Source organism: Carettochelys insculpta, chromosome 1 (genome assembly GCF_033958435.1).
Source record: "Carettochelys insculpta isolate YL-2023 chromosome 1, ASM3395843v1, whole genome shotgun sequence".
Taxonomy (NCBI): domain Eukaryota; kingdom Metazoa; phylum Chordata; order Testudines; family Carettochelyidae; genus Carettochelys; species Carettochelys insculpta.
The window spans coordinates 289,829,884-290,118,241 of NC_134137.1; the positions used below are offsets into that span (position 1 = coordinate 289,829,884).

General features: G+C 44.7%; 4 protein-coding genes and 4 non-coding genes across 17 annotated transcripts; 2 read left to right on the forward strand and 6 right to left on the reverse strand.

Moving 5' to 3' along the window:
- Positions 1 to 2,205: 2,205 nt before the first annotated feature.
- Positions 2,206 to 112,261, reverse strand: APAF1 (apoptotic peptidase activating factor 1). Of its 4 annotated transcripts, XM_075011402.1 has the most exons (27): positions 112,138 to 112,261; positions 104,386 to 104,564; positions 103,849 to 104,038; positions 101,308 to 101,505; positions 100,130 to 100,313; positions 92,761 to 92,873; positions 86,282 to 86,413; positions 85,178 to 85,416; positions 82,609 to 82,776; positions 78,339 to 78,470; positions 74,013 to 74,126; positions 72,969 to 73,153; positions 65,417 to 65,543; positions 61,038 to 61,163; positions 47,042 to 47,173; positions 43,765 to 43,890; positions 40,270 to 40,431; positions 33,689 to 33,817; positions 32,000 to 32,125; positions 30,651 to 30,770; positions 23,690 to 23,815; positions 19,827 to 19,952; positions 11,057 to 11,176; positions 10,238 to 10,363; positions 6,173 to 6,298; positions 4,727 to 4,873; positions 2,206 to 3,125 (listed from the first exon to the last, which is right to left on the reverse strand). In XM_075011402.1, the coding sequence occupies exons 2-27, from the start codon at positions 104,521 to 104,523 to the stop codon at positions 2,979 to 2,981; spliced, it is 3,759 nt and encodes a 1,252-aa protein (XP_074867503.1). In that variant the 5' UTR covers positions 104,524 to 104,564; positions 112,138 to 112,261; the 3' UTR covers positions 2,206 to 2,978. The 4 variants fall into 4 exon arrangements, 3 of the variants coding, with proteins under 3 accessions (XP_074867503.1, XP_074867512.1, XP_074867520.1); XM_075011411.1 differs by lacking the exons at positions 2,206 to 3,125; positions 4,727 to 4,873; positions 6,173 to 6,298; ... (2 more) ...; positions 19,827 to 19,952; positions 23,690 to 23,815 and having other exon boundaries at positions 30,734 to 30,799; XR_012647842.1 differs by lacking the exons at positions 2,206 to 3,125; positions 4,727 to 4,873; positions 6,173 to 6,298; ... (7 more) ...; positions 40,270 to 40,431; positions 43,765 to 43,890 and adding an exon at positions 48,704 to 48,917 and having other exon boundaries at positions 47,103 to 47,173.
- Positions 112,262 to 112,363: 102 nt separating this feature from the next.
- Positions 112,364 to 128,783, forward strand: IKBIP (IKBKB interacting protein). 2 transcript variants are annotated; one of them, XM_075011444.1, is made up of 5 exons: positions 112,364 to 112,500; positions 112,849 to 112,893; positions 114,930 to 115,156; positions 118,591 to 118,708; positions 127,484 to 128,783. In XM_075011444.1, the coding sequence occupies exons 3-5, from the start codon at positions 114,969 to 114,971 to the stop codon at positions 128,237 to 128,239; spliced, it is 1,062 nt and encodes a 353-aa protein (XP_074867545.1). In that variant the 5' UTR covers positions 112,364 to 112,500; positions 112,849 to 112,893; positions 114,930 to 114,968; the 3' UTR covers positions 128,240 to 128,783. The 2 variants fall into 2 exon arrangements, with proteins under 2 accessions (XP_074867545.1, XP_074867536.1); XM_075011435.1 differs by lacking the exon at positions 127,484 to 128,783 and adding an exon at positions 122,009 to 127,473.
- A 3,509-nt stretch (positions 128,784 to 132,292) lies between these two features.
- On the reverse strand, positions 132,293 to 145,297 carry SLC25A3 (solute carrier family 25 member 3). 2 transcript variants are annotated; one of them, XM_075011459.1, is made up of 8 exons: positions 145,171 to 145,297; positions 144,887 to 145,040; positions 139,864 to 139,988; positions 137,581 to 137,760; positions 137,250 to 137,431; positions 136,310 to 136,482; positions 135,493 to 135,603; positions 132,293 to 135,417 (listed from the first exon to the last, which is right to left on the reverse strand). In XM_075011459.1, exons 2-8 carry the CDS (start codon positions 145,032 to 145,034, stop codon positions 135,257 to 135,259), a joined length of 1,080 nt encoding a protein of 359 aa, XP_074867560.1. In that variant the 5' UTR covers positions 145,035 to 145,040; positions 145,171 to 145,297; the 3' UTR covers positions 132,293 to 135,256. The 2 variants fall into 2 exon arrangements, with proteins under 2 accessions (XP_074867560.1, XP_074867571.1); XM_075011470.1 differs by lacking the exon at positions 139,864 to 139,988 and adding an exon at positions 140,149 to 140,273.
- On the reverse strand, positions 136,780 to 137,021 carry LOC142007731 (small nucleolar RNA SNORA53). Its single transcript, XR_012644007.1, has one exon. It is a non-coding gene; the product is annotated as a small nucleolar RNA SNORA53 (small nucleolar RNA).
- A 6,988-nt stretch (positions 145,298 to 152,285) lies between the features above and the next one.
- Positions 152,286 to 207,429, reverse strand: TMPO (thymopoietin). Of its 5 annotated transcripts, none has more exons than XM_075011493.1 (9): positions 207,084 to 207,429; positions 191,414 to 191,540; positions 185,809 to 185,967; positions 184,055 to 184,155; positions 171,144 to 171,263; positions 170,936 to 171,031; positions 170,263 to 170,373; positions 169,006 to 169,100; positions 152,286 to 154,386 (listed from the first exon to the last, which is right to left on the reverse strand). In XM_075011493.1, exons 1-9 carry the CDS (start codon positions 207,318 to 207,320, stop codon positions 154,119 to 154,121), a joined length of 1,314 nt encoding a protein of 437 aa, XP_074867594.1. In that variant the 5' UTR covers positions 207,321 to 207,429; the 3' UTR covers positions 152,286 to 154,118. The 5 variants fall into 5 exon arrangements, with proteins under 5 accessions (XP_074867594.1, XP_074867584.1, XP_074867602.1 ...); XM_075011483.1 differs by having other exon boundaries at positions 170,263 to 170,376; XM_075011501.1 differs by lacking the exon at positions 170,936 to 171,031.
- A 13,082-nt stretch (positions 207,430 to 220,511) lies between these two features.
- On the reverse strand, positions 220,512 to 220,583 carry TRNAW-CCA (transfer RNA tryptophan (anticodon CCA)). Its single transcript has one exon. It is a non-coding gene; the product is annotated as a tRNA-Trp (tRNA).
- A 567-nt stretch (positions 220,584 to 221,150) lies between these two features.
- On the forward strand, positions 221,151 to 221,222 carry TRNAD-GUC (transfer RNA aspartic acid (anticodon GUC)). Its single transcript has one exon. It is a non-coding gene; the product is annotated as a tRNA-Asp (tRNA).
- A 170-nt stretch (positions 221,223 to 221,392) lies between these two features.
- TRNAD-GUC (transfer RNA aspartic acid (anticodon GUC)) lies at positions 221,393 to 221,464 on the reverse strand. The gene has a single exon. It is a non-coding gene; the product is annotated as a tRNA-Asp (tRNA).
- Positions 221,465 to 288,358: the final 66,894 nt, after the last annotated feature.

Sequence of the window (288,358 nt, forward strand, 5' to 3'; positions counted from 1 at the left end):
GACCCCTGCCTGCCTTCAGATGGGTAAATGTTCCACACTGCTCCTCTGCAACTGCCCCACAGTTAGGCCCACTGACATGCTAGGGCCAGGAAACACAGCCTTATTCCCCGCCCCCTCAAAGTTCATACCTGGGCTGGGAAAAGTGGCCAACCCAGTCCCTCCTGAGGCTCTCAACAGTGCTAGACACAGTGGCCCTGCCTCCTTCACCACCCCCATACTGCTCTGACCTCCCACCCCTCTGCTGTGGGAAAGAGCTGCAGCCATGACCGCACGCACTGCCTCCCCTGCCACGATGCCCAAGGCCAAGGGAAAGAGTTTTGGCCCCAGCCTCCTCCCCACTGCTCTGGCTGGGGCCAGGCACAATACCACTCTAGAGGTGGGGACAAGGTCTGCTTCAGCCCACAACCAGCCCCTGCTCCCAGCCCAGCTCTGGCCCCCACAGCCCTACTGACCTCCCTGGAGCTAGGGCTGGCCCTAGCATCGTGGCCTGGCCGCAGTGGTTCACCCCAGGGGCCAGACCCAGTGCTGTCCAGCTTTCAAGGAGCTCGCACTGGGGCCAGGGAAAACAGTTCAGCTCCTCCTCTCCCCGGGACAGTTGGGGGTGCTGGACGCTGTGGCCCAAACCAACCCCACCATCTGAGGACAGGTGGAGGGTGGCGTGCATGCTAAGAGCTGCAGTCCAAAGCAGTCCCCTAACCCAGAGACCGATGGGGCGGGGGGGGGGGGGGCGGACCCATGGCCCAAACTGGGGCCTCCATCTGGAGACCGGTGAGGGGGCCTGGGAGTCAAATCCCAAACCAGTGCCGGCCCCCACTTCCCCAGACAGGCAGAAGGGCTGGGAGCCACACCACAAACTGCCCCACCCTCTCCAAGGACATGCATGGAGGACCAGGATCCACATCCTGACCCTCCCTCCCCATCCTCACCCCAGGGACAGGCGAGGTGGGCCCAGGAGCAAAAAACAAACAAACAAAACCCCACACCTTTCATTAAAGACACAAGTCAAGTCAGGCATACCAGCTAGTAAGGTATAAACTGAAGAGCACCAAAATTTATTCCCAAATGAGGCTGCAAGATCCTGAATTGTTTTTTTAACACTTTACAAATACATGTTCAAAATAGAACCCCCCGCCCCAACATTCTTATCTCTTTACTTGTCTAACTGCATCACTTCATTGTTACCCGTATTCAATATTGCTCTAATACAGTCTTGATGCAGAAGACTGTAGCTGAAGAAATGAAAGTTGGTCTGTCATAGAAAAAATATTGATATTTTAAAATGCAGTCTGAAATACAGCATGACAAATTACTGAAATTGGGAACTGATACATACACTTTAACAAGTTAAACACCCAAATACTTAAGTGAAAAAGGGTTCTCATACAAATTGCAAGATAACTTTCTCAGGCAGTAATAAATGATTTCTATAATAAGAGTCTGAATCAACCTACTAAGAACAAGGCTTACTTTAATTAAACAATATCCTATTTCTAATCAAATGTAGTCACAAAAACCTAAGATAAGAAAAGAGGCAGGTAGCGTACAAAATCTCAGACACAGTTAATCTTTTACTGGATCAAGAAATGTGTTAAAAAATCACATATTTTGGGATTAAAAAAAAAGATTCCTCTAGAGAGGATTTCCTGTAAACAAAGTTGACAAGGATAGCACAGAATATTATCTTCATGGCACAAACTGGAGTGAACACTGAACTTCAATAGAAGGAAAATTCTATATTTTAGCCACACTGCTGTCACAAGTATGTTTGAACAAGAGCAATTTGACTCATTTCTATTCCCAGTTTAGCTGACTATGACACACAATGGCTACGTCTACACGTGCCCCAAACTTCGGAATGGCCATGCAAATGGCCATTTTGAAGTTTACTAATGAAGCACTGAAATGCATATTCAGCGCTTCATTAGCATGCGGGCGGCCGCGGCGCTTCGAAATTGATGCGCCTCGCCGCCGCGTGTCTCGTCCCGATGGGGCTCCTTTTCGAAAGGACCCCGCCTACTTCAAAGTCCCCTTATTCCCATGAGCTCATGGGAATAAGGGGACTTCGAAGTAGGCGGGGTCCTTTCGAAAAGGAGCCCCGTCTCGATGAGACGCGTGGCGGCAAGCTGCGTCAATTTCGAAGCGCCGCGGCCGCCCGCATGCTAATGAAGTGCTGAATATGCATTTCAGCGCTTCATTAGTAAACTTCGAAATGGCCATTTGCGTGGCCATTTCGAAGTTTGGGGCACGTGTAGACACGGCCAATCTCTTCCAATGCAATTACTAACACCCTTTAGGCACAATCTCAAAGAGCTGCAGCCATTATCCTTTTCCTATATAAGGCAACTCCCTATCCTTTTATACTGCACCCCATCTCCATCTGTCTGAAAAGCATGATGGTTCTACACAGTGGTATGAAGCAGTGCTGGTGTACCAATGGGAGAACTACTTGAGCCTTTGGGAAAATACAAATATTTTAGCAAACTAGTATAAAGTTTGTACTAAGAAATGAAATTCTAACAAATTCATTAATTCTTTCTATTCTAGACTCATTAAAACAATGTCACTCATGCATAGTAACATATCAATTTTTGGTGTTTACCATCTGATATTCCAGGCCTGAAAACATTGCCACTAAACTTTTACAGAGTATGATTTCCATTTATAATACTCCTAATTATGTCTTCTGCTAATCAGCTCACCCTTTCTGAATAAAGCATTATATTTACCAACAGTGTAACAAGGTGCATACTTAGTATGCAAATCAAAATTTAAGAACAATAATGCTGATCAAAACCAATATTATGTAAATTTTTGCAAATGAGCAAACATTTGAATATTACACAAACATTTAATGAATCCAAGGCTGAAAAACACTTCACAGTTTAATGAATGTCAAACAGAGTTAGTGGAATTTTGTTTCCAACTCAAAACTCTATATATCAGTTGCAAGAGTTTTATCATCTGTGGTGCTCAATGATTTATCCCATCATCTGTAGCACATAAAGAATACCAAGGTTATCAATAGTCACAAACACTTTGAAATTAGGGGACACGTATAGTGACTTGAGGTTTGTTCCATTTGTGTAGAATGTTTGTAAGGATTCTCCGGTAGTTACATTCCACCACTATAAAAAGACAAAACATTTTAAATTAGCAGGAATAGAATCAGAATGAAATAACTTATAAAAATGGGTTTAATATGGTGAGCCTAGATGCCAGTCCAATTTTCTTCCTTTAGTCTGCATTTAGGAAAGAATCAATAATATTAAACAAAACAATAGCTTTAAAGAGGGTCAGAACTGTTACAGGCCTGAGACACTTTCAGGTGAGAAGATAATTGAAGAGACAGAGGCTAATTAGTTTAGAGGAGATACTGTATATGAGTAAACAGATTTCTTCCATTTATTATTTTATATATGCCTTCCAGTATGTTAAAGGCCATTATAGAGAGGGTGGTAATCAGGTGTTGTCCATGTCCATACAAGGCAGGGCAAAGTAGTAATGGCAAAAGGGCAGATTTTAGATTAGAAATTAGGAAAAACTTTAACTATAAGCGCATTTAAGTTTTGGAGTAAGTCCCCCCATCATGGGAAGCTTTTTAAAACAAACTGGACATTAGTTCACTTGCCCCTGACACAGGGGGCTGAACTTGACTTTTCAAGGTGACTTCTAGCCCTATGGTTCTATGGTAACCTGTAATTTTCTACACTTTGGAACTCATATTAAAGTTTTTGGAAGTAATGTGTAAAAACAAGATAGTTGGACATGACTCAGTGACTCTAACCATGATAGGCGCTATAAATCTCTAATAGACTAAACAAATGTAGCCACTAGAAGTTTCTCCAATGACAAATACCAAAATTCCTGCTATAACGTACATCTTTTGAGAGATTTTTACAGTACTCTTCTAAAGTACAGTGCCATATTATTAGTATTTGTATTACAATACCCTACAGGAGACCTAGTTATTGACGAGGACCACATACTATTACCAAATCTGTTTAAATGTTTACATATTTATGAAGGAAAAGTGGAAAACCCCATATAAAGTTCAGATCTTACAAACGAAGGGCCCACCCCTGCAAGGTACAGTGAACAAAATTCTTTCTGACGTTTATGTTTCAGAGGTACTGACCACCCAAGATTGAGGAGATTTGAGTGTGTCTGCTAATAACTATCCCCTTCTAACAAATGTTCTTAGAATGAAGGCAATTTTGCTAATACCCTCTGTTTCTACTTTTAATGGTAGCTCTTGTAATTTGAAGATTTGTCACGTCTTCTAGGGTTATTTTTATTTGCTTTTTCGCTAAAAAAGAAACTATTGATTAGTCTATTAAATAGTTCTGTTACTAAGACATTTTGCCATGATAGGTACATCAGAGAAATTTAGAAAAGCTCAAGAATGCACTTATAACATAACTGAACAATCAATTATAATATTCTGCCACTGCAAATATAGTTGTTTATAGATGTTGACTGGTCCAAAAATTAAGATATATAGGAAAGCGCCTCACTAATGCTATACTCAACTCAAACGAAATAATTGATTTTACAGAAACCAAGCATTAAAAATGCGAACCCCAAAACAAATCTGAGATTGTGAGAAAGGGGGACTGCGGAAGGGAAGGAAACAGTTTTAAAACTAGAAGAGCGAATATGATCAGGAAATGCAGAGGGTCACCTTCCAATCCTGTACTTTAATTAAACATTATGCCGTGGGCCTTACCTTGAGATATCCTCCACATGACACAAGCATATTACTTTCAGGAGAAAAGCAAAGGTCTGTTACCCAGCCACCATGTGTTGATTCTCCTCCATCTACAGTAACAGGTGAGTAGATATGAAGTACTTCACCTCTTGAAACATCCCAAATCTAAGGAGGGTTTAATATATACAACCAATTAATGGCACTAAATAAAAACAAGTGTTGCTGCAAGGATGACAGGATTTAGAGAAATCTAACCTTTACTTCAAACATCATAATTGGATGCAAAGTGAAGGATTCAGAAAATAACTCTTAAACCTTCCATACACAACAAAGGTGCAAGATTAAATGCACAATTGACTCATGGGAGGCTAATTAGTAAAGAATCCCAGCCATCTATACAGCAACATTACTTACATCACCACAAAAAACCCACAAAGCCAACAGGACAAATATATTTTCTGTCTTCCAGGGAGTGAGGAATGGGCATATAAAAATCTTACGTTACAGTTTTTATGTGGCTGTGGCTACACCAGCCCTGCCTTTCAGAGGGGGCATGGTAGTGAGTCACTTTGGCAGATGCTAATGAGGCACGACCATGAATATGCAGTGCCTCATTAGCATAACGGAAGCTGTGCGCTTTTCGAAAGTGCCACCTTTGAAACGCACGCCACTCGTATAGACAGGGTCTTTTGAAAGGACCCCCTGGACTTCGAAAGCCCCTTCTTCCCAAAACGAAATAGGAAGAAGGGGATTTTGAAATTAGGGGGTCCTTTCGAAAGGCCCATCTACGTGGGTGGTGTGCATTTTAAAAGCAGTGCTTTGGAAACACACAAGGCCATCATTATGTTAATGAGACACTGCATATTCATAGTAGTGCCTTATTAGCTTCTGCCTAAGTGGCTCATTAGCATGTCCTTTCAAAAAGGATGGGGCTAGTGTAGCCATGGCCTGTTTGTGTGTGTGCATGTGTGTAGGACATAAAGAAACGTACCAGAAACCCCTCTAAAGGGGCTCCTTTCCCATCAGTTCATAAGTATACATGTAAGCCATGAGTCCTCAAAATGGGCAATCCACAGTCTGACCGCACAAGGAACATCAATGAAGGAAAAAAAAAAGAGCAACAATAGGTAGTCAAGCTTTGATGTACACATGAACATCTATGATGAAAGTTCTTTTCTTGTATCTAAAGATTACCCTCTATTGCTTCTAAAGTTTACAAAAAATATATTTCTGAAACAATTCCATAGCCTGTAGTTTCTAGATGACTTTCAGCTCAACTGTACCCTACAAAAAATGTAGCCACCTTGATGGTAAAGAATTTACTGTTTATATTCTGCCTATCTAATTTCCCTATGTTGTTAAGGGACATTGCAGGGCAGGAATAATTATCCAAATTCATATCTGGCAAGTACACTAGACTAAGCACCCTGAGAGTAGTTTTGACTCCAGTGTTCCCATATATACCCTTATTTCTCCATTGTCATCTCCAGTGGCCAAGAAGTTGTTATCGAATGAGAAAGTACAGCACCGCACGCAGCCTTTGTGACCAATAAGCTCATGAAGAACAGATGAACTTTCAAAGCTCCATATCTAAAGATTAAATGTTTAAGAAAAAAGTAAAGATAAGTGGTACTGCATGGAAAATTTATACCATTTTATATTTCATTTAATCAAAACATGTTAACATAGGGTTTAAAAATTTTCAAAAGTACGCTAATCTCAGATCAATTTTTTTCACACTTTCTCAAATAATACCCAGCAAATATGTGCCACTCACATTCAATTAAACATTTTAAGCTCCTGCACTGTTAGATGGTGTTATTCAGGAAGAAGGAATTCATACAAATATCTTTGTATTGATTCATAAGATCAAAAAATTCACTCCAGAGTGTGCTTCTGGTATAATACAATGGAACACATAGAAGCAGACAGCTGACAAAAAGTAATCTCAAAGGTGAAGGTCTTCTAAGAAAGATGTTTAAGTTTTCTTTGCAACTTGAAGGAATCTTAAATGATATTTTGAGATTTTTGTACAGTATTAGAACTTATTTGACAAATAAATACCATTTCTTTAAAGATTTAATGTGGCTTTGTTTTAAACAGGAACAAAACCAGAACATTTTGAAAAGTAATGGTTTTGAGTCATTAGACAATATATTATATACAAACTAAATGTTAATGTTTAAAAATTCTACCAAAAAGCCATTTTAATATATAAAAAAACAAAACAAAACATTATGACATGTTGGAACTTGCTTTTCTGTATTATTTTTTCCCCCAAAAACAAAATTAGGGCAAAACAGAACTGATTTCCCAAAGGAACTGAATATTCTGATGAAACACAATTTTTGTAAAAGTACTTGAATCACAAATACCAGACAAAACAGTTTAATGGCTAAAACACATACTTGTACACAATAAGCATCTGAATGTTTTTATGAGCTGGACATACATAGGGCAAAATAAAAAATGAACAGATTCATAAATCTATTTTGAGGAACATAACGTTCATTGATATCGAATCATGTGCTGAGTGCACAGCAGTTTAGAAAGAGTGAGAGATACCTAAATATTTAGTTACATTTTTTAAATTTTGTCTTGTAAAACATTTGTACAGTAGGGTTTCCAGATTCGCAAACAGTTCTGAAGAAATGGGTCTGTCCCACAAAAGCTCATCACCAAATAAATCATTTTGTTAGTCTTTAAAGTGCTACATTTCTGCTGCTTTGTTTTGTTAATGTTTGCAAATTCAATTATTTGCGAGCAGCCCAGTGGCCGCTTTCCCCGGGGCCCTGGGCCAGAGCACTGGCAGCTGTCGCTTCCCCAGGGCACCGGGCAGGAGCACCGGCAGCTGTTGCTTCCCCGGGGTACCGGGCAGGAGCACCGGCAGCTGTTGCTTCCCCAGGGCACCGGGCAGCGACTGCCAGCAGCCGCCACTTCCCAAGGCCTCTGTCCAGGCTGCCGTATTCACGAAATTCAACATTTGCACGGGTTCTCAACACAGAAAGCATTCATACCAAAGCACTGAACAGTTTTGTTACACAAAAACATCAAGCAAGGGCTAAGTACCTTAAGGAGACTCAGGTTATGTCTACACTTAGCCCTTGCCTTTCGAAAGGGAGATACTAATGAGACACTTTGGCAGATGCTAATGAATCTGTGTCCATGAGTATGCAGCGCCTCATTAGCATAATGCTGGCCGGAGCGATTCAGAATGGTTTCTGCAGAGGGAAGTCGTGTCTAACTAATCTATTAGAATTCTTTGAAGGGGTTAATAAACATGCGGACAAGGGGCACCCAGTGGACATAATATACCTAGATTTCCAGAAAGCCTTTGACACGGTCCCACACCAAAGGCTTTTATGTAAATTAGGTGGTCATGGGATAGGAGGAAAGGTCCTTTCATGGATTGGGAATTGGTTAAAAGACAGAAAACAAAGGGTGGGAATAAATGGTAAATTTTCACAATGGAGGAGGGTAACTAGTGGTGTTCCCCAGGGGTCAGTCCTGGGACCGATCCTGTTCAACTTGTTCATCAATGATCTAGAAAATGAGGTAAGCAGTGAGGTGGCAAAGTTTGCAGATGACACCAAGTTGTTCAGGACAGTCAAAAGCAAAAGGGATTGTGAAGAACTACAAAAAGATCTCAGCAAACTGAGTGATTGGGCAGCAAAATGGCAAATGAAATTTAATGTGGGTAAGTGTAAGGTAATGCATGTTGGAAAAAATAACCCAAATTACACGTACTACATGATGGGGTCAAATTTAGCTACGACAGATCAGGAAAGGGATCTTGGAGTTATAGTGGATAGTTCTCTGAAGACATCCACGCAGTGTGCAGCGGCAGTTAGTAAGGCAAATAGGATGTTAGGAATTATTAAAAAAGGGATCGATAATAAGACAAAAGATATCATACTTCCCCTATATAAAACTATGGTACGCCCACATCTCGAGTACTGCGTGCAGATGTGGTCTCCTCACCTCAAAAAAGATATATTGGCATTAGAAAAGGTTCAGAAAAGGGCGACTAAGATGATTAGGGGCTTGGAACGGGTCCCATATGGGGAGAGGCTAGAGAGACTGGGACTTTTCAGTTTGGAAAAAAGGCGATTGAGGGGCGATATGATAGAGGTATATAAAATCATGAATGGTGTGGAGAAAGTGAATATAGAAAAATTATTTACCTTTTCCCATAATACAAGAACTAGGGGACACCAAATGAAATTGATGGGTAGTAGGTTCAAAACTAATAAAAGGAAATTTTTCTTCACACAGCGCACAGTCAACCTGTGGAACTCCTTGCCCGAGGAGGCTGTGAAGGCCAGGACTCTATTAGGGTTTAAAAAAGAGCTTGATAAATTTTTGCAGGTTAGGTCCATAAATGGCTATTAGCCAGGGATAAAGTATGGTGCCCCTAGCCTTCAGAACAAGGGCAGGAGATGGATGGCAGGAGATAAATCACTTGATCATTGTCTTCTGTTCTCCTTCTCTGGGGCACCTGGCATTGGCCACCGTCGGCAGATGGGATGCTGGGCTCGATGGACCTTTGGTCTGACCCAGTATGGCCATTCTTATGTTCTTATGTTCTCTAGCTGTCTCCAAGATAAATAGAGGGAGGTCTTCCTATGTGCTGTTAGGAATAAGGGGATTTCTAAGTTGCTGGGGTCCTTTCGAAAAGGAGCCCTGGCTGGATGAGCTGTGCGGCAGCGAGCCGCATCAATTTTGAAGTGCCGTGGCTGCCAGCATGCTAATGAGGCGCTGAATATGTATTTCAGCGCTTCATTAGTAAACTTCGAAATGGCCATTTGCATGGCCATTTTGAAGTTTTGGGCTAGTGTAGACACAGCCTCTATGCCACTTTTTTTTTTTTTTTTAAATAAACTTCTACCATATTTTCACATTCAGTGTCTCTTTCCTAAGATGAACAGTCCCAGTATATTTAATTTCGCCTCACATGGAAGCTGATACCCTGATCAATTCTGTTGCCATTTTGTGCACCTTTTCACATTCTAATTCCAAGTTTGAGAAGAGGGTGACTTGAACGGTACACAGTATTCAAAGTACAAGCATACAGAGATTTACATAGGGGCATTATGCTTTCTTTTTTATCTAACTGCCACTGCAAACTGAACAGATGTTTTCAGGGAACTAGCCATGATTGAATGGTGACAGCTAATTAGGCCTTTTTTTTGTGTGTAAAATATTTGGCATTATTCTTCCTGAGTTAGTTCTGTCCTCTTCTCAAGGCACTTTACCAGTGACTTTGCTGCCCTTTGATTCCCACACCCGTAAACTCTCAGCCTAGTCAGATGCTTCTCTCAGCACACAGATCCCAAAACAGACCACACTATAATCTTGTAAGCGAGCACACAGACTAACAGATGATCACGTGATACCTCTAACTATTTCAACATATCCTATTTTTGTATTAAGAATGGTTATCGGCTACCTAAGGAAATTAGTTTTTAGCACAAGTTCCAGGGTATACTCACTGCCTTGTGCAGATTTGTCAGGATTATGTTTACTAACCTTGGCAGTTTTGTCAGCAGAGGTTGATGAAAATTTGGTGGCATCATGTGAAACAGCACATGAAAGAACAGCATCTTCATGGCAAACTAAATCTTGTTCTATTTTTCCAGTACAGATATTCCACACCTATAAAATATTAAAATTTAATTTATACTATCAACTTCTGCTGCTTTCAATCATAATTCAATGTCCATAAAACAGTTTTAATACAAAAATATATACGAAGTTAAGTACATTAAGAATATCCAAATGTAATATGTTTGTGACTCTACAGATATGCTAAATAGGAAGGGCATAATAAGAAATAGTAAGATAAATGATCAGAAATAAATGAAAATGCAAATTTGAGCTTTTATAAGTTTTGAAACTTACACTTTTAGTGATAAATTACACAGGTTAATTCTATATTACATTAATCGCAGAAAAAGTAAAACTTTATAAATCAAAATACTGAAGTATTTTATTGCCATATTTTCCTACCGGACTGACTGACACCTTTGCATTTCTTGAATAGGGCAGCTGTTTCTACTTATGCCTCATTTATATTGGAATTTTTAGCATCCAATATAGCGACTCTGGTGTGAAAAAAATTTACTTTAAATGGATGCACCACATCTACAAAAGGGGCTTGCAACTGGTGCACACCACTATATTTATTGTGTAGTTCCCAATAGTCGGTTAAAAATCTCAGCAAAAATAAGGCCTTAATTTAATCCTTTACAAATTAAATATACAATTTTATAGGTTACTTGAATGTATTTTGCTACAAACTGAAAACACAACACACCTTTTACAATTAGTCAATACGAAGACATTTACCTTAACTGTTCCATCAAATGACCATGAAAGAAGTCTTGAATTTTCCAAAAGCCTAAAATTCTTCACTGCTTCCTTGTGACCTTTTAAAAATATACATTCTTCTGACTGCCAATTCCATACCTGTTTATCAACACAGAATTTGCAAGCTTTTCAAAAAACAAACAATGCGTTCTTTCTCCACTTTACAAATATATTTTAATGATTAACTTTTATCAGCAGAAAAAGAGAAGTTACTCACCTGTAGTAACGATGGTTCTTCGAGATGTGTCCCCGTGGGTGCTCCACAATAGGTGTCGGGCTCGCCCGGCGCCGCAGATCGGAAATCTTCCAGCAGTTTCTCCTGGATCGCGCATGCGCCGGTGAGCGCCGCTCCCCTGCACGCCCCCGGCCACATGCGCGATCCTGTCCCCGCCAGTTCCTTGACCAACCGCCTCAAATGCTCCTGAAAAACACTAGACAGAGATCCGAAGCTGGGAGGATGGGTGGGTAGTGGAACACCCACGGGGACACATCTCGAAGAACCATCATTACTACAGGTGAGTAACTTCTCTTTCTTCTTTGAGTGGTCCCCGTGGGTGCTCCACAATAGGTGACTACCCAGCAGTAACCCAAGTAAGGAGGTGGGTAATCGGTTTATGTGCAGCTTGCCCCCGAGAGGACTACTGTCGACAGACGGGTATCCTCTTCGAATACCCGATGCAGGGCATAATGCTTGCCGAAGGTGTCGTAGGATGACCAGGTCACCGCTCTACAGATGTCTTTTAACGCGATGCCCTTGAAGAAGGCTGTTGACGCCGCCACCACCCTCGTGGAGTGAGCCCTGGGCGGGGCCAGCAAAGGAGTCTTTTGAAGCTTATAGCACATTTTTATACAGGACACAATGTGCTTTGAGATTCTCTGTGAAGAGAGACCTCCTCCTTTTGACCTGGGAGTGAGAGAGACTAGAAGCCTGTCCGTTTTCCAGAAGGACTTAGTTCTGTCTATGTAGAAGGCCAATGCCCTCCTCACGTCCAGGAGATGTAGGCGTGCCTCCTTGCTGGAGCTGTGAGGCTTCGGGTAAAACGAGGGTAAAACTATTGGTTCGTTAAGATGGAACTCCAAAGAAACTTTTGGAACAAAGGCTGGGTGCAGCCTTAAGGTTACTGCCTCCTTTGAGAATACTGTGCTGGGTGGTGTTGCCATCACTGCTGCGAGCTCACTCACCCTGCGGGCTGACGTAATTGCAAGGAGGAAGATTGTTTTTATCGTAAGGAGACGTAGGGGAACTGTGGCTAATGGTTCAAAAGGTGGACCCGCTAGTGTGCTGAGCACCAAGTCCAAATTCCACAATGGTGGAAGCAGTTGCTGAGGGGGGTACAGGTTTACCAGCCCCTTCAAGAACCTGGTAACGATAGGATGGGCGAATACCATGGGCCCCTCCTCTGTATGCTGAAAGGCTGATATAGCGGCGAGGTGGACCTTTAGCGAGGATAGAGAAAGCCCACCTCTGTTGAGGTCCAGTAAGTATTCTAGTATTACAGGTATAGGAACGTCAAGGGGAGCTAACTGCTTGGCGGAACACCAGGCTGTGAATCGAGTCCCTTTTTGCTTGTAAGTCCTCCTGGTGGAGGTCCTTTGGCTACACTCCAGGACTTGTATTCCCGCCGTACACGTGCTCTCTAAGGAGCTGAGCCATGGATTAACCATGCCTGTAGGCACAGACCCTGAGGGTGCGGGTGCACTATGGACCCCTGAGCCTGCGTGAGTAAGTCCGGCGCCACCGGTAGAGGGAGCGGTGGGCGGTCCAACATGCGCAGAAGCAAGGGAAACCATTGCTGCCGATCCCAAGTTGGGACTATGAGTATCATGAGAGCTCTTTCCCTTCTGGCTTTCTGCAAGACCTTGTGGATAAGTGCTGTGGGGGGAAACACGTAAAGTAGGGGGCCCCTCCATGAAATCATGAATGCGTCCCCCAGGGACCCCTGCCCCACTCCTGCCCTGGAGCAGTACTGGGGACACTTCTTGTTGTACTGGGTGGCGAACAGATTGATCTGGGGAAACCCCCATGTATGAAAAATGCGCCATATAAGATCGGAGCGGATCTGCCATTCGTGCGTGAGTGCAAAGCGCCTGCTCAGCTGATCTGCTTTCACGTTGTGAGCGCCTGGCAAGTATGAGGCTTTCAACATTATGTTGTTGGCGATGCACCAGTTCCACAATCCGACTGCTTCCGCACATAGGGGACGGGATCGTGCTCCTCCTTGTTGATTGATGTAAAACATAGTGGAGGTATTGTCGGTATTGATCCCGACTACTTTGCCATGAAGGTAATCTCGAAAATGTTTGCAGGCATTGAACACTGCCCTGAGCTCCAGTATGTTTATGTGCAGTGTCTGTTCCGCAGGTGACCATAGCCCTTGCGTCACGTTGTCGCCGATGTACGCTCCCCATCCTATGTGGGAGGCATCGGCAGTAAGAAAAATAGAAATTTGTGGTTGGTGAAAGGGCACCCCCACTAGCAGATTCTTGGGGTTTTCCCACCACGCCAGGGATCTGCGCACCTCTGTCGTGGGCGACACCACCCTGTGGATAGTGTGGGATGCCGGTTTGTAAACGCTCGCTAGCCAATGCTGCAGGCTTCGCATGTGTAACCTGGCATTCTGTACCACAAACGTCGCTGCCGCCATGTGACCCAGCAGCTGTAAGCACGTTAAGACGGCACCGTGGGGCTGTATGTGATGACTTGCACCAGTGGACTGATGGCGCAGAAGCGGGCGTCAGGTAGGTACACCCTGGCTGTGATAGAGTTTATGCGTGCCCCTATGAACTCTATATCTTGTGTGGGTTCAGTCTTTGACTTTGTGAGGTTGATAACTAGGCCCAGCGAAGAAAACGTGTCTGCTGTGACGCATATCATGCGTAAGACCTCTGCCTTCGAGGCCCCTTTCAGCAGGCAGTTGTCCAGATATGGGAAAATAAACACCCCCTGTCTGTGCAGGTAGGCTGACACCACTGCCAGGGTTTTGGTAAAGACTCTGGGGGCCAAGGAGAGGCCAAACGGAAGAACCCTGTGCTGGAAGTGCTCCTTGCCGACCGTAAAGTGGAGGAAGTGTCTGTGTGCCGGGTGGATTGTTATATGAAAGTAAGCATCTTGTAAGTCGAGGGCTGCAAACCAGTCTCCATCGTCCAGTGCCGTGAGTATAGAGGCAACTGTGATCATCTGAAAATGTTGCTTGCGCAAGTAACGGTTGAGGCCCCGAAGATCCAAGATGGGCCTCCAACCTCCTGTTTTCTTCTCTGTTAGGAAGTAGCATGAATAAAAACCTTTCCCCTGGAATTCTTCCAGCACTCTTTCCACCGCCCCTATGAACATAAGGTGATCCACCTCCTGCTTGAGCCTCGCCTCGTGGGCAGCATCCCGGAGGTGAGGCCTGGGGGGAGGCTTCGTTGGTGGGAGCGACTGGAACGGGATTGCGTAACCCATGGCTATGATCTCCAGCACCCATTTGTCTGTGGTGATCTTCTGCCATTGGGAGTGGAACAGTCTGAGGCGATGATGGAACATGAGATGAGAGTGGCATTGAGCGATGGTATTGATCGTGCGGCCCCCGACATACCCGTCAAACTCGTTGCCTTTGGGCCTGTCCTGAGGGCGTACAGCTTTGTTGAGAACGTCGCCTGGGAGTTCTGTACTGTTGCTGCTGTTGATGGCGCCCTTGGTCGTAGCCCCGTTGATATTGAGCACGCTGTGGTTGGTAAGCGTAGCGTCTTTGCTGAGGATAAAATTTTTTCTTCCTGTATGGGGGAGTATAAATGCCCAAGGTTCTACGTGTAGCTCTCGAGTCCTTACTGGAGTGGAGGACCGAGTCGGTTGAGTCTGCAAACAGCTTTTGTGTATCAAAGGGAAGGTCCACGATCTTCGCCTGTAGGTCCCTAGGGATACCAGACATCTGGAGCCAGGATTCTCTACGCATGATCACTGCTGTAGCCATTGAACGTACCGCCGTATCCGCCATGTCCAGGGCAATCTGGACTCCCGCCCGCGATGCTGCATAGCCCTCTTGAACAATTGCCTTTAACACCAGCTTTTTGTCTTCCGGAAGTGAATCCATGAGGGGAGTAAGCCTGGAGTAATTATCAAAATTATGGTTTGCTAGGTGTGCCCCATAATTTGCCACTCTCAATAGCAGGGTAAAAGAGGAATATACCTTCCTGCCAAACAGCTCTACTTTCTTAGCATCTTTGTCCGATCCCCCCGATTTGTACTGAGAAGCCTTTGACCTCTGCTGGGACGATCTGACCACCAAAGAATTGGGTTGTGGGTGACTGAAGAGGAACTCCATGCCCTTTGCTGGGACGAAGTACTTCTTATCTGCTCTCTTGTTCGTAGGCGGAATAGAGGCCGGAGTCTGCCATAGGGTAGTGGCTGACTCCATAATGGCTTCATCCAGCGGAACAGCAATTTTGGACGATGCCCGGGTTCTCAAATTTTTCAGGAGTTTGTGATGTTTCTCCTGCACCTCTGCCATTTGAATGTCTTGCGTGAAAGCTACCCTTTTAAATAGCTCCTGAAATTGTTTAAGGTCAACCGGCGGGGAGACATCCCCGGGGGCCATAGCCTCATCTGTGGAGGATGAGGAGGAACCACTGGGGTAAACCTCCCTCGGACCCTTGGGCTCCTGCAGTCGATGATACACTTGCTCCCTGGAGGATTGTGAAGGAAAGTCTCGGGCTTCTAAAACTAACTCCCCTTGAGACAACTGTGTTTCCGTCCCCGATTGAGAGCGTCCACGGGGCTATTGAGCGGCTAGGGGGGGACCTGCCCCTGGGTGCAGACCTGCAGTGCCTGTGTCCAGCATGATAAGGACGACCATAGCAGCATGGGCAAGGGTCCGTGGATGGAGACCTAGACCACTCATGGGGTGTGTACCCCCGATGTCTGGGAGAGTGAGACCTCTGTGACGTCACAGACAGAGGTGATACTGGCTTGTGACAGTACTCCAGGGAATCCGCTCCCAGAAATGGTGAAGGTGGCCCAAGCCATGGTGACATTGGTTGGAGGAACGGAGAAGGAGGTTCTGGATAGACCGGTGGAGACACAGGACTTCGGTGCGGCGTGTGTATCACAAGGGGAGGGCTTGGTGCTAACAGAAGCACAGCCCTGTCTGGAGATGGGCTGCGGTGCTGGGTTTTTGATTTTGCCTTGCCCCTCCCTTGCGGGGCCGGCACCGCCCTCTCCCGTGCCGGGGATCTCGGCCCTGCTGTCGGCCCCGCTCTCGGCACAATCAGCTGCGGTGCCGCGTGGGTAGCTTCCTCCGGCACCTGCAGGCTCCGTGCCTGCTGCCCCTGCAACGTTGGTGCTGTGGGGGCCGGTGCCGCCTGCGGCGGTGCTGCCGAGTCCGGCGCTTGCCTCGCTCATGCTCTGGGCGCCACGCATGCCAGCTGTTGTGTAACCGGAGGCTCAGCCTCTGCCACGTGCACTGCCGCGCTGCCACTTATCTGAGTATGCGGCTGGGGGCTGTGTGCGCCGCTTGTCCTGCTCGCTGAACCCGCCGGCAAGGATCGAGCCAGGGAGAGTTTCCTCCGTTTCTGCAGTGAGGGGGTCAGAGAAGCTGCCTTCCTTTTATGCAACCCAGAGGGCCCTTCTGGGTGAGGCTTCTCCGGCAAGTCCGGCTGGAGAGCCTTATCGAATAAGAGCATTTTAAGCCTCATCTCTCTGTCTTTCCTGGCCCTGGCTGTGAGCTTAGCACAGTGAGAACACTTCTGGGTAACGTGTGATTCCCCCAGGCAGCAGATGCATTTGCCATGCCCATCGGAGGCCAGCATAGTTTTGCGGCATGACTCTCACTTTTTAAAACCTGAAGAGGCCATCGCAGTGAGTCCTTTACTGTTAATAGGGTAGTTAGCACTTAATCCGTGCCTTTTCACCCCAAATAGCGATCACCAGCCTGCGGGGCAGCAGGCGGCCTAAATGGCCTTCACCTCCGCTCTTCTCTTCTCCGCTCCTCTTTTCCTTTTTTTTTGGCTGATATTCTTTGTCTTTGCTTTCTCTCTCTCTTTTTTTTTTTTAAACCGAAAAAACCAAGAAATTACACGTAGAAAACTACTATCTAATCTGACTCTGGCCTTAGCCTGAGGGGATTCCGTCTGCAGCCGATGGCGGCTGAGAAGGAACTGGCGGGGACCGGATCGCACACGTGGCCGGGGGCACGCAGGGGAGCAGCGCGCACCGGCGCATGCGCGATCCAGGAGAAACTGCTGGAAGATTTCTGATCTGCAGCGCTGGGCGAGCCCGACACCTATTGTGGAGCACCCACTGGGACCACTCGAAGAAGAACTTCTATTGTCTTCCAGGCCATAGAAGTTGTTGAAGGTACCTAGCTCTCTTGCAACACACTGCCTACGTCTACACTAGCCAAAAACTTCGTAATGGCCATGCAAATGGCCATTTCGAAGTTTACTAATGAAGCGCTGAAATACATATTCAGCACTTCATTAGCATGCGGGCAGCCGCGGCACTTCGAAATTGACGCAGCTCGCCGCCGCATGGTTCGTCCAGACGGGGCTCCTTTTCGAAAGGACCCCGGCTACTTTGAAGTCCCCTTATTCCCATCTGCTCATAGGAATAAGGGGACTTCGAAGTAGCTGGGGTCCTTTCGAAAAGGAGCCCCGTCTGGACGAACCATGCGGCGGCGAGCTGCGTCAATTTCGAAGTGCCGTGGCTGCCTGCATGCTAATGAGGAGCTGAATATGTATTTCAGTACTTCATTAGTAAACTTTGAAATGGCCATTTGCACGGCAATTTCTAAGTTTTTGGCTAGTGTAGACACAGCCACCTTGTGTAAGCACTCATGTGAGCCAGTCACAAAAGCACATCATAATGGACAGCTGATAAAATTAACTCTTCAGAAAATTCTGAAAAAGCCTTCCCAATAAAATCTGTATAATGTGATTTTCAGTAACTAGCCGCTGTGAATAAGTTTGAAAACTTCCCCTGAAAATTCAGATTTGGAGCTTACAAATTTGATTATGTCAACCGATAACTTTTCACGATTTAACTCAGCATTATTTTACAGTTAAAGAGTTGGAATTTGAGTAACAATGTAATTTTGTTTAGCAGTTTGTTTAATGCACAAACTGATTAAATTAAATTGAAAAACTATACATTTCAAAAAATATTTCACTTACAGAAATTAAAATAAATTAAAACAAATCTTCTTGAGCCATTTAATACCTATGAACTTGACCTGTGAAGTAAGGCTGAAAGAACTGGGCTTGTTTAGTTTGGAAAAGAGAAGATTGAGGGGGGACATGATTGCAATTTTCAAGTATCTAAAAGGGTGTCACAAGGAGAAGGGAGAAAACTTGTTCTTCTTGGCCTCTGAGGACAGAACAAGAGGCAATGGACTTAAACTCTGCAGCAAGGGAGGTTTAGGTTGCACATTAGGAAAAAGTTCCTAACTGTAAGGATGGTCAAACAGTGGAATAAATTTGCCAAGGGAGGTTGTGGAATCTCCATCACTGGAGATATTTAAGAACAGGTTAGATAGATGTCTGTCAGGGATGGTTTAGACAGTAGTTGGTCCTGCCATGAGGGCAGGGGCTGGACTCGATGGCCTCTCGAGGTCCCTTACAGTCCTAGTAGTATTCTATGAAGAAACTTTCCGCACTAAAGAAAAAAAGGTTAGCCAATAGCCAAGGAAAATATGTGGTTAAAAATCCAGGGCTAACTTAGCCACTATAGGGAATCTAAGATCAAAAAACAACTTATCAGACCGGTTAAATAGAGGAATTAATAAAAATGCTCTTTGCTCAATAACGCTTACCACCACAGGTGTGTGCAAAACCATAAATGCAGCTCAGTCCTAGCGTGCAAGTGTGCATCTTCACAGATGTAAGTTAGCTACCATATCGGCAGAATCGAGGGCCTGACCATGAGCTTTAAGAAGTCAAGGTGTCTTTTTACTGGCTCCAATGTATTTTGGATCATGTCCCAAAATTCTTAAATTACTAAATGGCTGAACTGTCCTATTTCAAAAACTCTTCTTTTTTTGCAACTATGACCCTACTCAGATAAATTGTACCAAAAAGGTGTAATTCACCATTATGTGAATACAACCTAGAAAAGTTCTAAATGGCTATCCCCAGTACCTTAAGACCAAATTTCTTGTAAAATCTAGTCTATCAAGGAAGCGCTCCTTTATTCTGACTTGGTTCTTATTGTTTCTGTTCAATAGGTAAGCATGCATAATTACATAAAAGAAGCAATCTGCTGCCCTCATCTACTACAGTTCTTTAAAAATGAAACACTCACTGGTTGTGCACTATGTCAAGTCAGAACCTTCTTTATTGCATTCAGAACTGAATCTTTGATATCAATGGATATCTAGAGAGCAGAGATTTATTTGCAAAAGAAAAACACACTTCTGGTGGTTAACAATTTGACTTTATAAATCTGAACTATTGATCTTGTTTACACCCTAATTCATAAATCAGGCAAATCCTTTATGCTTCTATGGAAACAAATGTATAGAGTTTGCAAATTATACCAGTGGAAAGACGCAAGTTTCAATGGCGGGGATAGGAGAGGTAAATGAAAGACCTGACCTTGCTAAAAAGACTTCTCCTTGCCAATCCACATTGCTCTATTGTGATGGTAATCCATCCAAACGGACCATGAGACTAAAAATGGTCAATAGGGAAAATGGATGGAGTTTGTGGGAGTCTGCATTATCTGCACTGTAACCCTATTTTTTTAGCTTTGAATGCTCCCAATGTACATTTTCCACACCTGTATAGTTGAATCATCAGAGCTTGAAATAAGGCTGTGTCCATTAGATGTAAACTGGCAACGTTGTACAGATTTCTCATGTCCATTCCTGAATCTGAAAACTTTCCTATTTGACAATTTCAGTACCTTCATAATGAAAATCAGAGAGATCATTTAATAAATACATTGTCATTAATACAATAAACTAAGAGAAACACATGAACACAAAATATCTGAAGTTAAAATAATGGAATACTCTACAGTATTATATAAAATTTAAATCTATATAAATCTAAATCTAAACCAGCAGGTGAGAAAAAAAATCCATACATTAGCTTGATCTTTGGGAAGAGTGACTATAGCCGTGTCTACACGTGCACGCTACTTCGAAGTAGCGCCACTAACTTCGAAATAGCGCCCGTCACGGCTACACGCGTTGGGCGCTATTTCGAAGTTAACTTCGACGTTAGGCGGCGAGACGTCGAAGTCGCTAACCCCACGAGGGGATAGGAATAGCACCCTACTTCGACGTTGAACGTCGAAGTAGGGACCGTGTAGTCGTTGCGCGTCCCGCAATTTCGAAATAGTGGGGTCTGCCATGGCGGCCATCAGCTGAGGGGTTGAGAGACGCTCTCTCTCCAGCCCCTGCAGGGCTCTATGGTCACCGTGGGCAGCAGCCCTTAGCCCAGGGCTTCTGGCTGCTGCTGCGGCAGCTGGGGATCCATGCTGCAGGCACAGGGTCTGCAACCAGTTGTCGGCTCTGTGGATCTTGTGTTGTTTAGTGCAACTGTGTCTGGGAGGGGCCCTTTAAGGGAGCGGCTTGCTGTTGAGTCCGCCCTGTGACCCTGTCTGCAGCTGTGCCTGGCACCCTTATTTCGATGTGTGCTACTCTGGCGTGTAGACGTTCCCTCGCAGCGCCTATTTCGATGTGGTGCTGCACAACGTCGAAGTTGAACATCGACGTTGCGAGCCCTGGAGGACGTGTAGACGTTACTCATTGAAATAAGCTATTTCGATGTAGGCTTCACGTGTAGACGTAGCCCAAATGTGCTTTTTTTGTGCTTAAGTGGTCCACGCCAGTGGGTGGCAAAACAAAATACCAAGAAGAGCCGTTTTCTCCAATTTGGTAAAAAACTCAATAATTCAAGGGCTGCAATGAATGTGAATAGGAGAGGGTCCTGAATAAATAACATCTAACCACATATTTTGTAACCCACACACAGAACAGTACACACACACTGATTTGTAACGTGATACATATTTACTGCAAGACATTCACACCCTTTTACGTAGTCTGTTTTCTCACACTTTACGTGTGTGTTAGACCCACTATCTTTCTGACTTTCACTCTTGACCCATCTCTTTCTCTATGGAGGACACTAGGGGAAGTTATCCAAAGTTTTGAGATCACATATTTTCTATTTAGATATGAGTTGTCTGTTTTGGGGTTTTTAGACATTCACAGTTTATTGAAAATAATCAGGAGGGGTTTTTATATATATTTTTTAAAATTTTTTAAATTTGCAATTTTAGCATTGGAAGCCACAAAGAAGTCTTTAAAGAGCTGCATGCTCTGGAGCCGCAGGTTGCAGACCCCTGCTCTACGCCTTTCACAGCTTATATAACCTTGCTCACTCATAAGTATTTCATATCCCTTTCATTCACTCACATTAGTTTTGGCTTAAGCACTCATTTGTCCTGGTCTTGACAGCTTCCCTATTTGCTTAATTCTGGCAGCATGAAGGAAGCTACTTTGCAGACCAATATTGAAATGTCCCAAAGGAAAAGGATAAAACACATGATTGGTCTACTCTAGTAGAGACCTAGACATTCCACTGGTACCTGGAAGGCAGGTATTCATAACCAGGAGAGAAGGAGTACACTATAGTACCAGAAAAGCAGGGTAGAAATCTAATTGGTTAAATGACATACACAGTACCTTGCACATATAAATATGCTGGATATAAAAAGATTGCTTTAGGGGGTGTAATTTAGGAAGCACGTTTTCTGGCTGAGGTTACTGTACTGCTACACAAATTGGCTTCCTGGAGATGTAGAGAACCTTTTTCTATGCTATATTATTATTGGCTTATATCAATAAACCTAACTCACACTGGTCTCTTTGGCCATGTCTACACAACCCTTCAGCACAGTGCTGCTGCCAGCAGTGCTATGCTAATGACAGTTCTAGAAATTGGAAATGGAGGTCCATTAGCATAGCCGCACGAGATTTTGCTGTCGGCAGAGGGGGGTGCCGGTAGTAAACAAGCCATGTGGACGTGCCTCTGCTGGCTAACCCCCACTCTGTTGCCAGCCCCTTATTCCCAAAAAAAATTCAGGGACATGTGCAGACCTGACCTTTATGAAATATGTTGGGGCCCAAGTACAGTAAACCCTCGATTTTATGGACCTCAATTTAGCGGACTTCAGGAACAACAGATGTCCACCAGCCTCCTTGCTGTTCCTGAAGTCTGCTGGGGTTCATAAAATACTAAATCTCCTCCCACCCCCAAAATTATGTTTAGGGGCTTGCCGCTGCTGTGGCTTGGAGGGGTTGCCCCTCTTCTGCCAGAGCAGCTACACGCTCTTCCCACTTGGGTGGAGTGTGTATGTGGGCAGACAGCAGCGCCAGCTGCACGTGTCAGGATCCCTCAAGCTGTGGGTCTGGCAGCTCCAGCTGTGCTGCAGGGTCCCAGCTGTGAGGCAGGCTCAGTGGCTCCTCCAGCAGCAGGGGTTCCAGCTCCAGTGGTGGTGGCTGTGGTGAGTCACCAGCCTTCTTGTTGTTGTTGTTGGGGGGTGGGGGTGGCTGGGGATGGGGAAGCTTGGCAGGCCGGGGGGGGGGACGGGCCGGGACAGTAAACCGTCGTATTTAACAGACGTTCAGGAATAAATGACACCCCTCCTGACCTATTAGTCCATTAAACTGCGGTTTACTCTAACCTAAATGTCAAACTATTGACTATACAATTTCGCAACACCTCATGGATGTCATGTTTTATTTTAACATCACTGCAACAAAGCAAGCAGGCCTCTAAAGCTGTTAATGGCAGAGGAGAACAAATTAACACGTAAGTGTAGGTTTTCAAAATTTTTAAGTACTTGTTTCTGTACTCACAGATGTGAAATGAGTCAAGTGACCAACAAATATAAAACACTTACTCTTTTTATGTAAGCAGACAAAAGTTTGGAGATATATGGCAAGACAGTTCCAACATTTACAAACTGGATAATACACGTGTTAGTCCCAAAAGTGAATATCAGTAAGGGAACACATTATTCTCCCTTTTCATAGTACCTCCAGTCATATCAGGAATCTACCCAGGACAAGAGGATCTATTAAATTCCAAGCAGTATCCTTGCTGAACTGTGGTCTCCATATTCTGGAAACCACTGTAGCTGTTGTGAGAGGGAGCAGAGAACAGATAATGGTGACCATGTAGGCTGCACAGAGACACAGGTTGTCAAGTAGAGCCCTATATCCACGCAGATACTGGAGGTCTGTGATCTTGCTTCTTTTGCTAGAAGGGCAGAAAACCCCAATGACACAATTCTGAGGAAACTCCTTGCAGATTACCTCTCAGTTCTCCTTCCCTAAAGAGGATCTCACAGTTAACCCCCATGACAGGGAGAGACATAGGTTGATATATTCATTGTTGGGTAGAGAGTGGTAGATTTTCCATAAAACAGCATTAAAATACCATTTCTTTTAACTTTTAAGGATCTAACATACTGTGTCTTCAAAAAGCAAGACCTCAATGACTTATCCTCTCTCTTTTTTAAAAATTATAGAAACATACCTTTTTATTAAAGGAAGCTAACGGTCAAAAATAATTAGGAACACTAGGGGAGTTAGTCAGTTCTGCCCCAAAATCAGGGTACAGTACCTTTACTGTGCCATTCTCCTCTCCAAATGCTGCATATTGAAGATCTTCACTGAGGCAACAGCAGCAAATAAGAGATTCCTGGGCTTCAGTCAGATACTCAGTATGGCCTGTATTTCCATTAATTAGCTGCAACCAAAAATGTGGATTATTAAGCTACAGCTACTCCGTACAGAAATTTTACTTAAACATGTGACAAACCTACAGATCTTTTGTGAGACCCAATATCTGATCACCACTGACGTTTGTGTACCTACTTGAAAATATCATAAAGTACATTCAAATGTCCACTTGTTCTTTAGACAAAACAAATTTAAGCTACTTTTACAGGTCCAGCAGAACAGTTTTCAAGTCTTACACACTTGTTAACGGTCTGATTCAAAACAGATTAATATGTACATCTACTACAGCAGGCATTAACTACATGTACTTCTGTTCATATCAGTTCAACTATTATTATTGGTTAATTCTACAGAAAGATTTTTGGAATGCAATGATTTACAAATAAGTAAAAATATCTCCTTTAAACTGTTTCTAAATGGGAAAAAAAGCTTTGGTTACTTAAGCTTACAAACAAAATGTAAGTTACTTTTACACATGAAAGGGAGACTAGTGTGTGCACAAAGGCAGAATAACTTAATCTGTGTCTTTTAACAGCTGTACTGATTTTGACATGGGCTCAGACTGAAATCTGTCACTGAGGAAGCTATTCTAAAGATGGTCACAGGCCAAAACTAGCAGGATTTATGTACCTTCCTACTTTGGTCCCTTCCTAAATCCACAGCCAGGTTTCTGATTCTCATTGGTTAACTTCCCTTAGACAACACATGAGCAAGTTACTTACTGTTTATAGAAATGTTAGAAAGGCTTAAAAGGTAAAGACAAAGTGGAAAATTTTCCTTTGTGTCCAAATGAGCACTTAAATCCATCATAATCCTTGAATTGTTAACACCAGAACTAAACACATTTTTCCAGCCACTGTCAAACTAGTGTCAACTGCATGGGTAATATAACTTCTACCTCCTTACCTATTTGAAAACCCCTAAGGACTACATTAGCCTCGCTGGCAACAGCATTACACTAGGATCTCATTTATAGTTGATATCCACCACAATGTCCAATTTTTAATGGTTTGTGCATTTCTCTTCTTTAGGCAGGGCAACACAAATTGGAGCTCTACCTCCATCCAGATCAGTGGAGACCCAACCCTACAAGTAATTAAAATTCTACATCTAGGTGAACTGGGTGACTACAAGACTTGCTCGCTATCAATCTTCTAAGAGTTCTTCCATAATTACACAGAAAATTGTTATATTTCACAAATTTATCTCCTAACTGTATATAAGTGGACCATGTGTGTGATACCTTAGAAAAGAGTCCTGTTCTGCTATTGCATATGAATTGCTTGAACAAATAATCTCAGGAAAAAACACATTATTTTCAACTGATTAGATTTACTACTTCCCCTTCTTAAAAAAATAAGTGTGGACAGATCAGTAAACCCTTCTCAAAGAGACTAAATCGATTCAGTAAGACAAAAATTGTCCCTCTCCCCCCTGAGCAGGGCATAACAACTCTACTTGTGGGAAATAGACAGTAACAGAAAGGTCAAAATAAGAGAGTATGCATGTGAAATACAGAGTTTAGAAGCACAGACAACTATGCTAGACAGTTTCAATTGTCTTGAATCCCATCTACCAAAGGCAGCATGAGCTTAATATTTCATAAAAGAATGTAAGATTGAGCAAGATATCTTTGCATTTCTCACTTGCCCGCCTTTTTTCCACCCAGGAAGATATGGCTGCTTTGGACAAATACCCTCAAATCAGTTCAGCTGAAATGCCTCACTGATACAGTTACAGGTTCTTGTAGTAAAGGTATTGTCAGGAGTGCATTTTGGTTCCTGCATCTCAAGTTCCAGAGGAAAAAGAGTTCTGGTATTTTTAGGTCTGTGCATGAAAAATCTTGAGAGACTTTCTGATGTCTAATTCATCATAACTACCCCCTAATTAGAAAGAAAAGAATATATGAAACAAAATGTCTCTTTACAGGTGAAAACTTCTAGATTTCTCAGAAACACTTTCTGTAATTAAAATTACAAGTTTGACTAGACAAAATCCCTTGTTCTCTATCTCTTCAGCTGTAATGGTCTCTAGGATGTGCCCCTAAGTAACAGGAAACAGTCATTGAGTTCAAGATTTTGCATTGGTGACAGGCTATTGAATCTTGTATAATTCATACCACAATCATCCTTTTGGTGCACCATTTTACAAACTCATTTCAGCAAGATAAGCACATTCTGAATGCGATTCTTCCCAAGTAAGGAGAGCAGTAACAACCCAGCTGAAATTACTTCTTTTCCCAACTGACTCTGCTTAATAAGGCAAGCCTTGGGTTTTTTAGAAATAACTGCATCACTGGGACATAGCTAATAAGATTATTTTGTAATGGAAGGCAAAGGAATGGATATACAGCATGGCGAGTGATCTCAAGAGCACTACAGGCTTCCTGGTAAACATAGTGCCAGAAGCTCAACTCTGGGCTTCTTCTCTGCAATCTTCCATATCACTCTGGTGATTGATGCAACGGGGGAATTGTATAGCAAGCTTGCCCAGTCTTTGGACCAGAAATCAACAGCTGCAACCGATAGTCCATTTTCCTTAATTAGTACCTCATCTTTTATTGTAAGCAGTATTATCAGTCAGCAGATTGCTGTAATATAAACATAGTGATAAATGGTTTATCAACTTCAAGTGAATTGACTGAAGCAAGCATCATTCTTCTGGGTATATGTTTCTCATCAGGTGGTGTTATGTTAAAATTCACTTAAGAGACACCATCCTGAACGATCACTAAAACCACTAATGAAACATTAGCATTGCTTCCCTATGACCTTCAATGCAGATGTCAGATTATTTGTTTGGAGAGGTGACCCCAGAAAAGGATCCCAATGAGAGTTTTATGGCAATCGAAATCTTGGACAAGAATATCATCCAGAAATGGATACAGGTGTTTTCCGTGATGAACGTCTGGGCACTATTACATGGATAAAAAGGGACACCTTGTATTCATAGGATGAAAGAGAGTTTCCCTTCACAATCTCTTAGATCTGGTGCATTTGCTCAGGTCCTTAGACCTGACAGGTCTGATTCCTTGAAACTTCTTAAGAATGGAAGTGAAAATGATTCTTTCCGATTCTTTCGAAGCCCAAATTGCAAATTCTTTTTAATTCTTTCAAGGCTTCATTTGTTTGTAGGTGATCTTTTCTACATTGGAAGAAGCAGGAAAGATGCCTTCATCAAATGAGGGAGCTTCAGTTCTGGGAGTTGGTAACACTGTGTAATTCTGCATCTTCCTTCAGTTCAGTCATGATTCTTTTCCATTGGTTCTACAGTACCAGTAAATATATAGAAAGCACCTGCTCCTAATGACTCAATAAGAATGTGAGTATTTCTTTATAGAAGACTACAATGCCACTTTATCAAGAAAAAAACTGGTAAAAGCAGATTGCACCAGCTACTACTTCTGCCTGTCTGCCTTTCAAGTGAAGTACTATAGGATCTCTTTCACTAATCTGGTGGGTAGGAAGCAAAATGGAGAACTGGAAGGTGCCCACAGTGGCAGGAGCCACAATGAGAGTGGTGACAAAACCAGCATTCAGTAGAGTTTGTGCACACTGTCTTCCATAACAACTTTTGTTTTACTTCAGTGTGCTGTGAGAGGGGTGTCCTAGAGCAGGGATGAGCCAACTTTACACATCAGGCCCCACTTTTTGGCCCTGCAATTAGCTGGGGACCTCCAACCTGTGAGAGGACCACAGGAAGGGATGCAGTGGGGGGTGGCTCAGAAAGGGGATGTTCCAGAAGGGGATGCTGGGGGGCTCCAGGGGGTGCCCTGAATGGGGAGGGATGCTTGCAGGGAGAGGACCCAAGGAAGGTATGTGGGGGACTTGAGGTTCCCTGAAAGGGAAGTGGTGCTTGGGCGGGGGGTATCTCAAAGGGAGGAGCTCAGCTCCATCACCCCCTCCACCTCATTGGCATCGCTCTTGCTGCACTGCTGGCCACAGAATTTGGTGTTGCTGTAGAGCAGGAAGGTGCTGACCTGGGGCTGTGTCATGTTGACACGCAGCGGTGGCACCTAGCTAAAGGCAGCCTTGCACCCCCACAGGCAGCACTCACTCCACACCAGCATCTCAGGGGACTCCTGGGGCCAGCCTGACACAGGCTGTAAGGATCAATGCAGCCACTTTACCAAGCCAGGAACTTGCCAGCTTGGCCCTGCCACTTGACTCAGAGCCTCCCACAAAACTAGATTGGTGTAAGGGAATGTCAAAGTGGGGCACTTATTTCGAAGCTGCAGGTCTGTCCCACGAAAGCTCATCACAGAATAAATCATTTTGTTAGGTCTTTAAAGTGCTACATTTCTGCTGCTCCCCATTTTCACTGTCATTCTGCAATTCGAAGCCTGCACTTCGAAATTTACGCGGCTGCCATTATGCTAGTGAGGTACTGAATATGGACATTAGCGCCTCATTAGCCTACTTCAAATTGCCTCATTGCCATGCCTTGTTCAACAGGAGGTGGCATGTGTAGAAGCAGCCTCAGACAGAAGAACTTAATCTGGTATTCTGTTTTAGTGTTTATTTAAAGAGTCCACTGGACTATTGTAACATGACAGGTCGTGTGTTTCTGCATTTTATGTGCTATGCCACTTTTTTTTGGAGAACAAACATTATTAAGTACGGAAGAGTTTTATCAAATCTCTCAATTACTTCACAATTTAAAGACTGATGGAATGGGTCTGAAGGCAACATTTTGCCCTTAAAAAAGTAAAACTTGAAACAAGTCAGTGGATATGTCACATACAAATGTTTTTGACTCCCTGATCATGAAACACAGAAGTCTGATTTCCATGTGAAATGTTAAAGTTAAAAAAAAAAGTAAAAATACCAAAATGTTACAAAGCCAGAAAGAACATACGTGTACATGAACAACAACACTCCAACAATTACACTTGAAAATAAATGCTTTATGAAGACTAATCATATGTAAACAACTTCAAATTGACGAAAGATACTGTTTCTTTATCATTTCATTCAGTGCTCTCAGATAAGAACATGAACATTAGACTGTTGTCATTCACCATCAGAAAATATTTAGAATTTAGCAGTGTGAACTACTATATGAGAACTGCAGATACCTTGCTGGTGTCACATGATATGGACATTCAGTTTTCACAGCTATAAAAGTTAGTGCCTTTGCTTTAAAATCCATCACTTCTGCAGTTCCCACAAAAGTTTCTCCTGAAAGACCAGTGAAAAAAAGCAGCTCCCCCAGATCATTCCTGATGCTTTAAAATGTTCCATTTGCTTTGGGTGGAAAAGGCATTTACAGGCTGAAAAAAATACGTTCAGCTACAAGGAGTATCTCATTCTCTCTTTCATTGCGTACAAACACTGATGCTCTGCCTTTACTAATGTTGCTATTCTTGGGATACAAATGTATCCCAAAATAGCAACTCCATGGATATTTTGAGCATGGTATTCCATTTCTGCTACCCGTCATCTTGAGAGGGGTAGCGGAAATCTCAAAATGGCCATTTATTTTGAACTTCAGTGCCATTTGGAAGGCACCAAGTTTGAAATAAGTTAACTCAAAATAATTTACACAGTTTACATTGTGCAAACTGCATAAATTATTTCAAGTTAGAACTGCAGCATAGCCATACCCTGAGTGTATCCCCAAGAAGCATGATTTTTAGATCACTCACATTAGGGTCCACTTCCTTAATATCTCTGTATTCAGAACTTCAACAGAAGTCACAAGTTGCACATGAATGTACAGAATGTGGTCCGTAATGGGCATTATCCTAAGATGCTGTTAGTCTCCAGCAGAGCAAGAAAGAATTCAGAAAGGCTCAGTGTCAGACTGTTCCACTCTACTTATTTTCTCCACTGTACTGGGGCCTTGTATACGTATACATTTTACAATTATTTCTTGCCCCTAAATAAATTGTCAAAAAGAAAAGTTTAAATTATTTAGTTCTGCACACCCTACTATTTATGCTCTTCTTTCAATTCACCTCTGTTTTAGGACTTTTTTTTATACTTTAGGATTTTATAGCTCAAGGATTAGAAACATGTCTAAATATGCCAAAACTATGAGAAAATCTAGACCTGCACTTCAGACATTCACACATAAGGATAATTATTAATGGTCTTTTTTGTGACAACTTAGTATATTTAAGTAATTGTCTGATTTGCCTCCTAGAAAAAGACAATTTAAATTGCAACGTATGTGAAAAAATTGACATTTAGTATGGAAAGCACTGACAAATTTTGAACATACAGTATTGTATAATAAAAATGAATATAAGCATGTTTCCTTGCAATTTATTATAATTAGGTGTGTCAGTGTTATAAGTTAGCTACACTAATCACCTGATGCATCACTTCTACATGATGCCACGTCACCTAACTAATTTAGCTTGGCATAGAAATAATTTTTAATTAGCATATATCCTTCAATAATATTATTACAAAAGTGAAGGCAACTGTATGTGCGTATTTAAAGTATTTGGTATGCTGAGTTTCACCAGACTATCACACAAAAATATTGTACCCAATAGTAATAAAACATAAGGCTTACATGTAGAAAGAACAGTTATTTTATAACACAAAGGGTCCTCTACCCTTCTCAAGGAAGTCAGCTTCAATTTGCATATCTTCCCTTTCAACACACTGTAACAGGTCTTGCTCACTGAAACAGCCATAGCTCCTTTGTCTGGAACTAACACACAGTAATTCAGTCCTTTTATTGAGTAAATTACAAAACATTAGCCATATACATACTGGATCCAAATGCTTAAAAATCAAAAACAAAAATAACAATTCTTAATGTGCTCACGGAGACCCTCAGGCATATTGTCAAGTTACGTACTGAAGTCCATAAAGAAAAACACTTACCTGCAAATGCTTCTGATTGAGAATTGCTAAAACCATGACTTCATCGGCTTGGAACACGACATCTAGTTCACGTTTTAACACAACGGCGGAGGACTTGCACACTTTACTGGATTCCCAAATCTGTTAAAGAGAATGATGTCTCAAAGGTTCTATAAAGAACAGGTTATAAAACTTTCAGTCAATAAATAAGGGTATGTAAACAAAGTTAAAAACTCCTAAATGGAATCATTTAAAATCTTTGAGAATAACTGTTTGATACTTTTTATAATTTTCACTGAGTAGATTTTTAGAAAGAGATGTACAGTCCAATTAGATAAAGTGCACCATTGATATTTTTCCCATATTGACTCTCCTATGTTTTACACAGAGAGTTGCATGCACAAAATTTACCAGTTCGAAACCTGAAGTCAAAGAAAACTACTTTAAAAATGAAAGTGATAGTGATTGCATTGTATCGGAAAGGTAGTTATGTTAGTCTATATCTGCAAAACCAACGAGGAATCCTCTGGCACCTTATAGACTAACAGATATTTTGGGGCACAAGCTTTCAAGGGCAAAGACCCGCTTCGTCAGATGTATTTTATATTTCATTTGCATAAGTAAGTTTCAAAGTATGAATACTGTTATCCACGTTGAGAAAGAAACAAGAAAAAAATTTCACATCTGCTAATGTATCATAGAGGTAGCCATGTTAGTCTGCATCTTTCAGAACAACAAGAAGTCCTGTGGCACTTTACAGACTAACAGATGTTTTGGAACATAAGCTTTCGTGGGCAAAGACCTGCTTCATCAGATGCATTTTATATTTCATCTGACGAAGCGGGTCTTTGCCCATGAAAGCTTATGCTCCAAAATATCTGTTGGTCTATAAGGTGCCACAGGACTTCTTGTTGTTCACATATGTTAATGGTAGCACTGCAATTTATGACAGGAATTTACGGATCAAAAATACAGTACAGCTATTATACACATGTATGCATCCTAAGCAAGTAACAACTTGTAAATATACCCAAAGAACTACAGTATAGACATGGCTCATTATAAACACAATGTGCCAAGACTTTTAAAATCTTTTAATTTCAACAAGGTATAGCGAATATTTCAATTTCTCTATTTCCCTATATTCCATATATGTTATAATTAACAACAGTAATAGCCAGCTCTTACACAGTGCTTCTCATCAGAAGATCTGAGGAACAAAGTGTAGGTTTTTAGGTATTTAAATCTGGGCAATCTTGAATACCTAAAATCTTCCTGTCCCAAGATGGACCTGGTTGCCACCTAGCCATTTTCAAAAGAATAAGATACGTGCAGCACACTTTTCTTTTAAAAGTCAGAAGTTTTCTTACCCTTACTGTTTGGTCATCTGATGATGTCAGAAATAAAGAACCATCAGGGGAAAAGGTCACACAGTGAACCCAACTCATATGTCCTCTGCAATCAGCTACTTTTGCAAAGGGTTCTGTACTCCATAACTACAACAAAAATATAACAAAGTGAGAGTCCAACTATATCATCACCACTACATTCCAAATATGAAACACAAAGCATGTACAATACCACCTAAGAACATAGTCTGTAGCTTTGAGAACAACAAGAAGTCTTGTGGCACCTAATAGAAATTGCCTTTGTAAGCTGCGAGCCACTCCCAGTCTCTGTTTAATCCATGGTTAATGGAGTCAAATTTGCAAATAAATTGCAGCTCAGAGACTTCTCTCTCCATTTGATTTTTTGAAATTTTTTTGTTTTAGGACTGTCACCCTTAAATCTGCCACTGAGTGTCCAGGGAGATTGAAGTGTTCCCCCCGTAAATTACCGTTCCTGATGTCTGATTTATGTCCATTTATTCTTTTATGGAGAGACTGTCCAGTTTGGCCAATGTAAATTACCATAGCCTGTGGGGGAACACTTCAATCTCCCAGGATGCTCAGTGGCAGATTTAAGGGTGACAGTCCTGAAACAAAAAAATTTCAAAAAAATCAAATGGAGAGAGAAATCTCTGAGCTGCAATTTATTTGCAAATTTGACTCCATTAACCATGGATTAAACAGAGACTGGGAGTGGCTTGCAGTTTACAAAGGCAGTTTCTCTGCTCTGGGTGCTCATGTCTCCCCATTAGACTCTGACAAAGGCTCACATCCTCCTGTCTGATCTGACTTGTTTTTTCCTCTTTTGATAAGTACTGTTGATACTGGGCCATTTCCACCTTGCTGAATAGACCTTGTCAGCTCTGGCCCTCCCTCTTACCGGGATCCCATTCTTTAAATACCCCTCTGAAACCACCCCCCCACTCATGCATCTGATGATGCGGACCTTCGCCCACGAAAGCTTATGCTCCAAAATACTTGTTAGTCTATAAGGTGCCACAAGACTTCTTGTTGTTACCTAAGAACATACTGCTTTTTTCTACTAATCTTTGTTTTCAATCCTCATTCTGAATATAGTGACCATAACACAGAGTTGTTCTCTGCTGTCACTCTATGGACATTTATTCTTTAAAAGATCAACTTTTTCATCTTATACAATTAAATCAATTTAAAATATGCCATGCTTAAAAATATAGACAAACATATCTGTTTTAGAAAATACAACACTCATATGTTTTGGGACTAGATTGAACAAATTTAGTATTCTATTCACTAAGCAGTGTTTTTCTCTTGGGCAAATCATCAAAAGCCCTGTAATATACCAGTATACTGTTATCTCTCGGAAACTGAATTGCTTTAATTTTTCTTTTAACATGAAAAATTTACTTTATAGTATAGTCTGCAGCTTATGTGAAAATGTCCAGAATAAAAAATATGTATACTTCAAAAACAGTGTTTTACCATTCAGAATTATACCACTAACAAAATGGATAAAAATAAATTAATAAATTTCATTTTTCTTTCTTGGCACTTAAAGAATCTCTTATGTAACTTAAGTTCATTATGCACATATATGCACATGTGCAATTACTGAAAAGTTCTAGTGCTCCAAAACACATACCATATCCCAGGAGTGCTACTTACAGCATGTTAACCAGGATAGTCACTTACCTCAACAGAATAATGTGATAAAGCAACTGCTACCAACTTATTGCCAGGACAAAAATCACAGTACTGGATTGTACTGTGGTGACTTATAAGGACTTCTGCTAACAAGTCACTGGTTATAACATCAAGAAGCTGTGAACATACATAATTCTAGTAAGTATATTGTATTAACATCATGACTACTACTTTGCTGTTAATTACTTGCCAGCAGTAAAGTGCATATAAATCTTACACAGCTTTTAATTACGTATGATCATTAGTAATAGTTTAACGCACTAAACAACATACATTCACTATTTAGGTAGAATGTGTTTCCTCACATTAACAGACCCACTCCACTTCGAGAAATCTTTAATATAGAACAAATACATGCATGATAAAGTGTGTGTTTATATGTTTTAAATAATCGCTCCTTCAGGAATTCCAAACCAAAATATTACAATTTTCTGCATGCTCTTTAAAAATTTTGCACATTTGTTAATTATAATAAATACGGAGACTCCAGCCTGGCAGGGGAGAGCACAGCGCACTGACTGCACAGAGATGGAAAATCATCCTGCAGGTCCTCCCCCTCCCTATACAGCCTCTGTGAGGCTGCATCTGACCTTGACACAGAAAAGGATTAGGCCTACCCCAGAAACAAACTGGGGCACTGGTTATCCAAGCAGGCCCAGCTGGGGTAGCTCCTGCCTGCAACAGGTGGTTAAGCAGAACCAGTAAGCATGACCCACTAAGTGCAATACTTACCAGCTAACCTTTCACATCCCTACTGAGAGCATCCTTTGTGGGGCAGTCTAGGTGCAGGCAGCTCAGCAGAGGGTGGTGGTGTCTAGGTTGGGGGGGCATGGATGATGGGCTGATTTTGCAGTTGCTGTGTAGGGTCAATTAATGGGATTCTGTAGTGGGTGATCCAGGTGATGTTGATTGGGCCTCTATGGGAAGATGGGCCTTGGTATGGGGTCTAAGCATGGGGAGAAGCTCAACTATGGGGTCTGGGAGATGAGGGCTTGGTGAAGTGGGGATGTGGATGCAGCTGGTTTGGATTCAGCAGGTTGGGGGTTTAGTTGCAGAGTGGGGCTCAGGAGAGGATTTAGGGAAGTTGTGGGCAACCTGTGACCTGCAGGCTGCAGTTGGTCTAATGTGGCCCACAAGACATTTTGTCTACTGTTGCCCACACGCAGGATTGCATGTAGTCATCTTCCTAACATCACTAAAGCGACAGGCATGTGAAGTAAGGTGCATCATGATTGCACACAGCATTAACTGAGAGCTGTGTGCTCCCTGTACATCCAATCAAAACTCTGCTACAGTTCAGTTGGCAGACACCACAAATTCTCAGTATGCAAGCACAGTCAGCAAAAGTATCCTATTCCAGGAGACCATCATGGTTATGAAAATCTTGCTGCCCATTGAAATGTAGGAGAGCCACTCAGATGGCCCACACACTAGCCTATGCTGCCCATCACTAATTTAAGGGGTCGGATGGGGAAATACCTGACTGCACAGGGGATCCAAGTGCAGGAGGTAAGGCTCAGCAGTAGTGTTCCTGTAAGCTGTTTGCTTGTGGGCTGCTTAGGAGTAAGTCAGATGCCACACAGCTGATTAGCAGAGCACGCACAGCTAGATTTTCTATTTCTACTGGTGATCTACATTCACACATTCCACAGTGTACATAAAACACGTATTCTGCATATAAATAGAAAAAAATTCTCAGTGGTGTAGTGGTGAGTGGGCTTATGTATTCCCATAAACCCAACAGCAATGCCATAGGGCCTCTTGCACTCTCAGCAGGGTCACCTGTAGTGGCAAGGCCAAGGGAAAGGGTCCAGACAAAGAACAATCCTAAAAGCCCTCAACAGCACAACAGGCGGAGGATAGCAAAGATAATGCTACAATGGCTGTGAAAGCGGATGAAGGCTGTAGTGGACAGGAGACTCCCAGCAGTCGTGGCTCCCATGTCATTGGACCTGAGCCTCTGTCCACCAAGAACCGTTGGTGGTTCCAGTGCAACAGTCCCCACCATGTTAAAAGGTGTTCTCCTCTGTGTACTACTCTCCTAAACTTAAGCCCTGTGGCGACTGGTGATGGGAGCAGGCCTGTGAAATCTGGAAGCTTTTAGTCATGGACTAGCAAGTAGGCACTGGATGTATGTATCAGTCATTCTGTTTCAAGGACTGAGGTGGAGAACGGTCCAGATACAGCATCCATGATTGAGCAACTGTATTTAGGATCTGTTCTGCTCACGCCACATGGGGAGAGGGCTAGAAAAGATGCCCTAAACATACTTCACTTCATCCCCACAGTTGGTTACCTGAATCCAGTGGGTTCACCTCTATGCAATTGAAATCGAACGGTAAACTTTGGGGGAAAACATTACACGTGTGAAACCTGGACAACAGAGAGGCACTTGAACAATAACATCAACGTTGCCTGAGGAGAATCTTAAATATCTTGTAGGAGGATAAGCACATGAATACTAGTGTCCTGGAAGAGGTGAACATGACCAGTATTGAAGCCATTATCTTTCATCAACAACTTTATTAGATGGGTCACTTGGTTCGGATGTCTGATCAGCGCCTCACAAAACAAATTTCTGTTTTCCGAGTTGGAGGAAGAACAGACAATTGGTGGACAGCAGAACTCATACAAGGACATGCTGAAGGCATACATGAAAAAGTGCAACATCTGTGTTGACACTTGGAAGATCCTTGCCCGAAATTGTCCCCAGTAGAGAACAGTAATCTGCGAGGGGGTGGTGCAATTTGAGAGGTCCTGCCACTGTGCAAACAAGGAGAGGTGGAGACAAAGAGAATTTCAAAAAATGCCCCTGCACCTCTCCAACAGCTACCAACACCTGCTCCTCCTGTGTTAAAATCTGAGGCTCCAGAATCAGGCTGATTAACCATCAACGGACTCACAACAAGAGGGTGACACAAAGATGTCCTACCCATTACTGAGTGACCGCCAAAAGAAGAAAGAAAAATGTGTACATGGATGAAAAAGATGAGAAAGAATATTGCTTAAAGAGCGGTGATTTGGACATGGGAAGCTCTGTGGGGAGGTTTAGTTGCATAGGAGCCTGGGGGGGGTCATCCAGATGCAGAGGGGTTAGATGGACAGGGGAGTAGCTCCCTCCACAGTGACACCTCCCACCACAACAGAGGAACAATGGATTAGGAAGCAGAGAGTGGAGACCTCCTTCATTGTAACAGGGAATGGAGAGGCTGTGGAACTTCCTGCAGTTGAGGGAAGCAGGTATGCTTTAGTCCCAGCTGTTCCTTGCAGGGGAAGAGCGGGTCCTGTCTTCCCCCAAGTCCCTAGCAGAGATGCAGAGCAGAAACCACCAGATTGGGTATCCCTATGCCTTGCTGTGATTTACCTCTCCACCAACTACCCAGGACTGCTCTGACAGCTTTCATTTGCTTCTCAATTAGAAATTAATTTTTGTGCTCAGGATCAAATAAAATTAAAAAAAAACTATGGGGGGGGGGCACGAATTCTGCACATGCATATGTAACCACACAACTACTGGGTATGGTGCACTGTCCCATATAGTGGCACTTAGACCAACCACACAGAGAAAGAATGACTCTCCTTTAGAGCCTTAGCTGAGAGGCAAGTACCTCTTATCTCAAATGGTAGAGACTCATACACCAAACTTCAGAGGCCCCAAGTTCAGTTCCACTTGTCAGCATTACCGACAGGATTTCCCCAGTTTAGTATTTTTTAAAAATAGCGTACCTTTGACCACAAAACCGTACTACATTGGCCCCTCATCACCAGCCAAAATCAAGAGCCTGCACCCCTAGCCAGTGTGTAGAACACAGAAAATGTTTCATTTACATAATTAAGTAATTGTATGATGCAGCCAACACTTAAAAGGAAACAACTTTGCATTCGTACTGGCTCTATCACATATGGTCAACATGCTGTAAAATTAACTTTTCCTTAGCCCTTTCATTTTTTCTCATTATTACATACATTTTATTAAATAACATTAAAGCCATTTTAATTGTACAACTAATCCTGAAAACAGCATATTTCTGCACCCCAGAACTCAAAGGCTCAATGCTTTATCAAAACTCTTAATAAACAAAAGGTTAATCCTTTGCCAATTTTTAATTCTGAGCTACTTTAACAACCCAATTGTAAGAGCCTGAAAAAACTGAGTCAATAATACCAATCATCATATAATGGCAGAATTAGACTTTGAATCATCTCATGACTAAACCCACAATGATTTGATGTCATTTCTAGTTTCCCCCAATTGCCTTTAAGCAGCTATCCTAATTAAGTTCACAAACACAACTATGCCTTTCCCTTAAGGGAACACATTTACATTGCTACCCATCTCTCTCTATGCCCACTTGCCAGAGGGTGTCAAACCTACAGCCTCTGCTGGCAACTTTCACCCATCTGCAACTCCCTCTCTGCATAAAGGAGACCTGGTTTTCAGATGCTACACAGATTATTCAAAAGGGCAAAGAAGGAGAAGCAAGCTTGTGGGTCAGGCCTTTCCTCTTCCTCTGTCACCACTAAGACTCAAAACTAGTTTTACAGCCCCAACCAGTTATCTTGTCCCTCTCCACTGCAGCTATCAGAGAAGGGCAGTTTTTCAAAAGCCCAGGGAGGCTCCTGTAACTCAGGCCTCCAGGGCTCTCTAAGCTATGCTGGTGTCTCTCTACAGTCCCCACAGCTCAAATAGAAGATACTCGTCCGAAATTCCTTGCTTCAGTCCCTACAAATGACCTAAGCAAGGACGTTGTTACATTTGGCTATACTGTCTGTAACTCTAAAACACATACTGCTTCCAGAACCAGGGATCTCACTAAGCTGCACAGCTGCCTAACCCCACGTAGAGACTTAAGGCTGCCACAGCCAGGAGAGAGGAGTGGTCCTCTGGCCCCAGCAGGGAGCTGCAGCAAAGATGCACTCCTTTGGCCTCAGTAGGGACCTATGATAAAGTCCCTGCAGTCATTATTGGCATAATTTTATACCACAAAATATTGCATTCAGAATTTGGATTCTTAGTGCTGTAGTTTTAGTGTTGTATTTTGGTAATGGAAGCTGTCCAATACGGATGTTGATTAATTGGAGAGAGCTCAGAGAACAGCCACAAGAATGATTAAAAACCACGCTTCAGAGTGATCAAACTCTTTGAGCTTAACAAAGAGAAGGGTAAAGGATGATTTGATTTTAATATGTAAGTATCTGTGCAGAAAACAAGTGCCCAATAATGGGCTCTTTAATCTAACAGGGAAAGATATAACATGATCCAATGGCCGAAAGCTGAAGCAAGACAAATTCTGACTAGGAATAAGGTATGCATTTGTAATAGCTAGAGTAATTAACCATTAGAACAATCTGCCATAGGGCATGGGAAATTAACCTACCACTGATTGGATGTTTGTCTAAAAATACATGTTCTGAGAATTATTTTGGAGAAGTTCTGTGGTCTGTTATTCAGGTCAGACTAGATCAGGGGAGGGCAAAACAGTCCATGAGCTGAATCCAGCCTGCCAAATCGCCAGATGTGGCCTGTGGCCCAGCGGGACTTTCAGAAAGCCTCTTTGACTTGCCCCCCGCGCCATCCAGAGCAATCAGCTCTGAGGGCCAAGAGTTTCTTGGAGCACCACGTGAACGGAGGGAGAGAGGGAAGTTTCAGGTGCTGCCCCCACCCCCAACACAATCTCACAACTCCTTTTGGCTGGAAGCTGGCCAATGGAAGCTGCCCCTTTGCAGGGCAGGCAGAGTGAGACGTACACCTCCCCCATCCCCAAGCACTTGCAGCACTCAGAGAAGAACATGGCCCTCTCAGCTAGCTGCTTTGAGCAGCAGGCAGAGGTGGGTACAGGGCAGGCAGGAAACCTGCCTGAGGGACCTGCTGGGCTGCTTTCCAAGAGCCACCCAGGTAAGTGCTTCCTAACCAGGGCCTGCCTCTGGAACCCCAGCTCCTTCCTCCCTCTACCTACCCCCCCAAAACCCTCTACATCACTGCTCCTACATTCATACCTCTTCCCAGACCTTGCACCCCACCTCCCCCAGGTCACAGCCCCCTCCTTCTCCCTGCATCCCTCCTCCAGATCAGTCCTCTCCTGCACCCATACCCATTCCTGGACCCCTGCACCCCTCCTGATCCCAATGTCCTGCCTCAGGTCACAACCCTCTTCTTCACCCAAACTCCCTTCCAGACCCCTTAGGAAAATCCACAGACTCTTACCATATGTTATTATGTATACATTATATATCATCTGCACTGTCTGCTCCTAGCTAGGTTTCTGTACCCCATACCTCAGAATGCGAAGATGATGCTGGTCATAGCTGCTTGTACCTCTCTTTCTTCCACGTCTAAACTTATGCATCTTGGCCACCAGCACAATTGTACTATAAGAACGTGCATAATTTAAACATTTTTTCTTATACTATAAAGTGTTCCCGCTATCCTCCACTAACAACTTGTATCCAAAACCACACATGCACACTTGACAAAGTACTCTTTTTTTTTTTTTAAATAAATTGACCAAGGTAAAACTAAACTGAGACCACCAGAAGAAATAAGAGTTTGAATATTATGAAGTACTTACTAAAAGCCGGTTTTTGGCTGCCACTATTATTGTAGCACAATTTTCTGACCAGGAGCAACACTTCACTAACACTTCCACATCATCTTGGTGTTCATCTGCACTTCTGAAGAATTCTTTTATATCAATAGTTTTCAGTTCATTTGCTGAACACACATCCCAAAACTTCAAAAGAACAAATATATTAATATCAATCTTAAAAACCAATTAGTGAGGTTGATAGAAATTAGCATTAACTGATTACTGTAATGATTTGGTTATTAAAAAGCACATACAATATTTTTAGTTTAATTTTCAAGATCAACTTGAACATTCCTGTATACAAAGAGGACAGAGCGAAAAGAAGATAGGTTCCCTATACTGCTGTGTTGAAATGGTATTTCTGGCACTTCTGTACCAGAAAGGTACTGAAAATTTGGGGGAAATTTAGAAAAGAGCAACGAAATTGCTGAAGGTCTGAAAAGCTGACTTTTAATTTAAGAGTAAAAGATCTTGTATGCCCTACCTCATGTCCATTTCCCCACCTTCCCACCATACTACTCCATGGAAGAGGGAAACAAAGCAATACAGTTTAACTTTTGTTGCTTATAAAATGCATTTAGATATTTTAGATGTTTAGATAATAAATACTAAAATTACACAAAGCAGTTTCCCTAAAAGATACAATCAGCATATTTCACAGAAAAACAAACACTTCTAGATGTAATATGCAAGACTATTTTATAATCCCTAACAAACAGAATATTTTCTTTGATGGAGTATGTTTATTGTAGTTTCTTATGAGTACACTACAAAGTAAAAACAGCACAACTTACATTCTGGTAGGGATGATGTTTAATATATGCGCTATTATGTAGAAGACCATTTTGCATTAAATTAAAATATTTTGAAGAAATATCCAGTTTGGAAATGCAGAACTTTGTGCTGAAGGTCTATTTAAATTTATTTTACACATTCTACAGGGACTTAGTTGCAATTTCTCCATCAAAAGTTCCATATTAACCGTGTGCATCTGTTGGCACATTTTATAATTTTTTTCATAATTATCTACACAATCCCTTCAGTGGGAAGCATGGAAGTAATAGTAAAATTATAGGCCAGCTACTACTAATTTTTAGAGACCAAGAAAATACAGTATGCCTTTGGTAACCCTCTTTACCTTATTCTAACTTTCTACAAACTGGATGTACCATCGACCTCCCTGCTTTATCTAACATTTTCCAACTTTTGTTAAATTGGTGACTAGCAGGAACTATTAGTGAATGATAATTTATTAATGTAACAGCCAAATTTCATATGCAACTTTATAGTTTTACAAAAGTTAGTTACCAGATTTCCCTGTATGGCTTAATGAGAACATTTATCATCAATAATAATCCCCAAAAAAGAAGTATAGCATATACAGTTCCACACATAATTAAGTGATAACATAACAGTAGTCACTTAAGTCCTGAGATGGAAGTGAAATTTTTGTTTACAAGCACTCAGATTAGCTTTCCTATAGAATAATGCAGATAATCAAGATAATCTTCCACCCCAGAATAATTACTCACACAGACTGGACTTTCCCTAGACTGTACTGAAGTAGAGCACTAGCTGAAAGAACTCCCTACTTTTGAGAATCTAAATGCACAAATATCAGACATTATGGCACAGTATTAACTAACAGAGGCAGATTGGACTGCTTATTCTGGCACAGTAAAAGATGTGACTTTCACATAGTCTGTTCTCAGGAAGTGAAATCACAGGCTGAATAGAATTTGAACTTCTCTCACCAGAAAGATGATGAGAGATGAAAGTAAACAAACTGTTCTCCAGTACTTAAGTAGTAAAAGAAGAGAATATATTGGCTCGAAACTAGAATTCATGTAAATACATACTAAGTGCTTCATTATATATGCAAGAATTCAAAAATGCAAGCTGAAATTTCATAGAACGAATATTTGTCCACGTAAAAAATTTAACACATGACATAAACGGAGACCTAACAAAACTAGGCATATTTTTTAAATTATTCTGAAGTATGACCATGATTAAATTACTCTCAAGATGGACAACATGACACTTAAATAAGCCCTGTCTGCTGGTAAGTTTAACCTTATGTTGTAAAAGAAGCTCAGGGGGCCTGCTGTACTGCAATAAGATACAAAAAAAAAATTGTGTATGTAAACTTGCACTAAGTGAGTTGATGTTCGAAGAGTTTGGTGGCTCTCACTCTGAGTATTTTGCTTTAAATATCCTGCTTCCTTACAGCATGGTACAGAGTTAACAATGCCCACCTGGCTGGCTTCTTTGAATGTTTTCTCAGACCAGCTGCTATCCAAAGTGATTGTTCTTTCTTTCCACAGAAGCATACAAATAGCACAGAAGCATCAAGGGATCCCGCCCAATCACAGCAGCAAAAGATGGACAAAAGAGAAATGCTAAATCTCTCGAATGGCACAGTGGTGGAATAAAAAAGGAAAAAAGGTATGGGAGAAAGACAAGAAATAGTGACAATTCTTCCCTAACAGCTGGGAGAAAAGGGCAAGAAGCGAGCAGGCAAGCAAAGTTTTCAATTCTTTATGGCTGCCTAGGTTTGGGAAGAGCTCCAAGTAACCACAAGCCAAAGGGTGACATAAAAGATGGGGACTGTTTTTATGGTAGGACTACTTCCAACCGGAGAATTGTGTGTTTCTGGACAGGATATTGTACTTGGACCAGCTAGGAGGGATACAGACAGACAATCAGCCCCTAGCCAGTACTTAAACCAAACTGGCTAAAAAGGGTTCTGGTAAATATTTCAAATTCAAGCTCCAGATCTCATTGAGGCATTCACCAAAACCAAACTACACTACTTATTGTACTAGGAGTTATAATAGTATTAGCAGCTCTTTAACATTCTTGATTTAGTTTCTCTTACGGTAAGAACAGTGATTCTAAAATCGGACAAGTTTTATGTTGTAACTGGCAACTAGAAGCCTCCTTTTTTTAAAAGAAAACACCGTATTGCGGAACAGTTACCTTAAAACAATTTCTGCTCCAGCTGGTTGGTGTAAAATTACATTAAATTCAAGCTTACAGTAACTATTAGTCATTCCTATCATACTATATTTTATAGTAGATATATTATATTGAAGATATATTTTAACATGTCAGATCTCTTTTTCATTCAAGCTAAATCATGAAATTTTAAAATGGATCCTGAAAAAAAAAATCACCGTCAATTAGAAAAGTTATACTGCAGAACAGATGGTGAAGATAAAGGACTAGAAATGAGACATCTAGGTTTCATTTCCATCTATGACAAATTATTTTCTGATCTTGAGTAAGTTATTTAACCTCTGAGTCTTGATTTCTCATCTTTAAAATAGAAATGCGACTCCACTGCCACATAGTGAAAATACTAGGCTCACCACTTGTAAAAAACTTTGAGATTCTTGAATACATGACAGTATTAAAATGCAAAGTATGTTATATTTCCATTTTAAAAACTAGACTGGGTTTTACAAAGCATACCTTTAATGTTCCATCTGCTGAGCAACTAGCCACACATTTGTCATCTGGTGAAAATCTGCAGTGGCTGACAGAATTCATGTGACCAAACATTGTATTTCGACAACGCTTTTTGTTCAAATCCAAAAGCTGCACAAAAAGTAAACAATACAATTGCTGTTAAAACAAAAATCAAACACTCTACAAATAAAATATCAAAACAAGCTTTCTTACCAAAAACAGGGATTCATATTCAAAAATGGAAGAAAAGCTTAAATTCAGATTTTTCTGCACATTCACAGGAACATAGGGAAGCCAATGGCAACACTCATTTATTAAGTTAGTGGAACTTTTAGGATGAGATTTTAATTTCAAACATCTTACCTTTACCTACTAACTCATGTGAAAACTAAAAATTTTACACCTTCATAAGGTTTTCTCTCAAGATTTTAGTACACTTTAGTTAACTAAGCCAAACTAAGAACACATCTTTCCATGTTATTGCTGAAGATAAAGCCCTTAGGGGAACAGAGAAGGGTATGGAATGCTTGCCTTGATCATAATGCTTCTCAAACTACCTCCCTTCTTATATTATTTTCCTCTTGTCTTCCAATCATAAACTCTCTTTGGATTCCCTCAAATAGTCTTACATCCTATTAAGGTACACCCTAGAATCCACCCTTACACGAAGGTCACTAATGACCTACTAACTATATTTTTGATAGCTGCTTTCTGAGCATTTTAATTACTCTCTCATTTCTCTGAATCTATGGCTTCTCTCAATTCTCATCCTAACTGGTCTTTCAGGTTTAGCTTTAGTGGCTCTTCTTATTTCTTTGTCCTTTGCATTAGCACTACCTAGGCTTCTGTCCTCTGTCTTCTCTAGTCCATCAGACAAAGCTAAATTTTAAGAGTAGCTGATTTTGGATGCCTCACTTGAGAGACCTGAAAGGGAACTGAATTTTGAATGAGAGGACAAGTGTTGAACACTTTCTGAAAAAACAGGTCCTGTTAAGATGTCTCACAAATTGAGGCATACAACATCACTAGTCAAATGAAAATCTTGGCCCCTGCCCTAACATGTTATCCTGGGGTCTGCAACCTGAGGCTCCAGAGCATGTAGCTCTTTAAGGACTTCTTTGTGGCTCCCAATGCTATAATTGCAAAGTTAAAAAAACCTCCTGATTATTTTTGATATTTCAGTGAACATCTAAAAGCCCAAACACTGAAGAACTCATATCTGAGAAGCAAACAATATGTGATCTCAAAATATTGGATAACTCTCCCTGTAATATGTGCAGTGCATTGTGGAATATGCGTGTGCAGTTCTTAAAATAAGGCTTACAAAAAGTATGGTTTGACTGTGTTTATTAAGGACCGTCTTATATTCACATGCATTGCAGCTCTTAAATTACTGATTATTTTTTACCAAATTGGAAAAAAAGGGCTCTTCTTGCTCTTTTGGTTGCTGACCCCTGCCTTATCCATTCTCATGGTTTTTTCTTTTATATATAGAGAAACATTTAACTCTATCATGTCAGCCCGTCCCAACTGACCCCACTTCATATCTCAAGAGTACTCTCAGATACTGTATCTAGGATGCCCCAGTGCAGTCTTAAGCTCAGTCTCTCCAAAACTGAATATCTTCTAAACTATGTCATCCGCCTCTCATCACTATCAACAACTACAGTTTACTATCAGCTCTATTTTCTGTAAACCAGGTGTCATCTGATTCATCGTTTCCAGTTTTCTAAACAGCAGAAATGTAGCACTTTAAAGACTAACAAAATGATTTATTCGGTCATGACCTTTTGTGAGACAGACCCACTTCACTGATCTGATGAAGTGGGTCTGTCCCACGAAAGCTCATGACTGAATAAATCATTTTGTTAGTCTTTAAAGTGCTATGTTTCTGCTGTTTTGTTTTGTTGGAATACAAATTAACATGGTTATCTCACTGTTATTGTCCAGTTTAAGTCATTTAGCTCCTCTTTTAATTATAATCTAACCCAATCTGGACCAGGCCAATTGCTAAAAGAAATTTCTATGCTAGTAGTCTCAAACTTTCTTTTCCACCCCTCCAAGACCACTTGAAAATTGCTGAGGGTCTCAGCAGACCACTTAATGGTCTTTTCAAATGTTGTTTGTACCATTATCTGACTATTGTAAAGCACTTTGCATAAAAGTACTATTAAAAAAAAGCCTTAATAATAATTAATTTTTCTAATAATAGAAAACTACAATTCATTTTGATATCAGTAGGGGTTTCCTCTACCAGAGCCACCACAAAGCTGAGGCTGGGAAAGAGGACCAGCTCTGCTCCAGCAGCTGCAGTTGGAGAAAGTCTCCACTTTCACTGACTGCTGAAGCCCTGCACATCCCAAATTCCTTACAAGCTCTCCCCTCACCCAAATGCCCCCACCACTATCACCTATTTTCCCCATCAAACTCCACTGCCCCCTACCTACCACCTACTTCCCCCTCTCCCTCCCCAAGGCTACTACCTTAACTTACCTGTGCATCTTCTCCAGGGTCCAAACACTTAATTAGTGGAGCCAGACCTGGGAGCCAATCATTAGGTGGGCAGCCCTTCATTTTTTTTTTGGGTGTGCAGCCACGAGGCATGCACCTTGGAGGGAATTATCTGCAGACAGTTTGAATGGAGCTTGCAGACCATCAAGTGGTCTATGTACCAAAGTTTGAAAACCTCTGTTCTATGCACTGCTCATTTTTGCCTTTATTACAGTTGTCCTTTCTGATTTCTCCCATTCACTTATTCCACCCGCTGTTCCCAATCATTCCAAAATGCAGTTGCTAAAAAAAAATCCACTTCCCTTGCCACATCAATATAATCCTTTTCCCTTGAATCTCTTCACTAGCTTTCTGTACCCTCTGACATCTAAGCAAGGACCAGGATCTTGAATTAGAAGATCATACATAACCTTCACTTCTCCAAACTTTCTGCTCTTATCACTACTTCATTCCCAATCTTTCCCCAAGCTCTCATCTTCTTACCTTTTCGCATACTGTCCCAGCTTCCTTGTTCTCTTGAGCTAAATCTCACTCCACTTTCATGGCAGCCCCTATAAAAACTGGCTTATAGGAATTCTAACAACCTTCTGATGAATTACCACTTTATTTTCTCTCATCTGCATTGTTGTCATGTGTCTTGCCTGATAACTTAGAGTCAGCTTTTTGAGTTGAGAACTTATATGATGGTACTTATAAAGTGCGCGTACACTTGAAATAGTTCATTTTATTAGTATGCAGCATAAAAGTAATCTCACAATTTTCCACTTACTTTGATGTAAGTATCATTTGAGCAGGTGGCTAAGAGAAGTTCATCATGTGTGTTGTTGAACTGGCAGCAGTTGACCTGTTCTGTGTGTTCTTCGTATACCTGTACAAGTTGACCTGTCCTTGAATTCCAGATCTAATTGAGTTAAACAACCAAAAAAAAAAAGTTGGTTTTTTTTTAAATATATTCTATACACTTATTAAAAACAAAGTGTGTTTTTACTGGATTTTTTTACAGCTATGCTGGAATATTTATTATAAATTAAATACATTTTTCTTGTAAGTTTGTAATTATTTTACAGTATTTCTCCACGTAATATTTGAAAGATGGGAAAAATGCGAAATGACTATATTTTTAATATGAAAAATACAATAAACCCTTGATTTAATGGCCCTCTATATAACAGTTTGGAAGTAGCAAATGCTGTCTGCATGTGGCACAGCTGAGGGCTCTGTCAGGCTGAGGAGTAGGGACGTCAGCAGCAAGTCTGGCACGTATGTCTTACACCCCTTCTCACCCACCCATCCTGGCACATTAGCTCTGAGCATCAAGACCTCGCCCCTGTGCCGGCAGCCCTCTTGGCACCCTGGCGTAAGTGTGCCATGTGACACTTGGGCTGGCACTGGAGGCACTGGCATTGCTAGTGCGTGAATGGCAGTGATGGCAGCAAGCCCCATGGCATGAGGTGCTCTTCTTCCCTTCACCCTAAGTAGCATGTTCAGGAGAGCTAGCGGAGGTGCCCAGAGGGCTTCAGCAGGGTCAGGTCCGGCACCCCCGCCACCTCTTGCCTGGACTGCAGCAGCAGCGTGGCTCACCCCCTCCCTGGTGAGCAAATCGTTGCAGCTCACTGCAGAGATGAGGCACCTGCCACCCGCGGCCCTGCTTGGCAGTGCACCCCTGCAGGGCAGCCATTACGCATACCCAGGCCCCAGGGAGGCACGTGGAGGGGGAGATGCAACAAGTGCAAGAGTTCTCTTCCCCCAACCCCAGGGGCATGGAGTGTGTCGGCACTGAGCTGTCGCTGCCTGCAGTGATGTTGAGCAGCAGCTGTGGCTTAGGAGGCTGCTGCCTGCTAGCAGGCTGGGGGTGGCAGCCACTCTCTGCCTTTGTTCAGGTGTCTCTGGGGCTGGAGTAGCTGTGGTGCTGAACGTGCCAAGAGCCACAGCAGGTGGAAAGAGCCAGGCTGGCGTGAAGCTCCTCTCCCGGTTATTGGGAGAGGGAGATGGAGTGTAAGGAAAAGAATGGGGCAGGAGGGGGGAAGGAAAGAGGAGGGCAGAGGACAGGAGCGAGTGATGGGCTGGGAAGGTCAGTGCATTGTCACACAGTATAACCATTCGGACTGAACAGACTTTCAGCATTAATGAACAGCCTTTCCCCCCAGTAGTTAAATCAAGGGTTTACTGTACTGTTACTCCCAAGTAATAATAATTTGTGCCTAGAAGGAAAATAGAGACTGCTTTTAAAAGTGACAGAGGACAGACAATAAGCTTTTACTAAACATGTGATCACAACAAGATGCCTGGAACTATCTTTTCACATCAATTCACTCTTGCCAAAATACAGTCTCAGGATATTACTAAAATGGATAGACCTGCACCTTGAGGAAACATCTGAAAAACAGAGGCGATGTTACAAAAATATTCTTGAATGAAAGAAAATGGTTACTTGCGTTCTCATAACTGTTGCTCTCCAAGGTGTGCTGTTCGTGTCCATTATAATCAGGGGTATGCCCATGCATGTACATGGTAGTTGCAAGATTCTTCCCATGGCAGCTTCCACTGGGTTAGCCCGGGCACCCGCTCAAGTTGCGCTTCCATGGTGCTCAAAATAGATCTCTGCTGACCCATCACTTCCTCTCAGTTCTTTCTTGCCAGTCACTCTGACAGAGACATAGGAAGGTGGTTACTGGAATGGACATGAACACCACAACTCAAAGAGCTATTAGAAGAAGGTGAGTAACCATTTCTTCTTCTTTTAATGCTTGTTTATGGCAATTCCGATCACATGACTGAAGTTTACATTCAGGAATTGGGGTCAGAGTTGCACTCTGAGTGGATCACTGCTCTTCTAAAGGCCATATTATCTCTGAACTATTGGCTGATTGCACAGTGAGTAATGCAAGCTTGTATGGAGGATCATGTTGTTGCGCTGCAGATTTCCTGGATGGGAACTTGTGCCAAGAACACTCTTGAAGACACTTGAGCTCTGGTTGAGTGTGCAGTAATCAACAGAGCAGGTACTCTTGCTAAGCTGCAGCACTCATGAATGCAGGACATGATCCATGTTGAAATCCACTGGGAAGAGACAGGAAGACTTTTCATTGTGTCTGCCATTGTGACAAACTACTGGACAGACTTGCAAAATAGCTTCCTTCTCTTGTTGTAGAAGGCTATGACTCTGTGAACATCTAATGAATGAAGCCTTTGCTCCCTGCTGCTCAGGAGAGAATACAGAGAGGATGACTGACTGATTTTAAACTTGGACACAACCTTTCGGAGAGAAGCTGGATGAGGCTTGAAGTGAACCTTGTCCTTAAGGAACCAAGTTTAAGGGGACTCTGATGTTAGGGCTTACAGGTATTGCCTGTCAAGACTTCTGAAGAGCCAGATGACCAACAGATTAGCAAAGATCAAGTGTCCTTCTGCTCCTGGATAGATGGTAGAGATGACAGCCAAGTAAATCATCACTGATGACACAGACAGCCCTTGCTTCTTGAGATGCAGAAGATAGTCCATTATAAGTTGCACTGAGGCACACATCAGGGACAAACGGTGGTGCACCAATCAAGATTAAAAAAAATCTCTTCCTCTTGGCAAGATAGATAGCTCTCACAGAGGGCTTCCTGCTGCCAAAGAGTACTTATCCGACTTGATCAGAGCAAGAGAGCTCCACTGGGTTCAGCCACAATGCTTCCATGCTGAGAGACACAGTGACTCAAGAGCTGAATGTTGGAGGTAGCTGTGATCCTGAGTTAGTAAGTCTGTAAAGAGTGATAAGATGACTGAAGCTTCCACAGACATTTCCAGGAGTGATATATACCAGTCGTAGCAGGGCCAAAATGGAGCTACCAATTTCACTGAAACCTCTTCATTCTGTGTCTTGCACAGCGGAAACATGTACAGGAGATGGCCTGTCCATGGGAACAGGACCATGGCCACGATGGATCTCTGACTGGGATTCAGGAAGAAGAAAAACTGCTCACAATTCCTATTGTATCATGTGGTGAACAGGTCCACCTGGGAAAAGCCCCACTGATGGAAGACTCAGTTTGTGATGTTTGGGTGTAGGGACCACTCATGGCTGCAGAAGGACCTGCTGAGATGGTCCATCAACTTGTTCCACACTCCAGGGAGCTACAATGCTTGCAGTTGTATCAAGTGCTCTACAACCAAGTCCCACAGCACGATGGCTTCCCTGCACAAAGCAAAGAAGTGTTCACCTCCCTGTTTACTGATATAAAACATTGCTGTGGTATTGTCCATCATGACTGACACACATCTTTCTGACAGTTCAGCCTAGAAAGTCTGGAATGCCAGGGATATCATACTCTGCTCTCTGACATTGATGTGGAGTGAGTTCTGCTTGAGACCAGAAACAGAGAAGTTACTCACCTGTAGAAACGATGGTTCTTCGAGATGTGTCCCCGTGGGTGCTCCACAATAGGTGTCGGGCTCGCCCAGCACCGCAGATCGGAATTCTTCTAGCAGTTTCTATTGGATCGTGCATGTGCCGAAGCGCGCCGCTCCCTTGCGCGCCCCCGGCCATGTGCGCGATCCGGTCCCCGCCAGTTCCTTGACCAACAGCCTCGGATGCTCCTGAAAAACACCAGACAGAGATTCCGAAGTGGGGAGGATGGGCGGGTGGTGGAGCACCCACGGGGACACATCTCGAAGAACCATCATTACTACAGGTGAGTAACTTCTCTTTCTTCTTCGAGTGGTCCCTGTGGGTGCTCCACAATAGGTGACTACCCAGCAGTAACCCAAGTAAGGAGGTGGGTAATCGATTCATGTGCAGCTTGCCCCCGAGAGGACTGCTGTCAACAGACGGGTATCCTCCTCGAATACCCAATGTAGGGCATAATGCTTGGCGAAGGTGTCGCAGGATGACCAGGTCATCGCTCTACAGATGTCTTTTAACGCGATGCCCTTGAAGAAGGCTGTTGACGCCGCCATCGCCCTGGTGGAGTGAGCCCTAGGCGGGGCCAACAAAGGAGTCTTTCGAAGCTCGTAGCACATTTTTATACAGGACACAATATGCTTTGAAATTCTCTGTGAAGAGAGACCTTCCCCTTTTGACCTGGCAGTGAGAGACACTAGAAGCCTGTCCATTTTCCGGAAGGACTTAATTCTGTCTACGAAGAAGGCCAACGCCCTTCTCATGTCTAGGAGATGTAGGCGCGCCTCGGTGCTGGAGCTGTGAGGCTTCGGGTAAAACGAGGGTAAAACTATTGGTTTGTTAAGATGGAACTCCAAAGAAACTTTTGGAACAAAGGCTGGGTGTAACCGTAGGGCTACCGCCTCCTTTGAGAATACTGTGCAGGGCGGCGTTGCCATCACGGCTGCGAGCTTGCTCACCCTGCGGGCTGACGTAATCGCAAGGAGGAAGGTTGTTTTCATCGTAAGGAGTCGGAGGGGTACCGTGGCTAATGGTTCAAAGGGTGGTCGCGATAACGTGCTGAGCACCAAGTCCAAACTCCACGACGGCGGAAGCGGTTTTCGAGGGGGGTAAAGGTTTACCAGCCCCTTCAAGAACCTTGTGACGATAGGGTGGGTGAATACAGTGGGCCCTTCCTCTGTATGCCGAAAAGCTGATATAGCAGCGAGGTGGACCTTTAGCAAGGATAGAGAAAGCCCGTCTCGTTTGAGGTCCAATAGGTATTCTAGTATTACGGTTATAAGAACGTCAAGGGGAGCTAACTGCTTGGCGGAACACCAAGCTGTAAATCGAGTCCATTTCTGTTGATAAGTCCTCCTGGTGGAGGTCCTTCGGCTACACCCCAGGACTTGTTGTACTCCCTCCGTACACGTGCTCTCTAAGGCGCTGAGCCATGGATTAACCATGCTTGTAGGTGCAGACCCTGAGGGTGCGGGTGCACTATGGACCCCTGAGCATGTGTGAGTAAGTCCGGCGCGACCAGTAGGGGAAGTGGTGGACGACCCAACATGCGCAGAAGCAAGGGAAACCATTGTTGCCGGTCCCAAGTCGGGACTATGAGTATCATGCGAGCTCTCTCCCTTCTGGCTTTCTGCAGAACCTTGTGGATAAGTGTTGTGGGGGGGAAACGCGTAGAGTAGAGGGCCCTTCCATGAAATCATGAATGCGTCCCCCAGGGATCCCCACCCTATTCCTGCTCTGGAGCAGTACTGGGGGCACTTCTTGTTGTACTGGGTGGCAAACAAATCGACTTGGGGAAACCCCCATGTACGAAATATGCGCCGTAGCAGGTCGGAGTGGATCTGCCATTCGTGCGTGAGTGCGAAGCGCCTGCTCAGCTGATCTGCCTTCACGTTGTGAGCGCCCGGCAAGTACAAGGCTTTCAACGTTATATTGTTGGTGATGCACCAGTTCCACAATCGGACTGCTTCCACACATAACACACGGGATCGTGCCCCTCCTCGTCGATTGATGTAGAACATAGTGGAGGTATTGTCGGTATTGATTCCGACTACTTTGCCATGCAGGTAATCTCGAAAATGTTTGCACACGTTGAACACTGCTCTGAGCTCCAGTATGTTTATGTGCAGTGTCTGTTCCGCAGGGGACCATAGCCCTTGCGTCACCTTGCTGCCAATGTGCGCTCCCCATCCTATGTGGGAGGCGTCAGTAGTAAGAAAGATACAAATTTGTGGTTGGTGAAAAGGCACCCCCACTAGCAGATTCTTGGGATTTTCCCACCACGCTAGGGATCTGCGCACCTCTGTCATGGGTGACACTACCTTGTGGACAGTGTGGGATGCCGGTTTGTAAACACTCGCCAGCCAATGCTGCAGGCTTCACATGTGTAACCTGGCATTCTGTACCACAAACGTCGCTGCCGCCATGTGCCCCAACAGCTGCAGGCACATTAGGACCGGCACCGTGGGGCTGTATATCATGACTTGCACCAGTGAGCCGATGGTGTGGAAGCGGGCGTCGGGCAGGTATACTCTTGCTGTGATAGAGTTTATGCGTGCCCCTATGAACTCTATATCTTGTGTGGGTTCGGTCTTTGACTTTGCGAGGTTGATAACTAGGCCCAGCAAAGTAAACGTGTCTGCAGTGACGCGTATCATGCGTAAGACCTCTGCCTTTGAGGCCCCATTCAGCAGACAGTCGTCCAGATATGGAAAAATAAACACCCCCTGTCTGTGCAGGTAAGCTGATACCACTGCCAGGGTTTTGTAAAGACTCTGGGGGCCGAGGAGAGGCCGAACGGAAGAACCCTGTACTGGAAATGTTCCCTGCTGACCGTGAAGCAGAGGAAGCGTCTGTGTGCTGGGTGGACTGTTATATGAAAGTAAGCATCTTGTAAGTCGACAGCTGCAAACCAGTCTGCATTGTCCAGTGCCGTAAGTATGGAGGCAACTGTGATCATCCGAAATCGTTGCTTGCGCAAGTAATGGTTGAGGCCCCGTAGATCCAAGATTGGCCTCCAGCCTCCTGTTTTCTGCTCTGTTAGGAAGTAGCGTGAATAAAAACCTTTCCCCTGGAATTCTTCCAGCACTCTTTCCACTGCCCCTATGAACATAAGGTGATCCACCTCCTGCTTGAGCCTCGCCTCGTGGGCAGAGTCCCTGAGATGAGGCCTGTCGGGAGGCTTCGTCGGTGGAAGTGACTGGAAAGGGATCGTGTAAACCATGGCTATAATCTCTAGCACCCATTTGTCTGTGGTGATCTTTTGCCATTGGGAGTGGAATGGTTTGAGTCGATGATGGAACATGAGATGAGAGTGGCATTGAGCGATGGTGTTGACAGTGCAGCCCCCGACATACCCGTCAAACTTGTTGTCTCTGGGCCTGCGCCGAGGGTGTACGGCTTTGTTGAGAACGTTGCCTGGAAGTCCTGTACTGCTGCTGCTGCTGATGGCGCCCTTGGTCGTAGCCTCGCTGATATTGAGCACGCTGTGGTTGGTAAGCGTAGCGTCTTTGCTGAGGATAAAATTTCTTCTTGTATGGGGGAGTATAAATACCCAAGGTTCTAAGTGTGGCCCTCAAGTCTTTGCTGGAGTGGAGGACCGAGTCGGTTGAGTCCGCAAACAGCTTTTGTTTATCAAAGGGAAGATCCACGATCTTCACCTGCAGGTCCCTGGGGATACCAGATGTCTGGAGCCAGGATTCCGTATGCATTACCACTGCTGCAGCTGTTGAATGTGCCGCTGTGTCCGCCACGTCCAGGGCAATCTGGACTCCCGTCCGCGACGCTGCATAGCCCTCTTGAACAATCGCCTTTAACACCGGCTTCTTGTCTTCCGGGAGTGAATCCATGAGGGGAGTAAGTCTGGAGTAATTGTCAAAGTTGTGGTTTGATAGATGTGACGCATAATTTGCCATTCTCAATAATAGGGTAGAGGAGGAATATACCTTCCTGCCAAACAGCTCTAGTTTCTTAGCACCTTTATCCGACCCCCCCCCCGTCCCCGATTTGTACTGAGACGCCTTCGACCTCTGCTGGGACGATTCGACCACCAAAGAATTGGGTTGTGGGTGACTAAAGAGGAACTCCATGCCCTTTGCTGGGACGAAGTACTTCTTATCTGCTCTCTTGTTCGTAGGCGGAATAGAGGCTGGGGTCTGCCATATGTTAGTGGCTGACTCCATAATGGCTTCGTCCAGCAGGATAGCGATTTTAGATGAAGCCGGGGGTCTCAAATTTTTCAGGAGTTTATGATGCTTCTCCTGCACCTCTGCTATTTGAATATCCTGCGTGAAAGCTACTCTTTTGAACAGCTCCTGGAATTGTTTAAGGTTATCCGGGGGGGGGAGACATCCCCGGGGGCCGTGGCCTCATCTGGGGAGGATGAGGAGGAACCACTGGGGTAAAACTCCCTCAAATCCTCTGGCTCCCGAGGTCGATGATATACTTGCACCCTGGAGGATTGTGAAGGAAAGTCTCGGGATTCTGGACCTAACTGCCCCTGAGACAACTGTGTTCCCATTCCAGAGTGAGAGTGTACACGGGGGTATTGATGAGAAGCAGGGGAGGACCTGTCCCTGGATCTGGACCTGCGGTGTCTGTGTTCAGCATGATGAGGACAACCATAGCAGCATGGGCAAGGGCCCGGTGATGGAGACCTGGACCACGATCGGGGAGTGTACCCATGATGTCTGGGAGAGTGAGACCTCCGTGACGACATAGATAGTGGTGAAGCTGGTTTGTGATAGTGCTCAAGGGGATCCATGCCCAGAAATGGTGAAGGTGGCCCAAGCCACGGTGAAATTGGTTGGAGGAACGGAGAGGGAGGTCCTAGATAAGCCGCTGGAGTTACAGCCCGTCGGTGCGGCGTGCGTAACTCGGGGCGGGGGGGGGGCCTAGGTGATAAGGGCAGTACAGCCCTGCCTGGAGATGGACTGAGGTGCCGAGTTTTTGCTTTTGCCTTGCCCCTCCCCTGCAGGGTGGGCGCCGCCCCTTCCTGTGCCGGGGATCTTGGCCCCGTTGTTGGCGCCACGCTCGGCACAGTCAGCTGCGGTGCCGCGCGGGTCGCTTCCTCCGGCACTGGTAGGCTCTGTGCCGGGTGCCCCTGCGCCGTCGGCGCCACGGGGGCCGGTGCCACCTGCGTCGGCACCGCCAATTCCGGCAGTTGCCTCGCTGGCGCTCACGGTGCCTTGCGTGCCGTCTGTTGTGTAATCGGAGGCTCAGCCTCTGCCACGTGTGCTGCTGCGCTGCCGCTTTCATGAGCTCGCGGCTGGGGGCTCTGCATTCCGCTCATCCTGCCCGCTGGGCCCGCCGGCAAGGATCAAGCCGGGGAGAGTTTCCTCCTCTTCTGCACCGAGAGGGTCAAGGAAGCTGCCTTCCTTTTATGCAACGCAGAGGGCCCTGCTGCGTGAGGCTCCTCTGGCGGTTCCGGCTGGAGAGCCTTATCAAACAAGATCATTTTGAGCCTCATCCCTCTGTCTTTCCTGGCCCTGGCTGTAAGCTTAGCGCAGTGGGAACGCTTCTGGGTAACGTGTGACTCTCCCAGGCAGCGAATGCATTAACTATGCCCATCGGAGGCCGGCATAGCTTCGCGGCATGACTCACACTTCTTAAACCCCGAGGAGGCCATCACGGTGAGTCTTTAGTGTTAACAGGGTACTTAGCCACTAATCAGTGCTTTCTAACCCAAAATAACAATCACTGGCCTGCGGGGCAGCGGACAGCTTAACTAGCCTTCTTGTCCGCCCCTCTCTCCTTCGTTCCTCTTCTTTCTGCTAGCTAATATTCTTTCTTTCTCTTTTTTTTTTTTTTTTGATAGTGACAAAACAAACAAACTACACATAAAAACAACTATCTTATCTGTCTTTGGCTTCAGCCTGAGCAGATTCCGTCTGCAGCCGATGGCGGTTGAGAAGGAACTGGCGGGGACCGGATCACGCACATGGCCGGGGGCGCGCAAGGGAGTGGCGCGCATTGGCGCATGCACGATCCAATAGAAACTGCTAGAAGAATTCCAATCTGCGGCGCCAGGAGAGCCCGACTCCTATTGTGGAGCACCCACGGGGACCACTCAAAGAAGAACTTGTGTTCTGAGATCTCCCAAATGTGCTCCTCAGCCCAAATCTGAGGTATCCATCCCCTGTGAGAGGAATGACTGAGGGCTTGTTGAGAGGGACACTCCCCTGCACACAATACCTAAGAGTTGAACTACCACAGGAGTGAGGTGAGTACCAGGTGAGACAGGAGATTACAACCCTATCCAAACTGTTCCAGGTTGGCTATATACTGATGCCAGCCATGACTGAAGAGGTCAAAATCTGAGTCTGGCACGCTGCCCTACGTGGTACAAACAGCCATTTATCTTATTAACTTCATGCAGTTCTGCGCAGGGGCAGTGGGGAACTGTCTGAGACCTTTAATTTCACTACCAAGGGCTCAAAATCTTGCTTTGCAAAGGACTGCCATGTCCTGTGTCACATCCAGTATTATCCCAACAAACTCTATCCTCTGAACTGGGGACAGCATTGATTTCCCCTCATTCAGCAACAGGACCAGCTCAGCAAAAGACACTCTTATTAAGGCAACTTGGATCTCTACATGAGTCTGGGATCAACCTATAAGCAGCCAGTTGTCAAGGTAGGAGAAAACCTATATCTATTGCCTGCACAGGAACACAGGCAATACCGCCATGCATCTGCTGAATATTTAAGGTGCCAACAGATCAAACAGGAGGACTGAACTGGTAGTGGGTTCTGTTCACCAAAAACCTAACAGAGGATGGAGTTATTCATATGGGAAAGTATATGTCCTTCAAGTTGAGGATGGCATACCAGTCTCCTGGGCACAACAAAAGGATACTGGAAGCCAAAGAGTCCATGCAGAACTTGAGCTTTCTTATGCGCCTATTCAGTTCTTGCAGGTCTAGGAAGGGCCTAAGCCCTCCTTTGGCTTTTAGTATTAAAAATACTGGGAACATAAGCCCTTGCCCATCTGCTCCTGAAGAACTTCTGCTACCGCCCGTAATGCTCAGGAGTGAGTGTACATCCTATATAAGGAGCTGCTCATGAGAAGGGTCCCTTAAAAATGATGGGGAAGGAGGGTGGAAGGGCACAAATAGGAGTATCCCCTCTCTCTGGTGAGGAGTACCCAGCAGTCCAAAGTGATACAGGATCATACGTGGCAGAAAAGGGATATGTGGGATGAAAAAATAAGGTGAGATGGAGAGGTTTTTTTGGTGTCTTTTATCAGTCTTCTCAGAGAACAGAGTCACATCCTCAAATGGGGGTCTTGAATGGTCTGATGGACCTCATATGGGAGACCAAAGACCTGGAGCCAGGATCCCCTTCTCACGGCCACAACTGTAGGCATGGTTCTTATGTTGATATCAGCATTGTCCAACACAACCTGGAGAGAAGCTTGTGAGATTAGTTTGGCATTTTCAACCAAGGCCAAAAACTCAGCATGGAAGTCTCAGGGAAGCTTCTCAAAGTTTTGCCATTGCCACACAGGTGTTATCTAAGTTCTGGCTAACAGCAGCTTGCTGGTTTGAAATTCATAGCTGTAATCCACCTGAAAAATAGAACTTTCTTCCAAAAATGTTTTCAGGAAGTTCGCCAATGAATTGTAGTTCCCTAAAGAAGTCGGTGGTATCTTGAACATAACTGGGAGTGCCGGTGGTACAGGGTCTGAAAATAGAGTCCACATATCTGGACAATCCTGTAGTGAGAGTGCCAATGCCTGAGATGATGGGGCATCTGGGATATCCAGGTTTATGGATAGTAGATAGAATAAACCTGGCTGGAGTTCTAGGGGTGTGTCTGTGTAGATTTGTTCCTGTGTTTTTGTAGGGAGGGTCTTGAGCAGATAGTGTTGCTTCTTTGTGTACTCCTCAGTGGGATCATAGGACAATGGCTTGTTGAATGTGGTACTGAAGAGTTGCCTGCCAGCTTCCTTTTGGTACTCTGTCCTATTCATGACGACAATAGCACCTCCTTTGTCAGCCTCTTGCATCATAATATTGCAGTTGTTTCTGAGGCCCCTGATGGTGTTGCATTCTTCACGTCTGAGGTTATGGGGTCAGCGATGCCGCTCTTCCACAATTTCTGCTTGTGCATGTCAGCGGAAGCACACTACCTATAGGTCCAGTGAGTCATTTCGACCATTAAGGGGATTCCATGTAGAATTCTTTTTATTGTACTGTAGGTGGGAGGGTATCTGTGGGTCAGCGTGCTGTTTAGTGTTATGTTAGAAGTATTCCTTGAATCAGAGATGGCAAAAGTAGGCTTCCAGATTCGCGCAGAACTGCATCAAGTTTGTGGGGATGGTGGGGCAAAAAGAGAGTCCCCGAGATAGGGAAGACTCTTCTGCCAGGTTGAGTGTGTAAATTGGAGAGATTGACAACATTGCTGGGTGAGTTAAGGGTACTGCTATTGTGTCCCCATGTGGCAAGTAGGAGTTTAGATAGTCTACAGTCCTTTGTCCTCGTAGAGAAGAGAAGTGTGTGTTGTAAATCTCCTGTTTGTTTCAGTAAAGTCCAGCCATGTGGAGGTTTGTGTGGATGGTTGTCTTTTTTATGAGGGTCTCCAGATCTGAGAACTCTTTTTTGATGTCTTCCCGTTTTCTGTACAGGATGCTGATCAGGTGATTCCTCAGTTTCTTAGAGAGTGTAGGGCACAATCTCTCACCATAATCTCTGTAGTATGTTGATTTCAGTGCGTTTTTCACCTTCAGTCCTTTTGGTATGATGTCCATCCGTTTGCATTTGGAGAGGAAGGTGATGTCTGTCCTCGCCTATCAACAGCTTGCCAACCTGAAACAAATTCATACCGTCAACTATAGACCAGACCTCATTAACTGAACCAAGAACCGATCTCTAACAAACCTCGTTGACAACTCTGCTCACATATCTACACCAGCAACACCATCACAGGAACTAATCACATGAATCACACCATCAGGATCTCATTCACCTGTACATTTACTAATGTAATATATGCTATCATGTGCCAGCAATGCCCCTCTGCCATATACATGGGCCAAACTGAATAGTCTCTGCATAACAGAATAAATAGACACAAGTCAGACACCAGGAATGGTAACATACCAAAACGTGTAAGAGAATACTTCAAATCTCCCTGGACCCTCAATAAAGGATTTAAAAGTAGCCATCCTGCAGCAGAAAACTTCAAAAACAGACTCCAAAGAGAAACTGTGCAGCTACAATTCATTTGCATATTTGACACCCTCAACCAAGGATTGAACAAAGACTGGGAGTGGCTGGCCAATTACAAAAGAAGTTTCTCCTTTGTTGATGTTCACACCTCCAAGTTAGCTACAATAAGGGGCCACATACTCTGTCACTGACTTGACCCTATCACCTCTGGCTCTCTTCTTGACTGGGACTCCCTCCTTTTCATGAGCCTATAAATTAGATGCTCCTCTGGAACCCCCACTCATGCATCTGACAAAGGGGGTCTTTGCCCACGAACGCTTATGCTCCAAAATATCTGTTAAGTCCATACGGTGCCACCACACTTCTTGTTGTTTTTGAAGATACAGACTAACTTGGATACCCCTCTGATACTTATCATGCAAATCTCAAAGCTCTGATACCTAGTGAACAATGGCACACCACAGTTTCAGGAATTCAGAAGGGGAAGAACTTCCACCAACTCTAACTACACACTATAATAATTAACCAAAGACAACCTATACACGACAGACAAAAATAGACATACTTGCTGGAGGCAAGAGCTATGAGATGTTCCAGCTAACTGTCAATGGGGATAAGAAAGAACTGACAGTGTGGCAGGTTGGCAGGGTTCTGTACTGAATGTTATGGGGACTCAACTCCAAAGGGCAACCACGCTGAACCGATACATTTTTCTCACAGCAGCATTTTTCAGCTACCGTGCATGCAACTGACATGAACAAGCACCCAAAGAAATTTGGGTTTCATTTATGATCCTGCTACATTACAGAAGAGATATACAGAAGTAGCCTAAAAATAACCAAACAAGCAAGATAAACAGAAGCAAGTGAAACAATACTAGCAACAAGCATGAAGAAAGCTATTATGGTACTTATGTCACTCATGTTGTAATGATTCTGTTCAAGGGAAGATATTATTATATTTTAGCTAGCCTGCAGAATCATCTTATAATCAAATACGAGAGCCAATTATGCTTTACACAAGACACATCTAAAAGACATGCGTTTATTTTAGAACTATTTTGAAACTGAAAAACAGTAACTACAATGCTTATTTTCCACAAAATATATGTATACAAAAGACCTGAAAATTGACTCAGTTTAAATTGGTTCAAGTTTAGAACAGAATTACTTGTTCCACCGTGAGGATAAGCGCTCTCCACCACTACTTTACCTTCACTTTTTTATCCACTGAACATGTTGCTATAAATCTGTCATCTGCAGAGAAAGCGCAACAAAGTACTTCATCATCATGAGCCTTTATTTCCAGAAGCTTCTCTCCACTTTTTGCTTTAAACACCTATATGGGCAGAGCATAACAAACAATGAAATCTTGTATCTATGGTACTCTGAGCTAATTTCAAAATACACTGTGTGCAGCATAAAGCTGCTGTGTTTTCAATTTTCTTATCTCTAATATTCCTCACAATCTTAAAAAGAAAACTGCCAAGTAGCTCAAGCTAGTTTTTCTAACTTACAAATGGTTATCGTCGCATTGAACGCATGCCCAGAATTTTAAATACCTATTTTTTACAAAGTTGCAAACTCAGATCAGAGCCTGAAAGAACAATAAGAATGTTCCCGAATGACTGAAAGTGAAACCTGGGGGAGAGAGATAATCATTCTTAAAAATATTGTCAGAGATTACAATTTAGGCTTGAAATGAAAAACTTAAAACAGTGATGGATAGATTATATGTGTTGTGATGACAAATAAGAAAAACATGAAAATAAATTTGTTTTTGGATACAACTGTGCTTTTATTCTTCACTATTGTACAAAATTCTGAATGTATAAAAGGACACAATCACTTGGTTGTCAAACAACAGTACTCATATTTTAATTTTAAATTTAAAAGTCAAAATACTGCATACATTAATATATTTTTTATCATCCATGTGGATAATGATTTCCTGGAGTCTACGTTAAAAAGAGGAATTCTAGCTCTAACACATCACAAAAATCAGATTACTTGGATATATTAAGGACTTTTTTCTAACAAATAATGATTTTGAGGAAGAAAGGAAGACACTCAAATGCTCATTAAGGAAGACCTTAAAACAAAACCTCTCTTTTCTGACTTCCTCTGATTTAGAATGGGAAGAAATAAGGGAAAAAGAGTTCAAATCACCTTGTCAAAAATTCTCATATTTACTTTTAAGATAATGCCAGAGCCTTGCTTAAGCTATACTAAACTTCCCTACTCAGTGATGCTGAGTCTCAACACAAAATTGTGGAGTCTTGAGATGCCAACTAAATCATGGCAATGGTAATTTAAATTTGTTTTATCTCATGTTTTCCCTTTCTTGTTGAGTTGAAAAAATGTAAGAATGATAATAAAACATTTAAAAAATAATCTAATCATAAATATATTTAAGGTGCAAGAAAATCTAAATTTGAAATAAATTCTGAAAAAAACTGGATTCCCCAAATATAACGACCACCATATTTTGGTTTCAGACTGGTTGTGATGAGAGGTGGGGGGAGAGAGTTGTACCAGAAGAGTGGTGTATTTCCAATTTAAAAAAAAATCAGTAACGTTATTTAACAAGGAAAAGAATAATTATCTGCAAAATTTAGGCAAATTTCCTTTCAGAGGCTATTTTCCCACAACTACACTGTGGGACAAGGAGGAGAAACAAGCAAAAGGTGCTGAACGATGAATGAGATAGCCATGGACTGGAACCAAAGCAAAAATGCAGAAGAGGCATGGAGAACTGCAAACGAACATAAACCAGATTCACAGCAACACCAAAAACAGTCAGGTCCTATGTGATGGGTGACTCTGTACACAAAAGAAACTACAGGCCTGTGATGAAACCAGATCCAGAAAAGAGGACTAATGATTCAAGATGTGAATGTCAGGCTGAAGAAGATCCTGATGTGAGTGGGACAAAAATTCACAGATTCATCCTGACGTGTACACAATGACATTACGCACTGGAATGGATTAGTGAAGACTACATGTGGCAGGGTATGGCAATTAAAGAAGCAAAAACCAGGTGATTTTAAACAGAATAATTCCAGTTCATAAAGAAGGAAAGCAAAGGTGTAAAAGGATGATAAAGGTCAAGAGATGGGTCAAGGATTGGGGCTAGGAAGAAGTTTATGGGATAATCCAACAATTAAAAGGCATTTATAGGAAGACTGCTCTTCTTAACTGATGGACTCCACTTGAGTACATGAAATATTAATCTTCTGGGATCAAGGCTGGCAGGACTAACAAGAAGGGCTTAAGTGCTGAGGCAAAATTTTGAGGAGTAAAGGGACTTCGAAGTACCAGCGGGTGAGCCACGGCTAGACGCGAGCCAGTACTTCGAAATTTAAAACTTTGAAGTTGCTGCAGGGGCGGAATTTGCTTAATGAAGTGCTGTGTATGCAGCGCAACACTTCATTAGTAAACTCCCAACACCCTGACTGCCATTCTTCCTTTGAAGGAGGGTGGTAGTGTAGACAAGCCCCTTTTGTAGCAAACAGATTAGTCTCTTATGTGTCTCATTTCCATTGTTAGGTTTAGTGTGAGAGTCCTCTGAACTCTAGTGGTCCCTTCTGTTTTGAACTCTGTGGCAGACCTTTTTAAGAGAAATGTGTTCTCTTTCATTAATAAAGCCATTAACTACAGAAGCACAGCATAATGGCATCAGCAAACAGTACATTTTCTGAACTGGAAATCATCACCATTTTGTAGTAGCTGCCAGCAAATGAAAATAGCAATATATATTAAATATCTATGTGAACACTTTATAACCAGAAACGACAAAGAAAAAAAAACCCACAAGCAGTGGGAACAGTTTACATGTGTATATATAGTTTTACAACTTCCATGGGCATAACCGATACTAACCACTAAAGGGTTCCTTTAGCACTGGCAAACTGATTTTCAGTTTTTAGGAATTATTAGGTGAGTGGCAGTACTATCTGTTGTACATTAATAGGCTAAATTTTTTTGTGTGATGTGAACTTAGGTTTGGTCAACACTTAAAAATTAGATCACCGTAAGTATTTGAAGAGTGAATACAAAATTAAAGAATTAGAGTTAGCTTAAGTTCAGTTAAGAAAATGTGTGTTGTAAAGAAAGGCTTTGAAAACAATGAGTTATAAGGCCAAAATGAATTAAGTAGAAAGGATGTCCTATTGCAATAATTAAAGAGACAAGGGAGTTTCTATAAAAAGGCCTCTGACCAACACAGGTAGCTAAAGATGGTTTTAAGCAGGACAAAGACAATGTGCCTTGAAATGACCCAGGATGGACATTCTCATGCCACATACCAGTATTATCGTAAAAGTAAAGCCTATCTGAACCCAGGTACAACACAAAAAAAAAAACAAAACAAAACAAAAAAAAAAAAACAACCACCTTGGTTGGCAGGAAGGAGGGGAAGACAAAAGGAGGAAGAAAGATTGTAAATCTTATCTGGATTAAAATTGAAAATTAGGATAAACTGTTTAAATTAGTTGTTAGCTAAAGCAGTAACTAGTTAAGACATCATTTGTTGAAGGGAATAAAAAAGTTATTAATTTGAGGGTTCTCTATCAGATCGTTCCTGACCATACTGGAGCACATCAGGTTGCGAGGGTTTTCCATAAGTCTGGCCTATTTGTCAGCACATTGACCACTTGCGTATGGATACTTCGTTACTGTGTTCTATACATGATGGCTTATTTTTAGGCTAGTCACAGAGAGGCAGCCATGTAGGTCTGTATCTTCACAAAACAAAACAGCCGTCATGTAGAACTTTAAAGACTAAAAATTCCCAGAAGTGGGTCTGTCCCATGAAAGCTCATCACCCAATAAATTAGTTTGTTAGTCTTTAAAGTGCTACATGACTGCTTTTTTGTTTTATTTTTAGGTTATTAGTCATGTTTAGAGCAAGTGGATAAAATATCACTTGGCCTTTGGACTTAAAAGAGTATATGGTTACATTAGTGTCTGGTGGTCTGATGTTAATATTAATAAATTGCTAATATTAATAATTCCACCATTATGTCATCCAGCGATATGAAAAAATTCATACCCTGGGCACCAAAGTTAGCTGAACGTAACCCTCTGTGTAGTCCCAGCTAGGCTGATGAAACAATTCTTCCATCAGCTTAGCCACGGCCTCTCAAGAGAGGCAGATTATCTATGTCAATGGAAAAACCCTGTCCTTTGATTGTGGCATCTCCACGACAGAGACACAGCTGCATCACCTTAGCTGTGAAGCTACAGACATCATATTGTAGACATGCTTTAGGTGACATAATCCAGTGGCGTTTTTCTTTAAATATAATCTAGCATAGACATCTCTTTATTACACTGGCCATAGCTGCAGTTAGGACGTATAAACACTTGAATCATACTATCCTTTATCCTGAATATAAATTTGAGTCAACATAAATTACACGGTTAAAATAATGTAGGCACTCCAGTCTATATGCTTTTGAATTACTGTCACTCTGAAGTACTCTTGTTTCCTACTTCTCTGTATAGTAAAACTAAAATAGAAGAACCAAAGAGCTATTTTGTCTGGATTATTTTATATATTTTAGTTTTGCTTAAATGTATGTATTTTACCTGTAAGGTTTTATCCGCACCACAAGAAACTATTCTCTGTCCATCTTTGGAAAAGCAAGCATGGTAAACTGCATCCGTATGGGGACATACGACCAAACGGGAGAGGTTCTTCATGGATTTTTTATTTCTAAGACACAGAAATAATAGTCAATGATTTGAGAAAAATACAAATATGTGATTTCTTTCAATCTAATCCACACAAAAAATATCCATACATATGTTTCGTAAACTACTTTATCATCTTGCATTTTTGTCTTTCAGATTTCAAGGCGTACGAGTAACACACTTTACATCTTTCCACCTATAAGGGCTTAAGTATGTCCTCAGATCCTTATATATTCTGACCATCCAAAAATGGGATAATGTTTGTATGAAGGGTTAACAAATCACCTGCATGCAAAGGTGCACTTTCCTTGCAAAAGCAAATTTAGAACAGGTATACAATCACAGAAGTGTAGAACTAGAATGGATCTCAATAGGTCATCTAGTCCAGTCCCCTGCACAAGCTAAACCATTCCTGACAAGTTTGTCTAACATAGTCTTAAAAACCTCTAGTGACTGATATTCCATAACTTTCCTTAGTAATATGTTCCACTGCTTAACCATCCTGACAGTTAAGAAGCTTTTTTAATGTTTAGCCTCCTTTACTGCAATTTAAACCCATCCTTCTTGCCCTATCCTCAAAAGGTTAAGAATAATAATTTCTCTCTCTCCTCCTTGAAATTATTTTTACCATAGAACAGATTGTTATCATGGCCCTTCTGCTCCCCCTCTGCTCCCCAGTGAGTCTGCTAAACTAAACAAATCCTATGTTTGCAATGTTTCCTCACTGGTCATATTTTCTAGACCTTTACTCATTTGTGCTGCTCTTCCCTAGATTTTCTCCAATTTGACCACATCTTTCCTGAAATATGGCATTCAGAACTCTAAAAAGTATTTCAGTTGAGGCCTAATCAGTGCAGAGTGGAAGAATTACTTCTGATATCTTACAACACTGCTGCTAATTCATGCCAGAATTATGTTTGCTTTTTTACGCAACAGTATTACACTGTTGACTCTCATTTAGCTTGGAATCCAGTATAACCATCAGATCCCTTTCCACAGTACTCCTTTTTAGGCAGTCATTTCCCAGCTGAGTGTTCTTTCCTAAGTGGAGTACTTTGCATGAGTCCTGAATGAATTGTAACCTGTTTATTTAGGTAGAGAAGTCAAAAAATTAACTACCCTAATTGAATTGTCCTGCCATATTATCTTTTTGGCCTTTTTGAAATAGGTTTTAGATTTATAATGCCTCCAATAGATGCATTTCTTTTCCTCTTAAAATCATAATGCTCTTTAAAAGTATTTGTGAATTAACTGTACATAGAAAATAGTTTTCAAAAAGAAAGGTTACTCACCGTAGTAACGGTGGTTCTTCGAGATGTGTCCCCGTGGGTGCTCCACATTAGGTGTCAGGCTTGCCCGGCGCCGCAGATCGGATCTTCCAAGCAGTTTCTGCCGGACCGCGCATGCACCGGTGCGCGCCGCTCCCTTGCGCGCTCCTAGCCATGTGTGCAATCCGGTCCCCGCCAGTTCCTTGACCAACCGCCTCGGATGCTCCTGCAAAACACTAAACAGAGATCCGAAGCGGGGAGGATGGGCGGGTAGTGGAGCACCCACGGGGACACATCTCGAAGAACCACCGTTACTACGGTGAGTAACCTTTCTTTCTTCTTCGAGTGTCCCCGTGGGTGCTCCACATTAGGTGACTACCCAGCAGTAACCCAAGATAGGAGGTGGGTAATCGGATTATGTGCAGCTTGTCCCCAAGAGGACCGCTGTCGAGAGACGGGTATCCTCTTGGAATACCCTGTGAAGGGCATAATGTTTGGCAAAGGTGTCATAGGATGACCAGGTCGCCGCTCTGCAAGTGTCTTTTAGCGCAACGCCCTTGAAAAAGGCTGTTGAAGCCGCCACCGCCCTAGTGGAATAAGCCCTGGGCGTGGCGAGAAAAGGAGTCTTTTTGAGTTCGTAGCACATTTTTATGCAGGATACGATGTGCTTCGAGATTCTCTGCGAAGAGAGACCTTCTCCTTTCGATTTGGGAGCGATAGAGACTAGGAGTCTATCCGTTTTCCGGAAGGACTTGGTCCTGTCTATATAGAAGGCTAGCACCCTCCTCACGTCCAGGAGGTGTAGGCGCGCCTCTTTGTTAGACTTATGAGGCTTTGGATAAAACGAGGGTAAAACGATAGGTTCGTTAATATGAACTCAGAAGAAACTTTAGGAACAAAGGCTGGACACAGCCGTATGGTTACCGCCTCCTTGGAAAAACAGTGCAGGGTGGCGTTGCCATAACTGCCGCAAGCTTGCTCACCCTGCGAGCTGACGTGATTGCGAGAAGAAAGGTCATCTTTATCGTAAGGAAGCGGAGGGAAACCGTGGCCAAAGGCTCGAACGGTGGTCCCGTTATCGCATTAAGCACCAGGTCCAAGTTCCACGAAGGTGGAAGCGGTGTCCGAGGTGGGTATAGGTTTACCAACCCTTTGAGGAACCTGGTAACCATGGGATGGGCGAACACCGTGTGCCCTTCCTCTTCGTGTCTGAACGCCGAAAAGGAGGCAAGGTGGATCTTTAACGAGGATAGCGAGAGTCCTCCTCTCTTGAGGTCCAGTAAATACTCTAATATCACAGGCATAGGCACCGAAACGGGGGCTAGCTGTTTGGTAGAACACCATGCTGTGAAGCGAGTCCATTTCTGCTTGTAGGTCTTCCTGGTGGAAGTCCTCCTGCTACTTTCTAGGACTTGCTGCACTTCCTCCGTACATGTGCTCTCTAGGGAGCTGAGCCGTGGATTAACCACGCTTGTAGTCGCAGGCCTTGGGGGTGCGGATGCACTATGGACCCCTGGGCTTGCGTACGCAGATCCGGCGCCACCAGAAGGGGCATCGGTGGCCGGTCCGACATGCGCAGGAGTAGGGGGAACCATTGCTGTCGATCCCATGTTGGGACTACTAGGATCATTCGGGCTCCTTCCCTCCTGGCTTTCTTCAAGACTTTGTGGATGAGCACTGTGGGAGGGAAAGCGTAAAGCAGGGGGCCCCTCCAGGAGATCGTGAATGCATCCCCCAGGGACCCCCGTCCCAGTCCTGCCCTGGAGCAGAATCGTGGGCACTTCTTGTTGTGTTGAGTAGCAAACAGGTCTATCTGGGGAAAACCCCATGCGTAAAAATTGGTCGTAGCAGATCGGGACGGATCTGCCACTCGTGTGTGAGTGCAAAACGCCTGCTCAGCTGGTCTGCCTTCACATTGTGAGCGCCTGGTAAGTACGAGGCTTTCAAGGTTATATTGTTGGCGATGCACCAGTTCCACAACCGGACTGCTTCCGCACATAAGGCACGGGACCGAGCTCCTCCTTGCCGATTTATACAAAACATGGTGGAGGTATTGTCTGTACTGATCCCGACTACTTTGCCTTGTATATGGTCTCTAAAGTGTCTGCAGGCGTTGAACACTGCTCTGAGCTCCAGTATATTTATGTGCAGTGATCGCTCCATGGAGGACCACAGCCCTTGCGTCACCTCTTTGCCCATGTGTGCTCCCCACCCTATGAGGGAGGCATCTGTAGTAAGAAAAACTGATATTTGTGGTTGGTGGAAGGGTACCCCTGTTAGCAGGTTCTTGGGGGTTTATCCACCATTGCAGAGATTTGCGCACCTCTGTTGTGGGCGACACCACCCTGTGAACGGTGTGTGCTGCCGGTTTGTATACGCTCGCCAGCCAGTGCTGCATGCTGCGCATGTGTAACCTGGCGTTCTGTACTACGAACGTCGCTGCTGCCATGTGGCCCAGCAGCTGTAAGCACGTCAGAACCGGCACCGTAGGGCTGAAGGTGATGACTTGCACGAGGGAGCCGATGGCCCGAAAACGAGTATCTGGTAGATACACTCTCGCTGTAATAGAATTTATGCGTGCCCCTATGAACTCTATGTCCTGTGTGGGGTCTATCTTTGATTCTGCCAGATTGATAACCAGGCCGAGCAAAGAGAACGTGCCTGCTGTGACGCGTATCATGCGTAGTACCTCCTCCTTCGAGGCCCCTTTGAGTAGGCAGTTGTCCAGATACTGGAATATAAATACCCCGTCTGTGCACGTAGGCTGACACCACTGCCAAGGTCTTGGTGAAGACTCTGGGGGCCGAGGAGAGGCCAAACGGTAGGACCTTGTATTGAAAATGTTCTTTGCCTACCATGAACCGGAGGAATCATCGGTGAGCCGGATGGATAGTTATGTGAAAATACGCGTCTTGTAAGTCGAGGGCTGCGAACCAATCTCCATCGTCTAGTGCCGTAAGGATGGAGGCATTTGTGATCATCCGAAAGCGTTGCTTGCGCAGGTACCGGTTGAGGCCTTGAAGATCTAAGATGGGCCTCCAGCCTCCTGTCTTTTTCTCCGTGAGGAAGTACCTCGAGAAGGACCCTCTCCTTTGCAGTTGCTCCGGCACTCTTTCCACTGCCCCTATGAGCATGAGATGGTCTACCTCCTGCTTGAGCCTCGCTACGTGGGGGGCCTCCTGTAGGTGGGACCTGGGTGGAGGTCGTGGCGGTGGGAGCGACTGGAAGGGGATGGCATACCCCGTGGCTATGATCTCCAACACCCATTTGTCTGTGGTGATCCTTTGCCACTGGTCATAGAATGGTCAGAGGCGATGGTGGAATAACCTCTTCGGATGACCTTGTGCGATGGTAGTGATGGCGCAGCCCTGCATCTGTGTGTCAAACTTGTGGCCTTTGGCCCTGCCCCGAAGACGCACGGCTCTGTTGGGAACATCGCCTGGGAGTTCTGTACTGCTGGTGCTGTTGATGTCGCCCTTGCTCGTAACCCCTGTGGTATTGGGGACGCTGTTGCTGGTACTGGTACCGTCTTTGTTGAGGGCAGTACTTTTTCTTTCTGCATGGAGGGGTGTAAATCCCCAGGGTCCTAAGTGTGGCTCTTGAATCTTTACTGGAATGAAGGACCGAGTCAGTTGATTCAGCAAACAGCTTCTGCGAGTCGAAGGGAAGATCGACTATCTTTGCCTGCAGATCCCTCGGTATACCTTAAGTCTGGAGCCAGGACTCCCTTCGCATCACCACTGCCGTAGCTGTGGAGCATGCTGCTGTGTCCGCAACATCCAGGGCGATCTGAACTCCCGTCCTCGAGGCCGCGTAGCCTTCTTGCACGATGGCCTTGAGCACCGGTTTCTTGCCCTCTGGAAGCGAGTCCATGAGGGAGGTTAACCTAGTGTAGTTGTTGAAATTATGGTTCGCTAGATGCGCTGCATAATTTGCCATTCGCAACAGTAGAGTGGAGGAGGAGTAGACCTTTCTGTCGAACAGCTCTAGCTTCTTGGCATATTTGTCTGTTCCCCCTGTCTTGAATTGAGATGTCTTTGATCTTTGTTGCGACGACTCCACCACCAAGGAATTTGGTTGTGGGTGGCTGAACAGGAACTCCATGCCCTTCGCCGGCACGAAGTATTTTTTTTTTTATCCGCTCTCTTGTGGACAGGCGGAATAGTCACAGGGGTCTGCCATATCTTAGTGGTGGACTCCAAGATTGCGTTATCAAGCGGTATTGCTATTTTGGAGGAGGCCGGAGGTCTCAGATTTTTGAGGAGCTTATGGTGTTTCTCTTGCACCTTTGCTGTCTGGATGCCTTGCGTGAAGGCCACCCTTTTAAACAGCTCTTGGAACTGTTTGAGATCGTCCGGAGGATGGACGTCCCCCGGGGCCGTAGCCTCGTCTGGGGAGGAGAGCGAGGAACCACGAGGGTAAGCCTCTCTGGACCCTTCTGGTTCCTGTTGGTGATGGTACATCCGCTCTCTGGAAGCTTGCAAGGGAAAAATCTCGGGGTTCCATAGCCAGTTCCCCCTGAGATACTTGAGTCTCTGTCCCCATTCGCGATTGCCCTCGGGGATACGGGACCGTCTGTGGGGATCTTTCCCTGGTAGATTGCCGGTGGTGTCTATGCCCCGCATGATAGGGGTGACCATGGCAGCATGGGCACCGCTCTTGGGAAGGTGACCTAGACCACTCCCTTGGTGCGTACCCCCTGCGTCCGGGGGAGCGAGATCGTCGAGAGACCTGGGACACTGGAGAGAGCGATTTGTGAAAGTACTCCAGCGGCTCAAACCCCAGGAAGGGTGAAGGTGGTCCCAGCCAGGGCGAGGCTGGTTGTAAAAATGGAGACGGGGGCTCCGGGTAGGCTAGGGGGGACCCCTGCCTCCTAGTTGGAGTCTGCAGCATGAGCAGAGGGCTGAGAGAAAGCACTCTGCAGCCCTGTCTGGAGAGGGGCTGTGGTGCCTTGTTTTGTGTGCAGCCCTCCCCCTCCCTTGAGGGGGTAGCTCCGCCCCCTGACGTGTAGGGGATCTCGGCCCCATCCGCGCCGTGCTCGGCACGCTTATGAGTGGTGCCGCACGGGCGGTGTCCTCCGGTGCCTGCAGGCTGCGTGCCTGCGCGCTCTGCACCTCCGGTTCCCCGGGGTCAGTGCCGCTGCTTGCGGTGTCACCGGTACCGGCGCTTGTTTAGCCGCCGCCCTGCCTGCGGTGCGGGGCAGCTGTTTGATTATCGGAGGCTGAGCTGCCTCCATGTGGCTCTCTGTGCCGCCGCCGATCAGCTGTTGCTGCGGCTGGGGGCTGCACGCTCCTCCCGTCCCGCTTGCTGTTGCTGCCGGCAGGGATCGGGCTGGGGAGACTTTCCTCCATTTTTGCGCTGGTGGGGTGAGGGAGGTAGCATTCCTTTTATGGGCCCCGGAGGGTCCCTCCTGCTGCGGCCGCTCCAGCACGTCTGGCTGGAGGGCCTTGTCGAAGAGCAGCATTTTAAGCCGCATCTCCCTGTCCTTCCTTGCTCTGGCTGTTAATTCTGCACAGAAGGAGCATTTCTGCATGACATGGGACTCCCCCAGGCACCTTATGCAGTGACTGTGCCCATCAGACGCTGGCATTGCCTCTCGGCAAGACTCACATTCCTTGAATCCTGAATAGGACATTGTTGGTGAGTCTTTCAGTTGTTAATGGGGTACTTAGCACCTTCTCTGTGCTGTTTTCCCCCTCTCCGATAGCCTGCTGCGGCAGGAGGGATAATGGCCCTAGGCTCCTGGCCTCCGGTGCTCCGCTTGTTACTAGGACTGGACTGAATGCCGTCCCACTTGTTGTTTCTTTTTTTTTTTTTGAAAATAACAACTAGCTAACTTAACAGTAGCCTAAGAACTTGAAAACTTTAAAGAAAAAACAGTTAAAACCATTGAATACGCTAACTTGGCCATAGCCTAGTCAGATTCCATCTGCAGCCGACGGCGGTTAAGAGGAAATGGCGGGGACCGGATCGCGCACGTGGCCAGGAGCGCGCAAGGGAGCGGCATGCACCGGCGCTTGCGCGGTCCGGCAGAAACTGCTTGGAAGATCCGATCTGCGGCGCCGGGCGAGCCCGACACCTAATGTGGAGCACCCACGGGGACACTCGAAGAAGAACAGTTATTTAGTTTCCCCTCTATGCAAGAATCCAGTGTATGAAGACAGTTTGCAACTACTTACACCCATTCCAAATAAAATGCTCCTTTAGTAAGTTCTTGCTGAGCTTGAAGTTTGGCTTGTTGATACACTTCTGAAGTCTCTGGCTGACACAGCCCTAACTGGATAATGTTAGGAAATGGCTTCCTTCCAAGAAGATGTCCGTTTAGAGAGAGAAATTCCTGAAAGTTTTCACGTATTATGCTATCCTGTGAACAAAACATGTATGTTTGATAATATAGGTAGAATTGGACATAATCATTTGTCAAATGTATATTATTCATATTTTTGCATCTTGTCTAATAGTTCAAATATTATTTTAGAAGGGACGCTGACTCTTTTTCCTGGAGCAAACAGATTTAATTGGATGGAATATCTGAATGTAACCTATGTATTACACTGGTTTCCCAAAATAATGGGCCAAATACTATTACTTTTATTCAAACTGAGAAATCTCTTAATCCAAAAGCTGCTCTTTGAAAGTCAACTAGTTATTTCACAGAGTAAGGGCGACAGAATCTGTCCTAATAGGATGTGGAGATTGCAGGAACCCTACCACAATGTTATTTATTAGTTAACTTAAAAATATTGAATAATTCTATAACTCTATATGAAGTGATTCATTTCCAATCTTCTCATCAAAAATATACTCTATTTTTAGTTAATATATAACTTTTATTACAACAAGAAGTCTTGTGGCACCTTATAGACTAACAGATATTTTGGAGCATAAGCTTTTGTGGGCAAAGATCTGCTTCATCAGATGCATGAAGTGGGTCTTTGCCCACGAAAGCTTATGCTCCAAAATATCTGTTAGTCTATAAGGTGCCACAAGACTTGTTGTTCTCGAAGCTACAGACGAACACAGCTCCCTCTGATAACTTTTATTGTAATTACTCATCTATATATTACCATACAAGAATTACTTTTTCTTCTGCTGTACTGTGGAGCTGCCTTACAATTCACCGTTCTTTCCTTTGGCCATTAAGTATTTTTAAAAACCTGAAATCAAACAGGAAGACAAAATCTGGTTGAAGACTACTGGTCATTTATCTTAAAGTAACATACCTTCTGATCCAATACAGGGCTATATTCTACATATTCATGAATCAAATGGGCAGGCCCTACCAACTCTGTTTTTGCTTTTATCCAATCTAGAGAAAACATGAGAGAACAAAGTTCCTGTAAGAAATAAAATAAGATTAACAAAAATACATTAGGAAAAAAAGCATATGCATACAATAAAACATAAATGAATACAATAAAACATCAACATCCCTCCGGAGCTTCAAAGCTTACAGTTCGACAGCTGACAAAATCAAAGAAAAAAATCATCATATTTAAAGAAGCCATTAAATCTAAAATGTATTTTTGGCAACGTTTAAGCAGGCCTTGTTAATTACGAACACCTAAAGAGAGAGTCAGAAGCAACTGAAGCAAGCTCCTGAAAGAGGGATCATCAGCCAGAGCCTGAAGTATGACATATGGAAAGAGGAAAGATAAACTTCACAAATATTAGTTTTTTACTAAAAATTGTCAAAAACAAGAATACAAACTAACAGAATGGCCCACAAGGATTGACAGAGAAGTCTTTCTAAAGCTTTCATAGTTCTGAAAAAAAAATCAAGTGTAACTACTATGCATAAAGCTGCCACAGCCAAACTTTAAAGCAGTTTCAGGGTAAAATGACCCGAATGAATGGAATAAATTCTGTCTAGCACAAGGATAAAGCTGTTTCTAACATCATCTCTACAGTGTATTATCCTGATTACCTAAGAGCACCATGCTACATAAGACTAATTAGCTCTGTTTTAGTAGAGAAAAAGTTGAACCATTTTTCAAGTGATAGACAGATTTTATTGTCCCACTTACAATAGAAAGTGTTACAGCCAACTCCAAGCCGCGAAATGATTAAAAAAGAGTGAGGGAGGAGGAGAAGAGGAAGGGAAATAGCTCATAAATTAGATAAAATGTGTCCTTGTCAACGAGTAACAGATCTTCCATATGTTAAAGAAATGTTCCATTACTGCCATACATTACAAAAATAAAAATGAAATGTTATATTTTATATAAATTGTGTATGTCTGATTAGCAGTTACTTTTTTCGGATTTATTTTCTTAGTTATCTTTTACCAAGTGTCCCCAATTTGCCCTAACAGATTATTTTTCTTTCCTTCTCATAGCATCAGTCTGCTAACTGCTGTGTGAATGAAAGACAATCCAAGCCCGTGCTTAAAGTTTACAATTAAAAAAAAAAAGGTACCATTTTTCTTTTTTACTTTAGCACATATGAATTTTCAAGAGGATATAACATGAATAGTAACTGCAAAAATAATCTTTTACATCTAAAATAAAAATAATTAGAAATAACGCAAAACCTGATAGAAACATTTCTAATTTTGAAAAATGACAAAAGTTCAAAATGCAAACAAAAATGGGAGCTGCTGAGTTAATTTTCATAAAACTTCCTCTCCCATTTTATATCCAATTGTAGAGCTATTTGAAATTTTTCACTTCTTAAAAAAATACAAATAGGAAGAAAACAAAATTAAATGACTAAGTTTTGCTTTTTTAACCAGTGTTCACAGAATACAAAACTGTTTAAAAAAATCCAGAGTGACTCATATAGAGCCTATTAACAAACTCTGATGAGAATAAAAATTATATCTGATGAGAGTTAATCTGTTTTCTCTCCCTCACAACTTCCCAACTACCCAAACCAAACTACCAGTAATCACAGCATCAGAGAATGCTAGGACTGGAAGGGACCGTGAGAGGTCATCAAATCCAGCCCCCTGCCCTCATGGCAGGACCAAATACTGTCTAGACCATCCCTAACAGACATTTATCTAACCTGTTCTTAAATATCTCCGGAGATGGAGATTCCACAACCTCCCTAGGCAATTTATTCCAGCATTTGACCACCCTGACAGCATCTTTTTCCTAATGTCCAGCCTAAACCTCCCTTGCCGCAGTTTAAGCCCATTGCTTCTTGTTCTATCCTCAGAGGCCAAGAAGAACAAGTTTTCTCCCTCCTCCTTATGACACCCTTTTAGATACCTGAAAACTGCTGTAACGTCCCCCCTTAATCTTCTTTTTTGCAAACTAAACAAGCCCAATTCTTTCAGCCTTTCTTCACAGGTCACGTTCTCTAGACCTTTGATCATTTTTGTTGCTCTTTTCTGGACCTTTTCCAATTTCTCCACATTTTTCTTGAAATGCAGAGTCCAAAGTGGACACAATACTCCAACTGAGGCCTAACCAGTGCAGAGCAGAGCGGAAGAACGAATTTTCACGTCTTGTTCACAACACACCTGTTAATGCATCCCAGACTCATGGTTGCTTTTTTTGCAACAGCATCACACTGTTGACTCATATTTAACCTGTTGTCCACTACAACCCCTAGATCCCTTTCTGCCATACTCCTTCCTAGACAGTCGCTTCCCATTCTGTATGTGTGAAACTGATTGTTCTTTCCTAAGTGGAGCATTTCGCATTTGTCCTTATTAAACTTCATCCTGTTTACTTCAGACCATTTCTCCAATTTGTCCAGATCATTTTGAATTTTGACCCTATTCTCCAAAGCAGTTGCAACCCCTCCTAGCTTGGTATCATCTGCAAACTTAATAAGTGTACTTTCGATGACAATATCTAAATCATTGATGAAGATATTGAACAGAACCGGTCCCAATACAGACCCCTGCAGAACCCCACTTGTTATACCTTTCCAGCAGATTGAAAACCATTAATAACTACTCTCTGAGTACGGTTATCCAGCCAGTTTTGCACCCACCTTATAGTAGCCCCATCTAATTTGTATTTGCCTAGTTTATTGATAAAAATATCATGCAAGACCGTACCAGATGCCTTACTAAAGTGTAGGTATAACACATCCACCACTTCTCCTTTATCCACAAGGCTCATTATCCTACCAAAGAAAGCTATCAGATTGGTTTGACCTGATTTGTTCTTTGCAAATCCATGCTGGCTGTTACCTACCAGCTTACCACCTTCCAAGTGTTTGCAGATGATTTCCTTAATTACTTGTTCCATTATCTTTCCAGGCACAGAAGTTAAACTGACTAGTCTCTAGTTTCCTGCATTGTTCTTATTCCCCTTTTTATAGATGGGCACTATATTTGCCTTTTTCTAGTCTTCTGGAATCTTTCCAGTCTCCCATGATTTTCCAAAGATGATAGCTAATGGCTCAGATACCTCCTCCATCAGCTCCTTGAGTATTCTAGGATGCATTTCACCAGGCCCTGGTGACTTGCAAACATCTAACTTTCCTAAGTGATTTTTAACTTGTTCTTTTTTTATTTTATCTTCTAAACCTACCCCTTTCCCACTAGCATTCACTGTCAGGCATTCCTTGTTCAGACTTCTCAGTGAAGACCAAAACAAAGTCGTCATTGAGCATCTCTGCCATTTCCAAGTTTCCTGTTACTGTTTCTCCCTCCTCACTGACCAATGAGCCTACCCTATCCTTGGTCTTCCTCTTGCTTTTAATATATTTATAAAAAAGTCATCTTGTTTCCCTTTATGCCCGTAGCTAATTTAAACTTATTTTATGCCTTTGCCTTTCTAATCTTGCCCCTGTAACGTAGGAAGGAAACAGTATGGCAAATCCAAAGTATTTAAAAATCATTAGATAGATGTCCCAGTTCAAGACAAATGACCTAGGCTTCACCTCAGGTGATCCAGAAGAGCATACATGCTCTGGTTTCCAGCTCCCTAATCACAGCTTCTCTTGGCTGGAGACCTGAGTCCTACATTCTCACCCAAGGTATTTCCAGGCTGCAGAGTTCTCTTCCTGCATTAAGTTATTCTCAGAAAGCCGTGATTGCCAAGAGTTAAGTTACCATATAGCTCTTTTTATTTATTCTTATTTTCTATTTATGTGAAACTACACATATGCTTAAAAACCTACAAAGAGGCATTAAAACCTACAAAGAGTTGTCTTCTGTGGTCATAAGTTCATAAATTCAGCCAGTAGGCAAAGTCCTTCCAATATTTATTAATAATTAGGACTTGCTGGTGGACCAGAGGTCCTGTCTGTTTGCTGGAGCATGAAGGTGGCCCCGAGTCTGTTTGAAACTAGATTCTTTCATCCAAAAATACTTTATCTGTGGCTCCCTGGAGAATCCAGTCTGAACTAGTACACACAAACCAACGGGGGAAGACGGCTTCAAAATGAGTATAAGCAAAGAGTTACATTAGCATTCCCCATTCTTCCATAGAAATTGCATACAATCTTGTAACAACAAAAATACCTGCCTTTTAGTGCGCTGTTTGCAACAACTGAAGAAGAGACTTTTGTAGGAAAGTTATGTAGGGAGAGAAAAAGTGAGATTGTGAGAAAAGGAAAGAGAAAGTATGTGAGTCTGAACTTACATTCTGCATGTTGGCACTAGCCATGTGGTATGCTAGAAAGTTACACCAGTACATACAATCCTCTTGAGCTGGAGTGGGTATACCTAGTTTATAATGTTTCATATACTGATTTACTATCTTTTTATGCAGCTCCTGAAATAAAGAACAAGTTTTCAATTAGTACTATATGAAACCTTGGGCTAAAATATTTTCTAGTTTTAAAAATATTTGATTGCAAATAACTCAAATTTTAAATTCTCTCTATAAAGTGTGCAGTAAGTGAAATAAACTATTAAGTTCACCTATATGCACAATCCGAGAGGTTATTTTTTTCCCCCCCAATATCTTTCGGGTTGTCAAATGTCTCAGTCAGCACCATATTTTTCAATAAAGGAAATCCCAAAGTTCTGGGAAGAGCACATTGTATTTGTTGAACACCTAAGTGTATAAAGCACTTTTCAAAATAAGATCATTCTAGGACCTTAGGAGCTCCCATACAGTATACACAAAGTAGTCATGTTTGTGTAATACCTATGCAATCTATTTGCTTTTGCAGTGCAGTACGTGACTATTCTTAACCTTTGGCTTTTTGCATAGCATTCAGGGGGAAGAAGCGTTTGAGTTTTGGAAGATCTTTTTTTTTGCTTGCTTTTGAAAAGATCACATTTAGCTACGCGTATCCTCCGAGTTCCTGGAAAGTTTCAGGTGGGAATTTCAAGAGAACCATGGCACTTATACATTGAAGTCACCTAGGCATTTTTTTTTTCCCTGAAAATCCTACCTTAAATTCTATGCCTTCCAAGCACTAGGCTCACTCACTGTTCAGTAATGAAACAACTGTATCCCTAGATAAGAGATGATTTTTGGTGGGACAAGAGAGATCATTTCACCTATGTCATGCCCTGGGACTACATGCAATCAAACTTTAAAAAAAAGGCAGGACAATAAAAGGATTTCATAATCTGTACCTGTTAAAATTCAGTTTATAATTAATTTCAAGCCTCAGAGGATTCATTATTAAATAGCTACAGCTCAAATTCTTCCAGAAGCTAGTTGTCTCCTCTGTGACAGTGCTGAGAAAAAGTAGCTGGGGTTAGATTAACTCTTGTGGGGCCTGGAGCTATTAGATGTTTGTGAGGACACCTAGACACAGGGGAGGGGCCAAAATGGGGGATCACCACGTAAAGAACCATGGGTGTGGAGGTGGAAGGGGGTAAAGGCTCTGACTAGGGATGTGGGCTTTGGGGCAGAGCAGGGGATGACAACACAGGGGGCTCCAAGCTGGGGCCAAGGGGGCTGGAGTGCAGGAGCAGGCTTAAGTACGGATGAGCATACAGGGTCTGGGGCTCTGGTTACAGTTTCAAGGTCTGGGATGGAGTTAGGACTTCCGAATGGGGTTCAGTTCCAGGGTGCAGGGTCTGAGAAGGAGTTAGGGTGCAATTTCCAGTAAATGGGAACTGTGAGGGAGGACCCTCCAGGTGAGGGTGGACAGTGCCTGGACAGCGCTTCCCAGTGCTTGCAATGACACACTTCCAGAGAGGGAAGGAATGGCAATCACCAAGCTGCCTCCCCCTCTTCCCAAGGAAGGTCCAGCCACGAACACAAGAAACTTAGGGGTGCAGCCCAGGACCCATGGCCCCCATAGCCCAAGGCCCTGGGCTGCTTGCCCTAATTCTCCTTTCTTAATGTGGCCCTGGCAGTTGCTATACCAGTGCTCTCATCATTGGATTACCAATTAAATCACCTCAGAAGGTATTAAGGAGGTGGGAAAGGACACTAACTAAATTGCAAAAGGTGTTTCAGAGAAATAAGATTCCTCAGCAGTTTGAGGCTAGAAAAAAGACAGGAGCAGGATGATGCCTTGTTATACCCTTTCCCATTGTTAGTGGGCAGATTATAGGGGTTTATATAACTAAAATTATTAATAATTCAGTCCTTGCCTGACCTACTTTTACTTTATATTCTAAGTCATCAATTAAACTTTGAATGTGCTGACTATGTGGTATGTCCATGATATGAATTTGGAAACATGCTCCAATTATGGAACTAAAACTTTAAGGCTAGGTCTACACTACAGAGATCTTTCAAAAAGAAGCCCTTCCAGAAGATCTCTTCCCAAATAATTTTATTTGAAACAGTGTGCGCACGTACAAAAAGCAGATCAAAAGAGTGATCTGCCCTTTTGAAAGACAGCATCCACATTGTCCCTGCTGTCTTTCAAAAAAAATGGGCCAGAGATAAAAAAAAAAAAAAATCAGTCCCCATGAGGACTGCACTTTAAGGAAAAAATGTGGCCTGCAGAGTGTTTACATGTGTTTTGTTTTGAAAGAAGCTTTCAAAAGGAGGTGCTCTTCCTGAAATGGGAAAGGAAGAGTGATTTTGAAAGGAGCGCCACATTCTTTTGAATTATTTTCAAAAGAACGCCTTGTGAGCAGACGCTCCACTAGATCTTTTGAAAGAACTCGCTTCTTTTGAAAAATCTTTCAAAAGAACTTGCTAGTGTAGACGAAGCTGAAGTGAAATCTCGGAAACTTCTTTAAAGATCTAAATTAAAAAGGTTTTATGCTTGTAGTCAGCCTTGAATTGTATAGCCTTTTGTAACTTGCATAAATGACTCATGCTGTTTATCTTATTCTTTGACTTTCTTTCCTCTCTGTTACTTCTGCTAAACCAGCGTGTATGGGGTGGTGAAGGGGAGAGGAACTGAGAAATACTCCACCATTTGCAATCACTTCCTCACTCCCTGTGTTTCATTCAAGAGACCACCAATATGCACACACGTTTCTATACTCCGTGTTTAAATCAGACCAGAAAGGAAATGGGAATTTCAATTCTAATGTCATCTTGACATTTCATTATATCATGTAGTAATGTGGATATTGATTAATCTTCTACAAGCAAGAGATTACAGCCAGAGAAACAGAGAAAAGAGAAGAAATGCATTTGAAAGAATCTCATCAACCCAAACATGCCCACTCTCAGCCAAGCTCAAGATTTTCAAATTTTTCAGCAGCAAAATAGTTTAAAATGATGACTTAAAAAAAAAAACAAATTAGCGTAACAAAAAGTCTTGTGGCATCTTATAGACTAACATATTTTGGAGCATAAACTTTTGTGGGCAAAGACCTGCTTCATCAGATGCATGAGTGGGGGGGTGGTTTCAGAGGGGCATTTAAAGAGTGGAGTCCTAGTAAGAGGGAGGGACAGAGCTGACAAGGTCTATTCAGCAGGATAGAAATGGCCCAGTATCAACAGTACTTATCAAAAAAAGAAAAAACAAGTCAGATCAGACAGGGGGATGTGAGCCTTTGTCAGAGTTTAATGGGGTGCTATTAGCACCCAAAGCAGAGAAACTGCCTTTGTAAGCGGTGAGCCACTGGAGGCCACTGCCAGTCTCTGTTTAATCGATGGTTAAGGGAGTCAAATTTGTCTGATCTGACTTGTTTTTTCCTCTTTTGATAAGTACTGTTGATACTGGGCCATTTCCACCTTGCTGAATAGACCTTGTCAGCTCTGGCCCTCCCTCTTACTGGGACCCCACTCTTTAAATGCCCCTCTGAAACCACCCCCCAACTCATGCATCTGATGAAGCGGGTCTTTGCCCACAAAAGCTTACGTTCCAAAATATCTGTTAGTCTTGTGGCACCTTATAGACTTTTTATTGTTCTCAAAGCTACAGACTAACACGGCTACCTCTCTGATACTTGAATTAACATACTTATAATTACATTGAAGATCTAGCTTTACAAACATGGTTAGTTAACATTCTGTAACACAAAAATTATTTTAGGCCATGGCTATTTTCTGTTACAGAAGTGTATATAATACCCTAGGCCAGTGGTGGGCAACCTGAGGTTCACAGGTCGAATGTAGCCTACTGGGGTTCTATGTGTAGCCTACAACACTTTTTTTTTCCTTTTTAAACTATAGTCCACAGGTTGCCAGATTCCGCTGGCTTCCATAAAGTATTTTTCCCTACCAGTATTACTAAAGTGACATGCTCATGAAGGGAGGTGCATGTTGACTACACACAACATTGACTGCGAGAGCCATGTGTTTCCTCTTTTTCCAATCAAACCACTGCTATTGTTCAGTCAGGATTCCCCACAAATTCTAGGTATGCAAACGCTGTTAGGAAAAATACCCAGTAAATCATATTGGTTATGAAAGTCTTGCAGCCCATTGAGATAAAGGAGGCATGTAGCCCACTCACTAGTCTAGTTTACTGATCACTGCACTAGGCTGACCAACGTTAAAGAGTTAGTAAAAACTAGAATTGTGGTTACTGCACCTGAAGCTGATTGCGATTTTTCTCCGTGAGGAAGTCAAGTTGAAGATCATGTAAGTAATAATGGAACGATTTCCCATTACGATCACAAAATAAGAGAGATTTATTAACAAATTCTTGCAGTATATCTTCGACTTCTTCAGTCTCCATATCCCAAAGAATACAAAGCACCTAAAAGCCATACAACATAAAAGCATAGGACTAAGAAACCAAGGACTATTATCCCAAAATTACTTAATTTATTTGATAACAAGAATACAGTAATTCACATAGTTTCTTATACAACAGACAGAATAATGAGGTCACCAAGTTAACCTAGTTTGGCAAGGAAGAGTTAACAGATCAATTTAGGTTACACAAAAATGAATTTTAGGAATCTTCTTAGTACTAAATATTACCAAGAAGAGCCTCAAATTCTTGATGAGGGATTTCAATGACCAAAGCAAAAACATGTGTAGACTTTTCCTTAAAATGACTAGAGGGAAGAGAAGGAAAGTCTGATATACAAAATATTTAGACTACCATTGGACCAGGTGGCAGGAAGTCAGTGTATTTAAAACACGGAGGGAAAAAGTGAAAACCATAATAAGGACAAACTCTAGAGATGAGTCTTTGGAAAAAGTAACAACAGGTTTTCATTTTTGGGCAAGGAGAGCAAAGTCACATTAGTTTACTTAATTTGTTGGCTGGAAAAAGGGTAGCATTAAGATAAATCCAGTATTACAGGTAACTTTTTTTCATTACTTATGTCTTGCAAATATTAGGATGAACAAACTGAAAAGTTAACCTTTGTTTCTAAAGTTAAGAAATACTTTTTTTAAGGTACATTCAAAACATGTCACACCCAAATCCTGCCTCTCTTGCTTCTTTCATGATGCACACCTATAAAGCCACACATCTGTAAAAGTGCTCCATCTGGAAACATGCTGCAAGAACCAACATTCATAGTCTAGTCCTTTCTGATACCATCTGGTTCTGTCTTATCTCTTACCAGTAAGTATCCTGAAGATTTTAAAAGGGGCTGGAAGCAATGCAGATTAACAAAAATTAAGAAAAAAAATCTTTTTAATTTAAATCAGATTTTAACTCATTGATAAAATAGTACATTTCTCATTTTAAAAAACAACAATTACAAATTAAATCTCGTCACAAACATGCTAGATATCCACTTACAGTCTCATAAAAATGAATAAATGGCTCCAATCTGTCCAGCCTAACTATTTGCTCTTGCTTCTTGAAAAGTTCTGTACTTTAAATTTCTGTGTTTCAAACTAAAAAGTCACATGCACAAAGAAAGATATAAGCTAGATAGGACTGTTCTTGTTCTTTGCTTAAGTGATAGTAGTGGTGGTAGTGGACCTTGACAAAGCGTGGCAGAGGAGTTAAGACACTGATTTTCATAAAGAGAGAGAGAGAGAGACAGACAGACAGACAGACACAACATGTAGGAGAAGACAGAGGCAACATAAAAAGGAACAGTGAGGGGACCAGAAAGAAAAAGGGAACACATTATTCAGCACTCACACACAACTTCCTAAACTCCCCCACAGTTTTACCACAGAAAAAATGTCATGTCATCTGGGCATAAGACACACCCTATTGGGAATATTTTAAAGACATTCTTCCCTTGGGTAAACAATGAAAATGTGTCAAGTGTAAGCAGTGCAAGAAGATGATGCAGAGCCTAGTTGCAAGAATGAAATATAAAGAAAACTGCTAATTGGGAGAAAATGATGTGGATAAAGCTGTTTGTTGATTTAGATGGCATCAGAAAAAAGTTTAGCTTAGCTAATCTTTACAGTTTGTTTACTTAGTTAACAAGGTTCAGAATCTATCATCCAAGTATACAATATAGAAGGCTACAATAAGAGAAATCTAGAGTTGCCAATTACCAGTCATTGCCTTATTTTACATTGCAGAATATATGCTGCTGCCACTGATACCACCCCCAACCCTGCATCTGAGAAAATGGCAGCACAGTGAAGCACTTGTCTAGAGGCTTTTTCCCCCACTGCTCCCATTGGCTCTGAATTCCGGCCAATGGGAGTGGCGGGATGGGGAGGAGTAGCCACCTGTGCTCCTGGGAGCGGGGTGCCACATACACAAGCCTACCCCATGCCACTTCCCATGCCCTCCTTCCCAGACCCTGTGCCTCCACCCCTAACAACAGTTTGAATCAAGTGCATTAAGGATTTATCTTATGACATGTTATACATGTACAGTACTCTGTAACAGTTTGTACATACAAAAGTTTTATTAATAGACTTTGCTTACCCTTCATTATGGCAAACACCCATCATCTGGAAAATTCCGTAGGTCAGTATAGCCTAGTTCCCAAGAATAACATACTAAAGGAGTTCAAGTATATATCGACAGCTCTTCAGTTACAACTTCTTTTGTTAAATATCAAACTAAGATGCTTTTATAAAATGATGGATCTGGTCCACTGCAGCATTACCTCTTAAATCACAGAGGTGATAAATTATTTTAATTAAGTCGTACACATTGACAAAAAGACATTTTGAAGTTGTATCTCACTAATAACTATAAAGCTTTTCAGTTTTGTTATTACCTTAGTTGGCACCTTAACGTCCTTTTGAATGACAGAAAGATCTTTATAATAGTCTTGAAATTTTTCATTTAACATCTCAACACTCATGGACATGGCTTCATCAAGTGCTTCATAATCATAAGATGACGATTTCCTTATTCTTTTAAATTGCTTATTCTGTAACTGTCTGAGATAATATTCCCAACGATTAGGGAAATCTCGTAAGAGTGCACCTATCAATGACACTACAAGAGGGGAACCTAAAAACATGAAGGAAAAAACAGTTAAAATCTTCAGAGAAGATAAACTATTAGATCCTATTACTTAACAGTGTAATACAGATATTGATGAGGATATCAGGTCAGGTTCTTGTTTCCTCACCAAATGTCTTGGGATACTGGGAGGTCAAGCAAACAGTATGCTGTTTATGTAACTTTTTGGAGCTCATCTGAGTACTCCTCCTGTATGCACTCTAAACAGACTGAGAAGGGATACAGAAAAAGCTGTACAGTAATCCCTCGATTTACACAGAGGTTGCATCTTGGGCAACCTCTGTGTAAATTGAATTGTGTGTAAATTGGCAAATGCGGGGGGTTTGGGAGATCCCCAGAATTCCCATGAGTGGGGGAGTGGGAGGCTGGAGGAAGTCGGGGTGGGCGGGGGGCAGGCAGCCACGCAGTCCCCGGCTTTTCCCAGCTGGGAGGCACACAGCTGCTTGTGCCGTGGTTCCTCCCAGCTTGGAGAAACTGCGCTGCAAATAGCTGCCTACTTGCTGGGGAGCCCAATGCACAAACAGAGGCTTGCAGCACGGGTTCTCCCAGCTGGGAGAAACCCCGCCAGAAGCAGCTGTGTACCCGCCAGGCTCTCCCAGCTGCGGGAGCCAGGGGACTGGAAGCAGTTGTGATTTGCACTTAACTCATGCTTCTCGAGGGTTTACCGTATAGTCAAAAGCCAAGATAACTACCCATTTTTCTTGCAAGCAGAGGTCCAGCAGTAACTTGTGCTGTTCATTTAAAATACTGATGTAGTACAGAATTAATACTCTCTACTTTATAGTATTATAAAGTAGAAACTAAAAACTACAAACATTTCTAATTATAAAATAAAAACTAACAAACTACATACCTTTGCATTCCCTTACAATACTATCGGCTTCTTCTGGCAAATCTGTTACTTTCATATTAACAAACAGAGATAACATTTCTAGTCCTTTGTCATGTGCTAATCCACTCTCCACAGGAACTTCATATTTCTTGCCTGGAGATTTAATAAATCAAGTACAATAAATCATGGTCAGAAGCACCTGAATTACTTAGATTAACTTGTATTCAAGAAGAGAAAGGACATCGGAAACAAAACTAATCAAGATACATGCTTGGAGACTTGGCTCTTCCTTCTCTATGTTTACATTAAAGTATTTTCATACCAAGAGCTGTGGGAAAAGGAATAGAAATTGCACTTATTAAAACTAAACTGGTATTTAACAAGTACTCAAAACAAAGTTGTTGCAGTGATAAATTATTAGGCCACAATTTAGTATTTAGGCCATCTTTTTCCTCACCCCATAAAATATTTAAAATGCACGAAGAAAACATAGGCTGTGTCTATACTAGGAAATACAGTCGATTTTATACCATTGACTTTGTAAAGTCTAGTGGTTAGTGCTCACACGTTTAGGATGTTGACACAGTGTGCCCCCATTACCTTTGCTAAGTTCAACTGTGTCAGCAGTGCATTGTGGGTATCTATCCCACAGGTCCTGCACCCGTATTACTGCTGAAAGGGAAATCTCAACAGAACCTCTGTCGACAGACTGCATCTACACACATACCCTGCTCTGTCGACAGAAAGCTGCCAGCCTGCACTGCCCTCTGATGCCAGAAAGAGTAATGGCAGCTCTGAAAAGAGGGCTGCCTGGCAGACAAACTCTCTGTTGACAGACGTGTCCACAGTAGTCTGTACTGCACTCTGTCGACAAATAGTTATGCCTCAAAATATTTGGGCTATGTCTACACTAGAAGCATCTGTCGACCAAATTTCCTGTTGACAGAAGGCCCCTTCTGTTGACAAAACTCTCTAGTGTACACATAGCTGTCAAGTGGAAGTAGAGCCGGAGATGATACAGGAAGGAAAACTGCTTGTTGGGAGAAAATAATGTGGATGAAGATGTGAATACGTCTAAAGAGCCATTAGTTTTCAAGATTCTCTTTTAGTGCAAGTATGATTTAACAAGTAAAGTCCCAAGCTGACAGCTTTGTCGGTAGAAAAAAAGTTTAGTTCACCTAATTCTTATTGCTTGTTTAATTAGTTAAGCAGGTTTAGAATCTATCACCCAAGGGTATGGTACAAAAAGCTGCAGTAAGAGAAATCTAGAGTTGCCAGTTGACACAGTGTCATTTTCATGTTCCATATTACATACTACATGCTCCTCATATTGAAACATCACGTCCACAGACCATAAGGATAATGCCATAAAAGTCTATTCCCTATTTTATTTTACTTCAGTATAAATCAGCTTTCCCAAAAGAACCCCATCCTGCCTTTGTTTCCTCAAAAAACACGAAGTGCCACTGAGTTCAGTGGGTCTGACTTCAAAACTGAGCGCACTCTATGCTGATTTCAGGGCCAGAGAGAAACCATACGATCCATACATGTTTACTGATGATATTTTCAACAAAGTCACTATCCTGAATTGGTGGGAATCATAAGTCAGGCACGTTGAAACAGAGTTCTTTCAGTTGCTAATCCAGCTTTTTATAGCAATAGCTTCCTCTGCAGGCACAAAGAATATTTTCATCATTTGGTATTATTCACACAAAATGTAAGAAATTGATTGGGAGTTGAAAAAACAGAAAAACTCATATTTCTATTTCAGACTATCAATCAAAATGACAGTGGGAATGGGGAAAATGAGAGCTAGTTGTAGACGTTTTAAGGACATGATGCATTTAGGCCATGCCTACAGTAGCCCAAAACTTCAAAATGGCCACGCAAATGGCCATTTCGAAGTTTACTAATGAAACGCTGAAATACATATTCAGCGCCTTGTTAGCATGCTGGCAGCTGCGGCACTTCGCAATTGCCACGGCTCACTGCCGCACGGCTCATCCAGACAGGGCTCCTTTTTGAAAGGACCCCAGTAACTTCGAAATCCCCTTATTCCTAGCTGCTGTTAGGAATAAGGAGATTTTGAAGTTGCCGGGGTCCTTTAGAAAAGCAGCCCTGTCTGGAAGAGCCGCGCAGCAGTGAGCCGTGGCAATTTCAAAGTGCCGCAGCTGCCGGCATGGTAATGAGGAGCTGAATATGTATTTCAGCGCTTCATTAGTAAATTTCATAAAATGCAATGACCATTTCGAAGTTTTGGGCCAGCGTAAATGTAGCTTTAGTGTTCTTAGTACTCCTCTTAAAGAGTTAATAAAATTTGAAAATTTAAAAAAGAAAAAGAGAGTAAGAACAGCCATCAGCTGGCAACTCAGGAAACTGCTGCAACTGCAAATGTGAAACATCTACATAACATTTAAGATTTCATTTAATAAAATGTAAACACTATTGTGTTTGTGTGCGTAATCTAATTCTTACAATTCCTAACATACTGCTGCTGCAGCTGAAGCATAACATAGGGAATGAGTATTATGTGCTATTTCCTGAATTAACAAAAATCAAATTATCTAAGAATATTACAAAAAGTATACTCTTAAATGTTATAAACTGCTGTGTAAAATTAACATGTTTTAGTGATCAGATGTGCACTATTGTTTAAGAAATAGTTGAAGCAGTGTCAGTGGGGAAACTCTGTTTAAATCAATGATTTTTTTCTTGGTGGTGTTAAATCAATCCACCCTGCTCTATTTGCAGCTAGATTCTCACATGAAGGGAAGGGTCACTAAAAAAAAAAAAATGCACCACCAGTTTGGTCTTCTCAGTGCCAACCTACCACACCACTGTCAAAGACAAAAGATTCCAAGGCAAAAGTAATCTGGAATTGCCTATTCAGCCCATGAAGAAGGCAGAAGAAAGTGGTTTATAAACTCTCCCCATTCCTTTTTCCAGTAACCTGCTGTAAGTTGGCCAAAAGAACAGTATGTGTGTCCTTCAGTTGGGACTTATGCTTTCAACTCGATGAACAGTATGAAAAACATAAGGGTCTTTAAAGGCAGGAAATAACTTTGATCATGGGATTCTGTTTCGTGAACAGGGATTGCTGAGAAGAGATGGGATCCACCTCACTAAAAGAGGAAAGAGCATCTTTGCAGGCAGGCTTGCAAACCTAGTGAGGAGGGCTTTAAACTAGGTTTGTCGGGGGAAGGTGACACAAGCCTGGAGGTAAGTGGGGAAGGAGGAGAAAACAATCAAGTGGGTTTCCTGGGTGAAGAGGAGAAAGTGGGCCAATCGGCCCCTTCTCTAAGGTGCTTGTATGCTAATGCCAGAAGCCTGGGGAACAAACAGGAAGAATTAGAGGCCCTGGCACAGTCACACAAGTATGAGGTGGTTGGAATAACGGAGACTTGGTGGGACGATTCACATAACTGGAGCATGGTTATGGAAGGTTATAAATTGTTTGGGAAGGACAGACAGCGGAGAAAAGGAGGAGGAGTTGCGCTCTGTGTGAGGGAGCAGTATGATTGGTCAGAGCTCCAGTATGAGGAAGGAGAAAATCCAGGTGAGTGTCTTTGGGTTAAGCTTAGAGGTGGAAGTAACAGAGGTGATGTTGTAGTTGGTGTCTGTTATAGGCCGCCAGATCAGGGAGAGGAGATAGATGAGGCTTTCTTCAGGCAGCTTAGTGGAGCTTCCAAATCACAGGCCCTGGTTCTCATGGGAGACTTTAATCATCCAAACATTTGTTGGGAGACTAATACATCAGCACACAGACAATCCAGGAAGTTTTTGGAGACCATTGGGGATAACTTCTTGGTACAAGTGCTGAAGGAACCGACCAGGGGCCGTGAGCAACTTGACCTGTTGCTCACAAACAGGGAAGAACTAGTAAAAGAAATAGAAGTGGGAGGGAACCTGGGCTGCAGCGACCATGAGATTGTAGATTTCAGGATCTGGACGAAAGGAAGAAGGGTGAGCAGTAACATACAGACCCTTTATTTCAGAAGAGCAGACTTTGACTCCCTAAGAGACCGGATGAGCAGGATCCCTTGGGAAATGAAGATGAAGGGGAAGAGAGCTGAAGAGAACTGGCAGTATTTTAAAGAAGTCTTACTGAAGGCACAGGAACAAACAATCCCGCTGCGTAGTAAGAAATGCAAACATGGTAGGCAACCAGCTTGGCTTAAAAGGGAAATCCTTAGTCAGCTTAAATTCAAAAAGGATGCATACAAGAAATGGAAACGAGGACAGTTGACTAAGGAGGAGTATAAACATATGGCTGGAGAATGCCGGGCAGTAATCAGGAAAGCGAAAGCACAACTGGAACTGCAGCTGGCAAGGGATGTGAAGAGTAACAAGAAGGGTTTCTACAGGCATGTTAACAATCAGTGGGTTATCAGAGAAGGTGTGGGGCCATTACTGGATGAGGGAGGTAACCTAGTGACAGATGATGCAGGAAAAGCTGAAGTACTCAATGCTTTTTTTGCCTCAGTCTTCACGGACAAAGTCAACTTCCCAATGACGGTCCTAGATTACGCAGTATGGGAAGGTGGAGGGCAGCCATCTTTGGGGAAGGAACAAGTTCTGAGCTATCTAGAAAAACTAAATGTGCACAAGTCCATGGGTCTGGATTTAATGCACCCCAGGGTACTGAGGGAATTGGCAGAGGTCATTGCTGAACCTTTGGCCATTATCCTTGAAGACTCTTGGAGATCAGGGGAGATACCTGATGACTGGAAGAAGGCAAACGTAGTGCCCATCTTTAAAAAAGGAAAGAAGGACAATCCAGGGAACTATAGACCCGTCAGGCTTACCTCAATCCCTGGGAAAATAATGGAGGGAATCCTCAAGGAATCCATTTTGAAGCACTTGGAAGAGGGGAAAGTGATCAAAAGTAGTCAACATGGATTCACCAGGGGCAAGTCCTGCCTCACCAATCTGATCATCTTCTATGATGAGGTAACAAGCTCTGTGGACACGAGGAAGTCAGTGGATGTGATATACCTTGACTTCAGCAAGGCTTTTGATACGGTCTCCCACAACATTCTTGTCCATAAGTTAAGGAAATATGGATTGGATCCTTGGACTATAAGATGGATAGAAAGCTGGCTTGATGGTTGGGCCCAACGGGTAGTGGTCAATGGCTCAATATCTGGATGGCGGTCTGTTTCAAGCAGAGTGCCGCAAGGCTCGGTTCTGGGGCCAGTGTTATTCAACATCTTTATTAATGACCTGGAAGAGGGACTGGGTTGCACCCTCAGCAAATTTGCAGATGACACAAAACTAGGGGGAGAGGTAGATATGTTGGAGGGTAGAGAGAGAATCTAGAGGGACCTGGATAAATTGGAGGACTGGGCCAAAAGAAACCTGATGCGGTTCAATAAGGAGAAGTGTAGAGTCCTGCACCTGGGGAGGAAGAATCCCAAACATTGTTACAGGCTGGGGACCGACTGGCTCAGCAGCAGTATGATGGAAAGGGACCTAGGGGTTATGGTGGATGAAAGGCTGGATATGAGTAAACAGTGTGCCCTTGTAGCCAAGAAAGCTAACGGCATACTGGGGTGCATTAGGAGGAGCATTTCGAGCAGATCTAGGGAAGTAGTTACTCCTCTTTATTCGGCAATGGTGAGGCCACATCTGGAATATTGTGTCCAGTTTTGGGCCCCCAGTATAAAAAGGATGTGGATTTGCTAGAGGAGGTTCAGCAAAGGGCAACAAAAATGATTAAGGGTCTGGAGCACAAGACCTATGAGGATAGGCTGAGGGATTTGGGCTTGTTTAGTTTACAGAAGAGAAGACTTAGAGGTGATTTAATAGCAGCCTTCAATTTACTGAAGGGGAGCTCTAAAGAGGAGGGTGAGAAACTGTTCTCAGTGGTGTCAGATGGCAGAACAAGGAGTAATGGTCAGAAGTTGAAGAGGGAAAGGTGTAGGTTAGATATTAGGAAAAACTGCTTCACCAGGCAGGTGGTGAAGCATTGGAATGCGTTGCCTAGAGAGGTGGTGGATTCTCCATCCCTTGAGGTTTTTAAGTCCCGCCTGGACAAGGTCCTGGCTGGGATGACTTAGTAGGGGTTGATCCTGCTTGAAGCAGGGGGCTGGACTAGATGACCTCCTGAGGTCCCTTCCAGCCCTATGATTCTGTGATAACAAGGATAGGATTTTAAAAGGCTTTTTTTAATCTGCACACAAGATGACAATCTACTTTACAGGCTGTTTTATGTTTTCATGGTCTTCATTAACAATACACAGAATTGTCTGTGCAAAAACTTCTGGAACTGGAACATGGCAGACAGTAACTCTGAGTTTTGTGTACCTTAGATCCCTTATTACATCAGACACCTGCACGTGAGAGAGGTAGAGCTTAATTGAGGAATTGTTTCATAACTGAAACAAAGGAGAAGAAAGCAGTGCCCTTTCAAAGGAACACAAAAACATTTAAATCACAGTTCATTATTTTTAAAAACATACATACATAAAACCTAGGAAAAAGGAATAAACAATTCTTACCAGTCACTGAGTCTGTCACACTCCTATCCCTACTGGTAACAAGAACTTGACACTGATTATCAAAAGCTTTTAATACCCAGGAATCCCAAATGTCATCCAGAACTAGGAGACACCTAAAACCAGGAAAAAAAAAGGGGGGCGGGGAAATGGGTCAACTAATTATTTTTCAAATAAGTACGCTGGAAAATTATTTCATTACTTAAAAGACATTAAATATTGCAATTCAGGGATGACTGGAATGTTTTTTAAGCCAAATATCTCAGAAGATAATTATTGTAAAATGTGTTGTCACTCACAGCTTTGTCAAGAGGGAAAGCATACATCTTTGCTTGTAATTTATGGCTGCATGTCTTTGTCATGGCCAAATTATTAGGCAAGGATTTTGATTTTTTTTAGAATATCTGACAGAATAGATACATAAATATACCTTTTTGGCAAACTTATGAGTCTTACACTCTCCTCAATCAGCAATATTTCTCTATTTGTACCTGTATGTTTGTGAAGCGTAACTTCTGAAAACCACATCCAATCAATTCCCAAATTTCAGAGAACGTATTAAGCATCAATTGCCACCACCCTATTCATTCTGGAGAAAATGAGAACAATGACATGGACACCAGGGGCCTTTCTGAGGCCCATTTGATCTGATTAGCACAACTACAAATTCAAGCACCTCTGCAATTTTCCACAGATCAAATCAAACAACAAATAACCAAGTGGTAGATGACACCCATTAGCTCATCCAATTATAACACTACTCCAGCCTGTAGACAGCTAATTGCTGTCAGAGCAGGCAGCCACTTAACTGCTATGCAGTAGTGCTCACACAGCAAGGAAGGAAAAGAAGCTTCACTTCCTTCCTTCCTCCTGATATCCAGCATCCATAAAGTGGGCTCTCTGGCAAGGGAAGAGAATTTATCAGCCAGTACCTGTCCATCACTATCTACATAGAAGAAAGGGACGCTGCGGAGGGGGAGGAAAAGAGCAAAGAGAAACAACCTGTGGCATGGCAGGAAAGAAAAAGACCCCTTAATGTGGCAAGGAGAACGTGGACTCTGCGATAAGGGACACACAATACTCTTGTGGGGCAACTGAGTGATTCTAATATAGGGGTAAGAAGCACACAGAACTCCAACCAGGAGAGAGACTGGGGAACCCCATGGATGAGAGGGTGGCACATAGGGAGCTTATGGGGTAGAATGGAGGAATGTAAGAAGCCCCTGATTAATGCAATAAAGTCGGCATCCAGAAATTACAAAGTCTGTGTCCTCCTAGTCCAAGAGCAGGCATAACGTGACCTACGTACTGCATCTGGCCCACCAAACCTACAGATCCAACCCATCACAATATTCTGGGATATCAATGTCCCATGGCCCAATGGTACCCTGAGGCAGGCTCCCTACATGCTGCCCAAAACATCCAACTACTGGGGCCATGTGTATCTCTGCACCATGCACCCTATGGCGGGTGGGGGGGGGGTAGGCCCCCTACACCCAGCACAATCTTTGCAGTTCCCATTTGCTGGAAAGAGGCCAATGGGAGCTGCCTGGGCTGTGCTTGCAGCACATGCAGTACACAAAGCCTCCCCCTCCCCAGAAAAGGGAATGCAGTACAGAGATACACATGTGACATCTGGGGGTGCAGCAGGCAAGGAGTGTGCCCAAAGGCTCCGCTGGGCCGCTGACCAGGAGTCACCTATTCCATTAAACAATTCATGGACAGAGTCTGCACCTACCACCTCATTCCCACCCTCCACTAGATCACAACCCCAAAACCTCTGCACCCCACCCCTGGTCACAACTCCCTCCCAGACTCTGCACCGCTTCCTCTGCCCGTCCCTGAGGACAGAATCCCATTCTGCACCCATACCCCCTCCCAGATTCTGCACCCCCTCCTGCAACCCAATCCCCTAGGTCACAGCCCCATCCTTCACCCAAACCCCTCCTAGACCACACACTCTCTCCTGTACTGCAAGCCCCTACCCTGAGCTCCCTCTGCACCCAACCTCCATTCCAGGCCCTGTACTTTCACCATTAATATCATAGAAAAGTATAGTTCTTGACCACTTACCACATTCTTAGAGTGAACCCCCAAATCAAAAACTACTGCTCACCCCTGTGCTTCTTGGTATAAAAACACAACAAAACAAAATACTACCATTTGTAAGAGATATAAAGTTGCACAGAATGGCCTTCTGAATTTTGCCTCCCATTGGACAAGTACAAACTTTTATTTCTCCTTAAAAAAAAAAAGTGTAAAGATATTTTAAAGAAAAATACAACAAGCCATCTTGAAAAAGAGTTACCTAGAAATAATCCTGTCAAGATGTTGTTAGGATGCCACCACTCTTTGTTTGAATTAACAACACTGTCCATCATCTATGCATTAAAATATATCTGCAGAAGAGTTATGTAATCCAAACAGCTATCTCAGACCAATGAACAACAGCCTTGTCCACACCTTGCATTGGTGTAGAAAGGGAACCTTATTTGTCAAAGATGATTGCCAAAAAACATGTCCCCCTTTCCTTAAAGTTCACTGCCTCATAGCAAAAACAGTCCTGAGCAGATATACCAGGATGAAAGGAAACCTGTTATTTGCAGTATGAGCACTGTAGGATAAATCAAAGCTATTCAGCTGAGTTGCACTACACTGTTTAATTTTGTGGCTTATTCTTTGGGTGCGGGGAATGCTCAGAAAGCACTCAGAATTGGGCCCATCTGTTCCCGCTGAAATCAAATGGAATTTCACAGTTTTCCTCAACTAAGGCAGAGTTAAGACAATAGCAAGCACTTATGAAACAGGAATGTAATAAAGTATCTGGTTACATAACTAACTGATGAAAATATGCTTATCAGTTAATACTACCAGTTACTCATAGCTTCCCCCATCCCCCCAAGTAAATAGGGAGTGGATGGCTCAGCCGCTATCCCTGCTTGTGTGGGGATCAGGAAGTTTCCCTCACTGCATTTGTATGTATATGGTGGGTTTCATAATAGGGATGTTAGAGACCAATTAATCTGGTAAACACGTAACTGCCAAAATTTCTGTCAGTTACTCAGTTAACCACCCCTCCACCCTGCTGCTCTGCATTTAAAAGGATTGGATTCTGTCCCTTCCATGGGGATCAGGCTCTTCCACAATTGGCATTGAGAACACATAACTGGTGGTGCATTCCACAGCTGGATGTGAAATTTGCATTCAGACACAATAAAGCTATTTCGAAATAGAACCCTTGGACGCACTATAGCTTATTTTGAATTAGCCCTATTCCCTTTCTATTTCAAAATACTTATTTTGAAATTGGTGCTATTACTTGTACAATGAGGTCTGCCAAATTCAAAATAAGACATCTGCTATTTTGAACTTATTTTGAAATAGCAGTTGCATTGCGTAGATGCTCGCAAAATTATTTTGGAATAGCAGACATTATTCTGAAATAAAACTTTGCTGTGTAGACAACTCCCTAATGTGCCAGCAGCAGCAGCATCTGGAGCCTCCGGAGTTCTCCACAGTATGGTTCAGGTAGCACTGAGGGCTAGGTGGAGGAGAGGTTAACACTCCCCAACACCACCACTTTCACCTGAGGTTCCTCCTGTTCTGGGACCTTGGAGTAGGGTGCCTCCTCTCCTACCTTATCCAGGGCCCAGCAAAGTCTACTTCCCTGAAGTGTTGTGAACAATCATGAACACAGTGGTGTTTGGAGTTAAACATTTTGTCATAGTCTGTGTGCATAGGTACTTCATGCTGTACACAATGTTTACTGGGAAGTGTACTGTTCTGCATTAAGTCCAGGCACAGTTACATGTTTAACATGATTTTATTAGCAGACTGTTCATATACAGGACAAATCTACACTTAAACATTGGCAAAAATTCTCACTTTATGGCAATGAATAAATCTACAATGGACATACTACTAAATAGAATCATAGAAGAGTAGGACTGGAAGGGACCTTGAGAGGCCATCGAGTCCAGCCCCCTGCCCTCATGGCAGGACCAAGCACTTTCTAGACCATCCCTGAAAGCCATCTATCTAACCTCTTCTTAAATATCTCCAGTGATGGAGATTCTACCACCTCCCTTGGCAATTTGTTCCAGTGTTTGACCACCCTGAAAGTTAGGAACTTTTTCCTCATGTCCAACCTGAACCTCCCCTGCTGCAATTTAAATCCATTGCCTCTTGTTCTATCCTCAGAGGCAAGGAAGAACAAGTTCCCTCCCTCTGCCTTATGACACCCTTTTAGATACCTGAAAACTGCTATCAGGTCCCCCCTCAATCTTCTCTTTTCCAAACTAAACAAGCCCAGTTCTCTCAGCCTTTCTTCATAGGTCATGTTCTCTAGACCTTTGATCATTCTCGTTGCTCTCCTCTGGACCCTCTCCAATTTCTCCACATCCTTCCTCAACTGCGGTGCCCAGAACTGCACACAATACTCCAGCTGAGGCCTAACTAGTGCAGAGTAGAGTGGGACAATGACTTCTCGTGTTTTGTTCACAACACACCTGTTAATGCATCCTAGAATCATGTTTGCTTTTTTTGCAACAGCATCACACTGTTGACTCATATTTAGCTTGTGGTCCACTATAACCCCTCGATCCCTTTCTGCTGTACTCATTCCTAGGCAGTCCTTTCCCATTCTGTATGTGTGACACTGATTGTTCCTTCCTAAGTGGAGCACTTTGCATTTGTCCGTATTAAACTTCATCCAGTTTACCCTCAGCCCATTTCTCCAGTTTATCCAGATCCTTTTGAATTATGACCCTATCCTCCAAAGAAGTTGCAACCCCTCCCAGCTTGGTATCATCTGCAAACTTAATAAGTGTACTTTCTATGTCAATATCTAAATCGTTAATGAAGATATTGAACAGAACCGGTCCTAAAACAGACCCCCGCGGAACCCCACTAGTTATACTTTTCCAGCAGGATTGAAAACCATTAATAACTACTCTCTGGGTACGGTTATCCAGCCAGTTGTTCACTCACCTTATAGTAGCCCCATCTAAGTTGTATTTGCGTAGTTTATTGATAAGTATATTATGTGAGACCGTGTCAAATGCTTTACTGAAGTCTAGGCATAGCACATCCACAGCTTCTCCCTTATCCACAAGGCTTGTTATTCTATCAAAGAAAGCTATTAGATTGGTTTGACATGATCTGTTTTTAACAAAACCATGCTGGCTGTTCCCTATCACCTTACCACCTTCTAAATGCTTGCAGATGATTTCTTTAATTACCTGCTCCATTATTTTCCCTGGCACAGAAGTTAAGCTGACTGGCCTGTAGTTTCCCAGGTTATTCTTGTTCCCCTTTTTATAAATGGGTACTATATTTGCCCTTTTCCTGTCTTCTGGAATCTCTCCCGTCTCCCATGATTTTCCAAAAATGATTGCTAAAGGCTCAGATACCTCTTCTATCAGCTCCTTGAGGATTCTCGGATGCATTTCATCAGGCCCTGGTGATTTGCAGACATCTAATTTTTCTAAGTAATTTTAATTTGTTCTTTTCTTATTTCAACTTCTAAACCTACCCCTTTTTCACTAGCATTCTCTATGTCAGGCATTCCTTCAGATGTCTCAGTGAAGACTGAAACAAAGAAATCATTAAACATCTCTGCCATTTCCAAATTTCCTGTTACTGTTTCTTCCTCCTCACTGACCAATGGCCCTACCCTCTCCTTGGTCTTCCTCTTGTTACCAATGTATTTGTAAAAAGCCTTCTTGTTTCCCTTTATGCCTGTAGCTAGTTTGAGCTCATTTTGTGCCTTAGCCTTTCTAATCTTGCTCCTGCATGCTCGTGTTGTGTGCCTATATTCGTCCTTTGTAATTTGTCCTAGTTTCCATTTCTTATACGATTCCTTTTTTATTTTGAGATCATGCAAGATCTCCTGGTTAAGCCAAGGCAGTCTTTTGCCATGTTTTCTATCTTTCCTACGCAGCAGGATAGCTTGCTTTTGGGCCCTTAATAATGTCCCTTTGACATAAATAGAGTACATTATAAATCTTTTTACAGTAAAATTCCTCTAATGCAGCCTCTGATTGTCTTGAAATCCTGATGCTCCAGCATCCCCCAAGATACGCGTACCTTGACACTTGTGTAAGTCAGAGGGCTCGGGGCTGTGGGAGGTGGGTAGGGGGTTAAGTCTGGGGTAGATTAGGGCTGCAGGAGGGCCAGGGGGAAGAGTGGGGGTTGGAGCCAGAGAGTGCAGGGCTGGTGAAGCTGGAGACGTGCAGGCGTGGTGAAGAAGCTGCAGGAGCATGGGGGTGAAGAGCCTGAGAAGAGCAGGGGTGGTGAAGCTGGAGACGTGTGGGGCGCAGAAGCTGCAGGAGCATGGGGCTGGTAAAGAAACTGAGAAGTACAGGGTGGTGAAGCAGCTGCAGGAGTACAGGGTAGATAAACTGGGGACACGCAGGAGTGGTAAGACGCAACAGGAGGGTTTGAACTAAGGCATGGGGTCATGGTGACGTCCCACAGGCCAGAAAACTTGGTAATCCAGCACCTGTCCGGTCTGGGACATGCCAGATTAAAGGAATTTTACTGTACATTTTTGTGTGTAATTTCAGTTTTTGCACTCCAGCGCGCACGCGCACGCACGCACGCACACGCGCACACACACACACAGAATCTGGGAAATCCTCATTTGTGCCTTTTGTTTGAGAACCATAATGACTATATCTCCATTACAGCAAATTTTTGACAATAGGTACTGTTAGAAAATATCTTCTGACAAAACTTCTGTTGACAGATCACAGACACACATTAAAGCAGACTGCTCTGTGGAGCTGCCCTGTCAACAGAGAGCAGCCGGACTTCCCAGCCTCTCTCTTGACAGAACGCCCAACCGGAAGCACAGCCCATGGGGCTGCCCAGTGACCCAGAAGCCCTGTCTGTTGACAGAGATACCCCACCTCCCCAAGCATCCACACGGCTTTTTTGTCAACAGATTATGTCAAGAAAGGCATTCTGCTTCCTGGGGGAGAGGCAGAAGTCTGTTGACAAAAGCGCTGAGTTCTTTTGACATACTATTGATAAAATGCAATTTTAGTGTGGATGCTCCTTGAGTTTTGTCAACCCAGGTTTTTTCGACAAAATCCCTAGTGTAAATGTACCTAATGTGTTTAAGACTAACCTAACTTCTGGAAAATTGTTTCATTTCTTCCTTAAGTAATACTTCCTCATAATCTATAGCATTACACCCAAGGATATTCAAAGGTTAGTTTGGAAAAAATTCAGAGGGTAACCACAGCATAACCTAATCCTACAAATCTTAAAAGTTCTGAAGCCAACTCACAAAAAAGTTAAGCAACTTGACCAACATTTTTTTTTTACCATATTAGTCCTCAGACATCTTTTATTTACTTAATAGTACCTGGGGTATTTGCGCAGTATCAGCAGACGAAGGCGATCTTTAGCTTCTTCAATATTAAGTGGTGGCCTTTGAGAAAGAGAGAAGTCCTGATCTAGTCTACTACAAAGATTCTGGAGTTTCATTAGGAGCCCTGACTTGTCTTGTTTTCCAACAGAAATCCAATGCACTCCTCCTGGAAAGCAATCTAGCACAAAGATAAAGCGGATTAAAATTAATATTTTTAGTTGAGAAATTTGCTATGAGTGACAAATAAAAGCAAAATTATGTCAAGAAAACACTTTATAAAGCTAAGATGGAAATACATTTTAGGCTCAGGAGAAGCTATAAAACTATATAATCATATTTTGAAATGTGAATAAAATACTTCCATAATTCTAAATCCAAATACATTTGCAAAGTACCCAATAAGAGTGAACTGCTTATGTCCTTATTCAGAATACCATCAAGGATGGAAAGCAACTTTGAGGACATTTTTCCATGAATTTACAGTTACATCTAATGATCTTAAAGTATCAGATGATTATCAAAGTTACAAACACTGGATGACTATGTCTACACTAGCCCAAAACTTCGAAATGGCCATTTCAAAGTTTACTAACAAAGCGCTGAAATACATATTCAGCACCTCATTAGAATGCTGGCAGCCGCAGCACTTCAAAATTGATGCGGCTCGCCGCTGTGTGGCTTATCCAGGCAGGGTTCCTTTTCTAAAGGACCCCAGCAACTTTCAAATCCCCTTATTCCTAACAGCAGATAGAAATAATGGGATTTCAAAGTTGCCGGGGTCCTTTCAAGAAGGAGTCCTGTCCAGACGAGCCGCGTCAATTTCAAAGTGCCACGGCTGCTGGCATTCTAATGAGGCACTGAATATGTATTTCAGAGCTTCATTAGTAAACTTCAAAATAGCCATTTTCGTGGCCATTTTGAAGTTTTGGGCTAGCGTAGACACAGCCGATGAGATTCTTTAGAAATGCACAAGGTTATTTAGAAGCCTGAATCCCATTTATCTATTAATGATAAATCCCATTGCAATTTATGAAAATTTGGTATGTGCATAAAGAATGGACACATACAGTAGGGTCTCAATGTTGAATTTCGTGAATATGGCAGCCCCTGAATTTGGTTTGCAAATATTGAGACTCTACTGTATAATATTTCTGTAACTATGCTAAAAGTACCTTCCAAAAGCTGATGATCCCGTAGTGCTTCTGCTGTTAAAACAGACTTCCCACAACCTGCCATTCCATAAACAGTAACCCAGCCGGGATTATTTCTTAAATTATACAGTTTCTGTTGAATCGCTTTTACCAGTTTTGGACGAGTAACAAATACAACTGGTCTTTGTGGTACTCCACCTTCACAGAGGACTGTCCTCACTGAAATTTTTGGAAACAAACAAATAAAGAACACATACACAGAAACAGAAATCTTTTCTATGTAATTTTCCCTGCTCTTAAAAACAAAATCCACTATAGCCGTGTCTACACGTGCACGCTACTTCAAAGTAGCGGCACTAACTTCGAAATAGCGCCCGTCACGGCTACGCGTGTCGGGTGCTATTTCGAAGTTAACATCAACGTTAGGCGGCGAGACGTCGAAGCCGCTAACCCCATGAGGGGATGGGAATAGCGCCCTACTTCGACGTTCAACGTCGAAGTAGGGACCGTGTAGTCATTGCATGTCCCGCAACATTGAAATTGCGGGGTCCGCCATGGCGGCCATCAGCTGAGGGGTTGAGAGACGCTCTCTCTCCGGCCCCTGTGGGGCTCTATGGTCATCGTGTGCAGCAGCCCTTAGCCCAGGGCTTCTGGCTGCTGCTGCTGCAGCTGGGGATCCATGCTGTATGCACAGGGTCTGCAACCAGTTGTCGGCTCTGTGGATCTTGTGTTGTTTAGTGCAACTGTGTCTGGGAGGGGCCCTTTAAGGGAGCGGCTTGCTGTTGAGTCCGCCCTGTGACCCTGTCTGCAGCTGTGCCTGGCACCCTTATTTCGATGTGTGCTACTTTGGCGTGTAGATGTTCCCTCGCTGTGCCTATTTCGATGTGGTGCTGTGCAATGTCGAAGTTGAACATCGACGTCGCCAGCCCTGGAGGACGTGTAGACATTATTCATCGAAATAAGCTACTTTGAAGTAGGCATCACGTGTAGACGTAGCCTATAACAACTACTGGATCATAAGTTGCTGAAATCTACTGCTTGTTCCCAAAACAGGCAGAAAGGTTACGTAACAGGCATTGGCTTCTTCTCTGACACTGCCCTGCCAATGATTACATTTCTGCTGTGAACCAGAGCAGTGGCTCCCAACCTTTGCACTAGTACGGACCCCCAATCACCCCCAAACCATTCATGGATTCCAATCAAAGCTCATTCTAGCTACTATTTACACTTCATTAAATGAAAAAGGAAATTACTACAGAGGTTTTGGACAGCAAACAACAACATTGGAAGATATTCAATTTAAAAGTGATTGATTATAACTTTGCAGTTTATTTTAAAAAAAAAAAAAACTTATTTTCTGTTATTTTTATTTATATTTTTAATCGACCCCTGCAATACCACCACAGACCCCTTACGGTCTGGGGACTTCAGGTTGGGAACGACTGAACTAGAAGACTAGTGACTTATGAGTCAAAGAATAACTCACCCTCCATGACACACATTTAGACTTTGACAATCAATAACTGTGTGGTAAGGTTGATGACAAATTTGACCAAATGCTACGTGAATACTTGTAACACTAAGAACTGCTCAGAAACAACTACCCCATTTCACATCAGTCACAAAAAACAAGTACTGCACACAAGATATGTATACCAGTTTAGGAAAGCATTTAGGACCACTCGAAATCTCTAATTTAAAAAAAAACACTTACAGTAGACGAGAAATGTGAATAAATTATTAACCAATTTGAACCATTTCTTTTATGTATCCAATATTAAATTAACACAAAAGAAAGTTTTGTGAGTGGGAAATAAAAGTTTCCAAGAAGATTTCACTTCACTTCCATACTCAGATTTTCACTTCACTTCCATACTCAGATTCAGTTTCTTTGAATTATGCTTACAAGAAAGGTCTTCCTCCTGATGGCCACTTCACAGTCAAGTGTTTGGAATTAAATGGAAATGCAGGACTTGTAAGCCTTTATTTAAATAACCAACAGAACATTTATTTAAAAGAAAGTTACTGGACATGAAACTACCCCAATTTCAGACAAGACCACCCCCTATGTCAGAAGAAATATGGAAACATTGGCTAGTCAGTGCCACACCATATCAAACTGTTTCAAGATGCAGTACCTGAAGCTATATACAGTAAACTGTTTCATATCCAGCAGCCCTGGGACTGAGAGGTTCTTGGATATTCAAATACCCTGGATAATAGACAGGTAGACCTAATAATGTGTAACACTAAAGAAAAAACAAGATTAAATATTATGAAACAAACACAAATGTATGCAGAGTACTGTATATAACAACAGTAGTATTGTACACTATAAATGTTTACTGCATATGTTGCATTTATTGTATTTACTTTCCCTATAGTGTACTTATGGAAAATGTAAGTTAAAATTTACTTATGGTTAAAAATGCCAGTTATTTGAGAGTTCCAGATGATAGAATGCCGGATATGAAAGAGTTTACTGTACTTCGTCATTTTTTAGGAACGAAACTGCAGTTTAAATCCATCTTCAAGAACAGAGAATCCAAGAGTTATACTGACCATGTGACGTAACTCCATCCATGGACTTATTTCCATTATAAGAGGGGATAATAGGGATTCCATCCTGAAGAAGAGCAGCAAGATCTTTGTAACCTTCATGAAGCAATGCATTATAGAAGGATATGTATGAATAATTATCTTTTGTGAGAATAATTTTTATTAGCATAGCAGCTCGCTCCCTCTGAGTAGTCTAATAGAAGCAAAAAAAAAAAAAAAGTTATATACAACCTCAAAGATAGAGAGACCTATTACATCATCTAGTTCCAACTACTTGCTAATTAAGGAGTATGCTTCCTATTGCCAGAAACAGTTTTTGTTAATACAGGATCAGATAATGTACCCGCGTTAAGACTTGAATTAAGCAAGGTATTCAAACACACTCAACTTTAAGCATGTAAGTAGTCCCACATTAAGTTAAACATAGGTTTAAGTATCTTGCTGAATCAGGGCCTAAGACTCCAGAAAAATATTCAAACAAGTATTTTAAAACATGTCGATAAGTCTGAGAACAAGGAAGTGTTAAGATATACTTTTTACCTGTGCTTTTACTTTCTCTTCCTCCTGTAACGTTAGTACTTGATCAGCAATCATATGATCCATAATGTAAGAGGTCTTGATGTCTCTTTCCAATGCTTCATGATTTAAAAGCAAATGATTTCGAGATTTCACATCCATTTTTCTTCAATGTAGGAAAAAAAGTTGCACAGGAACATGAGCTAATCAAGAGATTAAGAAACTAATCAATTTCAGAATACACTTCTTTTTATAGAATGTCACTTAAAAGAGAAGTGGCAACAACATTCCCAACATTAAGTCCAGTTAAAATATAGTTGATCTTCAGTTAGGTTTATGAATTACTTCTCACTAGAAAGTGCACAAGCAACCAACAGTTCAGCCTGCTACTGGTGTTTCTTGAGAACACAATATAAATATTTTGCTATTACCTCCTCTCCAAAATGCTCAGACGCTTATGTCCAGATGGGCTGATGAACATGAAACATTAAGAAAACAGAGGGAAATTCCCTATAATCACCTTCTTTAGCAGTGGTCCTCAACCAGGAATACACATACCTAGGGCATACACAGAAATATTCTAGAGCGTACATCAACTTATCCAGCTGTTCGGGAGGCTACATAAAAAGCACTAATGAAGTCAGTACAAACTATAATTGGATCCAATTATTTATTTTTTCCATGTCACACACTGAAATGTAAGTACAATATTTATATACCAATTATTTATGTTATAATTATAATGGTAAAAAGGAGAAAGCCAGCCATATTTTAAAGAATTAGTGTGCTGTGACACTTTTGTACTTTTATGTCTGAGTTTATAAGCAAAAGTTTCTAAGTTAACTGCAACTTGGGGATATGCAAGGCAAATAGACTCCTGAACGGCGTACACTAAACTGGAAAGATTGAAAACCATGGTTCTATAGTATAACATACTGAAGTAGCTTTTTTTGGTAAATGAAAGTCATGTCTACACTAGCACGTTCTTTCGAAAGTAGATCAAAAAAAAACCTTCCAAAATAACACTCTCTGTATGTAGACGCTCCACAGGATCTTTCAAAACCTTTCAAAGATTTTTCAAAAGAGAAGGGCTCTTTTGAAAGATCCTGTGGGGTGTCTACACACAAAAAGTATTTTTTCGAAAGTAAATCAAAAAGAACATAGCATTCTGGAGCATCAAGATTTCAAGACCATCAAAAGCGCTCTTCCACTCCTGTTTCAGGAAGAGCACCTTTTTATCGGAAGCTTCTTTTGAAAGAAAACGTGTGTAGGCACTCCACGGGCCTTTTTTTTTTTTTTTTTTTTTTTTTGGAAAGAGCAGTAGTCAGGGCACCTGGTTTTTTGATCCCTGCCCTGTTCTTTTGAAGGAGCAGGGGCTGTGTGGACACTCTCTTTCAAAAGAGCAGATCATTCTTTTGATCTGCTTTTTTGAGGCTGTTGCCACACTACAGCCCTCTTCTTTCAGAAGGGGCATGGTAATTAGTGATTTTGACAGAGCTAATGAGGTGCTACCATGAATATGCAGCACTTCATTAGCATAATGGCAGCTGTGCATGCTTCATAAGTGCTACTTTAGAAATGCATGCCACCTGTATAGCTGGGGGTCTTTCAAAAGGACCCCGCTGATTTGGAAAACCACTACTTCCCAAGACAAATGGGAAGAAGGGACTTTCGAAATCAGCAGGTCCTTTCAAAAGACCCCCGGCTACATGGGTGGTGTGCATTTTGAAAGCAGTACTTTCGAAACATGTGTGGCTGTCATTACGCTAATGAGGTGCTGCGTATTCATAGCAGTGCCTCATTAACATCTGCCAAAATCCCTCAGTACCATCCTTCTTCCAAAAGGAGAAGACTAGTGTGGCCACAGCATGTGTAGATGCACTCCTTTGAAAGAAGCTCTTTCAGAAGAGAACTTCCGGAAGGACTTCTTTGGAAAGATCTCTGCAGTGTAGATGTATCCTTTGTGTTTGAATTTGAGAAGTTCACAGGTACAATAAATGTGGACCTGATAGCTTTCGATAGGATAACAAAAATCTGATTTTAAGTGATTTTTATCCACCCTGTGTATAACCACCAGACAGCTGCACAGGTCTTCAGAATGGCTGGGCTCTTCAGGGATACAGCATACTCTCAAGCTCAAGAAAGCAAAGATAGCAGCTGAAATCTCTTATCTTCCTCAGGGTTCTGCCACTAGAGGGTGATGCAGATACTGCTTTGTGGTCCGTCAGAAACTATAAAACATACTGACAAAGTGTGTTTACTGTCAGAAATCGTGAGGGCTTTTTTTGCCCCAGAGACTGTGGTTTAGTGATCACATACCTTTGCATCTTTGTCCCTTCAATCTGCCCCTATCACCTTGTGGTCCTATTCCCACCCACCCCACCCCCCTATATAATTTCTACCCCTCCCCCACACCCTATACCCTATTTCCTCATAAAACTTATCATCTCCTACTATCGTGGAATCACAGAACGGGAAGGAACCTCAAGAGGTTATCAAGTCCAGTCTTTGTCACACATGGCAGGACCAAGCACCATTTAGACCAGCAGTTCCCAACCTTTTTGAGACGGGCACCCATTTTGACAATTCAGGAAGATTTGTGACTCAAAGCAATTCAAAATCCAGGGCATGGAGGGGAGGTTCTCCCCTAGGAAAAACACAACACCCCCCCCTGCAGCTTAAACCCCTCTCAGTCTCCTGCCCCCTGACCCCGGCAGCTTAAACCCCTCTCAGTTAGGGTTGCGAGATTTTTGGATGTTATGGGATCCCCCGTCAGGGCTGCCTGTCCCGCATAAGATTTCAAATAACTGGGGACCCTGGCAGCCCTGCAGCTGGGAGTTAGCTGGGGTGTGGAGCCTTGGCCAGTAATGCCAGCTGTGGGATCCCCAGCCAATGGGGTTGGGGTGACCCCACAGCCCCACATCAGGGAGCCAGCTAGAGCACCGAGTCCTGGCCAGTTCTCGGCCCTTCATCCCTCCCATCCCCGGGCTTAAACCCCTCTCGGCTTCTCTCTGCTCCCATCACCAGACTTAAACTCCCCTCTGCCCCCCAACCACCTCACACAAGTTCCGCACACTGATGCTGCTGCCCCCTGCTGCTTCTTCGCTGGGCCGCCACCCCTGCCTCCTCTGTGTGGTTTGCCCCCTCAACCCTCCTATTTCCTTCACCCACCTGCCAGCCATTAAATCAATTAAATTGAGTTTCATTTCAGTGCGACAAGGCAGGGTAGAGACTGGGAGCTGGAGGAGTGAACGGCAGCAGAGCCACAAATGTCTCCTTTAAGAGCTACATACAGCTCAGAGCCATGCAGCCGAAGACCCTTATCAAATCTAATTGCAATCCATACTTGGGTCCTGACCCATAAATTGGCAATCCTGATCTAGAGTCTCCCTAGTGGTGTCTGTCTAACCTGATCTTAATCTCCAATAAGAGATTCCACAAGATCCCTAGGCAATTTATTCTAGTGCTTAAACCACTCCAACAGGAAGTTTTTCCTCATGTCCAAACTAAACCTCCCGTGGTGCAATTTATGCCCATTGCTTCTTGTCCTATCAGCAGAGGTAAGGAGAATAATTGTTCTCCCACCTCCTTGTAACAACCTCTAAGTACTTGAAAGCTGTTACCATGTCTCCTCTCAAACTTTTCTTTTCCAGACTAAACAAACCCAGTTCCTTTCCTTCTTCTCTCACTGGTCAGGCTTTCATTTTTATTGCTTTTCTCCAGACTTTTTCCAATTTGTCCACATCTTTCCTAAAATGTGGTATCCAACAGTGGACACAATATTCAAGCTGAGGCCTAATCAGCACGGATTAGAGAGCAGAAGAATTACTTTTTGAGTCTTTGTTACTATCCTCCCCATTCTCTTCTAGTTCCTGATTCCTACACCTTCCCTGCTCCTATCTCCCACAATCTGCAGACTCCTATCCAAACCTTCTGACTCCTGTTCCTACTTTTGCACCCTAAGTCAGGCTGCTTCCAGTCTCTCACACCATGCAAGCTATGTACCAGTAATAAAGACATCTTCGCTCCCATGCTCTCAGCCTCCCTGTTCTTATTTCTAGTGCTTGGCACCACAGCAGCAAAAGGAGAAATGTCTAACAAAGTCTTGATAAACTCTTGCAAACCCAATACAGAGCATGCTCAATAGGTGCTCACTGGGCAAGGCTGTTCCTACGAATATGCCAAATTTACAATACCCCTCAGCTGCTCCTCCCACTCGCTTGGCCCCCTCCCACAGGGCAAAGTCTGCCTCACCTCCACTTTTATGGAGGCTGACTTCCCCATGCTACAACACTGTGTCCCTGACCTTCCATAATAGTCTACCTTATGCTCCCCCACTCCTACTGGGTACCCTACCGCCCTAAATGGCCAAGACTCTCCCTGTACTCCTGGCCAAGACTCCCTATGATTTCTCCATCGTGGCTTCTTTTAGCATCCATGTGGCTGCGTCTACACCAGCGAGATCTTTTGAAAGATTTTTCGAAAGAAGGGGGCTCTTGCAAAAGACCCCATGGAGCATCTACACACACACAGTGTGGTGCTCTTTTCAAAAAGCGCTCTTCCACTCCTGTTTCAGGAAGAACGCCTGCTTTCGAAAGCTTCTTCTGAAAGAAAACACGTGTAGATGTTCCCCGTCAAAAGAGCAGTCCTCATGGCACCTGTTTTGTTGATCCCTGGCCCATTCTTTCAAAAGAGCAGGGACTGTGTGGACACTCTCTTTCAAAAGAACAGATCACACTTTTGATCTGGTTTTTTGTGTGTGGACGCCCTCTTATGAAAAAAGTTCTTTCAGAAGAGATCTTCTGGAAGGGCTTCTCTTGAAGATCTCTGTAGTGCAGACATAGCCTGTGACAGGCACAATGATGGGGACAAGGGGTGTGCACAAAGGCTGCCTCCCAGTAGGTAGCATAAGCTGGAAGTTGAGATCACCCTAAAACCTCCCTTCCCCTCAGGGCATAGACTCACTGGTGAAGCTACACCCAACCCTGTCAGAGAGCAAGGGCCGGGCCTGCCCCAGAAATGCCCTGGGGCCCTACTCCTCTTCACTGCACCAGATACACTGTGATGGCAAATGAAAGGACAGTCTTGAAAATTTGCCTAGCCCAGCCCAACCCAGCCCTGCCTTACTCCCCCACTCCACGGCAGTAAGTTATATCTCTCCTGGCTGCTTCCAACATCCCCTCTTGTGACAGCTGCTGGGGAAGGACATGCAACCTCTTTTGTGGCTTCCCTTTGCTTCCCAGACAGAATCTATTATTCTTCAGATAAGCAAAAATTTGCAGAAAAAATGAATTCTGCACATACATAGTGGCACAGAATTCGCCCAGGAGTAGCTCCTTGCACTTTCCCCCTGCACTAACAAAACATACCACCGTTTGGTTTTAATACAAAAGAGTTCTTAATAAATAATGATTTTTGGGCCTAAACTGCTTATTTTAAACAGTGACATAAAACAGTAAGGCTGTTTCTCACTAGAGAATTTTGTCAACAGAAAGCCCCTTCTGTTGACATAACGAAGGGAGCGCCTACACACATAAAGCAGTCCATCGACAGCCTCGACAAAACTCTACTTTTGCCTCAACAGAGTTACCCGTCAAAAATTTGAAGAATAATATTCTGTCAACAGAAAGGTAGCCATGTTAGTCTGTACTCCAAAAAAACAAAGCAGGGGAAATGTAGCACTTTAAAGATTAACAAAATAATTTATTCAGTGATGAGCTTTTGTGGGGCAAACCCACTTCATCAGATCAATCTCATTTCCAACACAGACTGACATTTATAAGTACAGAGGACCAAAAAAAAGTAAAAACTGACAAATCAAATAGGATAGAAGGAAGTGGGTAAGAGGTTGGGGAACGTTAATTGTCCTGTCCGAGATAATTACAAGCTTCAAAGGAAAGGAAGCAATCATTGTAATGCATGAGGTAATTGATATCTCCGTTCACACCACGTGTTAACGTGTGGAGGTATAAGTTGTCCCCAAATTGGAAATAATTGTGAGCAAGAACAAAGTTACATAGGTCAGCCACCAGATTTGCTATGGTAACATCAGGGATGGTATTCCTGATAGTTTGTAGTCCATCTTCATGTGAAATATTGGTGTAGAGAGCCTCTACATCCATGGTAGCATGGATGGAATTGTCAGAAAGGTTTCCAAAGTTTGTAATTTCCTCAGGAAGTCAATGGTATCTCAGAGACAGCTAGGAGTGCTGATGGCATAGGGTACAAGGTATAAGGAGGGAGTCTACCTGGCTGGACAGTCTGGTAGTAAGGGTGCCAATATCTGAAATGATAGGGCATCCTGGGTTTCCAGGTTTGCGGATTTTAGGCAGTAAATAGAATAATCCAGGTTGGAGCTCAGATGGTGCATCTGAGTGCGTTTGGCCTCAAGTATTTTTACTCCAATTTTTTTTTCCTAGGTCATCTGTATTTATAAATGTCAGTCTGTACTGGAAATAAAATTGATCTGATGAAGTGGGCCTGTCCCACGCAAGCTCACCACTGAATAAATCATTTTGTTAGTCTTTGAAGTGTTACATTTCTGCTGTTTTTTTCCCCATCAACAGAAGTGCAGCATAGACGGTTCTCTCGACAAAGAGGGCTTCCAGTTGCCAGGCAGCCCTGTTTGCAGAGTTGCCATTCTGCTTTCTGTCACCAGAAGGCAGTGCAGGCTGGCAGTTCTCTGTCAACAGAAAGTTGTGTGCAGCAGCAACCTGTCAACAGAGGTTCTGACGAGATTTCTGTTGGTAACTTCTGTCAACAGATGTTTCTAGTGTAGACGTAGCTTCCATGTTCCAAGTCTACCCAAACAGACACACCTCCTTTCAAATACTTAGCTCTCCCTATTACGTCATCCTTTAAGTAAGGAACCAGGCATGAACAAAACAGCACATACAACACTCCAATAAAGACCAAACAGTTTTTATTTATTCTCTTGTATCATACAAATGAATAGTGACAGAGAGAGAGTCCTGGCAGTCTGCATTCTATCAAAACCCAAAAGCAGCCGAGTAGCAATTTAAAGACTAACAAAGTAATTTATTAGGTGATGAGCTTTCCTGGCAGACCCACTTCTTCAGAACATACAACTGAAGTAAGCCAAGAACCCCACAAGGCCGTTCTTGCAAGGGGCTACCACCACAGGGGTGAATTACATACCCTAGGAAGTAGAGCCTCAACTAAAATAAAACGGGGACTGAAAAAAAAAAACCCAAACCCTATCCCAGCAAGAAAGAGCGTCTCCCAGATACAAAGAGAATTAAACGCACTCCGGCCTGGCACTAACGGGTCCTCTCACACACGAGGAGCAGCAGCAACGTAATCGCCACGTGGAAAACCAACCCGTCTGCTTGAGGACTGCCGCACCCCCAGCCCCAAGGCGAGCTGCCAGGCGGAGCTCGGCGCCCCAGGCCTGGGGCACGTGCCAGTCCGACCCTCCCTCAGTAACCCCCAGCGGCGTTCGCGCGGCCGGGGCTCGGGCCAGGCAGAGGATTCTGCGCCCCCTGCAGGCGAGTCGCGGGAATCAGCTGCGAAAAGTAACACGCCGGACCAGTGCCCGGGCTCCCAGGCGCGGCGGGTGTCGCGCGGGGTCCCTCAGCGCCGGGCTGAGCCGCCAACGGGAAAGCGGAGCTCGGCGGCTTCGTACCCCCCGCAGCCAGGGCGGCAGCCAGTGCGGGGCGGACGGGGGTGGGGGGCGTAGCCCCGCCCAGGAGCAGAACCCGCCACGCCCCCGTGGGGTCCCCGCGCCCCTCTCCGGCCGCTGGGGCGCGCGCTTACCTTGGCCGGGGCAGACGCTGCTCGGGGCGCGCTCTCGCGGAGGCCGCAGGCAGCTCGAGGCAGCAGGGGGTCGGGGCCGGGGCCAGGCGTGGCTCTGCCACCAACGGCCACTTCCTCCTTCCGCGGGGCTGGGCGGCGACTGCTGGCGGGGCAGACGCCTCCCGGCGGGGCTCGCACCGCCCCCCAGCGCCTGCACCTCGGAACAAAGCAACGGACTCCGCCCCCCCGCGGCGCTGGGCTCTAGTTGTCTCCGCCCACTCGGTGGCGGAGCGCGAGCGACGGGCATGCGCCTGACGTGGCGCGCGCGAGACGGCGGGGGAGAAGTTTGAAGCGCACAGACCTGCGCCCCGACGCGTGGGACAGGTAGCGGGGATCGGGGCTGGCGGCAGCGGCGCGGGTGGTGGTGCTAGAGAGGGGCAAGGGAGGGGCTGCCGGTGGGAGACCACAGGAACTGCCGGGCGGGTGTTGGCCTAGCGGTGTCTGTTAGTTACGGGGCACTAGGCAGAAGACGCAGCTCGGGCCCGTGAATTCCTTTGTGTGGCCGGGCGGGGTGTGTCCTCCTCCTCCTGCTGCTGCTGCGAGGCTGTTGCGGCTTGTTCGCAGTGTAAAGACAATCGGGTCTGACATGTTGATGCTGAGCAATGGGGAGGGGTTTTTTCGCGCTTCGCTCACTTCTTGGCCCGTGTGTAATTACACACGTGTATTTTTCAGCGTCGTATTTCGGATGGGCTCAGTCCGTACGGAGTAGCGAGCAAAGTAAGTACGTGTTTATGTAGCGGTAGCTTTGTTATAGGTACTGTTTATAGATAGTGCCTGAGAGCCCAGTCCTGAGACGAAAGCTGTGCCGAAACCCGTTGGAATTCATTTATGGCCCCTTCGGGGTACAGTGCTCGATTCCGGTGCGCCCCTCTTTCAGAAGGATGGAAGCTGCAGACACTCTCATTAGCTAATACATGCACTTGTGAGCCTTTAAGGTGCTACAGGACTGTTTGCTTAGTTACACTTGGAAAGGATATTCATGTAATAAATTGCAGCACTAGATAATAAATGTATTTATCATACATCTTTGTCCAGTTCTCCTACTAAACCTTTTCCCTGGGCTTTGTTGTTATACTCCAAACAACAGCTTCAAACCATTTTTTCTTTTAACTTGCCAAAATTTGTTCTTCCTTCCCCCAGACATGAAATTTTCCCCTGAAAAATAAGCCCAAATCAAACTGTGATGTATGAGTCATGCACTCAGCTTTTTCTGGATTTAAAAATTGTGACTCTTTTAATGTATCTTGGTTCTGAAACTCTGGAAACATGAGTTTTATGGTATTGGAAAGTAACAGAGACACACCTATGTTAGTCTGTATTCTATCAAAACAAAAAAAAGCTGTCATGTCTTTAAAGTGCTGCATGACTGCTTTTTTGTTTTGATAATATTGGAAAGTGGAAATTGTCAATTTTCTGCCTGATCCCAGCGCAGCTTACCTTTAGCACCCTCACAGAGATCTTAGATGCTGGATTTTTAAAAGGTGACTTAGTTCTAAAACAACTTTCAAAAGCATCACGCAATAGGAAATGAAGAATTAAACTCTCATCTGCTAGAAGCTATTACACAAATGATAATCTTTTATTGGGAAGAAAAGAAACATAGTCCAGTTCTAAGGAACTAATTCAAAAATACATGACTTCTTATGGAGACATTAATGCACAAGTTACATGGCCAGCAAAATGGAGAATATATATTTGATTACCATTTAGTCAATACTCAAAATACATCCATCTGCAGAAAAAAAGTGCCAACTGTCCAGTATTTTAACTATTAACATTTGTGAGCTATACCCGGTCTGTTAAATGTGTAATCATAGATTTCACTCAGTTTAATAAAATAATTAGAAACAAGTCATAGATGTAATGATACTCATTTTGTAATATGGTAAAGGATCACACTCTGTTAAACGGAGAGACAATTATATTACTGTGTAGTGTCTCTTGAAACAAAAGTTCTCCATTATAAATTAGTGTTTTGTTTCTTGCATATAGGGTGCAAGGATTTATAAAGCTGCTAAAACTCCCTGCATGAAGAGTGGTTTTAAAAAAAACAGAAAAAATTGCTGTTTTACGTAATTTTATAGATTTGTATTTGAAGGTTGAAAACAGATTAACTAATAAAGCTGACTTTATGGATGGACATATTTAAAAAGTTATAATAGAAATATTACTACATTAGGAAAAACACACACATCCCCCAGTGATTGACAATCACTTTTTTCAGTCCCAAATGCTTTTTCTCCTCTCCTGCTGCATGAAAGACTCAGAAAACAGTAAAGCAAGAGATGAGTTGTCCAAACATGAAAAATAGTAAAACTGACTAAGTAAAGTGGTATCTTAAAATGAAAACAAAAAAAAAAACCCACATTTTTCTTCTAATCTCTTTTACTTATAGTAATACTCACAACATATTGGAAACTCTAGTTGCCTGTGCATCCTGAGGAGCTGAAAGTTTTCCTAGACAATTGCCATCAACTTGTGTAGAAGCTAAGCATTCATTTTTTCACCCCTTTTTTAAAAATCAAGTCTGTAGGCTTAGTGCTATGTAGAATTAGACCATTTCTGCTATTTTGAAAGGGGATAGCTGTGTAATGAAAAACTGAACAGTTATTCAGTTACATTAATAATTTGCAAGAATTTGTCATAAGTATCAAGAAGTTAATTTTTAGTGCAGTTGCATAACTGGATTTTTGGTATGTCTCCTTTAAGTTGGAAAGGACTAAACATAATTCATTTTGCTGTTTTCTGCCTAGATCTCTGCTTGTTTTCTGTTTCCTAAAGGCATTCTTAAAATGTCTGATATGAAGCAAAGAAAGAAACCTGTTTCTTCACCAAAGCACAATGAAGAGCCACAAAAGCAGAGCAATTATGGAATCCTCTCCAGTCCCAGAAATGGCAGCAATTGTCAGAGTTCCTTTTGGATAGACTTACGGACAGCATTACACCTACTCTCCCTTGTTGCTTGTCTGCTGCTGACCTGGTAAGTGATCCTCTGGTGGCATTGCTTGCCTACACGTCCCCATCTGAAATCTCATTGTATTAAAACTGTAAAATATTTACAAAATTTAACATACCCAGGGTAAAATTCGATTAAAGAGTAGATGTGTTACTCCTGCCCTCTAACCTAGGGTTCCCTTCCCACTGCTTTGCTGCGGGAGTCTCCAGAGTGGACTGCTCACAAACAGCCTTTAGCATGTCAGTCACTATCAGCTATGCCTGTGTGTGAGCTGCAGACAGCCTGCTATGCTTTGGCTGCCTCTACACTACAAGATACGTTCTAATTTCAGGGCTTATCAGCCTGTCTTTAGGGCCTAACCAATTCTTCGTGCACTTTGGTCAATTTCTTGGCCAGGGGATGTTAAGGTTGCTCTTGTTTCATGATTTCAGACTTTTACATCAAAATGTATGGTGCTGTAATTGGGCTCCTGATCCAAAAGGGGATCTCAGAGCTATTGTAAAGGCGTTGCAGGATTGTTATGGGGTCATAGAATAGTAGAACTGGAAGGGTCCTTGAGCAGTTGAGTCCAGTTCCCTGAACTCACAGTAGGACCAAGCACCATCTAGATCAGGAGTGGGCAAATACTGGACTGTGGGCCAGATCCAGTTCTCCCCAGGGTTAGCTCCTGTCAGGCTGCTTCCCCAGGTACAGGCAGTTTATTCTAGTGTTTAATCACCCTAACAGGAACGTTTTCCTGATGTCCAACCTAAACCTTTCCTGCTGCAATTTAAGCTAATTGTTCTTTGTCCTATTGTCGGAGATTAAAGAGAATATTTATTCTCCCTTGTAACACCCTCTTAGGTATTTTTAGGGCATACTCATTTCTGAGCTGCCTACAGAGCCCAGTTCTGAAAGCAGCAGCTTTGGAGTTTATCTGCAGAGGTGGAAGTATGTGCAATCTCCCCAGTGGTGCTGGAAGGTCTCCAAATGGTCTACTAACTGCTAGTCAGACTCAGGCTGAGTGACGAATTAATGCATGGGACCAGGGGCCCTGGACAACTTCAAAAAAAAAAAAAAAGTGTGCCTCAGCCTGGTTATGAGGTGTGGGGTGAAGCCTCAAGTCCCACCAGGTGATGTGTAGGCTTTAGCCCTTGGATGCCCTAAATCCCAGAAGGAGTCATGGAGACTGAAACCTCAAGCTGGGCATCTCAAGACCCAGCTAGAGCCACGGCGGAGGAGAGGGAAGGGGATGGAAGCCTGGAGCTCTGTGGGGAATGGCTGGCAGCCCCACTAAGCTCAGACAGGAGCCACGTGGGGTAGAATCCCTGAGTCTCATCTGGAGTCTGGGGAGCCCCCCAGCCCAATAGGAGCTGCTGGGAGGGGACAGCCACCTGGAGCCTGGTCAAGAACTTCAGAAAGGGAAGAGGATGAAAATGTCAGCAGCAATTCCAGAACCCAGGTATTCTGAGCTTGAGCAGGAGCCCCAAAGGGGGAGGGTACAAAAGCCCTGAAGCTCAAGTGCCTGTGCCTGGAGCCCCAGCAGGAGCTGTGGGAGGAGGAGGGAGGGATTGGGCAGGGCAGCAGTCCCAGAGCTAGAGTCCAGAGCCCAGGCAGGAGAGGGAAGGGGAGCGCAGAAGCTACAGGGGCTAGATTTGTGGAGGTAGGCTGCCCTGAGACCTGGCTGGAGCTGCAAGATGGGGCGGGTGTTACCCTCACCAGTGCAGTAGCCTGAAGCCCAGCTCTGGGGTTGTTGTAGCACAGATGTTTGCAGTCTATGGAGGTGGGTCCGATCTCCTTCCACTAACAGCCCGGCAGGTGAAGAAGCCCTGACCCTCTCTAGCCGATCTGAGTTTTGGGAGATCAGAATTCATGGGCAGGGTTAATATCACAGTCTGTGACACATTCTTCTTAAGTGTACTACAGGGTAACCCCAATTCACTCCCACTCTTAGATTTCCTCCCAGAAGTATATTTCCTGTATTTCCAGTCCTCTTCTAAACAATACAGGTATATTGTCTGTTATGTCTTTAAGATAAAAATATAAGATTAGAGACAAGTTAAAATTAAAAATCCAAGTAATGAAGCATCAAAGTTAGAAATGGTTACAAGGAAACTAAAATGCAACTAATGCCTAACTTTACAAACTAGGATAAATTCAAAGTTTTCCTTACCACATGCCTTTGGCAGTCTTACCGACCAAACTTCTCAGGCCAGGACCCCTTCTTCTGTTTAATAGCTACTTCCTTTGTCCTTTCTTGTGCTGTAAACGGCTAAAGAGAGAGTGGGGGCGGGGGTCTGTTGAGGCACTTATTTCTCCTTTTTATAGTGTCAGCCCCATTCTTGAAGAACATTTCAGCTGAAATTTAGGAGGCAGAGGCTTGGTCTACACTACAGACTTATGTTGATATAACAACATCACTAAGAAGGTGGAAAATCCACACTCTTGAGTGACGGAATTTTACCAATGTAACCCACAGTGTAGACATATGTCCCATTGTGGCCATCAGAGGTCCCTTCTTAAGCCCTATCCCAGCTGTCCTAACTTCTTTTGGCAAAAGAAAGCATTTTTCTCATTCTGGTGTGGCAGGATGTGCAGGAAGCAAGCAGAGATGCCAGCTGCCTGCTGAGGGGAGGCTGGGCTGGATAGGAGGAAGGGAGTAAGTGTTCCAGTGCATGGGGCAGGGAGAGTTCCAGAAAATGAAGAGCAGCCTCAAGTAGGGGGCCAGCAGGATTGTGTGATAAGCAACAGCTGTGAGTAGGGAGTTAGGCCAGGGTCAAGTGACCAGCCCCTCTTTTTCCCTTTCAGAATTATGGCCACCCTGACATGTAAGGATATTCTCTGCTGGTTTTCTCATCTGTTTGAATTCTCTTTGTATTCCTTCCACCTTGATGGCTCTGTTTACTGAGCACACATTCTTTTGTTTGAGGCAGACCTTTTTGTCAGCTTCTGCTGTGTTTTGGAATGTGTCAGAAACATACAGGGTAATAGTAATCTACTAAAAGGCTAATTTTAATCTTTTGTTTTAAGTGGTGATTGAGAGAGGTGGTGGACTTATCACAGGGAGAATAAAATCTAGTTTTCCACAGAACGGGTACATCACAGTAGCAATAAAAGCATTTCCACAGTGCAACAGCAGTAGCTAAAATTAAGACAAAAGTGGAACAAGTTTGGCTCTACATTAGGTCTGTGACAGCTAACTGAGTAGAATATACACAAACATGTTTGTGCATTCTTGCTCACTCACTTTAAATGCTTTTTTTTTTTTTTTGGTCCATGTCCGTTTTTCCCCTTATGTTGGTTGTCTACAGCGCCAATATGAGGGAAGGCTAAACTCATTAAAGTCCTGCTCTTTTCTAATGTTCTGATCATGCAAGGAGCTGTGCGAATGTCAATGACTACACTCATAAGGCTCCTTGTAGAATCAAGGTCTAAAATATTTAGTGCATGTCAATTCACTCTTTTTTCATGATTTGCAGGTTCCTGTTTCAGCAGTCAGTCCAACTTTCTCACATGGAAAAAGAGTTTCATTTATTACAGCTGGAAGCTGGAAAATATCAGAATATGGAAGATAAAGTTAACTTAATTTCTGAAAAGGTAATAATTGGAATTTTACTTAAAGAACATATATTGGGCTAAAATATATTAGTTGATATTGATTTAATCAAAGGTTAAGAAATGTGTTTGAGATTATTGGATAACCAGAATTACAATTTTATATCTTTGAAATATTACTGCTTAAAATGTATATTTAGTCCTCTAAATAGCAGTTAATGAGACATTTGGCCATCAAATCTGTCTTTTATTCTGTTATAAACTCTTCGGGTTACTTGCTGTATGACCTTGAGCAAGTAATTTAATCTTTCAGTCTTAGTTTTCTATGACTATAAAATAGAGATAAATATATTTAGAAGTTTTGCAAAGTTGTTTTTCTGGATGAATGGTTTGAAATCTTAAATTTACAGTGGAATCATTACTAATAGAAACCCCTATTATTAATGTGTTGTTTACTATCACATATGTAAGCAATAGCAGGCAGACAGATGCATGTTTACGTCGAGGTATCGGTATTACTAAGGAAGCTTGGCCTCATTGAAGTTAACTGCACAACTCCTATCAACTTCACTAAGACCATTTTTTCTTCCTGTGGGAAATAGCTGAGTTTACTTTACTTATATTTTTGTTTGTCATTGTTGATCTCTTCAGGACCTTTAATACCATTTTGATTTGTAATTTCATAGCAACGAAGTGTTTTGATACATTATTTTTATAATATGTATAACATTGCTTACCCGCTGACTATACTCTTAAAAATGTCAAATATGGGACCAAAATGCGTCCATCCATTAATCATGCATATTACATAACTGTATCTTAATGTTTTCTTTCCCAGAAACCTAATCATCCCTGAAATTCATATGGCTCTGTTTAGAAGTTTAGCTCTTAATATAGGTCAGTTGCCTATTGTTTTAAAGAAATTTGGCAGAAATTGTTGTGTGGTAAATTGGTCTTCAGTCTGTGTCTTCTATGTTACTAATCTTAAAACAGCTGAAATGCAGCAATGTGTTTTTTCCTTTCTATCGTTGTGTTTGTTAGCTGTAGGAAAAGTTAGTTTTATTCCAAAATCATTACCTGTATTGGCATAAACACAGCTACTGCCTGTTGTGCCATATTAACAATGACCTTACAAAGTTGTTACTCACGGAGCATTTAATTTGAATCTCTGTACACTTCAGTCCAGACAACTGATTGCAAACTTGGAATTCACTTTTGTGTACAGATTGGATAAAACACATTGGCTGGGTCTACACTTGCCCTCAACTTCAAAGGGGGCCTGTTAATCAGGGCGACGGGAGATTACTAATGAAGTGCTATGGTGAATACACAGCACTTCCTTATGTTAATTGTCCCCTGCAGCAACTTTGGAGCGTCAAAAGGGCCAGCATGCGTGTAGCTGTGGGCATTTCAAAGTGCTTGCGCTACTTCAAAGTGCCTTTAATCCTCAAAATTTTGGTGCTTCGAAGTTGCCGTGGGGAGAATTAGCCTAATAAAGTGATGTGTATTCACTGCAGCACTTCATTATTAATCTCCCATTGCCCTGATTAACATGCCCCCTTCGAAGCTGGGGGCAAGTGTAGACCCAGCCATTGATTTTTGGAAATGGGGTTTTTATTTAAATCTGATTTTTTAGTTTAAATTATAGTAAGTTTGTCTTTTAAAATGTTTACAATTATATCTGAATTTAATATTAAATATGTTAAGAACTAACCTTATAATATTTTAGGACATTGAAATAAAAATACACTAAATCCATTAGCCTCTATCAAAAATGTTGCATTAAAAATTGCTTTTTATATGAGAGTTAGGGGAAGAAACATGGAATGTTTGAGGTCAAGATTTATAAATATGGCACAATAGTTAATATACGATATTAAGAGTATATTTTTGTAATAAATTTTACATGCTGTGTGTTCAGTTAAATTCCAGTTAACATCCTAATGCAGCTTGACATAAACCATGAGTAAAAATTTGATTATCTATGTAAAGAACCAACATTTACCATTTCCAACATACTACAAAATTTACAATTAATAAGAAACATAATTCGTTAAATATATACACACACTCTTATAGTATATCCCTCATGGTAGCAAAAATGCACCAAATTTAGTGTAAAAGCTCAATTTAATTGCAAATAAATGTATTAATAATTATATCAACCAATGGTAATGCACTTTTCCTTAGAAAGGAAAGGAAGTATGCATAGAAAAGTTGATTAGACTCAGTTATTTAAATCAAGGTTTCCACTTCGCAATTTAAATCAGTCCACTCAGCTTATGCAGAATTTGAGCAGTAAAATATTTTTACAAAAGAAAATCTCATTGACGAAATTAAAACAAAAGATTGGCTATCTAAGGCAAATTGCATGTATTGAGCAGAAAAAACATGAATAAATTTCCTCCTTTCCTGAAAATCTGTTGTAAATATTATTTCATTTGTTTCTAAATGTAATATTTTTATGCTCTGCCTAGAGTGTCATTTGTGCTCCTCAATTAATCAAAGTGTCACAAAAAGTTTTCCTGTGCTCCCTGACAGAAACTGTGGAGCCCCTAGAAGTTAGGGGCCTAGTGGTTAGGGTCTTCTTCCTGAATTTAGTATAGTGTTTTCATAGTGCTCTCATCTCCCTCTAGCTCATAGTGAAGAGCTACTTCTGATTCCCTGTATGGTACTGCACGGTGGTGGCACTTGTCTGTAACTCTTTACCACTTGGTTGTTTGGTAATACTCTTAATTGTATGATTTATCAAGACCCTTGGATTCAGCATAATGGATGTTTCGAATAGGAGAGGCAGACTGCACAGGGAATGGATAGATGATATAGTAGATTGGTGTGGGGCTGGTCTACAGAAACTAAGCCACTCCGCACTGGACAGGGAAAGATGGAAAGAAATAGTGAGAGAGGTACTGGACTCCTGCGGGCGCTGAGCCCATGGTTATTGATGATGAATGATATTTGATTTGTATTTTGAAGGTATTTGTTCTAAGTTTGTGGTTCAATAGTTTTATGGCAGTTTATTCTTTATAAACAGAAACTGAGGTCAAGATGAGTTGACTATAGTAACTCTGGTGCTAAATAAAAAATTGACTAGAGTTACTAATTCCTAAGCAATATGTGAAAACTGCTACAAGTATTTTTTTGTCATGTCGCATGCCACAACCAATTGGAATAATAATATTTAAACTAAATAATAAGATTGGAAACGTGCATCAAGTCAGGTGAAGTTTCTCCAAGAGGCTGAGCCTTATGCATACATTATGTTCCAAGTTATGTAAATATAAGTGCTCTTCCAGTCTAATATTAAGTAGACATGGACATTCTTTTGTGTTACAAATACAGCTTGAGTCTTCCGAAAGTATCCTGCAGGAAGCTACCTCATCCATCTCTATGGTGACCCAGTTTGAGCAGGAAATGTCCACTCTCCGTAACATCATACAGGACATTGAGAACAGTGAGCAGACATTCTCTGAAAAGATGCAAAGCATTAATGAGACATTCCGAAATATAATGGACTCCTGGAAGAGAAGCCTGGATGAAATGAATGCAAACACTAGTAGTTTAAAATCTGAAGCAAAGTTCATACATACTGAAGTTATGGCCCAAATCAATACTGCTGATCAAAATATGAAGTCTCTTTCAGACAGGTTAAAAGATTTGGAAGACAGTACAATAAGAAATATTAAAACATTAAAAAGGCAGGAAGAGGATGAGCTTTCTAGAGTTGAACAGCAGTTGGAGTTGGATACAAAGACAGTTGAAAAATTAGAAGAAGAACAGAATACTTTGCTAGCCAGAGACTTAGATTTGAGTCAGAAGCTTACAGACTATGAACCAAAAATTGAAGAATGCAAGACCCATTTGCCAACAGTTCAAAATGCCATTCAGTCCATTCTCAGAATATCAAGTGAGTTGATTGATACAGAGAAAAAGATGGAAGACTTGACATTACACATGTATACTCTGGAAGATGAAATGCTGAAAACAGTGTCAAACATAATGGAAATACAAAAGGTTCTTGAAAGCATGCAGTATGACAACAGCATTTTAAAACTGCAAAATGAAATAATTGTTTTAAAACAAAAAGTATATGACATAACAGTAGCTTCAAACACAAGAGAAGTGCCCTTAGAATACAGTCTAGAAAATGAACAGAGGGAGGGTGATGATCAGTGAATTCAGACTCAATTTATGCATATTACTTGACCAGTGTGGACATTATTTATATATCAGTTACGTTAATGTGTTTATAAACAAACGATAATCAAAAATATTAGTCAAAAAAAACTTTAAAATAGGAGTCTTATTGATTTTTATTGGCATTGGATCAGAGCTAATGTGCCAAAAGTTTACCAGAGAGAAAAAAAGAAAACTTAATGGGGGGAGCAACAGACAATATTTTTTCATGTTTTATAAAGATTATCTTGAATGTCCATGACATTCTTTTTATTAAAATTAATTTTGAAACAAAGTGTTCACATGAAAGAACATTTGGATGTTAAATCAGAATTTGAAAGACAGTATTCTATATTTATATTCATCTTTTCTACTTACAGGTTTTTGTAATATTATATTTCATATTTATGTATTAGTTGTACTATAAGATATGAAAAATTAAATTCTTGTTTATGAGAAGGTTATATGAATTGTAGTCTGATTCTAACATATATTGCTTATCACATTCAACAGTTTCCTACATTTGGTTCCATTAAATAAAAAAATAAGATCACAACTGCACTGCTTTTGTAGGAACAAAATTCTGTTCTTGGATAATGTAATGGAGTTATTCCAGATTTATACTGGCGTAATTAAGAACAGTGAATTTGACCAAGAGTCTATCTCATACTCTTCCCTTCAGATGATTCTAGAAGCATACACACGTGCCACCATAAGTGATGTACTATTACTTATTGGAATAATCCAAAAGTATTCTTCTGAAATCCATTTAAATTCAAAAAGTGCTGTCCTTATAAAGACTCTTAGATTTTTGGGTCTGCACCGAACTAAATGATGGTTTTCTATACAGCTAGTAATTATAATATTTATGACTCAGTGGAAGTGTGCTTGTGAGAGAGATTAGAAACATATATATTTCCATTGAAACATAGATATTATAATTATTTGCAATAAATAATAGTTAGATGCTGCTGACCCCAACTGAGCGTGCTTGCAAGGACAGCAGTTTGTGTTTAAACTGATTGCACAAGAAGAGAACTTCTGGATTACTGGTAATAAATTATGTATGTTTGACACAATTTTCTTATTCTGGGCCAGATTCCCCTCTGAAATACATAAATACAAACCCCTTAAATGCTTAGGATTTCCTAGTACAAATGGGAGAAGAACACTGTCTTTTGTCACGGTAGGTGATCTTGGAAAATGCCAGATTGCAATGCAGAATACCATGCCACTTTTGCTAAGTTATCCCCTCTTCTCCATTGAAATATTGTATTTGTTGATGAATTATACAACTGTTGGTCTTTAAATTTCTCTCTCCTTCATGTCCTTGGCCACATGCAAATGGCCTTCACACTTATGTTGACATGCTTTATAAAATTTTGACAAATTGTAGTACTCCTGCTTACACAGAATACCACCATTCTGTATGAACAGATTCATGGAAGTTTGTGAGTGCGTGTGGGTATTTGTGGACTTAAGATATTTCCCAAACCAAGTGCAGCATTATTGTCAGTAACCTTCCATCATTTCTGTTTGCATGAGTTTGCTAGTATCACTTCCATCTCAGGTTTAACGTATCCTCCCTGAAAGTCTCAGAACTCCCTATTTTTCCTTTTTTCTTCCCAACATTCTGAAACACTTTTCCTGCCCTGGATTACTTAAATTTATTGAATAATGGGTATCCAAGTTTTCATTAAAACAAAAAGGTAATTCCAAGACATATGTATTTCCTTAATTAATTTAAAATAAATTCGTTTACTCCCAGCTCTTCATTCCTTTTTATGTCAGTAGTGTCAGGTTTGAGTCCTTATGTAAGGCAATTAAATGTGCTAACCACACCTGGGATCTAAATTCCATTTAAAAAAGCCATCATTCTTTTAAATGACACACTGGTACGCCTAAAAGAAGTGACTTCCAGTATAAACTGTGTTGTTCCAAAATCAAAACACAGATAATATACAAACTCAGATGCCAGGAGGTGTTTAAGAAGGTAAGACTGTTCAAACTTTGCCCAATCAAAACCTGCATGAGGAGCTTATTGGTGCCAGAGAACTGTCTTAATTTACATTGTAGACACCATTATTTTCAGTGCAGAAATGTAAGCTTCACAAACCTGCTTAGATCCAAACTGGAGCACTACACATGAGGTCTAATACTGTGCAAAGGTATCTCTTCTATATTGAAGTAGGGTGCAGCTATAGACTGAATTTTAAAAGTAAAAAGCATGTTTACATTCATTTAAACACTGCAGCTGGCCAGTGTCAGCTGACTTGGTCACAATGTTCAGGCTAAGGGAACATTTAATTGCAGTACAGATATTTGGCCTTGGGCTGGAGCCCAAGCATTAAGATCCCACTATGAGGTCGGGTCCTAGATTTAAAGCACAAGCCTCAGACCCAATTGCAATTAAACACTGCCTTTGCCTGAGTCCTGTAAGTGTTTCATCTGGTAGGGGCCTACTGCTGGTTTTTAATGGCAGAATAGACACTGAAAGTCACAACCTGGGTTTACAAACCACATTTTGGCAACTACTGACTTAAGACTTGGAATATCCAAAATAAGTGACCTTGTGAGCTGCATATGCCCATAAAAATTTTCATATTAATTATGCATGAAACTGTTTTCTCAGTTTTTGCATTTATTTTACGTAAGTCTATTAAGAGATTATTTTTGAGAGAGTTAATGCTGCACATATATACATATATTAAACTAATTTGTGACCTTAATAGAAAAAATAGATACTGTACCTTGATGGCCTTTTTTATCTATTTCTAATAAAGGTGTGTTCTCAATGATTTCTCTGCCTCTAGTGGCGCAAAGTATACTTGGCCATCTAGATTGCTTTTCACTTCTTTTACATTTTATGGAAACAAGTGTTTAATAGTGGAAATTTCAATACTTCTCATGAGTTTGTTTTCCTCAACTTGGATTTTTCTTTCATATAATTACTTTTGTACAACAACAGCACAGACTCAGATCCCACTTTCAGCATCTTTAGACTGTAGATTTGTATCTACCCAAATTCAACTGCAGGTTAGAATACACAGTGGAACAGGAAAGAAAAAAGAAAAGTGGGCATTGTATGTTAGCGTTCTTATTTTAGTAAGCCAATAGATTTGTTTGAAAAGCTTAAGTTTGGGAATCTCATGCTTTATCAAATGATCTTATGTTAAGAGGGGAGGGCCAGGGTTCTTATTTAGAGATGAAATTTGCCTGAACTGAATCAGTAGGGCTATGTCTACACTATAGCGATCCTTCGACAGGAGTTCTTCCAGAAGATCTCTTTTGAAAAAACTTCTTTTGAAAGAGTGCGTCCACACACAAAAAGGCAGATTGAAAGATTGGGTCACTCTCTCGACAGAGTGTGTCCACACAGCCCCCGCTCTTTTGAAAGAACAGGCCAGGGATCGGAAAATCCAGCACCATGAGGACTCCTCTTTCAGAAAAAAAGGCCTGAAGAGCCTCTACGCATACTTTTTTCTCAAAAGAAGCATTCGAAAGAAGGTGCTTTTCCTGAACCAGGAGCGGAGGAAGACTGCCATCAGAAGAGCTGCATTCTTTTAATTTCAGATTGAAAGAGCGCATTTTGTGTGTAGACGATCCACATGTTATTTAAAAAATGGCCTGATCTTCTGAAAGAAAGAACTTGCTAGTGTAGATGCAGGCTAGGAGTTTTGCCATTGACTTCAGTGAGGCCAGGATTTCACACACGCCTTTTCAATCTAAGTATGGATTTGTGAAAATGAGGTGGTAATTACAGGCAGATAAACTAGACTTTTGTCCCAAAGGAAAGTGTACATGAAATAATGTGGATGAAGTGGAGTAATACTGATATGGGTTCAGAAGAAGTGGGTCATTCCATGAAAGCTTACCACATCATAAATTATTTTGTTAGTGTTTAAAGTGCTGCTCAGCTCCTTTTTTGTTTTCATAGTATATAGACTAACACGGCTATCTCTCTGTTACTATTCAACATGGGTTCACTAAGAATGTCTTATAAAACTGATCAATTTAATAGAAAGAACAAAGACTAGTTCTTGTACATTTCAGCTTAGAGTTTTATCACACAAGCAGCTGTTGAACAAGCAACTAAATGTGATGCAGTTAAAAATGGTGCTAAAAAGTGAGCCTGGATCAAAAAATGGCTGGCAGACAGCAGCAATCAGCCTTATACACAGGGATTAAATCAAATTTGTTAGGTAATGACCTTTTGTGGTAAGACCCACTTCTTCAGCTGTAAGACTCTCTGAAAGGTATGTGGTTCAAACATAAGTTATGGTCTTAACAGGGAAATTACTAGGTGAGGGTCTGTGACCTGTGCTATGCAGGTAAGCAGAGTAGAAAATCATACTGGTCCCTTACAGTCTTAAATTAATATTAATCTATGTTTTAACAGTAGAAGGAGAACTGTAGTAACACATATGAGCGTGTTGCCTATACAGGTGGAAAAACTGAGTTAATGAATGGACGCCTGGAACTCAGGCATTGTAGCAGAACTATTGTTCTTTAAAGACTGCAGTCTAGTGATCCAGAACAGAAAGATGTTTCAAGAAAACTTAATTGCAGTTTTGACATAAATTTATTAATTAAAATCTCATGCTTATTTTGTGAAATGCTTTGGTTTGTATCTCCCTCTAGTGTGACAAGACTCAAGACCTAATGGAACAATTGGAAGCTCTTCACGTAATTTCTCATGTTAAACATCTGCAAGAAGATCTCTATAGCATGAAAACATGGTCTAAGAGCGTAATCAAAAAAAAAGAAGACCTGCAGGAGACCTTAACAATTCTTTTTCACGCAGTTGCAAAAGTTGAGCAGAGTACAGCTTCTGTAGCAAAAGATGTGTCTCTAAAGATTGCAACAGTAAAAACTGACATAAGACGCATTTCAGGTCTAGTGTCAGATGTGACATCACTGACAGAGTCCCTGCAAGCACTTGAAAACAAAGTAGATAAAGCTGAAAAGAAGACCGTACAAAATATAGGTGATCTACTAACAAGTAGCATAGACCGTACTGCAAAGCTACAAAGTTTTGCCTCAGATAACTCAAAAAGAATTGAGCAGATTAAAATCATATTGTCTGACTTGAGAGGGGATTTCAGCAAACATTCAGATAGGCTTTTAAATCTGGAAAGCAACAGAGCAAAAGTTCTGAAGACAGTTACGTTTGCAAATGATTTAAAACCCAAGGTATACAACTTAAAGAAGGATTTTGCCCATTTGGAGCCAATGATAAATGAGCTAACATTAAGAATAGGAAGGTTGGCTGATGATATCTTACAAAGAGAGAAAGAAATTGTTTTCTTGAATGAAAAACTGTCCAATTTAACTACAGTTCAGACTCAGATCAAGGATATGAAAGATGAAGTAACCAAGATTTCAGATATGAATTAGCTTTCTGAAACTACAGGCTGCTTAAAACACCATAGCATTTGAACAGCGATAAAAGTGATAGCCTAATCAGGCATGGTACTAAGACACTGAAATGGAGGTATAATTTAAGGGCCTCTTTTCAAAGCATACTGTAACAAAAATGAAGGTCAGTCTGCCTCCTTTTGAAGACTGATGAAACTCCAGTCAGGTTAAAGGAAACATCAGAAAAAATGCTTTTTTCATGGTTTAGTTTGTGTAACTAAAATAAATTATTTTTACATAGTTTAAAAATGTAAACGATTTGCCCTTTTTTCTTCATATACAAGTTTGCTTTCTTAGATCAGGCAGGTCTACAAATTGGCAAGTGGGTCTTCAGCCTTCTCTATAGGGGTAAAATTGTGGATTCCAGATGCAAGTTTAATTACACGTTCACTAAACTGCAGCTCTATTTGATGTTCTCTCAAATAAATACTGGCCCCAAGATTTCCCAAAGTGTCTGAGGTTTCATTTTTATTTTAAATCTATCAGGGCTTGTCTACGCTAGCTCCCTACTTCGAAGGGCGCATGGTAAGTAGGTTGTTGGGAGTTTATTAATGAAGTGCTGCAGTTCATATGCAGCACTTCATTAAGCAAATTCCTCCCATGGCAGCTCCAAAGCATTAAACTTCGAAGTGCTGGCTTGCATCTAGCTGTGGCTAACCCACTGGTACTTCAAAGTACCCTGGGTACTTCCAAGTCCCTTTACTCCTCAAAATTTTGCCCAGGCATTTTGAAATACCAGTGGGTTCGCCATGGGTAGATGCAAGCCAGCACTTCGAAGTTTAACACTTTGGAGTTGCTGCAGGGGGAATTTGCTTAATGAAGTGCTGCATATACACTGCAGCACTTCATTAATAAACTCCCAACACCCTACTTACCATGCTCCCTTCCAAATAGGGACCTAGTGTAGACACAACCGCAGTGTATCATGACTAGAGAAGAGAGAAATAGCTAGAAATAAATTAGTGTTCTCTCTGAAAGGGAAGTCTGTCAAAAGTTTCCCATGTTAACTGCAAAGCATTACTATTACCAAATCAAATGGAATGCTTTATTCAGGTCTGTCATCACAATAGAGTGGAGCAAAGCAGAACTCTGTGGGGAAAATGTCATGAAAGAGGTGCTACCCCCTAGAAGAGAGTTCTCATTCCAATGTCTTGGGGTCCTCTCCTGAGGTGCCTCTGCTCTTCATTTGTCCCCTGCATGCATTGTCATGATCTGTAAAGTGATAAACTGAAGAGGTAAGTTAGCACAGAAGAAGCAGTCTAGGCCCAAAAACATCAGAAGAGACCCCATCAGGGTACTCAGTAGAAGTGATCTTTAACAAAAGATTGATTAAAATATTAGAATCCATGATAATTTTGTCAAGTGCTTACTCAAAGGATTGCCTCTTTGACTCTGCCTTATATGCATGTTTTGCTATAATGGTTTTCAAACTGTGGATCATGACCCGGTAGGGTAATGTGGGCTTACCACAGCTGGCATTAGACTCCCTGGCTACAGCTACACTAGCAAGTTTTGCCAACAAAGCTGGTGGAGCATCCACACACAAAGGCTGCTTCTACACATGCCCTTTATTCCAGAAGGGACATGGTAATGACCAGCCTGGAAGATGCTAGTGAGATGGCAGATATAAATTTCCCATCCCTCATTAGCATATGGCCACGTGATTTGGAGTCTGGAAGCTCTTATACTTTCAATCCACAATGGGCAAATATCAGAATAATCAGATAAGCACCTCAGTGGATGGCTGATTGATGGATATTCTTTCAATGGGGCTCAACTGAATTTCCAATTTTTCATATAATTTATACTTACATTCATTATATGGTATGGGATCATGTAAATAAATTTGGTCTAGAGAGTATTTATCAGTTTGAATAGTTTCTCAACACTGCTGCTAGAGCACATGGGGCATTGGAAAGTGTTCTTGAAGTCCTTGAGAAGCCATCCACCTGCACCAGTTTATTCATGAGGCCTTTAGGAGAGTCCCCAGTGTATAAATTTTGCACCCCAAACATAGGTTGTAAGGTCTTTGGGGTATAAGCTGCCTTTTGGAGGCATGTACGGTGCTTTGCACATTAGAAGTGCTACTAGAATACAAATGATGAAATTAATCTGAGGAAGAGATCATGACCTTTGGAATATTTCCTAGTAGTTGGGGCTGCCATGAAACTATAGAAATGACAAAGCCTGATAAAATGCAAAACTTCATTGCACTGTGCCCCCTTCTGAAAGCTAATGTTACCATCTGACATCAAGATGGGGAACTGAAGCCTGAGCCCCAAAGCCCTAGATGTGTATGGGGAAGAGGAGAGGCTAAAGCCTGAGCCCCACCACCGGTGCTGGTGGGGAAAACCAAGGGCTTCAGGAATGGGACTTGTAACATAAGCTCTACTAACCAGGGCTGAAGTTCTCAGGTTTTATCTTGACCCATGTGTGACAAAACATGGCCACAGGGGCTACGGTTACAACAACCATCTGTCAACAGAAATCTGTCTGAAGAGACTTCCCAACAGAACTGTTGTTGACAGACTGAGGCTACAACAGGAAAACCAATCAGAAGAGCACTTTGTCAGAATGGCTGGACTGCTCAGCCCCTCAAGAAAACAGGCACCTGGAAGCACAGCAGACAGGGCTGCCCAGTGTTCTGGATGCTCTGTCAAGCCCCCCCAGAGCATTTACACAGCTTTTTTGTTGACAGAACCTGTTAACAAAAGGCATTCTTCCACCAAAAATCTGCCTCTCCCAGATGAGGAAGTGCCGACTTCCTTACCTGATAGATCCTGAGAGGGGCAAGAAGAACAAGTACTCTTCAGGGGAACAACAGTAGGAATATTGTGAGTTGAGTCAGGTATAATAATGAAATGGTGAATACTAGTCTCTTGGGAGTAGTGTGGCTCTGGCTGCTTTAGGGGAAGACTTTGAAGAGGCTATGCTAATGGCCAAACTGGAGAATACTAATGAGGCCCTGAAATTAATATCCAGTGCCTCATGTGAAGTGCTGCGGCTGGCAGCATGCTAAAGTGCCACATTTTACTCGTGTGCAGCTTGTCCACAGAGGGGTCCTTTCCAGGAGGACCCTGCAAACCTCAAAAACCCCTTATTCCTATCAGCTGGAAATTTTGACATTTGCAGGGTCCTTTCAAAAAGGACCCCCGTGTCGATGAGCCGCACACAAGTGAAACACAGCACTTTCAAAGTGCTATGGGCAGCAGCATGCTAATGAGACACTAAATATTAATTTCAGCACCTTATTAGTATTCTGATTTGGCCATTAGCAGCTGCGTCTACACGTGCACGCTACTTCGAAGTAGCGGCACCAACTTCGACGTTAGGCAGCGAGACGTCGAAGTCGCTAACCTCATGAGGAGATAGGAATAGCGCCCTACTTCGACGTTCAACGTCGAAGTAGGGACCGTGTAGACGATCCGCGTCCCGCAACGTCGAAATTGCTGGGTCCTCCATGGCGGCCATCAGCTGGGGGGTTGAGAGATGCTCTCTCTCCAGCCCCTGCGGGGCTCTATGGTCACCGTGGGCAGCAGCCCTTAGCCCAGGGCTTCTGGCTGCTTCTGCGGCAGCTGGGGATCTATGCTGCAGGCACAGGGTCTGCAACCAGTTGTCAGCTCTGTGGATCTTGTGTTGTTTAGTGCAACTGTGTCTGGGAGGGGCCCTTTAAGGGAGCGGCTTGCTGTGGAGTCCGCCCTTTGACCCTGTCTGCAGCTGTGCCTGGCATCCCTATTTCAATGTGTGCTACTTTGACGTGTAGACGTTCCCTCGCTGCGCCTATTTCGATGTTGGGCTGAGCAACGTCGAAGTTGAACATCGACGTTGTTGGCCCTGGAGGACGTGTAGACGTTATTCATCGAAATAGACTATTTCGATGTTGGCTGCACGTGTAGACGTAGCCAGCATGGCCATTTTGAAATTTTGGCCAAGCGTAGACACAGTATGCATGTAATGGTTAATGTGCCTGCTGAAGAATGGTGGTTTTCAATTATTTAATGCTGTTTTAATGACTCCAGCATTCAATTGGGCTACAGCTAAGCACTTTTTATTCCCATCATACAAACCCATGACATGGCAGAACTACAAAACAAATGTACTTCCATCCTTTAAAGCTCAAGAGAATGATAAAACAACAAAAATAAAGGTTACTGAAGCAACACAATTTCAAGCCCAAAATGACATGACTTGTGTAGCACAGGCCCCCAAATCCTATCCCCCATACTAACCCTAGCAAGTTTAGTGCAGAGGGGTTATTCCATTCATTCTAATAAAAGAACTCATTCGACATAATATCTATGAAGAGATAAGGGCTCAGTATTGTTAGTAGAAAGCCCTGTGTAACTTACATCCCAATTGTGTTACAGATTTGGTGCCTGGGGTACATAGCTGCACAAAATAAATTTGCATATGTGATTTGCCAGGGTAACATTTGATTGGTTTTGCATGTAAAGCACTAAGGCTGTATCTACACGAGCACATTTGTTGGCTAGCAGTGAACTACCACCTCTCCTACCACATTTCAATGACAAAAGCCACTTGCCGAGACAGCACTGGCACGAGCTGTTCTCCTACCATGTTGACAGAAACCTCACTTGTCAGCATAGAGCAGCTACACAGGAGATGTTAAAGCATTACAACTGCACTGCTATACTGTTTGCACAGCAAACAGACCAAACTTATCTTTTGATGCTACTTCATTCACATTTCTAATCCTAAACTGCACTCTGGCATGGAATTATTTTGGAATGTAACTTGAAACCCAAAGAGTGATATACAACATACCTAATAGGGGCTGTCTCTACACTAGCCCCAAACGGCCATTTTGATGTTTACTAATGAAGTGCTGAAATGCATATTCAGTGCTTCATTAGCATGCAGGCAGCTGCAGCACTTCGAAATTGACGCACCTCATCCCTACAGGGCTCTTTTTCAAAAGGACCCCTGCCTACTTCGAAGTCTTATTCCCATCAGCTCATGGGAATAAGGCTACCTGGAAGTAGACGGGGTCCTTTAGAAAAGGAGCCCCGTCGGGCCGAGCCACGAGCTGCATTAATTTCAAAGTACCGCGGGTGCCTGCATGCTAATGAAGCACTGAATATGCATTTCAGCACTTCATTAGTAAACATCAAAATGGCCATTTGCGGGGCCATTTCAAAGTTTGGGGCTAGTGTAGACATAGCCATGCAGTTACTGCAAACTGGATTTAAGGAGAGTTTGGGTAGCCCTACCAGAAGGAAACTGAACCTAAACTAAAAATTCAGGTGTCCAGAAAGTTTCTTCTTGCCTGCACACTGAAGAGATAGCAAGGTAGAAGTCTTACATGCCTTCCTCAGAATGTTACAGTATAGGATGACAGTAGATGAGTGTGTGTGTAATTTCCATTAAGTCAGATTACTGCAGTGTAACTGATACTGGACATCCTACTATAGAAGGTGGCATGCCTTATGCTGCACGCTTTTTAAAGAAAATGTGATTTACAGTTTATTTAACATTGTGTTTCTAGCCCACCATCCACAGCTTTTTATAATATTTGCCAACATTTTTATTGACTTCAGTGATGACTTCCTGCATGCTACTACAGGGAAACAAAAAAGCTTTAACGCTATCCTCTTCAGATGGCAAGGTCAGCTGGACCAAGGGTCTTTCAGTTTTCCACCCACCGTTAAGCTTCCACAATTTCTGCAGAAAAGTTATCACACAAAATTAAATTCGAGAGGCACCCAGTCATTCACTACAAAAATCAAGCTGGATGTTTATTCAATTTTATCACTGTGCACCACATCTCTCCCTTCCGTATATAGGGGGTTGGGGTGAAAATGAATTACAACTATCCATGCTACCTGTACCCAGACATTCTTAAACAGTACTCACTTCCAAATAAGTACTAGCAAGTTATTTAAGCAAACCCCTAGCAATTTCAATACTGAGCTAGCAGAAAGCAAGGTGTATTGACAGGTACAGCACCATCCTTGATTTATATAAGGTCAAAGCCATTTTCTGTACTTCTAAACCAGTATATGCACAAGCAAGTATAGTTGCCATTCCCTTTTGCTACCAGAGCAAGAGTTGAACTCCTCTAGGCAACTTAAAAATTTGAAGGGGAGAACCCTGCCACCCCACATGGGTCCTCCCCTACACTACAATTTGTGATTAGAGTTGTAGTGCTATGGCAGAAGGTGCTAATAGGCATGGCTAATACTGGTGTGACAGTAAAGGAACACACTAGACTGTGACTCTGATCCTCTTCACATCCCCACTGTGCACCTGGTGGGTTGCAAGAGATGAAATGTTTCTTAATCAAGGTGGTAACCATACATTATAGGACATCATACAGTACACCAAAAGCTTTATATTGTCTCAATTACCAGACTGTTTTGTGACTTAGTGTAAGAGGACCTAGTAGGCAGGTGGCTGATGCTGCCTCTTCTTTACTTGAGGGTGTCCCTATGATGCAGCTCCCTGGCTGCCATTTCATAGTCAAGACTACTAGCTGCTTGAACTATGATAACTTCCTTCAGATGGCTATAAATTAGGGGACAGTCTCCTGCCATCAAGCAGCAGCACCCCCAGATTACTAGAAGGCAAAATTCCAGTTTGTCACATTTGCATCCCTATAACTGAATTTGTTTGCCTGATATAGCCAAGGATACAGTGCTTACCCCCCTCTCGCAATAGTCTTAGACATTTATGATAGGGTACTAAGTTTTGAAGCTCATGAACTGCAAAAACTAGGAAAAAGATTCATGGTACAGTATTTGCTTTTGCAAAAAAAAAAAAAAAAAACACAAAAAACCACCTTTAAATTTACATCATACCAAAATGACACACCAATAACTCTAGCTCATTTATTTAAACATGACAAGTTTTTGAATCCTCATAATTGTATTAGATGCAGTATTTTAGTCTTCTACATGGTCAAATTTATATAAAAGTTTAATGAGCAAAGCTTCTCATTAATGCTGGGTCAACCAGGAAGATCAGTCCATGATTTGTCTATTCAGCTAAACCAAGCTTCTTCTTTAGGGATTCTGGCATTTCAGGTGGAGGTGGACGAGGAAGTCTGAAATAAACCTTGACAGAATCGTAGATGAACCACTGTAGTGCAGTCAGCGTACCAATCATAATAATACGAGCAAACAGACCCTTCCATACCCCTGTAGGTTAAAGAAGAAGTGTTAGCAACTGGAAGTAGTTATTCTGAGACTCCCATCTATGTTGGTAGTTCTTACCTCTGAATCCAAGCCTCACTAAAACCTGTGAAGCAGAACTGCCCTTTTCCTTGTTTAGTACAGACACCACAGAGTCAGCAGGATGAGAAACAATGGCACAGAAGACACCAGCTGAAAGAAATTTATCCAAACATTTAGTGTTTACAAAGTACAAAGGGACTTCCATTAGTACACAACTGTTAAGAGTCAGCAGTGAAGAAGCAGAGACTTCTCTGCAATATAGTAGCTATGCTGCAAGGAAAAATATGACTGCTATAGTTCTTAAAGCCTCTGAATGCAAAACCTGCTTTTTCACCTCTTAGGAACACTGGACTGTAATCATATACAAACAGCACCTTGTGTGAAAACCTCTACCCCATATCAACAGGTCTCTACCCAGCTATTCTCCAAATGGAGCAGTCTTGTGCAGTCACTCTGCACTTGGAAAGCTTCTATGTTAGACAGATATGGAGTTTCATTCTAACAAATTTAGAAGGGGTTAATTATGTATCACTTTCCTGAAAGCCTTCCTTTCCCTGCTAAACTAGTGATTTTGCCAACACTTGCACCTCTTCCACCTAAGGAACTCCTAAATTGCTCTTAACATAAAGAGTAATGTTCAATTGCCCTTCGTAATTCAGTTAAGAGATTCAAACAAGGCATGCCATTTAACTGCTCGTCATAAATTTTTGAAAGTTCTTGGAATAGTTTACTGTCTAACCTCATTAAGAGGTATTTCCAGTTAGTTTCTGAAATTACTGTAGCAAAACCCATGACAATTCTGGAAGAATCTTATGTCCTAAAGCATGAGCAATGAGCATTCAAAGTTCTTTCTTACCAATGTAGCCTGCTATAAATGTGACAACCAGTTGTTCTGGCTTCGAACATTCACTCCGTGGCTTCGGAACCACATACTTGTAAAGAGCCTCAACAGTACGCTCAAAGCAGGCAAATTTCATCATTGTGTATGGAATCTGTCTCATCCATAAAGGAACAACACCTTTGTAGAACCTTCAAATTGGAAGAGTAAGAATTGTTGCACTCTTCAGAATACAACAACAAATGCTAGCTTACTTAAAAGAACAACACAGAAGCAGTTCCAATTTACTTTATCAGCAGCATTTACGCATTCCCTAATTTTACAACTAGGAAAACAATCTAGCTTCTAGGTCTGCACAGTAAGCTGTGTTGCTAGCTTGTGCCATCTATTAGACCAATTTAAGTAACTGTATAACTTCTCAAAACAGGAAAGTTAAGGGGATATCCTTTTGTAGTCACTTCCCTGTTGTAACACAAGTTAATGAAACTCATGTCCGCATACCAGCCAAGTCCTGATAGTAAGAAAATGACATGTAGAACTAGTCATTGATATCAGAACATAAAAGGCTAATGTGCAGGTATGTTACTCTCACATGCCAATGACTCAAGCATCTCTGATTGTACAACAAGAAGTTGCTGAATATCAGTTGACTGGAACTGCCAGAAACTAATGTCAACAAGCAGAACTCAGCACAAGAGATATCCACAAAGATGGATCTAAGGAGCATGTGGACTACCTTAGCAGCTTGTGTTATAGTAATGCAGTTAACATCTGGGGTTTATCTTAGATATACAGAATCTTCAGAGTAGTGAAGGGTACTTATGTACAACATGACCACATTGGAGAAGGGAAAGATTTTAGTCAATGCTATAGCCACTATTAAGGGTAAACAGAATAATTTTCCTTCACTAAAAAGGGGTCAGAACTTTCATGCAGAGAGAACATGGAACAGACTTACGCCCATACACCTTCTTCTGCAAACATTTTTGGAGCAGCTTGTCTCAAAGTGTTAGCATATCCAGGCTGAGTCTGAATGCGAACCTTAATAGCTTCCATTGGAGCTAGAGCAATATCAGCAAAAAACTCTGCGCTGGCAGAGGCAGCCAAGTATAGTGATGTACGCCACAAATATGCATTCTCCTGAAATGCAAATGGAACCAAAGATTTTACAACTTAAGCATCTTTTTTAAATTTAATATTTCCAATGTACAGTAAAATGAATTAGCTACACAAACATGCAATATACAAACTGCATTTAAAAAAATCCAGTAGGTAACTTGAAAACTTACCTCTCCTAGAAGGTTGCCATATAGGACTTTGAACACTTCATAGAAACCAAATTTGCAAAGCCCCTGCATAGAGTATCCAAAAAAGGTTGGAGCCCATCCCTTAGCCAGACCACGAAAGCCATCTTCTTTAACTGTAACTGAGAATCCATTGAAGATGCTTTTGTATTTTTGTGGGTCCACCTAAACAAATTGGAAAATTAGCTTTACATGATTTAGCTGGTAGCTTCCCCTCACACACCTCCATCAGGACAGTTTTCTACCTCTTCTGTTATGGAGCTATAGGATTTTTTCCACTGAATTATTTTTACTCAACTTGTCTCAATTACTAGGCAAGTTGTCAGCTGTCTTAGGTCAATATCTGAAGTTTTTTTTGTTTTTTTTTTTTTTACTGGTCATTCCCCATTTAACAAATATAATCTCAAGAGGCGGCCCTTGGAAGTGAGGTCAAAGTGTAGACACATTTATCCTAGCATAACTGTGCCACTCTAGTTCCCCAAACTAGAATAAGCAGCTACATCAGTGTAACTGTCTATACTTAAGGTTTTGCCACAATAATAGTGTAATTCTGGATGTGCTTTTATTGGATATGGCTATGCCGGTAAACGGTAACTAAACTGGGCTCTGAAGCTCAGTAATCATATGGTATTTTCCATTTTATGTTTCTGAACGTATTATACAAATCTTAGTTTCAGCTCAAGATTTAAAAACCTGCAGTGTTGGCCATCTACAGACTTAAGGGTCTCAACTTCCCTCTGTCTGATTTCGTGTTCTTACTTCTGTATTCCAAGAATAGCAATAAGCCTTTCAGCAAAAACAAGGAGTCCTAAGGCACCTTGAAGACTAAAATTTGAGCTTAAGCTTTCAGGGGCTGGAACACACTTTTGTCAGATGCAACTGATGCCCGTTCAGCAGAGGCTGCTTCAGAAGTGCTCAGTAACCTGTACACTTTAGAAGTTAATATTCCTCTAATTAGAGAGCAATTGACTTAAGTCTTAATAAAAACCATATTTTTAAAACATGAATTAAAACAGTCCGGTAGCACTTTAAAGACTAACAAAATAATTGTTAATTTTGTCAGTCTTTAAAGTGCTACTGGACTGCTTTTTTGTTTTGACAATATCTAGACTAGCACAGCTATCTGTTACTATAAAACATGAATATTTACCTGGCTCCAGTGGTTTCAGCTAAACTATGTACAAGGGCTTACAATGTCTTCACCTGAAGCATAAGGCATTTGACTAAATGCTAGTTATATTCACTATCTTTCATTAGGGATCACACCTTCCAGCCTTAAAGGAGGATTAGAGATTTCTGAATGACATGCAATGCTAAGTGAAATAATATCAAGGCTGTTTCTTTAAGTAAGAAAGAAAGGTTGAATTGGCACAAAGTTCACTTCCATCACTCCCAGTCTCTGAACTTTTACCACCACAGATGTCTGTCAACTCTAGAAATACTACTGCCAGTGCAACATGAAAGCCAGTGAACTGCTAGCAGTTTAGAGCTGTGCTTTTACCTCCTCACTCTTGAAGCATGAGCTTTTGACCATACAGCTGCTTAGTTGAGCTATTTGTTATATTTCTGTGGCAATAATGTACAGATTCAAATGAAATGGGCACTCAGTCTCTTCAAGCCTGATTAAGGCTATTTTCTAATTTGACTGCTAGCCTGTTAACACTTTCCTGTAGTCATTGATAGGTAATCATGCAATACTGATTTAATCTGGCAAATCAAATAAAGTTATACTAAAATTTAGAATTAAACACAAGCATTAGAAAATGCATAAGTGTTGAAAGCCATTTGTTCATAAAAATGCTCAAGTTAAAAACAATCCAAAATCCATGCACGGAAATCTATTAGTTTTTATTTAACTCAGATATGCACATCAAATGTATTCAGATAAGTTACCTTCAGTGTATATCCACCCTACCTCCAGAATGCCAACAAACAGGTATATTATTACGTGTCACACACAAGTGTTTCCCTTTTTCTTAAGTCACAAATACTTAAGGCAACTGGTGGCAAACTTATGAATTTTGCTTTTGAATAGCTCGTAGCAAAAGCTGTTATTCATCTGCATCACATGAATGACAAATTCTGTTCATTATCCATCGGTTATATGCTTTATCCAACAAGAGCATTTCTTATTTCTGCTTTCTAGTCAGCAGTAGTGATAAGATATTCACCATACCCATTGCAAAACTTGTGATATACAGCCTCTGGACTTATTATGAAAAAAGATTACAAATCAAAGAAGTTTTGGAGTTTCATTCAGATACAAACCTGGATACGACATTTCACTAAATCCAGAGGTACGACTGCAGTGTGTGTCAGACCACAACTTAGGACCCCACCAAAGCCACAGAGAGCATAAAACTTGAGCGAGCCATATTCACAACTGTATTCTTCTGCAGCAAAAACAAAGACACCATGCTTTTACTTCAACTCCATGCACTACTGGAGAACATCTTGCTTGATGAATAACTTATTTCTCCAGCTTCTGTTAGACATTTATCACACTTCATAGCCATGCTTTAAGTTTTACCATATGCCGCATGCAAAACAAACCTGTATTCTGCATTTAACAAGGTCTAAGGGAACCAACGCTGTATGTGTTGTGCCACAGCTAATAATCCCACCAAAGCCACAAAGGAGAAAGAATCTGCCTGAACCATACGCACAGCTATATTCCTCTGTTTAATCAGAAAGAAGAAAATAAGTTTGTACACTTAACTGTGTAAGCCTATGAATAAGACAATTCATGTTTAAAATCTATTTCTAATAAACCTCAAACATATTAGATTGGAAATGACTGCCTTAATGATTCAAATCTCCCTGTGATATATTAGTTGGCTAAGAGGTTGCTCAAATGCTATGCCACTGGTTCATTCCTTCACCCCCATATTTTCAAACCAAGGGCAGCTGCCAACTTGAAAATGAGAATGTAAAATGGACAAATAAAGTTAAGGGAGCTTGCCCTTTTAATGAACTATTGAACTAACTATTTAAATTTGTGATTTAGTAGAGCACTTCAGTCTTTAGTCAGTTTTATTTAGGTTCCGGTATAAACGTAAAAAATAGAAGAAAGGCATTTGAAGTACAGAGAGTTAGGGCTCTGGCCTGGTCCAGGTTGTTGGACCAGTTAATTCAATCAGTGTAGCTCTGGAAAGGATGCTTTCATAAGCATGATTTAGAAACAAATGTAAAGAGAACCCATACAGGAGATTGCACTGGTTTAACACCATAGCCCTAGTTAAACCAGTAGAAGTTCTATGTGTAGACAAATCCTTAGTTTCATTAACTGTGCCTGTCCCTGATATTTTCTTCAAGCTGATTGTCTAGCCTGTTGGACTTTGGACATGACAGCACCAATTCATACAACAGGTAGACTTCATGAACAAGTATACCTACAGTTTTTTAGGCTTCAAATGGTACAATAAAATTGCAGGGCTTAAGATGCCAATGCCAGTGGAATTTGTTAGCACAGAATTTAAACTCTCATCGTCAAGGCTAGACACCTGCTTTTCAAGGAACTTTAGATGAGGAGTTTGCAAAATGTGAACTATCATGCCATCCTCAATCTGCAAGCTGTTCAATGATCCTTTTTAAAGATTCCATCAGTTTAAACCCCAGTCTGGACACTCAAGCTTAAACTGACCAAGGTTACAATGATTTAAGTTTGCAAAATAATCAAGCTAAACTGATTTAGGAATATTTACACACTGTTTTTACCAGTTTAAACTGATGTAATAATTTACCAAACGTGTTAAAAGTTGTGTTTTAACTGGCCTCAATACAGTCACATTCTTCTTCCAGTTTCTCAGCTGCAATTAAGAATCCAGAAAGTAGCAGTGAAAGAAACCTTCTACTCTGCTGCTTCGGACTATAAACAAAAGCAAGGTCTCACTGGAAGTCTTAATAAAGCAAAGTAGCTCCTTGCAATAACAGCCGTTTTTCCAATGTGTGTACATTAACCCAGTTTCCATCCAAATGCAGATTAGGACAAATAAGAAATCTAGTAAAGAAATGCATCACTTACCATTTTCAAATATAATAAAGATCTCATGTAGTTTGTAACCAGCATTTGCTTCTAGCTATCAAGTTTAATATAAAGGTTTCATTTAAAAAATGTGTTTTAATACTTCAACCAACCAATAAAAGTTAACCTCAGGAAAAAAAAACTGTCGAATTCAAAAACCAAGATATTTAATTCCGTATTGCCTGTCTTGCTAAATTATTAAAACTGGCAATTTAAATCTCAGTTTATTTCTCAAGCGTGCTAATTTGTAACATGTAACTACATTTAAAAAAAAAAATCAAACTATTTCAAAGTTAGTTTTGTTCTCCTTTTTAAAAAGAAACCTCATTTTATCTAATGTTCTTCCCTTTTCAAATCAGAAAGGGGAAAGGATGATGTCCAGATTTATCATTGGAGGATTCCCATTACTCCAAAGAAATATTCAAAGTAGCCTTACATTCAAAGTTACACTTTCAGAACCTTACTTAGGATATTTCCTTCATATGAAGCCGAATTAGTTCAACTCCATTGTGTACATTTGACTTTGTTAATCAGCACAGACAGGAAGAGTGGGATATTTCTTCATTTTAATCTAAAGTCAAGACACATGAACAACAAAGTGGCTTCCAGACACAAGGATGATTTCTGTTTAAAGTTATTTGCTTTATTCTGCTTCGGTTGAGTAAGGGACAACTTTCCAGAAAGAATGCACTGTGGCCAGTATCACCTCTGCAAGAACAGGTACATACAGGTTGAACTACTCTAGTCCTGCACCCTCAGGACCTGACAAGCGCAAAATGAGAGATCTGCTGGATCTCAGGAAGTCATTATTGTCTAGCAGCATTACCCACACTTACAATGCTTACTAGGTTCTTAGAAAACATTTGTATGTAAATTACAGCTAAATAAATAGCAAAGAACACACAGAGCTAAGACTGGTGGTTGAGAAGAAACTTTAGCACAGGAAACTTGGCCACACCCAGCTAACTAAAATCACGCTGTACCACATACGTCAGCAGACAAGAGCATGTGCCAGATTAGAGAGGTTCAACCTGTGCAATATTTAAGACCCAGAGTCATGGTAAGAATAAAGTCAAAACTACAATAGTTCTCAGGAATCAAACAAAACTTCTGCATTCAGAACAGAACTGATAAGCCAACAAACAGGTTTACTAATATACAGCATATTCTACAAAAGTTATGTAACTCACCCTTAATAGTCTTGACATAAAGGATGGTCTTATTGTAGGTGCCCTTTGCTAGCCTCAAGAGTAATATAGTCTGTTCCCAATGTCTCACTGCATGCAACCTTGGGAAAGCCACTGTTATTTGAACAGCTCAATCACATTTCTATTAGATATTTTAAACCTTCTGGAAAAGTATGTTAAGTGCTCAATTCTTCATCATTAAAAGGAAAAAATCCCAATATGGCATCCTTATTCTTTTTGCACACCGTTTATATCTGTGCAACCTAGAAAGGAGTAAAAGTTAGTTAGGAAGGGGCTCTCAACTAGAGGTCCAGGGACCCCTGCAGGGCCACAAGCAGGTTTTAAGGGGGCTGCCAAGTAGAACCAGTATTAGACTCACTGAGATCCGGTGCAAAAAGCATGCACCTGAAGCAAAGCCTGAGAATCATAGCTTTAGTGACCCCGGCAGTTTGACACACTGGGCCTCTGCCCTGCTTGCTGCGAAACTGTGACCCTGGCTTTTATAGGGACAAAAAATCCTCCGGAGACAGGTGGGCTGTGGAATGTTCACAGCACATCAAGGAAGCCTCAGAGAAAAAGGTTGAGAACCCTGAAGTACAAGTAGTACATGTCTTAGCTGCATGTTTATTATATACAGTAAACTCTTTCATATCCCACTTTATTATCCAGAACTCTCCAATAACTGCCATTTTAACCATACGTAAATTTTAGTTATGTTTTCCCTAAGTACACTATAGGGAAAGTAAATACAAACACACACAGTAAATACAGTATGTTTACAGTGTAAAATACTAGAGTTGGTAAATAAATATTCTACATACATTTTGTTTCTTAGTATCCAGTCTTGTTTTTCTTTAGTGTTATTCAAATATTCTGGATAAGAGAGGTATACTTAGCAATGCATATCTGGCAACCTCCAGGTCCTGGCGAATATGAAAGAGTTTACTGGAAGCCCAGAGTTGGGACAATGTGACCAAGAGGCTAGAGCAGCTGACCAGGTATCAGGAGACCTCAGTGCAATTTCCAGCTCAGCTACTGGGTTGCTGGGTGTTCTTGAGCATATCACCTCACCTTTCTGACTGTTTCCTTATCTGTAAAATGGAGATGTGATAAAACTTCCTCCATCCTCTTTACAAATGTCTACTTAAGAAAAAGTGCTCGTATTATTAACCAGAAAGTTTCCTTGACGTAAGCACCGTTGATATTTTTAATTACTATGGTTATACACAAAAGACCTGTCGTGACAAGAGAAAAATATTCTTCATTTGCCAAACTGCTGAGTTTGACTGCACTTTATGTACAGAAAGATGCCTTTACATGGATTTCTTAGGTGAAAAAGTCATTTTACCAAAGCACAACTAAGAGTCTGAATATCTGGCTAAGATATTCAGAAAGATGGCAGATACTTTGATTAATATGTCTAGATTTCCAGTTTGCAGTCCATTAATTTTAAGAACAGAAGCTGTAAGTCCTTCAGTAAAAACTTGAAGTCATTTAGGATTTTCCCTACATGCCCGCTTTATTTCTTCTATTGGTTCCGACAGCAAGTTGTTCCTCTGCCCTTTAAAAGTCCTGGTGCGGGCCATGCGGGATTTGCTCTCTAGCGATAAGGTAACCTTGCTTTCATTTAACATGCCCTTGCTGGGAGAATGAGCGAGAGGCAGTTTTGTGGCGGCTGCCAGCACCGCCGTGGGAGGCTACGAACCAGCCTGAGGCCTGGCCACATCAAGGTTACCGTGGCAGAGCAGGGCCCAGAGACGCAGACGAGCACCTCTTCTCAAGGTTTAAGGGAGAACATCAGCAGAGCAGGGCGATCGGGCTCTGGTGGCGCCAAGGACCCGACGCAAACCGGGAAGGAACCGGCTAAGACGACACGTGTCTACCCCACCCCGTACCCTTCCTTGCCCTCTAAACAGCACCAGAGAAGCGCGCTCAAGGCGGCTCCTCCCCAGCAGAGCCACTAGGCGAGGCCGGGCCGGGCCAAGCCCCTTCACCAAACGCCGGCGGCCAGAATCCGTCCTACCCCCAGCAGTGAGGGAGGCGGAGCGGCCTCCCCGCCAGGCCCAGCGGCGCCATTTACCTTCAGTGACAGCAGCAGCCGCCAGACTCCTCTTGGTGCTGGGCGGCTCAGCGGCGTCCGGGCGCTTCCTCACGCCGTCCTGGAGCAGCTGCAGATGGGGCGCGTGGAAGGGATTGAGGCGGGCGAGCGGCGCGACGGAGGAGAACATGGCGGCCTAGGGAGAGAGGGGGAGACGAGCGGGGGTTGCCAGAGGCTGCGCGCTCCCCCTCACAGGCTGCGGCCCCGCCGCCAACAGGACCCGACGGCTCAGGACAGCGCGCACCGCCCGCCCCACTGACACTCACCCTCTAAAATGGCGGCGGCGGCAGCGCCCGTTCCGCTACTTTCCTGACAGCTCCGCTCGGAGAGGCCGACTAGCGACCCCGCTCAATGACTTTGTCCTTCTCCCGCGGAGAGGGCGGGGCAACCGGCCTACGAGCTGAGGCGTGATTGGCGGAGAGCTCCGCGGAAAGGCGTCAGCGCGCTGACGTTCCGGAAAAGCCACCCCGGGGCTTCTCTCACGCATGCGCATTCCCTTATCCTTTCTCTCCCTCGCGGAAGCGCCCGAAGTAGGGTGTGTCACCGGTTTTCCCTTGGCCCAGTGCCGAGGACTGGCCCGAGCAGCCTGGCCGGGCGAGCGGAGTGGGCCGGCTCCGGGGGGCTGCTGGCCTCAGTGGCAGCGGAAGGTGGAGGCACAGAGCGGCAGCCGGCTTAGTCTGTAGCATCACAAATAACAAGCCGCTCTGAGGGGCTCAGCCAGTGAATCTGTTAGTCTGTAAGGTGCTGCAGGAGGACTTGTGATGGCCCGTGTCCTATGCCGTCCGGGCAGCGTTACATCCTTCCCGCTAGCCCGGCCTGCAGCGAGCACTCACGGCCCGCAAACGGTGACAGTGGCGTCCGTGTGCTCGGGCCAGATTTAAACCTTGGCAGAAAATGCCCATTCAGGTCCAACCGTCCCACTCCGCCTTTCCCCGCATCTTTCTTAGGTGGATGGGAAACGCTGGTGCCAAGTAGGGTCAGTAAAGTCAACTCCTGTGTCTGCTGCAAATGCCCCTGCCTGGGCATCCCAGTTCGTCACCTCTTCGCAGTGTCTCTTCCTCGCAAGCATGAAGCATGGTAGGTATCCCAAAGCCCGGCCCTATCCTGGCTCGTGGCACCCGAGTCCTTCAGGATCTGAAAAATTACAATTTCCCTCACTCGCTTACGTGTTGGAAACTATACTGAGGAGGGAAGTTCTCTTAGGGAGTGAGAAGTCACCAAACAAAATAACGGGAACAAGTTGCTTTAAGCACATATGTATACTCACTTTGCTCTAGGGTACAGATACTGACCTCTGTTAATTGCATTCAGAGGTGAAAGTGAGTGGATGTGCCCTAGTGTGCACCTCCAGCAAGAGCTGGCTGAATTGTGGCAAAATCCAGAAGGTTGCTATTTAAAGAGCTGGCTGGGATCCAGATTGCAGTAAGATAGTCAGTACCTGTAAGAAATTTTAAATTACTTTCACCCCTTATTGCTTTCCTGTCCTGTAACCGACTCCAGGGGAAATAGCACCTTTGTATATGAAAGCAGATTTTCTTTTTATATTGGTTAAGTTAAATTTCACTGCAAAATTTTTCCAAAGGATATAGCTGAGTTGCTACATTTTACATCAGTGTACGGGGTGGCACTTAAAAAAGCAGATTTTTAATCTAAATGGACTAGAACGTCTGCACCTTTTCATAAATATGATCCTGTGTAAATAAGTTTATTACCATAACATTCCTTTGTTCCACCAGGTCAGTGCACATTTTTTCAAAGATATTTCTAAGTGTTATCTAGGCAATTAACATTATGTAAAAAGCATAAATACCAAAAGGCGTACTTTCTATCACCTCATTGTTCCAGGGAATTTGTAACATGAGAATGGCCATACTGTGTCAGATGGGTGATCTGTCTAGCCCAGAAGCCTCTCTCTCAAAAAAAGTAAGAATCATATTTTTAGAGGGAAGTTCAAGAAACTTTGAGGTAAGTATTATGGAATAAGATGCCCATAAGGATTTTTTTTTCCAAACCTCCCATCAGCCAGAGATTGACTTATGCCCTGATGCAAGATTTTATCCCTTCCAAACTCTCCTCCTGCCAACTGTATTTTCTCATTATCCACATGCATTTCTTCTCCAGAGCTAGGAGAGTCAGTCATTGTTCACCATTTGGCTTATTCCTGTGCAGCCATGAAGGCTTGATGGCCTGAAAGTCCAACATCAGAACGGATGTTATGAACCCATGTAATAGTGGATCTGTCTCTTGACCACCTCCAACCTTTGGTTAATTAAAATTTATCCTGGATGTTACAAGCCACCTGAGAAACAGCATTCACTGGAACATACTGTCATCCTTGCAACATGTCTGAAAACTAAGATGCCACCTGCAGACAATTTCTCTTGTAATCTATAACCCAAACATTCATAAAGATCTGCACTGTAAACAGGAAACTGTAAGCATTGTAGGTGTACAATGTCAGATTGTCCTCCTGATCTTCCCGCACCATTTAATCTCTATCTAGTAAGCCACACTTACGTTGGAATAAGAGTGTTCACATGAGAAGTTATACCAGTATAACTATCTCTCTTTTAACAAGTAACATTTCCCCATGCATATATGGCCTTATGCCAATGTCCAGAACATATCCCAAGGAAAAGAAAGAATTGTTAAATATTAGAGGCCAACTGAGGCTATTAAGAAAAGGTCACACAAAAATGGTTTTGTATCACAAGGAGGCACTTGAGCTAACATTCCAGATTGCCTCTGGAACAGCTCGTGGGCTTTAAATGAGCTTTAAATCTATTTCCAGACTTGTATAGGCCAAATATATATAACCTGAAACCTGTAATAAAAGATATGAAAGCATAAGGAAAAATGGATGGGAGAGAGCTGGAAATATTGACAAGTAAAAACTGGAAAAAAAAATCATAGTTAAAGCTATCATAGAACACCAGCCTTGCAACAAAATGTTCTATTAACAGAAGGTCCTTCGGAGGCTGTTACATAAACTAGGGAAAATATTCAACTGCTATGGACTAAGTATACTGCATGTTACTCAATGAGAATTTTCTCCCATGTTTATTGATTTTTGCCTTTGCTGATAAATCTGTTTGAGGTTTATATTCTGTATGAGTAGCATCTAGCCAAGTTGCAGACTTCCTCATGTTAAATATATATTACAAACAAAAAGGAAATACTATACTTTAATTGATATAGGTATTGTCCTATTCAGCCTCAGCTAACCCTCAATTTTAAATGGGTGCACAATAGCAAATACTGTAAGTACAGAGCAGGAGTTCAAGTACAGTTATGTTTATTGTTGCTTATTTTGCTAGGGGAATGCTCCAGGTAGAGCAGAAGTAACAGGAAAGGAAAAAAGGTTACCAAATAAAAAATGTTTGACACTGATTTTCTGATCCTGCCCCACTGAAATCAAGAGGAGATATAAGCAGTGATTTCCATGCTTGCCAAATAAAGCCCTAAGAGGGAGTGAAAAGTAACAGGTGGAGAAATGCATAAGAAAAAATGGGCAGAACAGTGTGAAACAAAAATAAGTGGAAACAGATGAGAGACTGTGAAGAGAGACCGACAAAGAGCAACTGATAATAGTAACTACTTATATTGATTTACTTTAACACGCTCACAATTTGTGCTATTCACAAAACAGCAGGCCTTTTGCGATCCGAGTATATCAGCCTGACATCAATGTGTGGTGACACCCCGCTTGCTGTCTGTCAGATACAAAGCTATGCACGTAGTCAGGTAAATCAATTTTAAGCCCTTTTTCTGCATTACAGAGTTTGTTGTTTGGTGAGCACATTATGACAATTTAGTTTTGCCTATACAAGACCAAACATTTTGTAATCTATGAAACTGTGTAACAACCCTGTAAAGATGTGGGAAATATCGTGGATCTGCTACATCATTTTAACAGTCCTTCCTAACAGGTCTGTTGAACTCAACCCACCCCTAGTACAAGCTCTATGATAAACACAGTGGCCAGAAATAACAACATACAGATAGTTCCCGACTTATGAACGGGTTACGTTCCAAACAGCTGGTCATACCTCGATTACAAAATTGGTCATAAGTCAGAAACACCTTTATGCTGTAATCCCTCGAGGTATGCGAGGGCTACATTCCATGCAACCATTGCGTATCTTGGATTTTATGTAAGTTGGGGAGGGCTTGAGTTGGGGCTCTGACAGCAGATGTGGGGGTTAAGCCTGGGGTAGGTTAGGGCAGTGGGGGTGCTGGGAGAATGAAGTTGAGCTGGGGCTTGCATGGGATTGGACCTGGGCAGCAGGGGATTGTGGTGCGGGTTGAGCCTGGCCAGGGGTTGGAGCCAGGGCTGCGGGGGTGGTAGGTAGGGGAGCTGGAGTCCTGTGCACCAGGAGTTGGGAGCTCCGGGTGCAGGTTGAAGCCAGAGCCCTGTGTGCTGGGAGTGTGAGCTAGGGCTGTGGGGATTGGGGAGAGTTGAACAGGGTGAAGTGGGGTGGCAGGGATTAGCTGGGGGGGGTAAAGCCTCATGTGCCTGCAGTGGCTGACAGCTGGAGCCCCACCGCATGCTGGGGGGATAAACTGGGGACAGTAGGGGTTGAGCCAGGCACAGCGGGGATTGAATAAGGGTGAATTGGGGCAGGTGTGGGTTGAGCAGGAAGGGGCAATAAAGCCCTGTGCACAGTGGCAGCAGCTGACAGGGCATAAACTGGGGCCACAGGAGGGAGGGATTGAGCCGGGTGAGGGGTTGAATGATGACTGCACTTGGGCAGGGTGGTTGAGTGGAGGGGGGCTGGAGCCTTGCTGGGAGCTGGAGTCCCGGGCACGGGTTGATGTTGTAGCCCCACAAGCAGCCTACCAATCAAAGCATCTCCTCTGCTGAGTGCTATTGTGACCTCTGGCCACAAAAAAGGGACTTTTATGTGGGGATGAGAGACTGCATTTTCCAATGGGATAAAAACAAAGGATTGAAAACAAGGAACTGTTCTCAATTCTAACATGAATCCCCACTCTAGCCTCACATAGGTCTAACTTCTCAAGTAAGGAGGCCTGAAGTTAGGAACCTGAATTCAGAAGTGCTGAGTACCAACTTTTCTTATAAGTAGGTGTGATCAACAATGCTCTAATTTTTTTATCCATGTGCAGCATAAATTTTGTGTGTACACCAAGGCATGTGTGGCTATGCACCACTCGCAGAAAAAAATGCTACCAGCTACGTGTCCTCTGTTAATCAGCTGGCAGCATTTGAATCTCTCCTGGGTGTCCACCAACATGCATAACTTACAGAGAACACTGGTGATCAGGCTGGTCAAAGTTCTTCTACAATTAGGGAAAGGTGACAAATTTGCTAAATCCATACCCCTGCCCAGGGCTTAGTTATGATGCTAAGAAGCTGTTATCAGCTTCACACTTGTACATCTCAGAGGCTGTCTTGACCCATAGCATTCAGAGGGATGGGTGGGATATGGTTGGTGGAAAGTCTAGCCCTTCCTTGGCATGGAGGGGCTCACAAATCAGCCTTGCAAGATGCTGTCTATCTGCAGCAAGATTCCCTTTCAAGTCACTGGCTCTCCTGGAACTTCCCAGTGTGTGGCCTCTTTACTTAAGAAGTGCCTCTGGACTTGGCATGTAGCAATTTAATGCACACATTTTACTTGGGCAAATTCAGACTGCATTGCTTGAGCAAGATGACATGTAGTTGAACAGACAGAAAACATAGCAATGTCAAGCCTATCTTGTGTGAACCACATTGGGCAGGCCCTACAGTGTGTTCCAAGTAAGGCAAGGTCAGCTGCAATACAGCTGCATTCTGGGCATAGGTCAATTTGGGGTAAGGGAAGAGTGTGACCTACAATTCAGATTGGGAGGTTTGAAGTACAGCAGGTTGATTTGTTTCTTAGGATGTAGGGTGTGTGGGGGGGAGACAACTTTGAAATGAACTCTTCTGGTCTGTAATGAATTTTTGTATTCACCTGTATGCAAAGAACACTAGGAACCTATTTTAATCCAACAGCAAAATGCTGATGTGCTTATAAGACATTGGAATGGTTTAGTAACTGTTAAGTGTTAATCAGTATTAGGGCTGTGGAATGGAACTCCTGCAAGGACCATCCTGGGAGAGGCAAATATCAAGTGGGATAACAGCAACCTTTTCTACGTCATCTCTGGGACTAAGATAGACAATTGCTAGCCGCTGTTATGAGGGCCCCATTCAGAGCCTGGCACAGCAGACAACACACATACATGCAGTCACATGGTCCTGCAGACACAGACACACACTGGCCTAAGTTATGGGAAATGCAGTGAGGCCTGTGATGGTCTACAAGGGGTTGGAATCTCTCATCAGGCAGAAGCATGATCACTGATATACCCGTGGTAGACAATTTGGTTGCTTTTGCAAGGCCGCATGGGAGGAGCTAAGGGATAATTTAGAGCAGAGGTAGAAGACGCACCTTCTAGCCATCATGCTAAACCTGGCTGTAAGTTTAAGGTGGCACCACTCTCAGTTCTGCTGGTTTCCCGTTAATAAAAATAATGTTGGTTTACCTTATAAATACTGGGTGGTAGTGGTGGCCTATAATGTACAGGCCAGATCTGATGCCTTCGGGTCCCTGCTGGCCTTAACCATATGCCTAAGGCATTCCAAAATGCAGTTAAGTGCCTATCTTACTCAATGATGGGGTCCAAGCCAGTTCCTGCTGGCTACATTAGGTAATTTTTTAGCTTTTGTGAATCACCTTCATAGGTGTGTCTCTCTCTCTCCCTGCACTGGTGGAGGAATCTAGGCACCCCATTCAGATTTGTGCATTGCACAGGGCCTCAAAGCTCCTGCAACTCTCAACACTGCAGTACTTTAGTCCCCTCACGGGTCTAGGCCTTAGTATGTTACCAAATGCTGGAGAGATGAGATGCAGTTGATCAGTAGAGGTATTAGGTCTTTGACAGATGACCTTTACTGGGCTTATGGCATTTGGCAAAAATGGATTCCAAGCTCAGAGAAGACTATTCCCAAATAAATTTGTTAGTCTTTAGAAGTGCCACAGGTCTCCCTCTTTTTATTGGCACATTTTTCAATAAAAGTATTGAGTAATTTCCACTGCAATCATTTGAAAGTGCATATGTTCAGCACCTTTAGAAAAGTTGCTAGTATAACTGAATTTTAACAAGTTAGTTTAGAGACCAGTCAATTCACAGGATAGTTTAATACATCTATACCAATCCATAGTTGGTTTTCTATGTCACAGCAAGAAGTGGAACAAAAGGTTTAAGTAAAAACAAAAATAGAGCAAAGCCCATCTTGGTAAAGTAGAGAAAAGATAGGCTCAGTTAACAACTTCTGTAAACAAGACATTTCCCTCCCCCCCGGCCCCCAACATAAAAAGGCAACTGGGCTCTGCTATTGGATTACACAAATTTTATTTTGGGAATATTTGTTTTACTTCAGTTTCAGAGGGCTTTCAAATTTGTTATATACTTCTACATGTTTAGATTATCTGAAGGGCTTTGCTTTTGCTTCTAGAATATGTTCCATCAATGACAAGACAGCATATTAAAAGTAACATTTGTTCAGTTCTCATGAAAATAAGCACTAACGTACACATTACATGATCTTTATTTTTCTACAATTTGACTCCAAACACTCATGTTTTCCATTAGTCTTCTAGGAGGATGAACACAAGTTTACTATTTGGATGATTAAGAACAGATTAAAAAGGATTAAATCAACTACTATAGACAAACTGTTTGCTGGCAAAGTAATAAGCTGCCTCTAATACATAAAGTTTCCGTAATAGCAACTATGAACTAAATATTGCATCATATCTAATTACAGTAAAAAAAAGGTACTCTAAGTTAATTTATATCCTAAGCTTTTTAAAAGAGAAAAGTACCACTTTTATAAAGATTACAATTGTAATTTTGTATAGATATGCAGTATGAGACAAACTTAAGTGCACCAATTTTATACATTCACTTTACAGTCCATTTGTATTTCAGACTTCACTGGTTGTGGAAAAAAATAAATTGCCTATAACTACGTTATGGAGTTTAGAATGTTTAGACATATTTCCACTGATAAAATACTCAACTGCATCCACAAGGAGTAATTTGAACCTAAATTAAAAAGTCAAACCATAATAATGCCCTCTTCACATCATAAGCATGACACTTCACGATATAGGGAGCATCCAAGATGAACTGAGAAATAATGCATTTTTACATGAATACCTGCAGGGAGTATTACCCTAAGTTGCACGGAAAAGACTTTCTACAAAATTATATTTGAACATAGCTCTGCAGTGATTTTATCTGCAGTCTGAATCATGCTGGTGAAAAGATTTAAGATGTAGCATAATGCTTTAGAATTTGAGTGCGTCAAAAAAAAAAAAAAAAAACAAAAAAAAAAACCCTGAATCACAGTATTTTGGTAGCAAATTGTATTGGATGCAAATTTTATTTCCACACATTTTACTAATAAATAAGTTCCTCTATAAAGACAGATCTGTTGCCAGTTAGATCTGTTACATCCCTACAAAACACTATTAAACACTAAAATAAAGGGCTACGATTAAAAAAAAAAAGTTATGCTTAAATGGAATTGCTAATGTTGCTAACATCTTACAGAAATGTATACAACAGGTTTACAGTTACATTTACTAAAAAGTTACAGTATTACAGAAGAGATTATTGCCATACTTTCCCTACAAACTACAATATCAAATTGAACTGAACAGTTACAGTAAAATGCATCCCAAAATGCACTTCCCTTTGTCACTGCAATATTATCTCCTGCCCACCTCACGCCCCTTGTGTAGTAGAGGAAAAAAGTACAACCTCTTTTCTGTACATAGTCAATGCATTTAAACAGTTTCACATTTTACTACATTTTTGCCTTTTCATCCTCCAAGTTTGCAAAAACAAATATACAATTTCTCAAAAATGAATTTAAAGATGTCCACATTAAAAAAATAACTACAAAAAGTCCCAGAGATCTAAAAAATGTTACTTGTATGGCACAAAGTGATCTCCTACAGTCCAGAAAAAGTTACTGAAGTCCATAAACTGTCTTTATTTTTGCTTCATTATTCAATTTGTCAAGTTGCACACATTTGTAAGCAGTCCTTGCGATGACAGTAGGGCAGAAGAGTTTTTTTTTTTTTTTTTCTTACAATTAAAAAAAAGGGAGACCAAGTTGGGTGTGCCATACAGACAATTATCAACCGGGGTACATACCTCATTTTAGATATTCAGAGAATGGATTTCCTTGGTTGGTTTCCATAGATTGATAAACCACAAACAAGAAGACTGACACAACAACAAATAGCAGAATCTTTATCCACATGGGAATGGAGCGTTTTTTTGTTGTTGGTTTCTCTGGCTTGACATTTGCTGGCGGAACATATTTTGGAACATACTTTGATGAGAAGCTTTCCTCCATTCTGAAATCACTGAGCTCTACAGGTCGGCCAGCTGCGCCTTTAATTGGTCTGCGGCAGCTAGCACTGTTAATTAGAAAAAAAAATTAGTCATCTGTTTAAGTGAGCAAGCTAAAGTATACAAAAGTTTTAGTTTAAACAGATGAAGGCCCTACTAAGGATCAGAATGCACATCAGATAATGTTGAAACCAATATGGATAAGTATTCAGAAACAGTTCTTATTTTAAATACCTCCCCCTCCTTATCACTGGTCTTTCAACTCTATATGAAGAAAGTCAGATTTATGTATCCTGTCTATCTGTATCAAGTAGAGCTGTCAAACTATTAAAATTGTGAATAACTGCAGTTTTAGTTATGGAGGTTAAAACCCCGAAGTCAAGCACTCCCTCATCCAGCATCATTGGACCACAAATCTTCCAGGACCAGAGAGAGTCCCAGGGCTAGGAGGAGGAGGAGGGGCCCACAGCAGGAGCCCAGGGCCAGGCAACCACTGCTGGTCTGACAGCAAGTTGGGGGTCCACTAGCATCCTGGGAGTAGTAGGGAGCTGTGGCTGGGGCTGCCTGGTTCATTGAAGCCATAGCTAGGGCTGGGTAGAAAGCTGCAGCTGGGGAGGGGTGATTAGGGCCAGGAACCAGCAGCTGGGCAAGGCAGAAATCTGCAGGAGACAGTGGGGAGGGGAGCCCAAGAGCAGGGCCGGAGGCCAGTAGTGGGGGCAGAACTGGCCTCCCTGGTCCTGTACTGCTGAGGGTGCCATACCAGGGAGGTTGAACCTGTACTGCTAAACAGAATGCAATTAGAAAAATCTTGGAATTTGTTTTCTACATTTAAGTACACTGATACCAATTACCAGAATATAAAGTCAGCACTGTACATCCTACATCACATAATAGTATTTCAGTTTACGTCATGCAAGTACTGTAGTGCAATCTGGCATGAAAGTGCAACTTACAAATATCACTGAACTCAAAAATAAAACAATGTAAAACTTAAGAGCCTACAAATCCACTAAGTTTGTTTTTACAGGAGCTAATGCTACTCTCATTTAAAATATCATCTTAAAGTGAGAACACTGCTGTTTGTGTGGCACTGTTGTAGCAGGTGTTGCAAGCTATTGCACATGGAAGTCTTAAGTTTTATGCCTCACTGTTCCTCAGGGTAATACATTTCATGCCAATTCAAAATGAATAAAGCTTGAGAAATGCATGAGGTATAATATATTTTCACTCAGGATGTTATAGAGCGAAGATAATAATGTGTTTTCTGAATTACGTCTGCTTGTTACTTTGTGTTTCACCTTCCCACCACCCAAAGACCATTTTACTTGTCCAGCTGACCATGGTAAACTGGATAAGGCACCACCACTGGCAAAATGATTTTAGTGATTAGTATTCTCTCCGCTTACGGAGCAGAGACTTTGGTAGAGATCTTAGGTTTCACTATCGTTCTCCCTTAGAGACGGAAGAGTAAATTGGTGCAATCAGTCAAACTAGGAGTGCCAAGATAAGAACATCTGCTTAGGGGAAGGACTGCTCTTCTTACCCTGCAATGGTACATAGCAAACAAACCCATACTAATAAAGAAAGTCTGATTTTACAAATATGGGGGCACACACACTCAGATATAGTTTGCTATTAGAATGTATATGCTTCTGAGGCATGCAGTGTTTAAAAATAAGTGCCCTGTAAAGCCAAGTTATCTGTTATATTCACTCAATTTCAATGAGCTACAACCACGTACTAAGGTAGGGGTGGGCATGATAAAGCCCAGGTGGCGGATCCGGCCCACCCATCCTTTTAATCCAGTCTGCAGCTGGCCCCACCACTATAGGGCGAGAGCTTCTGATGCTGCCTCCACCCCCAGCAAAAGGGAGCTGACAGATTCTGCTGGGAGCAGTGGCTGTGCAGCACAGTTTCTCGACTCCCCATTGGCTGGTTTCCGTTAACAGGGAGCTGAGAGATTATGATGAGTGAGAGCAGCATGGGAAATCTCCTCTGCCAGTGCAGAAAGCCACATGGAACAGTCAATGAGCTGGAGCTGCTGGCAGACAGAGAACACTGCCTTAAGAGTTCTGCTGGCCAAGAGCTGCTCAGTTAAGTGCCTGCCTCCGGTACCAGATCCCAGCTCCGTCCAAGACCTCTACCCCCCCACCCCCACCCCACAGCCTGCCCCCACCCCACAGCCTGCCCTGCACACATATACCCTCTCCTAGGTCTGCATCCCAATACCTGCCCAAAGTCACCCACACACATACCCCCTCAGACCAACCCGACCCCCTCTCTTGCACACCAATCCCTTACTTCAGGCTCCCTCCTGCACCTGGCCTACATCCAGACCCCACAGCCCTTCCATAGGAAGGCATGGCCCTTGACCACTTACCAAAATCTTGGAGTGGACCCCCTTCAACAAAAATTATTTCCCTCCCTTACTTTAAGGAAAGAGCCCTTTACTCTGATCTCATCTTATACTCCTAGTATGTGCTGCTACCAATGTCATCTATTTACAAAGCTCCTGGGCACAGACCACCTGTAATGTGTTTGCAGGACTACCACAACAGGAGAGGATAAGAACTATCAAAGAACAAAACAAAACAAAAGGTGTCTGGATGCAGAAGAATGAGTTCACTAGCACAAATTTCAGATTTCACATGCGAGTCAGGAAGCACACAAAGCCTTTGATATGCTGAACCTTGAAAGATTGGGCTACTTAGTATGGACGATGAGAGGAATATGATAGAAAAATGCAAAACAATGAATGGTATGGAAAAAATTCAGATGTTTCTTTACCTTCCTATATTATACAAGAAAAGAAGACTTAATGAAATTCAAATGCTCTCAAGATATTATGGCCAAAAGCTAAAGATTTAGAGTTGGATTTAGAACTGGAAGTTCCACACAGATAAGAAAAAAGATGCATGAATTGTGTTCGTGTCCATTCCATAGTAGGTGCGTGCGCTTGCCACATGGACCAATGCCAAGTTTTTCCCTCAGCAGTATCCAGCTCTGACTCCATTGGAGTGGCATTCACATGGCACGGTCTAAGGGGCTCCACCAGATTCCACCCCACCACCCCCCGCCCGCCCGCCAATCCTTTTTGCTGGAAGCCTCTGACAGCGAGGAAGGAGGGCAGGTCACAGAATGGACATAAGCAAAGCATCTCAAAAGAATGACAGTTATGGAATATGGGTAGGCCCATGAGCCTAGAAAGAACAAAGTAAAGATCCCACTGTGGAACAAGGGCCCAGCAGGAAAAAAGTCTCGAGGCCTTGCAAAAAATGTGACCACAATGCCACAAGAAAGCACTGTCCGACCTCCAATCAGTGGGTGAAAAGGTAGAGATGGCCATGATACACTCTGATGGAAGAGTGGGTCAGACCCTACGAACAAGGTGATGATCCAGAGAGGGCGGGGAGTTTGTGTGTTCCAACGAACCCAGGAGCAATGCTGTAAGGAATCTCATACTCCAGCAGTGTCATCCATGGTGGCCAGGTCCAGAAAGAGGATCAAGACAAAGAATGGTCTGAAAGTCCAACAGCAGAACAGGAGGAGGAGAGCCAAGGTAAAGCTAAAACATGGTTGCAAAGGCAGAAGAAGGCTGCAGCAGACAAAAAGACACCCAGTCACCTTGGATCCCAGGCCATTTGGACCTTAGCCTTCTATCTGTCAAGAACTGTGTGGTGGCTGCAATGCAACAGTGCCCCTCACTCCCATGCTAAAAGAAGTCACGCACAGGCATTTCTCTCTCTGCATACTCCTCTTCTAAACTTAAGCCCTATGACCACTGGTGACAGGAGCAGGATTGTTAAATCTGGAAGCTTTTAGTCATGGACCAGCACATAGGTGGAGGATACATGTATTTGTCATTCCATTTCGAGGACTGAGGTGGTAGAAAAGTCCAGCTGCTGCATCCATGATTGAGCAGCCCTATTTAAGATCTGCTCTGCTCAGCTGACATGGGGAGGGGGCTAGAAAAGGTGCCCTGAACATAGTCCCACCTCAACCCTGACTAGGTAACTGTCGGGGCGGGGGGGTTCACCTCTATGCAGTCAAAATCTAAACAAACTTTGGAACATGGAATATTTGAACTCTGATGGACAACCCAGACAGTGAGCAACCCAAAAGATGCACAACAATTACTGTATGTGAGCAGTGACAATTCAACATTAATATAGGTGCCCTGTCAGAAACATGTGGTCCAGAAGGACAGCTAAGAGTAGACATTTTTCTGGAAAGGAACCCTAAATGAAGAAAAATAAATTCATGGAGTAGGATTTGCCATCAAAAACAAGCTGACAGAAAATCCTATCTGAAATCCCTGTTGACATCAATGAACATCTCACAACTCTGCTTGAAACTTGCCAAAAGCCAACACACAAGCACTGACAATTATACACCAAATCTAAATGCTAAAAGGGGACATGAAAGAAGTTTACTCACTTTGTGCAGTAATGATGGTTCTTAGAGATGTGTTCCCCGCCCCCTCATGGGTGCTCCATGGTAGGTGTTGGACTCACCCAGCATCACAGCATGGAGACTTGTTTTTAAAAGCAGCACTAAGTATTGCTGCGCATGTGCAATCCCAGTACACGCTGTTTGTGCCAGTAGGGATTGTGTGCACAGCCTGCTCTCTCCTCTGTTACTTCACTGACGCCCTAGCTACATATACTGCACCGAATGGAGCGGAGGAGGGCAGGACATGGAGCACCCACAGAGACACACATCTCACAGGATCACTGTTACTGCATGAAGTGAATATTCTTTTTTGTGTGACATCCCTGTGGGTGCTCCAGGGTAGGTGACTGAAGAGCAGTACCCCTAACTGGATGGTGGATGTTGATTCCGTGCATCTAGTATAGACAGTACTGTTTAGCCTACTGCCAAGTCTTTGTCTACATGAGACTGTATTGTGTAGTGGGTCAAGGTGTGGTCAGAGTACCACATAGCTGCAAAACATATGCCCTGTAATGATGATCCCTTTAGGAAGGCTTAACGTTACTACTGATCTCAGAACACTGCTCTCAAAAATGCTGTCGATGGTTTATTTCGAAAAGAATAGCACCGCGTTATACATGCGGATATAAGTCTCTATATGTGTTTGGGATAACAGGGGCTATCCCTATGACCTTTCTGCGTTTGTGATTTTCTGAAGTGCGTCCCGTCTATGTAGAAGGATATCACCCTTCTCATACCCAATGGCTACGTCTACACGTGAAGCCAACATCGAAATAGGCGCTGCGAGGGAACGTCTACACGCCAAAGTAGCACACATCGAAATAAGGGTGCCAGGCACAGCTGCAGACAGGGTCACAGGGCAGACTCAACAGCAAGCCACTCCCTTAAAGGGCCCCTTCCAGACAGTTGCACTAAACACCACAAGATACACAGAGCTGACAACTGGTTGCAGACCCTGTGCCTGCAGCATGGATCCCCAGCTGCCGCAGCAGCAGCCAGAAGCCCTGGGCTAAGGGCTGCTGCCCACGGTGACCATAGAGCCCCGCAGGGGCTGGAGAGAGAGCATCTCTCAACCCCTCAGCTGATGGCCGCCATGGCGGACCCCGCTATTTCAAAGTTGTGGGACGCGCAACGACTACACGGTCCCTACTTCGACGTTGAATGTCGAAGTAGGGCGCTATTCCTATCCCCTCATGGGGTTAGCGACTTCGACGTCTCGCCGCCTAACGTCGAAGTTAACTTCGAAATAGCGCCCGGCGTGTGTAGCCGTGACGGGTGCTATTTCGAAGTTAGTGCCGCTACTTCGAAGTAGCGTGCACGTGTAGACACGGCTAATGTGTGCAGTTTGACCTCTGTATGGGACGCATGAGGCTTAGGGAAAAAGGTAGGAAGGATTATAGGTTCAATGATGCGGAACAGAGCATGCCTTTCGGTAGAGAGAGGAGGGAAGGGAGGGTTTGTAATACTACTTTGTGTTTGTGGGAGATTGCATATGGTGAAGAATCAGTCAAAGCAGCTGCTATCTCGCTCATGCTTCGAACTGATGTTACAGCCACTAAAAGCAGGGGTTTTCATTGTTAAACACAGCTAGAGAAAGTGTGGCCGTTAACTTGAATGGCGTCCTTCATACCTTGATGGGGCCAAGTCCCAAGCTGGAGATACAGGTTTATGAGGAGGCGTGTTTTGTAAGCTTTTGCTAAACCTCTTTACAATTGGATGAGTGAACACAAATAAGCCTTCTACAGGTGGATGGAAGGCTGTAATTCCGAAAAAGGTGACTTTTGAGTAAATACAGTGATAGGCGAGTATCCTTTAGCTAAAAGAATATAGTCAAGTATCAGAGACGTAGCCGTGTTAGTCAGTATCTTCCAAAACAAGAAGTCTTGGGGCACCTTATAGACTAGCAGATATTTTGGAGCATAAGCTTTCATAGGCAACCCCTGCCGCCACGCCCCCACCCCATGCATCTGACAAAGCGGGTCTTTGTCCACGAAAGGTTATGCTCCAAAACATTTGTTTTGCATTCTGTTTCTCATCTGCTTTGTGACAACAGATCTCGCATTTGTTGGAAGTAGTGGTGTGCACACAGTAACCAGGCCATCAGATGAGGGTACGCAGTCTGGGGTGAAGCGTGGAACCTTTGTTCTGAGGGAGCAAGTCTGGATGGCTGAGAAGTAGGTAAGGAGGATGAGGGAAAAAAAAAAACAAAACACAGATCTGTCTGGCTCACGTTGGAGCAATGAGGATAATTCATGCTCCATCTGGATTTTCCTGAGGACTCTGGCAATCAGAGGAATGGGCGGAAAGGCATAAAAGGAGGAGTATTTTCCAGGAGAGGAGAAAGGCATCCCTCAGACATTTGTGGCCCTTGCCTGCTCTCTAATAATACTGGCTGCATTTGGGGTTTTCTGGTGTTGAGAAGAGAAGAGGAGATCTATGAGTGGGTGGCCCCACATCTGAAAGAGGTGTTGGATCACTTCATGACGGAGCTCCCATTTGTAGTCCAAAAGAGAAATGGCGACTTAGAGTCTGCAAGTGAGTTGCTCATGCCTGGCAGGTATGATGCTGTGAGCACGACATTGTGCCCAATAGACCAGTTCCATAGTTTTATGGCCTCTGCACAAAGCAATTGTGACTGGCCCCTCACTGACAAATCGATATAAAACATCATTGTGGTATTATCTTGTTTTGAGCATGCAGCAGAACATGCTTGCAAGCACTGAAAAAGCCACACATAGCTTGAGGTTGATGTGCAGTCTGTGTCCTTGGTCCAATCGACCATGGACGTGATACTGCTGGCACTGCACTCCCCAGCCAAGTGTCTATCATAAGTTGAGTTAGTTGGGCCAGGCCTCTACTAGACTGTTATGTTCTTGGGTCCACCTTTCAAGGCACTGACACCAGTCACGTCTGAAGGCAATGAAAAATGTAGCCAAGCATTGGGGATAACATTAAGTAGGGGCCACCATGTGGCAGAGGAGACAAAACGCATGTAAGAATGGGAGTCACAGAGCTGACGGCAAGTTGTGATACAAGGCACTGTGTGGGGAGATAAGTTCAAGTGCTTGTGGAGTCGAGTCACGCTACTACGAAGTCGATGCCAGCGGTAGGCTCCATTTGGCGATGGAGATGAGGGACCCAAGAGACTGTCGGAGCTGTCTCGTGAATTGTACCATGGCTCTTGTAATGTCTTGTGATGGACAATGAAGGAGGCAGTCAGATATGGGGAATAGGCTGATGCCTTCCCATTCAAGGTGCGCCGCTACTGGTGCGATGGATTTTGGCAGATACTCTGGGGGCAGCTGAAAGTCCAAAGAGAAGTACTCCATATTGACAATGTTGTGCTTTGCCTTTGGAGTACAAAAGGCATCTGTGAGCAGGGTGAATGGTGACGTGGAAATAAAATGGGTTGAGGGTTGCAAACCAGTCCCCCTCCTCCAGTGCAGAGATTATAGAGGACAGTGTGGTCATTTTGAAGCACTGTGTGAGATTAGATTTGTTCAGCTGCCAGAGATCTAGGATGGGTCTCCAGCCCCCTCTTTTCTTTTAGAAAGTAGTTTGAATAAAATCCTTTCCCTTGATGTTGTTTAGGAACTTCTTCTATGGCTGTAATTTGTAGAAGGTGCAGTACTTCAAGATGCAGTAAGTTCTCGTGGGAAGGGTCCCTGAAGAGGGTGAATAAGGCAAGGGGAAAATGTTGGAGGGACGGAGAATAGAGAGATAGTACATCCCTGTCTGTGGTTACTAGCATCCACCAATAGTAAAAGGGAAGTAAGCAGTGGTGGAATAGTTGACAGTTGTGCACTGGAGAACACAGGAGGTTTGACAAGCCCTCAACCAGAACTTCAAGCCTGCTGTTTTGAGGCTGGTGGAAGTGCTGGGCAGTTATTTGGGAGCTTGTGCCTCTGATTTCATCGTCTACTAGTATGGCATTGATACTATTTATAGGATTGTCTTGTGAATGATTGATCCTTGTATCTGTGATATGGGGGGTACCTCCTTTTATGGGAATGTAAACTCCTCCATTTCAAAAGTGGTTTGTGTCTCCTTGCTCGAATGTAAGACGTCTGCTTTTGTTGCAAAGAGCTTGAGTTTTTCCAATGGTAAGTCTTCCACCTCAACTTGTAGTTTTCGGAACACCTACTGCCATTAGGATCTTCTCATAGCAGTGTCTGTGGCTATGGCTGTGGTATCAGCAGAGTCTAATGCCATCTGCAATGCTGTTTTTGCTACAGTGTGGCCTTCCTGAACTATAGATTTCAGGGTAGGTCTCTTGTCTTCAGGGAGAGGAGACTAACTGAGATGGTTTAGCATAACTGTCAAAATCATGATTTGTTAAAAGTGCTAAATAATTAGCTATGCATAGCTGAATCATAGAAGACTAATAGATCCTTTTACCAAATTGCTCTAGGCATTTATGCTCCTCATCAGCAGGGGTATTTCTATATATTGATGATTTTGCTCAGTGGTTTGCAGCATCTACTACTAGAGAATTTGGTTGTGGGTTTAAAAATAAAATCCATGCCCTTTGACAGGACAAAATATTTTCTCTCAGCTCCTTCATTGGTGGGTGTAGCTGTAGCAGGGTTTCATCTGACTTCATCTGCTGCCTCCAGTATAGCCTGATCAAGTAGTAGGGCTACTCTGGCTGTTGTAGGTGGTTAAGTTTTTTAGATGATTGTGTTGTCTTGTATTTCTGTTAGAGGAGTCTCCTGGCTGACCACCCTTTTAAACAGATCTTGGAATAGTCTCAGGTCACCAGGAGAAGAATGGTGAATGGCTGAGAGTGCTTCTCTGTGACACATCAGATTCAACGGTTGGCGAGTCAGGAGGAAGGTGTGACTTTAGATCACCCACAACGTGGGTATCATACTTTTCTCTTTCTCCCAGTGGGTGAGGAGACACTGGCACAACGGAGGGAACCCTTTAGTGATGCCTAATGGGAATGCTGTAACAACAAAGCACTCAATGTGACTGAGGTCTAGAGTAAAAAGGCTCATGCAGATAGTGATGATCTCAGTAATAATGCAATGAATGAGTTGCACTCAGGAATGAGCGTTGTGACAAAAATGCAGTTCTACAGTCATAATATCTATTATCCCTAAAAGAGTGTGGTGATGTGAGTGGTTAGTCAATTTCCAGAAGCACTATGGGTGAGCAATCTCTGTATGCTGCACTGTAAGGGGAGTGAGGTGATTGATAATACCTCAATGCCTTGTAATAAGGATGACAGCCACATGCACTCTCTCTGTAGTGGTACAGTGGACTGGGGGATGTTTCATGGTGGGGCCCCCCCCCCACATGGTAATCTAGTTAAAGGTAGGCAGGCTATGGTTCTGAAGGAAATCTGTTAGGTTTTGCCTGACTTTCCAGGCTGTCACTGGTGAGACCTGGTGTTGCACCAGGGTTCAATGTTGCTCCTCCAGTGCTGGGAGAGAGCACGCAGCATCACATGCTCCTTCAGCACTGGCAACAGCAGCCACTGCTTGTCTGTTGGTACCAGCAATGGTTGCTTAGCCTCTTCTGGCATTGCTGGTGCCACAGGGGGTTGAAGCTGCTTTCGCCAAGGTGCAGCTTTTAAGTTTAGAGCCAGTTCATCTCCCTTGCTTATAATGGGTAGGGAGTAAAGTGGGAGAAGACTTACTGTTTGCCTTAGTCCCCAGTGAGGAGATAGCATCCCTGACAGAAGGAAGGTCTGGCAGCAGCTCAAGAGCTTTATCAAAAAAGGGAGCACTTTCAGCTGCAGCTCCCTGTCCTTTCTAGTTCTCATAGTTCAGCTTGCAGTGAGTATTTGAGAACTGTGAGCCTCTCTGAGGCAACGAATACATTCTGAGTGCCAGTCTATGGCAGGCATAGGATCCCGGCACGTAGAGAATGTTTAAAGCTCAGTGTTACTGACTTGTTTCTTATGGTCTTCTATTTTTGGGGGGCGGGGGTGGGTGGGTGGAGGGGTTAAGGGGAGGGGCTAGTAACCAGTCACTTCAGCAAATTACGTATGATAAACATTGAAACTGACAAGAAAGAAGCTCCTCCTATTTTTGTATGCAACAAACCACTACCTTATAAAACAAACAAAGAACAAGCACTTATAGAAATAAGAAAGTGGTAAGTAGACACTATATATTCTCTATCTACAGGTCTGAGAAGAGAGCTGAACTCAGTCTGCAACGGAGGGCGTTTATGAAGGATCTGAGGAGAGAGCAGAGTTGTGCGCACAATCCCTAGTGATGTGAATGGCATGCTCTGGGATCACATGTGCAGCTCCACAGAGTGCTGCTAAGAAAAAAAAGAAAGTTTCCTTGCCGTGGGGCTGGGTGAGCCCAACGCATACTGTGGAACCACCACAGGGACTGCACTCAAAGTAGGAGAAGTTCTACACCCAACTAGGCATAGTTCTGAAAGACATCCCCAAAGACAAGGTTAGTCTCTGTGGATTTCCAATGCCAGGACTGGAAGAGACATGGACCTCTGGCAGCCTACCATTGGGAAAGGAGTTGGCAACAGCAACTCCAGTGGAGTGGTCCTCCTTATAAATGTGAAGCACATGGAGCTTACCACTACAAACGCCCTCTTCCACCAGAAAAACAAATTTAAGACCTCAAGGCAACATCCTCAAAGCCCTGGCACTTCATAGAGGGTCATCATCCATGCTTGGGATTGGCGCTGAGGTCCTTCTCATATGTGCAATGACTAGTGCTGATGACTGCTGGACACCACCTTATTTGATCCACAATGGCAATTAGGACGGTCACTGAACACAGAAGTCAGAGGATACACACCTGAAAAAAGGATCAATGTACAAGGCTTGAAGGACCCCATCAGATGAAGTGACTTTCAGATAGTGCTTCAAAGGAAGCTGCTGACAGCACCCCCTGAAAATATGGAGGAACACTGGTGTCTATTGAAAAATGCCATCATTTAAGCTTGTGGAGAAACCATTGGCTACCAGTCCAGGAAGCATCACGACTAGTTTGATGAGAATGATGTGGAAATTGTACACCAGATATAGGCAAAAAGGAAAGCCCTGAGGGACTGGCAAACTGACATTAACTGCACAACAGAGAAGCACAGGATAAGGCCAAGGCAAAAGTCCAATGTAAAACAAGCACTCTGAAAAAACACGGTCATGGACTGGAAAGCACAAGAACTCCAGCATCTCACAGATATCAACCATAAGAGGGTTCCTTCAATGCTACCAGAGCTGTTTATGGACTGAGAAACCATGGAATCAGTCTCCTGAGATCCAAGGATGGCACCCTACTCTTGAAGGACAACGAAGCCATTGCTCTTGCTGGACGGAGCACTATAATGAGTTCTTGAACCACCCCTCCACCATGGTCCTAGAATCCCTTTATCAAATTCCTCTACAGCTGTCGAGGGAAGATCTTGCAACACTTCCTACCCTGAGTGAAGTCCAAGCTGCCATCAAAGTGATGAAGTGCAACAAGGCAATCAGACTAGATGAAATCCCCACTGAAGTCTTCAAAGAAGGTGGACCAGAGCTCCACAAACAACTCCACCTCCTAAGATCTGGGATAGGGAACAGATGCTGCAAGATTTCAGAGATACACTGATCATCAGTCTCTTCGAGAAGGGCGACAAGTCAGACTGTGGAAACTATTGTGGCCTTCACCTCATGAGAATCCTAAATATATCTTGGGAGGACAAGCGCACAAACACTACTGTTCTAGAAGAGTCAAACATGACCAGCATAGAAGCCATTATCATCCATCAACAACTTCATTGGCCTGGTCACATGGCTTGGATGTCCATTAGCACCTCCCAGAACAGATTCTTGTGTCCTTCCTTCAGGTGTGAAAACAGAATGTTGGGGGCCCAGCAAAAATGATAAGGAGATGCCAAAAGCACGTAAGAAAAAAGTGCAACATCAGCATCAACACTTGGGAGACCGTTGCCCAAGGCCATCCCTAATGGAGAATGGTAATCTGCGAGGAGGTGACAATTGAGAAGTCCTGCCACAGTGCAGTGAGGAGGGGGAGAACAAAAAAGAGCATCAAAACACTGCACCCACACCCCTCCAAACCTGCTCCTTCTGCATTAGGATCTGCAGCTCCAGAGTCAGGCTTATTAGCCACTGATGGACTCACAAAATAGGAGGGCGACATGAAGACATCCTACTTCTTATTAAGTGACTGCCAAGAGTGTTAGACCCTGGTTCTGAGATTCAGTGATTAGTCGAAGATGGACTGCACAGAACACCAAGGAGATGCCACACACAGATGTCCACCAAGAAAATTTTGATCATGTGACCAACTAAGTTGGTCTGGTTGAGGGCTTCCTATTTCCTAATAGGTCCTGTTGGACCTCCTCCAAGCAGGTTTGCTCCTCAGGTTTTAGATACAAAACATCCCTGATGAGTTGGAGGAGCAAGGTTGGGATGTAGGAGCAGTGATACTGTGTCAGTAGGTCTAGCTGGTTAGGGCCCAGGGAGGGGCCACTGACAGGTTCATCCTATTTAGAAACCTGGGAAGTGGGCACATGTAAGCCCATCCAGCCTAGTGGGAGGGACTACTGGACCCACGGACCAAATGATTCTGTGGGACAACTAATGGAAAAAGAAGGGTTAGGAGTGCAGGTCACTGGTTCAAAATGAGGAAGCCAGAGGGGGACACCAAGCAGAGAACCCTCAGACAGTACCCATTACTCTTTGAAGCTGTTTAGAGAGTAACTGTGGATGCCACCCAGAGGAATTCTCCTTGGCATGTGAGATGAGTGAGAGAGGAGTGGAAAAACAGGCACCACAGTCACAGAACACCCTATTGTCCAGCATCCTCCTCCTGGCATTATTGATAGCAACTTTGGTCAGGGCCAGGAGAAAGCTGATAAGGAGACCCTGCAACTCTGTGGGGCCACAGATTGGGTGCACGTAAATGCAAAGGCTGGGGGTGGAGGGGGGAAAGAGAGGAAATGCAGCCAGAATCTCAGGAGGTTCTAGAATAGCAGCTGCAAACCTGTCGCATGCAAGGTAGCTGCCAGTTTAATGAGCATATCAAATGAGTGCTGGTGGGTGTATGCCAAGATAAGTGGGTGCACGAGCAGGTTGGAAAGGCAGGGTGAACACCCCCGTCCCCCCCAGCCCTCAGCAAAGGGTTCCATGGATACCATGATGCCAGCCATGGGACTGGCTTTGGTGTCAGTTATGTAAACTGCATCACAATCAGGAAACTCTGCTCTGTACCAGAGCTTCTGTTATCTGGTGACCAGGATCTGGTGACACAGCAGCTCCTGTTTGAATTGTGCTAGTCGCTGTACATGTAAATATATATACTGCTCCGAATGGGATGCAAGTCTTGACTTGGACTGCCTGCGAGTCCAGATCGCAATGTATGGGATGGGTTAAATTGCTTGACTTGAGCTGGGTCCCAACTCCCCAAAGGGAAAGTTGAGCTGCCTGGCCTGGGTCACCCCCAGCCCTTTCCTTCCTCTTAGAAGGAGTACAAAGCCGTTCTCTTACATTCTTTTTGGCTTCTTAAAGCTATGAAAGACTACCGAGTTCAGCAGGACACTGCGCCCAGATGTCAGTGCTAGGATACCAAGTTGGACCTTTGTTCTAATGCCAGAGTAAGCACCAACTCCATCAAAACTTTATTACCCTGATCTTGAAGGACTTGCAGATATACTTGTTACATAGGTACTTGGACACAGGGCATGGAAGACAGCTACTGGGAGGATTGTTCATAGGCACAGGGCATTTGCATCTATCACGAGGCTTGACACCTGGTGAGTGGGGCATATCACATTCTCCCAGCTGAGTCCCAGTCAGGACTAACAAAAGCTCTAAATAACCATAAACAGCTAACTTACAAGCTCTACAAGTTTGTAAGAATGGAAATGAAACAACGCTAGCTGAAGCTGAAGCTGTTTTGTAACTGGCAACAAGACAGAACTGAAGGTGTATGTGGGGGTGGGATTTGGCAGTGCACTTTATACTGTGCCATGCAGAAGTGACTACAGAGGGCACCAGAGCTGGTTCTCTACAGATTCTTCCAGCACTGGGGCATGTGGTGAGCACATACACATAAAATGGAAGAGACATTAAAAGCTCTGGAATAACAGTGAGTTGTATTTGATAGGAAGTCTAGACCACCTAGCTCTATGGCATGCCACAGAACACAGATTAACTCTTAGAGATTGCCTAGCAATACAACCTAATTAAATCCAGAAGGGGGAAAAAAAAAGCCACTAAGAAAAGCCACAGGATACTGCAATCATACCTTATTCCTGTAGGTGTTGATACTTCATATGGGAACATTTCCTTAAGAATGTCTCTTTCTACTCTTCTTTCTTCTGCAACAGCTTTTTCCACCATCTAGGGGAACAAACAATTATAAGCCTTATCAAAAATCAAGAGAAGGAGAGGGAAAAAGTTATAGAACAGATATTTAGGAGTGACCATAACCCTAAGTGATATGGAGGGAGAACTTGGTTCACCCAGTGAATATTAAGAAATCTTTCCTGGTTTTTTTACATCGCTGGTTTAAACTTTGTTACTGGCAGTTGTCTACTCATGTTTGGTGTCCAGAGGCATTCAGCACTGTCCTCAGTTTCCTTCAATATGAAGAATACTTTGTGGTTACTTATGCAGTACTTCTACACCAAACAAAGCATATGTTCAAAAAGCATTAGTTGTCACCTCTATCATGGCTGTATTGAGCAGATCGCTATACTGGTGACACTGGTCATGCACAATCCATTTATGGGGACAACTTGTATCCTCTTGGTGTAGTAAGTGAAAGTGCTGCAATATAGCAAAACACTAACTAAAAAGGCTCACTGGGTTTTAGACAGTAAAACACTAATAAATGTAATAGGTATCACTTCAGTGCCCAGTCAGATCTGTTACCAACATGGTGTCAGATTCTGTGTATGCAAATGAGGTAGCCCATTTCACATAATACATGAAAATGGACACAACTGAAAGATCGACTAGTTTTTAAATTAAAATATTTAACTTTAAGAATGAGTTATTCAAAAATGAACAACAGAAATCAGTTGAATTTATTGTTTAACAAGCTGTCAGAGGCAGACACATTTTACCTATTAAAAGAAGAGGCAGATCTACTCCATTAATGTTACTTAGGAGGCTTATTTTAAACCAAAAGCCTTCAATTTGATATAAGTTCAGCAGACCTAGATCAACTTTTCAAAATTCAAGAGCCACATAACCCAAATCAACTAAATTGACAGGTATATTTTAAAAAAGCAGAAACATGCTACACTGAAAACAGAAGTAGCACAAAAACTGCAAACATGAATACAGAAATGCAGATGGTCTTAAAGCTAAGCAGGTGTTTTACTGGTAAACCTTCTGAACCCTAAAATCACCAGTCAAGTCATGGGGTACAATGCTAGTTTGATCTGAATATCAAGGTGATGCTTCTAAGAGAACTACACCCTCTTTTCCACTGTGGGAGAGAATAAAGGATTCTGCCCAGAAAGAATGATAGCAATCCAAATTTTAATTCATTTACTTCAGATGTCATCAATGGTTTCTTTGGTGTTCTTCTGGGTAAGTTTGAGAGTTCACTGATTGACACTGTAGGAGATGCATGCTTGAAATTTCCAGGAACCCTATTGACAACCTGCTGAGATTCAAAAATTGTTCAGACTCAATTAGCCAAAATACAATTGGGGTGGGGGGAGAGACAATCTTTGTTAAACATTTGGGTATTAAAAGTCATCACTCAGGGGAAAAAAAAAAGGATTTAAGTAGAGTTACTTTGCAATGAACATTCTAAATACTTTGGAAATATAGTTTCAGTAATTTTTGCTTAAGCTGTTTAGTGACATAAGGTCACAAAAACACTTCAGATAACTCATTGCACATGTTAACTAAACTAATCCCTCCATGAAAGCCGTAGTGCTGAAGTTCTCCAGCCTTCCATTTTTGAAATGGGAACAATCATACTAGCTAAGACAAGGCCTGCAACAAGGAGACTTCAAGGCACAGCACAAGAACAGAAGCTCATATAAGATTGATAAAAAAGGAGAAAGCAGCATATCTGACAGAAGTATAAATAGATTAGGTATTGGGGGCTAACAAGTAAATTTAGATTTGCTTAAACTGTAAACACTTTCTAGTGTAAATTAAACGATATATGTTACAGAAGGATACTGCTTGTATAATTTATTAGATATATTTACTAGGGTCTTGTTGCTTGAAGCCACTATAGTTTCAGCTATGGGAGTACCCTCTGACATTACTGCATCATCTACAGGCAACTGTGCTGTAGTTTCCACCTGTTTGTTTAAAAAAACAAAAAAAAACAGTGAGTGTAAAAAATAGTCTAGGGCCCTGACAATCTCAGCAGAAAGTAAAAGGAGTCTAAATTGCAAAAAAGCCTCTCATCACCCTTTTCCTTGGTGTTCTTCTTGATACTCTTGTAGACTCCCTAGAAACTGCCTGAAGAGGTCCACTTTTTGAAGATCCACTTGTCCAGATAGTCTCAGTAACTCCATCTTGAGAATAATTCTATTCAAGCATCAAACACATTAACACATAAAAAGCCACGTCCCAACACTGAAGTTTCCATAACTAAATAGCATGTATATTCCAGATATATGTCTGCAACACACTTGATACCCAACATTAAAAGCCAATATTCTAAAAGCCAAGATGTTTGGAAAGCAGGTGATTGTAATCTACCCTTAAAATGATCCCTATTCATATCGAATTGGGCAATGCATTATGACGGGGTGGCCAACAGAATGTCTTCATCTGGCCCATGGAGCTGGCAGCAGTGCCATTTTGAAAGCTGCCTAGGAAGCTCCAAGCCACATGAGACTCTAAAGAACCATTTACAGCTCCGGACACTGCTGCTGTTCACTCCTCCTCCAGCTCCCTGCCCTGTGGCACTGAAAGAGTAGAACTCTATATAATTGGTTTAACAACCAGCAGGAGGGATCTGGCCATTAAATCAATTAAATTGAGTCCCATCATCAGCATGGCAGGGCCAAGAGCAACATACTGTATGTGGGGGAAAGGAGTAGGAGGGCTGGGGAGAGCAGTGCAGCTGCAGCGAGGAGAAGACAGTGGCCTAACCAGGATTGGGGGCGGGGAGGGGGGAAGGGCAATAGCATACGGAGCTCTTGTGAGAGGGGTAAATTAATCCTGGGTTTGGGGATATCTTGCGTTTAGCCCCCAGAACATGTAAAATTGCCATGTGGCTCCTGATGAAAAAAGGCTGCCCCCCTACCCAGCATTATGATGATCAGAATGTCACAAATGGCTAAAACCCAATCTCTGGCTTCATCCTGCCTAAGAACCAATAGTGAAAACAGATTGTCCATTTTAACATTTAACCCAGATCTCATCCACCTGAAAACAAACCTTTTGTGCATCTGGGAAAGATGTTACCAAAACATGCATCTCCTCTGGATACAGGATAAGGAGATTTTCAAATTCATCAGAAATTGTTTGCTTAACTACTATTTCTGCCTGTGAAAGTCTCCCTTTTAACTGTAAAAAGCTTTACATCCATGAGTTAAGCTACATCTTTTCCTTATACCAAGGCTTTATTTAGACATTAATCAAACCTAAACCAGGCCATTACATATTAAAAACAAAAGCCATACTAGTAGTGTCACAACAACATTTAACTTAGGAGTTTTGCAATAGCTTTACAGCAGTAGTGGACAAATACAGCCTGTGAGTGAGATCTGGCTTGCCATGGCCCTCCACCCTATTAAAGTCCTGAAGCCCCACACGCTACTCAAAGCGGCTGGATGATACAACAAGCATTTCTCTGCATATGTGCCCCTGACAGAAGGGGCAGCAGGTCGCCATGTGAACTGGCCAGTGAGAGTTGCAGGGGTGGTGCTTGTAGGCACAGGCCACATGCAGAGTTGCACTGCCTCGCTCCCTTTTCACATGCATTAACAGAGACATACAGAGTTAAGTGCCTCTCCGCCAGAGCCTGTACTCGCTACCCATTCCTGCACCCAAACTCCCCCCAGATCCCAGATCTAGGTCACAACCCCCTCCTACACTGACACTCCCTACATTAAACGCAACAGTAAAGTGCAGCCTGTGAGCTCTTACCATATTCTCAGAGCACTGCCCTCACCACCCCCCCCCCGTGAAAATTACTGCCCACCCTTGGAGAAGAGAGGTCAGTCACCACAGTAAAAATTTTATGGCAATAAGCAATGGCAAACACCTTTTAGATTAGGGCTCAAAAACAAGTGAAGACCCCAAACCTACCAAAACAGCATAAAAACCTGCAGTTGTTACACTGGCAACCTGAAATACAATTAGACATTCCAAATCCATAAAATATCCAACACTAAAAAAACCTGACAGTTACTAGTTGTAGGGTGCGAGAGACATTAACAGTCGAGAGTGCAGTCCGACCCCTCTGTGAATCCTCAGGAGAATCTAAACAGACCAGTCTGTGCAAGGTGAAAAGCTGCAAAATAACTGCCATGGGAACTACTGCAGAACCAGGCGCGCTTGCCAAGACTTCAAGGCTACGCTGGCAGTAGGCCACAAGAGATAGTGATAAGGAATGCATAGGCAATTTTAGGCAATCTTATGGTAATGAGTTGAGCTTTAATCAGCTAGTGTTAGGAGGCCTGTTACAGAGCCTCTCCCCGAGCAAAGCTCCGACGCGTCGGGTTTTCCCCCAGTGGTGACTACGGCATCTCCAGGGCTCCCGTCGCGGGGGTCACGTGCTTTCAATAAACCAAACATAGCACACGCCTTCTGGGGAACCTGAGCCTGGTTGGTAACACTAGTGTATTAAAAAACAAAACCCACCTTCAAGCAAAAGAAGTTTACACTAGTAAAAAAAGTGAACTAATATTCTGAAACCTGGAGTAAAAAGACAAAAATGTACACTTTCCCTTTAAAAATAAAATATAAATTCAGGAAGTATTAGTGTGCTATCATCATTTATAAACAACTCAACACAAAAATAAAAAAACCACCACCTCAGGTGGCAATGACCATCGAGTCCACAGGAAGTTGTAAGCATGGGTTTTGGGGAGAAAAAAGGGTCAAGAAATGATGGATCCTCCCATTCTACTGCAGCATATCCCACTGACAAGTCAAGCAAGATCAGGTCATAGCATACTTTCATGGTTTTCCAAAACTTAAAATTATCTTCAAGCTTGCTTTGTTAATCTGTCCTTTTTCAGTAAAAATGTATGCTCCAATCAAGTAATTCTTATATAGCTAAAAGTTGAACAACAGAGTTCTTTTCAATGTTTCAAAAACTAGTCTGTTGTGCTCCACCTACTGGATTTGTAGCAACAAGTTTGTCATTTAGATCAGAGAAATTACAATTTAAACCTTCTCAATGATTAATTGGTAAACTTTTATTGATATTGAGAACACAATCAACCACTTTCCACTAAATCTCAATTTAGATGGAGTAGGCTAAATGTAAGGCTAATCACTGTTTGCAATATTTCTTTAAATGGTAAGAAAATGCAAGAGAAAAGCCCTTCTCTACTCAGTAGGATTTCATTCGACACTGGCTTCACAAATTAAAACAATTCTTCCCTCCCAAATCCATCCCCATCTTTCCTCTTCACCCCCAAATTTTGGATTATTACCTTCCCTGAAAAGCAAGGACTCTTTTGAAAGTTTACTATATTTTACTGAAGTTCATTTGTAAGTCTGACTACTACAGGTTTTAGATTATATCAATTGCATCTTAAGTCACTCAAAAAAGTACCACCAAACTTCTCCTGTGGAGGTTTAGCATTTACGTGGACTAGATTTCAAAACACTAATGGATCCAAGTCAATCTAGCTAGCTAAGAAGAGGGTTAATATTCATCATTTTAAAAGATTTGTATGCAGTGTTTTACTATTCTCATTGAGTCAACCCAGTGATTTGGATGAGAAGATACCACTTGAATTAACATTGGGTCCTGGATATTCTCAGGAAAAATTCACATACTATGAAGCACACACACACTATAAAGTAATCTCAGGATTAATCTGTACATAAATGAGTCTGAAATGAGCACTATAAACATTCATAACCAAAGTGATGTACTATTTTGGCAGATCAGATAAGTTTGAAATAGTTTGTTATACTAGATCTCAAGTGGTCATGTGAGAAAGTCAAATTAAAGGGGGTCATCCTTGCATAACGCATTGAGAAATTCCTTCTCAACAGTTTACATGTGTACAAACCCCCTTCTCCCCACCACAGATGCCACACAGTCTGAGCAGGGGAAAGACCCAACATCATCACGTGGATAGCCCTCAACCCAATAAAAGGATGTGCGTGCCATTTGGCGTAGACCATGGTGCCAGTCATGCATTTAGGGCTCCAAGGACAGGAAAGATATTTGGGGGCTTTGCTGCTGCTGTGGGAAAGGACCACCTCAACTGGCCCCACACTGAATTCCCCTTTCACCCCTACTGCAGCCTGCTACCAGCAGTCGGAGTCTCCCCGGTGGCTAAGATACACGGCGCCTTTGTTGTCACCAGGGAAAGCCCATAATGGGGTTTGGTGCTGCTGGGGGTGGAGGGAAAAGGTCTCATGAGCTGGGTGGGGTGGGAGGGGGACACACTGATTCCCCATGTAGGGACCATGTCAACTGGGCCCTCAGTGCTTGCCCACCCCTGAAAACATGGAGCTCCTCCCCCTCCCTCCAGGGCAATGAGATTTTGCGCTGCCACCTTCACCTTATACCTACAGTGACACTGTTATTTTGTTCCACTGATCCCAGGCGAGAACACTGTAATTGCACAGAAGCTTTACAATGCACTGGAAAGCCAAAGACTCCCCAGCAGAAATGTAATAGGTGTGGGACCAAAAATTCTTCTTTCCTGCACTTTGCTATCCTTCTCACTTTAAAAAACAGTCCTGGCCCCTGCATTATATTCAGGAATCACATGCATGCAATGATGGGTGGTGGGACAAGTAGATGGACAGTTGAAAATACAGTCGCTGCACCTGTGTTGGCAATGTAACATGCTGGGAAAAGAGAAAAGTTACTCACCTGTGTAGCAACGATGGTTCTTCAAGATGGTGTCCCCGTGGGTGCTCCACAGTAGGTGTCGGGCTCGCCCCGGCGCCGCAGCTCGGAAATTCTTCAGCAGTCTCCGTCGGGTCACGCATGCGCCGATGCGCGTCGGCTCTTCACGCACTTACGGTCACGTGCGCGATCCGGTCCCCGCCAGTTCCTGATCAACCGCTCCGGACGTCTCTTGGAGAAAAAAAAAAAAAAAAAACAACACACCACACACAAACAGAGCTCCAAAGTGGGGAGGAACGGGTGGGTAGTGGAGCACCCACGGGGACACATCTCGAAGAACCATAGTTACTACACAGGGTGAGTAACTTCTTTCTTCTTCGAGTGGTCGCCCTGGGTGCTCCACGGTAGGTGACTACCCAGCAGTAACCCCCCGCCGAAAAAGGAGGTGGATACCCGATTTATGCGCAGCTTGCCCGTGAAAGGACTGCTGTCAACACGCGTGTATCCTTATCAAGCATCCTGTGCATGGCGTAGTGCTTGGCGAAGGCGTCATAAGACGACCATGTCACCGCTCTGCAGATATCTCTCAGTGCGATTCCTTTGAAGAAGGCCATTGACGCCACCATCGCCCTAGTGGAGTGGGCCCTTGGTGGAACTGGCAGAGGAGTCTTGCAAAGCTCGTAATATAGTCTTATGCATGACACAATGTGATTTGAAATCCTCTGCGAAGATAGCGCTTCCCCTTTTGACCTGGATGCAATGGACACCAGGAGTCTGTCCGTTTTCCAGAAAAGTTTAGTTCTATCGATGTAGAAGGCCAGTGCCCTTCTTACGTCCAGTCTTGCAAAGCTCGTAATATAGTCTTATGCATGACACGATGTGATTTGAAATCCTCTGCGAAGATAGCGCTTCCCCTTTTGACCTGGATGCAATGGACACCAGGAGTCTGTCCGTTTTCCAGAAAAGTTTAGTTCTATCGATGTAGAAGGCCAGTGCCCTTCTTACGTCCAGTAAGTGCAACCGTGCCTCTTCGCTCGAGTTGTGAGGCTTAGGATAGAACGAGGGCAACACTATTGGTTCATTAATATGAAAATCTGAAGAGACCTTTGGAACGAAGGCTGGGTGCAAACGTAAGACCACCGCCTCTTTTGAGAATATCATGCAGGGTGGTGTCGACATTATGGCCGCGAGCTCGCTCACTCTGCGAGCTGACGTGATTGCCAGGAGGAAAGGCATTTTAATGGTAAGTAGTCGAAGGGGGACCATAGCCAATGGTTCAAAGGGCGGTCCCGAGAGGGTGTGTAAAACTAAGTCTAAAGTCCATGACGGCGGTATTGGTTTCCGAGGGGGGTACAGATTTACCAACCCCTTTAGGAAGCGCGAGGCAACAGGATGGGCAAATATGGTTGATCCATCCTCTTCATGTCGAAACGCTGATATAGCCGCCAGATGAACCTTTATAGAGGATAGAGAGAGTCCCTTTTGTTTGAGTTGTAGCAGATAGTCCAGAATCATAGGTATGGTGGCATCCCGGGGTGTCAGCTGCCTGGAAGAGCACCAAACGGAAAAACGCAACCATTTGTGTTGATAAGTCTTTCTGGTGGAAGTCCTCCGACTACATTCAAGGACTTGTTGTACTCCCTCTGAGCATGTAGTCTCTAGGGCGCCGAGCCATGGATTAAACCATGCTTGTAGCCGGAGTCTTTGCGGGTGCGGGTGCAGTATTGACCCCCGAGCCTGTGTGAGAATGTCCGGTACTGTTGGTAGGGGAAACAGCCGATCCTGTGCCATGCTTAGAAGCAATGGGAACCACTGTTGCCGGTCCCAGGTTGGGACTATGAGTATCATGCGTGCTCTCTCCCTTTTGGCCTTCTCCAAGACCTTGTGTATGAGTGTCGTGGGAGGGAACGCATAAAGTAGACGGCCCTTCCATGGAATCATGAAGGCGTCCCCCAAAGACCCCTGTCCCATGCCCGCTCTGGAGCAGTATTGGGGACATTTCTTGTTGTCGTGAGTGGCGAACAAGTCGATTTGGGGAAAACCCCATCTGCGGAACACTTGGTGAAGCAGGTCTGAACGGATCTGCCACTCGTGTGTGGGCGCAAAGTGTCTGCTGAGCTGGTCCGCCTTGACGTTGTGGACACCCGGTAAGTATGAAGCCTTTATGGTTATATTGTTGGCAATGCACCAGTTCCACAGTCAGACCGCCTCCGCAAGAGTGTACAAGACCTGGCTCTCCCCTGATGGTTTATATAAAACATGGTGGTGGTGGTGTTGTCGGTATTTACGCCGACTATTTTTCCACGCAGATAATTCTGAAAATGCCTGCATGCATTGAACACTGCTCTGAGCTCTAATATGTTTATGTGCAGTGTCTTCTCTGCAGGGGACCATAAACCTTGAGTGGTTTTGTTGTCCATGTGTGCCCCCCATCCCGTATGGGAGGCAGCTGTTGTAATGAACACAGTAATTTGTGGTTGGCGGAAGGGCACCCCTGTTAGTAGATTCTTGGGGTCTACCCACCATGTTAGTGACCTTCGTGCCTTTGTTGTAAGTGACACCATCTTGTGAACGGTATGGATTGATGGTTTGTATACGGTTGCCAACCAATGCTGCAATCCTCGCATGTGCAGCCTGGCGTTTTGCACCACAAACGTGGTGGTCGCCATATGCCCCAGTAGTTGTAAGCACGTTAGGACTGAGACAATGGGGCTGTATGTTATTAGTTGTATGAGGGACTCGATGGCGCGAAAACGGGCATTGGGTAAATATACCCTTGACATGACGGAGTCTATCCGAGCCCCTATAAACTCTATATTTTGTGTGGGCTCGGTCTTTGACTTTGAGAAGTTGATGATGAGGCCCAGTGACGTAAGGGTGTTTGTGGTGATGCGTATCATCCGTAATACTTCTGTCTGGGAAGCTCCCTTTAGCAAGCAATCGTCCAGGTACGGGAAGATGAAAACGCCCTGTCTGTGTAGGTATGCTGACACAACCGCTAAGGTCTTGGTGAAGACTCTGGGTGCTGGAGAGAGGCCGAATGGAAGGACTCTGTACTGAAAATGATCTGTGCCAACAATAAACCGGAGGAAGCGCCTGTGCGCTGGATGAATTGCGATATGAAAATACGCATCCTGTAAGTCGAGGGCTGCAAACCAATCTCCGTCATCTAGTGCCGTAATTATTGAAGCCATCGTAGTCATCTTGAAGCACTGTTTGCGTAGATATTGGTTGAGTGCCCGTAGATCCAAAATAGGCCTCCACCCTCCTGTCTTCTTCTCTGTCAGGAAGTACCTGGAGTAGAAACCTTTGCCTTGAAATTGCTCCGGTACTCTCTCCACCGCCCCTATAAATAGGAGGTGGTCCACCTCCCACCTTAATTCCGGTAGGTGAGAGGGGTCTCTGAGAAGGGGTGCGGTGGGAGGATTTGGTGGAGGTAATGATTGAAAGGGGATCGTGTATCCTGTGTTTACAATCTCCAATACCCACTTGTCCGAAGTGATGCTTTTCCATTGTGGGTAGAACAGCTTGAGTCGGTGATGGAACATGTACTGAGATTGGCACTGAGATACGGTCTTCGTTTCGCGACCCTCGACATACCCGTCAAACCTGCTGTCTTGTATTTTGCCCTGAGGCGGCGTTGCCTTGTTGAGGTCGACGTCTAGGGCCCTTGTAATGTGGTTGATGACGTCCCTGATCATACCCCCATTGAAAATGGGTACGTTGCGGTTGGTAACCATAATGGCGTTGTTGAGGATAAAACTTTTTCCTTTCTGTATGGTGGGGCGTATATCCCCAAAGTCCGAAGTGTCGCTCTGGAGTCTTTGCTCGAGTGTAAGACTGAGTCAGTTGATTCGGCAAATAATTTTATTTTATCAAAGGGAAGGTCTGCAATTTTCACTTGTAGCTCCTTGGGAATGCCGGAGGTGCGAAGCCATGACTCCCTGCGCATTACAACCGCAGTGGCTACGGCGTGGGCCGCTGTGTCCACTACATCTAATGCAATCTGGATGCCTGCTCGAGAAGCTGCATAGCCTTCTTGTACAATTGCCTTAAGGATCAGTTTCTTATCCTCTGGGAGGAAGTCCATGAGGGCGGTAAGTTTGGAGTAGTTGTCGAAATTGTGCTTTGACAAATGGGCAGCATAGTTAGCCATGCGAAGCAACAGGGTAGACGACGAGTAGGCCTTTCTACCGAGGAGATCCAGCTTCTTTATATCCTTGTCCAGTCCCCTGGATTTATAATGGGACGTTTTGGATCTATGTTGAGAGGATCTGACTACTAGCGAATTTGGCTGTGGATGACTAAACAAGAATTCCATACCTTTAGCAGGAACAAGTACTTTTTGTCTGCCCTTTTGTTGGTAGGAGGAGCGGAGGCCGGAGTTTGCCATATATTAGTGGCTGCCTCCATGATTGCATTGTCCAATGGTATAGCTATTTTAGAAGGAGGATGGGGGCCTGAGGTTTTTAAGAAGCTTGTGGTGCTTCTCCTGCACTTCCGCCACCTGAATGTCCCGAGATTGAGCTACCCTTTTGAACAGCTCCTGGAATTGTTTCAGGTCATCTGGAGGCCGGGGGGGGGGGGGGGGGGGGGGGAAATGTCCCCAGGAACCACCGCTTCGTCTGGAGATGAGGAGGCATCACTGTGGTATCTCTCCTCCATTTCCTCGGGATCCTGGCTGTATTGATATGGTTGTCCTTTTGAAGCTTCGAGGTGAGGCTCAAAATCTTTCGATCCAGCCTCTGACTGGGAAACTTGCGGCGTTCCCCCAGGTGGAAGCTGTGCACTGTGGCGTTGAGGAGGAGTTGACGGAGATCTATGGTGAGATGCCAACCTCCTATGTTGATGCCCCGTATAATGGTGGCAGTCATAGCAACAGGGACAGGGGCCCGGTGATGGGGACCTGGACCATGACCCAAAGATGTAAGGGTGATGCAGAGAATGCTGTGACCGTTGAGATGACACCGACGTATGGGGAGAGCCTCTGTGAGAATACTCATAGGGGTCTCTGCTAGATGATGGAGAGCAGCGTGCAACTCTGCGAGATGGACTCTGAAGAAAAGGAGATGGACGTCTGTGGCAGGCTGAAGGTGTTGCTACTCGTTGAATCTCTGGTGGTGATCGCGGCGATAATGGCAGTGCAATTACCTCAGGGGAGGGATTGCGGTGCCTGGTCTTTGCTTTAGCTTTTGCTCTTTCAGGCATCACTGGTGGTCTTAGCGGTGCCGGCGGGCTCGGCACCGTAGCAGGTGCCGTGCTAGTTTCCGCTGCTCCCGGTGCCATCTTCGTCGGTGCCGCTGGGAGTGCTTCGCTCGGTGCCACAGTAGCCGGTGCCGGTCTGTCCGGTGCCTGCACAGCTCTCGGTGCCGTCTCCTTAGGAACTGTAGGCCCCTGGGTGGGTACACGCGCTGCGGCTTTCCCAGCAGAAGAAGCCAGTGTGCCCGGGCCCTTTGTTTCACTCGTCCCGCTCCCAGAGGTAACGGGCAGGGATCGAGCAGGAGAAGCTCTTCTCTTCTTCTGCACAGAGGAGGTCAAAGAGGCAGCCTTCCTCTTGTGCAATCCTGACGAGCCCTCCTTATGGGGCTTCTCTGATGAGGCAGGTTGAAGTGCTTTGTCAAAGAGCAGCATTTTCAACCTCATCTCTCTATCTTTCCTAGCCCTATTCACCAATTTGGAACAATGGGAGCACTTCTGGAGAAGGTGTGTCTCCCCTAGGCACTGGATGCATCTGCTGTGGCCATCCGAAGCAGGCATGGCCTCCCGGCAAGATTCACACTTCTTAAAGCCGGGGGATGACATTGTTAATTTTAACTCTGAGTCCTTAGGTGCTAACAGCACACTTAACAGTCTATTTGCTAAACAATAGCAACCGATGGCCTCTGGAGGCTTGACAAAGCTAGCGGGCCCGCCCAGAGGTGGCCGCTGCAATCCTTAAAACAGTCTTTACTTCTAAAACGAACTATAACATGGTAAACTAAAAGTATATAACTGCTAACTATTATTATAATAACTATTAACACTAGTAAAATAGGATTTATCTGTCTCGGGCATTGGAGCCGGAGAGGATTCCGTCTGCAGCCGTTGGCGGTTGAGAAGGAACTGGCGGGGACCGGATCGCGCACGTGACCGTAAGCATGCGAAGAGACGACGCGCATCAGTGCATGCGCGACCCGACGGAGACTGCTGAAGAATTTCCAAGCTGCGGCGCTGGGGCGAGCCTGACACCTACTGTGGAGCACCCAGGGGGACCACTCGAAGAACCACCAAAATTTTTTTCCTAGACTTTTCTATCCTTTCTTCTAACTTCTAAATACTGAGGGTCCCTGCAGTATTTCCAGGGAGCGGCATATTTTCAGGATTGGGAAGGGAATGAGGAAAATACAATGTGGGAAGAGGACGTCAAGACCAGCAAGCATACCCACAATGCTATGGGAATGAGGAAACTGTGGCATAGCTTCCCACAATGCACTACTGCAACAGTTGATGTTAGACAATTTGAGTGTGGCAGCAATGACTGTGAGCAGCACATGGGAAGTGAAGATGGTCAAATTTGACCTTATAAATTCCAGAATTACAAAATTGATAATGAATTTGAATTCATCTTGTTGTGTAGATGCAGCCTGAGAGAGATGAGTTACTTTACTACTCTATTTGACTTGTTATTCCACATGTGTAGAATGATATGGAGAAATTAAACCCTACAGTCATTTAAAAACAATTTCCTTCTTAAAAACTGATGCTAACTCAGCGCTTTCCACTCACTTCAGTATGAAGATGATGGTATGCTCTCTTGAAAAATCTGGCTGCTGTCTTAACACATAGATATATTCCTCCTCCCCCCGCAAGAATATTGATCATGCCAACGTTTTCATCATAGCAAAAAACCAGAGGGAGCACTAATCTCAGAGTTGGTGGGACAGAGAGAAATGGAAAAAAATCAGACCTCCCATTTAGGAAGCTAGCTTGAAATACTCATTTAAAAAGAATTCTTGACTGCACGATATTATTAAAGGCTATTTGAAACATTTCATCAGCCACCAACTTTGAATTTTTGAGAATCAAAAATCAAGAAGTCATATTGAAACAAAGTGAACTTCAAATAGGTTCAACAAAATTATGTCTACATGCACCCCAGCCAAGAGAAAATTAAGTGGTGGCTGGATGTCTTTCAAAAAGGTAGCAGATAAAATTATTTCGAACGCTGAATTGTTACTAACCATGGGTGACAATTCCCAGGGAAATTAAAAATTTAGAGCCATGTGCACTATTAGTAGCCGAAACAACATTTTAAAAAGAAATGTTGTTTACCCATCCTCACCCCAAACACAACTATCAAACCCCTGCCAACACAGCACAGATCACTGAAGTTCTGAAGAAACTAGTTACTCAAATTCTACTCCACAAAGAATACCACTACCTTTCTTCAGCAAAAAGCAATGTTTGTCATAAGACTATTCTATGATTGACTAAAACTGGATGGTCTTATAAAATAAGCTAGTCTGAACAAAAAGGATAGTCATATGGATATTTATAGCTTTACAGGAGCATATTAACCAAAAATATTTGGTAAGTCAGACTCCTGAAGTCCACATGTTCAACTCACTTTTAAGAAACCAATTACAGTATATGGGGTGCTTCCACACATTGGTAAAACACAAAAAAGGCCTTCATTAAGCAAGCTAGAATATTTTAGCATTTCAAAGTCAGACACTCATATTAGTAAGAGCCCATATACGTATGCACGGCAGTATGTAATCATACAACTAAAGGCTTCTTTCCAATTTATAGGACTTCTCTAAGACAACCTCCCTACCAATCTTTAAATCCTCACTCCACTGCACAGAGACACTAATGCCTCTGAAACAGATACTAGGATGTTTTTAATTAAGCAAACAATTTGTTTTTCTTAACTTTGATATAAGAACATCACCAAGCTGCTCTTATTGAAGGTTCTAAAAAGTTTCTCTTGGTCAGCAAGGAAATTTCAATAAATTTAACAAAACTTTAAAGTATTATACAACCTTAACTACAGTAGTGCTGCCTGCACTATAGAACAAAGCAAAGGCCAACTATCAGAATACAGCTAAAAATTTAAGTGTTACTGTGTAGACAAAATATTAATAAAATATCTCCAGGACTAGTGCCAACTTGGGTATTGTTTAATTGCAGCACAATTTCTGGAAAATTTGTAATAAACAGTTTAGCCCCCTTAAAATATTAAGCATATGCTAATATTAATCATATGAAATAAATTCAGCTACTGCAAATAAACACACTCAACAACAAATTGATAAGAAAATGCCATTAAAATAAATAAAGATACCTGATTATGTTCAGCAACTCTTCTTTGTTTGAATGTTACTGGAGTCTTAGCCTTGGCTTTCAGTGGTTCCCTCTTCTCAAGTCTGAATGCTACCTTGGGATCTGAGAATAAAGACAGTCACTATTATACTTGGATTTTGGACCTAGCAGTTGCCAAACAGAAGAGCCTACTAACATTCTCTGTAGGACATTATATATTTGTAGAAGATCATAAAACAAACTTAGTATTAAAACAAATCACTCTGGCTCCCAGAATGTCTGAGTTATAACTTATAAACCTCTCTACATATATGAATTTTTCCTTCCAGGTGACAGGAGGACATCATGTAAATGCATCAGTCTTCTGCCCAGGAGATAGAGGTAGGGAGGGAGGCCCAGGAAATGTCTTGGTTGGCCTCATGACTTCTTGTTCTCTTCTTCTCCCCACCCAGAAGACTGGTCGGGGGTTGGCGATTGTAGTGGGGGGGGGGGTGTCGGGGTCACAGCCCCCGACGATTTTCTTAATATAGGCAAGTTTGCACTGTGACATAATGTGATGCATCCAGACCAGCGAGTGGCCATGTCATCCTTGTACTGCAACTTAGGGTGCTCTGCACTGGTTTACTATTGTAACCCACAACCTGGACTGCTCACAAAACAGTTTGCTTGTCACACCCAGATATGTTTGTGTAACCACAGCCTGTCAGTCACATCCTGGTTCTCACTAGTCATGGTTATACTACAGGGTGACTCCCACACTTTCCCCGATGAAGATTTTCCAAGAAAGGAGTGTCCTGTTTGGCCAGCCCTCTCCTGAGCAGCTCAAATACATGAAGTCAACTATTTCTCTTTAAGGCAGGAATGGGGAAACTGCAGTGCATGGCTTACCTTGATCCGGCCTGCAAGGCTCAAGATTTCCCCTCCCAGTGGCTCTCCTTCCCCATGAAAAAGTGGTAGTGTCAGATACTGTGTTCAGGCATAAAGGAGCAATCCTGGGCTACTTTATTGCCAGGACTGATAACTTCCCAAAGAGGAAAAAGCCAGCAACTCAGCCCTCTAGCTTGTCAGCCCACTCACCATGTCCAAAACTCACATACTTCAGGTTTTTGTTATGTCCTGATGCAGTGACCAATATTGGCATGTTCAGGTTCAGAGTCGATCCCAATACTGAGAGAGGAGTTAATTTTTCCTCTGTCCCCCACCCCACCCCACATCTGGATTCCCTCAAATTCTTCCCAGTATTGAGGAGAGTGAATTTTCTTATAGGCACCAATGTAGAGTTGATGTGCAGCACATTCCCTCCATAACAGTGCATATAATAAAAATCATGTGGTGGAAGTGAGACCAAATGGTTCTAATCCTGAGAAGGGGCTCAGGGTGCAGGAAAGGATACAGCCTCTGGGCTGGGGATGTGGGCTTTGGGAAGCAGAAGGATGCTAAGGGCTGGAGCAGGGAAGACTCAAGGTGGGCCAGCAATTTGGGGCTTGAATTTACCTGGGAAGCTCCCTCCTTGGGGCCCAACAGGGAAGAACACCTCTTCACTGAGTGCAGCGGCCTCAGGGCTTGGGGACAGCAATCTAATCCTGCTGCAGCTGAGTAGGGCTAAATGGGACGCTGAGCAGCTTAGGAGGCATTTAACCCAAACACATTATTAGTAGGAAAGAATGCTATGTTTTGTGCTTGCTTACAAGTTCCCTCACGAAGGAACAGTTACAACTACTCATTCTAGCTTAACTTGAGTTATGTTTATTTTAAAATTTCCACTTTGCTTTTTACCTTCTTCATTATCACTGTACTGATCAGAATCATTATTTCCATTCTGTTTGGTGTTCTCAGCTGATGAAGAAACCGTTGGTAGAGGTGTGGAAGATCCCAATGCTGGGCCTTCTTCCAGAAGTTTCTGCAACTTCTTCTCATAGAGCTTTCTTGTAGAAGCTGTAACATGACAGAAAATATATTCAGAGAATTAAGACAGACTGTGCAAATTTACTTGACTCCAATGTTGAACCTTTCTGGTCTACATACTCCTGGGGTCTTACTGGCTACGTTTTGATTTGCCTCTGTCCCTTTAGCCAAAACAGGTCTACTACGTAAAAAAGATACTCAGCACAAGACGTGCCTGTTTATATATTTAATTTTTTTTTTTTTTTTTTTTTTACAGTTGGAGCATTCTACTCACCTCTTATCTGAGCTTGGATTACATGACACATGCTTAAAATAAGCACATACTGAATCTTTGCTTGAGCCACAAGCATCCCTTTCGCAAAACAGTTCATGCAAAAGGCAGGTTAGTTTCATGGTTTAGCTATTGGTTGCTTAGTTAGCAGGAAGATGTGTCAATCCTGAGCTAAGAATCTTTTCTTCAACTAGAAAGGCACACAGATCGGTCAGTCTTTAGCTTACCCACAGATTTAGTTCTGCACTCAATTACTCACGAGCAGTAAAGAATGCCACCTGGACAAATACGTGACATGGGCTAAGTCTACACTAGCCAAAAACTTTAAAATGGCCATTTGGAAGTTTACTAATGAAGCACTGAAATACATATTCAGCGCCTCATTAGCATGCGGGCAGCTGGGGCACTTTGAAATTGATGTGGCTCACAGCTGCGCAGCTTGTCCAGACGGGGCTCCTTTTCGAAAGGACCCCAGCTACTTCGAAGTCCCCTTATTCCCCATCTGTTCATAGGAATAAGGGGACTTCAAAGTAGCCAGGGTCCTTTCAAAAAGGAGCCCCGTCTGGGCAATTTTGAAGCGCTGCGGCTGCCCGCATGTTAATGAGGCACTGAATATGTATTTCAGCGCCTCATTAGTAAACTTCGAAATGGCCATTTCGAAGTTTTTGGCTAGTGTAGACACGGCCATGGTGTGAGAAAAGAAAACATGGAAGTAAAGGGAATTTGGCCACTGTTAGTAAGGCATACACAAAAACATCCTTTAGAGGCACAATGAGCATTCAATGAAATCAAAGTAACCAGAGACAGCCTAAATAGCTTTCAGCTCTTCCAGGATCTGGTCTGTATATAATTGGCAGTTACTGGCTAGTTTCTGGAAGGGACCCTAAATTAAACAACTTCCTATAAGTGGGGCAGGCAAATCATTTGTGACCAGGGGACACTATCTGAATTTCTATGAAAGTACACAGTGAGATGTCTAGACAGAAATAAGTGTTGATTAGGTGAAGGAACCACCTGCAAGCTGTACAGATAGCTAGGTAAGGTACAGCTGCTTCAGATCTACTGAAGAGAATCTCTGGGAGATGGATACTAGGGTGGACATCAGTGTCTGTCTCTCAGAAGCTTCTTAAAGTAATTCAGATAAATTACTGCTCTTTTCAATTGTGACCCAAGATTAGTAATCAAGACAGTTTGTATTACTTTCTTTCTACTCACTTTCTTTTAGGAGTAGTTTAGGTAAAACTCAAATGCAGATTTAAAACTTCAATTTTTCTTACCTAACCCCTCCAGAAGCCATATGGGGTCTCAAGTTCATTGCACTAACCTCCTTCTGACAACAAAAATTACTACAAATCAGCCTGTAGGGTGACTAAAGCTGGTGGCCACATAGGTCCCACCCGCATGGGCAAAGCCAAAGCCCCGCTGGCCTGGGCAGGGAAGGGGTCAAAGCCCAAACCCAAAGGCTTTAGTCCCAGCGAGGGGGCCTGTAACTTAATTCCTCCTGCCTAGGGCCGTGGGGCTTGAGTTTCAGTAAGTCATAGCTGGAATATCTAAAGGATGCATGTAGCTATACAGACCTTCTGAAGTGGAGTTTCTAACCCCCCTGCCCAAAAAAATTTATAGCCTCAAGTAGTAATATAGGCCACTGCCTCTCTTCCTTATCAGAGCTACTCATGAAAAGCCTACAGTGGCTGTCAAAGGCCTAGAAGTACCTGATGTTTGTTGCTTTGTTTCGCTCAAATTTTTCCCTTCTGAGGAAATGGCAAGGTTTTCCTCAAGACAGCATGGTCCCTGTTTGGCAGGTCATTAAGGCTATGTCTATACTAGAGGGTTTTTTCCAACAAAACCTGCAGGGCATCAACACTAAATGCATTGTCAAAATACTGTTGACAGAAGTTGGCACTTTTGTTGATAACCTTCTGCCTCTCCCCCATGAGCAGAACCTCTCTTAGGCAGAGTCTGTTGACACAAAAGCCATGTGGCCACTGGGGGAGGAGGGAGAGAGAGGGAGAGAGAGAGAGAGAAGCAGCTCTGTCGACAGACAGGGCTTCAGATTCACTGGGCAGCCCTGTCTGCTGTACTTCTGGTTGGCTGTTTGTCAAAAGGGGGTGGGCAGTCTGGCCACTGACAACAGAGCAAATCATTGTTTCAATCCCATTGTGTGTGGACACATTGTCAACAGAAGTCTTGCTGGAAGAGCTCTTCTAACAGTGACTTCTGTTGACAGATCACTATAGTGTAGACACAGCCTAAGTATTTTATTCTGGTTCAAATTAAGGAATTAGAGTTATAGATTATGCATTTGGATTTTACAGATGGCTCTTCCTCTAGGACAGGGCTGGGCAAAAACACAGCCTGCAGGCAAGAATGGACCTGCCAAGCCTCCAGATGCTGATCCACAGACACAGGTTCCCTTCCTGCAGCCCCCCTCCCCCGCCCATGCTGCTCAGAAAAGTTGTTGCACGTCCCTCCGTGTCTTGCAGCAGTCGCAAACCCAGGGGGTAAGGGGTTTCCTCATATGTTGCCCCACCCCCAGCACAATCCAACTGGGGAGTTTCTGGCCAGTGGGAACTTCCTGTTTGAAGCACAGGAAGCATCCCTCCCAGTCAGGCTTCTGACTATCCAGAAAGCACATGGTTAGTGCCTAAGAAACCTGCTGGGCATTACAGGTAAGTTTCCAAGCCAGAACCTGCCTCTGAAACCCCAAGTCCTCACTCTTCCCAATCCTCTCCTCCCCTATCCCATATAACCCAAACTCTGTCCCCAGCTACTGCACCCATACCCCCTCACAGACCCTGCACCTCAGTCGCCTACCCCAGGTCACAACTCTCTCCTACTTAAGGTCACAGCCACCACCACCCAAACTACCTCCTTCCCCCTGCACCCCATCTCAATCTCCTACTGAGCTTCCCTGTGCACCCAACCTCTGCACCACGTCCCCCCGTTAATATCACTAAAGAGTACACCCTTGACCACTTTCCAAATTCTTGGAGTGGGCTCCCCTCCACCCTCATCAAAAATTATTGCCCACTCCTGCACTAATGTACTTTAAGGATAAGGTGTGGGTTGTTTCACTGGCTTTTGGTGCTCACTTTTGAACAAAACCCAGAAAAATTTGAAACAGGCAGTTCAGACTAACACCTCTGTGGCTAAAGTCTCTGCTGTAGAGGATATGCATATATGTATGCCAACACTTTAGATGTTTCCATCTATTTCATCCTGGAGAACGAGCATTCTCATAGTAAGCAGTTTAGAGTAGTTAAGTCCAATCACTGGTGTTTTAAAGTAACCATTGGCACTTTCATTTCACCAGTCACATCGTGCAATTGACAGTTGTGGGGGTGGATTTTTCAGGGAGTGGGAAGAAAAAAAGACCACAACCCTATAATAGGGAATTCTGGTATGAAAGTATATTTTGAGTTCTCACCTCTGCTTTCCCAAACAACTCCCTAACAGTACTGTGTATCATGTTTTCTTCAGGTCACCTTGTTGAGCAATGCAAAAAATTTCTCCTGACTGGTCAGTCTGCTACCCACAAGCAGGTGCATAAGTTACTGGATATGTAGAACTCTGATACCCAGTTTCTCAAATCTACTCCCAGAAGTGTGTTTGTTCAGACTACATAAGTGATTTTTAGATATGAGACTTATTGTTACAAAAATAGTTAAATCCATTTAAACTTGAAGGCATGCAAACCAACATTTAGGCCTAAACTTCCATCAATTAAAATAATTTTAAAATTAGCTATTATACAGTACATGTTTCTTGCTGAAGTTTCCAAGGTAATCAAACAATTGAACAGGTGGAAAAACTGGCTAAGCACCTCAGAACCACAGTCTACTGAAGTACCAGTTCAGATAGCTGTCTTTTTTTTTTTTTTGCACATGGTCTTAAATTTCAGTTTATTCAGAAAGGTAAATCAGATTACTGCTTCTAAGATGACAAATTCATGGACCTGAAAAGGCTGTCTTCCTCTTCCAAACACAGAAAAGACGGGAAGGGAGGAGTTCTATGATATACAGGGTCCAATGACTAGAAACGAAATCATTCACTAAATACAGATAATACTTAGATTTAAAAAAAAAAAAAAAACTTTATGTACACAGCATTTTCCAGTTAACATTTATTTTTGTTAAAAATTAAAGCTGTGTTTGGGCATTGTGAATTGCCTTCCGATTTCCATCCAGAGTTTGACACATCAAAACGTAAAAAAATAATTTAGTAAGTAAAAGTAGCAGTCTCCAAAAGATGCACACAGAATCTGGCCTTGAAATACAAGGAAATGAGACAATATTCATCAGCATGAGAGGCAGCAGCCTCACCACACAAGGAGCACTGTCAAGTTTTTTTTAATTAAACCTTTTGGCAGTGTGGAGCCCTCTTGGCAATGAGCATCGAGCCTTTTCGCAATTACTACAACCAAAGCAGCCTTTTTTTAAGAAAAGGCTAACTATGGTAAAACAAAAATTAAAGTCAATGTTTAACTGCAGATTTAAAAAAATTTCAAACCACTAATTTTAAGGTTGTGTGGTCAGTCTTCTCATTGCTGTAAACTGTTTAATTTCATATTTTTGGACATTTAAATTAATTTAACTGTTTGGAAAAAAAAAAACACATTCTGGTAATAAATTGTTGCAAATTACTTAACCAAAAGTTCACTATATTTTTATTTTACTTTAAAAAAGTCACTTCTCATAGGAGATTTACAGTGCTCTATTAGCTCTTTACACTGTGAGCTCTGGAGCACAGATCATACATTTTTACATAATTATGCTAAGGATGCTCCTATACTACCAATTCTCCCATCAGAGGTACCATGGTAATAAGGCAATCTGAAGCAGGCTAATGAGGTGCTAATGTGCATATTCAGTGCCTTATTAGCATAATGGCAGCCACCTGACCAGACTTCAAATTGCAGACTGACCATGAAGATGGGGGCAGCTTCAAAATAAGCATCCTGCTTAGACACTCCCTTACTCCCACAGAACTAGATCAAAGTAAGGGAATGTCTAAGCAGGATGCTTATTTCGAAGCTGCTCCCATCTACACAGTCAATCTACAATTCGAAGTCTGTTCATGAGGCCACCAATGAGGGGCTGAATACGCACATTAGCACCTCATTAGCCTGCTTCAAATTGTCTTGTTACCATGGCACCTCTGACAGGAGACTTAGTGTAGCAGCAGCCTTCAATAGCTTTTACCTACCTACGATTGGACCAGGGATCACTCCATATTTTGCAAGTTGCGCTTGAAGGTCTTCATTACTGAGCTCTGTTACATCCAACAAATCTTTCTCCTCCAGCCTGGGTTTGTCTGTTTTCTTCGTGGCTTTCTGTAAGAAAATAAAACACACCCCATTTCTCCATGCATTACAAAAACAGAGTGTGTCTCCTTATTGAAGAAGTACAGCAAATACATTTGGGCTCTAAAGCTACAGAATACAGTTTTAATATTCACTCATTTTCTTTTAGTGGTGTTACCTTTATCAATACCAGATAAAACACTGTTCTTTCATTTCTAAAGCCTGGAGAACTGGTCCATATTTATGCAAGACTAACGTTACATGAAATATTTTAAGAGCCTTTGAAATCAGGTCTTATTTTTCCTCACCCTCTATGCTGACAGATTATTATAGTCTTATTTTTCCTACAATTGGATAAATCAGGTTTGAAACACCTACATGCCTTAAGACTAAACCTCCTAGCCCAACTTGAAAAGTATCATCGCCATCACACCCCACAAGCTGTATATTTAGTTTCCTGTATGGATGTAGTAGAGTATCCTGTACATGACTAACAATAAGCATCTGCTTATCGGTTAGCACTACCCATTACTCAGAACCCCCCTGCCTCCCAGCAAGTAGATAGGGATTGGGTGGCTCAGCTGCTATCCCTGCTTGCACTGGGACCAGACAGCTTGCCTTACTACTGCTCTGCATTTAAAAGGTCTTCCACCATCCTGCTTCCTGCCACTCTGCATTTAAAAGGCTGAGTCAGCACACATGGGGGGGCGTGGAGGAAAGGCAGGGTGGGAGAGAAGGCTTAACCAAGTAACAGTCAGAAATTTTGGCGGTTACCAGATTACTCACTCTTGAACATCCCTAGTTTCCTGCGACATATCTTCATGCCCACATCCACCCACCTTGTAGAACTCTTACTCTCATGAGCACACAAGTCTTGGGCCTTTGATCACCTCTTTTCTCTTACAAGTAGTAATCGTTTCATGAGCTACTTTGCTCTACCTCATCTCAGTATTCTTTGGAGCCACAGTGTCCAATACACTCTCCATTTGCCCCATGTGGCAATGGAGTGTGGCGAAATGTGGCTCAGGAGAGCTGCACATGTTGGGTGCCCCCTTGCCATTTCACGCATGTGCCCTATCGCAGGATGGGAGAAGTGCACGGCTGCAGCGGCAGATGCGGCTACTATGGCATGGCTTCACCCAGGAGTAGCTTGTGCAGCTCCAGTGAGCAATCTCACAGGTGTGGGGGCTGGGGTCTTGTGAAGATTGGTTAAATTTCTTTTGGACCCGAGGGTGCATGGTTACCTAAATGTCAGTTTAAAAATCCTCAAGTCATATCTACATTACTGCACACCCTGTTGCTACCACTGCAAACATCTTGGTTGATCACTGCAGAGCCAGCCGGGGAGGGAGGGGACATAGGAATATGCAGCCACCATCTACACCTTTTGTAACTCTGCTAAATGGACCTGTTCCTCAACAGGAAACCTGTTTACCTGAAAATTTCCTTTCTTGGACTAACAGCCTGCAAAGCCATGACAATGGTTACTCTGTTCTATGCAGCCTTGGAGACAGACCAAACCTGTCAAAGACAGGAGAGGTATGCTCCACCTCTGAGAAACCACCAGCTCCTACTCTTCCATAGCCTAGGAATCTTCCTATAATATATCTCTGTAAAAGAAAATTTAGTATTAAGACTTAACAGAACAAGAATTTCAGGGTCAGTCTACACAACAAGATTATTTTGAAGTAGCTATCCTAGCATCTACACAATGCAACTGCTATTTCAAAATAATTCTGAACTAGAGGTTGGTTTATTTCAAAACTGGTAAACTTCATTCTACAAGGAATAGCCCCTACTTTAAAAAAAAAAAAAACAAACCGCTATAGTGTGTCCAGTGGCTCTATGTTGAGACAGCACCTCTATACACAGACTATGTCTGCACTAGAAGTTTTTGTCTAAAGAGCTTACTATCAGAAAGACGTGCCGACAAAACTTTTGCAGCAGATTGTGCCTACACATAAAAGCGGATCTATCTTTGAGCCGCTCTGTCAACAAAAGGGTCCTCGGAGCATTTACACAGCTTTTTGTCAACAAAACACATTGTGCATGTGGACACTCTGCACGTTGTCAACAAAACCCTAGTTTTGTTTACAAAACTCTAGTTCAGATACAGCCACAGAGCTTAAGTGCTATTTCAAAATGCACATGTGTAAGAGCAAGTGAGAAAAAGAGCATCGCAGCCCCTGCTCTTTCAAAAGAATGGGCCGGGGTCAAGAAATCCAGCACCACAAGGACCACTCTTTTGAGCAAAGGGCCCCCGGAGCATTTACATATGCTTTCCCTCCACCCCATGAAAGAATCTTCTGGGCAAAGTTGCTCTCTCTCCCCCAAATGAGGAAGAGGGCCTCGAGAAGCAGCACTGTCTTCCTTTGAAAGAATGCATTGTGTGTGCAGATACTCTGCTTATTCTTTCAGAAGAGGGCCTGATTTTCCAAAAGGACTTGCTAGTGTAGACACAGCCTCAGTGAATAACAGAGTACAAATAACTCACTATCTTTTTCCAATTAATAGCCTATTCCTGGTGGGTGGGATGGGTGGACCTCATTACTCCAACAAAGGAAGTTTTCAGGTAAGACACAGGTAAAATTATCTTAGTTTAAATGTAATCAAGTCCATAGTAGGTCAGTGAAACAGAGATATTATAGCTGTGTCCACTCAGAGGGACATGGAGGGAAGAGAGCACCAGGAACTGTTATGTACAGATGCTAAAAAGGGCAAACCCTGCCCCTGATAGGTGCTCCTCACTGTGGTGTCAAAGTACATACCAAACCAACATGCAACAACTAGCTGTCCAGGTTGTAGAATCCAAAAGGTGGTACAAAGATGAACACATAGCTGGTTTACTGATTTGCAAGGCCAATAATATTTCTACCTATGCAGCTGTCACAACTTTAATGCCATCAACTAGGATACTGGAAACTGGAAATAGGCTTTTTGACTTGTATGTCGAGGTAGAGCATTTCAGCCACAGTAGATAATACAAGTTGAACCTCTCTAGTCCACCACTCTCTCATCTGACAAGATTTTAGTTAGCCAGATGATCACTTATTTAAGTTGAAGAGAGCTATCAAAGTCCCTTTTAATGGTTAGAAATTAATGAGACTCATTAAGGAGTGGTTCAAATGGAAGGTCTGTAATAGCTTTGATATCACCAGGTAAGATTCAAATGAAAAAAAGTATGTATATTTAATGCATATATCAGGAAATGTAAAAGATGTTGCTCTTATATGAGGATTGCTAAAATGTTGGTGACATGGGGGAAGAGGAAATTCACTCCTTGTCTACTGCACTAAGAATGCTAGAAAAAGCAGTAACCTGACCTCTGGAGTGCCTTAACTGTCAGGTCTAACCCAACTCCATTATGAAGAAACCAGATGTGGTATTGATGCAGATGTGGCAGACACTACTTATGCACCAACATCAGTGGTTTAAAGCTCAAATGAGTCCATAAATGCTGACTTAGAATGTTTATTTCTGGAAGCTGAAATTGTGGCTATTGGTCCACCGTACAATCTTTGGTCTCAGAAGCTAAAAGCACATAGGCAGCGCAATTCACTAGTAACCTCTGTAGATCTCTACTTAATGGAAAGCACACACAGGTGTTTATACCTTGTCAAAGGAAATCTGAGAACCAAACAGTCCTTGGCCAGACTGAGGATACCACATTGTCAGCGCTACTTCTCCCCTGAAGTATTCTGGTTAGGAGAAAAGAAGTGGGGAAGGGCATAAAAGAAACTTTTAGTCAGCTTTACAAGATATTAGTTGCTTTGGTTATGAACCAACCAGCAAGAGAACAACGCTAAAACATTGTTATTCCAGTAGGAGGTAAACAGATCTCCTGCTGAGAAACTAAGTTTCTTTATGAAGGGATGAGACCCCTTTGAGCATTGTTCCCATTCTCAACCTCATTTTGCCTTTGGAGCAAGTCAGCAGTAACACTCCATTTTGCCTTTAATATGAAGGGAGCAAACTGACAAAGATTGCACAAAGGCATCAGGAGGTGAGTTTCTCTAGAGCACTGTATTTATATACCAGACAGGTGAGCAGGTGAACCAAGTACTGAGGATTACTTGTCATGCTACATTCTGCCAATTTATGCAGCTTGAGGGAATCTGACTTCACTGTGTGCCTCCTAAAGGAATCAATCACATGAATCATTCTTCAGAAGTGTAAAAGGACTAGGGTTCCTGCCCCTCCTTTCTAGTAATTTATGCTGAGAAAACTAGAGGGGTCCAAACATTTGGTGAAACTCTCTCTCTCATGCCTCCACTTGCTCCTTCTCCTGAAAGAGGTTGGGGAGGTGGGGAAAACAACAGACTGATGGGTGAGGAGAAGGGGACAGTGTGGTGGTCCTTGTGACTACTATTTTGCATAGCTTTAAAAAACAAGAAAAAAAAAGGAAGAGATTTGTCCTGAGACTGGGGTCTCATACCTTTTCCCAATGAGATTCCCGCATGGGCCCTGGAGATAAGCAGATCCTCACCTGATGGATACCAAGCTCCAACCCTGGACATTCAAGGGGAGCCCTCAGTCCATTTGCCACAATGGGCTTACACTGGTGGTAGGAATGGAGGGCAGGGCTGGGCTCAGGGGCCTCTTATTAGGGTCACTTTGCTTTACTTCTGGATCCTGGTCAGTAGCTCTCTGCCACTATTGCAACAGCACAGTGATGGGACAGGGCACCTACTTGGGAGGCCGGCAATGTAGCTGAAAGCATATGGATCCTGGTGGCTGGGTAGGAAGCCCTGGTGGCCCTTGATGACATACTTCAGCCAACTGCGATGAAGGGAGCCACTGCTTGCTGATCCCAGACTATTTCTATAATCTGAGCAAGGCCTGGGAAATTTGCTCGACGTACTTCCATTACTTCCTAGGAGCTGTCCCACTGAGGGTGGAAGGCTGCAGGAAGCCCTTCCACTACCTGAGGATTTTGGAGACCTGAATTTCCCTATGCACTTAGTCAGCAGCAGAGAGGTAAGAGGTCTTGTGTTCCCACTTTGCATTCTCTGCCAGAATCCCAGCAACTAAGAAGAAAGCCAATACAGCAAACCCTCGATTTAACAGGCTAATAGGGGAAGGGGTGTCCGTTAATGCCAAAAGTCCATTATATCTGAATGGTTATACTTCATGATGCACTGACCTTGCCAGCCCACTCACTCTTGTCCTCTGCCTCCCACTTCCTTTCCCCCTCCTGCCCCATTTCCCCCCCACCTCCTTCTCACAATTACCAGTAGAGGAATCAAATGCTGGCCTGTCTCCTTCCACCTCTTACAACTCCCAGTGCTGTGGCACCTCCAGCCCCTGGTTCTGAGCCACCTGTGTGAAGATGGAGCGTGGCCACACCCAGCCTGCAGCAGCCTCCAACACCATAGCTGCTGCTCAGAACCACTGCAGGCAGCAGCACCCAGATGCCAACATGCTCAATGCACACAGGGCTGAGAGAAGAGAGCTCCTGATCCCAGCTGCGGCTCCCACATCCCCCCCAAAGCTCCCCTGGCCCTGGTGGTCCCAGCTGCTGCAGTGATCCCTCCAACCCTGGCAGACCCAGCCACTCCGTCAGCGGCTCTGGTGAGTCTCCAGTACTTATTTGGGAGGGGGGCGTAGGACGGGCTGGCAGACAGCATCTCTTATAACAGACTTCAGGAATATTAGGGTCCACTAAATCGAGGGTTTAGTGTACTTTCTGCTGATAAAGGTAGAGTCTGCCAGCCTGCTGATTAAGCTTATTCCCCAAACTCAATCTTCCTTTACTTCTTTAAAATTTGCTCTGTAGCAAGAAAAATCTGGGACTTCCTGCCTGCAGCCTAGAATAGACATGACATTTGTTGGTTTCTCGCTTCTTAGAGACAAGCATGGGGCATCTACCTGTGTGCAAAAGGCACATGGGGGAGGGAGGTTCACTGCAGACCACCCAGGTGAAGGAGGCCCACTCACACCTGGCAGTTGCCCATCGCTAATTTAACAGGTGGAGAGAAAAAAAAATCAGCTATTTGTAGGTAACCTAAAATTTTTATAATGGTATTTCATAGAGACTGATATGCTGAAGATTACCCACAGCAAGTTGTGTGTGTTTGTTGGGGCCCAGAACACAAAGAGCGCCTTTTCTAAAGGGTCATAACAGCTTTGTGTTTGCACAAATGAAGTGCTTTAACAAAAAACAAAGATCTTTGATATTGTAAACCATCCTATAGTTCATATTTTTAAAAGTCTAATGAGCACACTCATAAGGGGTATCAATTAGTGGCTTGCAGGCCGTTCATGGTTTGCCTCTGGCCAGCCTCTAGATGCTTTATTTAGCAAAGTGTCTGCAGGTACAGCTGATCACAATTTCCATTAGCCACAGTTCACTGCTCTCAACCAGTGGGAGCTGCAGGTAACAGCACAAGCCAGGTCACCACTTTCTACAGATCCCAGTGGCTGGGAATGGCGAATCATGGCCAATGGGAGCTGCAAGCAGCTATTCCTGCAGATGATTAGGTCAACAAAGCATGTGGCAGTGTGCCAGGGGCTAACCCTGGTGAAGCACATCCAGCCCACATGGTTATTGCCCACCATGGTATATAGCATTGCAATAATGGAAGGAGCAAGAACGCACATAGTGAAAATGAAAGTCCACCTCTTATCTATGCTCCTTAGGAAAAAAATGGAAGTCTCTACCCACCCATATATTCATTAAATACTTGTGCAAAGTCATCTGGAACCTGACAGGTTGGAGATTTTGGCTATAAGTGCCCAAACAAGCTATTGAAATCAGTGGTTGTTCCACACGTTCTAAAATTGTTGTCTTAGCCGTACTGCTAAGTACACTATACCCAGCTTGACTCGGGACCTCTCTGAGGTGAAAAGTGATGATAGATCCTTTTGAAAGGCTTACCGATTGGTGTCATTAAGCCTGGACTAAGGTTGTTGAAAGTACGAACAAAAGAAAAATTCCCATCTGCATGTTGTCTCATCCCTACCTTTGCTGCTGAGAAAAGATCCAACACTGAGATGCTAGTCACCAGGATCCTTGCTGACCAGGAAATGACTGTTCTACTACTCCTATAGCTTGTCTAACAGCTTTAATGGAAGGTACCACAAATCATTTGGGAAGCTATGAAATTACCTGCTAATAAAAGGAAGTTTCTTCCTAAACTAAAGACAATTATACAGCATCTACACTAGGATTTTCTAAAGCCTTAACCCGAAACAAGTACAGCTCCGCTACTGGTAGCAACAAGGCTCAGGCATCTTTACTACTACTCAGAATGGGGTGCTCTTAATGACTGATTAGCATAAGTTTTGTCAACATTATGCCTGCTGCCAAGAATAGAGACTATGTACACTGGGAATTATTAATAAAAAATACAAACATATGATAAGACAACCACAGAGGGCTGGCCTAGGAACCATGTAAACGTGCATGCCTCCTGTATTTGTATGAAGTGTTTAATCTTTTACTGAGCCTGAGTAAGCTGTTGATCTCAAACCTCGCAGCAATGATTATTCTAGGGTTATTTACTTCTGCTTGTAGTATTATTTCCTTGCCATTACTTGCTGTTTGTGCATCAGCATTACAGGTTGAACCTCTCTAATCCAGCACTCTCATCCGACAACACCCATAATTTGGTATGATTTTAGTTAGCCAGGTGACCACTCTTCATGCATGTGGCCAAGTTTCCAGTGGTCTCAAAGTCTGATTTTCAGCCACCAGTCCTGGCTCTCAGTGTTCTGTGCTGTTAGCTCCAATCTGCTCTTAAACGTCCAAGAGCCCAGTAAGCAGTAGAAGGGTTAGTAATGTCCTAGACACTAAAGTGGCCCTCCTTCACCTGGGTGGTCTGTAGTGACCCTCTATCCCCATGTGCCTTTTGCACACTCATAGGTGGCCCATGCTTGTCTCTCAGTCGTGAGAAACTAGCAAATGTCATCCCTATTCCAGGCTGCAGGTGAAGTCCAGATCTTTCCTGCTACAGAGCAAATTTTAAAGATGTAAAGGAAGATTGGGTAATCCATGGTCTAGGACATTACTAACACTTCCATGGTCCAGCAAATTTTCTCGTTCAGCAATAGCCATGTCCAGAGGGTGCCAGACCAGAAAGCTTCTACCTATGCTAATTAGAGGCTTTAGTACAAGTTCCTGAACTGTACAACGATCGTACATTTTCCACTACACACAAACATTGAGGACATTAAGGTTGTAAAGTCAAGCACACAAGAAATACCAGAATTAAAGGTTACCCAGGCACCATTAAATACAGCCCTTTTGTGTACATGACTGCTGATTCAGTCTTCAAGTACACAATCACATACTCACTCTGCTTCATTCAGTGGCAGAAAAAGTAATGCTGCTCTGGAGATGAATCAGAGACTTGCCTAGAGGGTCCATGTTTCATATACTGCAGAAGAAGCGTACAGTGAGAGAGGCAAAGGACTGCAGGAAGGGAAAAAACTATGACCTCTCAGTGAAGGGAGATAAATATTAACCTGGACTCCATCCCTGACTATTAGAGAATTCCTACATACTAGGCAAGTCAGTGAAAACAGTTCATACAGGGTCAGCAATTACAGGTTCATTTTCCAGGTGTCTGAGCTCTTGCAGTTACAAGCAAAGTGCTATACAGTGCTGGTTACTCTGGAAACAAAAACCAAGCTCTAGATTTCACAAATTGAACACCCAAAGTTAACGGATACCTTTGTGCCTCCGATTTGCATCTATAGCATGGGGAATAACATCCTCAACACAGGGTGTTTGAAAAATAAACTCATCAGTATGAGAATGTCAATATTAATTCATAAGAAAATTAACAATTCTGCCTACAGGAGCAGTATTTGAGTAGTGTGCTGTAAGGCAAGAGGCCATACAATGAACAAGTATTTAAAAAAAAAAAAAAAAAAAAAAAAGACACACCAAAAATTAAAATCCTCAGCTTATTCACTGCACAACACCTGTCCTTTGCACTCTTCTCCCCTTTGAGCAGTCACAACCATGCACATTCCTCTTCCCCACCAGCTCCATGTCAGGTGCAGCGTATCCACTCACCAAGCACTTGCCCAGTCTTTTTGTTCAGTCTGTTTTCACTCCCCACATCCAGCATTCTGGCTTTTTTGTAGAGCTCTCTAACCTCCACCACAATGATTCCCATTCCCCCCCACCCCCAAACTTTCAGGCTCCTCATCTCAAAACAACCTATTCCTCCAACCCTCAGGTAGCCCTGGCTCTTGTCTTCTTTGCATTAGAATCACACCATTTCTTCCTCCAAAACAGTGAGCCTAGAAGTTAAGACTCACTGAGAACACACACAGCCTGAAGCAGACAGCATGAAAAATTTCAGCCCAGCCGGTTAAAGTTCAGCACCATTATAAGCAAATGAAAAAGGGTCTTACAATGGGTAACGATGAACCTTAACTGGTGATGCTTCCATACCTGCCTGAAAAAATGAAAAATTCCTACCCTAAACACCAAGATAAATTTGAAATAAGAAACAGTATGAAGGGAAAAAGGGGGTGACAGTGTAATCAGATGACAGGCAGGTTAGCTGAACTGGTTTGAGCATTGGCCTGCTAAACCCATGGTTGTGAGTTCAATCCTTAAAGAGGTCATTTAGGTATTAGGGCAAGTAGATGTCAAGGATGGTGCTTGGTCCTGCCAAGAGGGCAGGGGACTGGACTAGATGACCTCCCAAGTTGCCTTCCAGTTCTAGGAGATGCATATTTAAAAGAAGAAGTGAAAAGGAATTCAGATCTTATACTTAACTGTAGCTCAACCAGCCACCACTTCTTGATAGTTCTCTTTTCTTCCCTACTTGATGTAAGTGTACTACTTTTCTCTATTAGGCACACCTGACTGATCATACATAAAGCCAAAGCCTTGAGAGCAACTCCTGAATCCAGAGTACATTACAGACCCAGTAACTTGCTATGCGAATTACAAACTAAAGTCTTGTACTAAAGTTTGAGCACTGAGTGCAGCAAAGAAGGCTTTCACATGTTTAGTCTGCCGCCTATACAGAGCTCCAGTTATTGAGCTGGAAGTAAGACTATGTTCTGCAAATACATTAGTAAGACAGCATGGGGCTAAGGTCTTAATTTTTAAGCAATGTTATTAAAATGCAACAATTCCTTCTGGATTTCAAGTTACTAATACTTATCTCAACAGTTAGTATTTCAATCATCTCCATGATGAATCACCAACAGCGGGCCAGTACTGCTCAAGCTGTGTACTTGTGCAGCGCTCAGGAGGGATTCAAACCATCAGATCTCAACAGACAGTCATTTGCACACGCCTTGATACATTTTTTTTTTTTTTTTTTTTTTTTTTTTTTTAACTCCACACATGATGGAAAGAGCCTGCACATGGCTGCTAGAGGAAACATGGCTATTGCTTAAACAGCTCCCCATTCCAAACCAAGAAAGGTTTAGCATGTTTTGTGTGTTACTAAGCACTTAAGTATCAATACCACTACTGCTGTTAAGTCACAAGAAATGGCTTAGTCACTTTGTATAAACTATGCACCTGCTTATGTGATCACATACAGTATACTGTAGGACCAGTGGTTCCCCGTGATTTTGCAGGGGGCCTGTGAAAAAAATAAAAATAATCAGAAAACAGAATTGGCTTTCCTATGGGTCTGTGAAGAGTTGTAGGGAGTGACTGGGGGTCTGCACTAGTGAAAAGGCTGGGAATCACTGCTGTAGAGCTATCCAGTCTCTCAAGGGAGGCACGAATGTTAACTGAACTAAACAAAGATTGGCTGAGCCATCCACTAAGCAAGCAGAATTTTTTCCACAGCTGGCTTAATGAAAAAGTGTAACCTTAGCAATGGCATGCCTTGAGCTTGATAATTAATTATCTTAATATTTCTCTTATCTTCTGTCATTTGTAATTATTCTGTTTAGGACCAAGTACTGCAGAAAGGAATTTAGGGGTCACAGTGGACCACAAGTTAAATGAGTTAAGTGTCACACTGTTGCAAAAACACACACACCCCACATGATTCTCAGATGCATTAAGAGGAGTGTTGAGAGCAAGACACAAGTCATTCTTCTGCTCTGATCAGCACTCACTGGGCCTCAACTGTGTCTAGTTCTAGGCACCATATTTCAAGAAAGATGTGGAGAAATTGGAGAAGGTCCAGAGAAGAGCAAAAAAAATATTAAAGGTCTAGAGAACATGAGCTATGACGGAAGACTAAAAGAACTGGACTTGTTTAGTTTAGAAAAGAGAAGACTTAAGGGAACATGATAGGGGTTTTCAAGTACCTAGAAGAGACTTGCAAGGAGGCAGCAGACAGGACAAGGAGCAATGGGCTTAAACTGCAGCAAGGGAGGTTTAGGCTAGACATTAGGAAAAACTTCCTAACTGTCAGAGTGGTTTAGCACTGAAATAAATTGCACAGGGAGATTTAAATATCTCCAGCAATGGATATTCCACAAAGCAAGTTAGACAGACATCTATCGGGGTTGTCTAGACAGTGCTTGGGCCTGCCATGAAGGCAGGGGACTGGACCCTATGACCTCTCGAGGTCCCTTCCAAGTCTCATGTTCTATGATTTTAAGATTAGCTCTCACTAACTCATGGCTAATACTGCTTTTAGGAGCTGGGAATCACATGCATTTCTACTTGAGCACCTGGTGTTTCTTCAGATACTTTAAGAATAATGTATGTCCAAACAGATACCAAAAATAAGGAAGCGTAATATAGTATCTTAAGTTTCATGGTGTCTGTTTACCCTAGGAACTAGCTTTGAAATTAGGCACTACTTTGAAGTAGCCAGCAGAGTCAATACACACTTTTTCCCCTTACTCTGAAGTAGGAAGCCCAACTATGAAGTCCTTACTCCATTCCCAGGACTGCAGTAGTGCCCTACTTTGAGGTAGGGGTGTGTGCGTGTGCGTGTGCGTGCGCGTGCGCTGTAGTAAGCAACTTTAAAGTTATTTTTGTAGTGTAGACACAGCCATGGAGTGTTTTGGGACATATAACATGCCGAATTTGTATTCAATAACTCAAAGTTTAAAATTGTTTAAGATCTAGTATAAGTGAACAGTCACCTGGGCCTTGTCACTCTATTACCATTTGCTTTTCCAAAAGTTAACACTTATGTAATATTCTGATATCGCTTTCCTATTGCGACCTCAAGCACAGATAGCGCCAAACAGCTATATGAAAATTGTAGCATTCTGGGCACAAATCATACTTGTGAAACTTGCATTTCAAAGTGTTACCAAAAATATCAAATTAAATTTTACTAGAGAAAACTACACAGATATCTTCTACTATTGTATCAGTTATGGTACATCAATGCTCACCGCTTATAAGCCAATTGTATCATTGGAACAAGCACCCAATAAAGTTTATTGCAATTTTTAAACACTAAAAGCACTGCACTTTCAGATGCATAATAAATGAGAGATTTACTGTTACTGCATGTTACCCTAAATAACCAAGAACCCCCCACCCACATTATGTGAGATTCATGAGTTTAACTCAGAACCATGTTTTAAAAGGTCACTGACAAATTATTTTTTTTTTAAATTTTAAATTGGGTTTGTGCTGCAGTTTTAATTCCTTATGACGTACAAGAGATGTCCAAAACGTCTCCCCACATTTGATATTTTCCTGCTGGTAGGAGATTTTTTTTGGAGGCTGGGGAAGGTAGTTGGCAGCTCAGAACCATGAAGCACATCAAGTCTGGCTTTCCTGATTTTGCAGGAGCTTTTTTCCCCTCCCTTTGTTTAAAAAGGAAAAAGCATTAAGCTTTAAAAGAAAGTCTAACTTCCGCTCAGGTATTTGACTTCAGTATTAGTACAAGAATGGTCAACATAAAAATCCCTTCCTCTTCCAATTGCTCAGATTGCAGTTGCAGATGATGAAACTAGGATATCTTTGGTTAAGCAACTCACTATGCTACAGGTCTAAATTTCTACTGTTAAAGAGGGAGACACCTCAAAAGATAAGAGTTTCCAGAATAAATCTTATTTCCTTTTTCACAACTCACTTTTTTTAAAAAAAGGTACAGGATTTTAGCCACAGATTTCACAGAACTACAACTCTTAAGACTCAAACAACCCAAGAATAATTATTTCACGAGGCATCTTCCCTTGGTATTTGGCTGTATTTAGATTACGAACAAAAATATTTAGTCTCAAATAAGTAGTGTTTAAATGAAGTTTACTCGGTATAGCCAAAGCCCATGTCACAACTCAACTCTTGCCTCGCATTCATGCTTGGTGGAACCAGCTCTCTTTGATTTTTGATTGTTACCTGAATGTATATGCACAAAGGCATTTCCATATAGCACAGGGCCAGGCAAAATATGGCCCATGAACTGAATCTGGCCCACCAAGCCACTGGGTCCAGCCCACAGGAGCCTCAGATGGGTCCATGACTGTGGGGCTCCTGCTCAGCAAAACCAGCTGTCAATACTGCAAGCTATAGGGAAGAGAGGGAGAGAGAGAGGCTTCTCACAATGCCCCTACCTGCAGCAAAACCTTGCAGCCCCTACTGATCAGAGCTGCCTGTTTGCAGGACAGGCAGTGTGACATACTCCTTTCCCCCATCCCCCACAGCAATAAGCCCATAGCAGTAAACTGACCCCAGCAGTTGCTCTGAGCACTTGCAGTGCATGGAAGGCAGGAATCCTGGCTAAGGAACCTGCTGGTGAGGAGCCCTATAGGTAAGTGCCTCCTGGCTATAGCCTATTCCACACCTCCCCCAATCTGCACCTCTGCTAGGATACAAAATCCTGTTTAACTGATTAACCAATGTGGGGAGAGAAGAGTGTGGCTGGGGAGGCTGCTCCAACCCAGCTAAGCTGGAGTAGCCTCTGCTTGTGGCATTCCAGGGACTGGGGCTGCTCTGGCCTGGCTGGAGCATCCCTTTCAGCACTGCTGTCATGGGTAGGGGACATTCCAGCATGGCTGGAGCAGCCCTTGTCCACAGCAGGGAAACTAGGCTGGAGCCACCTCCCAAGATGCTGCTTGCCTTTGGGGCTGCCATGGACAGGGCTACTCCACCATCTAAGGAGCACCCCACCCATGAAGGTCAGGCAGGACTAAAGCAACTACCTGCTTGCAGCAGGCTGCCCTTTAGCTTCCCTAACCTCTACACTATGTAATAAAAGCCTTCTGTGTCTGCTCCTGCATCCCCTACTACAGTCCTCCTCCAGGTTACAACCCCCTCCCAGCCACCCACTGATCACTCACAACCCAAATTCCTGCACACCTGTCTTAGGTCAGGACCTCCTTCAGGCCCTGCATCCGTCTTCCAGATCAGAACCCTGCTTGCACCCATATCCCCTTCTGGATGTTGCACCCCAGTCTTCAGTCCCAGATCACAACCCCCCTCCTTCACACAAACTCCGCCCCCCCCCCCCCGAGACCACAACCCCTTCCTTCACACAAACTGCCCCCCCACCAGAAGATCCTACATCCCCTCCTGCATCTCAATCACTTACCATAAGGTCCCCTCTGCACCCAGCCTCCATCACAGATCCCCACCTCTTCCATTAAATATCATGGAAAAGCGCAGCCCTTGACCACCCACTAACTTCTTAGAGTGCCCCCCCCAAACAAAAATTACTGCCCACCACAATACAGCATATCAGCTTTGCTACACTTAAGTACAGACACACAAAGCATTTCTTGATCAAGTTGTGAGATTTTTTCCTTCACACTTAGTAACCATCCACCCATCTGTACTCAAAATGTTCGTGCTTGTCTAAGCAACGTTATTCCAATGCAATTCATAACGCCTAGAGAAGAAGTTTAATTATGTTTCCATTTAAAAAAAAAAAAAAAAAGGCTTGTGAACAGAAGCCTGGAATTTCTCTTCCCTGAATTAAGTTTCTGGAATGAAGTTTCAGAGTAACAGGCAAAGCGTTCTAAAAATTGGTAGCTTACTTTCTTAGGTGCCTATTTTAAAATACCCCACATGCAGGCAACCTCTTTCCGTAACTGGAGTCACTACATAATCACCTGCCATGGTACAACAGAAAAGACGCTCTTACCACATTACAGTACCCTACTTATTATAAGTCAGCATCCCTCAGAGAATTTCCCCTCCGTCAACTTCACTAATGAAACGGGCAGTGGTAGGAACAAGACACGCCGATTTCCCAGCCCGGTGAAACAGGAGCCTCGCAGATATTACTAGCGCTGATAGCCAGCGCTCAGCGAGCCGTGCCAGCCACGTCGGAGTACGGCCCAGACTGAAGTTACTAGGAAAGGAAATCCCGGTGGCAGCGCTCCCCGACCCCCGAGCGCAGCGCCGGGCACCGGCCAGCCCCTCGCAGGGCACAGAACCGAGCGCCTGGGGGAGAGGTCTGTACCGAGCAGCTCTTGCCAGCCGCCGTTGTCCACGCGCCCCGAGCTGGCCTCTAAACCGCATGAAACAGCGGCGCAGACCGTGGCCGCCAGGGCGCGCTCCGCGCCTCAGAGCGGGAAGCGTCGCACGCCGCTGGCCTGCCCGCGGCCCACTCCCCAGGGGCGGGCCTACATTCGCGGGAAGAGCAAAGGGGCGTGAGGCGGTCAGCGGCCGCCAGAGCCCTTTGTATAGCAGCGCGGGGCCCTCGGGCGGCGGGGCCAGTCTCCTACCCGGCCGGGGGTGGCACCTCCTCTGCCCCTGGCGCCGAGCGGCGTAGGCTCCCTCTCCTCGTCGCTGGAGAAGTCGGGCTGGGCGGGCGCGTTGCGGGGGGTGAGGTGCTCCAGGTAGAGCTGCACATACACGTCCTTGCGCTGCTCGCCGCCCGGCAGGCTCACATTGTTGGCGATCAACTCGCTCTTCAGCTTCTCCTTGGTCAGCACCGACGGGTCCGCCAGGAACTCGGGCATCGCCGGCCTCTGCCGCCGCCCGGGAGGGACACCAACAAAGGGGGAGGGGGTAGGAAATCGCCTCCCTGCCCAGCGCAATGAACCCAACTCGCGGCGCGCTCGGCGAGGCTTCTCCCGACCTCCAATAAACCGCCTCGGGATTGGCCGGGCGAGTCCCGAAGTTGGGCTGCTATTGGCTGCGGGGTTGAACAGGGCGTGGCGCGAGGGCTCGACCAACGTTAGTGCTTTGCGCGAGGAGTAGTAACGCAGTTTAAATTCGGCTTAGGCGGGAGAGGCGGGGGTGTTGTGCCGCCTCCCTTCCCCCTCCTCGCTAGTCCCAGGCGAGGTCCTCCTCTTGCTAACGCCTCCCGCGGGCACCACGAGCCACCCCCCGCCCCAACGATGAGGACGTCAAAGGTCGGGGGGAGACCTCCTGTGCGGTCGCTCTCTGGGCTGGCGTATGGAGGGGTTTGCAGCCTGCGCTGGCGAGGGACATTTAAGACCCCCTAGAACTCAGGGCGAAGTCTCCCGGCGGGACGGAGCCCCCCCGCCGCCATGGCTGCTAGCTCCAGCGGCGCGATCGGAAGGTCCCATGCGCGTCATTTGCTTCTCACAATAAGATTTTGAGCCACTTCCCTAGATCTGGAGATTTGCATTAAAATAGGCGCTTTCGGAGGCATTATGAGGTGCCCTCTCCTCGCAGGTAGCCTCGCCTTCCTCGGCTTTGACCTGGGCACTGGTCGGATCGAGGAGAACAATTCCAGCCAGAAATTGCCCTGGCTGTTAAAAGCTGCGACTAGTATATATATGTATGAAAGAAATTCCTTCTAATGCGCGGGGGAGGGGACGGGACGGGACGACAATGTTACCCATTACCTAAGTGCCAATGCCACAGCTTCTCCACCAGTGCAGGAACGTGCCTATAGGCTACAGGTTGCAAGATTGGAGCTATAGATTGTAAGGTTCCTGGGACAATGAATGGGCTTCCTACATCTGGAAAAGGACTTGACGCCATTATTACAGAGCCATACAAATAGCCTGGAAGCAAATTATTATGTTAATAGAGGTATATTATGCATGTTTTAAAATTGCAAAAAACTCACCAGCTTTTTCATGGATCTAAATATTAGGACCATCAAAGATTTAGAATCACAATGTTGAGATTTTAAAAAGTTGTGATTAATTGCATTGGATTGTTAAACATTAACAGAATAACATTTTAAATTCTAAATATTGTGGATGTTTTTCTGCAGTTTCAAATATTTGTATTTCAGTTACAAAACAGAGTGCACATTGTTCACTTTATTATCTATATTTTTAATTAGATTTTTCAGTTCACCTCACACCAAGTACTGTAGTGCCATCTCTTTGTCATCAAAAATACAACTTAACATCTCTGCTTTGGAGCCCACACCCTCAACATCCACCCACACCACAATTTCCTACCTCACACCATGTGAACCTATCAATGATACTGTGGTTTTCACAAAAACATTTTTATTTAGATGGGGGAGGGTTTATGGGGTAGGTAGGAAAAAGAAGGGAATCCTGGCATTCTGTGTGGTGGAATGTGAGCCTTTGGCAGTGTGGGGAGGCCCTGGGTGTCGAATGACAGACTGTCATTGTCTACCCACTGCCCTGTGTTCAGGGACCCCACTGGGAATGGGGGGTCAAGCCATATTGAGGGGAGGCCAGCAATGGGATAGGGAGGCTGCTTTATGAGTCCTGTGATGGGTTTTCCTCTGCAACTCCAGGATGGAATGCAAGATGTCAGTTTGCTCCCCGACAGTCATCAGGAGCTCTCCTGTATCCTTATTCCTGTACTGGAGCATGGTTTGCCACCACTGCTAGGTCCACCTTCCATCAGTGATGGCTTTGGCTCACTCCCCATCTGCCTTTTTAAGTTGCTGAAAGATGAGGTCCTGTTTAGATCTTTTCTTTCTCCTCATCACAGCAAACTGGTGAAGACAGTGAAGATCAAAATTTAGATACATTTTTTACATTTGACACAAAGTGTTTACGCACAGAATGAATGGGTATCTGAATCAGGGCAACTTTTGTTTTTCAAGGCTACTTTTGGCCTCTTAAGGATGACCATGAACTGACCTCTGCGGAACAGATGCTATTAGTTATCCAGACCCTTTCACTGCAGACATGGTAAGATCTTGGTGGCATAAGGATGGTGCGAGCAGGGTCTGCACAGCCTGGCAGTTGTGTGGTGTAGGGGAAGGGATCAAGCCTACTGGACACATGGTGGGCTGGGATGGGAGGGTGTCTTCCCTGGAAACTGTTAAGCATGGGGAAAAAAAACCCCTCTCGGTGGCTCCTCATAAATCCTATGCGGGGGGAAAGCCATTTAAAGCAGGGAAATCCCATGCTGGATATTCCAGCGTCTGAAAGCAGGGTCTGCACAGTCTGGCAGCTGCATGGCAGGGAGGAGGGGTTGAGCCCACCAGATGCATGTCATCCCTGTAAACTGTAAAGCACAGAAAAAAAACCTCTCGGTGGCTCCTCATAAATCCTGGGGAAAGCCAGCAGTGTGGTGGGAGGGGAGAAGGCCAGGAGAGCCTGCCAGCCACACAGAGCGGGGAGACAGAGAGCCCACCAGACGTGGTGCCTCAGGGTGGTCCTGGGAAATTTAAATGACCAGGGAACAATGCGAAAAATGCTAATACAACTTCTCTTGCTTCTAGGATGCCAAAAGAGGCATCAGCCTCCTAAGAATAACAGAGAATAAAAAATAAAATATGCTCATAGTGTGTGAGCATAGGCCTGGAAAATTTGCCAGAATGCTGTGTGGCATCTTGATACCAGATTACTTACTTGTTGCCTGGCGTTGCAAGGTGTGGTATTGCAAGGTGCGCTATTGTGGAAGCTGCAATAAATTAGGCCACCCCAAAAACCTCGTGTGAAATATGAAAGTGCCTGGCTGAGATCTTTATGGAGAGTTCCAAAAAGGATAAGCACTCCATCCCCAGAATTATTAACAAGCTGTTTTAAGGGGCACAGATCCACCACTCCTGAGCCGCAACCCATTTGTAGCAGTTTAAAAAATGTGGTTCACAGAAGTAAGTCTATATCCCGACCCAGCCGCAACTCACTTGTAGCATTCTAAAAAAATACTCACCAGAAGAGTCCCAGATCCAGGGTGAAGAGCAGCTGCAGGCTGGCAGAATCATCTTTCTCTGGCGCTTGCTGAACATTGGCATCCTCCTCTACATCAGCTTCAGCAGCTCCTGCTCCTGCTCTCAAAGTCCTGAGGACAGTCTCCTGAAGACTCCCACTTAACCTTGGGGAGCATGGTTGGGTCCCTCCCAAGAATGGCATCCAGCTGCTCGTAGTAGCGATACTTGTTGGGAGATGACCCAGGTCTCCCATTGGCTTTTCTCACTTTGTGATAGTTCTGCCTGAGCTCCTTCACTTTGACCCGGCATTGCTGAGCATTCTGGGCATACCCTTTCACAATCATGCCCCACAAAATCTCATATGTCCACATTTTGCTTGCTGACTCACAGTTTGCTGAGCACTGATTCTTCACCCCACACAGAAATGAGATCCAGGATCTCATTTTGGCTCCATGCTGGAGCTCTTTTGTGACCCTGAGTAGTCATCGTGGCTAGATGTGATGGATGGCTCCTGATGTGCGCTATCTGTGCTGGCCAGAAAGAAAATGAATTCAAATTTCCGGGCTTCCTGATATCTATTTCCTGCACATCTGGTGAGCAGCAGACATGAAAGTGGCCAGAACAGCCACATGTGGGGCACCTGTGGGATACCTCTGGAGGCTAATAAAATTGATTTAAAGTGACACTATTTCCACACTAACATGAATACCACCTTTTTAATTCAAAATTGGTGTTATGCTGCATCAGCAGGTTGATGTGAGAAAGTCAGCCTCAGGGCCCCTTGAAATGGACCTAATGTACAGGAAGACAGTCACATTGTAAAATCAAGCTATGTGCCTTAAAAGCAACTTTATGCTGCAGTGTAGATGTAATTTTACTCCACAAGTCTTTAGGGCAGCTTCTTGGCTCTTCAAGCTCATGTTATATAGTGGGATCCCTTAATGACATATAGGTAGCATAGCCTGCTCTGCGGTTCCTCTGCATGAGGGATATGTAGAGGCATGCCAGGGACAAGGAAAAAGTAGTTGGTGATATAACCAGAATCATCTGCTCTGTTATAATTTATACTGAAGACCATGAAGCTTGTTGCTACTTCCGGAATTAGAGATCAGGTCCTCCAGAAGATCTGGCCCTTATATTTTTAAAGTGAGAGCTTATATTTTGGAGTATCAGATGGTAGCCAGAAAAAAAACATCAAGTTACTACAAACCAGTGTAAAGCACCCCCTACTTGTGATGTTTTTATAAGGAAAAAAAATACCAGTATGATTTATTAGCTATTCATATCCAATAGAATACTTAATGCAAATCTACTGTCTAGTGATACACTTTGTAAAACATTGTGTTATTTCAAATTCAGGCTAAATTTGTATCTCTCAGGAGCTCTGCTTTTCAAGGGCTAAATCAGCAATATCATTTTCTCCATTGTCCTTAAGTGAGAGTCAAGAAGTTGCATTTTACCTATTGTAAAGGAATATGCTATTAAGAAAAGGAAGACAGAAGAGAGAGATAAAAGAGTGAAACCGTGTCCATTTTCAACTGTTGGAAAACTACTGTAAGCCTGCCTCAGGATGTGCAGTATGTTGAAAGCAGAAGCCAAAAATATTTTCAGTATAGGACCCTGTGGCAGGGTGGGGCCAGGAGAGTCTATTGGAAGGCCGGGTGGGTGCTAAAAGGCCCCTCTCAGGACGAGAGGGAGCCTACTAAAAAGAAGCCGCAGCCCCCAGTGAATACAGGGGACAACAAAAGAAAAAACACAGGGATGGGAGTGAGGGTCAGAGATTCAAAGTGAGGCAACCGGAGGGGAACACCAAGCAGAGAACCCCAGACAGCACCCACCGCTCCTCAAAGCTGTCGAGGGAGTCGGTGGATGCCGCCCAGAGGAACTCTGCCCAGATTCGTGACCAGCGGGATGAATGGAAGTAGGCCCCACAGTGGCAGGTCGCCCCCTCTGCCAGCCTCCTCTCCCTAGTTTTGTAAATGGCCATTTTGGCCACAGCCAGGAGGAGGCCCCGCGACTTCGTGGGGCCACGGATAGGGTGTGAGAGGATAAGGAGATGTGGGGAAAAATGCAGCCAGAACCTCAGGAGGAGGTTCTGGAGGAGCTGGAAGAGGGGCTGCAGCCTGGTGCACTCGACATAAATGTGCGCCAGGGTCTCCCTCATGCTGCAAAAGGCACAAGTGTCCGGGTTAGGGGTGAACTACGCCAGGTACGCACCTGTGCTCAATGCTCCATGGAGGATTCTCCAACTGATGTCCCCGGCAGGCCGTGGAATCAAGGTGGAATAAAGGCTGGCCCACCGGGGCTCCCCACCCTCCAAAGAAGTTAGGAGGTCCCGCCATTTGTGGTCGGGGCGGGACGAGGGTGGGGAAGTGGAGCGTGTGACGCATGAGTGTGTACAAAAGATGTCTAGGCGCAGCTCAGAAGGGAGGGCGAAAGCAACCTTGTTCTTGGAGCCGCGAATGTCATCCAAGAACTGGTGCATCTCGCCCACCAGCGTGTGGGGTGCCGAGTCCTCGGGGTATCAAGTGCCTGTCAGCCTCTTATTCTTGTGGGCCCCTGGCTGGAAAAAAGGTCCAAGTGGGGGCTAGGGTCTAGGTTCGGGAAGGATGCGGGTGGCAGAGGGAGAGCAGCCCCAGAAGTGCTGGGAGAGGGCGATGCGGCAGGGGTCTCCTGAGCGATCACCGCCTCGGGGGCAGATGTAGATAGACAGGGGTTTGAAGGGGAGGGTCGTGGAGAAGGGGAGGGGGTGGAGGAAGGGGAGGGGGTCTGGAGAGGGGAGGGTTACGGGCCCTGGGGTGGGACATTGATTGGAGGAGGGAGTAGGGGTAAGGGTGAAGGGGGGGCCCCCCAAGGTGGGAGCGGGGGCAGGGATGGGAGTGGAGGGGGTCTCGGGAGAGGGGGCTTCCACAGGTGGTAGGAGGGGGAGGGGGTTAAGGGCGAGGTGTCTGCACACTCGGCAGCGGGCGCCGGCAGGGTGAGGGGAGTGGTGTTGGGGTCTTTGGGTCCTAAAGGGGAAGCGGGGTATAAAGAGAGCACTAATTCCTCCGGGGCATCCAGGGGCTGGCCGACCTCCTCCGGGAGGTCATCTCTAGCTGAGAGGGGGGCCCGCACTCTGCGACGTCCCGGAGCAGAGGGGGGTGGCGGTTAGGGAGTTGCTGGTGGCCGGGGAGAAGGAAGGCGAGGGGAGTGGACAGACGGCCTGCAGGCCTCCAATAGAAGGCCGTCCGCGTCCAGGGCCGCCAGAGTAAGACCTAGGGCCCTGACCTCCTGTGGGAGGAGGGCGAGGCCGAGGCTTACCTCCTCCAGACACTCTGCAGCTGCAAGCTGGGCAGCGGCCAGAGGGTTGTCAGAAGAGGGCGAGGGGACAACAGGGGCCATTCCCACTTTTGGGGTTCCAGCTCCAGGGCAGAAGGGGTGATATCTCTCACGGCCACCGTGGCAGCCTCGGTCACCCCCAGCAGGTGGTCAGTGGCCAGGGGTTCGGCGGATGGGCTAGGGCTTGAGGCCCTTTTGGGTGCTTTGTGGGGCACAACCACCCCATCCTCCGATGGGGTGGAGTGCCGGGCGCGCACACTCCTTTTCTTCCACTTCCCCCCCCACCCCACCAGCACCCAGTCCTCCGAGGAGGGGGGCTGGGCGGCAGAGGAGGAAGAGCCAGGGGACCAAGGCAACGAGGAGGGAGGGAAAGAGGGGCCGGGGCAGCAGGGGGAGGGGACGGGTCCTGCCACTGGCCCTGCCTCCCTCTCCTCCGCAGGCCCAGCTCCAGCGCCTGCTCGGGCGCTGGCGCCTGCTTCTTCATGCCTGGCACCATGTGATTGGGCACCCTCCGACGCCTGAGCAGCGATGGCTCCGTCTGGGGCGAGAGGAGAAGAGGCGGTTCCAGGGCCTGTCATGGTCGGGGCGCTGCCGGTCTCGTGGCTGGTGGCCCCCGGGTCGGAGGAGGTCCTGGGCTTCTCTTCATGCCGGGCCAGGGGGCAATCCCTCCAGACATGCCCCACCGCCTGGCACACAAAGCACCGGGCCTCCCCCAGGGTATAGAGGACCCAATACGGGGCCCCTTGATAGGGCACCAGTATAGCCCCCTCCTGGGCTACCCCGCCCTGTGCTGCCCCCGGTGGCAGTTGGATACGGGCCTGCCGGCAGAAGGAAAGCACGTGCCCTAGGGCGGGGTCCTTGCCACCTAGGGGCAGGGGCTCAGGACCGACAGAGGCCAGCCCAGGGCAGTGAGGAGGGGCAGAAGAGCAGAGTTGGGGAGGAAGGGTGGGACAGAGGAAAACACCACCCATACGCCCAGGTCTTCAAGCGGCTCCAGGGGCACATGAACGCCCCCAACCACTAGGCCCCTCTCCACCGCCTCATGGGCGGCGGCCTCCGACACCAGGAAGAAGACAATCTTCCCGAACATCCAGGAGACCGCCACCAAGACCGTGGACCCTACCACCCGTGCCAATGCCTGCACGTAGGTTTCCACGTGGGGCAAGGCAGCCACCAGGAGGCAGCGGACTCTGTGCCTCCTGGTGAGCACAGGGAAGGGGCCGCGACCGTTGGCGGTGGTAGTCCTAGCAGAGGCGGAGGGAGCAGGGTGCGAGATGGCAGCCACCACCTGGGCATACGACCTGGGGGGATGAAGAATCGGAGCCCCCGGGGTGGTGGAGGGAACAGGGGGACAGGGAGAAGGGGAAGCTGCCCTGGATGTTGCAGCAGCTGGGGTAAGAGCCCCCGCCACGGGAGGTTTAGCCTTCTGGATGGGGCTCTTGCCTTTCTTTTTCCCCTGGCCCTGCCTACCCTTTTGGGGGGTTGGGTTCGGGGCGGGGTCGCTGGAGGACACCGCAGCAGGGTTGGCAGGAGCACTGGAGCCTGCACCTGCACCCTCGGCCGACGTGATGGCAAAGACCCCAGCAACCATGGATGAGCAGGCCACCATTTTGGAAGTGGGAGGGGGACATCACTGGATGACCCCCCCCCCAGTGGGCACAGAGACCATGAGGAGGGGATATGGGAGTGAGGACATTATTGAAGGTGGGGGCCTTTAAGAAGGAGCAGGAGAAGAGGGGAGAAAGGAAGGAGGAAAGAATAGTTGCCCCTCCCCCACTGGCCGGGCTGAGGACCTGGCCAGGTGGGGGAAGGGCAGGGAAGGGAGATGAGCTCAGGGAAATGGGGGGAGAAAGGATGGCCAGTACTCCCAGCACAAGATGGAAAGAACAGCTCCTGCTTCTGCACTGGGATGTGAGGGGATATCAAAGTGAGTGCATGTGGGGGTGTGAGTGAGAAGGGGGGGGCTCAAGCACCGTGTAGAACAAAAAAAGATGGGGGGGCATGGGCACATGGAAGAAGCAGGGGGGCGAGCCAACCAGAGGGGAGAGGACGGGAGAAGTAGTGCCCACGGGCGCTTGAGGCCGTGGGGGGGGCACAGCAGCTGCTGCAGAGCCTCAAGTAGGTGGAGGGGAAGGAAGGGGCAGATGGTTGAGGGGGGCTCAGATGCGGGGGCAGTGGCTGGGTGTGGGGAGGGCAGTGGGGGAGATGGTGGCTGCAGGGGTGGGGTAGGGACTACGCCCTAACACCCACCCCCAGCTGTGCAGCCACCCCTCTGGAGCCTCAGTGGAGAGGGGCCCTGCCCAAACTCACCCCTCCCCTAAGCCATTCCACAGGAGGCTGTGGAGGGAGCCCAACCACTGCTTTAAAAACCCCTTACCTCCTCCAGTGTGGTGAGGATGCAGCAGCTGTTAGGTGGAAGGAGGTGGGCCCAAGTAGGGGGCCAGCAGCCTCCCCCCAAAGGGTGGAAGGGGGAACCCTCCTGCTAGGGGAAACTAGCTGGAAAGGGTGGAGTGGGGGGAGAAGGAGCAGCCTGCCAGAGGCAGGAGGGAAACTGACCCAAGGAGGGGGTTGAAAGGGAAGCCCTGCAGGGGCTTGATGAAGCAACCAAGGGCTGCCCACCTCCCAAACATGGGGTCCACTGCTGTGGGAGCCCCAACGCACGGGGAGGCGGGAGTAAAAACAGCTGAGACAGAGCTAGCAAACAAAGTGGGAACAGCTGAGGAGTAGGCTTCCCTAAATCAATCAGGGCCAGCTGATCCTACTCAGGGGCTACCTTTATAAGCTTGTCTCCACACAAGGCAAGGGGAGGAGGATGAAGGAGAGTTTGGGAGACTAGTGAGGAGATAGAGAGAAATTCAGGGCTATGAAAGAGGAGAGGAGCCTCAGCAATCCAGACTGCCCTCTGCCCCAGCAAGGGTAACATGGTGCAGGCAGTGGGGCCAGTGGACTAAACAGGGGGCCTGAGGCCCAGGAATGAGACTGACCACACCACAGACCCTTTCAAATTACTGGAGTTCCTTAGCTTTCCACATCCTGTCAAAAGTATTTTTCTTTGATGTGAAGTTGCTTACTAGCTTTTAAATAATCTCAAATCTTGAGTTTATTGGGAGCTTTCTCTGCTTTATTTAAGAATGTTGCTCTAGAGCTTCTAGTGAATAAAAACAAAAAATACATTTCATCTAAGTTTTCTCTAAGCTGCACAGCCAGCCTACCAAGGGCCACACAGACACTCAGGGCTGCAGTATAGAGAGACACTTCTTACCTGCTCCCAGCCCCAGAGCTGCTGTGATGGGGAGAAGCATCTCTCCCTGCTTTCAGACCCAGAACTAGTGCAGCAGGGAGAGGCACTTCTCCCATAGGTGCTGCTGTGGGAAAAGAGAGCTGGGGGAGTCCTTTCTCCTTGCTGCCTCCCTAAGGCAGTTTGTACCCTTGGCCCCTAGCCCAGAGCTCACACCACCAGTTGGAGCTCTCACTCTCCATACCCAACCCTCTGCTTCAGCCTTGAGGCCTCTCCTGCGCTCCGGACCCCTTGGTCCCACCCGTCACCTTAATTTTGTTACATGCACCAATAAGGACGTGATATGTCATGCATCACATATCACCTCCATACTGGTGCACATAAAAATTATTTCTGCACATACATGGGAAAAATTAGAGGGAACATTGCAATGGAAGAATTTTATCTTCTAGGGTGATACAGAATGTTTGCAATGGAGATTTTTGGATGCTGATTTAATTTGTTAGAAATATAAATTTTAAAGACATGTTTCATATTTATCTGAAAGCAAAGTAAAGATGACAATAAATGCAGAAGAGCTCTGTGTAAACTAGAAAGCTTGTCTGTCTCACCCAAAGAAGCTGGTCCAATACTAGATATTACCTCACCAGCCATGTCTTACAGATGACAAAAGCATTTGAAAAGGAGCTGCAAATTTAAATGTTAAGGATGTGATAAACCACCTTCACTTATAAGATTTAGGCATTAATATGGAAATCCATTTATCTGAAACACAAATTTGAAAACATTAATGGAATTTTAATTTAATTCAAGTCCATGACAAAGTTTGGCAACAAAACAAAATGGTATTTACTAAGCATTCAACAGAAGACAGGAATTTTTCTTATAAATAAGAAACAGGTGTTTAATTGTAACTGTACACTATAGTTCTGTTTATTTAAAGCTGATTGCTTTTCCATGTTCTTGAGTGAATGAAAGAAATAGTGAAAAAAGTAACAAAATGGTGATACATAATTACAGATTTCTCAAAAGAAAAAAAGTTCATTTTTAATACAGGTTGCACCTCTGAAAATTGGCACACTCCATCATTGTCCAGCAGGACTATGGATGCTCCTTGACCAGAGAGCCTGAGAACCTAAAGGCAGGAGGGGCAACTTCAACAAGATGGGCAGCCCAGCTAGGAGCAACCCTGGGCCAGAGCTAAAGTCAGGGGGCAGTGCGGGGCTAGACTAGTAGCCCCTTGGCAGAGCAGGACTGGGGCACATACGGCTGTGCAGGGCTGGAGCCTTCAACAGTGCAGAGCTGAGGCCAAAGCCACACTGCACCCCAAAAGTTGGGGCTGGAGCCATAGTAGCCTCCTGGCTGCACAGAGCTGTAGCTGGACCCCTACATGGGGCCAGACCTCCACAGCAGCCCTGATGCTGCTGGGCTGAAGCCTTCCTATCATGTGGGGCCACAGCAGCCTGGGGCCAGAACCTGCTGCAGCCCCCTGGCTGTATGGGCTGGGACTGTAGCCTGCGTGGCACTGGGACCAGAGCTCTCCAACAGTGCAGGGCCAGGGAGGAACTGGAGCCACTGTGTTACCCAGGACTCAACAGCAGCTGGGCAAGGAATCCAGCCAAGCTGAAGGAGAGCCAAAGTAAGGTGCCTGTAAGCAGGCTCTTGGGTGCTGGTGATGGGGGACCACCTCATATCTGGCAAATTCTCTCATTCAGAATTGATCAGGTCCTGACAGTGCCAGACCAGGGAGGTGCAACCTGTACACTTGAAATAGAGTTTGCTAAGTAATAAAAAAGAAATGTCTCACTATATTGGGGCAAATTCATCTTTGATGTAACTCCACTAATAAAAACACTGTTATTCCATGGCATTTGCCTAATTTGTTTTTTTCTCATAAAACTTTCCCATAACATTTTTCAAGCAATCGCTTACTCACAGGGGGAAAAAATCACATGTTTGAATTATATTAATATTTTAAACTTTTTTTTTGCTACTGGCATTGTGACAGAAACAGACCCAACTGAAAGAGGACTGAAAATAAAAGTATCAGTTCCTACTTTGTGTGACTTGAAGGTTAGAAATTATGTAAAAAGGTTATTTTAAAATTCTCCATGCTGAATCATTTCCAGATGTGAGTTTAAACTTGATAATATACAAATAATTCAAAAATTCTAGTTACTATCCACAAAACTGCTATTGTAAGCTGAAGGTGTCATTTGTTAGATTTGTTTCCATCTTCAGAAAATATTTTTCTCCATAGAAATGTGATGACAAAAATGTATACAGTAAGGGTGCACCTACACTTGGAACTAACTTCAAAGTTCAGCAGAGAGTCTATGCACATTTTCCCTAACTTCGAAGTAGGGAACCCAGTTTCAAAGTCCTTACTCCATTCCCGGGAATGGAGTAGTGCCCTACTTCAAAGTTTAGCTTTGAAGTAGTGTGTGTGTAGTACAACTCTGAAGTTATTTTTGGAGTGTAGCAACAGCCTAAGTGTTCCAAGTTAATTGCTGTAATAGGTTAATCCCTCTGGCTGCATCTACACTACAGCGATCTTTCAAAAGATGGTCTTCCGGAAGAGATTTTCCAGAAGATCTTTGGATAGACAGCATCCACACAGCCCCCTACTCTTTCAAAAGAGTGGGCCAGGGATCTAAAAATCCATCACCAAGGGGCCTGCTCTTTTGAAAAAAAAGGCCCATGGAGCATCTCCACGCTTTTTTTTCTCTTGAAAGAAGCTTTCAAAAGGAGTGGTCCTGATCCAGGAGTGGAAGAGGGCTTCCAGAAGAAGATCCGCAGTCTTTCGATTTCAGATCAAAAGAGCACATTTTGTGTGTGGACATGCTGTGTGTTCCTTCAAAAAAGGATCTGATTTTCTGAAAGACCTTGCTACTGTAGACATAGCCTCTGTTCTTAGGGATGGTTAGATCTGACCAGAAGTGACATGTGCTTTGTGATTTCACTGTAGGTTCCAGGGGATAAGGCACCAAAAATGAACGAGACAGAATTGGAATCCTTTTTTTCAATAGTAAATGCTTTTCTAGCCTATCAAATACCCCAAAATTAACAAGTGTGTAAATTTGAGAACCTTTTGAGCTTGAGGCTAAGGCCAAATGTCTCCTTGGGGTGGGGATACCGCATAATTCTGATTGATTGCCATTAAACTTGTTTGAATCTGAGCAGTTTTACCAGGTGTCCTGTAACTACAGGGAAATATGATGGCACTAAATTGTGAGATATGCCAGAAACTGACTGATGCAGGACAGGGGAAAGGAAACGGGTTTCAGGTTTCCTTATATTGACTGAATATAACTCCTCTCCCTCCCCAATTCCTTCTTCCCTGGTTTCTTATCACCGAAATATTGAGTGCCGCGTTGCTGGCAGAGATGGTCACAGGGTTTGCTTGTTGCGTGACGTTCCTACTTATGACCAGCCTGCAGTAGGAGCAACGGTAGGGAGAGGACCAAGGGTTATACCCAGTGGGTAGCGAAAGCACGACCAACACATGAAAAAGGAATAAGAAAAGTTGACTGACCCCGACGTGATTCGAACACGCAGCCTTCTGATCTGGAGTCAGACGCGCTACCGTTGCGCCACGAGGTCCTGCTGGGCTCTACCACGCGCAGCATTAGACCTCACCCACCACCGCAGAACTACCTCGCCCCCCCGCATATGCGTAGCGCGGCCCAGCTTCCGGCTCCCGCTGCGGGGGACCCGGCCCGCGCGCCTTCCCGACGGCGCGCCACAGCGAACGTCCCCGGGGCAGCAAACGGCCCACTCCGCTCAGGGCGCCTAACGGCCCCTACGGGCTTCAGCGAAGTGTGCAGCCTCCGCCCCACCCCCTCCAACGGCAGGGCGGCCGCCAGCGTCCCGGAGCGAGCGGGAAGAGCCCGCTAGCCGCCCCGCCCTCAGGCAGCCCCAGGGCAGCAGGCCCTGCCTCCGAGAGGAGCCCCCCCAGCTCCCACAAGCAACCGCTAGCCCACAGCTCGCCTGCCCCGCCCCCTTCCTACCCCAACCGCTCCTGCCACCTACTTGCCGGGTTTAGGTCTTGGCTTCCAGCCCGGTACCGCCAAGCGCTGCGTAGACCTGGTGCCCTGAACGACGAGGGATACACCGCGCGATGGTGTTTCAGCAGTAAGTGGACTGCTCGAAGATCAGGTTCCACGCAGCTCCTCGTTAGTATAGTGGTAAGTATCCCCGCCTGTCACGCGGGAGACCGGGGTTCGATTCCCCGACGGGGAGGCGAGTGTGATTTTTTTGCAGCCCGCGCTGATTTTTAAAAAAACTATTTAGACAAAACCTTAAAACCAACCACAGCTGGGGAAACACACTCCGCGCTCCGACCCAACGCTCCCGGGTTGGAACATGCCTGTTTAACATCAATCCGCTCAGGACATAAAATTGGCCGTCACCTCCCCGTCGGGGAATTGAACCCCGGTCTCCCGCGTGACAGGCGGGGATACTAACCACTATACTAACGAGGAGCTGCTTGCGAGACTCTTTTCAGGGTTGCTATTTCACCCTGTCATCTGCTCAGAATTTCCATGGCTCCTCTTGGACATGTTTAAAGCAACAGGGAGCCCTTGCGATCGGGCTGTCATTTAGCTGTGCGCTTGGAGGGAAGAGGCGCCCCTCGCTGGGCGCGAAGGTTGGAGAACCGGCGGGTCCCAACTAGCTGAGCTTTCACAGCAGCCGGTTGGTTGGTGGAGCTGCCTGGGCTAATATATCTTCCCACCTTTCCCCAGCTGGCGGGGTGGGGGGCGGTCCCCAGGGAGGAAGGAACGAGGACTGCGCGCTCGGGTTTGTCCCACACGCAGGTGTCGCCGTCGCCGTCGCCGTCGCCGTGGGCGGGGGTGCTCAGACCCCTCCGGGCGCAGCTGGAGTGACTGGGTGCTTGGAAGCGAGGGTGTGTTCTGGGCCGCCTGCCAGAGGCCTTTAGAGGAGCGACTTGAGCCAGCAGTTAGGTCACAAACAGCTGCTGCTGTCTGGCTTTCCTAAGGGAGGGAGAAATGCAGGCCGAGTCCTGCGGCCCGGGAGTTTAAAGCTGAGGGAGGTGATACTGACTCGGTGAGCAGGAGGGTGATTATAAAATTAGTGTGCGTCTCTGCATCACTGTGCCGCTCAGTCAGGGACTATATTTAATCTACCAGTTTGTGTCCGGTCCGATGTACAGTAAACATCGCATATAAATGGTTATTATACGTAGAAGCAAAGGCGCTGTCTGCCAGAATGGAGATAAATATCTCCGTGGGTAACAGGAGCCTAGGCCGGATTTTCACACCGGAGTGGCAAAAGGGTGGCTCGATTCATATTTAGGCAGCTAAATTAAAAAGTGACTTGCAGCTGCTGTTGAACACCTCTGAAAATCAGCCCACTAATTCACGTGTTTAACCCTTGTAGGATCCTCATTTTAGGCAGCCAAGTTTGAAAATTTTAAGGTGACAGTGAAAAAGTAAAGTTATAGTCCAATGCTAATTACATTCTGTAGCTGTGCTAAACGGGGCACCGGCACAATCTTGAAGCCATAGGCTGGGTCTACACGTGCCCCTTCCTTTGGAAAGTGCATGTTAATGAGCAGGTTTGAAATATGCTAATGAGGCACTGCAATGAATATGCATCTCCTCATTAGCATAATGGCAGCCGCAGCCATTGGAAAGTGCAGTTTTTCGAACCGCGCGCCGCCCGGGGAGACGGGACCTTCCGAAAGGACCCCCCCCAGTTTTCGAAAGCCCTTTGACGAAAGCCGAATTGCCGCAGCCATCATTATGTTAATGAGGCGCTGTATATTCTTTGCAGTGCCTCATTAGCATCTTTCAAACCTGCTCATTAACGTGCCCCTTTTGGAAAGAAAGGGGCACGTGTAGACCCATCGGCTACATCTACACAAGCACACTACATCGAAGTAGCTTATCTCGACGACAGAACATCGAAATAGGCTACTTTGACGTGTATCATCTACACATCCTCCAGGGTTGGTGCCGTCGATGTTCAACGTCGAAGTAGTGACGGAATGCCAAACACACAAGTGCTCCCCGTCCAAATAAGGGGTTAGCAAAGCCCCAAGCCATTCCCTTAAAGGGCCCCTCCCAGACACACTTGGCCTGCACAGCACGAGATCCATAGAGCGACAACCAGTTGCAGACCCTGTGAGTGCAGCATGGACCCTCAGCTGCAGCAGCAGCGGCCAGAAGCCCTAGGCTAAGGACTGCTGCACACGTGGACCATAGAACCCCACAGGGGCTGGACAGAGCATCTCTCAATGCCTCAGCTGATGGCCACCATGGAGGACCCTGATATTTCGAAGTAGCGGGATGAGGATCATCTACACACGCCCTACTTCGATATTCAACGTCGAAGTAGGGCGCTATTCCCATCTTCAGATGGGAATAGCGATTTTGATGTCTAGCCGCCTAACGTTGATTTAAACGTCGAAATAGCACACGGCGCATGTAGACGCAACGCGTGCTATTTTGACATTGTGCCGGCTACTTCGAAGTAGCCGGCTAGTGTAGATGCACCCATCATGTATATGACAGATCAGGAAAAAAATCGCATGGAAATTTAAAGATTTCCTAGTCTGCTTTTTTCCATGTGCCAATGTAGTGCATTCCTTCAGTTCATGGAATCCAGCATAATCTGAGATTTTCTGAGTGTGGTCAAGGTAGTCCTGCTCATCCTGGCTGATAGTGGTCTATAGGGGTATGTCTACACTAGAGAGTTATTCCAGAATAGTTTATTCCCGAGTTATTATTCCAAAATAAGTTTTTCCAGAATAAAGCATGCACACTACAGGAAAGCCACAAAATAAGCAAAACTTATTCCAGAATAGTGTGCCTACACATAGTAGAGCCTATTTTAGATTAGAGCTGCTGGTACCAGCACTTCCAGGAGCACTAGTCCAAAATTCTATGTCTACACAACAGTGTTATTTTGTAATAAACTGTTCTGGAATAGTTCACTTTGAAATAGCCCCATTCTGTGTCTATACATCCCTGATTCTGAACTACCTATTTTGGAATAGGCACTATTCTTAGTGGAATCAGGTTTACAGAATTCAAAATAAATCATATGCTATTTCAAAATTATTTCAAATTAGATGTGAAGATATTTCAAAATAGGAGCTGTTATTCTGAAATAGCTTTGCTGTGTAGACATATGCTATAAATCCTAATCAGTGCCAAGAGCCAAACCAGTTCCCTTTGAAGTCCCAGGATTGGAGGTGGGTAAACTGGACAAGCCAGCATCATCTAAGACCCTGTTACCGACAGGTTGTGTGCAAGAATCCAGAACTTCTCTACTGCCACAGCTTAAGTGTGACCTGACATCCTCTGGGAAGACTGCAGTCAAGTCTTTTACATCTTTCACATTTCTTTAGCTCCTGATTTAATACTATGACTGCCACTGATTCATGTCAAATCCCACACTCTATATAGTCTATGTGCCATGTGTCCATTGGCTCCTCAGATTTTGCTCTGTGCCCTTATGCTGTAGTGACCTGAGTCTTTGGCAAGGTCTTACTTCTTATAGAATTCTGTGTTAATTTACAGCACTGTCTGCATACATAGTAGCACTGGGGAGGGTCACTATCCAGTGCAATGTACACACCTGGTGGTAATCAATTTTCTAATAGCTGTGTTTCTGTATTGCTATTGCTACACTGGTCACGCCACAACATCAACATTTTAGAAATAATAGCAAGTGATTTGTTAAGTTGTTTAAGAGAGACAGGCTGATGCACTGTAGCAAAGTCAAAAGCCGGGGGGTGGGCCTCTGGACAACTAAATAGTTCAAATACATTGACTGTGGGTCTGCCCCACGAAAGTTCATCACCTAATAAATCATTTTGTTAGTCTTTAAAGTCCTAAATGACTGCTGTTTTGTTTTGTCTCAATGCATTTATAAATCGTTTACTACTGGGCAATTAGCAAAAAGTAAGGACATTTTCTTTTTAATTCACCACTGTGTGTATTAACAGACGCTCTTTTTTGTTGGCAGGAATTAGAATTTTACTTAGAAGACAAATACTGTACTGAATAATAAACAGTGTTCTATTTCTCCAGTTTTGTATGAGTATCTTTCACTGATCTGGTTGGGGAAAGTTAACAGAGAGGTAGCCCTGTTAGTCTGTATTATAACCAAACAAAACAGCAGTCATGTAGCACTTTAACAAAATAAAGCTGAAAACAACAAGAAGTCCTGTGGCACCTTATAGACTAACAGATATTTTGGAACATCAGCTTTCGCAGGCAAAGACCTGCTTCATCAGATGCATGATGAAGAAGGTCTTTGCCCACGAAAGCTTGTGCTCCAAAATATCTGTTAGTCTATAAGGTGCCACAGGACTTGTTGTTCTCGAATTTACAGACTTAACACAGCTACCTCTCTGATACTTGCCACAAGGCACAGTAAAGCCGGCCTTTCAAGTTCTCAGCAGTATTAGTGCCCTCTAGTGGCACTCAGAGCTGCTCTCAAAACTATTTGAAATTCACACAAGAAAGACCATTGATTTATTTCAGTTATTGTGAAAAAGCAAATAGGGGAAATCATAGATTCAGACATATGTTGATATTAGAGCAAATAATCCCCTCTCCCCTCAGCCAAATGCTTTGTTAAATTTTGGCAAAGATAATAGTTGAAACATCACTAGCTTCTCCACTCATATTCTATGTGCTTCAACCCATAAATAGCAAACATTTTGTTAACGCTTTGCATCTGGAAATCTGCTGGGGGTGGGAATATTAAAAACACTCTTTACGATGGAATTTGTGGTTTCCTTTTGCAGCATAGGGCAGTAAGGGGTTTCTTTTTTCTTTTTAGGTTGCATACTGTGAAATCAAATCATTGTCAGTTTTATCCAACAGTGGGGATCAGTCTGGTTCTTGCCAGAGCTAAAACAGAAGCACATTAAATGCCTGATTCCTCACCCCTCGTCCATTTAATGAGAAATTCACGAGCGTAGGGAGGACCCAGTTTTAGAGTATTTTGCAAAAGCCGAGGTCGGTAGTTCTGCTTATCTTCCTCTTGCCTATGCTGCCAGCCATTTTGAGGTCAGCAAAAGTTCCTGCCTGAGAATAGCAGTGTTTGGCTGTACATCCCCAGAGCCTCCCCAGCTCCATGGAGTGCTTAGCTAAGGAATCATGTACATTGCATATGCCCTGCAAAATCTGAAACTTGAGCCCCTCTCCTTGTGGAGGCAGAGAGAGAAGAGCTGGCAGAAAGCGGAGCAGTCAACTGTGGCTTCATACTCTGATCAGCTTACCTGGTTCAAATTTCTTTGGGCTGATACTGCACTACAAGAGGGAGGACCAAAGAAGAGAGACAAAGAGAGTAGATTCTAATAAAGGGAGAGTGTGGGGTAGTGGTGATCAGTGAGTTACAGATTGTTGTGCTAAACCATAAACTCAGTGTCTTTATGGAGGCAATTTTTTTAAAATGTCCAGCAGAGTTGTGACTTTATGCTTCCAGGCTTGTCTTTTGCAAGTGCTGTGCAGGTTTCCTTTGAGAGGGAGAACTGGGAGGCCAGGTACTGAGTGGGGGCTCTAGAGAAGTGTTTACCCAGAGGTGATGTGGTGTTTTTGTCTAGTATCCTTTTCCTGGATGAGTTCATAAGAGACCATAATGATAGTCTGGTTTCAGTTATTGTCAGAGACAGACCAAGGTTTTGGGGGGCCCTCCCTACCACTTCGACCTTGGGCCCTGCATACTTTCCATCTGCAGCCCTGACCATGACCCCACCTCTTTCTGCTCCTTCCCTGCAGCCACCACTGTTTCATCCAGGGTTCCCCCACGCCTTCTTCCCCACACCGTGGGCCTGCAGCCCATTTGCTACTTTCAGTCACTCCCCACTGCAGCCCCAAGAGCACAGAAGCTCGGAGTGAGGTAGAGAGTCACAGCCCCTTCAGCCCCAGCACCACAGCAGAGGTCTGAGTCCTGGGACTTCACTCTCCACCCCAGTGTTTCTATGGGGAATCACTTCTGCCAGAGACTGGGGCTGGGCACCTAGGCTTCCCATGCTGCTCTGCAGCTTTGGCTGAAGGTAGGGTTTGGGGGTGCTGGAGGCTTCCCCTGCTATCCTGTGCCTTCTGCTAGGAATGGGTTCAGGGGATACTGGGGTCTTCCACCATCACATTGCTCCTAGTGACCAGGGGTCTAAGCTTCTGCCAATCACTGATGGATTTTTGTCTGAGGGTCCTGTGATTTGCCCCATTGGTTCAAGGGCCAATCAGCTACTGGTTATTGGGACATTTAGAGCACAAGATGAAACACATCACGCATTGTAATAGGCATATGTGGGGGCCAGGAATCTGGAAAGGTGTGTTGTGGGGTTATTGATCATTGTAGCAGTGGAAATTTGTCTGCAAGTTTTGCATCTGTTCTTGCTTTGAGCTGGCACATCCTGGTCTGTGGGGAGCTTGCTTCTGATGGTGAGCATGAAGGTGGGTGGGTGAGTGGGGGAGTGTTTAAAATCCAGAAGTGGGGGTTCAGGAAAGATTTCTTTCAGGGTTGGGTCCAGGGCTCCCTGTAAGCTGTGCACTTGTGCAGCCACTCAGGAGAGAGCCCACAGAGACACCCAAAAGAGGCAGCATGTGGTTCTATTGGTCATGCATGTTCACATGTGCTGGGTGCACATAAAACAATTTATTCTGCACAGGAATGGAAAAAGTCTGCATCTGGATGGCAAAGATTAGTGGGACCATTGACTGGTATGGATTGTAGTTATTTGGTGATATCCTGTGTGGGTGCCAAGGTGGGGTGGCAGGTGACACTTGAGCTTGAAAGGGTTGAAGGAGTTGTTATTTCTGTATTCAGGCAGGCTGTCTCAAGGTCTTCGCGTGGCCCTTTCCAATTCGCTTTGAATGGTATCTTGAAATGTGTCTTAACTACTTATACTAAACAATCTTTCCCACCTTGTATTTAGCTCTGACACTGATTACCTTTCCAAGACCTGAAAAAGAGCTCAAGGTTTTTTCTCTTTCACCAGCAGAATTTGGCCCATGCAGATATATTACCTCTGATATCTTGTCTCTCTATTAGTCTGAGACCGACATGGCTACAGCAACACGGCATACAAACTTCCCAGACATATTTGCTTTTGAGTTGAGAGAGCGCATGTGAGAGGTTTTACCCCATAGCTGCTTTCATTTAAAAGTTAAAAATGACTGCAAATGGGAGTGCTGTGTCATTCCTAACTCTATTGTCACATGATCAGGAACTGAGACAGTGTGGCTACGTCTACACGTGAAGCCTATATCAAAATAGCTTATTTCGATGTAGCGACGTCTATTTCGATGAATAACGTCTACACGTCCTCCAGGGCCGGCAACGTCGATGTTCAACTTCGATGTTGCGCAGCCCAACATCGAAATAGGCGCAGCGAGGGAACGTCTACACGCCAAAGTAGCAGACATCGAAATAGGGATACCAGGCACAGCTGCAGACAGGGTCACAGGGCGGACTAGCGGTTCCAGGGCAACAGCTAGCCGCTCCCTTAAAGGACCCCTCCCAGACACACTCAGCCTGCACAGCACACGGTCTGAGGAGCCATAGGCACACAGACCCCGGGCGCCGCAGTCATGGACCCCCAGCAGCAGCAGCAGCAGCAGCAGCAGCAGCAGCAGCAGCAGCAGCAGCAGCAGCAGCAGCCAGAGGTCCACCCAGCCCTCCCGGCAGGAGCAGGGCGAGCCCTGCTCCATGCCATGCAGGAGGCAGCTGAGCACCTCCTTGCTACCCCGGAGGAGGAGCTGCCCCCAGGGCAGCAGGGCTCAACCCCCAACCCTGCAGCACCCCGCCCCCCCCCGCCTCACACGCCGGCGGCTGTGGAGCTACCCCACCAGCACCGACTGGTGGGAGCGGCTGGTGCTTGGGGAGTGGGACGACGACCGCTGGCTCAGGAACTTCAGGATGAGCCGGCAGACATTTATGGAGCTGTGCCAGTGGTTCACCCCTGCACTCAGGCACCAGGACACCGCCATGCGGCATGCCCTCACAGTGCAGAAACGGGTCGGCATCACTGTCTGGAAGCTGGCCACTCCCGACAGCTACCGATCCGTGGGGCAGCAGTTTGGTGTCGGCAAGGCCACCGTCGGGGCTGTCCTCATGGAGGTAAGAGAACCCACGGGAGGAGGGCAGGGCAGGGGAGGGAGGCCCGGGCAGAGGAGGGCAGGGGAGAGGAGGGGAGGGGAGGGCGGGGGAGGCCAGGGCCGGGGAGGGCAGAGGAGGGCAGGGCAGGGGAGGGGGGCCAGGGCAGGGCAGGGCAGGCCAGGGCAGGGCCACGCACACCCTGCTCACCCCTCATTGGTGCTGTCCCATGTGCTTTCTCTGCAGGTTGTGCGTGCCATCAACGCCCTGCTCCTGCACAGGCTCGTGAGGCTGGGGGACCCAGATGCCACCATCGCCGCCTTTGCCACCCTGGGCTTCCCCAACTGCTTCGGGGCTCTGGATGGGACTCACATCCCCATCCGCGCCCCGCATCACAGTGGAGGACGATACCTGAATCGCAAGGGCTACCATTCTGTCGTCCTCCAGGCCTTGGTGGACAGCCGGGGACGTTTCCAGGACATTTATGTGGGCTGGCCTGGCAGCACCCACAACGCCCAGGTTTTCCGGAACTCGGGCCTGTGCCGCCGGCTGGAGGCGGGGACCTACATCCCCCAGTGGGAGATCCCTCTGGGGGACACCACCATGCCCTTCTGCGTCATCGCAGATGTGGCATACTCCCTCCGGCCGTGGCTCATGCACCCGTACACGGGCCATCTCTCCGCTAGCCAGGAGTGCTTCAACGAGCGCCTGAACCACGCGCGCCAGGTGGTGGAGCGCTCATTTGGCCGCCTGAAGGGATGCTGGAGATGTCTCCTGACCTGCCTGGATGCGGGCCCCAACAACATCCCCCAGATTGTGGGTGCCTGCTGCGCCCTGCACAATTTGGTGGAGAGCAAGGGGGAGACATTTTTCCAGGGCTGGGCTGTGGAGGCTGGCAGGGCCGACGTCCAGCCACCTGCTGCCCCCAGTCAGCAGGTGGACCCCGAAGGGACCCGGGTCCGGGAGGCCCTGCGGGCCCACTTTGATGATGAGGCCGCGGGGTGAACTCTGCCCAGGCCCCCCACTGCCCGCCCCTTCCTCCACCACACTCCTGCCCCAACGCCCACACCATGGAGCACCCAACCGCACCCCACTCCCACTTTTCCTGGACAAATGACAGCACGCACTTGTGGCTGAACTTAAACTGGTTTTTCTTTGAGAACTTTTTTTTTTAACTGTAAATATATAAAACAAGAACAAACTATATACAACATGTGGAAACAAAGTAATATGTACAAATAAAACAATCGTAAGAAACAAGTGTCCTCATTAATAAAAAGAAAACCAGGGAGGATAAAGGGGAGAACTATTTACATGGGGGGGACGGGGCAAACGGGGGGCACAAAACAATAAGTTGAAACTATATACGGGGGGGGCCACGTCCCGGGCCCCTCGCCCCTACAGTCCGGCACTGGGCGTGGGTGGCCGGGAGCTCTGCCGCGGCCACAGCCCTTTCTGGGGCTGGCTGGGGGCGGGCCGGACTGGAAGATATGCCTGGCGAGTCTCAGCCGGCTCCAGGGGTCCCTTGGCGCTCCGGCCCTCAGCGGTGGGTGGCGGGGCGACGGCGGACGGGACGGCGATGGGCGGAGCAGCTGGTGGTGCGGCTGGTGGACCAGGCACGGCGGGCGCTGCGGCGGCCGGCGCGGCATGGGGGGCCAGGTAGTCCACCAGGCGGTTGAAAGTCTCCATGTAGGCCCCCCCGCCTCTTAGCGTCAGGCCAGCGCCCGCTCCTGCAGCTGCAGGTGCTGCTCCGCGACCTCCAGCTGCCGTCGGTGGATGGCCAGCAGCTGGGGGTCCGTTGCCGTCGGCTGTTGGTGGCGCGGGGTCCGCTGTCTAGCCTGCCGTGGGGCCGGTCGGTCCTCAGCCGAGGGGCTGGCCTGGAGCGATGGTCCCGGAGGGCTCTCCGGGACCACTGATGCCTCGCTGGCGCTCTCTTCCAGTCCTTCTGATGGTGCAGGTGCGGGACACAGGAGAGGAGGGGGGGAAGAAGAATGGAGACAGGCGTTAGTGTGGGCCCCGAGCCGTGGCCTTTGTCCCCCCAGCCCTGTGCTGCAGGTTCCCCATCCCCATCCCCGGGAGATGCTGCTGTGATGGATGGGGTTCAGGGGTCCCCCTGCCCTGCACCCTGTCCCCTGGTGGGAGCGACTCTCACTTCACTCCGCAGGGTCTGACAGCAGGAGAGGTTTCTTAGGCCACAGATGCCCAGTTTCTCCCAGGAGTGACAGCACCAGCTGTCGGAAGAGACAGTCCTTCCAACCCGTCATGGGGAGAAGACCCCAAGGGGTGCCCCTCTGGGATGCAGCTTTCCCCCTCCTCAGGCTGGCTGCCTTCCAGCTCTCCCTTCCCCTAGCCTCTACCTGTGGCCCCCGCCCTCCCCCCCCAGTTCCAAGCCAGCTCGGCTCCTCCCTCCTCTTTGTTTAGGGCAGAGGTGTCACCTGCCAGCTGTAGCCCCAGGATCATCCTTTGCCCCTGGGAGCTATTCGGCTCTTGTTGCTCATATGTAGCCTGAGTCTCCCTTTTGCACTCCCCCGACTCCATCACATGCTGCTGCTGCTGCTGTTGCTGCTGCTGCTGCTGCGGGGTGTCCCACCCCCTCCTCCCGGGGGCCCCTCGAGGTTCCGCTCCCCCCTGCCCCGGGGATGGGGCATGGCACTGTCGTGAGGGGTGGGGGGGGGCAGGGGCTGATGCACTGCTGTGAGGGCCATGGCACTGCTGTCCTTGGGGCCATGGCCATGTGAGCATGTGGGGGGCCCTGGACACATATCTATTACCCCCCACCCCTCAAGCCCAGGGGTGTACACCAGAGGGGGGTACATACCTGTCGGTCCACTCCCACGGTCTGGAGATCCCCGGGGGGCGGAGGCCCGGCTGCTGCTCCGGGATGGCAGGAGGAGGATCTGCAGCCTGGATTCTGCAGAGGAGGAGCCCCCCTCCTCCTCTTCCTCCTCCTCCTGCCGCGATGTCCCGGGGGTGGGCTCTGGGGGGGGGGCCCGGGGTACAGGGCTTACCTCCGGGGCGGACTCCGGCTTCAGGGCCTGCTGGGGCTCGTCGGCCGAGGTATCAAGGGTGGCCGGAGGGGAGGAGGTGTGCCGGGGGCCCAGGATGTCCCTGAGCTCCCTGTAAAAGGGGCAAGTGACGGGGGCGGCCCCAGATCGGCTGGCCGCATCCCGGGCCCAGGAGTAACCCTGCCGCAGCTCCTTCACCTTACTCCTGACGTGATCAGGAGTGCGGGCAGGGTGACCCCGGGAAGCCAGGCCGTCGGCCAGCCGAGCGAACGCATCCGCGTTCCGCCTCTTGCTCCCCATTACCTGGAGCACCTCCTCCTCGCTCCAGAGCCCCAGCAGGTCCCGCAGCTCGGCCTCCGTCCAGGAGGGGCCCTGCTGCCGCTTGCCAGCCTGGCTGCCCGCCTGGCTGGGCTGGCTGCCCTGGCTCCCCTTGTGGGGGGGTCCCCTGGGGGCGCTGGGGGGGGCTGCCGGGCAGCCATCGCAGCTGGGTGGGTGGCTGTGCTGGCTGAGGGACGTGCAGGCTGGCCGCGTGTCTGGGCTGCCGCCTGCACGTTCCCTCAGCTTCCTGCACAGGAAGGGAGGGGGAGGGGACCTTTAAGGGGCTGCTCCATGCGGCCACCATTGAGCTGAGGGGCTGGAGAGAGCGTCTCTCAACCCCTCAGCTGATGGCCACCATGAAGGACCCGGCAATTTCGACGTTGCGGGACGCACAATGACTACACGGTCCCTACTTCGACGTTGAACGTCGAAGTAGGGCGCTATTCCTATCCCCTCATGGGGTTAGCGACTTCGACGTCTCGCCGCCTAACGTCGAAGTTAACTTCGAAATAGCGCCCGACGCGTGTAGCCGTGATGGGCGCTATTTCGAAGTTAGTGCCGCTACTTCGAAGTAGCGTGCACATGTAGACACGGCTTGTAAGTGCAGTTAAGTACTGCCCAAAGCATTGCATGTTAATGACAGAACTTGACTCTTGCTGTTCCTAGATTAGGGGCATGCTAATGAGGCCTTTTCAAAGCCTTGAAAGAGAGGAAGAGTGAGCATTGTATTTAGAAGAATGAAAATATGCTTAGAATCTGGATTCACATTATTTTGTATAAGCAGAAATGAGGAACCGAGAAGCTAAGAAATATCAAATATGAATTTGCTAAGCCCTAGTGATTAGTGGAATATCATCAACAATAAAATCAAATGCAAAAAGGGACCAGTTATCCCTAAGGGGTGGGAGTGGAGGAGGGAGTTGAGGGAGTTAAGCAAATAACATGCACTCAGTGACTTACTGTTTTTTAATTGTTGCTGAGGATTAGTAAGTGATGTTGTCACTCTTGTGATCTCTGTCTGTTTTTCAAACCAGCATTTGTTTGCACTGGGGGGAAGCATGGATGCTTTGGAAATAATCTGTTTGTCACGTACCTCACATTAGTGAGTTTTTGGAGTGGTGATAAGAGAAGCAGCTATTCTTTATAGCCCCATATTTCCTATAGTGAAACAGCCTATGTAGGAGATAAGAAATTATGTGAGCTTGACTTTGCGGAGTTTCTTGTGGACTGCCCACTTACAGGAAACAGGGTTCCTCGCTTCTGAAACGTGTGGTTCTCAGAGGAGCTGCTTGAGGTAAAGGCTATCAGAGAGAAATCAACACATATTTATAATACCTTATCTAGGTAAACAAGGTTACAGTAAACTCTTTCATATCCCGCATTCTATCATCCAGAATTTTCAAATAACTGGCATTTTAACTATAAGTACATTTTAGTTACATTTTCTGTAAGTACAGTATAGTGAAAGTGAATACAAATAAATACAGCAAACACCGTAGAAGTTTGCAGTGTACAATACTACCGTCGTTGGCAAATAAAATACTCTGCATACATTTTAGTTTGTTTCTTAATATCTAATCATGCTTTTCTGTAGTGTTATGCACTGCTAGGTATACCTCTCTGTTATTTAGAATATTTGAATATCTGGCAACCTCTTGGCCCTGTGGGTGCCGGATATGGAGAAGTTTATTGTATTGCTATGTCTACACTACAGCAATCCTTTGAAAGAAGTTCTTCCAGAAGATCTCTTCTGAAAAGACTTCTTTCAATAGAGTACGTCCACAGACAAAAAAGCGGGTGGAAAGATTGATCCATTCTTTCAATAGACAGTGTCCACACAGCCCATGCTTTTTCAAAAAAACGGGCCAGGGATCAGAAAATCTGGTGCCCAGAGGATTGATCTTTTGAAAAAAGGGCCCCTGGGGTGTTTACGCAATTTTTTTTTCTGAAAAAATCTTTTGGAAAAAAGGTGCACTTCCTCATCTCAGAGAGGAAGAGGGCTGCCAGAAAAAGTGCTGCATTCTTCCAGCTTCATATGGAAAGAATTCATTTTGTGTGTAGCTGTTCCGTGGGATTTTTTGAAAGAACTCCAGCTTTATTGAAAAAACTCGCTAGTATAGATGTAGTATATATGTTTAATTTAAACTAGGTTTTAAATCAATTAAATCCCTAATAGTCTTAAGCTAAAGTGAAGTAAGAAAATTATTGTGCAATTTTCTATTCTTGCCTCAGGCGCAGAATTAGCTAGGTATGGCATTAGGGAGCGGTGTAGGTTAGATATTAGGAAAAGCTATTTCACCAGGAGAGTGGTGAAGTACTGGAATGCACTGGAATCTCCATCCCTAGAGGTTTTTAAGTCCTGGCTTGACAAAATCCTGGCTAGGATGATTTAGTTGGGTTTGATCCTGCGTTAGGCTGGGAGCTGGGCTTGATGACCTCCTGAGGTTCCCTCCAGCCCTTGGATTCTGTGATTCTATGATTTTAACTAGTACCAGAGAGATAGCTGAGTTAGTCTGTAATCTATCAAAACAAAAAAAGCAGTCATGTCGCTCTTTAAAGACTAAAAAAACATTTATTAGGTGCTGAACTTTTGTGGGACAAACCACTTCTACAGATCTACAGGCTGAACTTTACACAGCTTAAGATATTTACTTTATTTTGACAGGTGACATGCAACAGTCTGGCCATGTCTACACTTGCCCAAATCTCCTGGTAAGAATAATCTGCTGGTAGGAATAAGATTTCAAAGTTCCTGGGGTCCTTTCGAAAAGGAGCCCTGTCTGGATGAGCTGCGTGGCAGCAAAACGTGGCAATTTTGAAGAGCAGCAGCCAATGGCATGCTAATGAGGTGCTGAATATGCATTGGGGCTAGTGTAGACACAGCCTCTGTGTTTTATATTGAGTTGTTGTAGTCATGTTGGTTCCAGGCTACTAGGCCAGGTCTAAACTGTGGGGTAATGTCAAACTGAGGTATTCAACTCCAGCTACGTGAATAACGTAGCTGAAGTTGACATACCTTAGACTGAGTAATTGTGGCATCCCACTGTGAGCTGTCATGGGATAAAATCTCCCATTGACTCTCCTTGTGGTTTTTGTTCTGATGGAGTTCCAGAATCAATGAGAATGTGATCAGCGGTTGATTTAGCACATCTTTACTAGACGCACTAAAATCGAGCCCTGGGGGATCAGAGTCCGCAGCATTGACCTTCCAAGTGTTGACAAGGCTTAGAGAAACATGTCGTTGAAGTAATGTGGCTTATTGAATAAACTTCTGTTGGTAAGGGAAACAAAACTTGATCCCCTTTAAATGCTCAAAAACTTGTCTCTCTCACTGACACAAGTTGTTCCAGTGAAAAAGTATTATCTACCTTGTCCCTCTAATCTGTGTTTTAACAGTTATGAAACTCTAACTTTTTGACTCTTAATGTCTGTTGACATAATTGCTGCCTCATGCCCACACTTGGCTTGCCCCTTATAATTTCTTGCAACTGAAAATTTAAATAAATAAATATAGAAAAATGCTTAAAACTTATCGATATCATCCATCAAAATTATTTTAAACATGAAGGTCAAATTCTTCCAAGCCTAAATATGAGTGTTAACTTGGGCTTTTAATATTTTAACATTGCCCCATGTGCTCAGAAACATTTAATTGTTTAGGTTTGTAAATAATTGAAATTGTGGGAGATGGGAGAGATTCCAGAAGACTGGAAAAGGGCAAATATAGTACCCATTTATAAAAAGGGGAACAAGAATAACCCAGGAAACTACAGGCCAGTCAGCTTAACTTCTGTGCCAGGAAAGATAATGGAGCAGGTAATTAAAGAAATCATCTGCAAGCATTTGGAAGGTGGTAAGGTGATAGGGAACAGCCAGCATGGTTTTGTTAAAAACAGATCATGTCAAACCAATCAAATAGCTTTCTTTGGTAGAATAACGAGCCTTGTGGATAAGGGAGAAGCAGTGGATGTGGTATACCTAGACTTCAGTAAAACATTTGACACGGTCTCACATAATATACTTATCAATAAATTACGCAAATACAACTTAGATGGGGCTACTATAAAGTGGGTGAACAACTGGCTGGATAACCATACCCAGAGAGTAGTTATTAATGGTTTTCAATCCTGATGGAAAAGTATAACTAGTAGGGTTCCGCAGGGGTCTGTTTTAGGACCGGTTCTGTTCAATATCTTCATTAACGATTTAGATATTGACATAGAAAGTACACTTATTAAGTTTGCAGATGATACCAAGCTGGGAGGGGTTGCAACTTCTTTGGAGGACAGGGTCATAATTCAAAAGGATCTGGATAAACTGGAGAAATGGGCTGAGGTAAACAGGATGAAGTTTAATACGGACAAATGCAAAGTGCTCCACTTAGGAAGGAACAATCAGTGTCACACATACAGAATGGGAAAGGACTGCCTAGGAATGAGTACAGCAGAAAGGGATCTAGGGGTTATAGTGGACCACAAGCTAAATATGAGTCAACAGTGTGATGCTGTTGCAAAAAAAGCAAACATGATTCTGGGATGCATTAACAGGTGTGTTGTGAACAAAACACGAGAAGTCATTCTCCCGCTCTACTCTGCGCTGGTTAGGCCTCAGCTGGAGTATTGTGTCCAGTTCTGGGCACTGCAGTTCAGGAAGGATGTGGAGAAATTGGAGAGGGTCCAGAGGAGAGCAACGAGCATGATCAAAGGTCTAGAGAACATGACCTATGAAGAAAGGCTGAAAGAATTGGGCTTGTTTAGTTTGGAAAAGAGAAGATTGAGGGGGGACCTGATAGCAGTTTTCAGGTATCTAAAAGGGTGTCATAAGGCAGAGGGAGGGAACTTGTTCTTCCTTGCCTCTGAGGATAGAACAAGAGGCAATGGACTTAAATTGCAGCAGGGGAGGATCAGGTTGGACATTAGGAAAAAGTTCCTAACTGTCAGGGTGATCAAACACTGGAACAAATTGCCAAGGGAGGTGGTAGAATCTCCATCACTGGAGATATTTAAGAACAGGTTAGATAGATGGCTTTCAGGGATGGTCTAGAAAGTGCTTGGTCCTGCCATGAGGGCAGGGGGCTGGACTTGATGGCCTCTTGAGGTCCCTTCCAGTCCTACTCTTCTATGATTCTATGAAATATTTCAACATATATTTTCAACTTTTCATGTTCCCGAGACCCTTTTTTTTGTATTTCCTTTCTCATGGAAATATAACTTTTGGATTTAGTATTCTAAGTATTTAGAAGGGCAGTATCTTCTTCTTTATTCACATGACACAACTGTTTACTTATATTCACATAGGTCTATAATCACTAAGATTATATCCCGACAGAGTTATTAAGGAGTTTGTTGTTTGCAAGGCATTAAAGTCTTTCTTTGTGGCGCTCAGTAGAGACATTACTTCCATACCATCTTTGGTGAACTATTATGTATATGCTTGATCTTGGGCATCCCTGTAAAACTGTATGCACCTGCTGTGTGTGTTGCCAGTTGGCACCAAACAATTCCTTGGGTCACTGTAACAGAGAGGGAGCCATGCTAGTCTATATACTATCAAAACAAAAAGCAGTCAAGTAGCACTTTAAAGACTAGCAAAATAATTTATTAGGTGAGCTTTCGTGGGACGGACCAACTGTCTGAAGAAGTTGGTCTGAAGAAGTGGGTCTGTCCCACGAAAGCTCACCTAATAAATTATTTTGCTAGTTTTTAAAGTGCTACTTGACTGTGTTTTCTTGGGTCACTGTGTGTTCCACACAGCCTCACTCACTTCTTGATGTCATTTTAAAGCACATATCAATATCCATCAATGAAAAACAATGGATCTTTATTCTCCCCCCAGAAAATTCTGTTTTATGATGGTTGAAGATAGCTGCGAAATACTTCCAAACTCCTAAATTTAGATACATGGTTTCTATAGCTAACCTTGTATCTTTAAGCCACCTACAGCAACAGTCCAGATCATGGGTTTGGGTTTTGACTTATCTCATATTTAACAGCCTATATGGAAAAACATTGACTTGGCTGAGTTGGGATTTAAGTGAGTGAAATGACTGTTGAAAAAAATTGTATACAGATACATTTTGCAATATGAGTGGAAGTGATGTTTGTGGAGGGGGACACAATACACAGGACTCATGCAAAGTGGATATGAAAGTAGGAAGGAGGGGACTGCTGCTTATGCAGCCCTTCCGCATTTCCTTTATGTTGGGGCTTGAGGACAGTCTTGCACAGTCCAGGTACTCTACTCAAAAAAGTCAGAAGCTTTTCTGGCCAAAAATTCACTGGATACTGTCACTGACAGTAGTACCTTCCAATACACAGTTTCTTGGAATAGACAGGAAGCTGTGTGTAAGCATGAATAATAATTATTGCATGGCTATTGATCTGGCCATGGGACTGGGGGAGATGAAACCACAAAGAACAAAGCAACAGGCTTCCATGCAAATTCTCTGAGATCCCCAGGGATGGAATGAGAATGGAACCTTGGGCCTGCTCATTAAGAAGGCCATGCTCTAATATTGCACCTCGTGGGATGGCTAGCTCCTCACCCCAAGAAGTTAATGTTCCATGTTCCATCAGTGTTGTATTAATCCCCCTCCCTTTACTGAGTTTGTCTGTGGAAGGGGGTGAAATTCAACTATAATTTGTATTCTTAATGTTTCATTTCTACAGAGATGACTCTGTATGGTCTGCGTACTTTGAGAATGAAAATTCTTTCACAGAAAAGGCCTTTTATTTAAATTGTAGGTTTGACGCTTCCAAAAGGAGTTTAGCTACCAAGGAAAAAGGAAAGCCTTGGCTTAGTACGTTACAACAAAATATCGTCCAGGTCCAAACGCAGTAACTATATTATATATGAAGCAATGTCCTTTTGCCAAAAGCCTATCAGTTGTTATTCCATTGGGTATGCTTGGGGAAAGTCTGTCTCTGGTTTCCCCTAAGTGAACTATTGTATTACTTCTTCATGGTGGTACAGTCACAGAAAACATTATTAATAATAGATTAGTTCAGTATTTGGGAATGGAAAATAGTAATGGTTTTGTTTGTCACAGGGACGCATGAACACTGGGCTTGCTGGATTCATTGTTTTCTGAGATCAATACCTTCTCCAGCACAACTGGTGTCTAATAGCAGAATTTGGGGATTCATTAAAGTGCACTACTGTCAGGGGAAAGAAAAAATGGTGTGGAAGCAGGAAACTGTAACATATCTAATTGTGTCAAACTTCCGCAGTGGAAAGTCTTTTCTAGTAACTGTAGCAACCAGAGCTACCAAAGCTGACTGGTTGACATAATGCCTGCCTACTCATCATCAGATACAGATAAGCTGGGAAGGAGAAGGCAAGCCTCTGTAAAGAGAACAGTGTCATGTAGAAGAATATTTAAGACCCTTCCTTATGTAAATATAAATGTTTGGATTCCAAACAAGGTTTTGTTCTACCATCCAGACCAGGGTTGAGCAAACTTTTTATGTGAGGCCACACTTTTTGTCCCTGCAATTAGTAGGGCCTCCATAACCTCTCTAACATAATTCAACAAATGGAAATTTCAATTATGTTCACATGAGTAAACACCCTTTTGGTATCTGTAAGAAAATAAGTCTGCAGAATGTAAAAATGTTATTTATCCGTATATACATGTAACTACACATACATAAAAACAGTAACATATTTCAACACGTTTAATGAGCTGGATGACTGTTAATGAGCTGATTGTGCTGTGCCCTCCGTTATGAAATTTCATGCACTCCTGAGGTGCCTGCCCCTCACTTTGCTCTAGACAACTCAATGGTAGGTGGGGGGAGTCAGCTGTCAGATTACAGCTTTTTGTTTCCAAGCTATCTCCTAAGGAAAGGGTGACACTTGGGGGTTACCCCACAGGAAGATATCTAAGTGTGTCTTCCTGGGTTTTTAGGGGGGCTTTTTCACTTGAGCTGGGTCTATACATGCAAGTACATTTGAAATATCTGGTCATCTTTCAGAAGAACACGAGGAGCGCCTACACACAAAATGTGTTCTTTCGAAAGGAAATCGAAGGAACGCTATGCAGATTTTGAAATCCCTACTCCAATCCTGTATTGGGAAGCGCGTTCCCTTTCAAAAGCCTCTTTTGAAAGAAGACACATGTAGATGCTGCCTGGCCCACTCTTTCAAAAGAGGACTCCTCCATGGCCCTGACCAGTTGGAGTACAGAGAGGCCCTGGTCTGCAGCTGTGGGGCCTTCTGATCTTTGCATGCGGCCACCTTGAAAGCCATATGGACCCAGAAACCCCATTTCAGGAAGCTGAGAGCGTGCTAGCAGCACAGCCACGAGCTGCTTTCAGCAGGCCCTTGCACCCATCCCCAAAATCAAAAAAAAACACAATGGCCAGCAGATGCCCACCACAGGAGCACTAAAGCGCCCCCCTCAGAGCCCTTACAGGGCTCACAGGAGCCAGAGCATGCAAAATAATAATAATAAAAAAAAAAAGGTAGGGGAGCTCCCTACTGGACCAAGCCAGAGTTGAGAGACCTCCTGAGACTATGGAAGGAGGAGGAAGTGCTTTGTGAAATGGAGGTAAGTTGAGGCAATGCTGCAGCCTTCACGCAACTGGTCCATGGCCTCTCCAACCGAGGACATCCTGAGAGCACACTGGACCAAGTCCTTAGTGAAGTCAAGAAGCTCCAGTAGGGCGATGCCCAGGCCTGGGATAAGCCTGGCTGCTCAGAGGCAGTTCCCACAACCTGCCCCTACTACAGGGAGCTCTGGACCATCCTCGGTTTTCAGGACAGCTTCCTTTCACCCGTTGCCCTTGACAGAGCTGTGGACTGGAGGCAGAGACCTAGGAGGAACTGGGACCAGGGAGCCAGAGCCAGGAACCATACTGATCCATGGAGTGGTCCAGTGATGATGGGGGAACCTCTTCATCAGTGTGCTCTCCTGATCATCCAGCAGGCAGCTGGGAGCTGGGCATCACCGGACCTCAGCGAGGGACTGTCTGTTAAGTACCTGGTGGTGCACACACCCCAGCTTGCAGGGTGAGGGCGACACAACTGCCAGCAGGCCACGCAACATACCCAGTGGTCCTGGCCCAGACACATCCCAGCCAGTCATGGCCCCCAGCATGCCATAACAGCTGCCGGCGACACTCAGCACCCGCCCCTGTCGACAGTACTGTGAGCAAAGCAAGAGGTAGGTGGGGCTGGACTGCACCTGGGGACTGCTGCACATGGGCAGGGAACCTCTCCTCACTCATGATACCCTATGGCTGCCATGCCTCTGGACGGGGGATGTTGCCCCCAGGGGGAGGGATGTTCTGTGGGGCACGACCCCTGGGATTGTGACAAGGGACTGAAATGGCACCCATCTCTCCTTACAGCTGTGTCATCTGAGGGCCAGGAGAGTCCCCCCAATCTCCCTGTGGCAGGCATGTGACCTGGACATGGCTTACCTCCATGAGGACAGCCCTGATGGTGGCTTTGCTCACCCTGAACTGGTGCCCCAGGGAGTGGTAGCTGTCCAGGGTGGCCAGCTTCCAGATGGCTATGGCGATTCTCTTTTTGAGGGAGAGGGTGGGCTGCATGCAGGTGTCCTGGTGTCTGAGTGTGGGGGCAAACCGGCAGCAGAGCTCCTGGAAGGTCTGTCTGATCATCCAGAAGTTTTGCAGCCATCTGACATCATGCCACTCCCCTGTCACCAGCTGCTCCCACCAGTTGGAGCTGCTGGGATATTTCCAGATGTGCTGAGGCACCCAGGAGGGTGCTGGTGGGATCTGGCATGCAGGTGATTCCATGACCCCGGTGGGCCAGCTTGGCCACCCAAGGAGGTGGGGGGCAGCCATGACAACTGTTCACAGCATGACTAGTACAATGTCTAGGACAGAAACGTCTAATGCCAAGAGCAGCTTCTGGGGCTCCATTAGGCTGTGCACTGGCTTTCTGGTTTCTGCACAGGTTCTGCTTGGCTTGGGGCAGCTTGGCAGGCCTTAGCATGTGCAGGGTGAGAGTGCTGGGGAAGGGCCTTTCAAGGAAGCAGCTGGCTGCAGCCTCTGGAAGGGCTTGTTCATCATGTGACCCAATCTGCAGCGCACCCTGCTCCGTTCTTTGCAAAGAACACCTGGGGCTGTGTGGACACTCCCTTTCAAAAGAATGGAGCGATCTGTTGAAAGAGTGGATTGATGGTTCGATCTGCTTTTTGTGGCTCACTGCGCTCTTTCTAAAGGCTAAAGGTTGAATGTTATCATTCGATTTTTACCCTTCTAAAAGAGTGCTGTCATGAAGACACAGCTCTGGTGGTGTCGGCAATTACACTCCAAGGTCAGGGAATCAGTGACCTTGGGGAGCTTTTTTAAGCAAAGCTTATAGAGGCAAGATATTTCTAAGGTTTTTGTGGGCCCTCACTTTCTGCAATCAGATTGTCAAAGTGGGGAGGCAGCCCTGACAGGTGTCCTATTACTTGATGTGGGGGGTGTTACTTCTTGTGGCCACTTCTCTTTCTGTCCCCTCTGCTCACCCCCCTGTGCCCTGTCTTTGTGTCACACTCTCTCTCATGCACACTATCCTGTCTGTGTGTAAGTCACTCTATATTTGTATCCCGCACTAGAAATGCCGCAGCCAAACACCACACTCGAAGCATCAGGGCTATTTTGATTTTAGTATTTCATTCCCACGGCCCCTCATTGTCAGAGGGACAGTGGGACGTTTGAAATAGACACTTATTTTGAACTTCGTGCTTTGTGGCCAGCACTGAGGTCGAAATAAGTTACCTCAAAATAACTGTGCAAGTTGCATAAGTTATTTCAAGATAGGAGCCTTAGGTCACGTCTACATGGGCACTTAGCACAGCACTGCTGCCGGCAGCACTGTGCTAGTGAGGTTTGTAGAATCTGCAGATAGTTGCCCATTTGCAAACTCATGCAGCTGATTAGCATAGTCGCACAAGATTTCGCTGTCAGCAGAGGGATCTGCCATCAGTACAGAGGCCATGTGGATGTACCTCTCTGCTGGCTAAACTCCCCTCTGTCACCAGTCCCTTATCCCTGAAAAGATTCAGGCATAAGGGACTGGTGACAGAGGGGGTTTTTGCTGGCAGAGGCACGTCCACACTTGCCACTCTTTCTGCAAACCTTCTGCAAAGGGTTACAGAGTACCTCCCCAATAGCTTCCTAGAGGTATCCCTGGAGGATTTCTGCTCCATCCCAAGACACATAAACAGTCTCTTTCATGGAGCACTTTCTGCATAGCTGAACTGGCACCACTCAGTACTATCCCAATTGCGTATCTCAGATTAAACATTAAAAATAATAGCATTAGACTCCTACAGTGTGATCAGAAACATGCACTCACCACAGATGCTTCCCACCCTCAAGGTCTGACAACAAAAGGTCCCGAGAGAGGAGTGGCTCCAGAGTTAAGAAAAGGTCCTGACTACGGTAGAGAATGGATCCTCTGCCTGTCACAAGTCTCTTTCTCATCAGTAATGTTCTTGTTCTTGCCTGAGGCTCCTGGGAAGTATCCAGGTAGAGATTTGGGGTGTTGGTGGGGTCGCCACCTAGAATCTCTTGCAGATCGCCATAGAAGGGACATGTCTGTGGCTCAGAACTAGAGTGACTGTTTGCACCCCATGTTTTCTGGTGCATCCTCTAAGCTCTTTTATCTTCAAGTGGTATTTATGGTGTAGTCCTTCTCTCCCATGCCCTGTGTGATCCTGGCATAGACGTCAGCATTTCTTCTGCTGGTTTGGAGCTCTGCCTGTAGAGACTCTTTTCCTCACCCAGCAGTAAGATCCTGTGCCCCTGTATGCTCCCTGCTGGAACCTGTTTGTGGCTCTGGGCATCCATGGTCAACTGTGCTGGTGAGCGCTCCATGCTGATCAAACTAAGAAGTCAAAAGTTCCCAGGGCTGTCCCTGAGAGCCTGGCCGAAGTGCAGTGGGGTTCAGAGCACTCTCCAAAGTGGTGACAGTGGAGCAGCACCTCCAGTGCTGTCTCTACACAGCCCCTAAGTTGACACAGGAAGGTTGATTTGAATGCTACACTGTTTGCAGAGGAGTACAGTTTTAAAGGAGGCTTAGGTCAGTGGCAGGGGATTGGTAGTGTGGGCACAACACGTACATTACTATTTGGAGCTAATGTGGTATATGTCAAGGTCACTTTGTAGTGTAGACCAGGCTTAAGTAGCATGAGAGTTAAATCGGAAGGAACAAAATTTAAGTGTATACTAACATCTCAGCTTGCATTGACTTAACACTGCAATGAAGACCAGATCAAATAAAAAACACTTAACATGTAGTTAAATTTAAATGCCCCTGGCAGACAACATATACAGTCCCCCTGCTTTTACTCACCCTAACCTATCAGAAAAAAAAACACAAAACCCTTTTGAGTGACTATCCAGTTAAATCCTTGACACAAAACGAAGCAAAGTGCATTTTATTATGTTTGCTGCATTACAAACTTGTGAAAATGTTTCCTCATCAGTGTTCCCTGTACATTTTTCCATCCATGTGTAGAATAAATTTTTGTTATGTGCACCGAGGCATGTGTGGACATGCACCACCAATAGAAACACATGCTGACAGTTGTGGGCACTCTGCTAATCTGCTGGGAGGTATCTGAATCTTTTCTGGGTGGTTGCCCAAGCACTCAGCTTACTGGGAACATTGCTCCTTATTCACCTTTGTTAAAAGATGCACTGAGCACCAATTATCCACATTTTAAACAATGGATTAAATTCAATATAAATAAGAAGGATAGAATGCAGCGGTTTCTTCTCTTACAGGAAGTGTCTCTTCAACAAGACAAACTGGAATGTGACCACACGTTTTATTTTTTTATGGTGAGAAACCTAAAAAAGAACAGTATTTTGCTAGAAATTGGCTAAACTACAGCATTGCCCTTCTGCCAAGTTCCAGTTTTTATTGTTCAACCCCTGGCAACTTCTTTTTCAGAGCAAAGGAAGCAGCTGTACTGCTACTATTATGTGTTGAATTAATGTCTGAGGACAAGACAAATAAGATAGTGTTGGAAGGCAGAAATTACTTAGTCAGTTACTTACTTTTTAGATAGGGTGACTGTATTTCCTTATGCTAAATACAGGACATCTGGTGAAATTACTTATATTCAACTGAATCCAACAGCAACTGATCAGAATGATACAGTGAAAAGGTCAAAGTAACAACAGGTTGACTGAACCCTCATTAAAAAGAAATACTGCATAGTTGGATTCTTTTTGTTTAACCATTTACCTTTAAGATTTTAGGGTTCATATAGAGAGGGGTGACATCCGTCCACTCTATCTTTAGAAGGAAGAGACGTAAGGCTACAGAGTTATTCAGCTTGCTAATGTGTTTGATGTTTTAATTGTGTTGCTGCCCTATTTACACAATATAGATATGAGTGAATAAATTAATTGCAAACACGTATCTTCAGTCCTCATGCTCAGTCCATTTGTCTGAACCAAAACTCTGCAAGGAGTTCTAACTCAGTTTTTAAAAATTCTCTTTTATGTTAGAAATATTTGCTGCATTACTCACCTCATATGTAGTCTTTAAAATTCATTACATTGTTCAGTTGGGGAATCAGAAACCGAGAACAGAATGATGAGAAATCAATATAGAATCTGGCACATGGCTAGAAATAAAATTCATACTAACGTACGTACAACATTTCTCAAACCAAACCCATTTACTACTAAAATTTGTCCATAATCAGAGGGAAGAAAAAGTGCTAGTTAGTTGATAGAAGGTAATGGGATTTTTTTGATTTAAGCACCACATCTACTTTCTTGTCAGCATTGCTTTAGCACCTCTTATTTGTGGGAGCACCAATAAAATTTTAAAACTATAGTCCTGTACTTTCCAAAATAGCTACATAGAAATATTTGGTAATTAGGTTTCAGGAGATGTGTCATAGCTGGATGTCACCATTTTAGGTGACAGCAGAAATTCTCTGAGGGAAATGAGAAGAGCTGAACGCTGAGCTGCTGAGAAGAATAAGTGGGTAAAGAATCCTATTTCACTTTCTTTGTCAAAGATTCTCAATATTAAAACTATCCCAATTAGATGCTTTGAGGAATCATTAAACCTTGCCAACATCTGCTAGCCAGTCTTTATAATTAATATGGGGTTTCTTAGATAAAGTATATCTACCTGAGCTGAAGGGGTTATCTTGCAAATGTGAAAGAATGTTCAGCTTTAGCTGCTGCTTCAAAATCCTCCCACAAAGATTTAAGATATTATTTTTCTGTGGTGTGTGGGGGTTGGCGGGGGAAGAAATGGGTAGGTTGTAATGAGTCCTTTAAACCAGCTTCTCGTTTATCTACCTCTACTACAGCTGAGTGGTCTCAGGTGGGATAACCATGTTAGTCTGTAGCTACACACACACACACACACACACACACAAAGGCAGTCCTGCAGCACCTTGAAGATTAACAAATGTATTTATTCGGTAATGAGCTTTCATGAGTAAGATCTACCACAGCTGGAGTAATGAGGAACCCGCCTTTGGATTTACCACTATGGCCTCTGGTAACAGAGAGCGAAGTTCAGTTATTTATTTTAACCTGACAAAAAAAAGTTCTAGGGAAAATTTTCCTTCCTGTGAAAGTTTTCAGCAGAATCTTGATTGATGGTCCCAAGTCTTGACTAAGTTATTGACTATTGTCCATCACAGGATCATCTGGCTCCAAGTTTAGTATTATTGCTTCTATTTAAAACAAAAATGGGACAGAAGAAATCCTGGTTCATATAGATATTAGTAAATTAGCTGTGGCAGGGAAAATTTATTCCAGGCTTTTATATTTGAACTTAAAATATGGGGTTTAAAGGATCATTTGTACCGGGAAAAGCAGTCCAGTTTTAGGGCTGCAGAGCCATGCCTGCTCTGTGTTTTGTTTTATCCTATGTGAGTTATAGATAGCTGTGTTGACTGAAAATGCTCTCCTGTCAAGATGGCACTGTCCACACTGGCACTTAAGGCATTGCAATTCATGTTGCTCAGGAGGCATAGCTTATTCACAGTCCTGAGCAATATAAGTTATGCTGAAATCATTACAGTGTATATCTGGCTTAAGTCTGGCTTCCAGTTTTCCACTTGAAGATGGCTCATGGCTTTGAACTGTACTTGTATGAGTTATCAAACCCTCATTCATGTAAGGACTATACTCAGTTAAGATTTTAAACCATAAACACTGGAGTCCTCAAAGACAGCTAATGAAAACCATAGAATCATAGGTCTGGAAGGGACCTCCGGAGGTCATCTAGTCCAGCCCCCTGCTTCCAGCAGAATCAATCCCAACTAAGTCATCCCAGGCAGGACCTTGTCAAGCCGGGACTTAAAAACCTCGAGGGATGGAGAATCCACCACCTCTCTAGGCAACACATTCCAGTGCTTCACCACCCTCCTGAGCTGTGTCTAAACGTGCACGCTACTTCGAAGTAGCGGCACTAACTTCGAAATAGCGCCCGTCACGGCTACACGCGTCGGGCGCTATTTCGAAGTTAACTTCGACGTTAGGCGGCGAGACGTCGAAGTCGCTAACCTCATGAGGGGATCGGAATAGCGCCCTACTTCGACGTTCAACGTCGAAGTAGGGACCGTGTAGACGATCCGCGTCCCGCAACGTCGAAATTGTGGGGTCCTCCATGGCAGCCATCAGCTGGGGGGTTGAGAGACGCTGTCTCTCCAGCCCCTGCAGGGCTCTATGGTCACCGTGGGCAGCAGCCCTTAGCCCAGGGCTTCTGGCTGCTGCTGCTGCAGCGGGGGATTCATGCTGCATGCACAGGGTCTGCAACTCGTTGTCGGCTCTGTGTATCTTGTGCTGTTTAGTGCAAGTGTGTCTGGGAGGGGCCCTTTAAGGGAGCGGCTGGCTGTTGAGTCTGCCCTGTGACCCTGTCTGCAGCTGTTCCTGGCACCCTTATTTCGATGTGTGCTACTGTGGTGTGTAGACGTTCCCTCGCTGCGCCTATTTCGATGTGGTGCTGCGCAACGTCGATGTTCAACATCGACATTGCCAGCCCTGGAGGACGTGTAGACGTTATTCATCTAAATAGCCTATTTCGATGTCGCCACATCGAAATAGGCTACTTCGATGTAGGCTTCACGTGTAGACGTAGCCCTGGTGAAGTAGTTTTTCCTAATATCTAACCTACTGCTCTCTTTTTGTAACTTCAGACCATTGCTCCTTGTTCTGCCATCTGTCACCACTGAAAACAGTTTCTCTCCATCCTTTTTAGAGCTCCCCTTCTGGAAGTTGAAGGCTGCTATTAAATCACCCCTCAGTCTTTTCTTCTGTAAACTAAATAAGCCCAGATCCCTCAGCCTCTCCTCATAGGTCATGTGCTCCAGCCCCTTAATCATTGTTGTTGCCCTCTGCTGATCCTGCTCCACCACATCCACATCCTTTTAATACCAGGGGGTCCAAAACTGGACACAATATTCCAGATGTAGCCTCAGCAGTGCTGAATAGAGGGGAACAACCGCTTCTCCATATCTGCTCACAATGCTCCTCCGAATGCATCCTAATATGCCATTAGCCTTCTTGGCTACAAGGGCACACTGTTTACTTATATCCAGCCTTCCATCCACCATAAACCCTAGGCCCCTTTCCACTGTACTGCTGCTTATCCACTCAGTCCCCAGCCTATAACAATGCTTGGGATTCTGCCGTCCCAAGTGCAGAACTCTACACTTCTCCTTGTTGAACTGCATCAGATTTATTTTGGTCCAATCCTCCAATTTATTCAGGTCACTCTGGATCCTATCTCTAGCCTCCAGCATATCTAACTCTCCCTTTATCTTAGTGTCATCTGCAAACTTGCTGAGGGTGGAATCCAGTCCTCATCCAGGTCATTAATAAAGATGTTGAACAACATCAGCCCCAGAACCAAGACTTGGGGCACTCCTCTTGAAACCAGCTGCTATCCAGATATTGAACCATTGACCATTACCCATTGGGCATCACCATCAAGCCAGATTTCTATCGATCTTATAGTCCATGGATCCATCCATACTTCCTTAACTTCTGGGCTTTGTTGAAGTCAAGGTATATCACATCCACTGACTTCCCCATGTCCACAAAGCCTGTTACCTCTTCATAGAAGCTAATCAGATTGGTCAGGCATGATTTGCCCTTGGCGAATCCATGTTGACTACTCTTGATCACATTCCTCTCTTCGAAGTGCTCCAAAATGGATTTCTTGAGGATCCCCTCCATTGTTTTCCCAGGAATTGAGGTAAGGCTGACCAGTCTATAATTCCCTGGATTGTCCTCCTTTCCTTTTTTAAAGATGGGCACTACTTTTGCCTTTTTCCAATATCCGGGATCTCTCCCGATCTCCACGTCTTCAGAGATAATGGCCAATGGCTCAGCAACGACATCTGCCAATTCCCTCTGTACCCTTGGCATCTTTGTTTTTGCCTGTGTTATAGCTGGCGCATTGGAGGCTCCTCCTCATGATCTTCTGGAAGGTACAATTTTTTGTCTTCTGAAAGTATTCTGTATTTTATGCCTTTTGCATAAAAAATTATATCACACTTTCAAAAGATAATGTTTTTAGTGTTTTCTCAATCTCTAGTAATAATGAAGTTAGTGGCAATTTTTGCCTTTTTACACATCGTGCCAAAGAGGTGAGTTTTATGAAATTCACATATTATATGCATTTTGGTGTTTTATTGTATATTTTTTCCCTTATAGATGCAAAATAAAGTCATATGTGAGCTAATAAAACTCACAAATAGTGAGCATAGGACATGTCTGATGGGCCAGAATTTCTGAGGTAGCACCCTGCAGCATTCAGTACTAGCTGGAAATTCCTAACTGCTAAATTTTTCTTGCACAGATATCTTGCATTGCTGTAATGCAGAGCCCAGTCAAGAAGCATATGCTTTAGCTTACGTTGCTTTGGATGTGGTATCAGCTCCACTGGGGGGAAAAAAAAATTAAAAAAAAGAAAACTACTCTTCTTCTGCAATAAGAGTGTGCAGAGGAGTATAAAGTCAGTAAATCTCCCTGTGTAGACAAGTTCTTAAGCTGTCTTTGTCTGATAGTGTTTCTTTCTCTGACTAGGTTATCACTGTTACCGCACTGTTCAAACCCATGTGTTACAGCACTGTGTAATGCTGAAAGATTTATATTTTGGGAGCATGATTTGCCTGCCTGGTGAAATAGTGAGGCAATCAGTACCCTCTCCATGAGAGCTAGGGATGTCAGCTCTGCCACAAACATGTTCTGGGACTTCAGAGTACTTATTTCATATGTAACCCTTCTGCTGGAAGGAGTCGGCAGCAATCAGGGTCGGGTTCAACATCTAGGGGCTCCTTTTCATCCATCTCACACAAAACCGGCTCAAGCCCCCACCCAATAGCCTGTGAAATTCACACACCCCTGGGCACCTCGGAGAGGCAATGCTTCCCCACTCGCAAGCACAGAGTCTGAGTGTAGAAAAGAAACTTTTGATGAAAGAGGCAGAAAAGTCATATGGAATAAGCTTGGGAATATATCACACCCAGAGATCATAACCAAACCTCAAGTAACTGTCCCAGCTCAAATGGATTGGCAGTGTCTTTGGCCTGTCAGGCTCACGAGTCCAATACTGTAACCAGCCAATCCACACACCCGAATTCCTCTGTACCCTCACTTCAAATGCCCCACTTACAACTTGGTCCAGTCCATGCAGGCCCTCACACCTCAGGCTGATGCATTCCCTCATGGAACTTGAGGCAATGCAACCTTTGTGCTGGTCCAGCATTCTGCTTGCTCCCTGCCAGCTGCAACACCAGCTGGCTGCCGGTTGCACGGCCTGCCTGCTGCTCCTCCTACCAGCTGGCATGACCTGCCCACCGCTCCTCCTATTGGCCAGCTGCCAGTCACGCTATCCATCCACCAGTGCTCCTACCGGCTGTCCGGCTGCTGTTCCTCCTACTGGCTATCCACCAGTTGCACTGTCTGCTGTGGGTTTGGCCTGAAGCAAACTCCTGTGACTTCAGCTCTTAGTAGGGTTAGCTGCCACCCTGTAATTTCAGCTCCCCACATCTACCAAAGTGGAGTCTCATACAAAATACAAACACTAGCGTCTAGTTCTATCTTTTAACAGGTGGGGAGGACTACTCAAGCCAGGTTTATAACTACATGGCCAAAGCTTGTACAGGGCCAAGGCACTCAACTAGCTGATTCAACCTATATCCCTTCCCTTCTGCTTTACAATGCTTTAAACCAGGGGAGCCCTGTGTAATCCATGTCTTATGCAGTTATGATGACTGCCCTGTCCCCCACAATGACTTGGAGCATTGGTGAGATTTCACAGTTCTTATACTGAGTGATTTTACAACAATGTGTTTAAAATAGACAAAATCTCATTGCTTCCTTACTACCAATCTGGCTTTGTTTGCAACGTATCACATATGCACACCTTTGCATTCTCATGCAAATGATCCCTGGGAGACACATTCCTTACAGTCTTCAGCAGCACTGAGTTCCTGTGGGCACATTCTTTACATATAGCTCTTGAAGCTCTACAATGACGGTGCAGAGAACCCAGCTGTGCTCTATGTGCTTTATCCAAGGGCTGAATGATCCAGCGCTATATTGTAGCCAGATCTGGTAGGAGCAAGCTAGGATGTTGGCGATGCCCTGCCTACAGATAGCATGTGATCCGTGAGGCTGGTGTCTACTAATTGCCCAGATCTTGAACTAGAAGATGGTTTATGACACTCAGACTTTAACAGTAATTCCAGGGTTCACTCCGTTCTTTCCCCCAATGGCTGCTGTCCATGTGCTACAGAATCCATGCCTTCCTATGTCTCCATCCTTAATGGCTGTAAAGGTAAAATTCAAAATGCAAACCAGGTGATGTGATGTGTGCTTCTCTCTGCAACAAGCCTGACTCAATAGCTCCGAGGAGATTGAGCCAGAAAGTGCATCTCCCCATTTCTACAGAGAACTCTGAAATGAAAACAACAAATTTCTAGAATAAATTTGAATGCTAAAAATGTCCTATGGAATGGGAGTTCTGAAATATCAGTTAGAATCAAAATGACATTTACCTTTGACCTTTTCTAAAGGTTTCTGGGCTGACTGGTGCCCAGGCAGGCTGCCAGGAAACCCACCTAGCTTCAATCAGAATTTTTGACAAACGTCAACATGTTCTTGCAGAGTGCTTCAGTGTTGATAAGTTGGCATTAGCCAATGAGAGAAAAAAATTTGAGGAAGATTTCTGATCAACTCCAGCTCAGAGATAGCTATAATGAGCCAAATGACATTAGCCAGGCTTAATGACAGCATTAAAAATTCCTTCAATAGCTGACAAAAGCAAGACTAAGATAAAAGTATGATCTGTCGAATTTACAGAGTGGTGCCACAACTTGCAAGAACTGGGTTTCTAGGTGACATTCAGAAATGCGTTTGGGACTCAACCCAGACCAGTAAGTAATTGTATCACCAGCTGCCTGTATCCCTAACACCCCAAACGCCCTGCTGTTGCAGCTCAGTGACCAGAGACCAACAGCTAGCAGACAAGCATGAATTTCACCAAGTGTCTGGGTGCTGGGATCAGCACTCTGAGCCCAGCAGCATGCCTACAACATAACAGCCCCACCCTTGTCTCTACCACCCTTGGTTCCTAGGATCAATGAAAACAGGAGATTGGCTTAGGAATCATGCACACAAAGAGACCAAACACATCCAGCGGTTTACAAGTTTGTCAATGATAGGTTACATGTCCCATTTTGCATAAAGCATATTTGAGTTAGGCATATTGATATTCAAAAGCATATTTCTATAAAGGATATGAGGTGCAACCTCACTGACTCTTTTTCTGCAAGCCCTGGAGCAGCTCAGCCTATTCATGAAAGTAACTGAAACCTAGTAGCTGGCTATCCTGCAGGAGTAGGGGCTGGAGGAGTCACTAAGCCAGGGATGAGCAACCTAGGCTAGCGAGGGGGCTGCATGAGTGGCCCTCCTTCATCTCAGTGGGCTGCAAGATTGTTGCAACCAAGATACTCTTCCATGATAGGATGGTTTGGCTAACTGCGCTTGCATATCTAGAATTTGTGGGGTGTGCCAATTAAATTGTAGCAGCACTTTGATTGGACACACAGGGAGTGCACAGCTCTCAGTCAATTGCTGTGTGCAATCAGCACACGCATCACTTCACATGCCCTTGCTTTGTATGTGTGTCACTTTCGTAATGTTGGTATGAAAAAATACCTACATGGATGGAAACCAGCAGAATCGGGCAGATTTGCCTGTGCGCAATGGTAAACAAAATGGCTCACAGGCCACACACGGAATCATGATGCATGCGGCCTGTGGGCTGCAGGTTGCCCACCTCTGCAGTAAGCATCAGGTAACCTCCCCCAGCTTCCCACACTCCCCAATCCATTAATGACCCGTCTTTCCTTTCATACCCATTTATGCTACTGTGCAGGAGACCACATGCTTCCTCCACCAAGGCAACTCTGCCCCTGGGAGGTGTGGGGTGCAGAATCTGCCCTATGGTTTGTATTGGTGGAATGAGATGCATGTTTTTCTTCATTCCCACCCTCCCCAAAAAAATCACTGGAACATTTTGTAACTCTCTTTCTTCCCTAGCATGTTTGCTAATCCTTCTTTACTTGGTACTGTTTGCAAATTGAAACAATTTAATTATCCCTCTGAAATATTTATGAAGTTATTAAACCATGAAAGTTCAATTAAGGATGGAAAATCTGGTTCAGGAAATATGAGGACCAATGCAGTTTCAGTGTTGTGTTTTTAAATTCTCCTTTGACAACTGTTAGAAAACTGAAATATTAAAACAAACCAAAAGAGAGCTGGCAAGTGATTTAACACTTCTATATGCTAGTTTGTCAGGAAATCTTGCTTCTGTATTCTTTGGCCTTGCCAATAACAATGTCCATGTTTAATTAGCTCCTTAATATTTCTGAACTTTCATGGTCAAATTACTTTAAAACAATTAAAAATAGCTCTTATTCTTCAATGTTTTTTCTTCTCCCCTGTTCCATCTGGATTTATATCTGAAACCTTATTTCTGTTTAATTAATTAAGAATTTCTTTGTTTCGACAGATTATATTTGTCCTGTTGCTTTTCTCCTTTTCATTTTGTGCAATTTTTCTTGAACATTAATATTCAGCTTTAACTCCAGCCGTAAATACTCCACAGTGCACATACAAGGCAGTTTTAGTTCTGTAATTTCTACATGAAAATACTAACTTTAGAACATATCACCACCTCTGCTCACCCACTCATATAACTTTTTCTAAACATCAGAAACTGGCAGCCAGTATTTGCCATCTCATATCAGTGGTTCACACATACCACACCCGTTCTGGACAGGTGAGTAATAGAAAGAGAGACACAAGACGCCTTTTCTCCCCCATAACCTTGCAGTGGAGAAGGCCATTATCAGAGTCTTTATGCCCTGTGAGCACAAGGACTGAAAGAGTCTGAATACCACTGATGATGCTTGACACCCAAAGTGGGATGAGGACAGAGCAGAAGGAGAACTCTAACCAATCTCAGACTAGCTAACAGAGTGGAGATGGTGTAGAAGGAGCAAGTTCCACTCTTTTAAGAGATCTTGCGTGTCCCCTCAAGGAGCTCTAGCTCAGCCAGATGAGGAGTATAACTGAAATTCTTACAACACAAGCTGATGAGTCTACCAGGTACAAATGAGTTAAAGGGCTGTGCTCTCTCAGGTGGACTCTAACAGGAATTAAACTCTCAAGATTTTGAAATAATGCAGACAAAGGATTATGCCTCTTTTAGTAGATTGTGTATCTATTTCATAGCATTTTTTAAAAGACTTACAATTAATCTTAGGTATCAGAGAGGTAGCCGAGTTAGTCTGTATCTTCAAAAACAAGAAGAAGTCCTACGGCACCTTATAGATTAACAGGTATTTTGAAGCACACGCTTTCATGGGCAAAGACCCGCTTCATCATTCCAATTAATCTTCAAGCTTTCACATTGTAAACAGAAAGACAAGAACTTTCCACCACAGGACGCAAACTACATGCATATAATTAATTTGCACAGAGATAAGCCTAAAAATCAATAGGATAGTCAAGGAGTTGAATCAGACAGATTATTGACTTCACATCGCAACTGTGGGAGCTTGTTCTTTGTGGTGGAAATTGTATCTTTTTTCTGTGTTGTGTAAAAGTGGCTGTGTGGACACTAGGCTGTTCTAAATAGTTTAGATGGGAGTGTTAAAAACATTGTAACTATAATGCTTACAGAACCTTACATTTTGCTATTTTTGGTTGAACATGAACAGGGTTTGCTTGGGCATCCTCTGACTAACACTTTCTCCTTCTCAGGTGTTGTATCAGTAGATATCCAATGCCATTGGATATTGGCATTCTAATCAGCCACTGATCAATACAGCTTTAGCGTAGGTAACCATTATGATTTTGCCCTTTGAAAGATGGCTATAAGCATACTATAATGTATTGCTCTCATACAGGATGAAGTGCTTTTGAAACATTAATTGATTAGAGACCGTTCCTTTAGCCTTTGTGCGCTTTAGTAATCTTGATGTAAATTATCTCCATTTTCAGTGAGGGAATCTTTGATTTTAAGGAGGTGAGTAAACATTGCAGGAGCAGCCCCTTAATTCTGATCAATAACCGTAAGTGTCTGAGTATCACAAACTACATAAGAAAACTGCAGTCACTACAGTTGAATTTCAAGATGTCAAGGACTGAGATTTCATTCTGAAACATGAATGGGAAGTCATGAACCATTCTACATGGTTGGGAAGTCAAGGTTCAAAGTCAGGGTTCAATGTGCAGAGTCTAGCCAGGCACCGCTGGAGCAAGGAAGAATGTGAGGAGGACACAGACACAGACATGCATGGAACACTGGAGTGGAGCAATTGGCAGCTGTTGACCCTGTTCACACAGTATGCAGTAGAACGCCAGTTCTTTTCCCATGAGACAAGCACAGACTGATGGATCTGCATAGTCATGCAGCTGTGAGATGATCAGCAGTGGCTGCAAAACTTTCACATGTGTAAGGCCACCTTCTTGGAACATTTGCTTTCCCCGGTGCTGAAGCACAGCAGTACCAGAATGAGACCTGCTCTGACAGTTAAGAAGGTAGTGGTAATAGCCCTGTGGAAGCTCATAGTGCCAGACAGCTACCAGTCGGGAATCAGGTTGGAGTGGGTAAATCTACAGTGGGGTCTGCTGTGGTCTAAGGCAATCAATACTGTTGTGCTATGAAGGACATTGGCTCTGCAAAATGTGCCAGATGGTTTTGTTATGATAAAGTTCTCTAATTGTGGTGGGGTGATTGATGGAATGCCCATCCCCTTCCTGGCCACCTGACCCCCTTGACAGAGTACATGAACTGCAAGAGGTACTTCTTGATGGTGTTGCAGCCATTAGTAGCTCACAAGGACTGTTTCACCAACATTAGTGTGGGATGGCCAGGAAAGGTGCATGATGTGTGTTGTGAACAAGACACGAGAAGTCATTCTTCCACTCTACTCTGCGCTGGTTAGGCCTCCATTGGAGCAGTGTGTCCAGTTCTGGGCACCACATTTCAAGAAAGATGTGGAGAAATTGGAAAGGGTCCAGAAAAGAGCAACAAGAATGATCAAAGGCCTAGAGAACATGACCTGTGAAGAAAGGCTGAAAGAATTGGGCTTGTTTGGTTTGGAAAAAAGAAGATTGAGGGGGGACATGATAGTGGTTTTCAGGTATCTAAAAGGGTGCCATAAGGAGGAGGGAGAAAACTTGTTCTTCTTGGCCTCTGAGGATACAACAAGAAGCAATGGGCTTAAACTGCAGCAAGGGAGGTTTAGGTTGGACTTTAGGAAAAAGTTCCTAACTGTCAGGGTGGTCAAACACTGGAATAAATTGTCTAGGGAGGTTGTGGAATCTCCATCTCTGGAGATATTTAAGAACAAGTTAGATGGATGTCTATCAGGGATGGTCTAGACCACGTGGTCCTGCCATGAGGGCCGGGGGCTGGACTCGATGACCTCTCAAGGTCCCTTCCAGTTCTAGTATTCTATGATTCCCTGAACTGTGAAGTAAAGTCACTAATTTAGACCAGGTTGGACATATCGATAAGGGATGATACAGGTTTTCTTAGTCCTTCCTCACACCAAAGGGCTGGACTTGACGACTTCCTGATGTCCCTTCCAGACCTACTCTTCTGTGATTTCAAAGTCCTGCGAGCCACACATTACTTATTATTTTGTCTCAAGAAATCAACAGAAACTCTTCAGCACAAATCTTGTTCATGTTCCCACATAAATAAGTCCATTTCAGTCCCTGAGGTTTAACTGAGCATCCTACACTACCCCTTCAGCTAGTCAGTGACCTCTTCAGGAAGTCAGACCAGAGGTCCTTTTCAAGTGATTTTTGTCACTAGCACTTGAATGCATTACCCAGCCTGTGTTTTGATGAGCACTCACCTCCAGACCCTGCGCATCATGGTAGGAAGTAGTGTTTCAGGGTGTTTTCCATGCTAGCACCACCTGGTTTTTACAATTGTCCGCTGCTTCCATGGCCTGGCTCTCCAGTGAGTTCACCTCTCAGTCCAGATCCTTTTTGGGGTCAATAAAAATGTCCAAAACCAGGGAACTTTAAAGTTGAGTGACCTCTAGGGTAGGCTTTCAGCCCACATGCAGCATTCTTGGCATCTTGCAGTCTTGAAACCTGTATTTTCTCTCTTGGTTTGGGGCAGTGGTAAGGGAACCCAGATTCACCCTCTCGGTTCCAGCCCAGGGACCTTGTTTTAGGCACCTTATGACTATTTCTTTAATCTCTCACCAGGTCCCTGGGCTGCTGCCACCTATTCCCTGCTTGTCAGCATCTTCCCTATGTCTCTGAGTGCTACTATTACCCGCAAGGATTTGTGGCTCCTTGTATCGTTTCCCCAGGCAGCCTCCTTAAAGGTGCTCCCAGGCACCAGCTGTATTTAGAATAGCCCCTTATTTCCTGCCTTAACACGGGTGTCTTCTGACCCTTATTTCTTGAGCTGGGTTGGGTTCAAATGCTCCTTCTCTCTCTTTTCTTTACTGCAAGAGTCTCTCAGCTCTCTCCCAGATAGGGTGAGCAACTAAGGCAACATCTACACTATGAAATAAAGTCAAATTTTTTGAAGTTGACTTTTTACCCTTAGATTTTATAAAGACCAAGGTGAAGTCATTGATTTTATAAATATCAAAAGGTAGCCAAGTTAGTCTGTATCTTCAAAAACAAGAAGAAGTCCTGTGGCACCTTATAGACTAACAAGTACTTTGGAGCATAAGCTTTCGTGGGCAAAGACCCGCTTTATCTGTAAGGTGCCACAGGACTTCTTGTTGTTTTTGATTTTATAAAATCGAAGGCCCTTAGCCAGCTTCTCCTTCAGCTATCATTCCTCCCACCACAAAATCAGTTCACAGAGGCCTCAGCAGGTTGGCATTCTCCTGCTAGTGACTCCCTGCCATGAAGAAGGAGACTACATATATGCTGGTTCCTTTCCTAAACCTCGGGCCCAACAGATTTGAAAAGAAGGGAGCCGCGACCTGATCACTCTGCAAGACTCCTGGTTCCAGGCCCTTAAAAATAGTCAGATTTCCTCCCAAGAGCTACTTATTTATGGGAGTGTTTCCTCTCTCCCTGTATCTCCTAGGTTGTTGTATATATACAGCCTCCCAAAATCTGAGAGGACCATGGCATGATGGGGTGTGTGTGTGTGAGCTGAATCACTTCCCTGTCATATTCTTCTTCATATATTAACCAGCAGCTTAGGTCAGAAACAAAATACTTTTATCTAACAATATCAGAAAGGAGATACAATGGCTACAGTAGACTGCACTATCCTTAGTTGCTCCAATGTAAGAGCTTAATAAATCCCCTTCAGAAACAGGGTAATGTTATCTTGGGTAAAACAAAAAAAATTGAGTGATTTCATTTTTATCAGATTTAATTGACATTTACTGTCTGAGGCAATTCTATGAATAAAACGTATTCATTTAGGCTATGTCTACAGTAGAAGAATCTGTCTGCAGAAGTTACTGTCAGAAGAGATGGTCTGACAAAACTTCTGTCAACAGATCACATCTACACATAAAAGTGGATCGATCTTTTGATCCACTCTGTCGACAAAAGGGTCCCAAGAGCATCTACATGGCTTTTTTCTCAACGGCTTCTGTCAACAAAATACATTTTGTGTGTAGACACCCCGTGAGTTTTGTCCACAAAACTCTCTAGTGTAGATGTTGCCAAAAAGTATAGTAGCTTAAAGAACTTGAACCTCAATATGGGGTCATTCATAAAGCTTCCCAAAGAATTCGAAGATATAACTTTGCTCACTATATAGCACATGCCCAATTGAAAAGAAAGAAAACTTGAACTGTTTTGCTTTTATGTACTATTGCTCCTATTTGCTTAGCAAAATGCAGAAAAAATTTGAAAGAAGCATTTCACAAGCATCTTCTATAGGGTGGTTTGTCAAAAGGATCATCAAGCTCCTCTTACTATGTTTGACTATGAAATGGACTAACTTTTTCAGGAGTTAGGGATTGATTATTTGTTGCTGATTCTGGTGAAACTCAAGAACATCTTTACAAAACAACTGTATTTTGTACATATTCTGCGGATTGGTATTTGTTATAGACTTGCCGTAGTAAGAACAGATTAAGAATACATATTACTTGGACCCTCTAAAGACACATGGCTCCTAATTTGACTGATGGCCAGTGGATGTGAGGAAATTAACAGAAAGTCTTTTTCAAGTTGTGGGGACCATTTGGAATACAGAATCTGCATTTGCCAGTTAAACAGTTTGTCAAGGGATTCTTAGGTTTCCAATTCCTTGGAGCAGAACCTCAGCTGCTCTAAATTGGTGTAGCTTCAGTGAAGTCAGTAGAGCTGCTCTGCTATATGCTAGATGAAGATTTGGCCTCGTGGTTGATATAGATTGCTTTAGTTTTGTGGTCTTGATTTGATTTATGGGATTAGAAAGAATACTCCCAGGACTCCCAGTAAGCAACTTCGAAGTTGCGCATCTACACACACCTGGACACGGGGGCATGTGTTGATGGGCACCGATGGCTGGGCCGCCATCCTGGGGCTATGGTCTTCCTGGGGCTGGGCAGGCCGGGGTCAGCTGGTGATGTGGGGGGCCCCCACCCCATGCCCCGGAGGTGTGTGCCCTGTGGGGTATGTACCTGAGGGTCCACCACCACAACTGGGGAGCCCATTGGGCGGATGCCTGGCTGGAGGTTCAGGAGGGGAGGTCCATCACCAGCTCCCTCTCCTCGCTGACCACTCCGCCTTGGTGCCCGGCTCTGGCTGTGACCCTGGTGTTGAGGTGTTGAGGATGGCGGGGCGGGGGGAAGAGGTCTTCCGGGAGCCCAGGATAGCCCTGAGCTTCCGGTAATAGGGACAAGTGGCAGGGGCGGCCCCCAACCGGCTGGCTGAGTCCTGAGCCCGGGAGTAACCCTGCCGCAGGTCCTTAGCCTTACTCCTGATGTGCTCAGGAATGCGGGCAGGGTGACCTTGGGTGGTCAGCACTTTCTGCCGCTTGCTCCCCATTACTTGGAGCACCTCTTCCTCGCCCCAGAGCCCCAGCAGGTCACGGAGCTTGGTGTTAGTCTAGGAGGGGCCCCACTTCTTCCCCCCTGGCTGGGCCCCTGTGGCCCCTGGGTGTGCTCAGAGGGGGAGCCCTGGGGCTCCTGGCCTACCCAGGGTGCTGGCCATGCTGCTCTCTGCCATGTTGGGGGTCGTGCCAAGGCATGCAGGGGCAGCGTGAGTTGGGGCTGCTGCCTGCATGCTCTCAGCTTCCTGCCATGGGGTTTCTTGGTCCATGAGGCTTTAAGAGCTATTGTGTGCAGTGATCATAAAGCCCCACAGGGGCTGGATGGCCCATCTCTGTGTCCCAGCTGATTGCCACCATGGAGGACCCTGTTATTTCGAAGTAGTGGGACGTGGATTGTCTACACACGTCCTACTTTGATGTTAGATGTCAACAGAGGGCGCTATTCCCATCTTCTCATTGGAATAGCGGTTTCGACATCTCTGCACCTAACGTCGATTTCAACTTCAAAGTAGCACATGACGTGTGTAGACGTGATGTGCATTACTTCGAAGTTGTGCCTGCTACTTCAAAGTAGCAGGTCAGTGTACACGCAGCCTAGATGGAGAAGATTGGGCTGAAACTGTAACACCCCTCTGACACATCCTGGAAGTTACTGTTGTGAATAAGTCCCTGACATCAGCTTACTGACTTGTTTCCTGCCTCTTTTGCGTGGAAATAGAGGCCAGAATATGCAATTGTGTAATATGCAGTTGTCCCAGAGCTGTCCAGTCCACACGACAATGGCAAGTATCAGCAGGGCAGCCATGTTAGTTTGTATCCGCAAAAATAATGAGAAGTCCTGTGGCACCTTACACAATAACAGATTTTTTGGAGCATAAGCTTTCATGGGCAAAGACCTGCTTTGTCCTGTTGGTCTATAAGGTGCCACAGGACTTCTGGTTGTTTTATGATGAAGTGGGACACCCACCCTAGCCCTTGCATTTTTGGGGGCTTGCAGTGTCCACCCGATTTGTCCTATGGATGGTAGGGAAGAGGGATTATGGGTGCCTAGCACCGAGGCAGCAGGGGTTGATGTCCACATTCCCACTCACCACAGGGGCAGGAGGAACTCAGCAGCCTGTTGAATTTCCACTGCCCATATGGTGAGAGTGTGTGTGTGTGGGGGGGCAACCCTGGCTCACCAGCCCCAGACCGTGGGTGGGGGGAAGGCACTACATTTTGTGGGCCCCTAGGCTCTGGGGCTGGGCCAAAAGGAGGGATCAGTGTGGGATGGGGCTGCCAGGAAGTGGGCTTGGGGCGTGGGGTCTGGATGGGAGACAGAGCACAGGAGTGAGCTGGGAATGGGGGTGGTCTTGGCCGGAGTGAGGTGCTGCAGTGGGCTGCTGGTGGGGGATCTAAGAGCAATCCCTGGTTAGGTGGGGGCCTGGCCAGGAGGTGGCAGGAGAGGGGTGGAGGTGTGGGTCTGGGAGGGAGGAATGCTACAGGAGGGCTTGGGGCGCTGGATCTGCAAGGGAGGAGGCAGGAGGAGGGTGCTGGTGGGGAGGAGGTGCCGGAGTTGGGGTCAGGTAGGAGGGCGTTGAGGGACTTGGAGTCCAGGCAACAGGGGTGCAGCTTACCTGGCAGCTGACTGTATGCATATGGATCTGCGCCCTCTCCCACTGCTCCCAGGCACTGGAGCGGCATAATGAAGCCCCCGGGAAGCGCTGTGGCTGCTGCAGCTCTCCCTCCCCTTCCCTTGGCTGGAGGAATGGCAGTGGCACTGCACAGAGCTGCTTCCTGCCTCCTCTCTTACAAACCCCCCTCCCTGCAGAGCCCATAGGCCAGGACCAGCCTTGGTGTCCCTGATCTGGCCTGCAAGGTTTGGGGATCCCCACCCCCTCACTCCACCATGGGCTGGGTGTTGTAGAGAGGAGCCCTGAGCAGCAAGAAGGCATTGCTGGATCGAAGTCTGTGAAGAGACAATGACAACCTTAGGCACAAGAAACCTTAAATTCACGTATAACCTGGAGAAAGCTCTAGGTCCCACTGTCAACAAGATTGCCCCTCCCAAATCACACAGCAGTGAAATGATCACAGCTAAAAGCAAGCATTTGTCTCAATGCATGACCACTATTCAGAGCTTTGGTTTGACCCTCAGCCTAGGAAAGACGGAGGTACTGTTTCAACCTGCTCCAGGATCTGCTGTTCTCCTCGCTTCAATCTTTATTGAAGGAACAGAGTTAAAAACAGTAGAGGAGTTCAAGTACCTTGGCAGTGTGATAGCCAATGATGGCTCCCTTGACAAAGAAATCAATGCCAGAATCTGCCAGGCTAGCTGGGCACTAGGACATCTGAGACCGCAAGTGTTGAATCAGTACAATATCCGACAGTCCACTAAACTGAAAGTGTACAAGGCTGTAGTCCTGACCAGTCTCCTGTATAGCTGTGAAACCTGGACCTTGTACAGAAAACATAAAATTGCTGGAGCGTTTCCACCCACGCAGCCTGAGGGCAATACTGCACATTCGATGGCAGGACAGAGTTACAAACCTGGAAGTCCTGGACAGAGCAGGAACAATGAGCATCGAAGCCATGATTCTGAAAGCCCAGCTTCGCTGGACGGGGCACGTCACACGAATGGAGGAGTCAAGAATCCCTAAGCAACTCCTCTATGGTGAACTCTCCCAGAGCAAAAGGAATCAAGGTAGGCCTCACAAGAGATATAAAGAGTGCATGAAGGCCAACATTGCTCATGCTGGATTAAAACCAGACCAGCTAGAGCAGCATGCAAAAGACTGAACAGGCTGGCGTGCTCTCATACGACACACATGACACCTTTGAAGAGCAGCGATGTGTACACCTCATTGATGCTCATGAGAGGAAGAAAGCAACAGCAGCAGCCTCACCAACAGGTCCAGAACAATTCACTTGCCCCCACTGCGAACGCCCATGCTGTTCAGAGCTTGGACTCCTCAGCCACATGCGAGTCCACAACCGATGAGCTTGTGCAAGCTGAAGACATCATCGTAGGACACGACAGACCACCTAGATATATATTCAGAGCTATACACACAAGAATGAAACATCACCAGTGAATCACTGAACCAAATACTAACCCTACAGGTCATACCAGAACTAGATGTGAAGCCCACTGTAGAAGAGCTAAGCAAGGCCACTGATTTCCTATCAAGGGGCAAGGGTCCAGGAAAAAATGGCATCCTAGCAGAAGTCTTCAAGTGTGGGAAAAACAGCCCACTACCATATCTTCATCAGCTGCTACTTAAATGCCAAAAAGACGGTGAGGTGCCGCAAAACCTGCATGACACTAACATTGTCTGTGCCCATGTAGACACGTCTGTTGATAGAGAGGGCTTCTGATTCCCCGGGCAGCCTTGTTTGCAGAGCTTCTGGTCAGCCATTCTGTTGCGAGAGGGCAGGGCAGTCTGGCTGCTCTCTGTTGACAGAGTGGATTGCTCTTTCGATCTGCTTTTATGTGTAGCTGCAGTCTGTCAACAGAGGTCCTGTCAGGAAGTCCCTGCTGACAGTGACATCTGTTGACAGAGGCTTCCCCTGTAGATGTAGCCTTCCTGTCCCTCAGCTTTCTTCAACCTTCTGGCTTTGGCTCTCAGCCTCAAACCCTTTTTTCTCCAGGTCAAGGGTTTTATAGGAGACCTGTGTAACTTCTGCTCGTAGCACTTCTTCCAGTAGTTTCTGCAGCTGTCCCCCTCAAATCCCTTGCAGCAGTTCCTTGGTTGAGAGAAGTCCACAAGTGACAGCTCTTTGCAATCTGCAGGAGCTGCTTGCAGTGTCCGGCACAGATGTTTCTCCTTATGTTGCTACCAGGCAGAAGGTAATCAGTCCAGGTGCACAGGCCCCTGCTCCCTTGTCCCACCTGTTGACACTGGCATATCAGACTACTAGAAGGCCTATGGCACCTTAAAGATGAACAAATCTATATAATGGCTAATGAGCTTTTGTAGGTAAGACCCACTTCTGTCTGCTGAATTTGTGTTGGAGTAGTGAGGACATCTTGTGGCCTGTTTGAAAATTCCAGGTGTCTATATTTCACCTCTGTTCCCAGGGATAAAGGACCAGGTTAGAGCAAAAGCGACATAACTGTTGTACTGTGTCTGCACCAACTTGATCTTTCATCTTGTAAATACCATTCTAATCCCATTTAAAAAAAACTGGGAAGTTAACAAGTTTTTAAGTGTAAACATCAAAACCAAAACAATCAGTGCAATAGATAGCTTTGGTTTGAAGGGACATTATATAGGACTATGCTCTCATATTTCCACTGAACAAGGTGTTATTAAATTGCATAGTAAGCATCAATACAACACGTTTACATGATTGTATGAAAAGGGGTGAAATCTCTATGGACACATTCTTAACACACCAGATAGGTTGATCAAATGTTAATATACAAAAATGTTAATATACAAATGTAAGACTCTGACAATGGCTCACATCCCCCTGTCTGATCTGACTTGTGTTTTCCTCTTTTGATAAGTACTGTTGATACTGGGCCATTTCCACCTTGCTGAATAGACCTTGTCAGCTCTGACCCGCCCTCTGACTGGGACACCACTCTTTAAATACCTCTCTGAACCCCTCCTCCCCCACTCATGCATCTGATGAAGTGGGTCTTTGCCCACAAAAGCTTATGCTCCAAAATATCTGTTAGTCTATAAGGTGCCACAAGACTTCTTGTTGTTCTCGAAGCTACAGACTAACATGGCTCCCTCTCTGATACTTCCAGCCATCAGGGTGAATCTTCTCCACTTAGTAGCATCCTTCAGTCTACGTAGACTATGGAACGCGCCCTTTGTAGTTCCGTTTGGCATCCTCATTTGCAGCATCAGCTGTGACTGTGAAGACCCACATGAGAGTGACAGTCCTTGCTGCATCTGTTGCATATGTAATGGGTGTCTGGCAGGTCCTTGCTGTGCTTTCTGTGGGCTCGCTTCTCCTTTGCTAGCTGTCTGATCCTCAACTCACCCTTCTGAAGGCCCTTGTATAGTTCCTGCCTCCATCTGCTGCGATCGTCTGCCAGCTCCTCCCAGCTGTCTGGCTTGATGTCTACTTCCCTGAGGTCTCTCATGCAAACATCCTTGTAGCACAGCTGGGGGCATCCGGGAGGTCTTTTGCTAGAGGCTAGCTCACCATACAGGATGTCTTTTGGGATCCTTCCATCATTCATCCTGAGGACGTGGCCAAGCCAGCGGAGCCGCCACTGCCTGAGGAGGGTGTGCATGGCTGGGATTCCAGCTTGCTCAAGGACGGTAGCGTTGGACACTCTGTCCTTCCACGATATTCCAAGGATGCATCTGAGGCAGCACAAATGGAAGACGTTCAGCCTCTTTTCCTAGCGGGCGTACAGGGTCCAAGTCTTGCTGCTGTAAAGGAGGGTGCTGAGGATGCAGGCTCTGTAGACTTGCATTTTGGTGTGAGTGTACAGCTTGTTGTTATTCCACACTCTCTCGCTGAGTCTGGACAGCGTTGTGGCTGCTTTACCGATCCTCCTATTTAGCTCAGTGTCCAACGACAGGGTGTCAGTGATGGTGGACCCAAGGTAAACGAACTCATGGACGACCTCTAACGTATAGTTGTCAATGCTGATTGACGGAAAAACAGCAACATCCTGAGCAAGTACATTTGTCTTCTTTAGGCTGATGGAGAGCCCAGATCTTCTCCACTGCATTTTTAACAAACTGAGCACATGGAGACATTTCTAAACAGCTTTATACACCTGCACCATTACTAAAACTGCTTTTTTCTCTAGAAAAAAAGGTGCCGGAACTCAGCTCCAAACCACTCCCCCAGGCTCCAGGATTTACCTGCCTCAGACAGCAGCAGCAGGGGAGGAGGGAGGAAACAGCTGGCGGAAGAGAGGCCGCCTCTCCTCCCCCTTTGGCTGTGGCTCCCTGCCACAGCTGGAGCAGAGCAGCCTGCTCTGCCCCTGCCAGCTGCCATTGGCTACGTCTACACGTGCAGCCAACATCGAAATAGTCTATTTCAATGAATAACGTCTACACGTCCTCCAGGGCCGGCAACGTCGATGTTCAACTTCGACGTTGCTCAGCCCAACATCGAAATAGGCGCTGCGAGGGAACGTCTACATGCCAGAGTAGCACACATCGAAATAGGGATGCCAGGCACAGCTGCAGACAGGGTCACAGGGCGGACTCAACAGCAAGCCGCTCCCTTAAAGGGCCCCTCCCAGACACAGTTGCACTAAACAACACAAGATACACAGAGCTGACAACTGGTTGCAGACCCTGTGCCTGCAGCATGGATCCCCAGCTGCCGCAGAAGCAGCCAGAAGCCCTGGGCTAAGGGCTGCTGTCCACGGTGACCATAGAGCCCCACAGGGGCTGGAGAGAGAGCATCTCTCAACCCCCCAGCTGATGGCCGCCATGGAGGACCCAGCAATTTCGACGTTGCGGGACGCGGATCGTCTACACGGTCCCTACTTCGACGTTGAACGTCGAAGTAGGGCGCTATTCCTATCTCCTCATGAGGTTAGCGACTTCGACGTCTCGCCGCCTAACGTCGAAGTTAACTTCGAAATAGCACCCAACGCGTGTAGCCGCGACGGGCGCTATTTCGAAGTTGGTGCCGCTACTTCGAAGTAGCGTGCACGTGTAGACGCAGCTATTGAGTGCAGCACCTGGAGCAGGCTGCAGTAGCCTGGCAGCACCAGCTGGGCAGGCAGAAGCAGGAGCAGGAGCAGGAGCAGGAGCAGGGCAGCAGGTGGAGGAGGACAAGGACCCCCGGGCTGGGAGCAGAGGAAGAGGAGCTGGCCATGGGGGTGAGCTGGATGCTTTCCTCCTCTGTCTCTCTGGCAGCTGGGGGGTGGGGTGAGCTGGGTTCGTGCTCTGCTTCTCCATGGCTACTGCCACCCCCTCACTGCTCTCCTCAGTGCGGCTCTGGCAGGGGCAGTCTCAGCCACCCCTCCCCCAGTTCTCTTGCAGGCTTAGACTTTTCCCCACTTGGAGCACGGGGGTGGCTCCCTGCCCTGCCAGCTTCCTCTTCTGGGGCTCCCTGCTGCAGCTGACTGCTCAGCGACTCCGGAGGCTGCCACCAATTAAGCAAAAATACTAAATTCAGTGTTAAGGATGGGCATTGTTTAAGCAGCAGCAGCAGCCTCCAGAGTCAGCGGCGGCAATGCTCGGAGCCACAGGTTGCTGACTCCAGCACATGCAGCTTGGAGCTTCCAAAAAAGGTGCTGGAACTCCATTCTTGTGCATTCCCCCAGAAAAAAGGCCCTGACTAAAATAAAAGACTTAAGGTGCTACAGGACTTCTTGTTCTTTATGAAGATACAGATGGACATGGCTACCTGTCTAAGACTGTACCCTCCACCATTACTTATCTTCTAGAAATGCACTGTGCCCAATAAATGCAGGGCCAAATCTGCAATAAATCTATTGCAATAAATAGGAATTGAATCCAACAATATTTGTCTCTTAGGTACATAGACACACAGGCAAGTTTTTTTCATCTTTGTATTTTGTTTCATTTCCCATTCAAGATCTTTTTTCCCCACTATATGCATCTATTTGCACTCTCCATTGGGATGTTAATTTCTTTGGTACCATGGTATCCAACGTGCTAGCCATTCGCCTCATGTGGCTGTTTGTCTGGTTGGCTGTCACTAGTTGGCTTGAACAATAAATGTATTTTCAGAATAATAAGGCTAGTTCACTATACCAGTAAGCCTCTTGGCCTTTTCTCAGCTCCATTCTTGTGGATGAGCTGCTGTTCTGGATGAGCAGACTTTATTTATTCCCACCCCATCAAACAATGTTTCAATCCATCTTTCTCTGCAGTCTCACTTGGGTGCAACATACTCTTTTATTCTCAGACTGCCCCTGTTTGGTTTCCAGAACAGTTATCTCACAGTCTTTTCTGATTAAGTTATTGTATATTCCATCTTGAGAAATAAAACAAGAGAAACCAACACGTTATCTGTGAACAAGATTATGGGAAGAAACCAAAGTGACTAGAAAACAACTGTGAGAATAGAAAACAGAATGAAAACCCCATTCACTTTTTTCAGAAGAAAAGAGAACTGATGATTCTAGTAATGCATTGTTGCCCTTTTTAGATTCAAGTGGGTAGTCCAAGCTCAGGTCCCTGTGGCTGTTGTAGTTGGAAGTAGACATTGACAGAGTTTGGCATTTTCTTTGATGCAATCTTGTTTATTTACAAAGGGCACACAGACTCCTTCCCCTCTGCCTTGTGGGTAGGTTTGGGAGATCCAAAGCCTATGGGAGTAAACCCAGACAGAAAATCTGGAGTGGAGACTCTAAGGCGGTTAGCAGGGCAGATTCATCCAACCTGCTTTCCGGCATCTCCTTGCAGTCACCTCAGTTCCAAATGTACTGGCTTCTGTCCTTCCTCTGGATTCAACTGGGGTGTGTGAGAGGGAGATAGTACTGTTTGGGCAACAGCAACGCACTTGCTCCAAACACTAGCTCAGACAATGTGGCATGTAAGAGGGAGCCAAATGGAGAGGACACTCCATCCTTGCTGATAGCATGGAAACAACACCAGAAGTGGCATTTACGAGTTATAAGCCCTCCTCAATTGGTGAAGAGGAGGACGCTGTGGGTGACTATCGCATTCCACTGGCCAGCTACCGCCCGTCGCATGGAAATAGACCAAAAATCACAAAGTAGATGTAAACTACGTACCCACCATAGAATGAAATAATAAATCAACTTGCCTCCGGCTCGGTAGCTGGAATGTGTGAACCATATGTTCGGGACTTGAATCTGCCTATGACCTTATGAACATGGACTCAATACACAAAACAGCACTCATAGACCAACAGCTACACAAACTGAACGTCAACATCACTGCTCTCCAGGAAACCAGGCTGGCAGATTCTGAGTCAGTGAAAGAAACAAACTGCACTTTCTTCTGGAAGGGCTTGAGTTCAGAAAAACACCGCCTCTGCGGAGCTGGATTTGCTGTTTGGAACAATCTGCTGAAATATATCGATATGCTGACAGCTGAATCGGAATGTATTATATCCTTGAAGCTCTGCGCCAAGTCAGGATATGTCAACATCATCAATGGTTGTGCACCCATGTTGGCGTTGTGCACCAAAGACAAGGACTGCTTTTATTATAATCTTCAAAAATTATTGATGCCTTTCCATCTGGCGAACAACTGTGCATCCTTGGCAACTTCAATGCAAGAGTTGGATGCGGCCATCAGTCCTGGACTGTCTGCCTCGGTCATCATGGTATTGGAAAAATGAACGAAAATGCTCCAGGGCTTCTCGAATTCAGCTCTCAGAATCAACTCTGAATCACTAATACTTTCTTTAACTTGAAAGAGTGTCACAAGGCTTCATGGCACCACCCCAGATCTGGTCACTGGCATCAACCTGACCTTGTACTGGTATGTAGGAAACGTCTCAATGCCGTCAAATTTACACGCACATGCCACAGCACCGATTGTGACACTGATCACTCCTTGATCATCAGCAGAGTGAAAATCATCCCAAAGAAACTCTACGGCTATAACTACACTAGCCCCAAACTTCAAAATGGCTATAGAAATGGCCATTTTGAAGTTTACTAATGAAGTGCTGAAATACATTTTCAGCGCCTCATTAGAATGCCGGCAGCCGCGGAACTTTGAAATTGACTCCTTATTCCTAACAGCAGATGGGAATAAGGGGATTTCAAAGTTGCCGGGGTCCTTTCAAAAAGGAGCCCTGTCCGGACGAGCTGCACAGTGGCGAGCCGCGGCAATTTCGAAGTGCCGCAGCTGCCAGCATTTTAATGGGGCGCTGAATATGTATTTCAGTGCTTCATTAGTAAACTTCAAAATGGCCATTTGCACAGCCATTTCGAAGTTTTGGGCTAGCGTAGACATGGAGTATATGACAAAGGAATGGGGAAAGCCAAAGATCAATAGCCTCAAAACCAGAGATGCACTGAAATGCTTTCTTTGCAGATGATCTCCCTTGCAAAACAGAACACAAACCTGACCAAAAAAATGTTGATGAAACATAGTCCATACTGAGAGATGCAATATACGAATGTGCTAAATCTGCCTTTGGAACCTGTACATTCTCTAACAAAGACTGGATTGATGAACATGCTGACATTCTTAGGCCTCTTCTTGAAAAAAAACCCAAGGCACATCTGAATGTGTGTAACGAACCCATCACAAATCACCAAGAGATCAACTTCAACATGTAAGATCTGTTCTTCAGAGAGAATCCAGGTTGTGTGTGAACAAGTCTTGAGCTGATCTATGTTCTAATATTCAAAAGGCATCTCATTTGGACAACCTGCAAACTATGTATGATGGATAGAAGAAAGCACTCAGGCCAAATGTTACCAAAGTCACCCCACTGAAGTGTTTAAATGGACAGGTGATCACAGACAAAAAGCTGCAGCTGTCCAGATGGGTGGAACGCTATTCAAGTCTTTATGCCCATGAGCGTACAATACAGCCTGAACTTGACAACCTCATCCCAACTCTTCCAGAAATGTCTGAGCTAGATGCAGAGCCTACGGAGGAGGAACTTTTTCAAGCTTTTGATGCTCTCTCCAATGGAAAAGCACCAGGAAATAACAGAATTCTAGCTTAAGTCCTGAAGGCAAACAAGGCTGTGCTCATCCCCTTCCTCTATGACTTACTCCTAAAATGTTGGAGAGCAGGAGATGTCCCACATGACATGAAGGATGCAAACATCATCACTCTATAAAAACAAAGGCAGCAAGGGTGACTGCAACAACTACAGAGGCATCTCTTTATTGAGCATCACAGGAAATGCATTTGCCTGTATCATTCTCAAACACCTGCAAAAACTGGCAGTTCGAGTCTATCCAGAAACACAATGTGGCTTCAGGGCTGGCAGGTCAAAAATGGACATGATTTTCTCTCTTTGACCACTACAGGAAAAATGCAGAGAACAAGCAAAGCCGGTATTCATAGCATTTGTGGACTTAACAAAGGTGTTTGACACAGTTAATAGATCAGGACTATACAGAGTATTAACCAAGATGGGCTGCCCACTGGCCCTACTCAAGCTCATAACATCCTTTCATGAAAACATAAAAACAACAGTGCAATGTAATGGATTTATATCAGAACCGTTTGCAATGAACAGTGGAGTCAAACAAGTGTGTGTTCCTGCCCCACCCTCTTCGGCATGTTCTTCTCAGTTCTACTAAATTGCACATTTCAAAACTCGCACAGTGCTGTATTTCTCCACACAAGATTAGATGGCTTTGTCTACAACCTGGCAAGACTCAAGGCCAAAACTAAGTTCAAGAAAGTCCTCATTAGAGAACTCCTCTTTGCAGATGATGCAGCTCTCATTGCTCAAAATGAAGACACTCTACAGTCACTGATGCATTCTCTGTCTAGAGCCTGCTAGTTGTTTTCCCTTGACATAAGCATGAAGAAAACTATTGTATTCACTGAAGGTATACCTCAGTGACCCAATGTCATTCTGGATAACAGACCGTTTGGTGTGGTTCAACAATTCTGTTACCTTGGATCTATTGTTACCGCAAACCTGTGGATGAAGAACTGAACATCAGAACTGGGAAGGCAGCTATTATTTTTGGCAGACTTACAAAACAAGCATGGAACAATCCTAAACTGGCAGTGAAAACAAAGATACTAATCTACCAGACATGTGTATTGAGTATCCTGCTAGATGGATCTCAGACATGGATCACCTACTCGAACCAGTAGACAAAAACTGAACGGCTTTCATCTTAGTTGCCTCTGCAGGATTAAGACTATCAACTGGCAAGATAAAGTTTCAAATGCAAATGTCCTGTCAATATCTGGCATACCCAGCCTCATAGTGATCCTCAGCAGCAGAAGACTACAATGGCTTGGTCATGTGAGAAGAATGGGTGATGAATGTCTTCCCAAAGAAATCCTCTTTGGTGAACTGTCATGTAGGTTGAGAACAAGAGGAAGACCAAAGCTAAGATTCAAGGATATATGCAAAAATGCTGTGAAAAAAATTCAACATTGATCTAACCTCCTGGGAATCTACATCATCACATCGAAATACCTGGCAACAATTGCTACGACAGGGCACATCATCCTTCGATAGTGTATGTGCAAGTCATGCAAAAGAACTCAAGAATTCAGAAATAGACTGACAGGCGGTTATTGCAATTGACTGTGCAAATCCAATATTGGACGGATAAGCCATGAGAGAAGCTGCAGACAACAACACTGCCACAAGATCCTCACCGCCGCTGCTAGCCACCGTCTCTATAGACGAAACGGAGCCATAGAGAGACAGACTCCTGCTTTCTCAAATGCAGGGGGAGCCTAGAATAAAAGGTGTACTTTCTTAACTTACTGCCCCAAGCCTCTTCAGTGAGCAGACCCAAAAGCTGACTCTCTAGCTTTTCCCAGGGTTGTACTGTGCTCATGTGCTACTGCTAAGCTTTTGTTCTTTTTTGCTGCCCTCTCTCTATGGCTACGTCTACACGTGAAGCCAACATTGAAATAGCTTATTTAGATGTAGCAACATCGAAATAGGCTATTTCGATGAATAACGTCTACACGTCCTCCAGGGCCGGCAACGTCGATGTTCAACTTCGACGTTGTGCGGCACCACATCGAAATAGGCGCTGCGAGGGTACGTCTACACGCCAAAGTAGCACACATCGAAATAAGGGTGCCAGGCACAGCTGCAGACAGGGTCACAGGGCGGACTCAACAGCAAGCCGCTCCCTTAAAGGGCCCCTCCCAGACACAGTTGCACTAAACAACACAAGATCCACAGAGCTGACAACTGGTTGCAGACCCTGTGCCTGCAGCATGGATCCCCAGCTGCCGCAGCAGCAGCCAGAAGCCCTGGGCTAAGGGCTGCTGCCCACGGTGACCATAGAGCCCCGCAGAGGCTGGAGTGAGAGCATCTCTCAACCCCCCAGCTGATGGCTGCCATGGAGGACCCGGCAATTTCGATGTTGCAGGACGCGGATCGTCTACACGGTCCCTACTTCGACGTTGAACGTCGAAGTGGGGCGCTATTCCGATCCCCTCATGAGGTTAGCGACTTCGACATCTCGCCGCCTAACGTCGAAGTTAACTTCGAAATAGCGCCCGACGCGTGTAGCCGCGACGGGCGCTATTTCGAAGTTAGTGCCACTACTTCGAAGTAGCGTGCACGTGTAGACACAGCTTATATCTGTTCTGAGTCTGTGTTCCACCTTGTGATAGGTTCTCACTACTACAGTGCCACCTGCTGGCCAATCTGGGAACTAACTCCTTCCACTCTGAAGCACCGGTCTTGTTTCCCAGTTCTCCACCACGTCGCATCAGGCCCCACATCCCTCCCAGGCCAGGGTGCCCCTTCCTCCGGGCACGGACCCACATCAGAACTCAAGCTCTGGGATCCTTCTCTCCTAGGGAACCCCGTTACCCCAATGCCACCTCTGGTCTCAGTGACCCACAGCTGTTCATCATCTAGCTCCTTCCCTCAGGGGCAAACTGTGTCCGAAATAATTGGAAAGGGGGTTTGGCTCTGTTGCCTCTTCATGCACTGACTGGTCCTCTGCAGCCCCAGTATCTCTGTTTGCTTCTGACGCTGGGCCTCAGCATGGGGTTTATTCAGGCCTGAGCTCCCCTGGCACACCCTCCCCTTCACCAGCATTTCTTTGTCCAATATACCCCAAGTTAGCTGCTGGCTAGGTGCCTCTCCCTCCAGAGCTGGATGATAGGAAGCTCCTCCTCTCCAGGAGCCCTTCATATAAGGTTCTAGCCAGGCCCTGAGTGGCTATCACTAGCCTTCTTCTGATTGGACCTCAGGACAACCCTTTCTCAGGGCTGTTTTAAGCCCAACCATGTCAGTGCAGGACAACCACCCCATCACGTGCCTCCCCAAAAAATAGTCATCAAAACCCTTCTGTCCACTGTCTCCATACTCGTCAGTAGCGATCACAACCTCCTTTTATTTTAGGTGCATGAGGTGAGAATTCTGATGATCTCAGTCTGACTGTTCTGTTACATTAATTGGGTGTGAGCACACCCTTCAGTCTCAAAGAGGTTTGAGATCCAAGAAGTCACCTGTATCTGTCTACAGAATGGAATTATTAGTGCCCTACTCTCAGTACCCACAGAGTAAACATTAATGATATTTATAATGTACAGGATACTGTGAACAGATCTTCAGCTTCAATTGACATCACATTCAGGGCACGAATATCTTTCTGTATCTCTTGCAAACTCAGGCTATGGTGACACTACAGAGTTTATGGCAGCAGAGCTGGTCCCATGCATTCCAAACTCTCCATCTTTAAGTGGACTGGACATTCCCACTGACCTAATTAACCCAACCCCAACAAGTGGCAGTAGCTATGTTGGCAGGAGAAGCTCTCCCACAGCATTGTGCTGGACACACTACCACTTAGCTGGCAAAACTTATGTCATTCGGAGGTGTGCTTTTTCACACTCCTGAGTGACGTAAGTTTTGCTGCCAAACGTGGGTAGTGTAGACAGTCTGAGTCTAACCTGAGTGGATGTAAGAAGATTGAAATGTAACTCATGAACAAGCATTGTCCTCATAGATTCTGTAATTTCATACAACCAGCACCGTACAATCAAAACTCATCAGTGCGTAGATTCCTGCAGAGAAGTAATTCCTGCCAGCATTTACCACTCTTAGGCTGTGGCCACACTAGCAGCTCATTTCAAAAATTATTTTGAAATAAGGGGCAATTTCGAAATGAGCCGGAGAGCGGCTACACAGCAATTGCTCATTTCGAAATTCATTTTGAAATTAAAAGGTGTTCATTTTGAAATGGTGGTTCCACTCCCGTTTTGGGAACAACGCCTCCATTCAATGTTAATTTTGAAATTAAACGTGTGTAGCTGCTCCCTGGCTGCCATTTCAAAATGAAAAGTCCTCCACAGAGCCGGCCCCTCCCACCAGCAGGCAGAGCTCTATGGCTGTCAGCTGAGGGCGCCTTAAAGCTGTAGGGACACAAACCCCATGGAGTGTGCTGGCAGCCATAGGAGCACAAGGTGGCCATACGACACTCCCTAGCACCCCCAAAAAGTGACACCCCACCGTGGCCGAACTGATGGCCAGCGGCCAAGACCCCCAGGATCCTGTGGAACCAAGGGGTCCGGACGGTGGGGCTCCCAGGGCTCTGGGCAGTCCCCAAAGAGGAGGGGTCCCTCTGGCTGGAAGCTGAAGTCCAGGACCTGCTGGCTGTCTGGGAAGGAGGACATCCTGCTCAGGATGGAGGGTGGAAGAGAAACACCGATACCTTTGCCCACCTTGCCAGCAACCTCCCCGCAAGGGGCCACCCTCTCCAGATCCCCGACCAGGAGCTGCGGCAGGGCTATGTCCGAGCAAGGGACTCAACCAGGAAGTCGGGGCAGCACTGGCCACCTGCCCCTACTTCGGAAGCTCCACCAGCCGCTGGGACTCAGGGAGGCTGCACCACTTGAGGAGATCCTGCACTCGGCGGAACCAGAGAGGCTGGATGAGGAGCCCCAGCCAGAACCCTCGATGGCCACCCCTACAGCAGGCCCCGAAGTACCTGCTGGCACCGGCGACAGTGACAGCAGGAGTGAGGGATGGCTGTGCATGGCCGAGCCCTCTGAGGGCCCTAGCCAGGCTACCTCCACCCGGGCCTCCCCTGAACCATCCGAGGAACCCTCAGGTAGGACCGGGCGTGGGGTGCCCTGGTCATGCAGGGGAGGGGGCAGTCACTGACACAGCCGGTATGGGCCTGGGCACACGGCCACAGGCCAGGGACCCAGGGATGGCCCTCATCATTGCTAGGGGAGGGCCTGTATGGGGCCATGGGCTGCTAGGAGGGTCAGAAGCCCGGGAGGGCTGGGGCAGCCACTCTAACAGCCCTGTGTTGATGGACCCCACAGAAGATGGGCCACCCCAGAGCTCCTCACCGCAAGCAGGGTGGGATGGCAGTGGGGACAAGGCCACTGGCCCACAGCACCTGGGCTCATGACTGACAGGGGACCACCCTCTCGCCTTATATCTTCACAGCCTCAGAATCTGCCAGCCACCCCAGCCCCCTGGACGTGCCCAGGAGCCCTGCAGCAGCAGAGGAGGGTGAGGGGGCAAAGCCTCCCCGAACCAGGCGCCATGGTGGGAGGAGCAGCTGGGCAGATGATCTGGTGGCAGCCCACATGGCTGCATGGCGGGAGCAGAACCACTTGCTGCGGGAATGGCTCTCCATGGAGTGGGTGGCCTGCGACCGGGTGGCCAGGTGTCTCAACACCCTGACCCAGGCCATCGCCAACCGCCTGGCCCAGCCGCTTGGCCCATGGATGGTCTTTCCCTCAGCACCCCCTCTGCCCCAGCCCCCCCTTCCTCCCCGGGGCCCTCCTCTTCCCTGCCACGCTCCTCTTCCTCAGCATAGCAGTTGAATTATTTAACAGTGTATAGCTGCGTCTACACATGCACGCGACTTCGAAGTAGCGGCACCAACTTCGAAATAGCGCCCGTTGCGTCTACACGCGTCAGGCGCTATTTCGAAGTTAACTTCGACGTTAGGCGGCGAGACGTCGAAGTCGCTAACCTCATGATGAGGAGATAGGAATAGCGCCCTACTTCGACGTTCAACGTCGAAGTAGGGACCGTGTAGACGATCCGCGTCCCGCAACGTCGAAATTGCTGGGTCCTCCATGGCGGCCATCAGCTGGGGGGTTGAGAGATGCTCTCTCTCCAGCCCCTGCGGGGCTCTATGGTCACCGTGGGCAGCAGCCCTTAGCCCAGGGCTTCTGGCTGCTTCTGCGGCAGCTGGGGATCTATGCTGCAGGCACAGGGTCTGCAACCAGTTGTCAGCTCTGTGTATCTTGTGTTGTTTAGTGCAAGTGTGTCTGGGAGGGGCCCTTTAAGGGAGCGGCTGGCTGTTGAGTCCGCCCTGTGACCCTGTCTGCAGCTGTGCCTGGCATCCCTATTTCGATGTGTGCTACTTTGACGTGTAGACGTTCCCTCGCTGCGCCTATTTCGATGTTGGGCTGAGCAACGTCGAAGTTGAACATCGACGTTGCCGGCCCTGGAGGACGTGTAGATGTTATTCATCGAAATAGACTATTTCGATGTCGCAACATCGATATAAGCTATTTCGATGTTGGCTGCACGTGTAGACGTAGCCTATGTGTCCTGCCTCAGGTGGGGATATCAAGGGTGGTGCTGGTGGGGCAGGGGTGAGACCAGAGGGGGTGAGGGGCTGTGTGGAGTGTGCTGGGCCAGGTCATGGGGGCCCCCAGGCAAAGGTCTCCTGGAGGGTCTCCCGCACGTACACCCTGTCCCAGTGCACCTGGTGACACGGGACCACACCTGGCTGCTCATAGTGCGGCACGGCCTCAGCTGCCCAGCGTGCCACAAAGTGCTCCTGCTTGCTCTCCACAAGGTTGTGCAGTGCACAGCTGGTGCCCACGACCACGGGCACACTGGGCAGGCCTATCTCCAGGCGCATCAGGAGGCACCTGAAACGTGCCTTCAGCCCGGCCGAATGCCTGCTCCACGCTGTTCCTGGTATGGTTGAGGAGGGCATTGAAGAGGTCCTGGCTCTCATTGGTGTGTCCCGTTTAGGAGTGCATTAGCCAGGCCTGGAGTGGCTAGGCAGCATCAGCAATGATGCACAGGGGCATGGTCACGTCCCCCACTGGCAGCTCCCCGGCGGGGGATGTAGGTGCCCTCTGCCATCCTGTGGCTGAGCCACAAGTTCTGCAGGATGCGGGCATCATGGGCCCTGCCCGGCCAGCCCACACAGATGTCGGTGAAATGTCCTCAGGCATCGACGAGGGCCTGGAGGACAATGGAGTGGTAGCCCTTTCAGTTGATGTACAGTCCCCGGCTGTGTGGTGGGGCCCAGATGGCAATGTGGGTGCTGTCCAATGCACGGATGCAGTTGGGGAATCCCAGTTGAAAGCCGGCCATGGCAGCGTCCACGTCCCCAGGGCGGATCAGGCGGTGCAGGAGGATCCTGTTGATGGCGGTGACAACCTGTAGGGTAGAGGGCACAGGTGCCCGTGAGTGTGTGGTAGCATATGGGGGCCCCACTCCCAGGGACCCCACTCCCAGGGACCCCCCTCCCAGGGACCTCACTCCCTGGGGCCCCACACCTTGGGATCCCCCTCCCCAGGACCCCACCGTGGGTGTGTGGCCCCGGGTGCCTTACCTCAAGGAGGACGACCCTGATGGTGGCCTTCCCCACCCCGAATTGGTGGCCGACTGAGCAGTTGCTGTCCGGGGTGGCCAGCTTCCACGGAATGATGGCCACTCGTTTCTCCAGGGGGAGCGCAGGCCACATTCAGGTGTCCTGTTGGCGAAGTGCTGGTGCCAGCCAATGGCACAGCTCCATGAAGGTGGCCCAAGTCATCTGGAAGTTGTGGACCCACTGGTCGTCGTCCCACTCTCCGAGGATGATGATGTCCCACCATTCCCCACTGGTGGGGTACTGCCAGAGGCAACGGTGGGGCTGGAACAGGGGGTGCTCCGGATGCACCGTGGGGGGAGCCTACAGGAAGTTGGCCACATGTTGGGCAGCACGTAGCCTCATACGGCATGCTGTCAGGATGGCCATCAGACTGGCCATGATGTCCAAGGTGTCCCCATCAGTGAAGTGCTGAGGGTCCATGGCAGGCAGTGGTGTGGTGGCTAACCAAGGCTCTGCCAAGTGCTGTGCTGGAGGTCGCGTGCTGCAAGCAGCCAGCGTCCTCAGCATGTGCACAGGGAATGTGTTTGGGCGGAGCCCTTTAAGGGGTTGGCTCGCCCATGCTCCAGGAAGGGCTTGTTGGCCATTTGACCCTGCCCTTCCCATTTCCTGCCCTGTTATTTTGAAATGAAGCTGTGGCTGTGTAGCTGCTCCATTTTGAAATGACTGGGAGTCTTTTCAATGTTGCGGCTCGCAACATCGATACACATTTCGTGTGTAGTCGCTTCCCTGCCACTTATTTCGAAATAGCGGCTAGGGATCAGCCATTTCGATGTCACTCTCTAGCGTGGCCACAGCCATTATCTTTTTCAAGCAAACAAGAGCATTAACCTTATACAACAGTCCTTCACCTAAAAGTGAGCATGCAGTTATAGAGGCATAAAGGCGGTACTCCTGTGTAGTATGGGGAGAATTATGTTGGTGTAAATCACCTTTACACTGGTCTAATTGCATCCACATTACAGCAATTACTAGTATAGCTGTACCAGTAAAAAAAAAAATTCCCTAATTCACATAGCTATAGCTGTCACAGTTTGAAGGGTAGACCAGGTCTTCATCTATCTGTAGCTGCACTAGGGTTTTTGGAGAAGTTTTCCCCTATTGCTAACACTCGTGTAGCTCCCCTGCTGGCAGTGATAGTGGCATTGTACTATAGATTATTTTAATGGCGTGTCAGCTAATCCTGCCGAGATTGCTTCAAGAAAAGCCACTGGTTTAATACATTTAGTGGTGCTTGTCTATCTAAAAATATTGAATTTTAAAATAAAACCTTGAAACCTATTCTCCCACACTATAGATGAAACACTTTGATATTCTTCTTTAGATGGATCCAGTCATTGCGATAATGACATTTTTGAAAGTGGTTACTCTTTAATGCAGATTAATAATTTCTAATAATGATTGAGCCATAAAACACAATCTATATAATTGTTAATATGCATTCTAACTTGGAGCAGTGATGGCAGATGTGCTAGGAATGAATATTAAAGTGTGGCTAAACCATTGCATGCTCAGTTACATAGGTGAAAGTAAGTGGCGCATCCCTGTCAGGGCTGCCTCCCTGCTCTGACACTGAGTGCAGAAAGTGGGGGCCTGCATAAACCTTTACAATACCTTATTACCACCACCAAGTGATATAGCTGCCCTTCAAACCCAGGAAGACACAGTTGTTTAGCTCCAAAACAAAAAAGCAGTCCAGTCGCACTTTTAAGACTAACAAAATAATTTATTAGGTGATGAACTTTTGTGGGTCTGTCCCACGAAAGCTCATCACCTAATAAATTATTTTGTTAGTCTTTAAATTGCTATTGGACTGCTTTTTTGGTTTTGATAGTACATAGACTAGCACGGCTTTCTCTCTGTTACTATTGGATAGCTCCCTGTGTGGTACCCATCATGCTTCACCTTTTCCTGAGGAGATAGCTTGGAAACAAAGAGCTGTAATCTGATCACTGACCTTGCTTTAGGCAGGCATTCACACAGATCAAAGGACACAGGAATCAAATCACTGCCTTAAAATTAATTTATTCACAAAAGATGGAAAACTACCAAGAAAGTAATTAAGCATAAGTGGATGCCAGATATACTTAAGTCTTAAAGCAACTAAAGAGTATTAATATAAGAGCATAGAGAATTACTTCCCTGGGACTCATCTTAGAAGTTACAGAGTACAGGGGAAAAAAAATCAACTCAGTCTGAGAAAGTTTAACACCAGTTCCAAAAATAAAAATCACCTGATCGTGTCTAATTAAACATTTCCTTTCTACTTACATATCTATGTGCTGATTACAAAATGCCCAGGATATTTACTGGATTCACTCAAGCTGCTTAGGATCAGTAATTTTTTGTCTGTCTTCTCTGCGTCAGCCACACAGACAAAGACCCCTGGCTGCAGGGCTGTGTCTACATTTGCATTCCTCTTTCGAACAAAAAAAGGGAAGAAGGGTTCTTTCAAAGATGGGGTTTACTTTCAAAAGAGCCGTGTCTACGCTGCTTTTCTTCCTTCAAAACGAGTATGCAAATGAGGTGTTAGGTAAGTAAATCTGCACCTCATTTGCAATTTTGATTTCCCTTATTTGCATGCCTCTTTCGAAAGAGGACTGCAAGTGTAGCTGCAGCCCAGTTCTCAGTTCAAAAGAATTTCTTTTCCTCCCATTGATTTACCTGGCTGCCTCCTACAGAAACCCTCTAAGGGTTAACCCTTTACAGGCATTCATTCATGATAGTCCTGGTGTGCTGCTCCAGTAAGAAGGAGCCGGCCAGCACTGGGGTGCTTTGCTGCAGGAGGAGGTGTGATGTACTGTGCACTGATGGCTCTTACTGATTCCCCAGACTCTCCTTCAGGCTGGCAATGGTGGCTGCCCCATGCACATGGTAAGCAGTAGGCAGCCAGGCAGGTTAAAGAGGCTGGCTGAGGGGTAAGCTGTAGGAGGCATGACCGCTTCCAGGTGGGCTTCTGCTGAGAGGAGCGGCAACATTTTTAAGGGTGGGGTGGATTGTTGAAATCCAGCCTCCTTACCCCTGTCCACCCGCAGCCAGCTAAGGCCAGGAGCAAAGCCCCAGCTGGGAAGGGGTGGGGCATCAGAGCCTCAGGCATACAGGGCAGCAGCCAGGACCCCAGCTGGTGTGTGGGGCCGGCAGTCAGGATCCTGGGCACTAGCCTGTGAGCCCAGGGCTGCTGTAGCATTCCCCAACTCTCCACTACATCCCACCCCAACCCCTGTTCTGAGGCTTGCCCACAACCCCAGCCCTGTGTTCTGACTCCTGCACCCCAATGCTTCAGCCTCAACTCCTGCACCCCTCCACACACATCCCAACCTCCTGCCCTGAACCCCTCCTCATACATTCCAACTCCTGCATCCTGCCAAATCCGCAGCTCTGAGCCCTGCACACCTCCAGCCCCCTGCCCTGATTCCTGCTCCCATTCACACACCCACCCCTTTCCTTGAGCCCCCACACTTAAAGTTCTTACAGCCCTCTTGCATAGCAAGCCTCCAAACCTCCTGCTCTGAAGCTCTTCCAAGTAGTGGTGAATGCAATACAACTGTACCTGTAAGTAATTTGTTACTTTCAACCCTGGTTGTCATTAGTGGAGTTTCACCTTTCGACATCACCATAGAATTTGGCCCCACATCAGTCTCGAAGGAGGCAAGCCACAGAGCAGTAGAAGAATATTTTTTCTTTAAAAAGGAAAAGCAAAAATGCCGTCAAAGTTTGGGTCCCTCCTCCTCTGTATGTTTGGGCAGACAAAAACAGAGGAGGACATAAGGATCAGACACAACACTGGGGGTGAATGGCTGGTTGTGCCATGATTTCCTCTGTGTGAAAATACAATGGTATGTTGGACAGAAGACCAGTTGCAGGCTCTCCCACAATCTCAGCTTTCTTTGCCCAATGGATAACTTAATCTACATACCAGTGTGAGGAGAAGAATATAAAGGCCTATAACAGCAGATCAGCATAAAACACAGTCATAATTTTGACTTCAGATCAGCATATATTCCAAGACTGAATGGAAATATGATACACTCATCCCTTGCTGTATGAGCACAACTGATTCCCAAATTTCTGCTCATAGGTGAAAACTCATAGGAGTGACACTAAATTCCCATTAAAATACATGTAAAAGTCTCTGATTTGTTCCAAGTGCTTGTAACTTGACATAAACCAGTCTAGTTTAGGTAATTGTCTGATGTATTTGAATAGTTTGGCACCAGAAATAGGATGTCGTGTCTGTATGTAGAGCAGGGATTCCTAAGCTCTGGGTCAGGATCCAAACATGGGTCCCATTAGATTTATTAAAGGTCGCCAGCTGGGCAGTTCCGAGCTGCATGTGGCTGTTAAAGAAGCCATTTGCAGTTTCTTAACATTGCTGCCTCAGGTAGATATCTATCACTAGAGATAGCAATTACCTTTGCTAAACACTGGAGTTAATTGGTTTTAACGATTGTTACCTGCTGGGAGCAGGAGGGCTGGGGGAGCCACCCAGCCTAGCAGCCCCAGTGAAGAGGCTGCAGGAGGAGGAGGAGTGTCTAAGGCTGGGGCCATTTAGGGCTACGGTGGGGTCCGGGGAGAATCTAAGGCTGTGGGTGGGTTAGGGATGTGGGGGCGGGTCTAAGACTGGGCGCATTTTGGGGCTTCTGGGGGGGGTGTAAGGGTGGCAGCAGTATTGGGCTGCTGGGGGGAGTGCAGGTCTCCCCACTCCCCGAACAGGGACCCCGCGACTTGCTTATATTAGCAGGGGAAGTTCATTCATTTAGTGAATATACGTGTGTATAGGTGTCCCTCATTTTAGCGAGTACTTGTAAGTAAAATACTCTTTAAATGAGGGATGGGTGCACTGTTTTGGTCCAGATATTTACTATCGATGATGGTATGAATTTTCTTTAAATATAAATTTTGCATTTGTAAAGGGCACCCTCCTTTACTTGCCTCAGGTGCATGTACGCAACCTAACAACACACTGTAGTTCTTGTCAGAGGCAAAAACAAATCAGAAAGGACAATGCCCTCAAAGAAGGAAAACAAAAATCCCTGCCCACACATTTCAGGCAACCCACTAAGCAAAGAAAGAGGTAGCCAGGTAAGGAAATACGCAGCGTTTTTTTACACAGGCCCCTTTTCACTCAGGGGCTGTGAGAACTTCCTCTGCCCCATTCTGATCTCAGGTTGGCAATTCTCTGTGGTGCCCAGGCCAGCCCAACACTTGGGGCATTTTTATTATAATGATGTTTAGATCGCTTTTTCAGGCAAAATTGTCAGTATTTTTTGATAATGTGGCCACCCACTTCATGAGCTCCACTTAGCTGCTGGACAGGGACTGCTCTGCTTGTCTCCTCCTTGGTGCCTCTTCCAGGCTGCCAGCAACCCTGTGAAGGTCTTCAGTAGTTTCACCCCTCTAGCTGAAGCACAGAGTCCAAATGAGCCCCTTTATGAGTATAAAGAGCCCAATTAAACAAAGCGTCCCACTGCCCTTACGAGGGTCTTCAGCCCCAGCTATGGGCCTTTTAATACAGCTCTTTGTTCTGGCTCTTAACTAAGCCATGGCCCCTTCTTGTGTTTTATGCTGCCATGACTGGTAGGGCAACCCAGGTCCACCCACTGGAGTAGGTTCCAACCCAGGGACACTACAAACACCAGCTATTTGCTGCTCAGTTTCAGTTCATTGGTGTTTCTTGCTCGACTTCTCCCTACTTAGCTCACTTCACCCTTACCTCAAGTTAAGGTTCTTAAGACTTTGCTCTTCTGCAACCCCAACTTAAGCAAATATAGCCAGAAATAACTCTGATTACGCCTTTGGCCAGAACAAGGCAGCTTTTCTTGTCCGTCTGGAGCCATGGACTGAGCTGCTATGGTCCTCACTCTGCAGATGCTTTTAGTTGAGTCTGCTAGGCTCTGATTGGCTGCTTCTGGGAGGCCTCTCAGCAGGCCTCAAGGTCCCATCTTCACTCTTTCCTGAGTGGGGTGTAATAGGACCAAAAAGGCCTTTTATAGGGAACCACAAAGGTGAGATAGGCCTGGTAAGCAGGTTGCCTTGGGCCCCAAGCCTTCAGGGCCAGGCACTCCAAATGTCCATGTCCAACCTTGGGCCTTGCAAACTCTTTGGGCAGACCGGAGGCCAGGTGTGCTCTGTGACCCTCTTCAGACAGATGCCCAGTCTCTTTTTGTTCTTTAGCAATAATTCTTATTTTCAATCTCCTGGGGTCCAAATTCCTGCCAAATCCACTTGCCACCCAAACACCTGCCCCTCTCACAGCTAATGTATGAAAGAAAAGACTGGTTAAGAAAGTCGCTAGCACATGTTCTAAGGGAGTTAGTAGAATGTAAATTGTTTCAGTAAAGCCATCTTTGTATCTTGTATTTAGCTGTGACTCTCAAGTGCCTTTCACAGACCAGAAGAAGAGCTCTGTGTGGCTGGAAAGCATGTCTCGCTCACCAACAGAAATTGGTCCAATAAAACATATTACTTCACCTGCCTTGTCTGTCTAGTAAAGCATAACACTTGACAACTCTACATGAAAGCACATTTTAAATGTTCTCAAAGGGCAGGCAAGGTACTTTCAAAATACAAAAATATTATGACAGACTCAGGCTCCGAAGTTACAGTGATTAAGGATGCCCTTTGAGAGTATAAAATAGCAGATACGTAAGTTAAAATAATGTTTGCGTGTGCACGTGCATTTGTGTTAGGCTCAGCAGCTTAATCCCTGACATCTGCCATTGTCTATGAGGACATGTTCATGGCTGCAGTCTTCCACTATGCACTTCCAACTCACTCCTCCCTCTTGAACCCCCTAGGATGCCCTACAGCAGCCCAACTATACCTCTCCCCACATTCCCCACCGCCAACTTCCCCACTCCTCCCTCTCCAGTGTCCTCTTTTTAGGAATCTCAACAATGGTAACCTTACTTGAAATGCACAGAGCAGGGGCAGGAAGAGGTAGAGCTTGGTGCAGGGCCTGGGGAGAGAGAGGGTTGTCCTCGGCCCCACATCTCCCTAACAATGCCCCTGACTGGGGCTTGTACTCAATCTCAACAAATAATTTCTAAAACCTGTGCAAAGAATAGAGTCTGTCTGAACACTCTTGGGTGCTAGGAAAGCCAGAGTGTTTCTGCCTCAGTCAAGGTTACATATTTTCTGGGGTGTGATACTGGAACTAAAAGCATACTCCATTACCACAGTGCACATTTCCCTCAGGATTCTGAGGCACAGGACAGCGTGTACCTATGTAAAACAGCACGCCAGATTACACTTCAGAAGGATGCAGGGATAGCTGGTAGTGTTCTATGTCTTCTGTTGTGTTGTTTAGATGGAATAATTTGTGTTCCAAAGTAATTTTGTCCTCTCTGGACTGGTAGATTGACTCTCAGAATGTATATGCAAGAGTTCCCTTAATTTTTCCTAAACCAATACGTACACTGAACATGGACAAATTGTCCCTGGGTTGTGGTGCACATGAGGGAATCCTGCAAACTCAGGAGTTGTGGTCTTCACAGGAGCTTTGAATTCAAATGTCAGAAACCTTTATGTGATCTGTGTAGCCTGTTCAGCCTTCTGTCCACATATTGTGGGAAAAAAATCTGCTAGTGTTAATGGACAACACAGCGACTATGCACTATGTAAAGAGAGAGTGACAGTTTTGTTCATTCCGACTGTGCCAGGGCTACTTTGGACATGCTGTAGGAAGAACTCCATTCATCTCAAAACTGCTTGCCTCCTAGGAGACCAAACACATTGGCAGATTGCCTGAGCAGGTACCGCTCCAGTCACTATGAATGGTCAGCACATCTGGACATGGCCAGGTCCATCTTCCAACTGTGGGGGCCTCCCCCAGTGGATTGGTTTAGCACAAAGACCCACAGAAAGTGCCATCCATTCTGCCCTGGGAGTAGCCCAGATTCTTGGATGGATGTGCTCCTGCTATCATGAATGAATTCTTTACTATGTGCCTTTCCTCCAATACCATTTCTATCCAGTGTTTTTTTCAAGGTGAGGCGGAACCATTCTTAACCCATGCTATTAACACCGTTATGGCCTCAGCAACATGTTTTTTCAACCACACTAGAATTTTTAGTTAGACTACCTCTGCCTCTATCATTAAATCCAGAAAACGATTTTTCAGGACCATGACTGACTTCTCCATCAATACAACCTACAGGCCTTCTACTTGGTGGCATGGATGCTTTGTGGGTAACATCACTGGAAATGGCTTGCTTGAAAGACTTTCAAGGTGGTGCTTCTGAATAGCAGAAAGTCTTCAAGCAGGCATATTTAGATGTCCAAATGGTAGTGTTTTCCTATCTGGTCTCAATAAAAGCATGTCTCTCCAATGTAGGCTTCCATTAATGCTGTTTTGGATTATCTGTTGCATCTAAAACACCAAAGTCAGACAGTTAATTCTATTAAAATATATTCAGTAGCTATTTCAGCTTTGCACCCTCCCATGGATAATAGATCACTTTTTTCCCAATCCCCTCTAAAAGTGTTAGGCAGGTTGTCCCCACAGGGACAAGAACAAAGGGGATCTCAAGTTTCTAACAAAATTAATGGGACCACCTTTAGAATCTCCCATGACTTGCTCCACCTTTCTATGAAAAATAACAATTGCAATTACCTCAGCAAGGAGAGTAAGTGAATTGAGAACCTCATTACACAGTTTTCCATAAGGATAAAGTTTACCTCTGCCCATACCCAACTTACCTAACAAAGGCAGTTTTCAGTTTCCACATTTACCAGGCAATTTTTTTGCCAATATTCTTCCCAACTGCTCACATACATAGGCCGTTTCTACACAGGCCACTTCCTTTGGAAGTGGCATGCTAATACAGGGAGCGAAAGATGCTAATGAGGCACGGATGCAAATTCCCCACACCTCATTAGCATAACGTCAAATGATTTGGAGTCCGGAAGACTGTTCTTCCGGACTCCAAAATGCCGTGTAGAAGCGCGGCCCCTGGGGGGGGGGTCTTCTGGAAGGAAGTCTTTCTTCCGGAGGCCCCTTCTTCCTGAAAATGTTTGGGAAGAAGGGGACTCCAGAAGGAGGACTTCCTTCCGGAAGACCCTCCGGGACTGCGCTTCTACACAGCGTTTTGGAGTCTGGAAGAACAGTCTTCCGGACTCCAAATCATGTGACGTTATGCTAATGAGGCCCGGGGAATTTTCATCTGCGCCTCATTAGCATCTTTCGCTCCCTGTATTAGCATGCCACTTCCGAAGGAAGTGACCTGTGTAGAAACAGCCATAGAGATTAGCAGAAGCTTCATTTGCTGAGGAGAGCT

Bases quoted from the DNA above. Each gene is read 5' to 3' on its own strand.
- APAF1 (XM_075011402.1), bottom strand. From the start codon at position 104,523: ATGGATGTGAAATCTCGAAATCATTTGCTTTTAAATCATGAAGCATTG. The intron at 82,777-85,177 runs GTAATAACAAAA...TATGGCTTTTAG, and splicing joins ACGTTAAGGTGCCAACTAAG to GTGCTTTGTATTCTTTGGGA. The intron at 4,874-6,172 runs GTATATATGGGA...AACCCTCCTTAG, and splicing joins ATGACAATGGAGAAATAAGG to ATTTGGGATGTTTCAAGAGG.
- IKBIP (XM_075011435.1), top strand. From the start codon at position 114,969: ATGTCTGATATGAAGCAAAGAAAGAAACCTGTTTCTTCACCAAAGCAC. The intron at 115,157-118,590 runs GTAAGTGATCCT...CATGATTTGCAG, and splicing joins GCTTGTCTGCTGCTGACCTG to GTTCCTGTTTCAGCAGTCAG. The intron at 118,709-122,008 runs GTAATAATTGGA...TTACAAATACAG, and splicing joins TTAACTTAATTTCTGAAAAG to CTTGAGTCTTCCGAAAGTAT.
- SLC25A3 (XM_075011459.1), bottom strand. From the start codon at position 145,034: ATGTTCTCCTCCGTCGCGCCGCTCGCCCGCCTCAATCCCTTCCACGCG. The intron at 139,989-144,886 runs GTAAATGGCGCC...TTTTTGCTGCAG, and splicing joins GGCTGCTGCTGTCACTGAAG to AAGAATACAGTTGTGAATAT. The intron at 135,604-136,309 runs GTAAGAAAGAAC...AATTTCTTTCAG, and splicing joins ATTTATAGCAGGCTACATTG to CTGGTGTCTTCTGTGCCATT.
- TMPO (XM_075011483.1), bottom strand. From the start codon at position 207,320: ATGCCCGAGTTCCTGGCGGACCCGTCGGTGCTGACCAAGGAGAAGCTG. The intron at 191,541-207,083 runs GTAGGAGACTGG...ATTTTCTTACAG, and splicing joins GAGGTGCCACCCCCGGCCGG to AAAGCCACGAAGAAAACAGA. The intron at 171,032-171,143 runs GTGATGAGAGGC...TTAAACAAACAG, and splicing joins GAAGAACACCAAGGAAAAGG to GTGGAAACTACAGCACAGTT.